Here is a 259,473-nt window from a genome sequence, read left to right as displayed (position 1 = left end):
AGGTGCAAGTATTGAACTTGACTTCTTCCTGGGATACTGTTCCAGGGGTACCAGATACCATCCAGAACCTTGCCCATGCAACCGTTCTTTATGTATGAGCCCAATCAGTGAATGTTGGGAGAGTAGTCCATCGGAGGGGGAGGGAGGCATTATCAGTAAATCCCAACTCTGCCTTCTAGCAGGGGTCCCAGAATAGTGATCAGGAACCTTAATCTTGGTGATTTTCTTCCCCCTCTTTAACACTGGGGTGCTGAGGCCAACAATATTACTCCTACCGCTACCATGGCTGAGATCACTAGCTCAGCAAATCAAACCTGGGGCTGTCATAGCACAGCTCTCATTTCCTTAACCATCTGAACTTATTTAGGGCACTTTATAATTTTTAAAATATTGCACACAGTGCATTAGCACCACCTGCTGGCATGAAAACAGTGCCTCATAAACAAGAATATTCCTTAAAGTGGTGTATGTCAGTGCCAAATGAAGCAACATCTTTCCAAAGAATCTATACAGTAGAAATCTAGCAGGAATCAATGAAATATGGAACAATCTAACACTGAAAGCAGAAAAAGCTGGAAATCCAAAGCATTAGCCAGAAATGTGCAGAAAGGAAAGTGATTCAGGAATCTTTACTAGTTTGTTCAACCAGAGAACAATTTACACAGTGCCATTAGGATACAAGGTTCCCTTCTGATTGATATTAGCACAAGACTGTATGTATCAATTATGTTTTTTTTCATTACACCTCTGTGACATTTTTCAAAGTTAAAGGCACTATATCAATGTAAGTTGTGTGTAAGAAAGAACACATTTGAATTTATATAGTGCACTATCTCATCCTCAGAACTAAAGCACTTTACATCTAATTAATTACTTTTGAAATGCAATCAATATTGCTATGTAGGCAAATGTAGCAGCAAATTTTTGCACAGCAAGATCACACAAACAGCAAATTAGATGAATGTCCAGTTAATCTGTTCTTAGTGGTGTTGGTTAATGGATAAACTCGTTGCTCTTCTTTATATACTGCAACTGGACTCTTACATCCACCCAAACAGGCAAATGGGGCTTGAAAGCGCAGCTTTCATAACTCAAGCAAGACTGCTACCAACTGAACCAAACAGGCAATTCATGTAACAATGGATTGTAATAATGATGGCATTCTGACGGTTAAATATCAAATAACACCCCTATTTTATGTATTGTTCTGCTTGGAAATACTGCTGAGGACCAGTATGACTGTCTTAACCGAATTGGTGGAACTGTAGTGTATTTGGAATAAATATGAAAACAGGCAAAATGACATTGTCACACCCATTAGCAACAGACCTCCCATCCGTAAATTTAAGATGATGCAGTAACATCGCCCTCTGCACCTTAATTGTATGGGAAACAACTCAAAGTCAAGGGAAATAATCAAAGATGTCAATAGAGGGTTCATCTCATCACAAATGTGTTCAATCAACTCTTTTTCATTGCCATTACATAGAATGTACAGCACAGAAACAGGCCATTCGGCCCAACAGCTCCATGCTGGTGTTTTTGCTCCATTCGAGCCTTCTCCCTCCCTTCTTCATTTAACCCTATTAGCATATCCTTCTATTCCTTTCTCCCTCATGTGTTTATCTAGCTTCCTCTTAAATGCATCTATGCTAGTTGCCACAACTACATCTTGTGGTAGTGTGTTCCACATTCTGGATAAAGAAATTTCTCCTGAATTCCCTATTGGATTTATTAGAGACTATCTTTTATTTATGGCCCCTAGTTCTGGTCTCCCCTGCAAGTGGAAACATCTTTTCCACGTCTGCCCTATCAAATCCTATCATAACCTTGAAGACCTCTATCAGGTCACCCCTCAGTCTTTTCTAGAAAAAAGAGCCCCAATCTGCTCAATCTTTCCTGATACGTATAACCTCTCAGTTCTGGTATCATCCTAGTAAATCTTTTTTGCACCTTCTCCAGTGCCTCAATATCCTTTTTATAATATGGAGACCAGAACTATTCACAGTACTCCCAAGCGTGGTCGAACAAGTTTCTATATAAGTTTAACATAACTTCTCTGCTTTTCAATTCTATCCCTCTAGAAATGAACCCCAGTTTGCTTTTTTTATGGCCTTATTAATCTGCGTCACTATTTTTAGTGATTTGTGTATCTGTACCCCCAGATCCTTCTGCTCCTCTCCCCATTTAGACTCTTATTATCCAAGCAGTATGTGGCCCCCTTATTCTTCCTACCAAAATATAATACCTCACACTTATCTATATTGAAATTAATTTGCCAATTACAAGCCCATTCTGCAAGTTTATTAATGTCTTCCTGTATTTTGTTGCAGTCCTCCTCGGTATTAACTATACCCCCCAATTTGCTATTGCCCACAAAGTTTGAAATTCTACTTCCGATTCCCGAGTCTAAATCGTTTATGTAAATGGTAAACAACAGTGGTCCCAGCACCGATCCTTGTGGAACACCACTTACCACCTTTTGCCAGTCTGAGTAACTACCTTTAACCCCTACCCTGTGTTTTCTGTTTTGTAACCAGCTTGCTATCCATTCTGCTACTTGTCCCCAGACTCCACATGCTCTGACCTTAGTCATGAGTCTACTTTGAGCTGTAGTGCATGTTCAATGTGACAAGCCATGACAAAGTAAATAATGAACATCTATTAGCCTCCTGTGCTCAGCACCAACAATATGTTGTAACCTTCACCTCAGAGAAGCACCAGTATGAATTTTTCATTTCTCACACTAGTCATCTTTGTGACTGCTCCAAATGAAGGTGGTAATGGCCTGAAATTTGTTCCTAAAATAACGACGATCCTAACAGGGCTCACCGTTTTTTCAAGGCAAATGGAAGAACAACCTCCGGCGAGCACACATGCGCAATCAAATGCATAAATCCACAAGTTGCTCTACCAGATGCCCTGCTCCTCCGAAAGCTGTACGGGAAGGACAGCTCGCTGGCTGGATTCCCGTTGGAACGAATGGACCAGCGCGAAGTTGCTCGCCTGCGCAGCTGGAAACAAATTATTTTCACCAGAAAAAGGCACGTACAGTTTGTTTAGTCCAACCAAACTTTTAACGGCATGGTAAGTCTTAATGACTGCCAAACAACCTCTCTGGCAGTGAAAATTAACTTTTAAGAATGTGGAGTCTCATTTCTTCTGATTTTAATTGTTGTTGAACATTGAAAAAAAAATTAATTTTTTTTTACTTTTTCTTTCTGTCTCTTTTATCTGTCTTTTAATTCAATATTTCTTACCCTCTCTTTATTTCACTTTCTGTAACTGATTTTACATTGAATTTACTGTTCTAGCTTGCACTTCCTGGTTCCGTGAATGGGTGGCTTGTTAATGAAGCTTCAATCTGATTGGTTGAGGGGATACACAGTTCCTTGCCCCATTTAACAACAACAACAACAATTTGCATTTATATAGCACCTTTAACGTGGTAAAATGTCCCAAGGCGCTTCACAGGAGCATTATCAAACAAAGTTTGACACCATGCCATATAAGGAGGTATTAGGCTAGGTGACCAAAAGCTTGGTCAAAGAGGTAGGTTTCAAGGAGAGTCTTAAAGGAGGAGAGGTGGAGAGGTTTCGGGAGGCCTAGGCATCTGGAGGCACGGCCGCTAATGGTGGAGTGATTAAACTCAGGGATGCACAAGAGGCAAGAATTGGAGGAGCGCAGAGACCTCGGAGGGTTGTAGGGCTGGAGGAGGTTACAGAGGTAGGGAGGGGCGAGGCCATGGAGGGATTTCAAAACAAGGATGAGAATTTTAAAATTGAGGCGTTCCCAGATCAGCAGCCAATGTAGGCAGCGAGCACACGGTGATGGGAGAACAGGACTTGCTGCGAGTTAGGATACAGGCACCAGAGTTTTGGATGAGCTCATGTTTATGGAGGGTGGAAGATGGGAAGCTGGCCAGGAGAGCATTGGAATAGTTAAGTCTAGAGGTAACAAAGGCATGGATGAGAGTTTCAGTAGCAGATGAGCTGAGGCAGGGCGGAGACAGGCGATGTTACAGAGGTGGAAGTAGGTGGTCTTGGTGATGGAGCGGATATGTGGTTGGAAGCTCATCTTAGGATCAAATAGGACGCCAAGGTTACAAACGACCTGGTTCAGCCTCAGACAGTGGCCAGGGAGAGGGATGGAGTCGGTGGCTAGGGAGCTCACACAGCTCACAGATGCCCGTGAGAGGACACCGCAGTTTTTTGGTTCCCCATTGCAGGAAGTTGGTGCCCAAAAGCCCATGGATAATTTGTCGGTAAGCTTAAATCTAATGAGCGGCGGGCGCCGTTCGTTCACCATTCAGTGCAAAATCCGGCCATTGTGTTTAGAATTGCAGGGAGATCTGTACTGTGGACATGTTTCCATTAGAAACTGCATGTAGATTTTCTGATATCTTTGTATAACATTTTCCTCCTCTGACTGACTAAACAATCAGGCTAGGCTGCATCGGAACCCAGGTTCTCGGGGTGAACAGACAATGTGTGCTAACCCACTGTGCCACACAGTTCCGACAGCGAGCCATAAGTTTGTAGAATACAGTCTACTTGTCTTCATTGAAAGTTGCTTAATTCAAATTATCTGATAATTCAATTGCGTAAGCACTAAATTCCCAATTTGTTGTGTTATTTACATTGCTTAATTCAAATTATTGGATAATCTGATTTTTTGAATGCAAAAAAAAAACTTTGAATGATCGGGAGTACATGGCTTTCCAAGAATGTATAGAATACAGAGCGAATTGAGAAACTGTAAGCGATAGAACTCTAGCTACAGAATTTATACAAAATGGGGTAGATTTTGACTTTGGCAGCGAAGTGCTCCCCCCCCCCAAACTTGATTTTGAGGCTCCAGCCTCATTTGAATTCACCAAGCAAGCTGCAGGGCGCCAAACAAGAGTCTCAACGCAGCTCATCAGATTAAAGACTGGAAATCGGGCCGGAGCTGTCGCCAGCAAGTTAAGTTGCGGGAGGAGTGGGTCACGGCGGCGGAGGGTGGGGGTCCACCTAAAATGGCACTCGGGGTCCTCTTTATGTCACTGGTCCCTGATTTCCATATTAACAGCAGCTTATCGCCTGAAACCCGGCGGTAGGCCCCTTTTAAAATGGAGCCTGCCAAATCGCCAGTGTTAACGGGGTGGTGCGGCGACTGACACCATTTTATGGCCGTTAGTGCCCTGTTAACAACAGGCGAGAGCACCCAAAATTGACCCCAATCTGGTTGCACACTGTATGTGTCAGAAGATGCTGCCGCCTCGTTCGACTGGGATCAGCTATTCTTATCTAGCTTTAAGCAGTTTACATCCTGAAGCTGAGCTTTGGAAATTTGTGGTGATATGATCTTCTGTTTAATAACAGGATCATCGACTTACACATATTTTGAGACTAACATATAAAACACCTAGATTTCTTTGCATTGATTACATTGCTTTAACACCTGCCAGTTTTGGGATCCTGTGAAGCTTGGAGTTCTGGCTCCATATGGCCTAAAAATGTAAATAAATTAAATTTATTCCATTATAACTGAATATTAAAATAGTGGTGATGATTTCAGCTGCAGAACATTTTACAGTAATACACAGTAGTTTTTACTTAATGAATATTAATATTCACGCATATGTATAACGATAATGGAAAAGGGCTCCATCTATTTTTTATTTAAATGAGGAAGTTATGGATAGATCCATCTTCTCAGCTGCAGATATTATGTGGCCCTGGGACACTGGGGACTGTGGGGAACAAAGGATTAAGGAATTTGTAGGAAAAAACAAAATCAGTGAGACAGACAGTGTGTGACAAATTTTATATTAAAGTCAGTCAAATAACCTGCAGGGCTCACTAGAATGTCATTATCAATGTTTTGTTAATAACTTACAGTGGATGTGAAAGTGTGCAACAAATTAATAGGAGATACCTAAATAATTCTCTAAAACATTACAATGTACTTCCAAAAGCCAAGTGGGTAAATGAACCCCTAGTGTAGTATTAAGGCCAACTAAGACCAGATGTTTCTAGGTTTGACACCTATTTTCTACTGACTTTGCTGATTTCACCCTAGGTATTATAATTTGCCTGAGCACCCTTAGGCTAGGGAGGTGACAAATCAACCATCGTTCACATTCCTGATCATTGTTCAGTGACTCCTGTTGGAAAGTACATGAGTGTGGTCCATCAAATAAGGACATGATCAGGATTGATTGGGATGCCCTCCATGGATAATAGCCTGCTGAACCTTATTGTCTAGGCTTACACAATGCCAAGATTCGCCAGTTGAGCGAGGTACTTGAGGGCTATTATTGCCCATGGACCCAAACCCAAGCAGCAATCAGAGCAAACATTAGAGGACAAAAAGGAATAAGATTGGCAAAAAAAAAATCAGGAACTACTAGAATGGAAAGTAAATCTAAATTTGTGCTATATGATCAGCATACAAATGTGAATCTCTGCAACAATTTGATAACGCAAGAAAGGTTAGGAAGAATGGGCATACTTTCACAGATTTTTGCCATATAATGTGTTCCACTGCCCACTCTTTTTGGTTCCCCCCGACCTGTACCATTCCCCATCCAGAAGGGCAGCTGACCAACCAATTCTCAGACCTTTACCCATGTCAATCTGACTTGCCAAAAGTTTTCATGAGATTGGGCCAGTCATAGTGCCGTTTGCTTTTTTTTCCTATTGGATCTTTAAGAATTTGCATTTGCATGCCCATTTTATTGACACACGGTACATTTTGTTTGCATGGTGCTTAGGAGAAGAGTACATTGATCCTTTGATTTTCTTTCCTTCTCTGCAGAGAAGCACCTGACTTCTGTTCTAGCTTCACTGCAATGGCATGGCTGTGATATGTAGTTCTCATCCTACCATTCTGTGGAGCGGCACATTACTGCGCCACTATGGCACCCCACCCTCAGGAACAAAAAAACTTTTCAATTGGGCCCATTATGTTTTAGCAAGAGGGAGGTGCTGATTGGTCATGTTCCAGCCAGTAGATGGCAGCAACAAACCTTTTAAAAAGACTGCAGGCAGCATCGACCAAGAAATCTATGTGGGCGTGGGGAAATTTTCAGGAGAACAATTTGGTTACCTTTTTGTTTTAGGAAGGTTGTACGCCATTTTCTTTCCTTTCTCTGCCCCAATTTCCTCTCCTCAAGGTATTAACTCATGCTGGGATAACGTTCTAGCAGGCATGCTGAGGTGGTTGTCCGTGTCAGACACAACAGTGCATATCAGTAGGCAACTTAATTACAAAGGGCACCACAAATGAGCATGAATCTATGTTGACCTGACATCCATATACATGGGTCACTGGATTGCAATCGGGAGTGGAAATGTCGGCTGATTTTTCTCTTCCATGGCCCAGAGACACTGATGTCAATTCGAGCACCTCTCCTGCCATCCCCAATTAAGATCACCTATCTCAGCACAGACTGAGGATACTATCTGGGAACTTCTGATTGATATGGCTCAGTACGGCTCTCCCCTCCCCTCCCCTCCCCATTATCTCCCCTTCCTCAAAAAATTCACCCTTAATCCTTCCATCCTCGCCAACTAAAACTCTGTCTCAAACCTCCTGTTCCTCTCTAAGGTCTTTGAATGTGAAATCGCCTCTCAGTTCCGTGCCCATTTTCCCTGTAATTCTCCACCATTCTTTCCCAGGACCTCAAAACTTCCCTTAGTATTTATTTTCCACTATAACCTGCAGGCTTTTAAAAGTTCAAGCTTCGCCTCACCTGATTACTGCTTCATAATTTACCTCGTCTCTTTTAATCTTTTGAACTTTGGTGATGCTCTGTACAATGGGCCTGTTACCTTCATCTCAATGTAAACAAAACATAAGCCTGTTGAAGCAGGAGGTAGTGGTGTCAGGAAGTTGCACAATATAACAGCTGCATATGTATGTATGTTTATCTCCAAATCCAACTGTTTGCTACATGTATTATGTAAGACTGTACATAGGATCCTGACCCATCATTTCCAACCTTATCTATTCTTGCTACAAGTCATTTGACTGTTAATTTTTCAGACATTCTGTGCAGCACCATTGACTTCATACACAAGTGACGAAGATTTGTGTTTATGAAGAATGGAAGTATTTTTTCTGTTAGAGTGCATTACAGGATTTGGCATATGAGTGCAGTCTGAATTCCATGCAAGATTCAGAGTGTCCTACAAGATTTAGCATGTCACTACAACCTGAATTTAACATGAGATACAAAGTTTATAGGACAAGATTCAGCATGTAATGACAGTGGTTGAATGAGGATTAGTTTTAGTTCTACATTTTTTATCTCCACTATTTGCACTGCACCACACTCTACCATTATGTCATTTTATTGCACTTGCTTGGGATGATGAGTTCTTTTTGTGATTTCAATCTTCATCACAAACTATAAAATTGCCATTTTTAGCCATCAAATTGGATGAAAATTAAAGGACTTCCTCAACAAATCTTATTTATAATTGTTCTTTTTAGTGTATGAAATATTAGTCTCTCGAGCAAAACAATTTGACACGTATTAAATATTCTCCCTTAGTGCCAGCTAGAGTTGGAAATTAAGAAAAGAGACCATTTGGAATCAGCAGCCACTTAGATAGCAACTACTGGTTGCTAAGCAACAGACCAACGAAGCTCATGAGTGCAGACTCTGTCTGTGTGACTGATCCTGCTGCTGTCTGACCGACTGACTGTGGTAGCGCAGACTCTGGTTATGCGACTGTGTGATTGTACAGATTTTGTATCTTTGTAACTGACTGACTGCGATAGTGCAGACCTGTGGCTGTGTGACTTACTGTGATAGTGCAGACTGCTTTGCTGCATAACTGACTGACCCTAAGATAATCCAAACCGTGTTGCTGCATGACTGACTTGTACTCTACTGTTTCGGCAATCTATTTCAACAATAACTTGTATTGTTGATGGGTGTTCCGTCATGATTGGGCATACCCTGTGACTGACCGATCCTGTGATATTACAGACCTAGTGGTTGTGTGACTGACCGATCCTGTGATATTACAGACCCAGTGGCTGTGTGACTGATCGATCCTGTGATATTACAGACCCAGTGGCTGTGTGACTGACCACAATATTTCATAAAATTAATGTTTTCCAAAAGCTACAAATTCACTGACACCAAGGGATGGGGATTTTGAAAGACCTTCAGATCACCAGCGTCAATTTTAAGGTTTTTATTCTGCTGTCATGGTTGGGAAGGTGAAGCATGGCTGCTTTAACACCCAGTTCTGTTAGTGATAATTCTTTTCCAGCACACAAGCAACACAAAGATGTGAAACTGCACCAGACAGATCTAACACTTAAGTATTCATTTAACCAAGCAAATATGTACCTTGAACTGCTGAATAAAATGGGACTGCTTTTGGACTCTGGGCTTTATACAGCCATTCGCAACAGTGAACAATACAAATAAAACCTAGCCCTGCCTTATCAATGCGCCAGTCTGTTTGGTCGGTGTAGACATTTTCTGATGCCATTTGAACTTCAAAGTATTGCTGCATGATGTAGGACAAGAGATTTCACTGATTTTATGATGTGGTGTATGGGGTACTGTGACAGAACCTGCAGTACTAAATTACTAACTTGTTTTTATTCACAATAGATCGTAGGAAAATTTCTTTGCTGCTTTCCTTCTCTCTCTCTATCTTCATTTATCTATATCTCTCATATGACTCGCTCAGCGTCTGCCTATTTTACTTCCTTGGACAGACACGTTTAAGGGTTCTAATATTTATTTACTTTAATAGGTTTGCAGCCCACGTCTCTGCTTATCTGGGAACAGTCGTGGGTCTGTCAGAGTGCACTGGCAATGCAAAGCAAGCTTCGGCAATAGCACAAAACAAAAACTCTTTTGAGGCCAGTTTTAGAGCAGCTTTGTGAAGACACAGCCACTTGGTTCCACCAAGCAGCTGTGTCTCCAGCTCTCTAAGAGTCGTCTGATTCTGTGGAGTGGAAGAAGGCTGAGGGAGCAACTCCATTGGAATGAGGTGCTTTCAGAACTGCACCCCAGATATAGTAAACACTTTCAGTAGAGAAAGGGAGAAAATTGGGGAGAGGGAAATTTTAAAAAAGGTTCCTTGAACTTGGTATTTTATAGTCTTGAAAAATGTTTGTTATTCCCCCCTTCATTTTTAATGCATATTTCTTTCTTCCCCTTGCCCCCAAGTCTCCCTGTGTATCAATCACACAATGACCTAGGAGAGAGGATGAGCAGGATTCCTGTGTGATGTTTTTGGGTTTTTACTCCATTTCAATGTTTCAGACCTCCTTTAACCTCTCCTTTAACACTCACCCGGTATCAGGGTAATTTTAGCAAGTCCGAGGATCAAATAGAAAATCCTCGCTACTGTATTTTGGCTACTAGTTATGTCACGTGCCCTCATGTGATCTTCTTCAACTTCAGAAAATGGTAAAATAAACACGAGATTAAAGCTTATGCTATAAACTGCCAAACAGACTTATTAATTAGTAAATGAATAAGTGAGCAGAAGTGAACTATCCCTCATTGGAAGATAGAAAAATATCAGAAGTTATGTCTACTGCATTAAAATCTGAATCAGACACAATGGCCCTGATATTTGCGGGGAGGGTGCACAGTAGCTGGGGGGGAGGGGGTTGGAGGGAAACCTGGGGATCCGGAGGCCTTGCCGAATTTAACGGCAGGACCTCATTATCATTTTTTATTTCCGTTTCCCGCCCGGCAGCCGGCCAGATTGACAGGCTGGCCGGCAACCAGGCGGGAAAGCCAGCGGTAGGCGGCCGCAGTCGGGTACCGTTGGGGAAGGTCCCTGGCAACTGGGAGGGAAAAATCGGGGCTTGGCTGGAGGGAGCGGCTGGCCGATCGCGGGACAGGCCAGAGATTGGGGATTGGAGGAGGGGTTCGGCTGATCGCGGGGCAAGCCGGAGATTGGGATTTTGTTGCGGGGGTCGGCTGATCACAGGGCAGGCTGGAGATTGGGGGTTTGTGGGGGGGTGTCAGCCGATCGTACGGCAGGCCAGAGATCGGGGGTTTGTTGGGGGGGGGGGTCGACTGATCGCAGGGCAGGCCAGAGATCGGGGTTTGTTGGGGGGGGGGGGTCGACTGATCGCGGGGCAGGCCAGAGATCGGGGGTTTGTTGGTGGGGGGGGGTCGACTGATCGTGGGGCAGGCCAGAGATCGGGGGTTTGTTGGTGGGGGGGGGTCGACTGATCGTGGGGCAGGCCAGAGATCGGGGGTTTGTTGGGGGGGGGGGTCGACTGATCGCGGGGCAGGCCAGAGATCGGGGTTTGTTGGTGGGGGGGGGTCGACTGATCGTGGGGCAGGCCAGAGATCGGGGGTTTGTTGGTGGGGGGGGGTCGACTGATCGTGGGGCAGGCCAGAGATCGGGGGTTTGTTGGGGGGGGGGGGGTCGACTGATCGCGGGGCAGGCCAGAGATCGGGGGTTTGTTGGCGGGTGTCGGCCGATCGCGGGGCAGGCCAGAGATCAGGGGTTTGTTGGCGGGTGTCGGCCGATCGCGGGGCAGGCCAGAGATCAGGGGTTTGTTGGCGGGTGTCGGCCGATCGCGGGGCAGGCCAGAGGTCGGGGGTTTGTTGGGGGAGGGGGGTCGACTGCTTGCGGGGCAGGCCGGAGATAGGGGGTCAGAGGGGTGGGGTTCGGCCGATCACGGGCAGGCCGGAGATTGGGGTTTGTGGGGGTGGATCGGCTGATCACAGCACTGAGGAGAGGTCCCGATCAGCAGAAGGTTCGTTTTAGGGACCGGGGGGAGCATTCTTGCCCCTCCTGACCCAAAAGGAGTGCTCTAAAAAACGTTAACCTTCTGGAGCCGGGCGCTCCATCTCCATTTCACTGCTGGATTTCCCGAGCCCTGGGATTGTGTGTTGGAACACCGGTATGCACTGAAGAAACTGGGGGCTTACTTAAGTAATGAAACTCAAATAGTCTAATAAGCTAATTAATCATGGTTTTCTCCCAGTTGCAGTGTGGGAGCCTGATTTAAATATTATAATGAAGTGTTCCGCCTCTCCAAGACGGGACACAGGCTGCCACGCCTCACAACCTGCTGCCATAAAAATGGATGCAGGCGCCTATGTGGCAGGTTGGGATGCATTCGCCGATTTTTAATTGTTAACCCCTCCTTCCACCCTCTCCCGCCTGTCGTGAGGGGATTAATATCGACCCCAATGCTCCTGAATATTAAACTTCACAAGGTTATTTTTATAGCTGACCATGGATGAAGTGCCTCTGGGCTACCTATTTCTCTCTGATTGGCTCCAGACAGAGTGCTCAATTTGAACAAGATTGGCTGCAAAATACTTTAGTTTAAAAAGAGGGCAAATTAAATTTACATATGTATCTCTTAAAGTCAATAAGAGCTGCCAAACAGATATATACTCAAATAAAATCCACATGATTCTTGTATTTGAATTGAATTACTTGGCCCCTCTCTCGAACAACTGGTCAGATACAATGGGGTAAATTTTAACCCGAAGCCGGACGGGGCGGGGGGGGGGATTTCTGACTGGAATTCCTGACGGGAACTCGACAAAAAAAAATTAAAAGACATTCTTACGTCAAAATCATAAGAGCGTCCTTAAGATTTTGATGTAAGGATGTCTTTTAATTTTTTTTGGTCGGTTTCCCGCTCAACAGGCCAGCCAGCCTGCCATCAGTTGGACGGGAGAAGAGCCAGGAAACGGATGCGAGCAGGTAAGGCTTAGATTGGGGGGGGGGGGGTGCGGTCATGGGGGTTGGGGTCGCGGGTCATCAGGGGGAGTCATCTGGGGAGGTCGGGAGTCATCGGGGGTCAAAGGTCAATGGGGGTTGGTCATTGGGGGGGGGGGGGTCAGAGATCATGGAGGGGCGTGGGGGATGACGGTCGATCGCGTGTGTAGGATTGCTGCAGGTAAGCCGGTTGGACCTGGAGGAAACACTACTGCTGCTCCGGGCCCAAAAGCAGTGTAATAAAGGCACTTACCTGTTGATCCAGGCCTTCTCACCTCCTCTTACATGGTGTGAAGTAGAAGGCCCGGGAATCCCAGCCCCCGGGAGTTAAAAATAAAAACCTGTGAAAATGGAGGCCCGCAGCCTCCTTAAAAGCTTTCACTGTCCGACCCGCCTCCGAACAGCAGGTTGGTCGCCTGCCCCTTGACCCGCCTCCATTAAAACCAGAAGTGGGCGGGTTGGAGGCAAGTTGGGGTCGGGTTTTAGTTTTTTACAATTTTTACCTTCCCATCCGTTCCCAACCCATCCATTCGTGGGATTAAAATTTAGGCCAATGTCTATATCCTGGGTGTATTGTATCGAAACAAGCTGGGCCATTTTCTTTGAGTGAACCTAGTTTTTAATCCCAAATGTACTGTGACAGATACATTATACACATAAATGTTTCTAATTTGTCACTGCCTGCACTTGGGCTTCTGTCAAATATGATTTTGAACGGAATTATCTAAGAGTGGTCTTTTCCTCCTAATCTTTTATTCTTCCTCCATCCAAGTGTGGGGAAATGTTTGGGTCCTGAGTGGTGTGGTCAAGATTAGTGATGTTCTGTGACTGTGAACTAGAATTCTGTGTTGGAACACCAAGTTCCAGTACAGCTACAACACTGGCATCTACCCGACAATGTGGAAAATTGCCCAGGTATGTCCTGTCCATAAAAAGCACGACAAATCCAATCCGGCCAATTACCGCCCCATCAGTCTACTCTCAATCATCAGCAAAGTGATGGAAGGTGTCGTCGACAGTGCTATCAAGCGGCACTTACTCACCAATAACCTGCTCACCGATGCTCAGTTTGGGTTTCGCCAGGACCACTCGGCTCCAGACCTCATTACAGCCTTGGTCCAAACATGGACAAAAGAGCTGAATTCCAGAGGTGAGGTGAGGTGAGAGTGACTGCCCTTGACATCAAGGCAGCATTTGACCGAGTGTGGCACCAAGGAGCCCTAGTAAAATTGAAGTCAATGGGAATCAGGGGGAAAACTCTCCAGTGGCTGGAGTCATACCTAGCACAAAGGAAGATGGTAGTGGTTGTTGGAGGCCAATCATCTCAGCCTCAGGACATTGCTGCAGGAGTTCCTCAGGGCAGTGTCCTAGGCTCAACCATCTTCAGCTGCTTCATAAGGTCAGAAATGGGGATGTTCGCTGATGATTGCACAGTGTTCAGTTCCATTCGCAACCCCTCAAATAATGAATCAGTCCGAGCCCGCATGCAGCAAGACCTGGACAACATCCAGGCTTGGGCTCATAAGTGGCAAGTAACATTCGCGCCAGACAAGTGCCAGGCAATGACCATCTCCAACAAGAGAGAGTCTAACCACCTCCCCTTGACATTCAACGGCATTGCCATCGCCGAATCCCCCACCATCAACATCCTGGGGGTCACCATTGACCAGAAACTTAACTGGACCAGCCATAGAAATACTGTGGCTACAAGAGCAGGTCAGAGGCTGGGTATTCTGCGACGAGTGACTCACCTCCTGACTCCCCAAAGCTTTTCTACATCTATAAGGCACAAGTCAGGAGTGTGATGGAATACTCTCCACTTTCTGGATGAGTGCAGCTCCAACAACACTCAAGAAGCTCGACACCATCCAGGACAAAACAGCCCACTTGATAGGCACCCCATTGACCACCCTAAACATTCACTCCCTTCACCACCGGCGCACAGTGGCTGCAGTGTGTACCATCCACAGGATGCACTACAGCAACTCGCCAAGGCTTCTTCGACATCACCTCCCAAACCCGTGACCTCTACCACCTAGAAGGACAAGAGCAGCAGGCACATGGGAACAACACCACCTGCACGTTCCCCTCCAAGTCACATACCATCCCGACTTGGAAATATATCGCCGTTCCCTCATCGTCGTTGGGTCAAAATCCTGGGACTCCCTTCCTAACAGCACTGTGGGAGAACCTTGACCACACGGACTGCAGCGGTTCAAGAAGGCGGCTCACCACCACCTTCTTAAGGGCAATTAGGGATGGGCAATAAATGCTGGCCTCGCCAGCGACGCCCACATCCCATGAACGAATGAAAAAAAATGCACTAAAAAAATTGGGGCTTACTTAAGTAATGAAACTCAAATATTCTAATTAGCTCATTAATCATGCTTTTCCACCACATTCAGCTGATATTTTCAGTTATATTGCTGAGGGGATAGACTGCATACATCTCAACAGTCAATTCAGGAGTCGCTTTACTTAGGATCATCTTTCTATTTGTTCGAATTAAAAACATTTTTTTATGACAGTTTCTTCCATACTGTTTTTCTTGGGCAGCCCAGTGCCTTACATTATTTATTGAGAATACACACAGTGACCTACTCACAGGCCCCCGCCAGTTTCACTGTAAAACCTGAATCTCGGAGGAGCTCAAAAGTTGCCTGGTTTGGCTCTTCCGTCAGTTTTTGTTTTCTCTCTGTGAGGAGGTGCCTGGCCTTTGCTGAGCATCTTCTGCAACAGTGAAGTGTGGAGGTAGAAGAAATCATGAATACAAATCCATATCTTGTGGGTGAGTACTTTGGAATTTTAATGCACTGTGTTACTTTCCTAAGGATCACTTAAAAGTAAGAGCAATATAATAGGTCACAATGTCCCTAGAACAAATGAGTCCACAGTCACCAACCAGGGACTTCTGTTGGATAATGCATGTGTGTAGTCATTGGGTGAGGACAGGACCAGGTTTGGCTGACAACACTCACAATCTAGGCCAGCACATGAAGAATGTCTACGTGAGCAAGGTACTAATGCTTGTGGGATGAACAAGTCAGGGCCTTCTGAACAGAAGGGGGAAAAATTCAAGAAGGTGCCATAAACAATTCTGGAACTGCATTTGAGCATTGGGAAGACTGAAGCCATTTTAATCGGCTCCTCCCAAAAAACTCTGTATCTTTGCTTCTGACTCCAACCCCATCCCTGGGTACTTGCTTAGGCTGAACCAGATGATGTGCAATCTCAGTGCTTTGTTCAACCCGGAACAGAGCTTCAAACGCCCTATCCTATCCATCATTAAGACCATTTACTTCCACTGTCCAAATTTCTCTTGCTTCCATTTTTGCCTCTCTCCCACTACCATTGAAACCTTGATCCATACTTTTGTTACCTCCAGGTACAACTTCTCCAAACCCCCCCTCACTGGCTTCCTGAGTCTACACAAACTCCAACTTGTCCAAAACTCTGCTGCCCTAATCCTGTCCTGCACTAAATTCTATTTGTCCGTTGCTCCCTGTCCCCTAACACATGGAATTCAAAATCCTCATTTACAAATCCCTCCATGACCTCTCCCACCTTAGCTCTGAAACCTCCTTTAGGCCTGCATCTCAGCCTATGCCTCTAACTTCCTATTGCCCCCTTCCTCCACTCCACCATTGGTGGCACATCCTTCAACTGTCTCAGCCCCACTCTCGAGAACTTCCTTTCCAAATCCATCCATTGCTCACCCTGTCTTTAAAACCTTTCTTTTCGATCTTGGCCTTTTTTCCTGCCTCCTAATTCTTTTGCCCAGTATTTGTTTTGCTTCTTGGGACATTTACTACATTAAACTGCTGTATAAATGTAAGTGGTTATTGTTGAAAATGATCAATTCAGTAATAGAACAGCTGGTCCACTCTGCCCAAACTGTAATTTTATTTTGAAGAACTAAAGAGCTTCTGTGACAACTTTACCTCACATGTTAATTATGCACTATAAAAACACTCTGCAGTGAACCACATAGTTGAAAATTGTTTTGGGTAAAATTCTGTCTCTAAGGGGGGGAAGTGTTATGGTTTGCCTTTTTGCAACATCAGTTTTAGTAAGCAAGCTGCTTATCTTATGAACTGAAACCTTTATTCTCTGCTATATTGAGTTGGCACAGCATAAGTCTAAAAATTAACCCCTCTCATGGTAAACTGCTTACTGGAGAGCAAGTAGGAAGCCCATTACATCTGTCAAACGAGAGAATGGGAAATAATCACAACACTAGACCTCTTTGTACAGGCTAAACTACTGATCAGATTTAGTTATGAATTTAAATTATTTACGGGAGGAGAAGCATAGGCAAAATACTATACAGCACAATTGATAATTTACTACACATATAGCTGGGGTGAAAGTGAGCCTTGGCTCAGTGGTAGCATTCTCACCCTTGAATTAGAAGTTTATGAGTTTGAGCCACACTTGAGACAGTCCCAGCGAGCAGAGACAAGAGTTCTGGTCCCTGAATACTGGGTTGACATTCAGCAGGATACTCGCATCCAGTGGGAGCGGAGTGCCCCCCCCACCCCCACCATGCCCATTGTAGCCCTGGAAAGCAGGAGAGCACAGCTCTGGCCTCTGAATACTGGATTGACATCCAGCAGAGTACTCCAGTTTGATAGGAGTAGAATGGCAACCACTCCCCGTGCCCCCCCCCCAACCCTGCCCATCGCAACTAGTTGCTTTGTTGGTCGGAAGTTGTGATCCAGGTTAACAACCTATTCGTGTTAAAAAAAAGGGACTTTGCTATGGAAGCAACTCAGAGCACAATCAGCTGGATGTAAAGCAGTGGAAGAAATTGGCTGGCTCATGTGTTGTTAGGCCTGGTAGAGAAGAAGAAAATAACCAAGATGACTGGGTGTCATCTGGATGAAAAGAGTCCATCATTCTCCCAGCAATTGCTAGCATACTCCTCAAAAGACACATTTGCAGACAGGAAGTAATTGACCACAAATTCCGACTGATTTTCAGCTGCATTTAAGTTGCCAGTTGGATTGAGGTGGGCAGAAGAAGCTCCCATCATTAGCAGGTGGGAGCTTCATTTACATATTATTAATGGGACATGGAAGCCACGCACTCAGTTTTCTGACTGGCATAACTGCTGGACACCTAATCCAACCCACATCCAGGAAACCCGTGTGCCAGGGTTGCTAGATGGACCTTTCAGGCAAAAGGTCATTTAAAGTGCAGATGTTGAAGATATGGTTTTAGGAAAATTTTGATTTGCTTTTGATCACGTTCTTGTTTTTTCCTGTTGGTTTTCACAAGCATTTTGCTACTTGTGATTAATTTTTGCCCCTAGCTCCCTTCACGGGCACCAATGACGTGTTTGAAAGAAGAGGAGGACTTGCAAAAATGATGTCTGGCAAGTCAGGCTGCCCGAGAGCTGCTGCGTGTTCTCCCACCAGCACCCTCGCATCCACATCTGTAGAGAAAGGTGAAGTCACTTTGACAGACATAGCACTGGGGGAGACTCTTCAAAGGCAGCTGCACCAGCAAACGCCTGATGGTGTCACTATAATATACGAATGCCTAATTGTTATGCTGGATGGTTCTTCAGAAGCACCCCAATTGCAGCATGTGGTGCTTTACATGGTACTGCATTGTGCTACATGAAGGAAGGCCACCTGAGGGTAATTGGGAGCCAGTGTTGTCTGATTGATCAAACCTGTCAAGGTGCCACCAAACATTTCCGTTGGCCCTGACACACCTACCTGGCAAAGACTGTCATGCTTTGGGATTTTTGATCGTTTCTTGATGGATAGAATTTGCAATTGAGTTAGGTTTAAATATTGTGTTTTAAAACAAAGTGAATTTGCACAGATTTTTTTTAATTGCCATAGGCTGTAGACATTGAAAATGTGTATTAAAGCCAGATGGACCAGTTTGTGGAATGTTATAATTCATGGTCTAGTTCAAATGGATACAATGGGGGTCAATTGTCTCATCCCAGGCCCATTCGTCAAGATGGCCCCAATTCATTTTCAGAACAGCAGAAGATGTTTTCTTTAAACCAGCACCCCAAGGGCAGAGGAGAAGTTGCCAGTTTTATTGAAGCATATTGGTGAATCACTGACCATGGAGCAAATCAGTCATGGGCTGGGAAGACAGAAAAAAGAAAAAAGGACAAATACACAGATGGCAATCAGTAAGGCTTGTTTTTAATCAAGAGACTGCGAGTCCCAGAGCTGGAAGCTAAAATGCAGGTCAGTTTTTATTGTTAGAAATTGTCTAGAAATAAAGGTAATGCCAAAAACAAGTAAATCAACCCAAGAAAGGGAAAGGGCACATAGTTTATTATTTTTTCCCTATTTCTGGAGGAGAAAAATGAGATTGAGTTAGGTAAGTGGGATTTGATTGAACTGTTACTCTATATATTCACTTGCTGTTGGTAAAATAAAGCAGCTTAACAATTTTGTCTTGTCGCAATAAATGTTTCTCTGTCTGCCTTTGAACTTTAGATGAGTTCCACTATCATGCAATTAGATATTGAACAGTACAGGCACACTCCTGAATGTAAGATACTCAGGCCATTTACAGGAGTGACCAGCACTGCAGTATTTAAGAGAATATCTAAGACGAACCTGAAACTTGTCAGGGATCTATCTTCTCAGAATCTAGGTCAGCAAAGAGGCAGATGCAGAGCTGTGCAATTTGCTGCAAGGACACCTGTGGCTAAGGCTGGCAATAAAGAACCTTTTTGAAGTGTAGTCATTGTTGTGATATAGGAAAGCTTCAAGCTTCGCCTGAAGCTTGTTTGCACCTCCTTGCAGAAATGCTGCAATGCTGATCTACGGTGAGGGTACCATAGAGTGGCACAGAGGACAAGCCTCCGAACAAGAACCTTATGCAAATGAACTCACACTGGAGAATTGAATACTATTTGCACTTGACCATTCAGTCAGGATTTTCACCGATTGTTAACCATTTAAAAGTGACGTAGAGCTGAAGATGAAAATCGGGCTCACAGTCTTTCGTGCTGATACATAAGCAGCTGCTTGCAGAGCTCGAAACACTTCTGAACACGTAATGGCATGATTAATAGAGCTGATGATTTTCCACTAGGTTTAACATTTCTACTTTAGGTCCCTCTAATATAGAAGTTGTTTCTTTGAAGATTGTCTTTAGCAGCCAAATGTGATGAACTTACAAAACATGCAAATTGACAAGGTACTTGGTTAATGTATTGACATCTTGCCTAGGATATCAAACAAAGGCCTATCTTTTTGGGCGATTAGCCCCACAAGACAACAACAAATTGGAGTTATAAAGCACCTTTCAACGTAGGAAAAAGGTCCCAAAATGCTTCACAGAGGCATAATAAAAGAAACACACCAGTTGGAAACAGCATTCCTGTCTGGGATGCTGGGTCACTGAATTAACATTCAAAATATCTTCTTGTGACAGATTGGCGGTTTCTCGTGTTTCAAATCATTAACAACTTCTTAATTTTAATATTTCTTGATGGGGTTTTGTAGCTGGCCAGCAGGTGATTAATTTGACTCCAGTTTGCTGAAGTATACATTATTTGTCTCATGCGCCCAAGTATCTTCACAGGATGGATGAGTCACTTCTGTCTAGGTGGAGTGCATAATAAGTGTTAAGACACAAAGTTCATCCAGGTGTTAGAAACAGTTAATGGTGTTCACAATTTTCTGCCATTGTCAGCTTGGTTGCAACTTTCTGTTTGATCTGGCAATTCATAAGTTGAGGGATAAAAAGACTAATCAGCAAGTTTCCCTGTCTAGAAGGATGTCATTGTTTAAAAATTGTAAACAATTTTACAACACCAAGTTATAGTCCAGCAATTTTATTTTAAATTCACAAGCTTTCGGAGGCTACCTCCTTCCTCAGGTGAACGATGTGGAACGATGAGGCTACCTCCTTCCTCACCTGAGGAAGGAGGTAGCCTCCGAAAGCTTGTGAATTTAAAATAAAATTGCTGGACTATAACTTGGTGTTGTAAAATTGTTTACAATTGTCAACCCCAGTCCATCACCGGCATCTCCACATTGTTTAAAAATGTGATTATCTAGCTATGAGAAGGCACAGCTAATCATTTGCGATTTTCAGTTTAACATTCCACACAACCCTGTGTAAAAAAGATTTTCCTGCCCTCTGTCCTAAATCTCTTGCATTTAACCTGGCATCTAAGTGCCCTCATTCGAGACCCCTTAATCACTGTAAATAGTCTGTTTCTATCTACTCTGTCCCATCCCATCATAATTTTAAACACTTCCACCAAATCACCCCTTAATGTCCTCTGTTCTAACAAAAACATCCTCAATTTTTCAAGTCTTTCTGTGTATTTGTATTTCCTCATACCAGGCAGCATCTAAGTGAATCTGTGCTGTACCCTTCCCATTGTCTCAACATCGTTCCTGTAGCATGGAGCCCAAAACTGCACGCAGTACTCCAGCTGTGGTCTTACTAAGAATTTATCTAGGGTCACCATTACATCTTGACTGATACACCCTATAACACGCCATAAAACCCAGTATTCTTTTCTTATGCACCCAAGGTGCTGTTTTTTATGTCTTGTGAATCTGAACCCCCAAATCCCTCTATTCTTCCACATTAACCAGACTTCCCCCATTCAAAGTATAATTATTACTTTTATTTTTTGACCAAAATATTCCATCTCACATATATTGACATTGAATTTCATCTGCCACTCTATTGCCCATTCCACCATTTTATCAATATCCCCTTTCAACTTTCTTTGGTCCGTAGAATTATTTACTATAGCTCCTATTGTAGTATCATCTGCAAATTTGGACTCCCCTTCCTCTAGCCCTATATCCAACTCAATGATATACACAATGAACAGAAACAGTTCCATAACAGAATCCTGTGCGTCACCACTATGGACTTTCCAACCACTCTGAGAAACTGTCCTTAACTCCTGAGCCTAAATTTTAACCCGGAAGAATGGGTGAGGTGGGCGGGGGGGAGCAGTAAAAATTTTAAAAATCTAAAACCCGGCCCTAACCCACCCACTTCCAGCTTTAACGGAGGTGGGACGAGGGGCGGGCAACCAACCCGCTCTTAGGAGGCGGGTCGGTCACTGAAAAGGGGAGCTGAGGAAAGCTTTTTTCACCCAGAGGATGGTGGGGGCTTGGAACTCACTGCCTGAAAGGGTGGTAGAGGCAGAAACCCTCATCACATTTAAAAAGTACTTGGGTATGCACTTTAAGTGCTGTAACCCACAAGGCTACGTACCAAGTGCTAGAAAGTGGGATTAGGCTTGGTGGCTCATTTTCGGCTGGCGCGGACACGATGGGCCGAATGGCCTCCTTCTGTGTCATAAATTTTCTACGATTCTATGATTCTATGAAAGCTTTCAAGGAGGCTGCAGGCCTCCATTTTTACAGCCTTTTTATTTTTAACCCTTGGGGGCCAGGATTCCCAAGCCTTCTGCTTCATGTCACATGAGAGGAAGCAAGAAGGTCTGAAACAGCAGGTAAGCACCTTTACCGCACTGCTTGTGGGCCCGGAGGAGTAGGAGTGCTTCCTCCAGACCCAACAAGCCTACCTGTAGTGACCCCTCCCCAACAATCTCCAACCCCCCCGATGACCCCCAACCCCCAGATGACTCTGGACTCCCCAATGACTCCCGACCCCCGATGACCCCGACCCCCGTGAATCCCGACCCCCGTGAATCCCGACCCCCGATGACTCCCAAACTCGATGACTCCCGTTGACTCCCGACCCTGACCCCTGATGACCCCCGAACCCGGCTGACTCCCAACCCCTGATGACCCCGACCCCCAAGGACACCTGAAAACTCCTGACCTCTACCCCTGATGACTCCTGAACCCATGACTCCCAACCTCCAGTAACCCTGACATCCGATGACACCGTGATGATTCCTGACTCCGACCCCCGATGACCCTGATGACCCCCGGTCCCGACTTCCAATGACCCCCCGTGTCTCCCAACCCTGACCCTGATAACCCCCGACCCCCCGACGACTCCCGACCCCCGACCCCTCCTGACCACGACTCCCCTGTTGACCCCCGACCCCGACCCCCCTCCTTCCTCTTCACCCGTCTGACTGACAGCCCACCTGTCAAACCGACAAAAAACAAGACGTCCTTATGCCAAAATCATAAGGATTCCAGGAAACCCTTACTTCATGGTTTCTCATCAGGAATTCCACCCCTGCCTTCTTCCTGGCTCAGTGTTAAAATTTAGGCCCTACTCCCTCCTTCTAACCAGTTTTTAATCCAAATTTGCTACCCTTCTCTAATTCTGTACCCTTTAGTCTTTTCCAATTACCTCTTGTGTAGTACTCTATCAAAGACTTCCTGAAAGTCCATGTACCTCATATCCATTGGATTTCCCCATCCACCATATCAGCCACCTCCTGAAAGAACTAGAAGTGTTTTATTAAGATAATGTAGTAAAATGACCAATTCTAATAAATGATAAATGTGGCCTATTCGGAAAAATAACATGAGTAATATTTTGTGGCTTTGTGAAGATCTTTAATCTTGCATTATAATAATTGGCAAGACATTTACTAGAAAATACTATTTATAGAACTTATATTAGAAAAAACATGAATGGATATTTTTATTATTTCCTATTTGCTGAGCCTTTTTCATCTTCTCTTTCTCCACACTACACACTATTCCCTGCTAGATAGATGGCACACAACTCTCTGATAGATTTCTGCCAGTGGAATTCTGTAACCAGTTGTTAAGGTGTGTGCGACAATGACTTAGGTTGATTTGCTTTTCAATGTTTGGTGGCCTCTGCCAATGCCGTCTGTAACAGATTGATAGGAGATGGTCAGCATGATGAAGGGAACTTAGGGGGACCTTTAAAGAAGGACTTAAAAACAATGCACAAAGTAAGTGGCATAGCGCCATACAAATTAGAGAGGTGATAAGTTTGAGCCTTGGTCTGAGTTAGCTGGGATAATGATGAGGGTGTATAATTGGCCTCACGAAGAGAAAAATCAGTTTGGTTCCTATTCTTAATCGCTCTCCGGTGACTCCTACTTATTGTTTAGCCTTATGTCTGAAGAATCATACATAGGTGAAATACCATAAATCTAATGAAGACTTAAAGCAGCTTGGAGGTACAGTACATCAGGTTACCAATATATCGCGCCATGGAGGGACAACTTTGATTCCTTACTTTTGTGTTCCCAAGATTGGGTGAGCCATCAATAAAGAGAGAGGGAGCAGAACTATTAACATCTATGGAACTGTTTCCCAGTAAGAGTCAGTGGGAGTAATTTTCAACTTTGCCACCTGGGTGGTAACCTGGCAGAGCGGATCACCCACCCATTGTAGAATCCACCTGATTGAAACCAATGGGATGAAAATTGGGCAAGTTCTACGACGGGCAGAATAGCCACGCTGCCAGGTTACCACCTAGGCGACAAAGTTAAGTATTACCCCGATGTCTTCTGGAAAAACTCGGTTTAAAAAATACATGATGAAAGCCAGTTTCCATATATGGATTCTCACCCTCTGCTGTGTAAAACAGGATGGTGTTTCTGGTCAGTGTCACCTGTCTCTCTCACAAGGAAGTATTGTTTTCCCTTTGCAAATTTGCCATGTTGCCTTGGAAGAGGTAGCAAGTAAAAACCATGCTGTTAAAAGTCTTTAACTTTATAGTCCTCAGTAACAGCATTAAAAGTCTAGCCTCACTAATATTGGTCGAGATTCAAAGCCACACTAAGGATCTATATATGAAATGGATCATATGACCAAAATGTTTTATTTATCTAATACAAGCAATTTTTTGTGTGTGTGTGATCAATGTCTCGACTGGCAATGGAACATTTCCACTTTTTGCATCAAAGTGTCAGCACCAAGCACTTCCAATTGCGGTTTGCCAAGGGTTAGATATAGATTAAAGCTCTCTCTACTCTTTCCCAAGTCAGATACAGCATAGGTTGGAGGGAGACTAAAACTCCTTCTACATTCCGCCAACAAGGTGCTTTAACATTAAACTCAAAAGAGAACCCCCCATTGCAACATTTCTATTTCCTCCGCCCGTGCATTCTTAGTGAAATTTCCAATTTAATGCCAAATTATAGGCAGCTTTGCTTTCTGCACCTATGCAATTTGAACTAAGATAAGTGCCTCAATCTCAATTAAATTAGGAGACATACAGCCATCAGAGAGAGCAGACTTTCAGCACACCAGTCTGGGGTATATTTGAATCTATTTCCCAGAGGTGAACAGGAAAGTGTTCCAAGCCAACTTAATCACCTAGATCACCCAAATCACATATGTTTCAAGTAATTAATGTAAAACTAATAAAGTGCAATCAATTAAGATTGTCCTTTACCAGTGTCCTCAGGCAGCCCTTGTAAAACTGAATCTTATTCAACGGTTGCCAAGGTGTTCCCTGTTGAAGGTTGTTTCTATTACTTCTATGAAGGAGTGCAGTCGTTGTTTGCTAGATAAATATATTTGTATTTCCATAGTGCTATACAAATCTCAATGGATAACTGATAGTAATAGTTCTGCATGAATTCTGCCGTTGCAGGTTCACCCAATCAATCTTTATTACCGTTAGGGGGATAATTCGCATGGTAACAAACTTTATCATTTAACCTTCTGAGGAATTGGGCTTCTCTGATAGCTCAGTTGGTAAACGTACCCTCAGCGCCGAATTGTGCTGAACAGACCCACGTTTGACACCCTGATCTTGGCTCAGTTAACTTTACTCAATGAGGGCAGTAGTAGGTTTGCTATATCTGCCTTCAGCAACCCTTGGGTTGGGTGGGGAAAATGACATGGCTCTGAGTCTTCAATGCTAAGAAGTAACTCTTGCTTGAAAACCTGGATTTCACATGCATTGAATCAGTTGTAATCCGTCCTCCAGGGTTGAATAGATTGCTGACAGTCACTGTCTAGGCTCATGCATGAAGACAGCCTCTGGGTGATGACTGTGACACTGTGCTGCAGCATGAGTCGGGAAAGGAAAGGAGGAGAGAAAATTGGATTGACAAAAAAAAAGAGCAGGATTTTGGTTTTTTTTTAAGTTTCTTCAGAAAATATAGGACGAGAATTTCCTATTGCTGGCAAATGACTGCTAGCTAAAACCTTTCAGCTGCTGATACTAAAAATGAAGATGGGAGTCAAGTAATATAACTTAAAGGGTTAGTGATAAATGTGCATTTTTGTAGCTATCATACAAGGAAATTACACAGGAGGTGCTTTACAACAACGATAACTATATTTAATCATCAACTTGGCTCAGTGGTAGGACTTATACCTCTGAGTCAGAAGGCTTTAAGTTCAAGCCCCACTTGAGGAAGTTGAGCATGTCATTGACGCTGGGTGAGTACTGCATTGTTGGAGGGGCAATTTTTAGGACGAGGCTTTGCCTGCTCAGGTCAGTGTTAAAGATCCCACTGCACTATTCAAAGAAAGACAAGAAAGTTCTCCCAGTGTCCTGACCAACATTTATCCCTCAACCAACATCACCAAAACAGATTACCTGGTCGTTTATCTCATTTGCTGGGAGCTCGCCATGCATATGAATTGAGAGCCCAACGTTGGAAGATCCAGTAGGGTGGGCTGTTTCTAATTTGTGCAATGCAAAGCTCGGCGTGATCTGGTCTCACAGCCCAAGCACTGGGATGGGAAAGTTTACCCTTGTGTATATAAGAGATCACACAGCCATTTTATTTTACAAAATGATAATGCAGCTGCTGACTATTATAACAAGATTACAGTTATTGTATTTAGAGATTACATAACCTCCATGTATTATTTCTTAGTGAACAACTATTGACTATCACTCAATAAGTTGCTCTGTGGAGTGGACTGTACCATGGGAGTCTAGAATGGAGAAGGCAAATGAAAGGAAGCTGCTGGACTTAAATACTAAATGCCAAGAAAGACAGAAGAACTTGTAATTATATAGCGCCTTTCATGACCCCAGAACATCCAAAGCGCTTTACCACCAAGCAAATACTTTTGAAGTGTAGTCACTGTTGTAATGTAGAAAATGCGGCAGCCAATTTGCACACACCAAGATCCCACAAAGAGCAATGAAACAACGACCAGATATTAGCCTAGAAATTCGGCCATACAGCGCCCGCAGCCTCCACCCCTCCAATATGGTGGGCAGGAAGTGCACACTCATGACAAGCCAGAAGTGGCAAAGGCTATAAAATCTGTGCGCAGTGCCCCTGCCTGAAACAGGTCTTAAGGCCTTTGCATATGCAAATAGGAGGCCTAACACTTGTTTAAGGCCCCACTGCAAGATTGGCTTGCCCAGAGGCAGCCGGCGTGGTGAGGTGAGAGTGCTACCACTGAGCCAAGGCTGACATCTAAGAGCAGGTTAGAAGATGCAAGGGGCATGTGATTGTGGTTGCTGTTGATGTTTCATGAAAGGTTTCAAATTGTAGGTCAAGAAAAACAGTGTTTTACTGCAATGTTGTATTACCTGAATAAAAATAGATTTACGAAAACATAATAAGGAACAAAGAGGAGCTCTGTGGGTGAGTGCCTATTTCTGTGGCACTTATTTTAATACATGCTGTTCTAGTTTTCTCTCCTGCCCTCCTGAAGGCCTTGGTTGTTGCTGGGTTACAGCTCCACAAGTGCTGGCAACCCTCCAGTAATTCGTTCAAATAGCTACTCTTCATTTTTGAGCATAGAAACTAAGGGCTCAATTTTAATAAGGTGGCGGGATGGCAGCGGGGGAGGGGGTCAATGGGCGCGTGGAAAACCGGAAAATAAGGACTTAACATTCCCCACACAATCGCGACTTAATTGGTGCCCCTTAAACTTGTTTCCGGGTTTGCCGTCCAAAAGCTGCGCAGTGGGCGGACTGCGCACCCGCATGACCCGCTGTCAGCTGGAGCATCTGGATTTAAAGGGCCATTGCTCCAATGGATTTTGTTGGAGCAAAGAGCCAGAAGACCCAATGGAGCAGCACAGGGGCAAAGCTGCTCCGAGATTGAGCAATGCCTCACTTCAGCTGTTACTGGCCGGGGTGAGGAGGAGGAGGGAACTATTTTACCCGGCCAACAGGAGGAAGCGCCCTGCCTCTGCCACCAAGAAGGCCTGGCTCGAGGTGGCAGAAGAGGTCACCAGCAACAGCAACATATCCCGCACCTCGGTCCAGTGCAGGAAACGTTTCAATGACCTGACTAGGTCAGCAAAAGTGAGTACACTTACTGATTCTCCTGCATTCTGTGGTGAACATCAGCCCCCCTGTCTCCACCTGCCCCCAACTCATTCTGCACTGCCAAGACTACTCCATCACATCATTCCTCACACCCACTTAAGGCTCATCCTCAATTTACCTGCACTTCCTGAGCAGTTCCTCACCTCCCCATTTGTGACCCCACCACTACCACTCACCCCAATTCTGATCTCTGTCTCATACACACCCTCTGATGCACCTCTTTCATGGTCAGCCTCACCCAAAGCAATGCATTTATTGGTTGGCCACTTCACCATCACTCACTCGCATATCTGTACTTTCTCCCCTTCTAGAAGAGAGCACAAAATGCACGCGAGAGGGCGAGGACTGGAGGGGGGCCACAACAAATAGTGGTCTCACAGACGCAGAGGAGGAGGCCCTGCAGATCAGCCGCACCCTTGAGTGCCTGTCCATCGGGGACGCCGAGACTGGCACCCCACAAACGTCTGATGACACAACTTTAACATTCATCACACACAACATGAATTGATGTTAACAATGCTTGGCATGTTGAACACCTCAGAATGCTTATTGCAACATGACACATCTGTGATGATGCTTAATATTGCGTGCCCTTTAATGACCGCAGTGACAGCAGAGGGTGATTCCTCAGAGGACATGCTGGCCTCTGAGGGAGCACCATCACATCTTAGCGAGCCATCCACCAGCGCAGATACTCACACCTCAGTGGGTCCTGGTAGTCGGTTAGTTGGGTTGGCACCTGGTGAGTCACCACACACAGGTGAGCACTGGTGGCAGGGGCAGCTGTGGAGAGTCCGCGTTGGTGGGCGCACTCTTCTCCAGGCTCTGCTCAGCTGGACGCAGGTGCTGAACCCCGGGGGCCATCCTTTAAAAGGAGAATGATCGAGGGACAGCAACACATTTGAGAGGTACTGGAACAGGTTCCTCGCACACTCTCCACAATAGCCCAGAGGATGGAGGAGTCCAACTCCTGCTTTAGTGGAATGGTGGCACAGGTACGGGAGGGAATTTCTGAGATAGTGTCACAGGGACGTGAGCAACTGTCTGAGATAGTGTCGCACGTAACTGCTGAAATGTCTGAGATAGTGTCGCAGGTAACTGAGAATATCTGCCAAGGAGAGAAGGCTAGCCTCCATTGAGCTTCAAGCACGGCTCACAAATGAGTCCATCCAGGCCCTGACAACAGCCGTTCGGACTCGGTGAACAATATTCTGCCGCCTTAACAGGCAGACAGAAGCTTTACAACTGGGCTTCCAAGGCATCATACATGTCCTCAAAACTGTTCTCCAGCAGGGTGGTAGGAGTGATGTGGGCCTGGCCCAGGAGAGGGATGATGACAAAAGGGGACATGGAAGTAGGGATGCTACTCAAAGCGCTCCCACATCTCACCCGTTGCCCCCCTCTCAACCAGTACTCGCAATGTTGCCTCCTCTCCGGGTGGCTAAGTCAGCCCCTGCACAGGTGCAGGTGGAGCAGTCTTTGGAGGGGCCCTAACGGGCTCCAAAACCTAGAGGGCATAGGCCAAAAGCATCTAAGCGGTCCGGCCATGGACATGAGCAACCTGCCACCACCTCTGCTGCAGCCAGTGATGATGCACCACTTAGAAGCGGAAGGAAGAGAAAGGCTAAGCATTTGTGATCATGAAGGGTATTCACAAGGGTGTCTGACAGACTGTCATGTTTTTCATTTATATTTGGTTTCTGTTAAAGTCACATTAAATATTATCATTCTCACCACTACTACCACATCTTGCCCATTCTTGACTGGCTTTTGTGATGGAGCCCTTTCATGTGCTTCACCATGAATGGCGACACTTGATGCCACCCAGTGGTTCACTTTACAGTGGGTTTATGTGTACTTGCAGGACTGTTTTGTGTGTGGGGGGGTGGGGGGTTGGTTTTGGCGCTGGTCTTTCCAGGTGGTGTGAGGACTGGACTCTTCTCACTTTCTGATCTTATGAGAACCGTTCACGTATAAGTGACTCCCTGGCCTCACGAGCAGCAAGGTGAGCCGTTGCTCTGTCAATGGGTTCGTCCTCTTCCTCCTCCTCCTCCTCCTCCTCCTCCTGCTCCTGCTCCTGCTCCTCCTTAATGTGGATGGCAGAGGTGGATGGTGGATGAGGGCATGGGACCTCCTCAACTGGTGCCCCTCTCTTTTGTGCCATGTTGTGCAGAACACAACACACTACTATAATGCGACCCACTCTTGCTGGTGCATATTGAAGTGCTCCCCCAGAATGATCAAAGCACCAAAATCGCATCTTGAGCAGCCCTATCGCATGTTCAATTATTGACCTGGTGGCGATGTGGCTGTCATTGTATATCGACGCTGTTGCTCGATGATGGGGTTCCTCAGAGGTCTCATGAGCCACATGTGCAGGGGATATCCCTTGACCCCAGCCCTTAAGGATGTTTGGTGCGTGGAAGAGGCCCGGCATGTTGGATTCCCTCAGAATGAACAAATCGTGGCAGCTGCCAGGGAATCTGGTGCACACATGAAGAAATCTCGTGCAGTGGTCACAAACGAGCTGAGCATTGATGGAATGATACCCCTTTCTGTTGATGAACAGTCCTGGCTTGTGTGGAGGTGCTCGGATTGCTATATGCATACAATCGATTGCACCCTGTACATGTCGGAAGCCAGCCACAGAGTGGAATCCCACTGCCCTCTCCGTCTGGCTGAGGTCGTCCAAGTTGACGTATTGCGAGGCTCTGTGAAACAAGCCGTCAGTGACCTGCCTTATCCTTGTGTGCAGACAACTGAGAGACCCTGGCGATGTCACCGGTGGCACCCTGCAATGATCCGGAGGCGAAGAAGTTGAGGGCAATGGTGACTTTAACTGCGACAGATAATGAGATGCCGCCAGGCCCAGCTGGGAGCAGCTCAGCATGAAGGAGGCTGCAGATGTCTGCAACCACCTGGAGACTCACTCTCAGCCTCCGTATGCACTGCTCCTCAGAGAGGTCCAGGAAGCTGAGCCTCGGTCTGTAGACCCTCTGATGAGGGTAGTGCCTCCTGCGACACTGTTGTTCCCCTCTGTGCTCTTGTGCAGGTGCCTGTGGCGCAGCACTGTGTTGTGGAGCTGCAAGTGCCGTAAGTTCACGCCGTGCCTGGGGAGGCTGGTGATGTTGCTCGTCCTCGGATGTAGTGGTGAATGCAGCCATCGCGCCCCCCATCCTGATGGTGTCAGTTTGAGGGGGTCCAAAAAGTTGGTAAATATATGTAAACAGAACAATTCTGAGTGGAAACCAAAAATTTTCAGTCTAAGCTCAAAGATCTCCCAGCCAAAAGTTTGTCTGAGAGAACTGAATGCCCGACTGCAATAATTTACCTTTTATCCCCATCTATCAAACAGGCATTTAAATGTCCAAATGGCTGCTGGCTGAAACATGACTCCGTTCACCATGGCGTGTTTCACACAGCACGGGAAACACTCTGAGGCAGCATGGAAATCGCTTGCCTTCACTCTTAATTAGATTCATGTACATTTGAACGCACCCGCAGTTCCATTTTAAAATCAAGCCCTAAATGTTGGCAGGCTATTCAACTGTGAAGCATCACAATTGACTCCATTCTCACTGAATGTCCGCACATAAGCAGCTTCCAGCAAGTATCACTTATTAGCAATCAGGAGTGGAAATTGTGGCTGGGGATGCTTAGACTAATTGTAACATATTGACTACTATCCTGGCTGAAATTAGTTAACTTAACACTTTATGATGAACCTACCTGTTGACTTTCCTCTTTTGAAAATATAAGATTTGTATTGATACAGTGAGTACTGATGACATAATTGGGAAGCTAGTTTGGTGGAGTTACCGAGCCTGACAGCATGAAGGAGCTGGATTAACATCCCGAGCTATAGTCATTAACCCTGAGGTGCTTCAAGTTTGATCGACATGTTAATTCAGCTTCTTTGTATCTTTGTCAGCTGCGTTTTGTTCATTTTTTTTCCATTTTATTCTGTGGAATATTTTTATACCTCACTATAAAGATCATTGGAACATGGGAAAGTACAGGTCAAAATTACATTGATATACCGAACTAAAAATGCTTTCACCACATTTTTTCTCATGCTTTTTGTGTAGGGAAGATATAGTATGTGTGATAACATGCATAGACTCTCATTTGCAAAAAGCAGTATGATATATTCAGTTCACTCTGTATTGGTTAACATTACTCACTGGTTTTAAAAAGCCCATAAAGCAAACTCGATTTTTAAAAAATTCTGAAACTAAAATATACTTGTACTATGGACAAAATATTACACATGGAAGTGTTTGATATGATTGTTACCACTACAATCACTCAAGCCTTTCTCATCTGTTATGGTGACGGCCTCTTGCATAAATTTTGTGTTGAATGATTCACCATATAATAGTCTTTATGGCTCAACATAGTTCATAACTCACTTCAAATGCCATATTATACTTTAACAAACTTGAAGGGTGTTGTCACAACACTGAGGTTTCTTTTTCTTGTGGGACAGTCTGAGTTCCAGGAATAGACTGGATTACTTCACTCTGAGAACTTGGCTCAAAACCCAATGTGTTGGCCTTTATGGTGAGTCTGTGCAGCAACAGGAGTTACATTTGCAGCAACTTGTTTTCTGGAGTTCCAAATTCAATGGTTAAAATTTATTGGGGAAACCTAATTGCTATAATTTTTTGAGTGTTTTATTAGATATCCAGTTTGGTTCAACATCACCAGCCACTCCTGTAAGTGGACCTTATGTGCCCTACTATCTGGAGTGCAGTTTTACTGCTTAATATTTAGATAAATGGTCATAATTTCGAACTTTTGTTATGTGTACTTTCTACTGTAATCTCAGTTGTGTAGCCACATATGTTCCCGTCTTTACCGAATGTAGACTGAAGGGCATTCTAGTGATACACTGACAAACAGGAGTTTATTCTACATAAAATATGTGAATGAACATAATACAGTTTTCAAAGTAAGAACTGTCAATTTACTACTGCCCTTATTCCATATAAAATAATAAAATGCAAACTCTACTTATACTTCTGAGCGACAGTCCAGTTTCCAGCCAGCTAATCTTAAGCCAACCATTACTGTATTTAGTTTATAAGCAGCACAGGTTCACTTTACCATTCTGCTGCCTCTGAGAGAGGATCAAGCCCTTTATCACCTTATTTAAAATGCCTACACTTTGATATGGAAGCCGAAGACATCCAAATGTCTCTTTAGCTAAGCTCCTTACAGGGTGCATTGAATGAACTGACATTTGGTGGATTAGATATTGTAAAGGAACCATTCCATCATAATGGTGAGAAATGCTTAAAATTATACCTGAGAATCCTATTAACATTCCCAACTAATATGGTAGCAATCTGGACTTCAAGTCTGCTAACTTTATATATTAAAATAAATACTGCTCTTACTATTATCAGAAATATTATAAACTAACAAAATTCCACTCAGGCAAAACCTAAAATATTATAATAATTAAAGACATACTATCATCATTTTACTAATTGCAACATTACACACAGTTTTTTTTACAAACCCAAGCAAATGGTCAACTTCACCAAGCAACAATATACATTTAAAGGCATTCATAGCATTCCCCCATGAACTAATGGTAAAGGTGCAATGCTGAAGCAGTGAGGTTTCAAGCATCGCTGATGGCATGTTACATTTGGCTTTGATGCTACTGGACTAATGAGGGGGGATAAACAGCCATCATTTCTACTCTTGAATTCTATCCTGTAACTCCCTGCTAGATGTGTGGACTTTGGATGAGGAGGGGATTAGCTCAACTGTGATATCCTCCACAATTAAATGCTTCACCAACACTTAACCATCAGCTCACACACGAATAATAGACTTTTAGGTCCCACTCAGACTTCGAAATTACCTGCTCGCCCCCAGAGTCAGACTTTACCTTTTTAATCCTAAACAGTTCTTTCCTTTCCCAGTAAATTGCAGGAAGTCAGCTGATTGTATCTGTATTCCTAGATATTCCAATATACAGCTTGTAAGAACACTGGGATCAATACCCTTACATAGAATTACATAATGTTTACAGTATAGAATCAAGTCACTTGGTCCAACTGGTCTACGCCGATGTTTATGCTCCACACGGGCCTCCTCCCACCCTACTTCATCTAACTCTATCTGCACATCCTTCTATCACTTTCACCCATATGTAGCTCCCTAGCTTCCCCTTAAAGGCATCTATGCTATTCGCCTCAACTATTCCATGTGGCAGCAAGAATATTCCCTGACAAGAATATTCATCAAGGGCACCAGAATGATTCCTTAACCCTTCACCTTAACTCTTTATCAAGGAACTGCCTGGCGCTTAAATCCCAGTTTATGCCTATAAGTTAATGACAGCTAAATTTGGCACACCAAACTATCGTACATCAAACAGTTTGTAATACATTACCAACCTCCCTTCAGGATCTGTGCAGGCTACTGAGTGAATGAATTAATCCTTTCTTGCCAATTATCAAAGAATAGATGAGGCAACAATTGTTATTAACTTTTGAATCATAATCAGCATCACTTAAACTTAAATATTGAGTATGCAAATAATTAGTAGATAAAATAAGTGACGAGGGTTGTTATGTCACAGTAATTCAGCATTAACTGCTTGCTGATTATAAATTTACAGTTGAGATCAATGTCTGAAATTGATATGAATTGGTGAGATTAATTTACGATTATACTTCTTAGATACATGACAAGTTACAGCATTAGATAGCGACTTTATTGAATACAGTCCCCACAGCTTATCACGGCCGCTTTGGTGTTGACGTGATTTGCCCGCCTTAAGTGGTGGATGGTAGAACTGGAATATTTAAACTTAAATAAAGAAGATACATACACGTGGGTTTAGTGGGTGAGTGCCCAAAGTACATATATCAGCAGAAAGCAAATTAAATAAGAACAAATAAATCAGTTCATGCCATTAAATATCTATTTTTTGGTTTTGTGATACCTCTCCTAGTTAGTACAAACTGAAAGATATTTAATAAACAATTAAGATATCTGTGATTTTAAGAAAAGCATGTAATTAACTGATCCATTCATGTCAAAATCCCAGTTCTTGGCACTGTAAGTGGGAGTGCAGGCGGTTATTGTGTACTGAGCGCCTCTTTAATTGTGATTTGTGTGAAATGAGTAAATACAATTTCTTTTGATTTGTTTAATTCTCCTTCTCCTCCCCGAGTGGTATTGCCACAGAAATGTCAGGATGTTTTAGAGGATATCAAATGACAAGGAAACCTGTCAGTGTCTTCACAGTTAATTTATTCCTTTCAACCTATAACTTTAACGATCAGAGCCATTAAACGATAGGTATGGAAAATTAAGTAATTAAGGTAATCACACTTTAATGAGTTGCGAGAGCTTATCGAATTACCCGAAATAGCCGATGTGCTTAATACATAAGCAGTGCCATTGTAATTGTGAAGGGAAATGGTTCTCGTTAATTGCCCAGTATAGACAGTTGCATGCCATAAGCATGGGTGGTATAAGTGGTGAGGACTGTAAATTAAAGTCTTGTATATGTTTCCAAAACTTATACGGCCCCATCCTTAAGAGCTGGTGTGGATGATTTGGTTATCATGCCTTCCTCTGGAAGGACAGTGTTAACCATCTGATATATCAGAGTGATGAATCTCTATCTGTAGAGGTGCTATCCATTCCTCCTAGATCCTCCGCTCCAGGGTAAATTCCTCTTCCACGCTGGTGGTTGTATCTGGATTGGCTGGCTTAAATCTCACCTCCCTTGATCTTGGGGAACCTTGTACATCTAAATGACACACTTAGATCTATCTGTATCTGGCTGGGATAACCATACAATCTTGAGTCCTGTGACCTTTCTCTCTTTCTGTGGGAGATGCATTTTCCAATTTTATAGAGGCACCTTGCTACATATACTAGATAAAGAACTTCTACACCTTCTGCTACATGACTACTATAAGAGCTATGAAAAAAACTAGTTCTAAACTAAGAACTAAAGACTTAGAACTGAGGACTGAAGACTGAAACTGAGTTCTAGTGTCAAAAGCACTATCTTATATTTCCAAAGAAACCTCCTCAATTCTATAGACCAATCTGAGTGACATGTGTGTTAGAACAGTTCAGCCCTTCTGGTGTCAATCACCTCACTCAGCCCTATTGGTACCGCTGATAACATCCAAATCAATGAAGCACTGGCACATGGACATGCCACATCACTCATTTACTCCTTAGCTTTTTAGGTTTTTGCTAACAAAGGGGTCTCACACAGGTCCAGATAAGGCAGGACGTTTTTATGTCTCCCTTAACAAGCCGCCTGCGGATCTGTCATTTTAAAGGCTTATTTTTTTTTCTGGCGTTCAGTCTAACTGCCGATTTTATATTGAGGACACTTTTAAGGCCATTCTTAGGGCATTTCTCCTACAAGGTCATAATGAAGAAAAGCCCACAAACCAAAAATATAATATTTAAAAACAGTAAACTGTGCTGCGTATATTAAAAATATAGTAATGTATAGCCCATTGCCCTTCTGGCTGGAAAGAAGGAGCTAAATGGGAAGTGCTGAAAGTGGTGTTTCTTTTTTGATTGACTCAAACTTCTCAGTAATCAATCAATGTCTTGTTCCTATGGACACGTGGGCATATAGTTTTCCTGTTTCCAATGGACACATCAAAGAAAAAAGGTTTAATTGTTTAGACTCATCAATATTAATTGATTAGTGTCAGTTTGACATGGTGGTAGCATTCCTACCTCTGAGTCAGAAAGTTGTGGGTTTCAGCCCCATTCCAGGACTTAACAGCTCAGCACATCCTCAGAAGTGCTGTCTTTCAGATGAGAAACTCAACTGCTGCTCAGATGGAGGTAGAAGGTCCCATGGCAATTTCTTTTGAAGAGCAGAGAGTTAGTTCCTCCAGTATCCTGGCCAACATTCATCCCTCAACCACCACCATCAAAACAGATTAACTCATTGGTGTTTGTAGGACCTTGTGTGTGAATTGGCTGCTTCATTTGCCTATAAAAATAGTGATTACGCTTTGAAAAGCATCTCATTGGCTGTGAAGTATTTTGGGACGTTCTGGGAACGTGAAAGGCGCTATGTAAATACAAGTTCCTATGTTCCTAAGTCTTTCTTACCTAAATCATTACATTCAGCAGAATATATATTATTAATTTCAATCCACCTTGTGCCCTTATTGTACAGGAGCAACCGCCCTCGTTATTGCTACATAAACATAAATGTAACAGTTGAAATAGATTTCTAACTGGGAGTTGGCCTTTGAACGTTTCATTTTACTTTATTTAGTCCTTCTGACATTCCAATTCGTTTTATTCTATGCGGTCAAAAACATAACAGGGGTAAAGCATAGAGAAATTTATTAGTAACTCTGTCGGATTAGTTTTTAAGGTAGCGGCGATTGCGTGCTTTTTAATACAATCATTGATGCATGTATCGTGATGGTTTTATGCTGTTTCCATATGAACAGGTTAGTTTTTTTTCTAATCTAACAGAAGTGAACAAGTTCGTGCGGTGCCTCTTCATTTCTGGAATAAAGACTCTGCTGAACTCCGGGATTGGTTCATTCTTGGGGATTTCGTTGCCTTCCTGCTGTCAGAACACTGACAGGATATCGTTGTTTAGCAACAAGTCACTTGAGTTGCAACGAAGCAAACGAAATAACATTGCAGCACTAAAACGAAAGTGTAATGAATGCTAAAGACACGAAAAGTAAAATTTAGCTTCAGAAACGTGCATAGAATTTGAGACAAATGTGTAAATAATATATTTATTATTGAGGTTAATATGCGATGCAATATATGAAATAATGATACATAAAAAAGACAATGAATTGCATTGCATATAATAGAAATAAATGCACAGTGACACCAACAAGTCACAGATCTGCAGCCTATTAACAAACACTCGCAAGCTCTGGTGGAAGTCAGTCAGTCAGTCAATTGGGGAGGTGTGGGGCGCACAGCACGGTGGGAGTTGGCGTTCCTGTCCGTCGGTGCGCGGCCAGCGAGAGGGGGAGAGAGGGGGAGGAGTGGACTACAACTCCCAGCACGCATAGCGGCGAGCGCGCAGGCGCAGGGGGGCCGGCCCTGCCGAGCCGAGCCGAGTCGGGTCGGGTCGGGAGTCCGAGTGCCATCCGGGTGCCTGTGTGTGTTGAGCGAGGAGCAGAGGCTCGGGCCGGAGCTCGCAGCTGTAACGGGGTGTGGCGGAGCAGCGCTACAGCACCGAGCTATTCTTCCACCCCCCACCCCCACCCCTCTCACACACAGGGCTCCTGCAAACATTACAGCCATTGCAATAAGGAGAGAGAGAAAAATAACATCTCTTGTTTGCAATCGAGTCTTTTTTTTTGTGCGAGAAGAAAACGAACAAACAAGAAGAAGAAGAAGAAACGATTCTTTTCCTCGTCTATCAAAGTTTCGGGGGAGGGGGAAGAAGCGAGAGGTCGGTGGTCCTTTTTTTGTTTGGTGGGAGCAGGTCGAAGACTGAAGGTGAAGAAGTTGGAATCTGAGATAAAAGAGAACTTTTTTTTTAAAAAAAAGAAACACCCCCCCTCCCCTCAACAAAAAGAATTCAGTCCACTTCTCACTGGCCATGGGTTGTACCATCAGCGCTGAAGACAAGGCGGCCGCAGAGCGCTCGAAAATGATTGATAAAAATCTCCGGGAGGACGGCGAGAAAGCGGCTCGAGAAGTGAAATTGTTACTTTTGGGTAAGTTTGTTGCTCGGCTCAGGCTTTATATATATATATATATAAATATATTTCTTTGGATTTGAGGGTGAGGGAGCGTTACATTTTAACCAGAGATGGAGAGTCTGGATACTCTGTAACTTTTAACAAGTCTCGGGAGTTTCTTAATGAATCGCAAAAAAAAAAATAATGAGCGTTTAAGTTTTTACCGGATCGCAATACGGGGGCAGGTCCGTCCGTGTGTTCGATCGCTCCCTGAGCAAAATACTGTTATGCTGGGAAGGAGGAGGAGGGGGGAGGGGGTGAGAAAATAACGGGAAGTTGTTCGAAGCGAGGTATTTTCAACAGCAGGCCCTCCTAGCTTTTATAGGGTTAAATACGAATAGCTTTTTATAAACTCCCTTAACCCGCAAGGACATAATTTGAAACAATGTAGATGGAGAAGTTGGGTAGGAATGTTTCTCAGGAATGCGTTTATCTATTTAAATACTCCTGAATTTGTATGTAAGCCGTTTGAAATGTATTTTAACTAGGATCGCTAATACTCTCAGGAGTTGTTGTATGTTAGGAATATTAACATTTTGATTTTCTACCCCCCCCCCCCAAATAAATTGCAGACACGAATTCAGGAAGTCATGTTTTGGGTTTATCCAGTAACAACCAACTATTCCAATTGTTTTAGAAATCTGCCTTTAAAGTAGAGCCGAGGGCGCTTTACTACTTTTAGTGTAATTTGTTATCTTCCAAATTTGGAAGCTGGATTTCCCCACTGACATAGTGATTCAATTGTGCATTTAATAGTTAATGCTAACTGTAGGGTTGGTTTGAAAACGTGCATAATGTCGTCAGGGTCTAGATGTCAATCGCTGGTACATCTTTTTTTTCTGCGAACTTCGGTTGTGGTTCTTACTGTTGACGTCGAGTTCACTGAAAAAGAGGAAGGAAGGACTGTAAGAAGAATTAAGGGGAGGCTGGGCCCCACTTTAAACCCAGACCGACAGACAATTTAACATCAGTCTGAGCCTGTATGTGTGAAGGATCAATCGGAGCGATTGCTGTGTTTACAGCAGGGAAGGAGCGAAGAGGGATTCAATGGGGATGATGTTTAGCGGCTGATTGTGATTAATGAACGTACATAGAGCTCATTCAGTCCTGCAAGCTGCTTGCATTGCCTTATGACATGCTTTAGTCTATTTAACTGCATATTCAGCAAAATTAATAATTTTATATGTTTATATATTTCCCTTAAAGCACGTTATTGCATAGCAAGAAAATCACATTGAAAAGGATCGCTTAATATGCAGTAGTTCATAGAAAAATACTTGTTTTTTAAAGGATATACAACCACAAAGTTCAGTCTTGGAAACTGTCAAGTGCGCAGGGCAGTGAAACATTTAATTAAAACAATATGTTGCATAGAATGGAATCACAGAAAATTTAGGACACAGGCCATTCGGCCCATCGTGTCTGCACCAGCCCAAAAAATCACTTTAAATGTATGCCCCCTGGTTATTGACCTCTCTGCTAAGGCATTTATATAGCGCCTGTTCGTACACATTTAAATAACATAGAAAAATGTCCCCAATTAACACAGATTCAGAAATGGAGCAAGTGTATGCGGGAGTCTCCGGAGAAAATAAGGAGGCCACCTATTCCTTGGACAATAAGCGTCTAATTGGGGTAGAGGCGCAAAGGGATCTAGGGATACAGATTCACAAATCGTAAAAAGTAGCAGTGCGGGTTAACAATGCCGTAAAAAGTGCAAACAAAGCATTGGGATTCATTTCTAGAGGAACAGAATTCAAAAGCAGAGAAGTTATGTTACTTATATAGAACCTTGGTTAGACCACACTGAGCACTGTTCTGGTCTCCATACTATAGAAAGAATAAAGAAGCACTGGAGAAAGGTGCAAAAAAGATTTACAAGGATGATACCAGAACTGTGAGGGCACAACAAACAGGCTAGGGCTTTTTTCTGCAGCAAAGACTGAAAGGTGACCCGATAGAGGTCTTCAAAATTATCAAGGAGTTCAATAGGGTAGACGTAGAGAATATGTTTCCACTTGGGAGCGTCCAAAACTAGGGGCCATAAATATAAGATAGTCACTAATAAGTTCAGTAAGAAATTCAGGAGAAACTTATTTACCCCGAGAGTGGTAGTGAGTTCCACACTCATCACATGGCAAGGTTGAAGCGAATAGCATAGACGCATTTAAGGGGAAGCTAGATAAATATGAGGGAGAAAGAAATAGAAGGATAAGGTCAGATGAAGTAAGGTAGGAGGAGGCTAGTGAGGAACATAGACCTGTTGGGCCGAATGCCTGTTTCTGTAGGATTAATTCTATGTGGATCATGGGTTTGATAGAGAGCCCCTTCTATGGAAAGTTCCTAAAGGTGATTTTGAGCAATATTTTTGTAAAATGCATTCTTAATCAGTACCATTTTTGGTGCAAAATGAATAAGCATGTTTTGAGGTAAAGTGATGGTGAAAAGGGACTTGGTGATACTCATTAAAAATTGATACGCATATGCAAACCATGTTGTGATTCTGTGCTTTAAGAACATATTATAAATCTGCCGAGTGTTGGGGTTAAACATGACTCCTGCATGATAATCCTGCAGGTTAAATGTATTTTGTGTATAAATTTTTTTTTATACAATGTATTTATTAACTGTTTAGTAAAAGGTCACTTCTATATTTAAATGACGGAATCTGTTAGTGAAGCATTAAACCATTTTGTGTACACAAATTTTTTTAATATATATAGATATAATAGATTAATTTGGTGCTCAGTTGATTTGGTCGGTCAGTCAGTCAGTGAGTGGGGTACAAATTCCATTCACAGTTCTTTGTAACATATTCCATTTGCCACATGTTAATTTAGTAAATGGGTAAACTTAATTAGCTAACGAGATGGGAAGGATGGGTTTAATGGTGCTGTGTATTCCTTTGTGGTTTGTTTCCAGCGCAGCTAGAGGCAACATGAGTGCTAATTAGTCTCTTGTGTGGTTAGGGTTTAGAATGTTTACAATTTGAATGCTCTCAAATGAATTTTCAAAGTAAAATTGGTACATTAATTAAAAATGTGATGTAATCTACACAAAATATGAAAGTTATTTAATGGAAATCACTCGCATATGGAAGAATGTGCACTTGTAAAACAGGACCCGCGTCTACAGGGAGATCTAAATCCCTAAATGTATCTATTTAAAAAAGGCCATCTGAAATAAAATTTTGGCTGTGGGGATTGGGGGAAATCTCATTTTCCAATTATGTGTAGCTCCCTTTCCCCATATGCAGCTGCAGTTTGAGACTTATGAAATAATCCAAGGATGAAAATAAACTATTGTGTCTCTCTGTGCTTAAATTATTTTGTTTCATTTTGGCACCTTTTCTCCAATGAAGTTGGATAGCTAGGTAAGGGACAGCACATTGTACACAGGAACTGAGCCATATGGGATAATTAGTTACAGCTCCATCCTCAATAGTTTGATTTATTAATACTTGAATAGTTTTTGTCTCTCCACTCATCCTTGTTCTATCCTTTGGAATGGGGAGGAAAAGATTTAGATGAAATATATTAGCCTGGAATTTTGATTATGAAATATTTAATTCTGACACCCACCGAGACATTTGGGAATGACCGTGCTTGAGTAAGGAAAGTGAACAGTGCTATATTAAGTGGCTTGGTAAATAATATAATTGAGTGGTAATTGCAGTGGTGTGAATTTCAAGATCCAAATAATTTGTCAGATAAACTTAGTTGCCTCATTTGCAGGACTTTGGGTAGTTCTTGGCTTAGAGCTAGTAGATGGACTGTTTTTCGAAGTGAGTTGCTCTGTGATCTTGCTATGGGGAGAGAGGGAGAACAGCCATTGTCCAATGGGTCCCTCTCGAGTCATGGCTCCTGCTTCACTGGTTATGGTGTGACATTGATGGTTGCTGTCGTGAAACCCATGTCCAGATTGTCAGAGGAGGAGCACATAAGGTTTTCGTAGAGAAATTTGGAAGATAGGGAGTGATTCAAAAGGAAACTGCTGTATTAAGCCCTTAAGCAACCATTTGGAAGGGGAGTGCAATCTGTTTTAAAATGAAACAGCAGATTGCATGCGCAGTGAGATTCTCTATGATCAGCAGTCACAGTATTGCTGTATATGCAGACACAGTGCAGGCCCATTATTCATATTGATTTGTGAAGTAATTTTGTATAAAGCAGGTAGGAGGAGGTAGATACTGAACTGAGAAGCTGCAAAATCAAAGTGCTTGAGCTAAGAGCAAACGTCACCAGCAGAACCTCCTTTTTTAAAGAAAATCAGACCATTAAACGAATTAGGAATTGTTTAAATAGTTTCCCCATCATTTCCTTATGTTAATGTTTGGACATATTTTTGGTTTGAACAACGAGTAATGATACTGAGATTGACAGTGTGAAAGAGTTGCATTAACAGACACAGTTGAAATGACCAGATTGCTGAAGCATACATGGACTAATGACTGTATCTGTGTTGAAATTCATTTCCCTTACACCATCAATATCATTAACGCCTCTTTGGTAGATCCTTTTGTGACCTCCAAAACTTGCTGGCTAGATAAGTATTCAAAAAATTAAGATGTTCAGTATAGTTTATAGGTTTTATTTATCACAGAGATCTTGATGGTGATGCTCATTAAAATTGTAAGTGTTGTGATGTACAATTGATTACAAAAATGTTTAAATACAATTATATCACCTGAATAGGGAGTTTGTGGGCTGGCGTGAGTGGTCTTTCGGATAGATCCTGTGAAAACAGTGCTGTTGTTTTGGCTCTGGGGGAAAAGTTCACATTGTAATCTGCTGTGTAAACTATTATGATAAATTTGTAATGCCAGACACAGCTCTTCATACTTTCACTGTTGTGTTCTATTTACTTACCCAGTAAATTGACAATTAACAATCAACCAACCATAGGAGGATTTAATTGAATTATCAAAGTCACTTGCAGGCTGGAGTTAACAGGTTACGTTTCACCTATTTGTATATTAAGACATATGCTTGCATGGCAATGTAGTTAATTGCAGGGTATTAAACATTTTAGCTAAATTGAAAACAAAAGTTGGCTTAGTTTTTAGGAACTGAGCAGCTGAGCAGGAAAGGTCTCTGGTTTGGTGCTGAGTGAAGTTAGTGGCATCTCAGCTAAGGTGGTGGTGGGGGCAAAATGATTACCTTCCGCGCCCTAGGCTGGGGGAGAAAATTGGCAAAGGTTCCTGCTCCTGATTGCAGTCCGCTAACTTGGAAAGTTTGTGTGTGTAGATGTCGGGTGTGGACAAATTTGGGCTTGTCTCTCGTGATCCCCATGGTCGAAGAACTCATCAATGCTCGTGGCCTAGTTTCAGGTGAAGCATGGTGACTAGAATGGGTATCGGGGGCAACCGACAGCCATGAAACTGTACCTGTTGGGAGAGGGGGAAAAAGCTAAAAAGATATTGGCTTTGTGTTGCTTCACAAAGTTGCAAGGTTATTTATAATGTTTTGAGATGTTCGGGTGGAGTGGAAATTAGTGGAACACAATGTAAATTGGTTATGATAAACCAGGTTTGCTTTTTAAGGCCACAGGAGAGACAGTTGAGGACTTAACAATAGAGTAGACTAGTGAACCCCAAACTCCAGCCATACTCTGTTCAGCTCAGATAAACACCTTTGTACAGTCTTCCCTTCCATTTCCACAGCTGTGGCATTGGCCCTGTGTTTCATACAGAGGCTTGCACATGGTACCATAAAAGCATTAATATGCATATTAAAGTAAATTAACATCAATGTACATATGACAGTTCTCTAAAGGGAGCTGACTACTAATGTCATTGACAAAAAGACACTCGGGCCACTGTTTCCCTCCCCCAACATAATTTTATCCATGGGAAATAGTCAACTCCAGATGAATACATAATTCATTGAAGTGTAATTTGGATCCATGGATACAATTCAAGATCACACTGCTTTCTGTTGTATAGAGTTCCTGGTTTAGGCATGGGATTATCTCAATCTGTTTTTCTTTGTAATCAATGTACGAACTATAATCTGCCCAATGCTAAAATTGAGGAAGAATTTAAGTTTCTCTCTAATGTCTCATAAAAAAATATATAATTTTGTTGAATGTGGATTGCTGAGTGAATGATTCAGTGGGCTGGGCTGTGGTGTAGATATTTATAAATTGACTGTTTTCAGCCGCAGTTCATTGAAACCCTAGCAAAATGCTCCTTGAATACTGGTGTAATACTTCTTGGCAAATTTGTGAACCATTTTTCAGGATTTGCCTGCATCTGAAAATGAGGGGAGAGTTGTGAGTTAAAGCTTCAGTACTTTTTTTTTGTCCTGTGGATTATAAACACTTCATTCACAGGAAGATTTTTTTTAAGGCATATGGGGAACAAATCTACTTAGACTGGTTTTGAATGCATATCTCTGCTGGTAACAAAATAAAAACGTATATATTGTATGTTTAATGCATGAACCCCGATTCCTGCTAATAGAATCAGGAAATAAAGATGAAGAGTGCAGATCAGTGGCGGAAATATGCAGAATGCTCTGCTGCTGAAAAGGGATTACATGAGAAAATAAACATTTATTTTTCCTCCCTTCCTCTTCTTCTCTCTCCACCCCAGTAAGCTGCTTTTCCTCTTCTGAATCTGAAAAGGAGGAGTCACATTGGAGACATAAAACTGGTTTTAAAAAAAAATCTGTTAGGAACTCGGCTGTGTAGTAATGCAGCACCATTGGAGAGTCCCTTTGACCTGTTAGATCCAATGAAGCAACCAAATCACAAAACCATCGCTCTGTGATTCCTGATTGGTTCAGTCACAGACCACATTCAACCAAAAAATCATCACATGCAATAATTCACAAAAAACATCTGTCTCTGAGCGTGCCTCTGTGTGCGTGAGCGTCTCTGCCCCTGTTCAGCTCCGTAGAATCAGTCGTAATTCAGGGTCCAGTTCAAGTCAGTCCCTCATCACACTCCAGTTGCTACTAATTGCTCTACTCCACACTTGCTCCTATATCACTTTGGCACTGTCTATGTTGCCTATTCTCCAAATACCAATAATATTTAAGACATTCTGTCCTTCAAAAAATCCAATAAACTGCAGTAAAGCTGCTTGATAGGGTCACTTTTATATGATCTGTCTCTTGTTTACTTGCAGCAGTACTCAGCCCAAATTTTAATTAAGATGCGATAGTTAAAAATAACAGCAGCGCTCATCCAAGGACATTGAATTCTTCAAAATTCATTCTCGGGATGAGGGAATCCCTGTCATTTATTGCCCATCCTTGAGAAGGTGGAGATGGGCTGCCTTGAACTGCTGCAGTCTGTGGGGTGAAGGTGTTCCCACAGTGCTGTTAGGTAGGGAGTTCCAGGATTTTGACCCAGTGACTATGAAGGAACGGCGATATATGTCCAAGTCAGGGTGGTGTGAGACTTGGAGGGGAACGTGGAATGGATGGTGTTCCCATGCACCTGCTGCCCTTGTCCTTCTAGGTGGTGGAGGTCATGTGTTTGGGAGGTGCTGGCAAAGAAGCCTTGGTGAGTTGATGCAGCGCATCCTGCAGACATGGGATGGATATTTAGGCTAGTGGATGAGGTACCGATCAAGTGGAATGCTTATTCCTGGATTGTATTGAGCTTCTTGAGTATTGCTGCTGTACCTATCCAGGAAAGTGGAGAGTGTTCCATCAAACTCCTGACTTGTGTCTTGTGGAGAGGCTTTGGAGAGTCGGGAGGTGAGCCACTGTCCACAGAATACTCAGTATCTGACCTGCTCCAGTACCCACGGCATTTATATGGTTGATCCGGTTGTGTCTCTGGTCGTTGGTGACCCCCAAGATGGTAATGGTGGGGGACTCATCAATGGTAATGTCGTTGAATGTCAAGGGGAGGTGGTTAAGCTCACATTGGAGATGGCCATTGTCTGGCACTTGTGTGGCGTGAATGTTACTTGCCACTTATCAGCCCAAGTATGCATATTGTCCATGTCTTGCTGCATGCGGGCATGGACTTTCATTATCTGAGGAATTACAAATGGAGCTGAACACTGCATTCATCAGTGAACAGTTCCAACTCTGACCATATGATGGAGGGAAGATGATTTATGAAGCAGCTGAAGATAGTTGGTGCATAGGACCCTGCCCTGAGGAGCTCCTGCAGCAATGTTCTAGGACTGAGATGATTGTCCTCCAGCAACCACAACCATCTTCCTTTTTGCCAGGTATGACTCCAGGCACTGGAATGCTTTCTGCCTGACCTCCATTGAAAGAAGTGGCATTAGAATCTGCATTGTATGGACTTTGTCTCGTGCTGCGATGTGTACGTAAGATGTCCTTGAGCAGAAGTCCATTTTAAACGAGCTCTGGACCTTAAATGGGGTCTGCTGTGAAAATGTTACTAAGATCACTTTTTATGTGTTCATTTTAGCTGATCCTTTTTCGTTCTGAGAAAAACCTCCAATTAGTACAATACTCGTCATTGAGTCAGTTTTCTGCTCCAGTGTGTTTAGAACACTGTCCTTTCACTTCTGGCACCAGCGCAAGAATCCAACTTAAGGAAGTGGAAAGAAAATGGTCCTTGCCAGCTGTAATCATCCTAAGTAAAATGAGTTCACCCACTTCCTGGTGGGCAGAAGTATCTACTACAGATAACCTGAGACTAAGTGATATCAAGTATGACCATCTTGTTCAGGGACATACAAAGGTGACTGATGTGGGAAAAGGAAATGCCATACTGATGCTGTCGAGGGATGTTATTCTGAGGTTGGACTTAAGGCATTGCTGACGGAAAGCTTGATTCTACTAACTCAGGCTACAACTGACCTGACATATGTCAAAAAGGTGCAAATAGTGAGAGTATTCCTTTCCCCAATGGTGACGTTCTTTGTAAAGAAAAGCTCAAAATTGCACTTTTATATTTAAAAAAAATTGTTCTGTGTTTTGTTCTGTTGCTTATCTTGTCTCATTGGCCTGTTCCTTCCTGTGGGCCTTGCTTGCGTCAGTACTACAGAATGCAGAGACGATATAGATTAATTTAAATGGTTTACCTGAAAGTACACTGGCTTACTCAAAATAAAGTCTCACGATTTAGTGGAGATGGGATTAAACATAGAACTGCTGCTGATAAGCATTTTAGAAAGCAGAATAGTACAAAACTCAGTGACGGATGGTGGGTCTGATCTTCACGGACTCTTTCTCTTCCTCATCTCCCCCCGCCCCTCCCCCACACACACAGACAGACACTTTGCATCATCAGAGTGTATCTGCATTGGATTCTGGATGCTTAAGACAAGACCCCTGGTCTGTGGAGAGAAGCCCTTGAATTGAGGATAACTGTCAGTCTTGTTAAAACCTAATGTTCTGGCACAAAGGGATCAGTATATATAAAATGTTCCAACACTAGTGATTGTGCCAGTAACATCTTTAAAAATGTGTGCAAACACTTCTTTTAAAAAAAAAATGATCAGAATACAACTATTTAAGATGGTGTCAAATGATACTGAGTTCTATGTGTTCAGTGGATTGTCCTCATTCTGTAGTTTATACACTTGCATATCCCAAATTATTGTAACATTCTGAAGACAGCTGACTGCCACCTTCACATCATTCCTTGCCTCTACTCCTGACAAGGCCCTTTCACTTTTGAAGTCCTTATATGTGCCTTTGTCACTTCTAGACTTCAGTGCTCAACTTGAAGGCCTCCCATCTTCCAAATGTATCAACTAGTCCACGACTCCGCTACATATATCCTGACCTGCACAAGGTCCTGTTTGCCCATCATATCTGTCCTCACTGGCCTACATTGGCGCCTTGTTCGCCACAACACATTGAATTTTGAAATTGTGCCACAGCTGTGCCCTGCCTTATCTCTGCAATCTTAAGACCTATGTTCCCCCCCACCCCAAACATTTCATTTCATAGCATCGTAGTAGGTTCAGCACAGGAGAGAAGGCCATTTGGCCTACCGTGCCTGTGCTGGCTCTTGGAAAGAGCTAGCCAATCAGTCCTATTGCCCTGCTCTTTCCCCATAGTCCTGTAAATTTTTTCCCTTCAAGTATTTATCCAATTCCTATTTGAAAGTTATTATTGAATCTGCTTCCACCACCCTTTCAGGCAGTGCATTCCAGATCATTACAACTCGCTGCATTTTAAAACAAAATGTTTCCTCATGTTATCTCTGGCTCTCTTACCTATCACCCTAAATCTGTGTCATCTAGTTACCCACCCTTCTGCCACTGGAAACAGTTTCTCCTTATTTACTCTATCAAAACTGTTCATGATTTTGAACATTTCTATCAAATCTCCCCTTAATCGACTCTGTTCTAAGGAGAATATAAGAAATGGGAGCAGGAGTAGGCCATACGGCCCCTTGAGCCTGCTCTGCCATTCAATAAGATCATGGCTGATCTTTGACCTCAACTCCACTTTCCCGCCCAACCCCCCATATCCCTTGATTTCCCCTAGAGTCCAAAAATCTATCTCAGCCTTGAATATACTCAACGACTCAGCATCCTTAGCACTCTGGGGTAGAGGAACAACCCCAGCTTCTCCAGATAACTAAAGTCCCTCATCCCTGGCACATTCGAGTAAAAATTTTTCTGCATCCTCTCTCAGGCTTTGACATCCTTCCTAAAATGTGGTGCCCAGAATTGAACACACTACTCCAGCTGAGGCCGAACCAGTGTTTTATAAAGGATTAGCATAACTTCCTTGCTTTTGTACTCTATGCCTCTATTAATAAAGCCCAGGATCCCATATGCTTTTTTAACAGCCTTCTCAGCTTGTCCTGCCACCTTCAAAGATTTCTATGTGCACCCCCAGGTCTCTGTTCCTGCACCCCCTTTAATATTGTACCATTTAGTTTAAATTGCCTCTCCTCATTCTTCCTACCAAAATGCATCACTTCACACTTCTGTGTTTAATTTCACCTGCCATGTGTCGGCCCATTTCACCAGTTTGTATGTGCACCTGAAGTCTGTTACTATCCTCCATGTTGTTTACTACATTTCTGAGTTTCGTGTCTTCTGCAAACTTTGAAATTATACCATCTGTACCCAAGTCCAGGTCATTAATAGATATCAAAAAGAACAGCGGGCCTAATACTGACCCCTGGGGAATACCACTGTATACTTCCCTCCAGTCTGAAAAACAACCATTCACCACTGCTCTGCTTTCCAACCCTTTAATCCCATGGGCTTTAATTTTGCTTACAAATCTATTATGTGGTATGTTATCAAATGCCTTATGAAAGTCCATATACACAGCAACTGCACTACCCTCATCAACCCTCTCTGTTACTTCATCAAAGAACTGACTGCAGCCATTTGTGCATCTCCCTATCCCGTTGCTCTACAATTAGTGACAGCCTTCATCTGTGTCCTACTGTATAGAATTTCCTCTCTAAATCTCTCTTCTGCCTCTCCACCTTTCCACCACCTTCTCGAGGGCAATTAAGGATGGGCAATAAATGCTGGCCTTGCCAGCCCACATCCCATGAATGAATTTTTAAAAAAATTCTTCAAAACCCACTTTTTTAATCTAGCTTTCTCTCTCCCATCTTAATCTCTCTTTGTCAGAAAGCTGTGTTTCGAGTCCTGTGGTTGCACAGGTTGGCTGAGTGGTACAAGGTTGGTGGAGTTGCTTCTCAGGATTTCCCCACGCAGCTCTCCACTGATCCTGGCAGTGCTGACTAGGTGAGAAGCTAAATGGAAGTCATGTATCTTCCCACAGGAAAGGAAGGGAATTTGATCCAGGTGATTTCCTTATGCATTGTAATCCTCTAAACAGAATCACCCTGCTCTATTTCGTACCCCATATTTTCAATTTGCTGCTGACAGCATCTTTTGAAGTTGATAATCTCTGAATATAAACAGTGCTGTAAGAGGCAGCGCACCACCCAAAATAGGTTTTAAAATGCAGAAGGCTTCTGGCAACATAAACGTGAAGTAACTTGCCAAAGAAAACATTGTGGCTTAGTGGGCATAGCAGGTTGCCTGCCACCATACAGATCAGTAAAATGGTTTTGCCTTTGATCGCTGAGTCTTTGTCAGGTATGAAAGCACTGGCACCTGTACAACAGTTGTTTGCTGACATGTAATTGTATTGAATTGGAGTTGGGTTCTCAAACTGCCTGTAATGTAAGTGGTAAGGTTTCTGTGATGAATGGCATATGTGGCATAAAATGGATTCCCCTAAGTGGGAAATAGCTCACGGCCTAGGTTTCCATAATTGCAGTGGAGTTTTTTTTTTGAACTGATCTCTTGTATGGTGATGGGGGCATACAGTTGCCATTTGGGTTTAGCGGGTTGCACGCAGTTACCACTTCACTAGGCAGCAAAGTGTGTCTCCACAACTGTTCATTTTTACAACAACTTTGCATCGCATTTCTTAATGTAATCCAGTGCCCAGTCCAGACATAGATGTCCATTTATAGCACCAACATAGACTGACAAGCTTTGGTGGGCGGAATGGCCTTTTCCAGTCCTTGACTTTTATTGGTTTCCTATGACTCTAAATTGTGCAAACGTACTTAAACGAGAGTGTCTTGTCGGGCCCTATTGAAATCTTTGGAAGCCTGGGAGAGGGGTGGAAAGAGATTGGGAAGAAAAAACAAATAGACATTTGGGTTGGGACTCAGACTGCATTTGTGCACCTGGGTCAAATGCAGTGCAGAACTGGATTATGCTGTAATTTGTGTGTTAAGTAGCAGAATGTTTTTTTAAAAAAAAATTGTTTTAGCAGTGCAAGTTCCCATAGTGTGAGCTGCTTCTTGGACTTGTTCCAAAAGGCAGATTTTCAGCTTCAGCACTTTTGCTGATGCTTTTATATTGGGAGACAGTAAACAAACATTGACTTGCTCAGCCAGGTATCTGCCCCAATAGGTGCTAATAGCTGTTATCAACACTCATTAACAGCATTTGTAGGAGTATGCATTATTTTCTTTATTGGGGTTGGCATCTGAATGCTTGATGTGGTTTTTATCAGACTCCTTGTACTTGGCAGTAACTGGCAACCTTGATCAGTAATCTGCACAACAGAATTTACCCCTTAAAATCAGGCACTGAAAATTGCAGTATGCTAAGGGCACAAACCTGCTCCTGTTTTTTTTTCTTTGCTCCTTGAAGTACTTTTTACAATTTGGGACTTAGTTTCTGTGATGAGACCCGTGTAAGCGTTATTGGATTAGAAGAAAATGTTATGCTGGTGCTCATTTAATTTGGCTTCTGGAAGACCAGTGTCCATGAACCTTCCCTCTGCTTTAACCCTACCAATCCAGCTCTCATATCCCAGTGGCAGAAATGTAGACCTAGTTTTTCAAGGGTCTACAATCTGCAATTGTGAAAAGTAGAGAACTGGCTCCCAGGATCCAGACTAAACAAGTGGCTGTGTAAAAGTGCTGTAGATTACAAGGGCATAGGGCTCTGTAGCCACCGCTACCCCAGCTGATAATCTGCAAACTCCACGTAGACCAGCGGTGGAACCCGGGACTCTCCTGATTTGTATTCCTCTTTTTTTCTATGTTCTAGGGATGTGGGCAATGCTGGGAAGGCTGCATTTAATAATACCCATCCCTAATTGCCTAGAGAAGGTGGTGGTGGGTTTTCTTAAAAGCTGCAGTCCTTGTGGTGATGGTGCTGCCACTAATCCATCAGAGGGAGATCTTTCACCAAGTCCAAAACTGCAACAGGTGGTGGCATCATGGCTTGAGTTTTGAGATTTGATTTGCTTCATTTGATTAATCAAAACTTAACCTCAGCAGTTAAAGCTTCAGACCACGTGACTCAGAAGTAACAACAACTTGCATTTATATAGCGCCTTTAACATAGTAAAACATCTCGAGGCACTTCACAGGAGCGTTATCAAACAAAATTTGACACCAAGCCATATAAGGAGATATTAGGAACAAGTGACCAAAAGCTTGATCAGAGGTAGGTTTGAAGTAGTGTCTTAAAGGAGGAGAGAGGTGGAGAGGTTTAGGGGGGGAATTCCAGAGCGTAGGATCTCGGCAGCTGAAGGCACGGCCACCAATGATGGGGCGATGAAAATCGGGGATGCGCAAGAGACCGGAATTGGAGGAGCAGAGAGATCTTGGAAGGTGTAGGGCTGGAGGAGGTTAGAGATAGGAGGGGTGAGCCATGGAGGGATTTGAATAAGTAAAAATTGTGTGTTTTGTTTTAAAAATAAAACCTTTGGTTTACTTAGAAAGTTCATGAGCACCCATTCAAAGACTGGATGGTCTGGCCAAAAACTGAGTGGCAATCCTAGTCAGAGCTCAAGCTTAACATTTTTTTTGACATGACTTAGCAACAGGAGAGAAATTAATATGTGTAATCATATGATTGCATGTGGATTGGTTTCAAGGATAAACATAGGAACAGGAGTGGGCCATTCAGCCCCTGGGGCCTGTTCCACCATTTTATTAGATCATGGCTGATCTGTACATCAACCCTATTTACCTGCCTTTACTCCATCTCCCAGGATACCCTTGCTGAACAAAGTCCTATCGATCTCAGTCTTGAAAATATCTACCCTTTTTGTCTTTTTAAGCATTTTAAATTTGAACTATGGAGAAATACACTTGTAGTCATCAGCTGGAGGCACTGCACGGCTAACTTTTTTTTGTAATCATGTAATATTGATGAGTTTGGATGCTTTAAAGATTCTCAAAGAATTTCAAAAACTGGTCAATATTTCTATCAATTATTTTAAATACATGTCTAGACTTCATGCAAGGTATAAATAAAGCACTACTTGTATTGGGATAAAATTATTTTTTATACATAGAATCAAATTGGGGCCAATATAATTATGTCAAAACAAAAGACAAGGGAGCCTGCCCCTCAGTGTTGATAATGAACCTTCTTTGAACAAAAGGTTAGCCAGCTCATAATGAGAAATAACAGCATTATAAGTGATATTGCTGCCAGCCATACCTGGGTCTGACTTTTGCATATCATTTTCAGTGTAAAGCTTTAAAAAGAAATTAATTATTGATGAAGGCATTAATGGCTTGCAACCTGTAATTGATTACTGTTCATTGCACAGCAGAAATACTGCATCTTGCAGAGGCTGAAACTGCTGCGAGGCCAGGCAGTAATTATTTGGCCTTCCTGTGTAGCTCTGACTCACTTCCTCGTTCTTTTTTTCTGAAGGCGGAGAAGTTGCCAGAAATCAAATGCTTGTTCTTGTTGCATTTCCATCAGTTTACATTTGAAGATGTGACGTGATCATTTCATTTGAGTGAGGATGTCTGCCCTTTTTTAGTAGGTGCCTGCTGGCTCATGGGTTTGAGAAGTAACAGAAGCAGTTCTTTCCTCAGACAGAATGTACTGTTAGCAGATTTTTGTTTTGCAATAGGGAAGCAGGTGACTTCCAGCAGAACTGCATTTTCAATGGACAGGGTGTGTAGGACTACAAAAACAAGAGGAAGTGTGCCAAGGCCCCATAGGTTTATTCCAGTTCCTTTAATTTGATTTTGCTGACATTGTTCTGGACTGCCCATCGTTTAATCTTTTGCCATCTTGAAAAGTTTTACTGGGGATTAGGTGCACCTTTTTATTTTGCTTTAATCCATTCGTCTGAAAGTGCCATCTTGGCCTGGGAGGTGTTGAGGATGGATTAGATTTAAGCAGCGTAATGAAAAAATAATGGGCATAGCAAACCACAGAAATGTGATTGGTAGATGAGTCACAAATTATTACTCAATAAATGAGAGGCGTCAGAATCAAGCTCTCCCAGGTAGATAATGGACCAGGTTAGATCTGGGATGCAGCTTCTTTAATTGTCTTGCCTCCCTACCTCGAGAACCCACTGCAGCACCAAGATGATTACTTCAGTTTCTCATATCAGTTATCATTTGCAGCCTTCCTGAATGAAATTGCCAATTTTTGTGTTGTCTGGACTGTATTGAAACCCAATCCTAGGCACAAAAAGCAGCACTGTCCAGTCCTTTCCGAAATCTGTTGGATGTTTTGCCTTCAGAACAGTTTTTGATGCTGATGGTCTTCAAACTGGAATTTTGATGGGCGAAGCAGAAAATCCTGAACAATGCCTGGTTGCATTTATGTCACTTAGGATTATGGAGAGATGGATTTCCTTTTGAAAAGGAAATTAAAAATGGGACATTTATATCCTGTTGAGATGGATGGAGGAAGGGGAGATGGAGTGGGAGAATGCAGCAACTTCAGTATTTGAGGAAATTGGCAGCCACTGGTATTAGTGAATTAGGGACAGAACAGGATTGAATGTGAGGGAATGTTGATGCATTCCCTGATGAGTATGCTTTTCAGTGACATTATTTCATACTGTACAACCCATAAGCATTATACAACTTCCTCCCCCCCCCCCCAAAAGACTGGCAATGCTAATACATTTTGCCACCCAACACTTCAAAATTCTGTTTTATCAAAATCTTCTTTGATGATAAAGATAATGAAAATAAAAAGGGTTGCACTGATCTATCGCCACCCCTGAAATGCAGGTTGTTCACTAATATAGGAACAGATTTTTTTCTATACTAGTGATGTTTCCTGTACAACTGCAGCTTGGTCTTAACACCCATTTTTCATAGATTTGTATCACTTAGCCTTTGCACTCTCAAGTCTGCAATCCCCCCCCCACTCCCCAGATTGACATTTGGGTGCCATGCCTGTGTTCTCATTCTAGCCCCCTCTCTCCAATCTAACATTGAGCTTCTGTACATTTTGTCTCCCTCCCCTTGATGGGGTTGCACTATTGATGTCCTCCCTTCTCTTCACCCCCTACCCCCCCCTCAACACATGTGAGGTAGAGGTGCTAGGCTTGTCCCCTTGTACCCTCCTCCTCCCAAGCCCGGTTTGATATTCATTATGTAATTGCTATGAGTTGGGAAGATAGTAGATTTCAAAAATTTTATATCGGAACAAGGAGTAGGCCTTCAGTCACTTGAGCCTGTTCTGTCATTCAATTAGATCATGGGTGATTTGTATCTTAACTCCATTTACCCACCTTGGTTCCATATCCCTTAATACCCTTGCCTAACCAAAAAAATCTATCAATCCCAGTTTTGGATTTTTCAATTGACCTACCCTCAAAAGCTTTTTGGGGGACAGAGTTCCAGATTTCAACTACCTTTTGCATGAAGAAGTGCTTCCTGACTTCACCTTTGAATGGCCCAGCTCTAATTTGAAGTTTTTGCCCCCGTGTTCTGGACTCCCCCACCAGAGGAAATAGTTTATTTCTATCTACCCTATCAAATCCTTTAATCATCTGAAACACCTTAATTAGATCACCGCTTAATTTTCTATACTCAAGGGATTACAAGCCTAGTCTATACCATCTGTACTCATAATTTAACCCTTTTAGTCCCGGTATCATTCTGGGGAATCTGCGCTGCACCCCCTACAAGGCAAATATGACTTCCTGAGGTGCGTTGCCCAGAACTGAACATGGTACTCCAGATGAGGTTTAACCAGAGCTTAATACAACTGTAGCATAACTTCAACCCTTTATATTCCAGCCCTCGAGATAAAAGCTAACATTCCATTAACCTTTGATTATTTTTTTGTACCTGTCCACTAGTTTTTGGTTATTTCTATACATGGACCTCTAAATCTAGCTTCTCACTGTTTAGAAAATACTCTGATCTTCTTTCTCGAGTCCAAAAGTGCATGACCAAACACTTCCCCACGCTGAACTCCATCTGCTATAGTTTTGCCCACTCACTTAATCTATCAACGTCCCTTTGCAGCTTTCTACTTCCATCTACACTACTGTGTTACCTAACTTAGTGTTGTCAGAAAACTTAAATACATGGTTCGCCATTCCTTCATCTAAGTCATTGATAAATATGGTGAAAATCTGAGGCCCCAGCATAGATCCCTGGGAGACACCGCTAGTCACATCCTGCGAATTTGAGTATACATATCCATTTTCCCTACTGTCGCCCACCTCCTAACCAATTCCCTATCCATGTCAATAGGTTGTCTCCAATTCTGAGCTTTCATTTTTGCTAAGTCTCTTATGTGGAACTTTATCGAATGCCTTCTGGGAATCCATATAAACAGCATCCATTGACATTCCATTATCTACTACATTACTGACCTCCAAGAAATTCGACTAGGTTAATTAGTCGTGACTTACCCTTTACAAATCCATGCTGGCTCTCTGATCAGTTCACATTTGCCCAATACTCAATCACTCTGCCCCTAATGATGGAAACATGTTCCATCGAACTGTATGGTAGTTGGAATAAAGGTCTTAAAACTTGGCATCATTGTGTGTTACATTAGTTCTGATTGCCCTGAAAATTAGAACTAATGTAACATACCACTAGTTGTACCAATTTTTAAAAAAAATTGACAGCTGTTGGGAGGTAACAAAAATGCAAATTCAGTACAAGCATAGCCGCCAGACCTACATTCAAAGTGTTTTTAGGTGCATGTGTTTTTTGTGTGCCATCCCTGATGTGCTTTAATGTGATAGTAGGTTTGTAACCATCTGGTTCTCTAGTTTGATGGTTGAAATAGTATTGAACAAGGAAAAGTCACTCGACTGATGAAACCCACTCCAACAGCAGCACTTCTTCCAACAGATGTGTAATTTATATTGTGGATTCTCTCCAATTTAATTTAGATTTCCAAGTCTAATCCAGTAGAATAGCTGATTGGAATCTGAATGTGATGTATTTTGCTGCTGTCGTATGGTCTTCAGTGTAACTTATTAGAAGAAAGAACTTGCATTTATATTGGCAGAGCTTGCAGCAATTCCTCTGCAAATTGATAGGATGTAGGCTTGCTGCATAATTTTCCACACATCCTCAGTCCTGGCCTTGGGAGGTGAATGGGAGGTGAATGAAGCTGGGGCTATTTTTCCTGCAGTATTGGCGAAGAGATAAGAATGGAGAAAATGTGGAAAAAAGGAAGTGGGTGGGGGATACAACATTTGAACAATTCAGGAGAACAATTTAGAAAAATATTGATAAGCTTTACTTCATATTTCTAAAATTCTTTCTTTGATTCAAAACATTTGCTTATACAATTTTAGTGAGAAGGTGCACAATCTGGGGTTCAGATTAGGAAGTGAGGAGTATATGATCTCATACTGTCGTGAGCTTTGCATGAGATTACAGCAACTGATACTATTTCCTGATGCGAAATTAATAGTTATAAATGCTGTTTGTGTTTTTATGGTTGTTAATTCTGAGGAAATAGATCTACTGGGATTGTTGCAGTGATTCCTTACAGGCTTACAAGTCTTCTACTCCAGATTTTGAAGAGTTGACGTTATCTTCAAAATTTGTCATTATTCTTCCAGATTACAAGATTTAATTGAACTTGGTTCATTACATTGCATTGTGACTGCACGATCTTCATTTTTAACCCCTCATGGTACTTTCATGTGTAGGAAAATAATATGACAAAGCAGTGGTAAGACCGTAGATGTGATGTTATAATGTGGAGATGCCGGTGATGGACTGGGGTTGACAATTGTAAACAATTTTACAACACCAAGTTATAGTCCAGCAATTTTATTTTAAATTCACAAGCTTTCGGAGGCTTCCCCCTTCGTCAGCTGACGTAAAAGTGAGAATTTGGATGGTTAGCAGGTTTGTAATGTTGACCCTTGTCTTCTGGAAAGTTTTTTTTTTAGATAGCATTTTGGAGGGGGATCTTTTATGGGCCACCTTGTATGCGATGGTACACAGTGAGTTTCAGTAAGTAGAATTAGTTTCCAGTGAACATAATGCTTCTGAAACAACTTAAAAACAACCAAAGATCATGTAATATAAAGTCAATCCTACATTTTAATTATGTTGTCAAACCATGTTTCCATTGTGATTCAATTACCATTCCCTATGTGATACACGAGGCATTAGAGTTCCTGCAAAACCAACTAGTTTTATCTTTTGGTGATCCTGCAACAATATCACTAATTAATCATAGAATCATACAGCACAGAAAGAGGCCATTCAGCCCATTGTGTCTGTGCTGGCTCTTTGAAAGAGTTATCCAATTAATTCCACTTCCCTGCTCTTTCCCCATAGCCCTGCAAATTTCTCTCTTTCAACCAATTCCATTTTGAAAGTTACTCTTGAATCTGCTTCCACCACCTTCTCAGGTAGTGCATTCCAGATCTTAGTTCACTGAGGGCCTGATGTGCACTGGCAGACTGATGATGCACTTTTTACTTTTGCCAACTCAAACTGTCTAAAACCATCCATTCTATTTATTTTACACAGGATGATTATAAATTATATATTTAAGGCTATAATTTGATCTAAAATTCTAAAGAACCACTATAAACTGTTCAGACTTTTCTGATTAATATCATTAAGGTGTTGATTACATTTTCTAGTGGTTGCTGTCAATGCCTCGGTCTCTATGTATTTTGGCCATCTTCTAATCCAATGTGGCTAGTTAATGTGCGTAAACAGGTATTTGCTTTTCTTAAAATTTAAGACACTGGGTATAAAAGCAGGCGAACAATTACTTCGGGGAGCTGGTCACAGCTGTTGAGCATTGTCCCAGGTCTGAGACCACATCTGGTGTGTGTTGCTGACCTTGAGCAAGTTAAGAAAGGCAGCCTCCACTGTTTGCATCTGTAAGCGTGGCATTTAATTTTGGAACAGTTGAGTGCGATCATCATTTGTAAAATGCATGATTCTGCGGTGAAAAGGCAATGTTTTAATGCTGCAGAAAAGACCAAACTCTCCAGATTTGCTGATTTAGGTAGGAAGTGCCCTGTCGTAAATGGGTGGGACTGTGTTGATCTGTTACAAGTTTTCCTAAAACGGGAAGGTTATTTGTATTTCTTGTGTTGCAGTTGATGCAAGCAAAATTAAAAAAATGTGTGCATATCATTGCATGGAATTATACTAATCATTGACATTGTGAGCTCATTTGCTGTGATGCTTTTCAAGTTTCTGGCTTGGGAGACTATAAAGTTTGTCGTGAAGGAGGTCCTCTGGCACTCAGGTGACATCGGCAGTCAACAATGTTCATAAAACAAGTCAATCTTTTTTGTTCTGAGGGTACAGTCACTTATGAAGTTGGGGTAGGGTTGAAAGCAAGATATAGTCCCTTTTGAAAATTCTTATTTAAACTACTGGAATTGTCTTGGGAGAGGAATCCTGTCGCTGCATGTGTTGCCTGCATTGACTGGTGGTAAAGGAAAATATGTCCCTGTAATTAGTGATTCTTGAAGTAAAACAACTACAAAGAGCACTTGGCTGAAGTTGAGTTGAGGTAAGGACCCTTGTACTAAAAGTGTCTTAGAGGAATAAACTGTAGTTAGGCGTGGGTAATATCATTTATAATCAGAGCATCTTTACTTTCGGGAGACAATGGATACATTGAGGCCCGATTGCCGCCAACTGCATTGGTGTTTTAGCTCTTTGTATAACAGCAACTAATAAATGAAATTGCTGTACTGCAAATCACAGCTTTTAATTTTTAAATAAGCTGTTCATTGTTACCCATGTTTTTACCCAGTGCACCCTGAGTGTCCACATCACTATAAATTAACACACAGGCATTTTGGGACTATGCAATTGAATAAATTGACCTGAGGTTTGTGTGTGTTGTATGTAATATATTAAAAATCTTGTGGATGGCATACACTTCCTGTCCACAAACCTTATGTCCTGTGTCATATTTTTGAGTCCTGCTTTTGTCAATATTTAATATTGAAGCTGCCTATCTAAACATTTATAATGGAAAAACCCCAGAAAAATGTCAATGCTTATAATATATCAACATGCCAACATTTCATCATTTAGGATTTGTTGACGAGCCAGTCGAGTCACGCAGAATGCTTTTTGCAAAACTATCATCCACCATTTCTTCCTTAACTGAAATTTCTAATGTCCAAAAAAAGTTCTAAACAAAACAAAAAAAATCCAAAAAATGTAGTTCACAATAATGAATAAATTTACTCATTGTCTCTTGTATGTTTTAATTGAGCAATTGAGAGAGTTAGAAACCACATGTATGGATTCTGAGCATGTGTAGTTTTCCTAATATGCATCAGTAGGCTTCTTGAGTTAAAGCACAGAAGTATATCCCCTCACCCTGAGAGGATTTGGGAATTTGCTTTTTCCAAAAGATCATGAAACAAACACATGGATATTTGCATAATTTCTTCAGGCAAGTTTCACATTGAAAATATTAATTGCTTTTTTTAAATTAAGAATTGCTCACAGACTTTGATGGCACCTGTGATTAACATTGTCCATGGCTTCTTTGACTCTTAGGAAACAAAATGAAAATTGTTTATGGAGAATAAATTTCTTTTCCACAGTGGAAAAGTCGAATAGCACGTCAGTTTGTTTTTCGAATGATTTCACCCCAGCTGGAAGGTAAGTTTGAATTCTTGGGTTTCCTTCTGATTGGCTGCTGTCCATGTCAATCCTGGAGGCATTTCTCTTCATTTTGGCACCAAATTCAGCTTTAAATAAAACATTATCTTCTCGGAAAGACAGCAAATCATTTTGGGAGCCCAATGGTATTTGTTTTATGTATAAAAGTATGGAAATTGTAAAGTATGAACTTTCAAACATTTTGAGGTAATTTTTGTTTATGGAAATTTATGTACTTTTAAAGACGAGAAGTTGGCAAACTCACATAGTGCACCTAGTGCTTCAAGGCAGAAACTGGTTGACGACAGGAAAAGTGATGGGGTGCCTAATGGACCAAAGGGAGCTGTGGATAGGCCAGGGGAAGAGGTTGATAGATAGGTGTGCAGTGGAGGGAGGGCACCTGATGGTCTGATGGGGGCCATGGTCAGATCATATCCCATTTGGCTGGACGTCTCTTTCCACAAGGCTGCTAGACTTAAATGCTGCTGTATCCTGGCAAAATTCTGAAAGCTGCCGGGCTTTGGCTCATCCATTGCTCCCAGATCCTGTTCCCCAGTCGTCTTAAACCTCAGGACCCTTCCTCCCCCCTCTCCCCAAAGAACTTCATCCCTACCAACCTGCTTCCAAATCCATAAAATTCACTCTTCAATAACCCTCTTCTGTACATGCCAGTACAGACCAATGAACTAGATTGCTGACTAGGAGTGCCCTGACAACTGTTCCTAACAAGGAACCAAACCAAGCTTTATAAACCTATGCTCTCCAGCTAATATTCGAATTGAACCTGCCCATAATGCTCGAGACCAGTGTGGGATGAACAGCTTCAGCCCCATGATTCCTCCCTTCCATTTTTAAAAATTTCTATTTAATATCTTCCTTTATCCTCTGTGTGTGTGTATGAAAAAATATGGATGAACGTGCATTCTACCCACTCTATGGCACAATACATCTGACCACCAGTGACTAGTCATCATGCCACTTTTTCTTTTAAAGTTTTTTTTAAATTTTGGTGATTTTGAAATGAATTGGATGATGCCACAACTTTAAAATGCACAGTGCAGTGTTTGTATAAACTTGGGAGAAAATTGCTACAATTACGGAGCTAAGGTCACTAATTCATGAGGTATTTAATATGCTGTAGACAAGCCTTTGAAGATACAATAAATAATGAGCACTGATACGTTAATGCTGTTGCCAGGAAAGAAACAGAACCTTACAAAGGACTCCATTAGCATCAATTTACAGATTTAATATTGAGTTCAATGAATGAGCATGGCTGTTTATATTGTGTGTGGGTTAACATAGAAACAAAATGTCTTGTAATAAAATTATTGCAAAATGTAATTTCTCAAACAATGTGCCTCTATTACAATGCACTGATAAATGCCCGAGTAGATTTTATGCTGTTGGAAGGAGGCACCAATAGATACATGTGCACCAAAATCGGGGAGGGTGTAGTGAGAAATCAGTAACTTGCAATTATGTAACACCTTTCACATCCAAACTGCTTTGCAGCCCATGAATTTTTTGTTGTTGCGTGCAGCAGCTGTTTAGTAGGCAGTCGTGACAGTCAATTCGTGCACAGTAAGGCCCAGTAAACAGCAAATGAGTTAAATCATCAGTAAATCTGTTCCAATTGTGATGGTTGAGGGACAAATGTTGGTCAGAATACTGGGAAAGCTCCCCGCTCTTTGAAAAACCTCCTGAGATTTTTAGATCCACCTGAACAGGCTTGGGTCTAGACTGCTCTTGATAATGCAGCACTCCTAGTACTGCTCTACTGTGTCCGCCTAAATGATGTGTTCAAGTCCAGGGTGGAGTTTGAACCCACAATTTTGACTGAGGCAAAAGTGCTACTACTGAGCCAAGCTGAAGAGGAAGAAAGAGGAGTTACTCGATGTATGATGCGTTTGAGTGACAGAAGTATGGGAAAGGGTTGCCTGTCCTATCTTCTTGGTACAATGACTTGAGCTTAAAGAAGGCAAGAAAATAATACACATATACTGATTGCTGACTAGAAGTCGTCACAAAGTTTACAATGAACTCTTATGTCTTGTCCTGAAACAGGGTCAGAGCTGATTACAGTACAGGACGAGCCAAGTGTTTAATTTGGTTGAGATTCATCTGTTCCAACGTAAAATGCACTGCAGCATTTTTAAGGCCATTAACAGCTGTGGCAGATTACTTTTTCAAAGAATAACTGCGCCAGTTATGTATTGCTGCTAAAGGTCTTAAGATTGAAGAAAAACTTCTAAATCCTTAATTTAAAAAAATGTCTTTTATTGGGCTGTCAAGAATGTACAGTTGCACTTCATGAAGGTGCGATACAGATGTATATTTTATGAAGCTTTTCTACATCTAAATGTATAACCTCACAGATCTTGAGTGCACATTCCCATACATAGTTTATGATGTCATTGGATATCCTGAATACCAGATGCCTATGGGAGGAAATGTGTTACTACATCAGGCTACTTGGGATGAATTTGAGTGTTAGGTGTGGGAATGTTACCACATCTGGAAGCAAGGTGGGTCTGGGACCTTGGCATCTTTTTTAGTCCTAGACTCTAGTTAGTTAGGGTTGGGGATGGTGGAGAGAGATCCTGAAAACTGGTGTCATGTTGGTTGGGCTTGTGCTCCTCTTGGCCAGCCCTGTACTGAGGGGTTAGTTTCTGTTTAGTGTCGACAAGAACAGACTGCCTATTTTCCCCTTCAATTCTTAAAAACAGAACAAATAATATGAAAAAAAATTCTTGACTGTCATTCAAAATAGTTACCCTTAAAAATAAAGCTGGAGTGGATTTAAAGTTCTAAACTCCCATTATGCTTTAAATCAGATCTCCACTCTCGTGGCATGGATCTTTCATTGTAGCTTCATTCATACCCACCCAACCCCAATTGTAGTAGCTGAGTTATATTTGTACTTCGAAGATTACATGTGTTTGCCTTGGATATGCCTGCTCAGTGTTTATTTCCATGGCAACTTGAGAACTTTAAAAATTACACGTTGACATATAATTCAATCTCTCAAAAGGATTATTATAAAATGCAACAGAGTGGAAGTGGTTTGATCATGCATTTTTAGATAGTGCCAGTTTCATACAAATATTATAATGGTGCATGTCAGTACTCCTACGATGGCTTTCTTGAGCCTTTTTCACTCCTATCAAGCACTTGTCTAATGCCATGACATTCTAGCACATGGGAAATCTTGGTGGCACATATCTGTGTGCCATTTTTTAAAAGAAGTTGTTAATCTAGACTAGAAATGAATGTGTAAGACGTTATTGAATAGCTATAATGAACTTGCTTCCACAGAGAATTACAACATGGAAACAGGCCGTTTGGCCCAACCAGTTCATGTTGGTGTTTATCCTCCACACAAGAAGTAATCCTGATCCTGGGAGCCTGCCCTGTACCCATGTCGCATTATTCCCTTTTCCTCCAACCACCTGTCTATCTCATTCTTTCTTATATATTGACATGGTTTCTGCTTCAATCACCAAGTCTGTTGGTTCATTCCACATCTTCACAACCCTCTGCGTTTATATAAAAAAAAAGTTTCTCCTGCTTTCTATCCCAAATTTGTTGCACTTAATATTAAACCTATGTCCCCTTGTTGACTCCTCAATCACTGGAAATGGTCTGTTTCGATCTACTCTGTCCCATCCCTTCATAATTTTAAATATCTCTATCAAATTACCCGATAATCTCCTCTATTCTTAAACAAAAAGCCCTATATGGCAGACTGTGAAATAATGGGCAATTTAACTGAAGAAAGACAGTTACTGATCTACTTGGCCCCAATTATGACTTATGTAGTTCATTATTATTGAGGGTGAGGAGTATTTTCAGTTTAAAGTACTCTTCTTCTCACTCAAATAAACACTTTTGAAAATCAGTCTCCTGGAGATCTGTTAAGTTAGATGTCCTAGGTTGAGATGACCATTTGGATAGTACCAGGTGAGCCTGTCTTTTGGCAGGCTGCCATTAGGTTGAAAATCAATGTCCTCTGGATCCTGGTGCACAAAGCAGCTTTGAAAAGTTTTGTACCCAACATCAGGAAGCTTGACCTGTGGTCACCACACTCCAGTGATCTGGCCCTCAAAGCTTGGGCAGCACAGGTCTATTTATACTTAGACGTCCTGTTTGAATTTTGTGGGTCTGCAAGTTTTGAAAGAGTTGCGTGAAATAGTGCAGACGTTTGAGGTAGTGTACCAGGTTTGAATCCTAATGTAAAAACGGAAAATGCTGGATGTATAGGATAGGTGAATCAGCAACTGGGAAGAGAAAAGACAAGTTACGACACTAACCAGCCTTTTTTTCTCTTTGCAGATGCTGACTGACCTGTGTATTTCCAGCATTTTCTGTTTTTATTTGAGATGTGCACAATATGCTTTTTCCTTTTTATTGACCATGAGTGTTGAGTGAGCTTATCTTCGCCAGAGAATTGGGAATCCACAGTGCTTTGCTTGAAAGGTGGGAAAATTTGTCCAGGCTTCCCATTCTGATTGCTGTCCAATATTCCTGCTTGTGCGATAACTGGATCAGGCCAGACTGTGGTAGCCTACATGGCTGTAAATCCACTGTCAAGATTGCATGAAGAATGGTCACTGGACAATATATTGCCTGTGGTTCGATAGCACAGCTCACATTGTTACGTCTTGTGAGAGGGGATGGGGAATGAGATAGCTTGGGCGTACTATCATTATTAAAAGACTGTGGTTTGTAGACCACCCACCTAGTGGCCAAAATGCTCACAGGCTTACATTAAAATTAACCCACTTCTTTCACATGCAGTATCCTGTGTTTGTGCACTCACTCCCTTCAGCCCCCTCTCACCACATTGGCTATATTTTTCTTTTGTGGATGCAGTAGCCAACTTTACAAATGATATGGCCACTGGAAATGATTGTAGTGTTGAACCCTATATAGTCAGGAGTGTTGCAGAAACTTAAACCAAAATGTTTGTTTTCTTTGAGCGGGAATGATAGGGTAATGTAATGGCAACAGTGGGGAATAAAATCCATGCTACATTTGACCGAGTAAAGTTCCTTTGCACTGACTCAACCACATAGCTTAATCTCAATTTCAAGAGTGCCCTAAGCTACATCACTGTGAATTTTGCAGTTTCCCACACCAACTATCCTTGGGGCCCTCTGAATGTGAGTGCCAATTTAATGTTAAGTTTGTGCCAAGCTATGGTCAGTTTGCGTTTTGGAATTGTGCCTTCTAAGAACTGGGTTGAGACCACACGAAGCCCATTTTGTTTGAGATCCTTACAGCTGGCAGAGAGGAGAGTTTTAATCCATTATTCTGATAGGATATAGCTGACCGTAATGAAATCTGTACATATGTTAATGACAGTAACAAATGTATTGTGCACGAGATCATCCTAACTTGGCTACCAACTTGGCTGGTTGCTTGCAATGGATGGTATTTCATTATCCCTTGCAAAGAAGAAACAGGCATGAAGGAAAGCAATGTATGCCACATAAATTAGATTACACGCTGCTGTTTTATATTTAGGCTGTTCTTTGGTTTTAAAAAAAGATCCTTTTGTTCTCTTTGAAGACCGCATTATAGCTGGGTAGGCTCCATGTGCTGTATTTGAAGATGGGTTGAGTAATCTTTTGTTATCTTTTCTTATATTTTTCATAATCCCTCATTAACAAGACAGACTGGATTGTGTTTGTGAAGATTCACAATAGACATTCATGATTGTATTCGGAGAAAAATGTTCAGTGATATTAACACTTATTCTAATTCTAAAATGACCATTAAGTAGTGTAAATACTGTTGTGCTTTAAACCTTGCTCTGCAGGATAATCATGAACTCTATATAATAGTGTACTGTTTAACTTGCAGGATAATGAGAAGCAAATGCTAAACTATAATTTGTATTTTAACTTAAATGGCTCTGGGCTTAATTTATGGTTCAAAACATTGATTCTTAACATGATCTTACAGAGCTCAAGTTGGATTAATTACAATATTGAGAATGAAATCGTTTTATACTGGATATTGAAGTGACTGGGAGTAATTGCCCTGTTTGCATACCAACATGCTGTTTGATGAAGAGGTAGGAATGAAGGTGCATGAAATGAGAGTTGCTTGTGTATTTTGTTAGTGGCATTGGGAAAGCCTCAGCAGATGGCCTGCTTGTTCTCACATTTGGGGGAAGGAAAGAGAATGTTGGACATCAAATAAATTTTCAAATTATTCTTGGAAATCATAAGGTTAGGAAAAATGCACCCTTCCCTGATGGGATATGCATCTGAGTGTGAGCTTGTTGTCCCATTTCTGACCGAAATAGCCTTGTGCAGGAAACATTTCTGGTTCTCAGCCCCCCCCCCCCCCCGCCCTTGCCCACGCCCGCTGGTTAGCAGTGCTGCCCCAGGAGTAGCCAGGATATGGTTTTGGAGTTATGGGTGGGTTCTTCTGTGTTTGGGTTAGCCATCCTCTCTTATAAAGGTGTTGTGCAATTCACCTGCTTTGGGATTTGAGCTTGGTGCACATGAAGAGTAGGTGGCAAATAGAACTTTGATTTCTGGTCGTGTGATTGAGCAATTTCCTAGCTCAGCCTTCAGTTAATGCTCGTGTGGTTTCCTTGCATGTCTGAGGTAACAGAAACAAAAAGCTACAAAGCACAGTTGAAACTGTGTGCAGAGCAATGGAAAAAATTAGACTTCCTGTTTCAGTTGGTGGTAAATGCAAAGCTTGATTTTAATTGTCTGATTTTTTTTTTCAAACATTGGTGTAATTAGCTTATTGTAAGACCACCCCACTGCAATGTTAAGTTGCCTAGTTATAGCATTGAAAATAAATCATTTGAAAGTTGTAGCACTTTTGTAACCAGATACAATTCTCTGAAACGTGTGTGTGTGTGTGTGTGTGTGTGTGTGTGTGTGTGTGTGAAAAACAGGAGCCCTGGCTAATGCTCTTCTACTGTCTTAAAGCCTCGTACCTAAAAATGAGGTGCCAACCTGGTGAAGCTACAACACAGGACTACATGCATGCTACAGACAGAGCTAAGCGACCCCACGAACAACGGATCAGATCAAAGCTCTGCAGTCCTGCCACATCCAGTCGTGAATGGTGGTGAACAATTAAACAACTAACGGAAGGAGGCGGCTCCGTGAACGTCCCCATCCTCAATGATGGCAGAACCCAGCACACGAGTGCAAAAGGCAAGGCTGAAGCGTTTGCAACCAACTTCAGCCAGAAGTGCCGACTGGATGGTCCATCTCGGCTTCCTCCCGAGTTCCTCACCATCACAGAAGCCAGTCTGCAGCCAATTCGATTCACTCCACGTGATATCAAGAAACGGCTGAGTGCACTGGATACAGCAAGGCCTATGGGCCCTGACAACATCCTGGCTGTAGTGCTGAAGTCTTGTGTTCCAGCACTAGCCGTGCCTCTAGCCAAACTGTTCCAGTACAGCTAAAAGACTGGCATCTACCCAACAATGTGGAAAATTGCCCAGGTATGTCCTGTCCACAAAAGCAGGACAAATCCAATCCGGCCAATTATCAGTCTACTCTCAATCATCAGCAAAGTGATGGAAGGTGTCGTCGACAGCGCTACCAAACGGCACTTACTCACCAATAACCTGCTCACCGATGCTCAGTTTGGGTTTCGCCAGGGCCACTCGGCTCCAGACCTCATTACAGCCTTGGTCCAAACATGGACAAAAGAGCTGAATTCCAGAGGTGAGAGTGACTGTCCTTGACATCAAGGCAGCATTTGACTGAGTGTGGAACCAAGGAGCCTGAGTAAAATTGAAGTCAGTGGGAATTGGGGAAAACTTTCCATTGACTGCAGTCATATTTTGCACAAAGGAAGATGGTAGTGGTTGTTGGAGGCCAATCATCTCAGCCCCAGGACATCGTTGCAGGAGTTCCTCAGGGCAGTGTCCTAGGCCCAACCATCTTCAGCTGCTTCATCACTGACCTTCCCTCCATCATAAGATCAGAAGTGGGGATGTTCACTGATTGCACAGTGTTCAGTTCCATTCGCATCCCCTCAGATAATGAAGCAGTCTGTGCCAGCATGCAGCAAGACCTGGACCACATCCAGGCTTGGGCCGATAAGTGGCAAGTAACATTTGCGTCAGGCAATGACCATCTCCAACAAGAGAGTGTCTAATCACCTCCCCTTGATATTCAACGGCATTACCATCGCCGAATCCCCCACCACCAACATCCTGGGGGTCACCATTGACCAGAAACTTAACTGGACCAGCCACATAAATACTGTGGCTACAAGAGCAGGTCAGAGGCTGGGTATTCTGTGGCGAGTGACTCACCACCTGACTCCCCAAAGCCTTTCCGCCATCTACAAGGCACAAGTCAGGAGTGTGATGGAATACTCTCCACTTGCCTGGATAAGTGCAGCTTCAACATCACTCAAGAAGCTCGACACCATCCAGGACCAAGCAGCCTGCTTGATTGGCACTCCATCCACCACCCTAAACATTCACTCCCTCCACCTCTGGCGCACTGTGGCTGCAGTGTGTACTTTCTACAGGATGCACTGCAGCAACTTGCCAAGGCTTCTTCGACAGCACCTCCCAAACCCATGATCACTGCCGCCTTGAAGGACAAGGGTAGCAGGCGCATGGGAACACCACCACCTGCACGTTCCCCTCCAAGCCGCACACTGTCCTGAATTGGAAATATACCGCTGTTCCTTCATTGTTATTGGGTTAAAATCCTGGAACTCCCACCTGTGGGATCCCTTCACCACACAGACTGCAGCGGTTCAAGAAGGTGGCTCACCACCACCTTCTCAAGGGTAGTTAGGGATGGGCAATAAACCCTAGCCTTGCCAACGACGCTCACATCCCATGAATGAATTAAGAAAAATTCTCCCTTGGCCCATGGATTCAGTTGCAGTCCTTTTGTTGCTATGTTGGCTCAGATCAGCTCACGGGGCAGACCAGTCATCAAGCAAATTGACTTATTTTCAAATTGAATTCGAAGTCTGGCCTTAAAATTGCTTGTTTGAATGTTTAACACGATGACCACATTTTATCTTCTGCCAAATTAATTTTTTTTTGTCAAAGCTACCTTTATTGCAATAGAGGGGGTCAGGCACAGTAACGTTGCTAAGATCATAATCTTGAAAGTGCTGACCCCCATGAAGTTTTTTTGTATACACTGGGAAGAGGGTGTTGGTGTTATTTGAGGGTCTTTTGTGTACGCACTGGTGCGGGCAAGGTGAGTGGAGCAGTTGAGATTGTTTTCCAAGGGTTTCTAATGAAGAGCAAGGAGGTCAGGTGCCATTGGCAATGGTTGGTTGGAAAACTAGTTCTGTTTGTGTAATTATGTTTGCTCCTTGACCCTGCCAAACATTGTTATTTTCAGATGGCAGTGTTATCTGAAGCCATTGAAATGAAAACAGAACTTGAATTGTTAGAAGGGTTTTATTTTTGATGCATTTTGAGGATCTTAAACAAAAAAACTTTCCAAGTCACATTTCTTCCCAGAATTCTAAGAACTTTTGAATTTGAGAATTACAACTTTGGGTGATTTCCATCCAGGATAAAGATTACCACTTTCAACTGTTGATTCTGGAAATAGAAATTACAACAATAACAATTTGAATTTACGAAGGATTTTTAACATAGAAAAATGTCCCAAGGTGCTTGACAGAGGTGTAATCAGATGAAAATGGACAGCAAGACAAAGGAGACATCAGGAGGGGTGACCAAAAGCTTGGTCGAAGAGGTGTGGTTAAAGGAGGGTCTTAAAGGAGATGATGAAGATGTGGAGGGGTTTTTGGTGGGGAATTCCAGAGTGTGGGGCCTGGATGACTGAAGGCACAGGCGGCAATGGTGGGGCAAAAGGGTTGTGGTATGCGCAAAGGGCCAAAGCCACGGGACCAGAGTGTTTGGGAGTGGCTGCAAGGTCCAGAGGAGGTTAGAGATGGGAGGGGCAAGGCCATGAAGGGATTTAAACTTGAAGATGAGAGTTTTAAATTTGACGTATTTGGGGGACTGGAAAGCAACATAGGTCTGCAGGGACAGGGCGATTTGTGAGCAGGATGAGGTGAAGTTTGTAGAACAGAATGAATTGGAGGCTGGCCAGGAGAGCATTGGAATAGTTGAATCTGGAGGTGAAAAATGCATGCATGGATGAGGGTATCAGCAGCTGATGGGCAGGGGCAGAGGCGGGTGGCGTTAAAAATCCAAATCTGCATTAAAGGAGAAGGCAACTTTTTATTTTGTTCTCTATTGTTTCCCCTTCACTCCACTCCCCACCCCCCCTTAAATTTCTGTTCATTCCCCTCCTCTGCTGTTTCCCCTCCCTTGCACAACTCTTGAGCAAAGGAAGATCTGAAAACCATTTCCCAGCTGTCTTCAAATGCTGCCCAAGTTCTTGTTCTCCAACTAAGGAGTCTCATTAATTTTGCTAGCCCAGTCTATCAGGACTGCATTTGGTAGGTGTTTCTTACACTCTGATGTCTTGAGTCAAATTCTTTTTTTTTTTGGACAGTCAACCAGCCACGCTATGAAGCTTGAGGTAAAGGTTGCAAGTGTTGCAGCTGAGACATTACTAGTCCACCAAAGTAAAACAAAACTATAACACACAGCTAAATGTCCAGGTGGCCTGTGAAAATGTTCCACACAAAACTCCCTGTGCAAGAATGCAGTGAACACGTGTTGCTGTTGGAATGCTTTTACTGGTCTGTTGCTAAGTATTGCAAGTCCTGGTCTTGATTTCAAGATCAGTGCTAGCTGACCACTATGACTTACATGCCCTCTGGGAAATTATTGAAATAAAATTGCATTTGATATTGAATATTGATAATATTGAAGTCTATTTTGCAGTCACGGAATTCTCGATGCTGTAAAGGGGGAGGACCACCACCACCACAAAAATTGATGCCAAGCCAAAGGAGACGTTATTAGAAAGGGTGACCAAAAGCTTGTTCAAAGAGATGGGTTTTAAGGAGGGTCTGCAAAGAGGAGGGGGAGGTGAAGAGGCAGAGGGATTTCGGGAGGAAAATTCCAGAGCAAGTGGCTGAAGGCACAGATGCCAGTGGTTGGGTGAAGGGAAAGTGGGATGTGCAAGAGGCCCGAATCAGAGATATGGAGAGTTCTGGTGCGGGTTTGTATGGCTGGAGGAGGTTACAGAGAGAGGGAGGGGTGGTGAGGCTACAAAGGGATTTAAACAGGAAGATGAGAATTTTAAATTGGAGGCGCTAGGGGACGGGGGGCCAACATAGGTCAGCATAGACAGGAGTGCTGGGTAAATGGGACGGTGCAGGATAGGATATGGGCAGCAGGATGTTGGATTAGCTGAAGTTTACGTAGAGTGGACAACGTAAGGCCAGCTCGAAAAGCATTGGAATAGTTGAGTTCAGAGGTGACATAGGACTGGATGAGAGTCTCAGCAGCAAATGGGCTGAGGCATGGACGGAGGCAGGCGATATTATGTGGAGGTATTTGTGATGGGGTTGGAAGCTCAGTTGGTGTTTGATCAGGATGCCAAAGTTCCAGACTGTCTGGTTCAACCTGAGACTGGCTGGTGAGGGGATGGAATGAGTGGCACGGGTAAGGAGTTTGTGGTGGGGGCCAAAAACGATGTCTTTGGTCTTCCCAACATTTAACCGGAGGAAATTGAGGCTCATTCGAGACTGGATGTCGGACAAGCTGTCTTGCAGTGGAAGGGTCAGGAATACCTGCCTGCTTCAGTGTATCTTGGTGGTTTTGTTTGGCTGTTGCGATTTAATTGGTGGCAGATATTTTGTGTGACTGACATGTTGTGGAGATTCTGCCTAAAATATCTGCTTTCAATCTCTCTCACTCGTAGTTTTGAAGCCCATAATGGAGGAACAAAGGTCCTCTGAGATGCCCAAGAAACTGCACAAGTATGTGTTCATCAGTGGGCCTCAATTACATCAAAAGGCCAATTTACTTTTTCTGGGTAATATACAAAATTCAAAATGCTGCTTTCATGTGCAGGAAGGGATGCTATCCAGGATTGGAATTCCATCCAGCTCTAAATGGTTTCTTGTTCCCCATTGGAAGGGGAGTGTGTCAGGGCTGTTATCCTTGCTGATCTCCCGATGGACAGGTGGCTTCTCTGCTCCTTTGGGAGATAGTTTTTCACGGTCATAAATTCTCGGGAATGAGCAGGTCACAGGGTACAGGGCTCTGGAGCATTGCGTGCAGAAAAAAAAGTTTATTTGCAACAGGTGAAGACTAACTGAAGTCCTAGGGAGTAGGACCCATCACAACACTGCCGGATAGTGCGTGTCGAATATTTGGTGCCATGAAGCTTTAGCATACCCCTACTGTTTGGTACAGTGCTGCTTGACTTTGCTGATTTCATGCCCGTCACAGGAGTCGCGTTTAAAGTCAGTTTTAGTTGCTTTAAAAAGATATGTGTCGAGAAAGTTAATAAATTGAATTTAATATCCGTGGCGCAATCATTTGTAAAATACTATTTATTAATCCAATATATTTGGCGAAAAAGAAAAAATGAATTAACTTAAATTTAGCTGTTGTTGTCCCTCCACTATAAATGTGAGCAAGTCTATTTGCGGCAATTTTTAAAAATAGGTGATGCTGATAAATATGAAGTTTTCTGCCAAAGGCCCTCCTGCACTGTACACTTCAGTAAGCAAGAAAATGGAGCCAAGTGTTTTAGCTCTTGGCCAGCACAGGCATGATCGACTGGCCACATGCTGTGCTGTAAAATTGTATGATTCCAAGAGTTGATATTGTATCGGTCATTTAGAAATTAAGTCCTGCCCTTGATGGAAAAATGTTTTGTGGATGCATGCAAGTAGACGGGATTTTGAACAGATCGTTTCAGATAAGAACAGTAAGAGGTACAATACTGTGTCAGAATGTAATTGAAACTGCGGCTTGAAAATCAGGATAGCTGGAATGCACATCTGAAGGCAGATTTTTTTTGTGCAATAATGATTCTCATTGGTTTAAATTTGATCTCTTATTGTAACTGAAAAATTCATTGACTCTTTAAATCCAAGACTGGAGTGTGCACCTCTATCTAGATTACAGCTGAAGTGGTTTTAACAGCAGAATAGCTTAGAATTAGAAGATAAAATCATAGTATCTTACAGCATAGAAGGCGGCCATTCAGCCCCTCGCGTCTGTGCCGGCTCTTTGAAAGAGCTGTCCAGTTTAGTCTCACACCCCAGCTTTTTCCCCATAACCCTGCAAATTAGTCCTCTTCAAGTACGTGTCCAGTTGCCTTTTGAAAGCTCCGATGGCATCTGATTCCACCATCTTTTCAGGTAGTGCTTTCCAGATCTTAACAATCCTCTGTGATAAAAATTTGCCTCATTTCCCCTCTAGTTCTTTTGCCAATTATTTTAAATCTATGACCTCTGATTACTGACCCACTTGCTAGAGGAAACAATTTCTCCTGACTTGCTCTATCAAAATCCCTCATAATTTTGAATGCTTCTATTAGGTCTCCCCTTAACCTTCTCTCCTCAGAGAACAATTCCAGCTTCTCCAATTTCTGAAGACCCTCATCCCTGGCATCATCCTGGTAAACTTCCTCTGTACCCTCCTAAGGCTTGTTGGTGAGTATTTAAATAATGCATTCAGTGCTACAATCAACAATTGCATGTGGTCAGCTGATTATTGTGTATCAATGATACATAGCTGAGGTTTGACTAGGATGTAGTGTCTGAGCAGGTGAGCAAACAGTCCATTGTTGATGATGTTTGGATCCTGAGATTGCCTGTATTAACTCTTACTTCCTGTTATTATTTAATATGTATACAACAATTTGCACTTATATCGTGCCTTTAATGTAGGAAAAAGTCCCAGGGCTCTTCACAGGAGTGTTATTCAACAAAATTTGATACTGAGCCACATAAGGAGATATTAGGACAGGTGACCAAAAGCTTGGTTGAAGAGGTAAGTTTTAAGGAGCATCTTAAAGTAGAAGAGCGCGGTAGAGAGGCGAAGAGGTTTAGGAAGACAATTCGAGAGCTTAGAGCATAGGCAGCTGAAGGCATTGTCGCCAACGGTGGAGCGATTAAAATTGTGAATGCACAAGGGTGCGAACGGTCTAGGGTAATATTTGAAGGGATTGCATCTTGTCAAATTATCCTCCGGCCATTATAACTTTTGACATGTAACTTTTTCTAGTTTGTCAACAGTTTCAGACATTGAAGAAAATTTCAGTCGTAAGAACTGATTGGTTGTTATCATCTAGGTGACTCATTTTTCGGAGGAGGTTTTGTTCATCAAAATTTTGCACAGGTGAAAGGAGACATGGTCTGACATTTTGAAGAGGGTAAATTAGCCCCATGGACTTGGAAAACTGTTGCTATGATCTATTGTAAATTGTGTTGTCTTAATATGCCTGGTTACCAGTATTTCTTTTAATTTGTAAATACTTCAGTTGATCTGTAAAGTCTCTGATCTGTGTATTGATATAGGAACATAGCAACAGGAATAGGCCATTCAGGCTCTTGAGCCTGTTCCGCCATTCAGTGAGATCGTGGCTGATCTGTATCCTAAATCCATCCACCCACCTTGGCTCCATATCCCTTAATATTGCTAAATTTAAATCTGAGAGAGATAGCTTTTTGGCAACCAAAGGTATTAAGGGATATGGGCTAAAGGCAGGTATATGGAGTTAGATCACAGATCAGCCATGATCTTATTAAATGGCGGAGCAGGCATGAGGGGCTGAATGGCCTACTCCTGTTCCTATGTTCATATAATACTCTTGGCTAGCAAAAATCTATCTCTCTCAGATTTAAATGTATTAATGGGACCTCGTTCCGCAATTATTAACCACAGTTATTAATTGAGTTCCACACTTCTACCACCCTTTGTGTGATGAAGTGTCTCCTGACTTCTCTCCAGAATGGCCTGGCTCTGATTTAAGGCTATGTCCCCTTCTCCTGGACTCTCCCACCAGTGGAAAAAGTTTCATGCAGGTCCAGTTAACATGCAGCTACAGCAAGCAACAAGGAAGGCAAAAGTTGTCCTTTATTGGAAGGGGGTTGGAGTACAAGAGTAAGGAAGTCTTGCTGCAATTGTACAGGACTTTGGTGAGGCCGCACCTGAAGTACTGTGTACTGTTTTGGTCTCCTTACCTAAGGAAGGATATACTTGCCTTCGAGGCAGTGCAACGAAGGTTCACTGGATTGATTCCTCAGATGAGAGGGTTGTCCTATGAGGAGAGATTAAGTAGAATGGGCCTATACTCTCTGGAGTTTAGAAGAATGAGAGGTGATTTTGTTGAAACATAAGATTCTGAGAGGGCTTGACAGTGTAGATGCTGAGGAGTCCAGTACTAGGGAGCATAGTCTCAGGATAAGGGGTTGGCCATTTCGGACTGAGATAAGAAATTTCTTCACTGATGGTTGTGAATCTTGGGAATTCTCCACCCAGAGGGCTGTGGATGCTCAGTCTTTAAGTGTATTAAAAGCTATGATTGCTAGATTTTTGGACTCTAAGGGAATTAAGGGATATGGGGATTGTTTGGGAAAGTGGAATTGAGGTTGAAGATCTTATTGAATGGTGGAGCAGGCTCGAGGGCCCATTTGGCCTAATCCTCCTACTCCTATTTCTTGCGTTCTCCCTATCTACCCTATCAATTCCTTTCAAAATCCTAAAATCCTCAATCGTATCACCCCTTAACCGTCTATGTCTGCCATAGCAAGGTGATTGAAAAGTCAGTATGAGCTGACATGAAGTCCTGTATACATTACTTCGTTTGGAATAACTGTTAACTCTGGGTCATGTAACCTCTGCCAAAGCAGATACCACAAAAAAGTAACACTTGAATCATGGGGGACAGTATCTGCTTAAGGGAATTACCGTGAAGCTGGTTGAATAATAAAAAAAAAGTATTAAAGCTCTGAATTGGAACTCCTATGACAGCATAGCTCACCCCACCCCATAAATATTATTTGTAAGTTGCCTTTTTCAAATCCTCTTCTCCCAATGTAATGTGATGTTTCTGGACTGACAAGGTGACCAGGCAAGTTTTCTTCTCCTAATAACACGCTTAAATTGTCCACTTGGGGGCAAAAAAAGTTTCTGATTTTTAAAAACCTTTAATCAGTTTAATCTTGCATTTCCTATTCATTTGCATGCTTGGTTCCCTTCATAAAAATGGATGTACAAGGTAAGGGCATGAATTGTTGAAAAAGCAGTACGTTCACTGAGATGAACATTACACTGTGTTTATGAAGTTTGTTTATAAATGTTCAGCAAAGAAATCCTGAACAATCGTGGACCTCAAGCACCTGTGGATTCCACCAAAATTGATTTTTCTTTTCCGCACCCTTCCAAACACTAGCGACATTTTGATTTCATACTAACAACACGTAGTAATGATGAACACTCTGGCAAAATGAAACTAATTTAAGATGTACACAGTTCAAATGACATGATTGCTGATGGGACCTCTGCTTTGTTAATGACTGTAGCTGTAACTTGGCTTGCACACATTGTGCGTCTTCAGTGACTCTTCGTAACCAGTTCTCCAACAATCACTGCCTAGCCAATAGAAGAAGAAACATATTAGGGCAGACTAAGAATTCTGTGTCCTGCAGTGCAGTCTTGTCTAACCAACCACAATGTTGCACCATTGCTAATATTGCCAAAATTCTCCCTTTTGTCTTTCATTTCCTGATAGCCTTTGTGTGTCACACTCTCTTGTGCTTTCTCTCTCCTCCCATTGATTTTCCTCTCAAGACTCTCTTTTACTCAAGTTGTATTTTGGTCTGAAACAATGAGTTCAAGCAGATGGCATTGATCCAAAACAAAAGCCTGCCAGTTTTATTTCAGAATTTAAAAAAAAACTTCTTCCACCGTGGCTACATTTTGCTTTGTTTAGCACTCTCCTTTCTAAATGATGGTAGTTACCATAAATCTGTTTTGCTTGTGTTTTTTTTTTACTGTAGTTGGTCTGAATTCCAATTCTGGCAGCTCAACCACCTGTTCTCTAGCATATAAGTCTGGTTAGAATAAGCTTTGATCATTATGGCCTATTGCATATAAAAAGATTCCTACGTACATGTTCCAGTTGTAAACTTGCAAATGAAGTGTCTCACCTGTGTGCTTAGTTTAGAAATTGGCACTTTTAAAGTTTATTCATCCTAAATTCGACAGAGGATATAAGTTGGTGATCAGACATAAAAAACATGAAAATAAAAATTCTGTAGCTTGTTCCCCACTTGTGTTGCAAATGTTCACCCAGTTACGCCACCGTAAGGTAAACTCTTTCACAAATTAGTGTTTCTCTTTCTTGACCAATTTATTTTGGCTTGATCATATGGACAAGAAGGTTTCTTCATCTGAGGTCACTGACAATGCCACTATAACTGGGCACTAGGAACTGGCCCATGATGATTTCATCTCTGCTTCCTGTGCATGTCATTTCTGCTCGCTATCTTCCTGTAATATCAGTGAGAGGTAAAAGTAGGGAGGGAGGGGTGCAAAAACATAGGTATAAATCTGCATCCTTACCACCTGCAGAGCAGCGCATCAGTGCTTGAGCATGATACATTGCTATCTATATTAAAAATCTGTTGTTTGTGTACATATTGTCACCGTTTATCATAAATTCCTATGTGTCCACATCTGTAACGGAAACTGACTAAAACTTGCAGGTTGTAATTACACTCTTCCTCCACTGGAGCTGCAGGGCTACCAATGTAGGGTGGTGTAATCAGTGTGGCAAGTTTATGTCGATAGAAAGAAGGATCTTGCATTTATATGGTGCCTTTTCAAATTTTCAGACCATCCCAAAGCGCTTATAGCGATGAATTGCTATTTCTGTCATGCTTAAAGCTTTTTATTCCTAAGCCTATCTGCAATATTTACCTCTGGCTAATTTTTCCCACATGACTCACTTCCACAAGTGGCCCTCTGAGCTCCTGACTTGCATATTCCAGCTAATGGTTGCAGTGTTGTCAACAGCTCCACAGGTATAAGTGGAACAATTTTGAATGATTTAAAAATAACTGGACTTCGCTGCCTTCAAAGTGCACTTTCTCTTCAATTTCAAAAGCAGCCTATCGCCCGTGGATTCAACACTGGACCTCTCCTCTCACTAGAGCGCTTTCTAATTTTTTTTTTTGCCTCTTTTGTTTCAAAAGCAGTCACTGAATACAGTTGGTAAATGCATTGAAAGTGCATTTGTCCCAGTCCCCACTCCACCCATCTTTAGGCCCAGAAGCACTTCTCATGCCAGGAGTGACAGGTTGGTTCAAGTGCTTTTACTGAGTTTGCTGATTGAATACATTCACCAGTATAGCTATTGAGAGCTTGTACTTTCTTCTTGGGGAAGGGGACCTCCAATTGTTGCTGCATTACAGTGGTGGTAAGCTTAATATTGAGAAACCACCATGTGAGCAATTTCAGGGTCTTTTGCTTTTCTTAACCAACATTACAAATAACCACGGGTTTCATGTAACTTCATCAAATCACCAGTTGGAAAGTTGCTAAAAGTTGAATAACCTGAAAATGGGACTGAAAGGAATATTCAGCACAAGTGTAGTGAATTTTTTTTGACATTTTGGAGTTCACTGTACTCTGGCACATGGCGTCTTCTGTTTTGATGTCTCATAGTCAAGATCCAGCTCGTTATACTTTTAGCTTACGTCAAATGTTAATCAGGTGGTAGGTCCTGTCAGCTGTCAGCGCCTCCTCTGATGGTTCCACTTCCAACATTAACTGCTGTTATTGTCAACTGTTAGACTAGGGAATGCTCGGGATGGTGGGGATCTACACTAAGCCTGGGCCAAAATGTTGGGAGGAACAAACTTCCAGCAATGTTAGGTAAACGTTTGTAGATGTTGCATTGCAGTGATGGGCTGACTCAGTTGAGGGATTGTAAAATAGGGATCAGAAAAATTTAATTAAAAAAAGCATTCCCTCAATGTAGTGTTCCATTGCCAACGAGATGTACCATAGCTGTACTTCGTAAGGAAGGTGTTAAATCAGATTCTGATATTTGGAATACACTTGATAATACAAACTGTGCAGAGTTGGAATGTTGTTGGAGCTAATCAGGATTTGCATACATTTCAGGTAAAGGTGTCAGCCTTGTTGACTGTTTTCTGTTTGCCTTGGGAATACTTCAGTGTCTTAGTGGCAGATATCAGAGTAACATTGCAGAAGGCTTTGAATGGTCGGCTTTAGTATGCCATTGCAGAAGGCATAGTGATGCACACCCATTCTCTGACTCTGTCACAGTGAGCAACACAACAGTATACAAAGGAGAGTAAATGAACCTGTGGCCTTGCAGAGTGGGATTCCAGCCAGGTTTCTAATTGCCATCCAGTAATCACCGCTGGGAAGTGTGGGGGTCTGGTCAGGCCAGGATCATGCTCGGCTGTCATACCTCACATTTGAGAGTGATTACAAGTTACAAGAATGATTGAGTTCAGACAGTGTCAAACCTGAGGGTGAAACTTGTGTTTATCAAGCTTTTGAACCCTGAGATGTGATTATTACCATGCGATTTCTCTTGTGTGTGTTGTAAGATATGGGCCCAAGGGTCTAGTTTTGATTTTTTTTTTTATTCTGACTTTTTTTTGTTGTCACTCACTGTCCAGACCCTCATATGGACACTTGGGTGAGGTGCCAGCAGGCAGCTGATGGATGTAGATTCCTATCCCTGCATGATATTCCACCTTTTGGATGGGGGGGGAGGAAAGCAAGAGAGTGCCAGAAAATTGTCACCCAAATATTTCCAGATGCTAAAATGGGTTTATCGTCAGCAGTGGAAAAGAGCTGGTGACAAACTCCTTAACATTTGCCCACAGGTAAATTTAAGATGCCATAATATAATACAAAGATGCGCTGAGTGATATTGATTTCGCCCCTGCAGTAAGGAGTTAAATTGGTGTCCTATCATTTGCAGCTTGTGCAGTGACATTGTTATTTTGAATTGCAGTCTGAATGTTACAAATTTGTACAAAGATTGACCTTATGATCAACCTTGTATGATGGATCAACAGGAAGGCAAGGCCTATGAGATATTACTGCTCCTGAGAAGAAAGAGCCCTTTTCGCTGTTTGCTTTGAATGTTACTGAGCAGCTTGGAAGTCCCCTGGCTCTTCAGATTTGATTATTTCTCCATGTGCTCTTATTTTCATCAACAACTAGGGAAAGAAAAATGGTTCATTCTCATCTAATCAGATTGTTGTAATCTTCAAAAACATTTATGCTTACGTAGAATTACATAGAATGTACAGCATAAGCAGGCCATTTGGTCCAACAGGTCCACACGAGCCGCCTCTATCCCTATTTCATTTAACCCTATCAGCATATCCTTCTGTTGGTTTCTCCCTCGTGTTTTATCCAGATTCCCCTTAAATGCATCTATGCTAATCGCCTCAACTACTTGTGGTAGTGATTGCCACATTTTAACCACACTCTGGGTAAAGAAGTTTCTCCTGAATTTCCCACTGAATTTATTAGTGGCTATCTTATATTTATGGCCTCTATTTCTGGTCTGCCCCACAAGTGATATCATCTCTACGTCTACCCTATCAAACCCTTTTCATAACCTTAAAGACCTCTATCAGGTCACCCCTCAATCTTTTTTCTAGAGACAAGAACCCCAGTCTGCTCAATCTTTCCTGATAGGTATCACCTCTTAGTTCTGGTATCATCCTAGTAAATCTTTTTTGCACCTCCTTCAGTGCCTCTATATCCTTTTTTATAATACGGAGACCAGAACTGTTCACAGTAGTTCCAAGCGTGGTCTAACCAAGGTTCTGTCTAAGTTTAACATAACTTCTCTGCTTTTCAATTCTATCCCTCTCGAATTGAACCCCAGTGCTTGGTTTTTTTTTGAATGGCCTTATTAATCTGCATTGCTACTTTGTGATTTATGTATTGGTACCCGCAGATCCCTCATTTAGACCCTTATTATCCAAGCAGTATGTGGCCTCTTATACTTTCTACCAAAATGTAATACCTCACACTCAGTAATTTTTAGTGATTATTGGTAAAAAGTGATTTTTTTTTTTGAAGTGGCGAAGCAGAAATGCATCAACTACGTGTCGTGTACTGTTTTTCAAAGGGCAGCTGCTGCTAGAAAAGAGGTCAAAACAGAACAAAAATGATCCTGTGAATTCATCAAAAAATGGCTATAAAACTCATGTGCCTTTTCTCATAGTTTGAGTATGAATCCCCCCAAGGTTACTGCCTTGCAATAGTTTTCATATATCAATTCTCTTTGTGTATATGGTTTGTTGTGTAGTGCACAGTTTGTACACTATGATCAGTGTACAGTTTGTTATAATCTGGTGTATGTTGTATACGTCCCAGTAATCTACTGCTGAAAACTCTTCTCGATAGTAACCCTACAGTAATGCCATATGCATTCAAGTTCTGTGCCACTGCCTCCGTCTTTTGTATGTCATACTGCCCCTTGCATACTTAATTTACCATATATAATACTAAGAATAGTAAATTAAAATTATTTTGGGAATTCTGAGCAATTACAAATAGAAGTGCTTTTTAGAGGAGTAGCATTTAATTGGCATCACTGGTGGTGTAATTTCCAGGTGACTTATTACTCTACTACCCTGTCAAGACAGGTATTTTTAAAATGGGCAGCATGACCTGAGCTGCAAGTCCCTGCCCACATGCACCTGGACCATGGGTCATTGGCTGCAATAGGCTCCCCTCTACTCCTGTTGGTTTTGGCTGGGATTGGTACAGGTTTAGTTTAGTGTCGGAGGTGTTTTTATTGCAGGCCCATGACTACTGTTGACTGTTGCTTCGTGGTTTCACAGCCTTAGCTTCAAACCCTGCTGTAATGTACATGCAGAATGATTCCATGTTTTTGCTCACTGTGGCTTATCTTTCTGAAGGAGTTTCCGCTGTGGGGAAAATCCCCTCGGTGCTTCCAGCAAATGCTTACTGAGATGAGACTGAGTAGACGCCCATATTGTACATTTTTCAGTCAATCATGGAGAAATACCAAGCGAAAATGAAAATTCATGTTCTCTGGTGGCATCTTCCAACTCAAGACAGCTTTAACTTATATGCATTTTAATTTCTCTGCTTCAAAAAATTAATTTTAATTTTTTTCTTTAAAACATCATATGAACTTTTAAGATGTAAGCCTATCCAGCAGTGGGATGTTACTGTTTGTGAGGGTGGTATGTTTAAAATTTGACTTATGGCTTTGAAAGAAACAGAAGAAAAGTTAAGATCATTGGAAACCTCAAAACAAATGTGTAGATGGCAATTGAACATTAGAATTTCATTCATGTTTCATTTTTACTGGGTTTATTTTGTTTTGATTAGTGATGGATGATGCCATTACTGGATGATGAATGGAATGCTTTCCCACTTCTGAATTTTTACCAAGTGTAGAGATTTCCTGTTAGTGTATTTAATCTAAACTTATTTTAAGTTACGTATCATTGTTTCTCACCGCAATCACTAATAGTTTCAGTTGCAAGCCTATAGTTGGGCATAGGTGCACATGCAGGGGATAGGAGTTTGTGAAATTTAACACTTTAAAAAAAAAAAATCCCTTGATTGTCTGGAAGGTTTTATGGCACAGCTATGGAGTTTAAGCTGGCTGCTAAGATGAATCAAAATGAAATGTTCCATCTGCACACTTTACCAGAGGATGTTCTGTGACTGAACTAGAGATGTAATGTTTTTACAGAAAGTGTAGAGATTTCCTGTTAAAGTGGACTTAATTAATCCAAATCTATTTTAAATGAAGTTTCATTGTCTTCCACCACAATCACTTGGCATAGATTCATTGGAGCAACTTAACGTGAGACTGTCTTAGGCCTATGCACTTGCAGTTCAGTGGTTTCTGTCATACCGTGGTGTGATGTGAACCTGAATGAGGGTTTTGAAAACTACCATCTATCGGGGGTGTATCTGTTTCTCCATTCCAAATATACTCAGCTCTACCATGGAGTATTTTGCGGTAAGGTGGGCTCGACATTACTTAAACATGAACAACTTTATGTTGGTGGAACCAAATTAATATTAACCCTCTAGTAATAAACTGCAAATTAAAAGTGTGGCAGCAAATGACAGGGGGCAGGATATTTACTGAAATTCACACTCCAGCAAAAATGTACTTGTTTCATGTTACTAAATGAACAATATTGCCCTAAGTTTATAAATAATGGGTGATGGTACATTTAATGTGTGCAGTTAAGAAGGAACGGACTTGCATTTACATAACACCTTTCACATCCTTGGGACATCTGAAAGTGCCTTATAGCCATAGAATTGAAGTATAGTCACTGTTATCTAGGCAAACGTGACAGCCAATTTGTGCACAGCAAGGTCCCACAAACATCAGTGAGATAAATGATCAGTTAATCTGCTTTTATTTTGGTGTTGGTTGAGGGGTAGATGTTAGCCAGGACATTGGGAGAGCTTCCCTGCTCTTTTTTGAATAATACCATTGAATTCACCTGTAAGGGCAGATGAAGCCTTGGTTTAACATCTCATCCAAAAGACAGCACCTCTGACAATGCTGTACTCCTTCAGGAAAAGTACTGAAAAACAGCCTAAATTATGTGCTCAAGTCCTAGAGTGTGGTTTCAACCCACAACTTTCTGACTCAACCAAAAGTTCTACCACTGACCCAAGGCTAACACCTAAGTAACATAACAGCAATATAAAATGTTTGCTGATATAAAGTGGCTTCAAAATGGGAGTACTGGAAGGTGTTCGGACCAAGCAGCATCTGTTCTCGTATGGACTGGACATGTGTCCCAGAAATTAGTAGTAATTGTGCACCAAAGTCGCCATGGGAAATGCATTTGAAATAACTTACTGCTCTAAGTTGTAATATAGTGTAAGTTCACCCCTACAATATATCACTTAATGAGTTTAAGGTCTCAGCTGGGATATACAAGGAGTGGGGCACTTCCTCAGTTGGAGGGATCATTTGGGAGAAAAACAGTCTTGATCCTTACGCTAGCATTTATTTAGGGATTACTCACAAATCGCTCTTGACGAATGCATTGTTGCTCTGGAGGCTCCGGAATAAATTTTTTAAAATCCTTTGTTCCAGATGATTAATTGGTCAAGGAAGACCCCTTGCTTCTCTTATCCCCAAGCACTTAAAGAACTGTCAACCAATGAAGTATTTGAGAAATGCATTTGCATAAGTGTTCAGGAACTTTGCCTTCTGTCAAAAGACTATTGGTAGGTTTCATTCAGATCAACTACTCCAGTAGCTGTCAGTTTGGCCCAGTTGGTGGCAATTTCACCCGTCAGAAGGTTTGGGGTTTGAATCTGATATGCCTTAATTTTTTTAAATACTTTTTGCGCTTGCCTCCTGATGGCTGCCACCATCTGAAGAGCTGAAGGTGCTTTAGTGCTGAGCCTCAGCTCCAACCTTATAGCTGTTTCACAGAAAGGATAGATCACCAGGCAGAGCTGGAAGTTGAGGCTGAACCTCAAGGCTCCCTGTTGGCAGCTAAGCCTCTGAAGTAGCAGCAGATGGGAGGTTGGGTACCATGTGGTTTAAGATTTAAATAAAAATCCATCTTGAAATAAGTTTTTATTTGTATTAAAAACATTTTTTTTGATGTGTGTGCTGAATGGTGATTGTCCTGTTGTCATGCTTTCAGACTGGGGATGTTCCACGTTCATGGAACATGCTTTTAAATAGCTTGAGCAGGCATACCAGAAGCAAAATGACATTGGTAGGTAGGCTTTGCTGAAACAGGATTTTTGATTTGTCTTTTTATACTGCACCCTGTAAGAGTCCTGTCTTTACTGGTAGCAAAATGACCTACTGCTTCCAGCACTTGTTAATCTTGACCACACAACAGTAGAGAAACAGGAATGAAATCACAAGGGCAAACCTTTGTCCTCGCGTTGTGGTGTGGTGCATCGAAGTGCCAACGTGCTGCTCCACCCTGGAAGGAGAAATCTGTTTTGCGTTGTCATGTTGTGATTCTTTGGTTCATTAAACAGGTTGGATAATTGGTTTCTGCTGTTGTATCTGTGCAGTTCATTATGTGCCAATGCTGTATGTTGTCTTCTCTGTTTCAATAATACAAACGGAGGATCGTAAAAGGAGACTCGAGAATATTAAGTATTTTTAGGTGAGGAACTCGCAACTACTTTGTATTCCAAGAGGTGCAAACTTGAGTGTATCCGGCGCATAGCTGGTTTAATGATCCATCAGCAGATCAGGCTGGTCCACATCAAGCACTATTAAGTCTCTCTCTCCCCCAAAACCTCCCATTACTCGAGGATCATAGAGAGCAAAGGCAACCCTTGGCTTCTTTTCTCCACTACCAACTGTCTCCTTAAACCCTGCTCCTTCGCCCCCCTCTGCCGTTCCCTCCAACAAGAAGTTTTAGGAGCTTGTGCAATCCTTTGTCACTAAGATTGAGACTGTCCATTCTGCTGCTTCCCCCTTTCTCTTCCCCACCTAGCCAAAACTCTCCCCAGGCTTGGTCACCCCCCCCCCCCCCCCCCCAAATAAAAAACCCTAGCCCTGAACCTGTATCTTTTTCTCATCTCCTCATTCCCTCTTCAAGCTCATCTTGTCCATGAGACCCATATCCTGCCCCTTTGACCTGGTTTCCTCTCCTCACATACTGTCCTCTTCCCTTTCACAACAGCTGCCATCAGCCCCTCCTCCAAAAAAAACACCCTCGACCCTCTGTCCTTGCTAACTAGTGCCCCATCTACAACCTTTTCCTCTCCAAATTCCTTGAACATGCTGTCACCTCCCAAATTCGTGCCTATCTTTCTCACACTCCATGTTGAACCTCTCCAATCAGGTTTCCACCCCACCACAGCACTGAAATGGCCCTGGTCAAGGTCACACATTACATCCTCCATGACTGTGACCATGGTGCATTTTCCCTCTTCTACTTCTCCGCAGCCTTTGACATGATCGACCTCTGTTGTGCAGCTCAGTGGCAATGCCCTCACTTGGTTCTGCTCTTATCTATTCAATTGTAGCCAGAGCATCTCCAGCAATGGCTTTTCTTCTCTTCCCACTCCTGCACCACTATCTCTCTAGTCCCAGAAGGATCTATTCTTGGCCCCCTCCTCTTACTCATCTACATGCTTGCTCTTGACGACATTATCTGAAGACATGGTCAGCTTCCACATGTACGCTGACAACACCCAGTTCTACCTCTCCGCTGCCTCTGTTGCCAGTCTGCTTGTCTGACATCCAGTCGAGGATGGACTGCAATTTCTTCCAGTTAAACAATGGGAAGAATGAAGCAGTTGTCTTAGGCCCCTGCCACAAATTCCATACCTTTTCGACCGAACCCAGCCCTTCCCCCAACCGCTGTCTTGGGTTAAACCCGATTGTTGGCAAGCTAGGCATCCTATTCGAGCTGAGCTTCCAACCCCATGTGTTCTTCGTTACGGAGACTGCCTACTTCCACTTCCATAACATCAGCTGCCTCCGCTCTGCCTCTGCCCATCTGCTGAAACTCTCATCTGTGCTTTCGTCAATTCCAGGTACGACTATTCCACTGCTCTCCTGGCCATCCACCATGATCTGTAAACTTCAGCTCATACAAAACTTAGCCTGTATCCTGTCCCGCTCACCCATCACCCATGTCGTTGCTGACTTGAAATGGCTCCTGGTCCTCCAACACCTTCAATTGAAAATTATCATCCTCGTGTTTAAATCCCGACATCACTCCTCCCTATCGCTGTAACCTCTCCTCCCCACCCACCCCCCAATTTCTTTTACTGAGCTTTTGGCCGTCTGTTCTGTCTCATTCTTTGGCTCTGTGTCCATTTTTGTCTGATTACACCAAGTGTCTCGGGACATTTTTCTATGTTAAGGGTACTGTATAAACATTGTAAGAATTTGAAATCAACTGAACACTTTGATTTGTGTTCTCCTATTTTACAGACCTCCTGGTTTTCATACCACGTAGCATTTTGTTAATTTAAAATCGTAGCTGAAAATGTGGCTGTACTATAGAACAAGCTGACAGGTAAAAAAAAAAATCCAGACTGAAATTAGGGGAGCTTTCCCTGTCGAGACAGTTACATTTTTATTGCAAACATCTGTATTGACCGGTATGTGTAAATCTGCATTCATGCATAATAGTTGGTGCAATAAGGTTTGATAGAAAATACATGGAAATTTCTGAGCTAGGGGTTTAACCTGGTCTTTGTAGCTGTTTTGAATGCTATTGTTTTGAGTATCAGTAGAAAAACTGGTACCAGATTTAATGCTATTTGCTGTACAAAAAACATTTAATCTGTTGAGCTTTGGAGAGTGTTAGAATCTGGGTGTTGCATTCAACTCTTCCATCATCTTTAATGCTACAGAGGATGAAATTAAGTTTTACAGAAAATAATGAGTTTGCTACAATACGTGACTGGGATATGTAATTATATTTGATTATACACTCATTTCTATTTCATTGTCAGAATATTGTATATCTGACAAGTCAGAAAACCAAACTAAAATACGACACTGCTCGACATAAAACTTCTCGTCATATTTGTAACTGCTGTAGTAGTAGGAATGGAATGTGTTGCAGAACAGTTAACAGCAAATCATATAGTTTGTGAAAATAAATAAGTGAAAATTCAGTTCTGATTGCATAACGTACAAGCTTGAGAAATCTTACTGTGCCAGAACAGCCCTTCAGGGAGCTGTTGCCTCTTTGGGTTAGCATGTAAATTATTTCTAGCCAAGTGCTGGTGGATCATTCCAAACTGTGTCTCAGTCAAAAAAAGGTTTGGGGAGCACCTGTCATCGGGTAAGGATGTTGTGCATCAGCAGCAAATAACACATTGGTTGATGTTGACAAAAAAAAACCCAAAAAGCAATAAAGCTCTATCCCCACGAATTTACGCCTGATATTTTCAAGTGGGCTGGAGTGATCTCGAGGCTGTTACCTCACCTGTGTTCAGGCAACTGCTAACGGTGTCAACTTTAGACTCCCCAATTAGATTTACTACTTTAACTCACTGAGTTAATAATCTGGGGCAAGGTAAAGGTTACGGGGATCTGGGGCTTTACAGACCCAGTAGAAGGGGACGCAGGAATGCCAGGTACCTTTTTGTAAAAGTACCCGAGCAAGGAGTCGATGCCTTTTTAAAAAGAGGGGAGGAAAAATAAAGCTGCTGTTACCACTTATTACATTATTTAACAATTGTTTCTGAGTACAGTGTTGCACTTCCTGGTTTCTGTTCTCTAGTCACTTCGGAGTGGTTAGCTTTCCTAATCCACCCCAAACTTCATAACTCTTGTGGTGTTGGTCATGGCTCATGCAGAAAACCATGTGATCTTTGCATTGGTCATGCTTCAGTGGTTTATTTTGATTAAGTGCCTCCCATAGAAAAAAATCCCCAGAAGCTAAGCTGCTTTAATCTGTGGAGTTTAGGACTGATTGTTAGAGTGAGATAAGAAGGGGAGATGCAATGGGGAAGTGTTTGCCCCTTAAATTAGTTTTCAAGAGAGGGTTGGAAGCTTGCCCACACAACTTTAACCACCAAAAATATGCAGTGATGGTATCTGGAGCTTTGATATAAGCTGTTGCTTTCTTTTTAGCTTGCCTTAAATACCTGTACGTTCTCCGGTAGAGAGATACTCACATAGGACCAGGGAGGACTCCTTACATTATTTGGGTTACTAGCTGCATTGGTTGACAGATACAGAAGAAAAATAATAAGTCTAATGCTTCTTTGATTCTCTTGACCTCTTGAAAACCTTAAAGAAAATAATTTAATTTTTCATTGGCAGAGCAGAGGGGCCGAGGGCATCTCTAAATGAATGGAGAAGCTGAGGGAGTTGCCTTCCCCTCTTCCCCCACTGGTGTGGCTGGTTATTGGCTGGCATTAGCGGAGGATGGTGCTGCCATCCTGACTGGAGAGATGGTGGTGAAGAAAGTAAATGGCAACATGCAAACTGTGAAGTTAGAAAAATTAAGCCGACAAAATAATTTGTGTTTTTTTCATTGGCAAAGTGTTTGTTTCCTTCTCTGCAGAGGGGGCAGCTAGGCAATCTACTCCCAGGTCTCCGCCAATGCTAGCAGGGCATGGGAGTGGCTGGGGTAAGACCCCTCCCTCTGTTTTTCCTTCCTGGGGGGATGCTCGTGGCCTTTATTTGGCAATTCTCCACAGCTGCATGGCTATAATTAGTGGGAAAATTAGGAACAGGATGAGGCCATTCAGCCCCTTGGGCTTGCTCTGCCATTCAATTGGGTCATGGCTGATCTGCACCTCAACATCATTTAAATGCCTTTGCTCCAACATTTGCCTCACCATCCAGCAAATTATGGACACTAACCAGTGTTGTGTTCAAAGCTGCCACCACGTTGGAGCTGGGTTTTGAGTGGAAATGTGTTCTTCAGGAAGCATCGATCCTATTGTGCGCTGGGATAAATAAGTTTCATTATAATTTGATAATACAATGGCATAGCAACCTGCAACTGTGACTGATATAACATGTGTTGCTCATGGCACTCTCAAATAAGAAATCCCAGAAAATGGATCCAATTTATGGGTACTTCTAACTATGCTTTTATACAGGACTTGGAGAGGGTCTGATATGTTTGGCCCTTGTTCTCGCGCAGTGACAGTTGGCAATAATGTGTCTGCCCTTCTGTGACCTCTGCCCATCTGCTTTCATTGAAGACTGAACAAAGACTGTTTACAGATGGATGCCATTTTAGATTGCACACAGCATGTGCTTCAAGTAAAGGTTCAGCTTGAAAATTGTGCACCTTTTGAGTCCTTCTGACTGCATGTGTTTCTGTAACCCTGCTCAATGGCCTGAGGATCAAACTTTATAAAGCATTGTCAGTAAAAGTACTGATGAAATCTGTTGATTCCTATTTTATTTTACTACAGGTATCCTTGTGGAAGAAGTTTATGGGTTTGAGTTCCAGTATACTCACCCTGCACCTATGGCCTACTGTTGTACTGGGGACACTATGCTATTAGAGATGTCCTCCATTTGCAGAAGTGTTCAACTAAGTTCTGGCAGATCATATGATCTTGCTGCACTATTATAAAGTACAGCAGGTGGTTCTGGTGATTTCACTTATGTGGAGCCAGAGGCAGACACATGGCACTCCCCCCAGCTGCACTCCGTAGTGTGAAGATGTTATCTTGATCGTAGACTCAGCAAAGTCTTAGTCTTGCGAGCTTTCCTATCTGAATAAGGCAGCTGAGCTCTGAAGTGAACTTCTGGAGCTGGACCAATATTTGCACTCATGGTCTCTGCGTTGCACAGAGGGGTGTAGCAATGCCGCAGAGAGCAGCTCCCAATGGTAAGCTTAAAGTGGGAGTGTGGCACATGGAGAAAGCTCCTGAAACAGGATCCCAGAACTATTTTAAAGCACGTTAATATGCAGTACTCTGCTCCTAACCCTAACAACCCTTCAAGGGGGAAAGAAACCCCTGTGAATTGGTCCCTAATGTTGTTTAATCTGACTGAGCTACCTTGGTTAAATCTGCAGACTAAAATTGAGTATAATGGATATTTGGGCATGATTTCAGTGCAGTTTCAGTAATCTAATCAAGGAGTTCAGATGATGAATACACCAAAAGTGATGTTTGAACAGTTTAGTTTCCATCTTTCATAAGGGTTATTATGTTGCAATCAGTTTATTTTAAAACATATTGTTTAAATTTTATTTGAATTCTTGGTCAGTATTTGAGATTCATTGCCAACTAGTGCTGTAGTGATTGTGTGCACTGGTACTCGCAAAGATAGTGATCCATGATTTTAAAAAAAAGGTATAAACTCCCCTTATTTTTCTTCTATTTGCCTCTGTGCCAAGCACCACCTATTTGAAAGACTCATCTTTGCCATTGCCTCTGCGGTCTAGCTGCTAGGAGGGTGTGCAGAATTGGTTCAGGATTGACAGTTGTTCTGACTTTCCTTCCCCTCCCTCTCTCTAGAATACAACTCCCCAGAGAGGCTTGGGAATGGAAGCCGTGTTTAATTGCTCTGGACACTGTACGTAGGTGGCCTGACATGCTGCACCAAATGGCTTTTACTAGAGATTTACTGAGAAATAACATGTAGCTAATTACCACGGGAATGTACCCAGTATATATAAGAGCTTAAGAAATAGGAGCAGGGGTAGGCTATTTGGCCCCTCGAGCCTGCTCCGCCATTCAGTAAGATTGTGGCTGATCTTCAACCTCAACTCCACTTTCCCTCCCAATTATCCCTTGATTCCCCTACAATCCAAAAATCTATCACTCTCAGCCTTGAATATACTCAACGACTCAGCATCCACGAACCTCTGGGGTAGAAAATTCCAAAGATTTGCAACCCTCTGTGAAGAAATTCCTCTTCATTTCAGTCTTAAATGGCCGACCCCTTATCCTGAGGCTGTGCCCCCGAGTTCTAGACTCTCCAACCAGGAGAAGCAACCTCTCAGCATCTACCCTGACAAGCCCCCTCAGAATCTTATGTTTCAATGAGATCACCTAACATTCTTCTATATTCGAGAGTATGGGCCCATTCTACAAAATCTCTCTTCATAGGACAACCCTCTCATTCCAGGAATCAATCTAGTGAACCTTTGTTGCACTGCCTCTAAGGCAAGTATATCCTTTCTTAGATAAGGAGACCAAAACTGTGCAGTATTCCAGGTGCAGTCTCACAAGCCCGCTACAATTGTAATAAGACTTCCTTACTCTTGTACTCCAACCCCATTGCAATAAAAGCCAACATGCCATTTGCCTTCCTAATTGCTTGCTGTACCTGCATGCTAACTCTGTGCTTCTTGTGCAAGGACACCCAAATCTCTCTGAACACCAACATTTAATAGTTTCTCACCATTTTAAAAGAAAATATATAAAAATATATCTAAAACCTTTATCATTTCTTATTACATCACTTCACCATAAACATTAATTCTGACTGTGATCTGTAGCAACCTGTCTTTAGATGTTTTTATATTATAAGAGTGCAGCTGACTGAAGACAAGGGGTCTCTGTCCATTTGCTGCACTCGCAGTGAGAAACAAGCCCAGGTACCAGGAACCAGCAGCATTGTTCTACAGTTCTGCCATTGGATCAAGCAAACCAGTTTCATTGATGCAAATATGGAAACACAGTCCCAGGTGCTTGTTACCCATGGGATCTGTATAAAAACAGAGACTAATGCAACTAAAGAGAGAGGCTGTCCAGTCATATTGTAAAAGTAGGCGAGAGATGAAAGGGAGCTTACTCTCCCAAAATAAGATAGTGATAATACAACATTAGTGTCTTTAGGCAGTTATATTTGGTAGATGGCTTTGTTTGCGCTAAGTAAATTGGACAATTTTTAAAGTCTATAGTATGATTGTTCAGAGTTCTTTCTAATTTAGATTGTGAATTTGAATCTCCTTGAAAGATCTTAATGCTATCTCAAAGATGCCTATATGTGTCAAGGAGTTTAAGTGTGAATGTGATTTTTGAACCACAAAACATCCACCCTTTTCTATGTAAGCATAACATTACCTCAGCAACACCAAGATTCAACGTTGAGGTCAAAAATTGAGAGTGGCTCTTTTTTCTCCCTGAAATCGGAGGGGGAGTACAGAGACCACACCAAAACTTGCTCCTTTAATTAAGCAGGTAGAATCTGGGCAGTTTGCTTGACTAGAATGATTAGCAGTTTTCTATATTTCTGAGGTACAAATAATTAAATATTTTGCAGCTTTGAGTTTATTCCACAATATCAGGTGTTTTCCATTCTACCTTCCAAGCTCCGATATTAGACACATGCCTAGAGTTTTAAACTCCTATTGTTTACAGGTTCAAAGATATGCAAATAATCTGTAAGATGTGTGCACAGTGTACTGCTCTGAGAGTATGTTTAGGGAAGAGAAGGAGAAAAACATGCCTTTGCACCACAAATAACCGGGCATTATCTGTTTTAGATATACCCCATTATCTGTTTCCAAAGTCACTGATTTTTGCCTATTGTATCATTCAGAATTCTATAAATAAAAATGTTTGTTCTTGCTTTCTCTGCCAATACTGCATTGCTCCATGGAATATTATGTGCCATGATTATCGCAGTGGACATGTTATCTTAAACGACACAAAATCTGATTAAATCTGCCTTGGGATGATAGAGCTTCGTGCCTGCCTGCAGCAAATGGAAGGGGAAGGCGATAAATAGGTGCATTTACTTGCACTGCAACAAAATGGAATATAAATGCACCTTTGTCACAATACAGAAAGTATAACATTTGCCTCTTTATTGGCTAGTCTTCTCATCCTGGGTCTGTGCAAGCAAGTAGTGATCTGTGAATGAGTGAGCAACCTATTCCCAGGCAGCCTCTGTTTGTGCTTTAAAACAGCAACTCCAAAGATGCTCTTCTAGTTTCTGCACAGTAACATCTTAGCGTCCTCTTGCTCCAGTTTTATGAAAGTGATTTTAGAATTGCATGGGCTGTGTGGAGGTGTAGGCCTGCAGTTTTCCATTGGGTGGTTGCTACCATTGTGTTTGCTTGCATCCTGCAAAATAAAACCATTAATCACCTGGAATCTGTGTCCATTGAAGTTCCTTTAAAGCACGTCGGAGGTTTTGCTACATGAAAGATAGTACTTACATTTATAAACTGCCTGTACCAGGTTTATTTTTCCCTTGCAAGCCTCACCATTGGCTGGGGGAGGGGATTAACCCCACAGCTGTTTAATTGCCATCTATTCATAATATAAAATGGTAAGTAACAGCAAGACCTGGGGGTTCACATTCACAAATCTTTGAAGGTGGCAGGACAAGTTGATAAGGTTGTTTTTTTTAAAAAAAAGCATATGGGATCCATGGCTTTATAAATAGAAGCATAGAGGACAAAAGCAAGGAAGTTATGCTAAAGCGTCATACAATACTGGTTAGGCCACAGCTGAAGTATTGTATCCAATTCTGGGCACCACACTTTAGGAAGGATGATAAGGCCTTGGAGTGGGTACAGAGGAGATTTACTAGAATGGTACCTGGGATGAGGGACTTCAGTTTATGTGGAGAAACTAGAGGAGCTGGGATTGTTCTCCTTTAGAGCAGAGAAGGTTAAGTAGAGATTTAATAAGAGGTGTTCAAATTATGAGGGGTTCCGATAGAGTAAATAGGAAGAAACTGTTTGTTTTTAGTGGCAGGAGGGTTGGTAACCAGAGGACATAGATTTAAAATAATTGTCAAAAGAAACTGGCAAGATGAGAATTTTTTCTTATGCAGCGAGTTATGATCCGGAATGCGCTGCCTGAAAGGGTGGTGGAAGCAGATTCAATAGTAACTTTCAAAAGGGAATTCGATATATACTTGAAAAGGAAAAATTTGGGGAAAGAGCGGGGGAATGTGATTAACTGTATAGCTCTTTCACAGAGGTGGCACTGGCACGATGGGCTGAATGGCCTCCATTTGTGCTGTAACATTGTATGATTCTACACATTTTTGCTCTTTGCTTCTCCATTGTATGTGATACCCTTCCACCCTCTGTAAGCTGGTGATACTCACTATTTTTCGCAATATGTCATACAATAGAGACAAAAAGAAATTAGCTTATTGCTAGATGGGCAAACCTGCAGCAGAGGGAGAAGGAATGATCGTGTCAAAGCCCCGTACTCCCAACAGGCAGCAAAATCCTGCATGCTGTTTGAAAGCTTACCACTTAGGACAATTTTGTTGGGCGGGTCAGAAATGTGTTTATTCCCCTGGAAAAAAATTCTGTTGCTATTTGTGCTCCAAGGTCTGCCAGGATATCCCAGAGGAGGAATACAAGAAGCTAAGTGCAGTTCTTGGTGAAATTTGAGGTCAGAATAGACTTCGTAAATGACTTAAATATTTTAAGTGAGGTTAGCACACATTATCTCAGCCAGCTGCTGTAGTTTACGCATGAGTAATTTTTATAACCGATATAAATCATGACTTTATATGACATTGAGGTTGACTTCTACGTTCGAGTATTTAAAAGACTGGCTGAGAGGATAAATGGTTATGTCGCTATGTCAACAGCAAACGCGATCTCATGGTCCACAACTGTGATTCCTTATCAATTCAAGTATTTTCTCTGATCAGATATTGAAAAGGAAAATTTTGGGTTGCTCCCCAATGAGGGAGGTGTTCGGGTGACATTTTATACAGCTTGCTTCAGGTAGCCAAGTTTCTCCAGGTGCTTTGTAGTTGCAGTGGTGGACACAGCAGGAAGTTGAGGACATGATGACCGGTTGAAGAGATTTTGAGGAGCTTTATAAAAATGGGCCTCAAGGAGATGAGGTAGAGATTTCAGAAGTTAGTTCAAGTGCAGAGAATTAAAGACTGAAGACCCTGCCCCTATCCTGGAGCAGGGCAAGGGGAATCTCTCAGTATACCAGAGTCAGAAAAGTAGAGGGTAAGTGCTGGGATGTCGGGTCAGAAATTTGCAGGGAAGAATGGAGCAGGTTGTAGAGGGCTGTGATGGATTTTGAAATTGTTGTGCTGGGGAGGCAGGCAACCAGTGGAGGTCATGGGACTTTGTTGTGGATGTTATGGGCTACAGATTTCTGAATGAGTCACAGTTTGTGTATGGTGAAGTTAGAGAGGCTTTCAAATGACTACGGCGTGGATGATGATTCAGTGAGCATGAGATGATGTAGGCATACAGCATTCAAAAAATTGAAGTAAGCTGTCTGGACAAAGGATCAAATATGGGATTGAAGCTCAGCTCAGTGTTACACACCATTGGGTTCAATCTGAGGGAGACTTTGGGGTGGATTTTAATCATTAGCTGAGGCATGACTCATTGCAAGAGTTTGAACAGGCTTACTTAGGCCGTGCCAGTGTTGAGTTGAGCGAAATTCTGGCTCACCAGTGTCAGGTAAGCAGTGAAGGTCGCTGAGTTAAGGGTTGAGGTAGAGCTGGGTGTCAGTGTAAAGAATGGAAGCTGAGTTGACATAAGCAGCTCCATATGTCAAGTAATCAGCAATGATCAGCATCGGTTTTAAATGCTGATAAGGAAGCACCAGAGGTATCAAAGTTCAGAACTGACTGAGAGGCTGCAAATTTAGCTATTGATTCATGGAGTCTCGACGTCTCTGAATCCTCTGGGTTGACATCTGTGTTTGTAATGGATATATATATTACCATTAATTCTACAAAGCTACTTAGCAATACAGATTCCTATTGAGCTTGGGACCTGGAGTAAAAAAAATCCTAGGAACTGCAGGGATCATATACTGCTTGCAAAGTTGCAATTTTAAAAAAAGTCCCCCAATCCCATGATTGGGTGAGTTTTTCGCATGAGTAACTGAACGATACCGACCAAGGAGGTTTCAGATTTGATCATTGATATCTGCTGATTTGCGTGTTTGGGATCAATTGAGCTCAGTGCCTCTGGCTTGGTGGTGCTGAAAATCTACCAAGGATTGTGCTCCTAATTGCTATCCCATGTTGCTTGTTGGAAGGGTGTGTCTGGACATAGGATGAGGACAGGACTGGGCTTGGCATTGATGTGCCATGCAATTGAATTGCTGTCAACCCTCATTGCCAAGGCTTTCACATGAAAAATGGTCACTTGGGTAAGGTGTGGAACTTTCGTAAGGAGTCAAAGCTTTCAGGAGAGGAGGTGGGTAGAAGTTCCTCCAGAGCAGGCAGGAGAGAAGTGCAATATTTCACTCTGAAAGTATCCTGTCTTTAATTGCAATTATTTGTAATTGGAGTGCAGTTCAAATATGCCAGTTATAAGAGTTGACACAGGGAAGATCCCAGTTTGTGCATTTCATGGAGGAATTGATCTCCTTTCTCATTCTGAGTCAAGTGTGTTCAGTGTGTAGGAATTTGCAAAGTTGTGTTTTCAAGGTCAGGCTTTATCTTGTGTACAGAAAGGATGACAAAATAGTGTTTATCAGGAGCACGGGAGTTAGTGTAAGTCTGAATGTTGAAACGAAAAGTGTTCAACAACTGTTTCAGTTTAAAGCCATATTAACTTCCTACCACCATTTCATGTTCACTTGTACCAAATTACTGCCACAAGCAAATCCGCCTGCCTGTTAAGTGTATCTCAACAGCTGGAGTTGACACATTTGAAATATTCAAATATTTGTATTGCTATATTCTGATTAGTTTGTTCAGTGAATGTGGGTAACCCTGGTGGTAGAGATTGGAAGTGTGCCCTAGTGGAAGTTGAGGGCCAATTTTCAGCTCAGAAACTTTGTGCCTTCCTTGAAGATCTACCTGAATTCTGGAATTCCTGAGTGCAGGGCTTCAGTTATGTTGGAAAGGAGTTGGGAGCCATTTTAAAAAAAAATGTCCAGGAGGTGCTGAAAGTTCTTATACAAAAAATCAGATGGGCAATTCTAACAACCTACTCTGCCACGCTATTCCACACCCCTACCGGTAAAATATCATGTTGACCCTCACTAAATAGATGAAAATCGAGGCCTGGGTAGCTTACAAGGTGTTGTCACATGTCCAGTTTTGGATCGGACAATTCTGGTTTTAATTGGACTGTTGAGAAAATCTTCTGAAATAAAATTTAAGTTGGTCATTGTCAAATAGCTTTTTTTTCATTTGCTGTTGTTTTAGATAAGGGTGTTGACTGTTAAGTTTAAATAAAGCGTGTCTGAACGCAAACCTTCATCCATCCTTGTCTGGTTTTGGACTTTGAAAATGCTGGTAACCCTATAAAGGTGGAACATTTTGAATATTGTATTCTTTCTAGTTTTAGGCAGTTTAACAGTTGAAGTACGGGACTTCAGCCAGGTGTTTCGTTTTTATTTTCGTGGTATTTGGCCTGCCAAGTCTTACTTTTTAAAACTGGAACTTAATGTTTCAGAAATGTTGCCTTTTTCTGGTTGTATTGTCTTGATTTTTTTTTGTGCACACAGTTTCCGCTTTGTCGGTGACTCCGCATTGCTCAAATGCGTGTTTCTCTTTCCCCTCCTCTGGAACAGTAATCTAGTGACTCTTCAAAAACTTCTACATTAATGCAATAGAGTAAAAGTGACCGACCTTATGGAATTTGACCTTGCTGGCCTCTATTCAGCTGACGACTGGTCATGAAAACTTGCCTTTTAATGTGTCTTTAGATCTGCAGTGGCACTTCAATCTCTGTTCTTGGCCTTCCGAATGCTTGTGCAAGTTCAGTACATCAGTGTGCTTGTCTTGTGATGTAAAATTGCATCATCACCCAAATACATGGTGCATTGTGCCAACTTGGCATCCATTCCCAATCCAAGCTTCAAATCTTCAAATTCAACTTTTTTTTTTGAGGTATAGTAGCAGGATACACTATCCTATTCCTCCACGCTCCTACAAACTTGGAGGAGGCGGAGAATGATCTTGTGCATGATATAAACGGTAAAAAGTGCCAGAACTCCGGTGTCACTCTCCAAAAACCTAAAGTAACTATAAAAGTACCTTTTTGTTCACTCTTCTTTCTGGGTCTTGTCAGCTGCAGGTTGGATTGGGGCCCTGCATGATTTAGTGGAAAATTGGACCAGATATAAAAACACTGCAGCAGGATCAGATTACAGTCAGTATGTGGTGGGCAAGAGTGAAGGTAGGAACTGAGATAAACGCCTGCATATTAAAGTGTGTATTACAAAATAAGGGAATTTTTAAAATTCAAAAATTGAACATCTATTTTTTTGATCTCCAGTGACCAATAAAAAGTATGTAAATACCTGCCTGTGGTTTTTGTTAAAAGTCTGGAAAATGTTCAACTTGCTTTTATGTTGCGCCTTCAACATAGGAAAATGTCTCCAGGTGCTTCACAGCAACATAATCAGCTAAAAATTGACACTCGGCCAAAGAAGGAGACGTTAGGACATGTGACCAAAACATTGGTCAGAGAGATGGATTTTAAGGAGGGTCTTAAAGGAGAATAAGAATTTTTATTTTGAGGTGTTGGCGGACAGGAGTCAATGTGGGCCAGTGAGCACAGGGGCGATGTCACCCATGGTGCAGGTTAGGATACGAGCAGCAGAGTTTTGGATGAGCTGAAGTTTGTGGAGAGTGAAAGATGGAAGGCCAGCCAGGAATGGTCAAGTCTGAGGGTAATAAAAACATGGATGAGGGTTTGAGCAGCAGTCTGAGGCAGGGATGGAGATAGGTGATGTTATGGAGGTGGAAGTAAGCAGTCTTTGTGATGGAGAGGATATGGGGCTGGAAGCTCAGCTCAGGGTCAAATAGATCGCGAAGAGTCTGGTTCAGCCTGACTCATTGGCTGGGGAGGAGGAAAGACAACGGCTTCTGTCTTCCCAATATTTAATTGAAGGAAATTGCACCACAGCCCAGACTGGAGGTGAAGCCAGCAGGCTGATAATGCAGGTAGTGGAGGGGTTGAGAGAGGTAGTGGTGAGGAAGAGCTGGGTGTCAGCGTACGTGTGGAATCTGACGTGTTTTCAGATGATTTTGCCGAGGAGCAGCATGTGGATGAGGAACAGGAGGGGTCGATTGTTAGATCCTGGGGGGGCTCCAGAGGTAACCATATAGAACAAGAAGAGGAGACATTGCAGGAGATTCTTTGGCAATGACTTGATAAGTAAGAGTGGAACGAGGTGAGGGCACTCCCACTAAGCTGAACGATGGAGAGGTGTGGAGGATGGCGTGGCCGACCGTGTCAAACGCTGTAGACAGGTAGAGAAGGATGAGGAGGGAAGTGCACCAGAGTCTCAATTTGTGACTTTCGTTAGTGCCTATTCAGCACTGTAGCAGGAGTGGAAACCTGAGGTTCAAACAGTTGCAGGAAAGATGGGCATGGATTTGGGAGGCGTAACACATTCAAGGACTTAAAAATAAAGTGATAATGCCCTTTTAACAATCTACCCCTTTTAATATTATGAACAAATTGGAAATATTTTAAATGAAAAATTACCAATATGACTGGACCAAAGTGCTCCATGCATAGGGCGTTTGACAGTTACCCTGTATTCAATGGTAAACAAGGCATTCTGATTGACTTCTGTCTGTATACTATCCCCACTACAATGTAGGCAGCTAACTTATTTTTTTCATGAACAATAACACTTTCTAGATCGCAATGCCCAGATGGGAGACCAGTTAAAGAATAGGAATAGCTCTAGGGAAATTGGAGTGAAATGGTTTTTCTTCTAATTAATAAAACCATAGCACCTGAGCTGAGCAGTAGGGGTTTGGACAGCTGAGGATTTGACAGTGCCGCTTATTGAAAAATAAATGATCCTGCAGTCACTACTGTTAGTTTATTATGGGGAATAACTCCCATGCATGTCAATGCATGTAACAATTTACTGTACTGTTGCCCACCAAGTGTCTTGTAGTTTGACGCAGATTTACCTCACCATATTGAGAGTTTCCACCTTGCTGATGTGGCTTTTCTGCAGTGTGAGCCTAGGCAGTGACAGTGAGTGGGATATTCAGCTGTGTAAGCCATTGCAGTTAAATCCAGCCGTATCTTCACCCAACATCTGCTAGTAAAGTTCCAGCAGGGATTAATGGAGAGCAGTCAGGAAGGGAGACTTGGCAGATTTTTTTCTTCAGCCCAAGTTGTTGAAGGACATGATTTGCAGCTCCTGTCCTGGTTCAGACTGGCTAAGGGTTTTCAGAGTTGGATCAGGAGGTGGTGGTTTCAAGCCCAACTCCAGAGATTTGAGCACATAATCTAGGCTGACCTTCAGTGTAGTACTGAGGGAGTGATGCACTGTCAGAGGTAACATCTTTCAGATGAGATGTTAAACTGACATCCTGTCTACACACTCTGGACGTAAAAGGCCCCATGGCAGGATTCAAAGAAGAGCAAGGGAGTTCTCCTGATGTCCTAGTCAATATTTGTCCCTCAAACAACACCATTAAAATAGATTATCTGGTAATTAATTCTCATTCATGTTTATGGGACCTTGCTATGGGCAAATTGGCTGCCGCGTTTGCCAACATTACAGCTGTGACTACATTTCAAAACTACTTCATTGGCTATGAAGCACTTTCGGAAATCCTGAGGTTGTGAAAGGCACTCTATAAATGCAAGTTATTTCTTTAACTTGGCATTGACCAACAATGGGGTCGGCGACCACCTTGGTTTGCGTGGTACACTACATTTGTCTCCTGGACAAATGGTGTGCAGCTCATTAAAAAGTATGTATTAGTGCCAGTAGCGGACAGTCAACCATGAAAGAAAACTTGGAGTCAGGTTTGAATCAGTTGCAGAACGCACACACTCCAAGGTTATTGAATTACTCATGGCATTTAAAAAAAAAACTCATGAAAGGGGATTCAGGAAGATTGATTGCTGGGGAACATAGGGGAGAAAATGTAGGAGAAGCTCTTGAAAATATACGGCTGAACGTGAGAATGAGATGGTTTCACAGCAAGGGAGTAGGAAAAAAAATTAGCAGTTGTAACATTCCAGGCTGTTTTAACACAGCTCCTGGTGGCCAGTTAGAATGTCAGCCACTGTTGAATGCCAGAGGAACCTCTTTGGGTCTATTACATCTTCACCCCAAAATGTTGACGACTACTTTCTCCAGTTTTGTATTCAGAGCCCATTTGTTGATGCAGGACTCTTCAGAAGGCCTTTTCAATATGGTGAAATACTCAGGAAACAGATGTCACTGTGCTGTGGTCACAGATTCTCGCTTCCTTGGCCCTTATCCACATTTAGGAGGTCTAAACACTTGCACATTGATGTAATGCTTCAGTCAATATCGCATCAGTTATTTTAAGATTGTATTCTTTTGCTAACTGTCATAACCTACTTAGCTCTTGTCTGTACTACACTGGTATGGTTTTATACTGTTTGAGTATCTGGGATGGACTGTGGTATTTATTAATTAAATTCTGGCAGGTAGAGGAAGCTAAAGCAGAAAGTGGAGGAAACGTCTGAGACATCAGATAGTAAACGAAGCAGGAAAGAGACTATTTCTGAGGAGCACAAAACCAGCCAAAACTTGAAAAGAATATAGAGAATTGAAAGGGGGTGTAGAGTTCCTACATAGTGAGGTCCTGATTGTTATCCACTGTCAACATGTGGAGGACTAATTATCTTCACTTTTGGAATGCACCTCCCAGTGATTGAGTGCCACTGTTGGAGCCTTGGAGTGCCTGTCTACAGTCTCGCCAGAAGATGGTGTTTGGGAAGGGGATAAAGTCAAGCAGCTTATGCAAAAAATCAAAAGCTGTGGAAAGAATCTGCAAGATTTGGAAGGACTGATGTAAACATATTCCATCAAGATTTCAGGCAGTGTCTTACTTGGCTGCAGGTGATTGGGTTACTGCACCTTTCTAGATTTTGTTGCTTCATAGATATAATCATCAGCTGTTTAATACTGAAAACCAGTTTTAAATCCTGATATAAAAAAGGAACTATCGATTGCTAGAAGGCTAATATTCGTAGCTGTTGTTTTTGGAGTCAGGACTGAAATGGAAGTCATTTATTAATTTATTAAACAAGGAAAATCTCACCTGGTTGTCATTATGCCAGTTGTATATTGGGGTCTGAGGTACGATGAAGCGGCAACCCTTCAACTGCTCGGTTTCTTTGTGCCATGTCCAGAATTATAAATGTTCTTTTTCTTTCGCTCCAATTTTCTGTCATCCACTCTTTCTTCCCCCGCCTCACTTTCTATTCTGAAGGCACAGTTGTGTTGGGATACAGTCGCACGGACAGCGGTGCCTCCACCCCCAAGTGCCGATATTTTGCTTAAGTAGCTATCTGTGAGCGCAGATCTTATCCTTGACTCTGAAGTCCATCACAGCTGGGCTCAATACTGTCCTTGCCTGAGATCTATCTGTGTACAGGAGTTACTGGATAGTCATTTGGAGTGGGAAACTTAATTGGAGAACCCATAACCCAATTATAATGCTCCCGTCGCCATTTGATTGAAATCAACCATATATTCGCCCTTTTCAAAATGCCCCATTTCATTGCAGCATACTTAATTAGCGTCCCCCCACCTCCCACTAATAACCCCTCAGACATGCATCATTTTGCCAGTGCAGAGGCATTTCTCAGTAGTAGGATTAAGGAAAGTCTGAGGGAAGACCAAATCAAACCTTTCATTCCACTAAAGCTTCCAGTTTGAATGGAATTAATGAAACTTGAGGAGCAAGTCACCCCCTTGGATGTGGAGTGGGAGGACAGGAAGGAATATCAAGAGAAAAAGCTTCAAAATGGGAATGCAAGTTTAAATTATAAGGATTCTAAATGTCTTTTTGAAGAAGCACTTCAATTTTAAATGCTGCAGTTATTATTTTAGATCATGACTTCTTTGTTATATGTAGGTGAATTGTAAGCATGCTGCAAATGAAAGCTTTATGATGATTACAGTCGGAGGTTATTACACACAGTGGAATTTAAGTTAAGATTTTGTGCACGTCAGTGGCTTTACTTGTGCAGAGTGATTTAAAATAGATTTTTGTGCGCACCTGGGAATATCCTGGATTGTTCTGTTGCTATTGAAATAAAGAATCATCTTTGGAATTGTGCATGAATACCAAAGTGTGCCTGCAGTACTCTGGATTGTGATTAGTGTGGATTTGCTGCTCAGATGTTTGGAATTGGAGAAAAAGGGGGGAATGCACATAATGTTCTTTAAATGGCCATAGCAGATCAATATGAACTTGTAGAATGGACATTGAAGTCCAGTTTGAATTAATTGCAGGCTTTCTAAGACTGCAGTCTCATGCAAGAATGCAGGAAGATGATACACAGTAGAAGCTAAAGGGGGAAGAGAGGGTAGAGATCTGTCACGGGTCATTCAAGCTTCATGGTTGAAATGACTTGTTAATTTAAGATTTAGACAATTTGATTTATTGCAGGTCATGCCCATAAATGCTGTTGCTCCAGTCCAAAACACTGCACACAAAGCTGCACACAACCCTCTCTGAATTTCATGTCCCAAACTGGGCCAGTCTTGTCCTTGATTGAAACGCGGCCTTACGGATTGCACCAAAAACCAAATCCCTAATTCAGACCAGCTTTCGTGGCAATGTTTTGGCCATCTGTAAACAAGCATATAATTCATGACTGCTCCCATTTGGAAGCAGTGGGTAAACCCAGAAAATGGTGGTTAATAAAGGAGCCCTATAAAGGGCTGGGTCTGGTGATAGCTGTCTCCTGCACATTTGTGATCTTATTAGGTCCAACCTATTTGCACTAGAATTCTTGATGTCCGACTAACAGGCAGCACAGCAGTCAGTAATATTTAAATCTGTTTTCCTGATCTCTGGAGTAACAATCTCCCTGATATTTGATATCTGTAGCAGTTATGAATTGCAAATTTGTGGTCAAACTAACAATTTAGAATTTTAGTACTCTAGTCATGTCTCTGAAGAAGCAGATTGAACCAACTCTCCCAAGGTATTACATTACATAGAATAAACAGCACAGAAACAGGCCATTGTGCCCAACTGGTCTATGCTGAAGTTTATGCTCCACACGAGCCTCCTCCCACTCCAGTTCATCAAACCCTATCAGCCTATCCTTCTATTCCTTTCTCCCTCAATACTTATTTTGCTTTCCCGAAAATACATCTATGCTATTTGCCTCAACTACTCCACGTGGTAGCAAGTTCCACATTCTAACCGCACTCTGGGTAAAGAAATTAAAGGTAGAATAATTAACAACATGCATTTGTAAATTCAGGCAAGTCATTTATGCATTAAACTGATTTTCAGGGGCAGCATCGCAGCCTGATGCATGCCCACAGCTGCAGTTTCTTATGCAGGAGGTCCTGAGTTCAGACGGCCTATAGGAGGTGACCAGCAGAAACCAAGTACGTCCCAAGAGAGGGAGGCTCTGGAAAAACTCTAGTAATAAAAAATGAAACATTGTGGGGGAGTAAGGCTGATTTTGAAATGTATCCTGAATGTGTATATAGTCGGATTTATTTATCCCCTGTTCTCTCGATGGGACTGTTCGATTGACATCATGTTTTGAATCTCGGCCATGATTTGTATCTGTACAGTGAAGGAGATCACATGATTGAATGGCTGTTTGAACAACACAGGAGGGCCTGTGAAACTCAGGGTGAAGAAGTTAAATGTTGGCTTTTAATAAAAGGACCTGTTACTTGCCAGAGTTTATCGGTCTATTTCTGGGATTCCCTTTAAACTTGAGCACTGTGGGGTGCCTGTCATTAGTGCCGACTTAGACCATATGTGTCTGAATCTCACTTTGCACCTTAACGAAATACAAATGTCCATTGTTCAACATTAGCAGTCCCTACCATGGAATAAACTGCCTGCATGTTTGAATAGCGTCAGAGCTTTTGGCAGCTCTGGATCCCTGGGACGCTTGTTATTCTAACTGCTGCATGGATGGGTGTGGGGGAGGGGGAGAAAGAATTGGTGGTAGAGGCAGCACACATACTTTCCTTGAACTGAGATGTTACCATTTGATGAATTTAACTATGCATTGTGTGTGGACAGTGCAGATGTCTGAAAGGTTGCACTCTCAGACATCGTAAAGTTTTGGGCAAGTGCTGTTTTGTTTGCAGAAGCTTTCTTCAAACTAATTTTACAACTAATATTTGGACCTATACCGTAGCAATCATATCTGCAAAGTTGAAATTATGGACATCCTGAATATTTTGTTAATTTTTGAATTTTAATTGAAATCTAATTGCCATGGTCTGATCCTTTTTAAGGCTTTTTTTTGGGGAAAAAAGGTACAAAACTGGAGTTGAACAATGCTAAAAATCCATTTGATAATTCCAGTCGTTAAATATTGGGTTGTGTGCTTCTAAATTACTGAGAATGCCAAGTTAGTAGAAATACATGTAGTTCGTTACTTCATTACTTCCTCCTCTCCCCTCCCCATAAAACTTGAAGTTTCACACACAGGTACCTACTACATGTAGGTTTCTAAGTTTTGGAAGAACCTGGCATGTCCATTTTTTGTTTTTGTTTGTGTGTCTGACTCCGTGGCCTGCATAACCTGGTTCCATTTGGCATGAGTCTGCAGGATGTTTTGGTGCATATCACAATCTGTATTTGATTCTGGGTGATGTTGCCAGCACTGGAACAGATTCATTGCTGGTCCATTGACCAACCTTGGGTGCATCCTCATTATGGAAATTTAGAACAATGACAAAAAGTACTGTTCCCTGCCTCATCTGTTTCTAATTTGGTGTACTATTAATTGCATTGATCAGTATAAATGCTAGATGGAGGATAATGCATTGGAAGATTCTGCTACAGCCAGTTTTATGTTGAGGGATGAAGATGTCATGAAGTAAAGCTTAGTGTTGTCTTAAGATGTTGAGTTCCTGGAGTACACCAAAGTTTATGCTTGTCATTTCTAGCGTGTACAGTTAGAGTTCATGAGCTGCTTTTCTACTTTCCAGGAAGTTTTTAACCTGTTTTCTTTAACTGATGGTGGTGGTTAAGGCTGATCAAAAGATTTGTTTGACCTGAGGTGCTGTTGTACCCTGTTTGAACTGCAGTGATGTTGGGTTTTATTTGACGGCACATTAAAGACGAAGCGTATACTCAGCTTGTGTATTATATGTAACCTGAGAGTGATTTAAAAGCTTAGAATGCAGCAGCAAAATGGGAGGGGGTTAAAGGGATGGTGGACAGCTTTTGTGCAACAGATTAAACAGCTGAAGTTTGACTTCTTCAGGTTCCCCCACCCACCCCATCCCCAAATTTCCAGGAATGAGTTTATATACTGCAATTGAAAGTGTGTTGGGACCATTGGATTAAAAGGAACACCAGGGCTCTGTTAGAGATATAAACCATTGAGAAATTTAGTCTTACTGGAAGCCTCTGTTTATCCTTGCTCGGCACAAGGTTCATGCCCTCTAAATTTGAAAATAAACCTTAGGAGTCAGAGCTTCTGAGTTGGAAGCATGTGCATTCCATTGTTTCCTTCAATGCCTTCTCCGTTTCCCCCGCCCCGACCTCAGCCCCTGGATAGAACTCAAGGGGATTGTTTAAAATAACCGATCTGGACAAAGTCTTCCCATCACTTGAAATTAATAGTTATATTCCTCGTCTAGGAGTACGTCATGCATTTATGACCTGGAGACTGTACAAAAGTAACCTGATCTTGTGGTCTGCTGTGCAGAAGACAATAGGTCTATCAAAATGCTGGAACAATTGAGAGGTGACTTTCATGCCCAAATCCTAGTTTCCTGAGACAGTCATGCATTTGGTTAAGTTGGTTATTTTGGTTAGCTTTGGGTCTGTGCCATGTTTTGAAATTTTTTTGACCATTTTTCCACAGGAAGGATTTGAAAAGCAGAGTGACTTTTAAATGTTGGATTTTTGGAGCAGTTAAAATGCTAATGAGCTAAACTTTGATCTTTCCCCATAGACCAAATATAAGCAATTCATTAGCCCGTCTTGGCAATCGATAAGCACCTCACAACTATTGTGTTGGGAAGTCTCTAGTTCCTTCTGGCTGTGAATAGTGATTTAAAAAAAAAATCAGACACAGGCAGACAGCCAGATCCAGCAAAATCTATCAAGTCAGTCAGACTTTGAACAGAAAGCTGCGAAGGCAAGCTTTGGCCAGACTCCGAAGTTTCACATATTGAAAGGTATTTGGGAGTGATCTTTATCAAGTAAGATGACCCACTGATGTGCCCAAGCATAATCTGTTCAATATTTTGGGTTACTTGAAGACGAGTTGTACTGAACTAAGTAAATCCGATCATAACTGGCCTTGAAATAAAACAGCTTAATGAGTATCTGGCGTTACCTTACCAAGTGTTGCTCCATCTTCGAAGAGATTGAAGAAGCGCACGTTCAAAAGGCAGGAATAGCCAGTTCATATCACAAAAGAATACTATTCACCACCATTGGCGGCCATGCCTTCAGCTGTCTAGGCCCTCAGCTCTGGAATTCCCTAAATCTTTCCACCTCGCTCTCCTTTTTAAGACACTCCTTGAAACCTATCTTTTTGACCAAGTTCTTGGTCACTTGTCCAAATGTCTCCTTTGGCTCGGTTTCAATTTTAATGCCTGATTGCGCTCCTGTGAAGTGCGTGGGATGTTTTACTATGTTAAAGGTTTTATATAAATGCAAGTTGTTGTGACACCCCTGGGCTGCACTATCGTTAGATATTGGCAGTACAAATCATAAGACGCTGAAACATGTCTAACTCTTAGGAGTACCTAACTGTTGTACCCAAGAGAATATCTAAGGGAAGACCCTAAACGTAACAGTCTTACGGGTAACTTTTAAAAATATATTTAAAAAACAAATAAAGTTGAGTTTGAGGTGGGGAATTTTTTTTGGAACTGTACTGGAGATTGCTGTACTATGAATTGTGATATGACATGCAATGCTATGTAACATTCATGTCCAAAGTTTTGGATTACTAAGCCTTTTTGAGCAGTGCTTCCCTAGTTTATACACTGGATGGAGTTTTCTTCACTTCACTCTTTCTCACCGCCCCCACCTCAACTACAAATTCTAGTCCATGTCATGTAGCTATTAATAGAAGAGATGCTGGCTGGGAAAAAGTTGATCGAGAGCTGATTGCTGAGAATGTTACGAGACTGTAGTGCACTTGAAGATTTGGATGGTGCTCGAAACCATAAGGAAAACTTCAGTAGTTTACACAATCATCCAAACCCAAAAGGGTGTTTTACAGTCATGAATGCATCCCCCAAAATTGTTTATTATGTTTACAACTTGCTGTAGGTACAAGAGTAGATATCTCCTATACATTTCACAATTAAAACTTGCCTTTACTGTCGGCTTGAGTTATGCTCCAGAAGCCACTCAGTTTATTCCTTGGTAAGCGACGGTCTGTTTTGTATGTAACTCAAACATATCTAGGTTAACATGCAGTGAAGTGAAATAGGAACATAGGAACAGGAGTAGGCCATTCAGCCCCTCGTGCTTGCTCCACCATTTGATAAGGTCATGGCTGATCTGTGATCTAACTCCATATACCTGCCTTTGGCCCATATCCCTTAATACCTTTGATTGCCAAAAAGCTATCTATCTCACATTTAAATTTAGCAATTGAGCTAGTATCAATTGCCGTTTGCGGAAGAGAGTTCCAAACTTCTACCACCCTTTGTGTGTAGAAATGTTTTCCAATCTCGCTCCTGAAAGGTCTGGCTCTAATTTTTAGACTCTGCTCCCTACTCCTTGAATCCCCAACCAGTGGAAATAGTTTCTCTCTATCCACCCTATCCGTTCCCCTTAATATCTTATAAACTTCGATCAGATCACCCCTTAACCTTCGAAACTCCAGAAAATACAACCCCAATTTGTGTAATCTCTCCTCGTAACTTAACCCTTGAAGTCTGGGTATCATTCTAGTAAACCTACGCTGCACTCCCTCCAAGGCCAATATGTCCTTCCGAAGGTGCGGTGCCCAGAACTGCTCACAGTACTCCAGGTGCGGTCTAACCAGGGTTTTGTATAGCTGCAGCATATCTTCCGCCCCCTTGTACTCTAGTCTTCTCGATATAAAGGCCAGCATTCCATTAGCCTTATTGATTATTTTCTGCACCTGTTCATGACACTTCAATGATCTATGTACCTGAACCCCGAAGTCCCTTTGGACATCCACTGTTTTTAACTTTTTACCATTTAGAAAGTACCCTGTTCTATCCTTTTTTGATCTAAAGTGAATGACCTCACATTTGCCTACATTGAATTCCATTTGCCACAGTTTTGCCCGTTCACCTAATCTATCAATATCGCTTTGTAATTTTATGTTTTCATCTACACTGCTTACAATGCCACCAATCTTTGTGTCACTGGCAAACTTTGATATGAGACTTTCTATGCCTTCATCTAAGTCGTTAATAAATATTGTGAATAATTGAGGCCCCAAGACAGATCCCTGCGGGACTCCACTAGTCACATCCTGCCAATGTGAGTACTTACCCCTTATCCCTACTCTCTGTCGCCTTTCGCTTAGCCAACTTGCTAACCAAGTCTGTACTTTTCCCTCGATTCCATGGGCTTCTATCTTAGCTAACAGTCTCTTATGTGGGACCTTATCAAATGCCTTCAGGAAGTCCATATAAATAACATCCATTGACATTCCCCTGTCCAATACTTTAGTCACCTCTTCAAAAAATTCAATCAGGTTTGTCAGGCACGACCTACCTTTCACAAATCCATGCTGGCTCTCTCTGATTAACTGAAAATTCTCGAGGTGTTCAGTCACCCTATCCTTAATTATAGACTCCAGCATTTTCCCCACCACAGATGTTAGGCTAACTGGTCTATAATTCCTCGGTTTCCCTCCCTCTCCTTTCTTAAAAAGTGGAGTGACATGCAATTTTCCAATCTAGAGGGACAGTTCCTGAATCTGGAGAACTTTGAAAGATTATAGTTAGGGCATCTGCAATGTGCTCACCTACTTCCTTTAAAACCCTGGGATGGAAATCATCTGGTCCTGGGGATTTGTCACTCTTTTGGTTCAATATTTTCTTCATTACTGTTGCTTTACTTATATTAATTTTTATCGAGTCCCTGTCCCCGATTCAATATTAGTTTTCTTGGGATTTCCGGCATGCTATCCTCTTTTTCCACTGTAAATACTGACAAAGTAATCGTTCAACATGTCCGCCATTTCCCCATTGTCAATGACAATATCCCCACTTTCAGTTTTTCAGGGGCCAACACTGCTCCTGACCACCCTCTTTTTCCTAATATAACTATAAAAGTTCTTTGTATTGGTTTTGATATCCCTTGCAAGTTTCTTTTCATACACTTTTTGTAGCTCTTACTATCTGTTTTGTGACCCTTTGTTGATCTTTGTATCTTTCCCATTCGCCAGGATCTGTGCCATTTTTTGCCTTTTTGTATGCCCTTTCCTTATGTCTTATACTGTCTCTTACCTCTTTAGTTGTCCATGGCTGTTTTTTTTGGCAAGTAGAGTTCATGCCCCTCAGGTATAAACCGGTTCTGTATCACGTTAAATGTTTCTTTAAACATTTCCCACTGATCATCAGTCGTTTTACCCATTAACAAATTTGCCCATGGTGTTTTACTTTGCATCCCACGTTGTAATAACAAATCAGTTAAAATCACATAATTCGGTCCGAGTCTGCGGTCTTGGTCTGATGCCCCCATTCCTCCCTCCAGTCTCAAAGTCTTAAGAAAACTGGATAAATTGGCTCTATGCCTACCATCCGTCTTCATTTGTTACAGAATATCATCCGTTGGAGTGTCTTCAAGGATACAATATATCTGGGCTCAGATGGGTTAATAATGAGTATTATTCGGTGGTGTTGTCTTTTTTTGAACAAAAAAAACTTCAAAATAAACCCTTGATATATGTGTTATATTTGAGACCACCGCTAATAACACACACATATACTATTGATCCCTGGCTGACATGTATCATAGTATGTTGCAGCGTAGAAGGAGGCTAATCGGCCCATTGTGTCTGTGCCAGTTCTTGGAAAGAGCTATCCAATTAGTCCCACTCCCCTGCTCTTTCCCCATAGCCCTGTAAATTTTTTCCCTTCAAGCATTTATCCAATTCCCTTTTGAAAGTTACTATTGAATCTGCTTCCACCACCCTTTCAGGCAGCGCATTCCAGATCATCATAACTTGCTGCATTTAAAAAAAATGCGAAATAGCTTTTCTGCTTTCCCTCCTTGTTTATCACTTGGTTGCTGGGAGAATTATGTGGCATAAAGGACTTGTTCATGCAGTGACTGTTAAAGGACTATTGTTTTTAAAAAGAAAACCTTGAAAGGAAAAAAATAAAGAAAGAAAAATACTTTGATTTGTTTAAGCTGGCAGCTGCGAACAAATATTGTAAACAGTTTGTACTTGTGAATAAAAGTGGGCTTGTTTTCTGCATTTATTTATTGGAGTAACCAGCTGCAACATTGGCTTCTTCTGAATGTGAATACTCTTGCAGTGCCTTCCTGTTTGTGGAGGTGGGGGGCGGGGGTTAAAAAAAAATATTTGCCCCCTGCAGGACATTCTGTACAATTATCAGAAGTATATATTGGAATAAAAGGGGACTGCTTTAGTGCATCATGTGGCAATTTCTCCATCAGAACTAGTGTATGGGAAGGAAGCTCTCTGAGGTATCTCCTCCCCCCCCCACCCCGATGTGTGGGGAGAATTGGATTGAGGGTGGGGGTTTAACAGTTAATGCTTACGAGGTGATTTTGTGCAGTGTCACTGCAGTGTTTGTATAGTTGCCATAGGAACAATGAAATCTGACGCACAAACTTTTATGGCAGAACATACTCTCTTCCTAAGAGTTTTATTGTGCATAAACAAGGATGGTCTGTCATTTGCTCAAAAAAAGCTGTACGATGCTAAACTTCCATGCTGATTTACTGCAGGTAGACATGGGCCAGTAAAGCACTGTTACATGATCAACTAGTTCGGGAAATAAGATGGTCTTGTGTGTGAAGCTGCGACAGACAGTGGTATTAAAATGGTTTGGTGCCAGCATTGTTCCAAGAGCTCATATGCCAATACCTGCTGTGGTTTTAATGGGAGGTGACGAGTAGAAGTCAGGCACTTCATTCTCTGAGGAATTCAGGAGGAGTGTTGCCCTGCACTGCTCATCACATGGCTGGTTTTAGTGATGTTGAAACCCGGGAGCAGATTATTAGCTTTCTTTGTTATGGGTATTGTGTGGCACGAGACTAAGGAAGGGAAGGAGAGAAACTGCTTCGATGCAGAAAAAGAGACACGTGGAAAATTTGAAATGAAAATGTTGCATGTCGGTCAGAATGGTGTTCTGATGCAGGGTGCGTGCCTGAAACCTGTCCTTCCTCTTTGAAGATGCTGACTGACCTGTATATTTCCAGCAATTTCTGTTTTTGTTTGATTTCTACCATTTTGTCACCGAACTTCAAAAGATATATTGGCCTTGGAGGCCACGGCTTAAAGGATTAAATTATGAGGAAAGGTTGCATTCCCTTGAGTTTAGAAGGGTGAGGGGGTGATCTAATTAAGGACTTCAAAATGATAAAGGGATGCGATGTGGTAGATATAGAGAAACTATTTCCTGTGGTGGGGAATCTGGAACAAGAGGACATAATAAAATGTTAGAAATAAAATCAAGCACTTTTCCCACACAAAGGGTAGTGGAAATTTGGAATCCCTGCCCTGCAAAAGGCTGTGGATGGTGGGTCAATTGAAATTTTCAAGACTGTGATCAATAGATTTTTGTTGGGTGGAGGTATCAAGGGATATGGAGCAGAGGTGGGTCATTGGTGTTGAGGTACAGATCAGCCTTGATCTAATTGAATAGTGGAACAGGCTCGGGGCTGCATGGCTTCCTCCTATGTTCTATTTGCAATTTTGCCTTTAGTTAATAATGAAAGTTTATTTCATTGAAATGTCCTTGGAGTTTCTTTTGACTTAAAAAAAAAACAATGTTTTTACAAGTTTCTTTCTTTTACTAGGGCAGTCTAAAGGAATTTTTTTAAAAAGTTATACAATTTTATGATTTGTACGTAGAAGTTGGAACCACAAGTAATTAAAGATTTAGCCAGGAGTGGGGCTGACTTTTTTTTAACGGTTTCTCTTATGGTTACAACGAATGAGTGTTCTAGTGGTTCATTGTGGCTTTAGTATAGTGAGGGGTGTGGTATCTCTGTTCTATTCTTGCTCATTTATTTAAGAATGCAGATACAAGAAAAATGTAATTTAGCTTATCAAGCTTGCATCTAGATCATGTTTCGGGATCATAATTTCCCATTTTAAAAAATCTTTTCCCGTACGATGCAATCACTGATCCTCTTACCTCTTTTAAATATTTCAGCTGGATAAGCAGTTGCTGCTCCAGGTGATGTTCATTCCATTGAATCATAGAATCATAGAAGTTTACAACATGGAAACAGGCCCTTCGGCCCAACATGTCCATGTCGCCCAGTTTATACCACTAAGCTAGTCCCAATTGCCTGCACTTGGCCCATATCCTTCTATACCCATCTTACCCATGTAACTGTCCAAATGCTTTGTAAAGGACAAAATTGTACCAGCCTCCACTACTGCCTCTGGCAGCTCGTTCCAGACACTCACCACCCTTTGAGTGAAAAAATTGCCCCTCTGGACCCTTTTGTATCTCTCCCCTCTCACCTTAAATCTATGCCCCCTCGTTATAGACTCCCCTACCTTTGGGAAAAGATTTTGACTATCTACCTTATCTATGCCCCTCATTATTTTATAGACTTCTATAAGATCACCCCTAAACCTCCTACTCTCCAGGGAAAAAATCTCAGTCTATCCAACCTCTCCCTATAAGTCAAACCATCAAGTCCCGGTAGCATCCTAGTAAATCTTTTCTGCACTCTTTCTAGTTTAATAATATCCTTTCTATAATAGGGTGACCAGAACTGTACACAGTATTCCAAGTGTGGCCTTACTAATGTCTTGTACAACTTCAACAAGACATCCCAACTCCTGTATTCAATGTTCTGACCAATGAAACCAAGCATGCTGAATGCCTTCTTCACCACCCTATCCACCTGTGACTCCACTTTCAAGGAGCTATGAACCTGTACTCCTAGATCTCTTTGTTCTATAACTCTCCCCAACGCCCTACCATTAACGGAGTAGGTCCTGGCCCGATTCGATCTACCAAAATGCATCACCTCACATTTATCTAAATTAAACTCCATCTGCCATTCATCGGCCCACTGGCCCAATTTATCAATTCCATAGGTGAATAATTCCAAAGTGCGGAGTGATTTTTCTTGAGATAAACTCAGCTTGTGCTCCCTTATGACAGAACCTCTTGGTTCTTTTATCCTAACTTTGCACATAATATCTCTTTACTTTCTTGAGTGTTTTTTTGAATCCACTTCTTCTTCTGTGGTCCCAATAAGCTGATAAGTCTCGTTAGATTTATTTGAATCAGGGCATGAACTGATTCCAAAAAAGTACTTTCAGGCTCCCTGGAAGTGGGGGTGGGGGGGCGTATGGACATACAGAAAAGCAGGGAAATAAAATGCTGAAAGATATTCCTATTGCATGCTTGTTGCAAGAAAATGACTACTGAAGTACTTGATGTCAGTGCTGGATGATGGATCATTTTTCTATTTTATGCACTCAATTATTACCTTAAGCAGACCAAAGTCAGGTCTACCCTGGTTTTATATACATATGTATGGGAGGGGGGTGGGGTGGGGTGGGGGGGTGCGGAGGAAGCCTTATCTTTCTCCAGCATTTTGCCACAATGATGATTTGATGGATCACCCTTAGATACTGCTGCCGCCAAGCTTGTTCCAGTGCTATTACTGTGCCACAGGATAAACTCATCCGGTGTTAGTGGAGGGAATTGTACCGATGAAAATGCTCTGCAAAAATATTTGACATCAGTTGGAACCGATGCAAACATTTACCAGGTGTCTGTGGTTCACTTGGAGAATCTTGAACTGGCTTACGACAGAATAGTGAAATAAAACAAGTAAATATCCCAGAGGAGGTGAAATTTCAAGGTTGCCAAATGTTTTAATGGGTAATAACTAAACGTGTCATTAAAAAAACTGAGTCACCAACCAATCTGCTATCCTTGGCAAGGCAACTCTTGGCAGTTCATGACGCAATTAAGACAGTGGAAGACAGCCATCGTTAATAGAAAACAGAAACGTGCATAAATGCAACATTGAATTTTACGAACAAAATTCTCTTTTTTAGTTGCTAATTGTTGCGACCCTGATTTTAAACCTCTTATTTAAAAAAAAGCCCTGTTTTTTGGCTGCTAAGGTTACATGTCAAAATAGCTGTTAACTCAGAATTGGTGCAGGCAGCAATTATGCCGCACCGCTGTTTCAGTAGGCTGTTTGCAATGAGCTCTTGTTTGTTTTCTCTCAGCCAGCGGAAGTGCCACACCAAAGCCACTTAAAGTTCCACCCACTAAGATCACAGGAGGGAATCTAGAATATGTGACCTTGGCTCATTTTTAAATAAAATCCAGACCAATGTCAGGCTGGAGGGTTAAACAGCAAATAATGAAACTGATCACTCACGGATAAAGTTCAGTCAAGTTTTTCTATTTTTTTTGAATCATAGACTCATAGAACGATACAACACAGATGGAGGTCATTCGGCCCATTGTGCCTGTGCCACTTTGAAAGAGCTATCCAATTAGTCCCACTCCCTTGCTCTTTCCCCATAGTCCTGAAAATGTTTCCACTTCAATTATTTGTCCAATTCCCTTTCGGAAGTTATTATTGAATCTGCTTCCACCATCCTTTCAGGCAGTGAATACCAGATCATCCCTCCAGTGGCTGGAGTCATACCTAGCACAAAGGAAGATGATAGTGGTTGTTTGGAAGCCAGTCATCTCAGCCCAGGACATTGCTGCAGGAGTTCCTCAAGGCAGTGTCCTTGGCCCAACCATCTTCAGCTGCTTCATCAATGACCTTCCCTTCATCGTAAGGTCAGAAATGGGGATGTTTGCTGATTGCACAGTGTTCAGTTCCATTCGCAACCCCTCAGATAATGAAGCAGTCCGTGCCCGCATGCAGCAAGACCTGGGCAACATCCAGGGTTGGGTTGATAAGTGGCAAGTGATACTCATGCCAGGCAATGACTATCTCCAACGAGAGAGTCTAACCACGTCCCCATGACATTCAACGGCATTACCATCGCCGAATCCCCCACCATCAACATTCTGAACATTCTGGGGGTCACCATTGACCAGAAACTTAACTGGACCAGCTACATAAATACTGCATCTACAAGAGCACATCAGAGGCTTGGTATTCTGTGGCGAGTGACTCACCTCCTGACTCTCCAAAGCCTTTCCACCATCTACAAGGCACAAGTCAAGAGTGTGATGGAATACTCTCCACTTGCCTGGATAAGTCCAGCTCCAACAACACTCAAGAAGCTCGACACCATCCAGGACAAAGCAGCCCCCTTGATTGGCACCCCATCCACCACCCTAAACATTCACTCCCTTCACCACCGGTGCACTGTGGCTGCAGTGTGTACCATCCACAGGATGCACTGCAGCAACTCACCACGGCATCTTCGACAGCAACTCCCAAACCCACGACCTCTACCACCTAGAAGGACAAGAGCAGCAGGCACATGGGAACAACACCACTTGCATGTTCCCCTCCAAGTCACACACCATCCTGACTTGGAAATATATCGCCGTTCCTTCATTGTCGCTGGGTCAAAATCCTGGAACACTCTACCTAACAGCAGTGTGGGAGAACCGTCACCACACGGACTGCAGCGGTTCAAGAAGGCGGCTCACCACCACCTTCTCTAGGGCAATTAAGGACAGGCAATAAATGCCGGCCTTGCCAGTGACGCCCACATCCCACAAACAAATTTTTTAAAAATCACAACTCGCTGCCTTAAATTTTTTTCCCTCAGGTTGCCTTTTTTTGTGCTAATTACCTTAAATCTGTGTCCTCTGGTTACCCACCCTTCTGCCACTGGAAACAGTTTCTCCTTATTTACTCGATCAAAACCCTTCATGATTTTGAACACCTCTGTCAAATCTTCCTTTAACCTTTCCTGCTCTAAGGAGAACAATTTATTTGAACTGTTGGTAACGCTCGTAGAATCTCACAACATAGGAGGAGGCCATTCGGCCCACTGTGCCTGTGCCGGCTCTTTGAATGTGACATGAATGCGAGGGATGTCTGTGCTGGGTAATGGAAATTTTTCTATTTTGTGAACCCAATATCAGCATCAAGCACACCAAAGTCATATATAGCAATTGGTAGAAACAGTTTTAAAAAAAAAAAATCCCTGTTCTTAACCCCACAGTGAGTCTTAACTTCAACCTTAGAGCCCTCTCAAAAAACCCAGTACAGCTTTCAATCAAGATTACAGCTTCAGTGCCAAATTATGGGCAATTTTTTGTTGTAGACGCGTGCGTACTTGGAACCGCATTAAGACTTGTCAGAGTCCAAGGATACAGTTATTGGAGAGAGAATTTTCATCCTGGCTCCTGAATACAAACCCAGCTCGGGAGGTGAGAAAAACCGCATTTAAGCCGACTGCAGCGCTGTGTCCCTAAGGGAATGTTGTTCTACCTAAATATGCAATACACGCAAGCTTTCCGTTTTAGTATCTCCATAATAAATTAGCCTAATCATGTGTTCCATCATTTTGATTTTAGGAGCTGTTTATTTTGCTGAATACTAATGATCTCTAAGTCTGCAACTTTGAGGCTGAGGATACTGCACCAACCAAGATGGTGATTTATTGGTTTATTCCACAAATGCAGAAGACCTATAATTCACATTTCCACAGATGAAAAGTCAATAGCGGAGCTAGGATTGACTCAATTGGGGGGGGATTGAAGTCAAGATTTGGCCAACTTGACAGGAAGGGGATTGAGCTGGGAAACTGAGGAATGCTGACATGCCTAGTCCAAAGGCTGAGCTGGAAACCACATGGACTTGCATGCTGAAGATGGTGTCAGAGGTTCCTGGGTGAGAAATGGAGGTGGTCCTCCAAAGCTGCGTACGCTGACCTTAATGATTGGGGCAGAGTCATGATCCTCCATGACTCCACACTGGCACTGCCACTTTTAATGTGAACTAGTTTGATGTAAATCATCTCTGACAGTGTCAAATGTTCCCATATAGACAAAGTTTTAGGATCCCTTCTGTTGATGTCCCCTAGTTCTTGTGATTGTGCAGCAGATAGATGTTTCTGGAATGTTGATAGTTGTGGAGCGTATTTAATAGTGAGTGCAATATAAGGAAGGGATTTGTGATTTTTTTTTTTAAAGTTGTTTTTTCTCCCCTTCAGGTTTCCACGTGTCATCCTTGACTGAGACCTGTTCTCAAACCTCCAATAATTCTCCAATAAAAGCCCACCCTAGCTGCTTTTTTTTAAACCCCCCTCAGTCAAATTCTCCCAAAATGTGACATTGCTGAGCTTGGTAACTCACTGTGAAAAATCGCAGGCTGTGATACTAATACGGTGCCATAGTCAAAACTGTGAAGAAAAATAACCCAAGAGCAATAAGTCAGTTCCATGAGGGTAGCTCCTACCTCGAGCTATTGTTGTCTGCTTACCCACACTCAGTGGAGAACCCACAATGGAACACAGCAAAGGCTACGGGCCCCGACAATATTCCGCCTGTCTCAAACTTGGAAAATAATTGTTCAGCTGATGGACTGAGTCAGGAGCACCCTTCTCAATCCTGAATGCAGAGCCTTTATTTTTTAGTTTAAATATTCGGTGCTCTTTGTCTGGAAGGATCATTATAAATGATTTTGTTTGAGACCAGACATGTAGGGCTCTGAGAGGTGGCAAATGAGATTAAATGTTAGATTTTGCTGACAGGGAAGTCTTCTGGCTAAACAGAAAGATCGTGCCACTCAAAATACTTTTCCTACTAGTATAGTATTTGCTTTTAAGAGAAAGTTTGGTACCTTTACGGTTATAATGCACCTGAAATGTTGCTCCTGAGTGGCTGTATAGTCTTTGAGGGTGAGTTAGGAGTTGCTGTAATGGAGGAACCAATGCTTATAAGAACATAAGAAATAGGAGCAGAAGTAGGCCATACGGCCCCTCGAGCCTGCTCCGCCATTCAATCAGATCATGGCTGATCTTCAACGTCAACTCCACTTTCTCCCCTGATCCCCAATGTTCCTTGATTCCCCAAGAGTCCAAAAATCTATTAATCTCAGCCTTGAATATATTCACTGACTCATCATCCACAGCGCTCTGGGGTAGAGAATTCTAAAGATTCACAATCCTCTGCATGAAGAAATTCCTCCTCACCTCGGTCTTGAAAGGCCGACCCCTTATCCTGCAACTATGCCCCCTCGTTCGAGACACTCTAGCCAGGGGAAACAATCTCTCAGCACCTACCTTGTCAAGCCCCCTAATCTTTTATATTTCAATGAGATCACCTCTCATTCTTCTAAACTCCAGAGAGAATAGGCACATTCTACTCGACCTCATAGGACAACCCTCTCATCCCAGGAATTAATCTAGTGAACCTTCGTTGTACAGCCTCCAAGGCAAGTATATCCTTCCTTAGATAAGGAGACCAAAACTGTATGCAGTACTCCAGGTGAGGTCTCACTAAAGCCCTGTACAACTGTAGTAAGACTTCCTTACTCTTGCACTCCAACCCCCTTGTAAGAAAGGCCAACATGCCATTTGCTTTCCTAATTGCCTGCTGTACCTGCATACTAACTTTTTGTGTTTCTTGTATGAGGACACCCAAGTCCCTCTGAACACCAACATTTAATAGTTTCTCACCATTTAAAAAATATTGGTTTTCTGTTCTTCCTACCAAAGTGAATAACCTCACATTTCCCCACATTATATCCATCTGCCACCATTTTGCCCACTCACTTAACCTGTCTATACCCATTTGCAGACTCTTTGTATCCTCCTCACAGCATTGTCAGCAAACTTGGATACATTGCACTCGGTCCCTTCATCTCAATCATTAATATAGATTGTAAATAGCCGAGGCCCAAGTCCGATCCTTGTGGTACCCCACTGGATACAGCCTGCCAACCTGAGAATTACCCGTTTATCCCTACTCTCTTTTCTGTCCTTTAACCAATCCTCTACCAATGCTAATATATTACCCCCAACCCCATGAGCCCTTACCTTGTGTAACAACCTTTTATGTGGCACCTTATCGAATGCCTTTTGAAAATGCAAATATACTACATTAACTGGTTCCCCTTTATCTACCCTGCTAGTTACATCCTAAAAAAAAACACTAATAGGGAAATCATGTTTGACAAACCTTTCATAAAACCATATTGACTCTGCCGAATCATATTATGATTTTCTAAGTGCCTTGTTACCACTTCCTTAATAATGGATTCCATCGTTTTCCTGCCGTCCGATGTCAGGCTAACTGACCTGTAGTTCCCTGTTTTCTCTCCTTCCCTTCTTGAATAGCGGGGTAACATTTACTCAAGCCTCTCGGTACATCAGCCACCCAGTGGCTTCCTGTATGCATACGTATGCTTCTATATATATATATATATATATATATATATATATATATCTGAATCGCAGCACACACTGAATAAAAGCTGACACTTGGTACAATGTACTTAATGTCACAACTCCTTTTTATACTGCAAAGTGCACATTGTGACTCTGTGGGGTTCCCTGGCAGATGTTCAGAATTGCTGATGTGTAGCAGAGATTGGAAGATAATGTGTGTTTTTTGCTGACAATGGCATCCTTGGACTAAAGTGAGCCTCTTCTGAGAAGAGCAGAGTCTGCAGGCCTGGACTACATTTTTGTCATTCTGGTTAAGTCTTGAGATTTCTTTTGTTCGTTCCTTCTCTCCCTTCCCCCCACCCGCACCACGTCTCCCTCATTTTCAGATCAATTTAAAAAGATTTCCCACACCTGTAATAATAGAACAGCAGCCTAAAGAGAAGGCAACAGCAATTTGTGTCCACAACACCCCTCCCCAGAAATGCTTGCTCGGTGCTGAGGAATGATCAGATTGCAGTGCATGTGCTAGCAACTGCTGAGCGACAGACACACAGAGCGGTCTGTGGTGATTCATCCCTCAGTTTTATGGGTAAGCACCAGACCTCCATTTGCTGTTTGCCACAGTAGTATAGTTAAGAGGAGCAACTTGCTGTTTGGGGGAATTGGGCACAAATTTATATCCTACTATTCTGCGACTTGAGGTCTGACATTTGGCACCACTATGCCGCCTCCCAAGTTTTGGTTGGGTTGGAAAGTTAGTTAAATTCAAAACCAATATTCCTATTTACACTTCAGACCTACAAGTGTTCTGTAGGGCAGTGATTACAAAATCCCCAGCAGTGAATAGGTGCAGCTTCTTAGTGTTTTACATACTGCGTTACCTTCACTCGCAACATGGGTCTCGTGTCGTCACTGACTAGCAAATGCAGCCTTACTGGCCTCTGTTCAGCTGACGGCAATGCCGACTTATTTATGCGTGTCTCCCATCAGCTGGAACTCAAGACTTTTCTTATCGGTCTTGTAAATGCACTTAACTGGTTCAGTGTGCTTGTGTCACAATGTAAAATTGCTTCATGATGCAAGCAGACATGGCTTATTGGACTGACTCACTTTTGGATTTAGAAAATGAAGAGCCAGTCTGCTGTATGTGGACAGAAGACTAGGTCTCTATTTTCTGATTGTTTCCAGTGGGCTTATTACAGAGCAGAGGTACTGTACATTATCTAAATGTGAGAATAACAGAGGTTGGTTTGATATGTATCTCCCAAAAACTCTCAACAAAGGCGCTACAAATTTAAAATAGCCTCTACTTGCTGATCTTGGTCATGACATCATGGGAGAGGGGCAATTGTCTTTTATGTCCAGCCGTAGTGAGGTCACAGATTTTTTGAGGCAGCAACAAGGAGGGTCAATGAAGGTAATGTGTTTGTTGTAATCTACACGGATTTTAGCAAGGCTTTTGACAAAGTCCGACATGGCAGACTGGTCAGAAAAGTAAAAGCCCATGGGATCCAAGGAAAAGTGGCAAGTTGGATCCAAAATTGGCTCAGCGGCAGGAAGCAAAGGGTAATGGTCGGGTGATTCTGTGACTGGAAGGCTGTTTCTTGTGGGGTACTGCAGGGTCAGTGCTCGGACCCTTGCTTTTCGTGGTATATATCAATGATTTAGACTTAATCATGCCCCCTACATTTAAGAAGTTTGCAGATGATACAAAAATTGGCTGTGCGGTTGATAGTGAGGAGGAAAGCTGTAGACTGCAGGAAGATATCAATGGACTGGTCAGGTGGGCAGAAAAGTAACAAATGGAATTCAATCCGGAGAAGTGTGAGGTAATGCATTTGAGGAGGGCAAACAAGGCAAGGGAGGATACTGAGAACTGTAGAGGAAGAGACGGACCTTGGAGTGCACGTCCACAGATCCCTGAAGGTCAGGTAGATAAGGTGGTTAAGAAGGCGTACGGGATACTTTCCTTTATCAGCCAAGGCATGGAATATAAGAGCAGGGAGGTTTTACTTGAACAGTATAAAACACTAGTTCGGCCACAGCTCGAGTACTGCGTACAGTTCTGGTCACCACATTACAGGAAAGATGTGATTGCACTAGAGAGGGTACAGAGGAGATTTAGGAGGATGTTGCCAGGGCTGGAGAATTTTAGCTATGAGGAAAGATTGGATTGGCTGGGGTTGTTTTCTTTGGAACAGAGGAGGCTGAGGGGAGATTTAATTGAGGTGTATAAAATTACGAGGGACCTTGATAGAGTGGATAGGAAGGACCTATTCCCCTTAGCAGAGAGGTCAATAACCAGGGGGCATAGATTTAAAGATTAGAGGGGAGTTGAGGAGAACTTTTTTTCACGCAGAGGGTGGTGGGGATCTGGAACTCATTGCCTGAAATGGTGGGAGGCAGAAACCCTCATCACATTTAAAAAGTACTTAGATATGCACTTTTGAAGTGCTGTAACCTACGAGGCTACGGACCAAGAGCTGGAAAGTGGGATCAGGCTGGATAGCTCTTTTGCGGCTGGCACAGACACGATGGGCCGAATGGCTGCCTTCTGTGCTGTAAATTTCTATGATTTCCTCCTGTGCCATCTTGGCTGAGATAGCATGGGGAGACCATTTCCTTCCTAAGTACTTGGCCAGCTCACTCGGAAAAGGGATTTGGCAGATATTGAAATTTAATTCCAAAAACTGGCCTGTAAGCTAGCAAAGTGCTTCAAGATCCAAATATTGGCACCAGCTGAGTACCAGCACCTTTATAACTCAGTTATGACTTGATTAAGAATCAGTAAGAAGTCAGTCAGAGGTAGTTTTGTTTGAATAGTTTTGAGTGGATGTCTGCTTTTTGTAAAATAAAACTCCCTTTTGTTTTGGTGGAGGCCAGTGTTGGTGTTGACTTGAGTACTTTCCAGGTCAGTTACGCAGCGCAGTTTGGATGGAGAGAGAAGGCTTTTCTACAATACTACTTCATGGTATTCTCACTGCACCAAAATGAGTGAGACTATCAATGATTGCTAGATAGGTTGCACATCTGTGAAGTTGAACATGTTCATTGGGAAGTGTGTTGAGATTGCTCAAGCTCTGTTCGCATTGGCAAGCCCCTGGCAATAAGCAGAGGACAGCTTCAGCACATCAATTAGAGTTGTATTCAAAGCAAGGTTCAAATTTTTTAATTCATTCTTGGGATGTTGTTGTCACTAGCAAGGCCAATATTTATTGCCCATCCCTAGTTGTCCATGAGAAGGTAGTGGTGAGCCGCCTCCTTGAACCGCTGCGGTCCGTGTGGTGAAGGTGCTCCTACTATGCTATTGGGTATGGAGTTCCAGCAACAATGAAGGAACGGCAATATATTTCCAAGTCAGGACATTTATGTGGTTGGTTAGTTGAGTTTCTGGTCAATGGTGACGACCCACAGGATGTTGATGGTGGGGCACTCGTCGATGGTATTGCCACTGAATGTTAAGGAGAGGTGGTTGGGGGCACTCTCGTTGGAGATGGTCATATCCTGGCCCTCGTGGTGTGAATGTTACCTGCCAGTGTTGGTGTTAACTTGAGAACTTTCCAGGTCAGTTTTGCTGCGTGGTTTGGATGGAGATTGAAGCTCTTTCTACAGTATGACTTCATGGTATTCTCACTGTTGCACCAAAATGAGTGAGACTTATCAGTCCAAGCCTGGATATTTTCCGTTCTTGCTGCATGCACGCATGGCTTCATTATCTAAGGAATTGCAAATGGTGCTGAATGCTATCCTGAGGAACTCCTGCAGCGATGTCCCAGGCTGAGATGATTGGCCTCCAGCAGCCGTAACCATCTTCTTTTGTGCCAGGTGTGACTCCAGCCTCTGAAGAATTTTCCCCCTGAACCCCATTGACTTCTGTTTTACTAGGGTTCCTTGGTGCCACACTCTGTTGAATGCTGCCTTGATGTCAAGGGCAGTCGTTCTCACCTCACCTCTGGAATTCAGCTTTTCTGTCCATGTTTGGATAAAGACTGTAATGAGGTCTGGAGCTGAGTGGTCCTGGCAGAACCCAAACTGAGTATTGATGAGCAAGTTATTAGTGAGTAAGTGCCGCTTGATAGCACTGTTGATGACTCCTTCCATCACTTTGCTGATTGGGAATGGGTTGAGGGGTGCTAATTGGCCAGGTTAGATTTCTCGTGTTTTTTGTGGACAGGGCACACCTGGGCAATTTTCCACATTGTTTGGTAGATGCCAGTGTTGCAGCTGTAGTGGAACAGCTTAGCTAGGAGCACGGCTAGTTCTGGAGCACAGGTCCACAGCACTATCGCCAGGATGTTGGGGCTTTAGCCTTTGCTGTGTCCAGTGCACTCGGTCGTTTCTTGATATCACGTGAAATATATTAATACACTGAGCCATTTGTCCTTTGGGATTTGTATTTCATCTTGGTTTATTAGATTGCAATGCCCTGGAGCAGTGGTCATACTGTCACTCAATACAGTTTCAAACATTGCACATGAAGCAAGCTATTATAGTTAATAGCTGCATTCAATATGTTTATTGAACCAATCATTTGGTATGTACAAGTTTTGCATGCACTTGAAGCTTTGATTGCTTAGGTGTGGTGTATTCACGCATGGCATCTAACCCTAAGCTTGATTTGTTCTGAAGTGCTTTAATGTAGGTTGTGACCCTAACCAATTAATTTCTTAATTATTTCACTGGCTGGTTGTGATGATTCAGAGTGCTCATAAGTTTACTTGTGGGAGCTCCAAAACTCTTCAGCTGATCTGTTTTAATTCAGTTTTTCTGCAGTTTGTGAGAAGGTGGCTGAGTTATTCTGTGTAAGGTTTTTGCAAGAGAGGTAGATAACCCGGATAATTAATCAGATTTGCAAAAGCCTTTTGAGAGGGGATGAAGGATGGTTGGTATGTTGTAGAGTAATTAAGTTGAGTTTTCAATTTTTGAATGTTTTTCCTCTTTGCATTGTTTGTTTCCACATCTTATGCTAAGACCCTCTAAGGTGAAAAAAGGAGGATCTTAATAACAACTTGAATTCACATAACCCCTTCAATGTAGCATTTCAGAGGTGTTATTTTTTTTTAAAAGTGCACTGAGCCAAAGGAGGAGATATTGGGAGGAGCTTGGTCAAATAGGTGGGTTTTAAGGAGGCTTTTAAAGGAGAGGGAGGTGGACGAGGTTTAAGTCGAGAATTACAAAGCATGGACCCTATGTGACTGATGATGTGGCTGCCAGTGGTGGGGTGAAGGGAGGGGGCGGATGCACCAGAAACCAAAGTCAGAGTAATGAAGTGTTCAGTGAGTGGGGGAGGCTGTGCTGGTGTTGGAGTTGGAGGAGGGTACACAGATTGGGATGGGCAAGGTCATGAAGGGATTTAAACACTGAGTTTCATTGATAAATATTTCTGTTTCACAAGAAGATTTTGTCTCGTCCATATCTGTGCACACCCAAGAAGGCTGCCTCATTGAAATAACCTGCTAAGCATTTTGGGAAATGAAGTATGGAGATAAATGTATTTATAGATATCCTTCTATGCGTCCCCTCTAATTTTCTAGAGTATTTATCCCACCTCTTGCTTAGGACTTCGAGGTCACACACCAGTAAGTCAGAGCAGGCAACTTGTTCCAGAGCCTGTTATGGGCACCTACAAAAACTAATTAGTTAACCAGGGACATTAACCATGCCCATAGGTGTCTACATGCATTCAGTAGGTGCTCATTGATGTTGGGCACGAACTTGACACCTGCAATATATGGTACTGTGAAGCAGTGCCCTCGTAGTTGGGGGCATGTTGGCGTTCTAACTGAACGTTAATTCTGTTTCTCCCTCCACAGATGCTGCCTGACCCGAGTGTTTTCCAGCAGTTTCTGTTGCTAGCTGCATAGCCACTTCTCTCAATTCAAGGAAAAGGTTACTAATACAATACACCAGAAAACTGCCTACATGGCTAGCACAAAAGAATCATACATTCAAGATACATCGCATGCCGAATCACACCTAGCGTACATATCATACTTATGCTAGTACACTTACTTGTGCACCTTTAGAAACGCGAGTGCTGTCTTCAGGTCAAGCGAGGCTAGAGGGCGGGGGATCATCGGGTCAAGGCAAAGGATGGTGGAAAGAGGGAGGAGGAGGGAGGGGAGCCATGAAGGGTTTGAAAAAGTATCACAGCAGGGGAGAATATCCCAGTTGGTGGGGTTTGCAATGTACCTCGAGAGGGAGGAATTGTCCCTCAGCTGGGGTGGTGCCACCCTGATTTTGCAAAAACAAATCTTTTTTTATAAATGAAGAGGCCATAATGTTTTTCTAACATTGAAGCGGTTCCGAGATTTCAAGTTGGACAAGGCCACAATTATTTGAAAAGCCACAGAGATATCTATCTGTACTGACAAGATTTCTTCATTTGTGAAGGTGCATTTGTTCCCCATTTTTGTTCTGAGGGGTTTTCAATGTTTTAAACTTTCTATCACAGCACCACTTATAAAAGCAATAGTTATAGCGATTATATATGGACACTTGTATCAAAGGATTATCCATAGGATCAGGTTGACTTAGGAATTTGTAATGCATTTTGAAATGGAATTTTATGACCGACCTACCATTTTTAATATGATAGATTTGGAAGTACTATAAGCTTTGCTAAGCTTTAGCATATACATTAAAAATCTAATGACTGTTAAGTGAGGAAGGGAGGATAAATCTGTCAGTTGGGGCGGTGTCACCCTGATTTTGCAGCTGCTTTATGTGCTCAGACAATGAAATAGGTTTGTAACTTAAAAAATAAAACAAATAGTAAAGGCCTATATAGACTTGGGTAGGATCAAGGATTACATGACCAGTCTTGCTGTGGGTCCCTGAAATCTGAAGGCCAGCTGTATCTGCTCCCAGACTTCTGCCAATGCCCATTTTTGGTCAGATGCTCTGAAGTGTAAGGGCACTTTGCGATGACTTGTGTAGGGAGATGGGTCTCGATCTGCCCATATGTGGCTGAAATCAGGATCGTGGTGAAGTGGAGGATTAAACTTGCACTGCACTACTCCATGGCTGTGTGTTACTGATCGATGGTGTCCTCATTAGGAATATTTCTCACTTCAGGGCCACGATGATCGGGGGTCCCCCAATATTCTGCAGCACCTCAAGGCCATTTTGGGGCAAGCATGATCAAATTCTGCTGAATGAGAACAGATTCTATGGCAGATCTGCCCAGAGTTTGGGGACATCTCAAACTCAATTTATGCAATATTTAATATATATATATAAAAAACAAACCAGTGGCTTCTGTTTTTGAAATTTGAACCTGTTTAAAAGCAGTTTGTCATGCTCAGCTTTTGATTCATATCTTGTAACTAAAAGGTGAGACACTAAGAAATGTTGGTCTTCAGAGGGATTTGGGTGCCCTTGTACACACATCACAAAGTCAACATGCAGATAGAGCAAGCAATTAGGAAGGCAAATGGAATGTTGGTCTTTATTGCAAGGGGGTTAGAGTATAACAGTAAGGAAGTCTTGCTACAAGTGTACAGGGCTCTGGTGAGACCACACCTGGAGTAGTGTGTACAGTTTTGGTCTCCTTACCTAAGGAAGGATATGCTTGCCTTTAGAGGGGGTGCAATGAAGATTCATTGGTTGATTCCTGGGATGAGAGGGTTGTCCTATGAGAGGTTGAGTACAATGGGCCTATATGCTCTGGAGTTTAGAAGGATGAAAAGTGATCTCAATGAACCGTATAATATTCTTACAGGGCTTGACAGGATAGATGCTGAGAGGCTGTTTCTCCTTGCTGGAGAATCTGGAGCTAGTCTCAGGGTAAGGGATCGGCCATTTAGGACCGAGAAGAGGAAAAATTTCTTCAGAGGGTTGTTGGAATTCTGTACCCCAGAGGGCTGTGGATGCTCAGTCATTGAGCATATTCAAGGATGAGATCGATGGATTTTTGGACAGCAAGGGAATCGAGGGATATGGGGATCGGGCGGGAAAGTGGAGTTGAAGTAGAAGATCAGCCGCAACCTTGAATGGTGGCGTAGGCGTGAGGGGCTGTCTGGCCTACTGTTTCTTATGCATCTTCCACATAACACCTTTGTGGTGTTTAGTCAGTAGCTACTACCTGGTGGACCGAAAACTATCATCTCAAAGCAACCTTTTAATTCCCATTGATTTGCAGTTTTATTAACATGCATTTCACCTGCTGAACAGAGCTTTTATAATGGCAACTCCATTAATGATCTGAAATCAATGGGTTACTTAATTCCCAAGCATTTCACATTTTCATGTAGTAGCTGTAGTTAATGTGAAATATGTGAAATTCATGGGGATTAACGAGCTTCAAATCAATGGGGATTAGAAAATTGGCATTGAGTGCCACCATAGATTTGGAACACCAGGAATTGGTTCTCGTTAATTTACAATGGGGACAACTTGGGAGCAAAAACAAGCAGGAGGGTAGGGGTGGGATGGGGGAGAGGGTGCAACGGGAGAGAAATTTTGCAGCAATTTCTACATTTGCAGAATTGCCGAACACTAGAGGATCTGACTTTTAATAATGTCAGTCGCTGCCTGTCAGTCCTCCAATAATGTGAGCTATTAGTCTGATGTAACATGGATAGTTACGGTGGAGGTGAGGGGGGTGGGAATTGGTGGTGAAGGGGGAGAGTGTCTTCCTTTAATGGAAAAGCAGGTCCATGTAAATTACACTTGGGGTTCATGTGACATCCATGAAACCATTTTATCTGTTTGTGATGTCTTCCAAGTTCCCGCAAGTATGTTGTAGTCTTGTTAAATGTTGCCAGTTATCAGTTCTATCTACACACGACCTTTTTAGAAATAAATCAGTCACTCTGCTAATTTTTTGGGTTAAAATAGAAAATTACATTTTAAGTAGGATTTACACTACATCTTTGGGTTTTCATTTCTTCACTGTGGTGAGATTATGCAGCTGTTGTAAGTTTTCTTTTACATTACCAATGAATGTTGTGGGCCGCTACCATTTACTGATTTGTAAGTGCCTGCATTTTGAGACTAGAGCATTCATCCAGTGGCAGTTCTTGTATGATGTCTCTCTGGGTTTCACCGCCATCTCGCAGTTCTGATTATTGATTGAATCTTCGGGCAGTTTCATAAATTGTTAATTGTACTTTGTACCCCCCCAGATGTCACTGCACCTTCTGTTCGTGTAGGGATTCTGCCAGCCGGCTGTTGCAGCTTAACACTGGCCACGTTGGAATGACTGGCCTTGTTCAGTTCTTTTACAATATATCTTGTGTTCAGTTTCGGGGATCAATTTGCTAAGGATTTTTCGACTGCTCCCCTTTTAGCAAACTAGACGTCAGACGCCTGTGATTTGATATTCATTTAAATATAAAATATTTTTTTTAAGTCACAGTTTAGGAAATTAATTGCGCCATTTGTAAAACATGCAGAGCATTTTGAAAGGGAACATTGGCGAGGGGCTGGAAACTCTGGATTATCAGTAGAAAAATCAAGGGGGAACAACCAGAATGTTTTACCACAGCGGGTTACTAAGGCGGAAACTATAAAGCCATTTAAAAGGGAATTGGCTAAGTCTTTGGAAAGGAAGAATGTGAAAGGATACATGAAAAGGACCAAATAACTCCTATTGATGGGTTGAATGGCATTCTGAGCTGCAATTTCTGATTTCTGTGAAAGGGTTTGAGGTTTCATATTACTCATTATGCGGGCCAGTTGAAAGGAAATTTTATTGTAGGTGTAAATATTAGGAATGTAAAACACTTGGTAATTCCTTAATAATTTATTTTTTGAGGGGAGCAATTTACACAAGGTGTTAGGGGGTTTGCATTTTCAATAAAGTTTGATTTTAGATGCTCAGGTGGTTTGACCTAGACCAAGAGGTTTGCTTTTGAGTGTACGCACTGCTATCTATCACTGCCGATTTATTTCTTTATGTAACAAACAGAAAATGCTGGAAGCACTCAGCAGGTCAGACAGCATCTGTAAAGAGAACAGTTAAGTTAATTTTTCAGATGCAGACCCTTCTTCAAAACATACATTTTTGCGTTTGAGTAACGGTTGTTTTGCAAACAGGCTGACTTAGCTTGATAAAACCTCAAAGGAGCAGACATTCTCCATCACCCCAGCGTGTCCATTTCAGTTTCTGCAGCTAAATTAGACCTGTTATGGTGCCTAACCGTGTAAATTAGATTTGCAGCTAATGCATGTTTTTTTTTAAAAAATGCTATATTGCTGTTTTATTTGAAACTGAATTTCAACTGTTAAAATTCAGAGCAGAAAGGCTAGCTTATAATTGCTGCAATGTATCAAGGCCCACTGGTTGTTCTACTTTTAGTTTCATTAAACTGTTAAGTCACCAATCCTTGATTAGCTGAATTTGATGTAGTACAATCATGTTATAGCTAGATGATTTCACTGGTTGGGTGACTTGTTTGCTTATACAGTTTCAAAGCCATATAACCTTTTTCATGCCCTGGAAGCCACATGGAATAGGCATAGCATCTTAACATTGTAGAAGTGGTGGCTTGGGAGAAATAAACTTGCTAAATATTTCTAACTTTGAAGTTCTCCCCATCGAATGGTCAATTTACTGACTTGCCTGGTTGGTTTTATAGCCACCTCTTGTACGGCATTCTCATTGAAACATGTAAGATTCTGAGCAGGCTTGACAGGGTAGATGCTGAGAGGCTGTTTCCCCGGCTGGAGAGTTTAGAATTAAGGGGCATAGTCTCAGGATAAGGGGTCAGCCATTTAGGACTGAGATGTGAAGAAATTTCTTCACTGAGGGTTGCGAATCTTTGGAATTCTCTACTCCTGAGGGCTGTGGATGCTCAGTCATTGAGTATATTCAAAGCTGAGATTGATAGATTTTTGGAGTCTAAGGGAATAAAGGGATATGGGGATAGGGCGGGAAAGTGGAGTCAAGGCCGAAGATCAACCATGATCTGATTGAATGACTGAGCAGGCTCGAGGGGCCATATGGCCTACTCCTGCTCCTATTTCTTATGTTCTTAGTCCAGATGCCTAAAACTTGCCAACAGTAGTGTGGAATGGGTTTGATTGCTACAGTTAGAAAGGGCATTCACTATGCTTTCTGCTCTGTGCCTGCCCTATCAAGACAGCCTGATTACTATAAATTCCCCACTTGGCAACTGATAGGTAATTGCTGTTCCTGCACACAGGACAGTAAGTTTGGCATAATACGTCCTTGTGATCTTCAACCAAGTGGTACGTTTGATGAGCTTTCACTCCACTGAAAGACCCATCCGTAGGGTCAAGAAGCATCTAATTTTACCCACCAATAATTTTCCCCCATGAAGAGCAAATGTCATCCTAACGAGGAATAAGTTTTGTTGTTGATCTCCAAACAATTTGGATCTATTCTGTTTGACCCCCCTCCCTGGTCAGTTATAACATACTTTACAAGCAAATACTTAATCTGTGCTGGGATCAATCTTTATTTTTCTCCTTTCACTGTTTAACTGAATGTTTGCCAAGGCCCCAATGATGGCAGTAGTTCTGTCCTGTCTTATTCCCCTGATTGAAGGTGGAGACGTGGGAAAGGGAAACTTTAAAGGGAAAATGGACTAGCTTAAAACAAAATGTCCTCAATTGATTCAGTAATAATTTTCAAAAGGGAATTGGATATATACTTGAAAAGGAAAAATTTGCAGGGCTATGGGGAATGAGCAGGGGAGTGGGACTAATTGGATTGCTCTTGCAAAGAGCCAGCACAGGCACGATGGGCCGAATGGCAGCCTCCTGTGCTGTAAGATTCTATGATAAAAGCAGTTACATAAGCTTCTGTAGATTGTTAGCTTTTACCTGCTGATTTTAAATTGACATGCAAAAGAAAGATTTGGTTAGTTGTGGGGTAGAGGGAGGAGGGAAGAGAAGCACGGTACAGATTATAACACTTGGGAGCCAGAAACCTGACAGGCCTGCAGCAGATATTGATTAGGCCTCGAGATTTGAGTGGTCTGTAATTGCACAATGTCTGGGATTGTGACGGAGATGATTTATACTTCAGTACTTTGTCATTTGCTGAGATGGATAACCATATTATTTTAATGCAGCATTGCCTTCCTTTGAACCAATATCGACATTTGTCTGCCACTACACTAGCTATATTACAGTATTTTCCACATACTGTGCCTACTGTAAAGATGTCAGCATATGTTAACATGAAAAAAATGATTAAAGTAAAACACCAGGAACGCAACCCGTAAAGCATATTATCAAAAGCTTATCTGCCACCTCTATTGAGTGTAAAATAAGCACCCTTGTTCTAAAATCCAAATCAATATATTCCATTCTAATAAGTAATCCCTTAACCAAATGTTGAAGTGGCTACTTTTGAGGGTAATCAGCCAGTGATTTAATTAGTAATTTCATCACGAGGGAAGATCAAACATCCAGAATCTTCATCCAGTTAAGTCCGAGACAACCCAGACACTTTGATCAACAGCATTCACTTTGGAGCCAATTGCTGATGCTCACATAGTAACTCGATGAGGCCAGCATCCTGAAACTTGTCTCCATGGAGCAGGGAAAGGGATGAAGGAACTGTGCTGCAGGAGATTTTTAACTTTATGTATGGTGACAGTATTGCATATCCACAGTACTTCCTCCCCTGCATTTCTTCTACTATTTAGAAAAGAGAGGCAATATATTTTTCTACTAAAAATAACAAGTGTAATTGTGAAGTGAAGGGTATATCGAGGTGAATCTGGGGGAAGAAAATGAATATTTGACCAAATATTGATGTGATTTGCAATCAGATTAAAATGTTGATGCCTATAAGTTGGCCTGTAGAATACAAATCCAAGAAAATGATACTGACCCTCAATTAGTCATCGAGGGAACTGTGCGTGGAGCTTGTGTCCAGTTGTGGTCACCATGAAGACCTGATGATGGTGGAAATGATCCAGAGAAGGCCATCAAGGATGATTCCAAATTTTAGGTCTTTTATGCAATGTCGAGGCTTAAGAACTAAGTCTATTCTCATTGGTGAAAGTAAAATTATGATCCAGGTTTTATTGCTGGTGTTGATCAGCCTGCCAGTGTGGATTTGGTAAGACTGTTATGAATGGTGAGTCATGAAAATTGGATGCAAAATTTTTATTGTACATTTATTAGAGGAAACAGGATGTGTTTTGGGACCAAGTATTTGACAATTCCTGTCTTTGTTTTGGTTCTGGCGGTTGCCCAGTTGGGGCAGAGACTAATGCTATAAATAAAACATTTACATCAAATATGGTGCTTTAAAAAAAAACGAGGGCGAACCGATGAGAATTGACCATAAAATGTTTGGGCATCAGTGAACCAACTTCCTGAGTTTATTTGAGCTTCCAATTTTGCTTATTGACAGTTACATTTCGTTCAGGGATTGCAAACTGCATTAATCCCAAAGTTGAGATTTGTGGATTTTCTTTTGTGGGAAGGAATCCAGCGGAGCAACTAATGAGTCTGACAAGTACAAAATACTACATAACCCTTCAGTTTGCATGCTGTATTTCATCAAAGCATAACAGGTACAGGGTTTTTTCCCCCTCTCTTGAAAACTTCCTCAAACAAACCTCGCTTCCCTCCCCACTTTCCCCATGACATTGAAGCAGAAAGCACAGTAATATTATCAATAGCTTTCTGATTTGCCATTCTCTAACCAGTGTAGGTTAGGGAAAGTGAGGAGTACATCAGGCACTCACCTGTGTTTAGAGGGCTTAACTGTTTAAAAAGATCAGTTACCAAACTTGGATGATTTTCCAAGTAGGGGTCCCCCGTATCACCTTCCACCCCACCAGCCTCCACATTGATGCATCATCCTGCACCATTTCCACCACCTCCAGTGCGATGCCACCACCAAACACACATTTCTCTCCCCTCCCCTTTCAGCATTCTGAAGGGACCACTCTCTCCATGACACCCTGGTCCATTCTTCCATCACCTCCAACACCTGCTCTCCTCCCTATGGCGCCTTCCTGTGCAAGCACAGGAGATGCAACACCTGCCCCTTCACCATCTCCCTTTCCACCGTCCAGGGCCCCAAACACTCCTTCCAGGTGAAACAGCGGTTTACTTGTACTACTTTCAATTTAATATAGTGTATTCGCTGCTCAATGCGGTCTCCTCTACATTGGGGAGACCAAATGCAGATTGGGTGATCGCTTTGTTGAACACCTCCGCTCTGTCTGCAAGCCTGACCTTGATTTGCTGGTCGCTTGCAATTTTAGTTCCCCCTCCCCCTCCCACTCTGACCTCTCTGTCCTCGGCCTCTTCCTCGAGCTTCATTGGAACAGTGTAACAGCACCTCATCTTTCGATTAGGCACTTGACAACCTTCCGGACTCAACATTGATTACAATAACTTCAGTTCATAACCACTGCTCCCATTTTTTTTCAGACAGCGGGTGCTGGTAATGGTTCTGCTGTTGCCATTCACAGCTACTCTAGACCAATCTTTTGTTTCTCAACTTGTCCCATTACCACCCTCCTTGCCTTGCACCATCATCCCTTTTGTCATTTAATCGCTCTTGCCCTCTACCCCATCACAGACCTTCCCTTTTGTTCTTTCCGCCCCTCCCACCCCCCTCCCTTTCCCTGACACTGTACATGCTTAAAAACTTTAACTCTTCAACATCTTCCAGTTCTGACGAAAGGTCTTCGAACTGATACATTAACTCTGTATCTTTCTCCACAGATGCTGCCTCACTTGCTGAGCTTTTCCAGCATTTTCTGTTTTTATTTATGATTTCTAGCTTCTGCGGTAATTTGCATTTGGTTGGATAATTTTCTATTTTCCAACTTGGGTGCTTTCCATTTAAACTTTGCGTTCATTAGTGAAACGTCTTGCCTTTGATTTTTTTTTCTCTACCAGTGTGTGAGGTAACGTTTGCAACATGTATTGTGGTGAGACCACTTTACCTCATGGTGTCTCTGGTTATATTGATACTCGTTTGAGCTGTGGGCGATGAACATTGCGTGTGTCTTTTTAAAAAAAATAGCAATTAATCTAGTAGTGGCTTCAGTTCCTGACTAATACAAAGCTGTGTTACTCCATTGGGTAGGGAAATGTTAATTTACTGCACAATTTCATTTAATCAGAAATTTCATTATTCCACTTATCTTTTCCTTAGCAACATTTTTATTGAATTCCAGTAAGGGATAAAAAGCTTTTAAAATCACGAGCAAAATGAACAAAAGAAAAATGTCAGGGAATGGAATTGAACAAAACTCCTCCTTACCCATAAGATTTTCCCATGATATCCCAATTACCAAAGCTCTCAATTTTTTTTCTAATTTAAGAAAATAAAAAGCCCTGTGTGAATATGGAAAATCATCTCTCTCCCCTCCCCCCCTCTGCCCCAACATTGGAATCTGATCTATATTAGCAGAATCAGATCTCCATCAGCACTTGTGTGTTGAGTGGGGAGGCGTCTAAATTACCTCCGTGCAATTCATCATTTCCTAAGTGTACTCCAATCAATACAAACCGAAGCTACTGCAAAATATTAACTACTGTAGTCTCTGAGGTTATGTTGTGATATTTCATTATTAAATTGAAGTTCTTGCAAGCAATCTATTATTTTATCTTCACAGGTGCTGGAGAATCGGGGAAAAGCACGATTGTGAAACAGATGAAGTAAGTATTATATTTAATGTTTTGAAGAATGCACAATGGCTGTCCATGAACACTCCAAGGTGCTCCCCTTGTGGTGGCCCAGTCCGAGGTGCCCGCCTCTTCCCCCCCCCCCCCCACCCCGATTCAATTCCCACACCAGAGCGTTAAAGTGACAATCACACTAAAGTGTGTTCTTCTTGGAATAGGGGTGGGGGGAGAGGCGGCGAGGGGACTTAAAGTTTGTTTTTGGAAGATTAGAGGCAACCTAATGTTGTTATAGTGTGTTGTGCCTGAACGAAGAGTACTTGATGTTGACAATGAATGTTAATAGTCGAAACATTGTACATTCCCAAACATTGAGATCCCTCACTTGGATCGAACAACTTGCATTTATATTGAGCTCCACAAGTAGAAAACGATTTCTCAAAGGAAGCTTAAGGTGCAGTTTTTTTTTAAAAAGGATTTTTTAAGCAGCTTTGAAATGCTGGGAAGGGTGAGGTGGAAAGTTGGAGAGGACAAAGGCATAGTGGCAGAAGGAATGGCCACCAGTGATACACCAAGGAAGATCAGCGAGACTGGTGTCAAAGGAGCGGAGGCACGTTTGGGGATACATGGCTGGGAGAGACTAAAACTGCTTAATTTGCCTTAAACCCAACTGGAGGATCAGCCCCCACTGAACCAACATAATTCTTCCCATTTCTCACCAGCCAACATTGTGACTTAAGTACTGAAGTGCTCAAGCTGTGTTCTCATAATTTATGATTGTTCAAAGATTGTAACGCACTCTAAGGCGGTAGATGCCCAATATATGCCATGTATTCAAGCTATCCAACCTAGACACACCCTATTCACATAATTTCCGTGCACCTTGATATGCTACTGCATATTTAGCACGTAAATGGAATACTATATTCTATTTAGTAAACATGCTAAATCAATAACCCAAGATATATACTCAAAAGCCCTTGTGTGATTTACTCGGTTTTGCAAATAAGATAGTGGCCGGTCTTTTGATCAAAACTGTCCTTTTATCTGTATTTCTCGGATTCAACCACGGAAATGATTCCCGTGACCTCCCCTGCAAGCTTACCCCCACTGCTCATTGATTTCCAAGACTGTTGGAGAAGATGGGTGCTAAGCGTTTGGCTTTGTGCTGGACGCTCAGGAATGCAGCAAAGGTGGCACTGATTGGGATGCCAACTCCTGCTTGATAAATTGGGATTTTTTTTTTAGAAACATAGAAAATAGGAGCAAGAGTAGGCCATTCAGCCCTTCGGGCCTGCTCCGCCATTCAAATTGATCATGGCTGATCGTCTAACTCAGTACCCTGTTCCCACTTTTTCCTCATATCCCTTGATCCTTTTAGCACTAAGAAATATATCTATCTCCTCCTTGAATACATCGAATGACTTGGCCTCCACTGCCTTCTGTGGTAGAGAATTCCACAGGTTCACCATTCTGAGTGAAGAAATTTCTCCTCATCTCGGTTCTAAATGGCATACCCCGCATCCTGAGACTGTGACCCTTGGTTCTGGACTCCCCAGCCATCGGGAACATCCTCCCTGCATCTAGTCTGTCTAGTCCTGTTGGAATTTTATATGTTTCGATTAGATCACCTCTCATTCTTCTGAACTCTAGTGAACATAGGCCTAGTCGACCCAATCTCTCCTCATACGTCAGTCCTGCCATCCCAGGAATTAGTCTGGTAAACCTTCGTTGCACTCCCTCCATGGCAAGGACATCCTTCCTCAGATAAGGAGACCAAAACTGCACACAATACTACAGGTGTGGTCTCACCAAGGCCCTGTATAACTGCAGTAAGACATCCCTGTTCCTGTACTCACATCCTCTTGCAATGAAGGCCAACATACCATTCGCCTTCCTAACAGCTTACTGCACCTGAATGCTCGCTTTCAGCGACTGGTGTACAAGGACACCTAGGTCTCGTTGCACCTCCCCTTTTCCCAATGTATCACCATTCAGATAATCTGCCTTTCTGTTTTTACAACCAAAGTGGATAACCTTACATTTTTCCACGTTATACTGCATCTGCCATGTTCTTGCCCACTCACCCAACTTGTCTAAATCACATTGAAGCCTCTTTGCATCCTCCTCACAGCTCACATTCCACCCCAGCTTTGTGTCATCTGCAAACTTGGAATTGTTACATTTAGTTCCCTCATCCAAATCATTGATATATATTGTGAATAGCTGGGGCCCAAGCACTGATCTCTGCGGTACCCCACTAGTCATTGCCTGCCACCCAGAAAAAGACCCGTTTATTCCTACTCTCTGTTTCCTGTCTGTCAACCAATTCTCAATCCATGCCAGTATATTCCCCCCCAATCCCATGTGCTTTAATTTTGCACACTAACCTTTTGTGTGGGACCTTATCAAAAGCCTTCTGAAAATCCAAGTACACCACATCCACTGGTTCTCCCCAATCTATTCTACTAGTTACATCCTCAAAAAACTCCAGTAGATTTGTTAAGCATGATTTCCCTTTCATAAACCCATGCTGACTTTGTCCAATCCCGTTTAGGCCCTCCAAGTGTTCTACATAAGAACATAAGAAATAGGAGCAGGAGTAGGCCAATCGGCCCCTCGAGCCTGCTCCGCCATTCAATAAGATCATGGCTGATCTGATCCTAACCTCAAATCTAAATTCATGTCCAATTTCCTGCCCGCTCCCCGTAACCCCTAATTCCCTTTACTTCTAGGAAACTGTCTATTTCTGTTTTAAATTTATTTAATGATGTAGCTTCCTGGGGCAGCAAATTCCACAGACCTACTACCCTCAGTGAAGAAGTTTCTCCTCATCTCAGTTTTGAAAGAGCAGCCCCTTATTCTAAGATTATGCCCCCTAGTTCTAGTTTCACCCATCCTTGGGAACATCCTTACCGCATCCACCCGATCAAGCCCCTTCACAATCTTATATGTTTCAATAAGATCGCCTCTCATTCTTCTGAACTCCAATGAGTAGAGTCCCAATCTACTCAACCTCTCCTCATACATGTCCGGCCCCTCATCCCCGTTCTGTTATCACATATTTTATAATAGACTCTAGCATTTTCCCCACTACTGATGTTAGGCTAACTGGTCTGTAATTCCCTGATTTTTTTTTTTCTCTCTCCTTTTTTAAATAGTGGGGATACATTTGCCACCCTCCAATCTGTAGGAACTGTTCCAGAGTCTATAGAATTTTGGAAGATGATCACCAATGCATCCACTATTTCCAGGGCCACTTCCTTCAGTACTCTGGGATGTTGATTATCAGGCCCTGGAGATTTGTCAGCCTTTAGCCCCATTAATTTCCCCAGCACTTTTTTTTTAATTAATACTGGTTTCCTTCAGTTCCTCCCTCTCACTAGACCCTTGTTTCCCTAACATTTCTGGAAGGTTGTTTGTGTCCTCCTTTGTGAAGACAGAACCAAAGTATGTGTTTAATTGTTCTGCCATTTCTTTGCTCCCCATTATAATTTTCCCCATTTCTGACTGTAAGGGACCTACATTTGTCTTCACTAATCTTTTTCTCTTGACATATTTATAGAAGCTTTTACAGTCAGTTTTTATGTTCCCTGCTAGTTTACTCTCGTACTCTCTTTTTCCCTTCTTAATCAATCTTTGTCCTCCTTTGCTGAATTCTGAACTGCTCCCAATCCTCAGGCTTGCCACTTTTTCTGGCAATTTTATGTGTCTCCTCTTTGGATCTAATACTATCACTAATTTCTTTTGTAAGCCACTGTTGAGCCACCTTTCCTGTTTTATTTTTGCACCAGACCGGAATGAATAATTGTTGTAATCCCTGCACACTTTCTTTAGATATTAGCCATTGCCTATCCACCATCATCCCTTTTAGTAAAGTTCCCCAATCTATCGTAGCCAACTCGTACCTCTTTTTTTTTCCAAAAAATATACTTTATTCATAAAATTTGCAGCAGTACATACAAAACAGTTGTCATATCACTTTCCAAACGTACACAATACAGATTATACAATTTGCAGGTTACGTTAAGTGCAGTACAATGAACACATTGGACATCATTGCAGTTCATGACACTCTAGGGTGTCTCATTGCATCATACTCAACACAGATTATTGCTTACAGATTCATTTCTGGTCCATTTCAGATTCATTACAGGTACATTACAGCAATTTGAATTTTACATTCTGCCCGAGGGGGTTTTTCCCTGATTGCAGCCCCTCGGTTTACAATGGCGGGAAGGCTCTAAACGGTTGCCTTTCCCCACAGGGCCTTTGCGGCGGCTGCACCCATCCTCAGTGCATCCCTCAGCACGTAGTCCTGGACCTTGGAATGTCCTTGAGGACAGCTCCTTGTGCTGGAAGACCAGCAAGTTTCGGGCAGACCAAAGGGCGTCTTTCACCGAGTTGATGGTCTTCCAGCAGCAGCTGATGTCCGTCTCAGTGTGCGTCCCCGGGAACAGCCCGTAGAGCACAGAAACCTGTGTTACGGAACTGCTCGGGACGAACCTGGACAGATACCACTGCATCTCTCTCCAGACCTTCTTTGCAAAGGCACATTCCATAAGGAGATGGGTGACGGTCTCGACTCCACCGCAGCCTCCTCTGGGACAGCGCGTGGTGGCGCTGAGAGCCCGGGAGTGCATGAAGGATCTGACGGGAAGGGCCCTTCTCACCACCAGCCAAGCTAGGTCTTGGTGCTTGTTTGAGAGCTCTGGCGATGAGGCGTTCTGCCAAATGACATTGACAGTCTGCTCGGGGAACCAACCGACAGGATCCACCATCTCCTTTTCCCGCAGGGTCTCGGACGTTACGTGCGGACCACTTGCTGATCGCCTTGTGGTCAAAGGTGTTTTCCTGCACAAACCTTTCCACGAAGGACAGGTGGGGCGGAACGGTCCAACTGGACGGAGCGTTCCGTGGCAGCGTGGCCAGGGCCATCCTTCTCAACACCGGGGACAGGTAGAACCTCAGCACGTAGTGACACTTTGTGTTTGCGTACTGAGGGTCTATGCACAGCTTGATGCAGCCGCACACAAAGGTGGCCATCAGGATGAGGGCCACGTTGGGCACGCCTTTCCCCCCTTTCTCTGGAGATTTGTACATCGTGACCCTGCGGACACGGTCCATTTTTGATCTCCAGACAAAGTGGAAGATGGCTCGGGTGACTGTCGCGGCGCAGGAGCGAGGTATGGGCCAGACCTGCGCCACGTACAGCAACACCGAGAGCACCTCGCACCTGATGACCAGGTTCTTACCCACGATCGAGAGGGATCGTTGATGCCACAGTCCCAGTTTCTGCTTAACCTTGGAGATACGCTCCTCCCAGTTTTTGGTGCACGCCCCGGCCCCCCCGAACCAGATCCCCAGCACCTTCAGGTAATCCGACCTGACGGTGAAGGGGACAAAGGATCGGTCGGTCCAGTTCCCAAAGAACATGGCCTCGCTCTTGCTACGATTTACCCTGGCCCCCGAGGCCAGTTCGAACTGGTCGCAGATGCTCATCAATCTGCGGACCGACAGCTGATCCGAGCAAAAGACGGCGACGTCATCCATGTACAGGGAGGCCTTGACCTGAGTGCCTCCGCTGCCTGGGATCGTCACCCCTCTTATGCCCGCATCCCTCCTGATGGACTCGGCGAAGGGTTCGATGCAACACACGAACAAGACGGAGGAGAGAGGACAGCCCTGCCTGACTCCAGATTTGATCGGAAAGCTTTCTGATTCCCACCCGTTGATTGAAACTGCGCTACTGATGTTTGTGTAGAGCAGTTGGATCCAATTGCGGATTCCCTCCCCAAACCCCATTTTGGAGAGCACGTCCATCATGTACGTGTGGGATATTCTGTCAAAGGCCTTCTCCTGGTCCAGGCTGATCAGGCAGGTGTTCACCCCCCTGTCCTGTACGTAGGCAATCGTATCCCTGAGTAGCGCCAGGCTATCAGAGATCTTCCTGCAGGGTACGGCGCAGGTCTGATCGGGGTGGATCACCACCTCCAGGGCTGACTTGACCCGATTGGCGATGACCTTGGACAGAATTTTGTAGTCCACGTTAAGTAGTGAGATGGGTCGCCAATTTTTGATTTCTTCCCTCTCCCCCTTCCGTTTGTAGATGAGGGTGATGATACTTTCGTAATTTCCTTTATCGATTCAGGACCCTAGTTTCGGATTCAACTACTTCACTCTCCATCTTAATGAGGAATTCTATCATGTTATGGTTGCTCTTCCCTAAGGGTCCCCGCACAACAAGATTGTTAATTAATCCTTTCTCATTGCACAATACCCAGTCTAGGATCGCCTGTCCTCGAGTTGGTTCCTCAATGTATTGGTCCAGAAAACCATCAGGTACACACTCCAGGAATTCTTCCCCCACAGTATTATTGCTAATTCGGTTTGACCAATCTATATGTAGATTAAATTCACCCATGATTATAATTGTACCCTTCTTGCATGCATCTCTAATTTCCTGTTTAATGCCCTGCTCTGCATCTCCACTACTGTTTGGGGGCCTATAGACAACCCCCATCAACGTTTTCTGCCCCTTGGTGTTTTTTAGCTCCACCCATACAGATTCCACATTGTGATTTTCCGAGCCAATATTCTTCCTCACTATTGCATTGATTTCCGCCTTTACTAACAACGCTACCCCACCTCCTTTCCCTTTTTTTGCCTGTCCTTCCTAAGTATTGAATACCCCTGGATGTTCAGGTCCCACCTTTGATCACCCTGCAGCCATGTCTCTGTAATCGCAACTATATCACAAGCGTTAATATCTGTTTGCACTGTTAATTCATCTAGCTTATTGCGAATGCTCCGCACGTTAAGACACAATGCCTTTAGACTTGTCTTTTTAAGATTGCTAGTCATCTTAGTTTTATTTTGCACTATGGCTCTATTTGTTTTTCGCCCTTGTTTTCTCTGCCGTCCACTGTTGCTTCTTCCTTTTCTGTCTTTTGTTTCTATCCTTGTTTCCCCCTCCTCCGACTCCCTGCTCAGGTTCCCATCCCCCTGCCATTCTAGTTTAAACCTTCCCCAACAGCACTAGCAAACACCCCCGTGAGGACATCAGTCCTGGTCCTGCTCGGGTGAAACCCGTCCCGCTTGTACAGGTTCCACCTTTCCCAGAACCAGTCCCAATGTCCCAGGAATCTAAATCCCTCCCTCCTACACCATCCCTGCAGCCACGCATTCATCTGGTCTATTCTCCTGTTCCTACACTCACTAGCACGTGGCACTGGTAGTAATCCTGAGATCATTACCTTTGAGGTCCTGCTTTTTAATTTATCTCCTAACTCCTTAAATTCACCTTACAGGACCTCATTCCTTTTTTTAACCTATGTCATTGGTACCGATATGGACCACGACGACTGGCTTGTTCACCCTCCCCCTCCAGAATGCCCTGCAGCCGCTCCGTGACATCCTTGACCCTAGCATCAGGGAGGCAACATACCATCCTGGAGTCACATTTGTGGCTGCAGAAACACCTATCTATTCCCCTTACAATTGAATCCCCTATCAATATAGCCCTGCCACTCTTATTCCTCCCCTCCTATGCAGCAGAGCCACCCGTGGTGCCATGAACTTGGCTCTTGCTGATTTCCCCTAATGAGCCATTTCCCCAACAGTATCCAAAGCGGTATATCTGTTTGAGAGGGTGATGGCCCCAGGGGACTCCTGCTCTACCTGCCTAGTCCTTTTACTCTGCCTGGCGGTCACTCATTTCCTTTCTGCGTGCGTAATCTTTACCTGCGGTGTGACCACCTCACTGAACGTGCTATCCACGATAATATCAGCATCGCGGTTGCTCCGCAGTGAATCCACCGGCAGCTCCAGCTCTGAAATACAGTTAGCCAGTAGCTGTAGCTGCAGCTGGACACACTTCCTGCACATGGTCGTCAGGGACACCGATCGTGTCCATGACTTCCCACATAGTGCAGGAGGAGCATATCACGGGTGTGAGCTCTGCTGCCATGACTTGCCTCAGCTTTACACTGCATTCACCTCTCGGACTCTCTTCCCCCTCTCGGGGCTCTGCTTTTGCACTGCGCTCGCCTCTCGGGGCTCTAAATTACATAATCATTGTATTTCCTGGATGAATGTTCAAAGGATACTCATCAAAGGGCTCTTATTCTGCATTATTTCTATGAAACCACCTAGGTGAACAGTAATATTAGTGCTAACTTTTTATAAATAAATGATTTAATTTTTGAATTGTGGATCCAGCCATGTCACTGTGTCCATATTTTTTGGTTTGAATTGACCAGGTGTAATATGCCTCTTGCGATGGATGGCAATTGCGTCCGAGTCAAAGACTGAATGAGAAATAGGTTTGCAGGTGGAATGAGACACATGGTTTCCTGAACATCACTTTCTCCCCGGCTCTGTGGTGTGACACAAGTGATGGAGGAACATGAGTTTGAAGGATTTATTTTTTGAATTCTGTAGGATTATCCACGAAGATGGGTACTCAGAAGAAGAATGCAGACAGTACAAAGCTGTGGTGTACAGCAACACCATCCAGTCCATCATGGCCATCATCAAAGCTATGGGAAACCTGAAGATAGACTTCGGAGAGTCCGGCAGAGCAGTAAGTCAAATCAATAGCCTACCTTGCGAGAAGTTTTTTGTAAACAACACCAAATTTATGTTAGATGCGCAGTAATGACAATGCACAACTAGAATGCATTTTCTGTGCGTGTCATTGACTGTTGAGATATTGGAATACTCTCAAAACTGCTAAACTGTGAAATGTCAACATGGTTAAACCTATTACCTTTCTCCCCCCTTCCCCCTTTCTCCCCCCCTTCCCCCCTTCCCCCTTCCCCCCTTCCCCCCCCTTCCCCCCCCTTCCCCCTTTCTCCCCCCTTCCCCCTTTCTCCCCCCTTCCCCCTTTCTCCCCCCTTCCCCCTTTCTGTCTTTTTTTTCCTTTGAGTCAAATGCAAAAATATTTTAAACTCTGGACATGGGAAACAAGCCCTTTAGCTTATCAGCTTGAGAATCGGCAGCAATCATTGTTCTGGAACATTCAAGCATGAAAGGGTTGATGAAAGAGTACTGTAAGATTCAAAATATAAGTTGCACATCCATTATAGGTATGTAAAATCCTTCATGGAGGTATAGCTTTTGCACTGTGCTTTACTGTAGCGGTCACACTCTAGGTGTCTTCTATGCATGTTATTGGCTAACTATGAACAGTGCTTAATGGGGTTTTTTCCCTGCTGCTTAAAATGAAATCTGATGTGGACACTCAGTTCAGTGTGTTGTTGTGGACTAGAATAGCGATGCACTAGTTTTTGGAGAGGTGTGCTATATACCAGCCTCCTGGTTTACTGTCTACCCAGTGTTGTTCTCCATCAGACGTTGGGCAGAAGCAGAGTGCTCATATTTGGCAGCAAGAACCACAGAAATATGGGTACTTGCTGCCACTAAACAAGGCAATTTGGGCAGTTTATATTTCGAAGTGCGGGCAACAACATGGATTACTGCCTTTGCTAATAGGTACAGTTTTATTTGGTAAAAGCACCTTTTAACTATTTCTTCTGTGTCCTCATGCTAGAATTGTAAACAATTTTACAACACCAAGTTATAGTCCAGCAATTTTATTTTAAATTCACAAGCTTTCGGAGGCTTCCTCCTTCCTCAGGTGAACGTTGTTGGAAATGTTGGCATCTCCACCTCATGCTAGAAGGCATTGTTAATGGCTCCCCTTGTTCAGACACTGTCCTTGTCCATTTCAAAACTCTCACCATCATCCCCATCCTCAAACACCTACCCTCAACCCACCTGGCATCCCCAAGCACCATGCTAACCTACCTTTCCTCTCTAACATCTTCGCTTATGTTGTCGTCACCCAGCTCTGGTAATCTCCCAGTAAAACTCCATTTGATTCATTTCAGTCTAGCTTCTGCTCTGCTCTGCTCAGCAGCACTGGGACAGCCCTGGCGAAGGCCATGAATGACTTTCTCCGTGAATGTGGTGTGTTATCCTTGTGCTCCTCAACTTCTAACGTTTGATACAGCCAATCATGCTTTTCTTCTCCATTGTTCAGCTCTATCGGATTGCTCTTGTGTGGTTCTACTCCTACCTGTCCAAGTGCAGCCAGTGCATCTCCAGCAATGGCTTTTCTTCAAACCTCTGCAAATTCCTCTTGAGCCTCCCAACGACCCATCTTTTCCCCTCTCTTCCTCATCTAAATGTTCCTACTTGGTGACATCACCTATAGGAACAGAGTCAGCTTCCATCTGTATATAGAAGATACCTGGCTCTCCTGCTCCACCATGTCTGTCGATCCCATGACCACCTCTGCTGTCTGATATTATGTCTTGGAGTCAAAATTTCTTCCAGCTGAATATCAAGAAAAGCCAAGATATTTTCTAGCCCTCACCACTAACTGCACACCATTGCCACTGACTTCATCCTCCACCCCAGCCATTCATTCAAGCTGAACAGACCATGTAAAACTTTGGCATCCTGTTCAATCCAGAGCTGAGCTATGGACCCAACATGGACTCCGCCTCCATAGCAGTACCCACTTCTGCTTCTTTCTCAACTCCACACTACTGACCACAGCATCCATGTGTTTTTCACCTCTAGGCTCAATTTCTCCAATGTTGTCCTTGCAGTTCTCCCATTCTCCCATCCTCCATCCTCTATAAACATCGGCTTGTCCAAACCTCAACTGCCTTTATCCTGTCTGGCACTAAGTCCCACTTGCCCATCATCTCCAGCCTTGATGACCAACATTGATTTCACCTATCTCATCTTTTTAACCAAGATTTTGGCCACTTCTAACTCTTCCACCATGGCTTGGCTCCCATGTCCTTGGAACATTTTCTACAATAAAAGCACTATATAAATGATGTATGTTATTACAGTTGAGGTAAACTGCATTACTCTTGCACCTCCTAAAGCTTTAGCGTGAGATTGACAGACCTGGAAAAAAGTTTGCATGTCTTGCTCTGGCAACTAACTGTATAAGCTATTTAAAGGGGGAGAAAATACATTTTGCTTGAAGGTATTTTTTAATTAATGAGGACATACCCTTCAATTTTATTTCAAGTTTGTTGTCTTCACCCTCCCCAGCTCATGGGATTTCCTGGGATACGTGCAAGCTTCATCCAAGAGCTTCGATGTCCTGCTCCCGAGCTTCTACTTATGTCTCTGCTGTTGTAACCACTAAGTAGCATGCAAGACAATCCAGTGACTATTTTTCCATCCCTTCAGTGCTCATCCCTTTCCTACAGCAGTGGATTGGCAGACCATTAATGCAAGCTAACATCTAATATTTATTGGAACTCCAGTGTACCAATCCAAATGAAATGACTCGGATAATTTTGATGCAAACAATGTTAAAGGTGTTAAAATGAATCCCTTTGAAAGAGCAACACTATAAAGTGCAATTAAACCATTGTACAATGAAGTAACTCAAACTTAATTACAAGAGTGCTGAAGTAACGGCTCTGACGTTTATCCTGTTTAAGATCAAGATTTGTGATTACATACCTCAACTAATAATTAAACTTTGGCACATCATTAAGACCTAGAAATCTTTACAGCTTCCCTGACGGCTCAAGTGGGTTTATCTGAGCCATGCAGACCAAGAAGTCCCAGATTCCATCTGTGTCCTGGGCTTGCTGACACTGACTGTTAAAGCTCCCAATTGAATCAGTCATGTAGGCAAGGTACCAGAGTGTGACCAATACCTATTATGTACCCCAACAAGAAATTGATGCCTTCAGGACAGCAGGGGAGGGCGCACATGGATGATGGAAGAGAATCTTGCAATTCTGTTCTAACCAGTAACCTGCTCGTAGCCATCTTATTTTGTTCTGTCATATTTCAAGACTGTTCAACTATACTTTTTTGGAATGGGAAACTAGGATACTTATGGACACTCTAAGCTCGGATATAGGGTTAAGTGAACAGCTGTTTTTTTCAGATTTTTAATAAAATCTCAGGATTGTGGGATGAAATACCAGTAATTTTCTGTTGCACAATTCTTCTGTATCTGATTCATAACAGTTATTCAAATTTAAAGTGTTTAATTATGGCAGAGAATTTGCAATTAATTTGATAGAATTCAACAATCTATTCAATCACTGTTCTGCACTCTGAGAACTGTGTAACCTGGTTGTGGGGGGTGTTGGGGAGTGGGGGGGGGGAATGCAGATGTTAACAAATATTTAACCAGAGTAAATATAATGGGTGTAGATAGGAAATCGGTTCAGCATTTTACATTTTTTTATTCGTTCATGGGATGTGGGCGTCGCTGGCGAGTTCAGCATTTATTGCCCATCCCTAATTGCCCTTGAGAAGGTGGTGGTGAGCCGCCTTCTTGAACCGCAGCAGTCCGTGTGGTGAAGGTTCTCCCACAGTGCTGTTGGGAAGGGAGTTCCAGGATTTTGACCCAGCGATGATGAAGGAACGGCGATATATTTCCAAGTCGGGATGGTGTGTGACTTGGAGGGGAACGTGCAGGTGGTGTTGTTCCCATGTGCCTGCTGCTCTTGTCCTTCTAGGTGGTAGAGGTCGCGGGTTTGGGAGGTGCTGTCGATGAAGCCTTGGCGAGTTGCTGCAGTGCATCCTGTGGATGGTACACACTGCAGCTACTGTGCGCCGGTGGTGAAGGGAGTGAATGTTTAGGGTGGTGGATGGGGTGCCAATCAAGCGGGCTGCATTGTCCTGGATGGTGTTGAGCTTCTTGAGTGTTGTTGGAGCTGCACTCATCCAAGCAAGTGGAGAGTATTCCATCACACTCCTGACTTGTGCCTTGTAGATGGTGGAAAGGCTTTGGGGAGTGAGGAGGTGAGTCACTCGCTGCAGAATACCCAGCCTCTGACCTGCTCTTGTCGCCACAGTATTTATATGGCTGGTCCAGTTAAGTTTCTGGTCAATGGTGACCCCCCGGATGTTGATGGTGTGGGATTCGGCGATGGTAATGCCGTTGAATGTCATGGGTAGGTGGCTGGACACTCTCTTGTTGGAGATGGTCATTGCCTGGCACTTGTCTGGTGCAAATGTTACTTGCCACTTATGAGCCCAAGCCTGGATGTTGTCCAGGTCTTGCTGCATGCGGGCTTGGACTGCTTCGTTATTTGAGGGGTTGCAAATGGAACTGAACACTGTGCAATCATCAGTAAACATCCCCATTTCTGACCTTATGATGGAGGGAAGGTCATTGATGAAAGCAGCTGAAGATGGTTGGGCCTAGGACACTGTCCTGAGGAACTCCTGCAGTAATGCCCTGGGGCTGAGATGATTGGCCTCCAACAACCACTGCCATCTTCCTTTGTTGTGGAGATGCTGATGATGGACTGGGGTGGACAAATGTAAGGAATCTTACAACACCAGGTTATAGTCCAACAGTTTTATTTGAAAATCACAAGCTTTTGGAGGCTTTCTCCTTCGTCAGGTGAAGGAGAAAGCCTCTGAAAGCTTGTGATTTTCAAATAAAACTGTTGGACTATAACCTGGTGTTGTAAGATTCCCTACATCTTCCTTTGTGCTAGCTATGACTCCAGCCACTGGAGAGTTTTCCCCCTGATTCCCATTGACTTCAATTTTACTAGGGCTCCTTGATGCCACACTCGGTCAAATGCTGCCTTGATGTCAAGGGCAGTCACTCTCGCCTCACCTCGCTTCAGTGAATGCCTGATGACTGTATCTTACACAAGCTATAGATGGTTCTGAAATTCTTGATGCAGAGATTACTCAATTCACTCTGGTGACAAGCTGATAATGAAAAGATTAGAAAGCGTATTTCAGTTTTTTGCACAGCTGTTGATTAAAGTGATCTGCAGTGTTACAGGTATGGTGAATTGGGTCTCCACGTTACTTTTGTCTTCAGCCCTGTGCATAAATTCCTCGAGTGAATTGTCATTATTGCAAGTGTTCACAAAATATTTACGGATGAAGAAGGTCATACAGCCCATCTTGATCTTGTTTGTTCAGAAACATCTTGCACTACCTCCATCTCATCACAGCATCCAGCCTTAAATGATTCCAGGATTTTCACCTCCGTTACTCCTTTCAGGAATCTAATCCTTGTGTTGATCATTCTGTGTGAAGGAAGAATTCCCTGGTATTAGTCCTAAATTTTCCTTTTGTTAGTTTGAACTTGTTTCCTTTTGTCCTACACTGGGAATTTAATTTAAAGTAATTTTCCGGGTTTACTGTTTCCATATGCTGAGCTATCTTGTATACCTCTAAGATCTCCTGTCGGATACCTCCTTTCCAGGCTAAAAAATCCAAGTTTCTCCAGTCTTTTATAACACCAGGGATCAGCCTGTGGCTCTTCTCTGCACTGCCTTTCAGTACTTGAGTACCTCCCTTGTGTCTGTACTCTAAGTGTGGTTTGACCAGAGCACTGCACAGTTTGATCGTGACTTTACCTGACTTGTATTACATAGAATGTACAGCATAGGAACAGGCCATTCAGCCCAACTAGTCTATGCTGGTGTTTATGCTGCACATGAGCCTCTTCCCACCCTACTTCATCTAACTCTTATCGGCATATCCTGCTATTCCTTTCTCCCTCGTTCTTATCTGCCTTCCCCTTAAATACATTCTACTGTTTTATCTATTTAGTTCAACACTGTATTGGTCTTTGTTGATTGCTGTGTATTGATTGGACATGTTTAGTATTGAATCTAGTAAGACTCCCAGTTCTGTCTCAGCTGCATCTGTAGCTATTTCAACACCAGTGATGGAGTATGTGTTGCTTATTTTCCCTTCCAACTTCCAGTTCTCTGCACATGGCTGCATGAAATTTAATCTGCCCTTTTTCTACCCACATTTGTTTCATCCAACTTGTTCTGTAATTTCCTGATTCCATGGCCTCTTCCAGTTTGGCATCATCAGCAAATTTGATCACTTTACATTGAGTTGAAGTCCAGGTCAATTATGTAAATGTGAAACTGGTGGCCTCAACACTGCATTTGATTGGGCTTTTTGGTGGGGAGGGAGAAACCTTTTTGACTGAATTTGATTCTGGGTGTGGCAAGCTATTGGTTCAGGATTTGATAACAAGCACAGTATTTTAGTGGCTTTGGGACAGGTGATGAACTGGATGTTGAATTAAGTGGTAATTGTTTTTATTTGGACTCCAATGTGGTGATAATGGTTGTCACTTAGATACCTGGTCTATATATTTTTTTCTCCCCTGAGGGGATCAACAGAATTATGGATGAAACATTTATTCCAATTTAAAAAAAAACTTAACAGTTTGAAATCTGGCTTGCTTAATGTGATATGCTTTTTACCAGAGATGGCTTAGAAGGATTGTGTTTGATTCTTATTGTGTCTTTTAAACCATTCTTAAATAATTTCCCTCACCTATCGAGCAAGCAATGAAGAAGTCAAGTGATTCAGTAAGAAGCAAAAAAGAAGTGCAGCTGGCTGGAATTTGCACATATAGGATACATAAGGGAAAACATTTTAAGGATGCACTGTTTTGTAATTACCCATACTTAATGCTGACCATTTAAACCTTATATCTGCCATGTTAGCTTTTTGCTACCCTTTCGAGTTGTGCTGTTTCCAGTGCAACATTGCACTGCTGCTGTAGATGAGGTTAATTTGTACTTTTTGACTTCTGGACGGCAATAACAATGATTCTTGGCCCCTTATTCTAATTGGACAAACCTCTTGGTAAAATTCCTTGGAACAGAGTCTAATTTGATATTAGCAATGTTCTTTAGGTTATCTAGAACCCCTCTCATAAATCTTTGAGGGCTGAGCAACCCAGAAATAAGAACAATACAGTCCTATCTTCCTCCCATTCAGTTGAGAATTCTGTAATTGAGGTTCCCTATTCCTATTCTGAATGTGATCCGTGAAATGAAAATAACAATGCCTGTGCAAAACCTCATGCCAAGGCCATGGTAGAATCTGGGTGAGTATGAAAAAGAATGTACAGTATTTGCTGAAACTCTTGCAGACCAACCTGTTTTAAAACAAAAGGCATGTGACCTGTTTCAAATCTAAGCCTCTAATCACAAATGTAGTGCAAGTTTTAGGAGTTGTACAAATGTATGTTGATAAGTCTCTCAGGTTTCACCCTTTTAGATGTGACAGCTAGGGAAACTCTTTTGGAGAGTTCACTAAGCTTGACAAGTTGAGAAAACAGAATTCAATGCTTGAAATATAATCTGTTGAAGCACTTTAGGTTAAATGCTTGCTGCTTATCAGCTTATGTAATAAAAAAGGAAACTGCTAGAAAGATAAAATAATATCAAATGCTAGAAATACACCAGCCAGCCTGTAAAATGAAAAGACAGGTTACGATGTTTTGTACCTTTGATCCGAACTCAACTTTTCGACTTGCTTGCATTGCTTGGAGTCATTAATGCCATTGAGTTTCCATTGGCAACATCTGCAGTAACTGGAATAAGCAGAAATCTCCTAATTCTTGATCTCTTATTACATAAGAACATAAGAACATAAGAAATTGGAGCAGGAGTAGGCCAATCGGCCCCTCGAGCCTGCTCCGCCATTCAATAAGATCATGGCTGATCTGATCCCAACCACAAATCTAAAGAACACAAGAAGTCGGAGCAGGACCCGGCCACATAGCCCCTGGGCCCTCTCCGCCACCCACAGGGCATTGACCGATCCGAACTCCGCTTCATGTCCAATTTCCTGCCCGCTCCCCATAACCCCTAATTCCCTTTACTTCTAGGAAACTGTCTATTTCTGTTTTAAATTTATCTAATGATGTAGCTTCCACAGCTTCCTGGGGCAGCAAATTCCACAGACCGACCACCCTCTGAGTGAAGAAGTTTCTCCTCATCTCAGTTTTGAAAGAGCAGCCCCTTATTCTAAGATTATGCCCCCTAGTTCTAGTTTCACCCATCCTTGGGAACATCCTTACCGCATCCACCCGATCAAGCCCCTTCACAATTTTATATGTTTCAATAAGATCGCCTCTCATTCTTCTGAACTCCAATGAGTAGAGTCCCAATCTACTCAACCTCTCCTCATATGTCCGCCCCCTCATCCCCGGGATTAACCGAGTGAACCTTCTTTGTACTGCCTCGAGAGCAAGTATGTCTTTTCTTAAGTATGGAGACCAAAATTGTATGCAGTATTCCAGGTGCGGTCTCACCAATACCTTATATAACTGCAGCAATACCTCCTTGTTTTTATATTCTATCCCCCTAGCAATAAAAGCCAACATTCCGTTGGCTTTCTTGATCACCTGCTGCACCTGCATACCAACTTTTTGATTTTCTTGCACTAGGACCCCCAGATCCCTTTGTACTGCAGTACTTTCCAGTCTCTCGCCATTAAGAAAATAACTTGCTCTCTGATTTTTCCTGCCAAAGTGCATAACCTCACATTTTCCAATATTATATTGCATCTGCCAAATCTCCGCCCACTCACCCAGCCTGTCTATATCCCCTTGCAGGTTTTTTATGTCCTCCTCACTCTCTACTTTCCCTCCCATCTTTGTATCATCTGCAAATTTTGATATGTTGCACTCGGTCCCCTCCTCCAAATCGTTAATATAGATTGTAAAGAGTTGGGGACCCAGCACCGACCCCTGTGGAACACCACTGGTTACTGGTTGCCAGTCCGAAAATGAACCATTTATCCCAACTCTCTGCTTCCTGTTCGATAACCAATCCTCCACCCATGCCAGAATATTACCCCCAATCCCGTGATTTTTTATCTTAAGTAATAATCTTTTATGTGGCACCTTGTCGAATGCCTTCTGGAAGTCTAAATACACTATGTCCATTGGTTCCCCTTTATCCACCCTATACGTTATATCCTCGAAGAACTCAAGCAAATTTGTCAGACATGACTTCCCCTTCATAAAGCCATGCTGACTTTGTCCTATTAAATTATGCTTATCTAAATGTTCCGTTACTGTCTCCTTAATAATAGACTCCAAAATTTTACCCACCACAGATGTTAAGCTAACTGGCCTATAATTTCCAGCCTTCTGCCTACTACCCTTTTTAAATAACGGTGTTACATTAGCAGTTTTCCAATCTGCCGGGACCTCTCCTGAGTCCAGGGAATTTTGGAAAACTATCACCAAAGCATCCACAATCCCTACTGCCACTTCCCTCAAGACCCTAGGATGGAAGCCATCAGGTCCAGGGGATTTATCCGCCTTGAGTCCCATTATTTTACTGAGTACCATCTCCTGAGTGATTTTAATCGTATTTAGCTCCCCCCCCCCCCCAGAGCCCCCTGTTTGTCCAGTGTTGGGATATTCTTAGTGTCCTCTACTGTAAAGACTGAAACAAAATATTTGTTCAGCATTTTTGCCATCTCCATGTTTCCCACCATTAATTTCCCGGTCTCATCCTCTAAGGGACCTATGTTTGCCTTAGCCACCCTTTTTCTTTTTATATAACTATAGAAACTCTTGCTATCTGTTTTTATATTTTTTGCTAATTTCTTTTCATAATCTAACTTCCCTTTCTTAATCAATCCTTTAGTTACTTTTTGCTGTCTTTTGAAGAATTCCCAATCTTCTATCCTCCCACTAAGTTTGGCTACCTTATATGTCCTTGTTTTTAGTCGGATACTATCCTTGATTTCTTTACTTAGCCACGGGTGGCTGTCATTTCTTTTACACCCTTTTTTCCTCAGTGGAATATATTTATTTTGAAAGTTGTAAAATAACTCCCTAAATGAACACCACTGCTCATGTACCGTCTTACCCTTTAATCTATTTTCCCAGTCCACTTTAATCAATTCCGCTCTCATACCATCATAGTCTCCTTTATTCAAGCTCAGTACGCTTGTTTGAGAATCAACCTTCTCACCCTCTAATTGGATATGGAATTCAACCATGTTGTGGTCGCTCGTTCCAAGGGGATCCTTAACTAGGACATTATTAATTAATCCTGACTCATTACACAGGACCAGGTCCAAGGTTGCCTGCCCCCTTGTAGGATCAGTTATATACTGCTCAAGAAATCCATCCCTGATGCACTCAATGAACTCGTCCTCAAGGCTGCTCTGCCCAATTTGATTTGTCCAGTTAATATGATAATTAAAATCCCCCATAATTATGGCTGTTCCCTTATTACATGCCCCGACCATCTCCTGATTAATACTTCTTCCAGCAGAGTTGCAACTATTAGGAGGCCTATATACTAAAGGGATTCTGATGGAACAGGGCAATTTATTGGTGCAGTGGATTAATACTACCAGCATTACTATATTCAAATCCAGGGAGTAATGGGATGCAAGTCTCTCTGTCTTGGCTGTTGGCATCATAAGTGAAATCAGTTTGAACAATGTCAACCTAGTTCCTGGAGAGTGGGCCCTCGCATAAAAACGCTGATAATTTGGTCCAGCTTGATTCTAAAGAATAGCTGGTGTGAAGTGAAGACCATTGCACTGGTGCAGGAAGCGCCAATTATTTAGGATTAAAGCATAGAGTTTAAAGTAAAGGGAACTTTGCTCTCTAACTGGCTGTGCTGTACTTGATCTGGGAATGCTTGACCCTGATGCTGAATGGTATTTCCCAGCATTGAAACATGTCTACTTGATCACTGGAAGAAGGTCTTCATGGCAAAATTACTGTACTAATTTGGTTTGGGTGAGGGCAAAGTATCGAAGTGGGAAGAGACCATAAGGTATGACCATAACTGGAATCTTTGTAACATTTGCTGTGTTCTTTCTGCAGGATGATGCACGCCAGCTGTTTGCATTGTCTGGTACTGCTGAGGAGCAGGGCATCTTGCCTGAAGACCTAGCAAATGTAATAAGGAGGCTCTGGGGTGACACTGGAGTTCAGGCTTGCTTTGGTCGATCCAGGGAATACCAACTCAATGATTCTGCTGCTTAGTAAGTCTCAAAATATTTTCCTTTCCTCTTCGCTGCCTCCATTTGGATTTGGCTCCTCAGTTGAATGCGATGAACTGCGCTATGTATGTGTGATGTCTCTGTAGTTGACATTGGTAATGTATTTGAACAGACCGAAAGCAAAATGTCCAACACTGGTTTGTTCTAATGATCTCTTGAGGGTTGCATTGCTACCAATGTAACCCATCTTGGCAGCCTTTGGGGATGTTTTTGATTTTTATCTCGTAACCACAGGTTTGGCTTAAATGTCTCTTCAGTCTGTCAGATTGCTGTAGCACTGCAATCTTTAAAGTATTTAAATCTGTCTTTTTGGATTTTTTAATGTTACTTGTTCTAATATTTATAATTGGAGGATACATACAAGCATTCCTCTAGACATTGATCATTGGGTAAATAAGTCTTTTAATAGCTGTGGTAAAAATGGAATGAATTCCCGTTGAAGGGAAAATGATTCAATGTGTAGATTATGTGGAACTACTTAACATAAAATCTGGAAGGCTCTCAAGGAAACTTGGATCTATGGCCTCAGAAAATGGTGGGCAGTAATACTGTAAATTCCAGATAACTGTTCCCAAATAGTAATGAGAGACACTTATAGTTTGCCATACTTTATAGTAAATGCTGCAATGGACTGTAAACTAAAAGAATAGTCATTTGAATTGAACCATGATCCTAAATACTAGCAGAGAATAACTTTTCAGACAATGATGCTTCTTTCAGCGATCTGACCTTCCAGGTTTAAAGGCTGCTAGCCAGGCTGCAATCTGGGAGCAGACATTGCGTTTAACTCCTCCCTCTCTTTTTCCACCTCCCATGGGGGAAAAAAATGACAAGAGAACCTCTTCCCTACTGATATGAGCAGAGAGTGTTGTACTACTAAACTGACATCATGAATGGATAATAGTGATGTGTCTACATGATTTCAGTGCATGGGGGTGTCTAATAATAATAATCAAACTGGTGTTGCATACTTTTTTTGGGGAAGGTTTATACACAGGATGCTTTTGAGCGGTGATATTATGGATGAGGGCATATACTTAAATGTCCTTTTTCTTCCTTTCTATAGTTAAGGACCTGAGTCCTCTGCAGTTTGGTTAATTAAATTATCTCAGTTTATAAAAACTGAATTAATTCAATCTTTCTTTTAATTGATGCCTCTCTGGTTTCCAACCGCACACTGCATGCCAGTCAACTGTGCTATTCTGATGCAGATGTAGCTAATGCCCAGTTTGAATTTCTTCTGGAAAGATCGCACAGGCAAAGATGATGCTCTCTTCATATCTGGCTTCAACTAGAACTGTTCCAGGGCAAACAGATGGGCTAAAACCTGACAAATAACTGCTCACTAAATGAAAGAAACAGATTTTATACGAACAGTACTGGGTAAGACCTACCTTGTATGCCAAGCAGTGTCACAATAGAAAGATTAAGTTACCCTGAAATACAAAATCTTAACCTGGCTTTTGCTTAATAAGTCCAATGAGTTTTTGTATGCATGTGGTGTGGCCCTCCAACTGGGCTCGGGTTTGTGTTGCAGGTTGCTATCCATTGATCACAGTTGTAAAGTGCGATGATTACACCAGGCTTGGCTGTCACATCGTCCACGGTTGAATAGCCACGCAACACTCACTATCTGGACTCTCATGAATAGGCATTTGAGTGAGTTACCAAATTGTACTCCAGCAAAACTCATCACCTTGAAGGGAAGAGAAAATTGGGTGAGGAGAGGGGGCATGCAGATCAGATGTACAATCGTCGATCAAACAAATTCTCAATGAAATGAAGCAAATAAATACAAAGCAATTGATACTTTGTGGAAACTTGATAGCTTGGACTTGGATGAAGGGACCGAGTGTAATGTATCCAGATTTGCTGATGATACAAAGCTAGGTGGGAAAGTAAGCTGTAAAGAGGACAGTTTAGGTGAGTGGGCAAGAAGGTGACAGATGGAGTATAATGTGGGGAAATGGTAGGAAGAATAGGAAAACAATATTTTTTAAATGATGAGAAACTATTAAATGTTGGTGTTCAGAGATCTGGGTGTCCTTGTATAAGGGACACAAAAAGTTAGCATGCCTGTACAGCAAGCAATTCGGAAGGCAAATGGCATGTTGGCCTTTATTGCAAAGGGGTTGGAGTACAAGAGTAAGGAAGTCTTACTATTGTACAGGGTTTTGGTGAGACCTCACCTGGAATACTGTGTACCAAAGGAAGGATATACTTGCCTCAGAGGCAGTGTAACGAAGGTTCACTAGATTGATTCCTAGGACAATCTTCTCGTCCTATGAGGAGAGGTTGAGTAGAATGGGCCTATACTCTCTGGAGTTTAGAAGAATGAGAGGTGATCTTGTTGAAACATCCAAGATTCTGAGGGGGCTTGATAGGTAGATACTGAGAGGTTGTTTCCCATGGCTGGAGAGTCTACAACTGAGGGGCATGGTTTCAGAATAAGGGGTCGGCCATTTAAGATTGAGATGAGGAGGAATTGCTTCACCTAGAGGGTTGTGAATCTTTAGAATTCTCTACCCCAGAGGGCTGTGGATGCTGAGTCATGAATATGTTCAAGGATGAGATTGATAGATGTTTGGACTCTCGGGGGAATCATGGGATATGGGGATCGGATGGGGAAGTGTTGAGATTGAAGATCAGCCATGATCTTATTGAATGGCAGAGAAGGCATGAGGGGCCTTATGGCCTACTCCTGCTCTTGTTTCTTGATCTTACTTAGAACATAACAGCACATGTCTGACGATAGTAGTATGGTATTATGATGAAGAGCAACTTGACCCTGGAACCCAGAGAAATAATTTGCATTGTAAATAGAAGCAGTGTTCAAAAATAAAAGGGATATGTACAGAGATAATTGCTCAGCCTTGATTGTAACAACTCCCATAGTTCTTACTCTACACAGCAAAATCTGGCTGCCACTCAAATGTTACAATGCTCACTTATTCCATGCTGAAAGTTTATACTTCTCCTGATTTGCTTCCAGCTGAGGAACTGTAGGAATTAAGTTCACATTAATAAGTTTGCCAATATGTTGCCTGATTCTTCATCTCTCCTCCCCACCCATGACTCTGCCTGTTTTGTACTTCAGCCATTTGATAAGGTGTCGAGTAGCATACCAGCAAGACTTTCCTTCTCATTCACTCTTTCTGTGCCCCTCAACCTTTGTTGACAGGGAGTGTCTAACCTGTGCTTGCTGTTTCTTCCTAATAGCATGTTTAATACTGTAAATTTGCCTTGTGTGGAATTGTGGGTTGAGCATCCAGCATCCAATCACGACTTGGCATTGTGTAGTAACATGCCAGAGACCTTGTTTATTGCTCAGAATACAGCAGGGGTTTTGTTTGTTCCAGTCTTGTAGGTGAAAATTCATTTTCATTGCACCATCTTGGTTCATTGCTTTGAAGTGTCTTAGAGATTACAGGCTGCTGATTAGTCCTGGTTTTGAACCCAGAGTATGGCGATGAGTTTCCTTGTCTACTGTGGTAGGTGGGTAGCCAACAGAAGTCCTTGGAGGGGAATGAGGGAGGAGATTCAGTGCAGTTATGCTAAAACGTGCTATTTTTTTCTTGCTACAGAAAATGGCCTTTTATAGTCTGTCTGCAGTCACACTGAATGAGTAGGTTTGCCAAATTTGAGGATAGCCTCACTCAGAGGGAGTTTGGATTGAGGCTGTCCAAACTCATTTCATCAAAAGCTCATTAACAATCAAGAGACTGTTTCAATTAATTCATCCACTTTCTTAAGGGTGGATTTTATCAGTAGTCTGCGTTGTGACTTCTGTTGTGAGGCCCAATCTCTGTGTTCTGCATGAGATTAACGCTGTGATAGCACAGTGAATATAAGGTACTGAAGATTTAAATCAAACAGCCTTGTCGGTTACTGTAAGTATTCAGGCAACAACAGCACTGGAAGAGTCTTAATAGATCACAGTCATTCAGTAATGAATCCAGTTTGTACCTGAATAGGATTCTAATTCATTTAACAGGCTCCAATATTCCATTGAGGTAGCTATGATTACAGACATATGTTACTGTAATAATAAATTGTGCTCACATTTGAACCAATTAAAGCCGATACCTCAGTCGGCGAGGTAGCGTAATGTTGACCTAATTTTAATAAAAACATATTGCTGTGTAATGGCAGTGTGATTGCTGAGTACGGCACTGCACAATGAAATGGTAGAATTTAGGTCCTCTGACCATATGGTCAGGTAGGCTTACCAAGCAGAGGGAGGGTTGATATGTGCCCTGAGCAGCTGTGCATACTCCAGTGCCCTTGCATGAGATGGTATTCGTGCTTTGGGTGCCGGTTGTCTTTCAACATTCCTCTGAGGCACGGCCTGAAAAGAGCTTTTCTTCTGCCTTATGTAACTGTCTGAAACATGCAGTTTGCAATATTACACAAAAGATGAGTGTTTCCAATTTAAAATAACCTTTGCTTGTCTGACCCCTCGATCTCCCAAATCAACTTTTTAAAACATTCCTATCTGAAAGGAGAAAGCCTAATTGAAATCACTGCCCACACTTTCCCTCCCAAGTTGGGCAGACCTGATATTTCAGCGGGGAAGCTACCGGAGAAACACGTAGCTGATATTGGTGGGCATCTTTCTGGTCATAATGAGGATCAATGTCTCCTTTATTCCTCTATGTTGACCAATTGACCTGACCCAATATCAGCAGAGTACATAGAGGGTGTATGCTCTCCTTGTGTTTATCCCATGCACATATGATAGAGCGAGGTTGTTCAAATAAGATATTAGCATCTTATATAGACCATGCAAATTTGGTTCCCCAGGTAACAGCTTTTTTTCTTTAACCAATATTTTCTTTTCCTGATGCTGTTTAATTCTTGGGAAAAGATTCCACAACGTTCCACCTTGCTCAAGATGGGTTGAACCTTGCCAGTGAGTGTTAACAGGCTGTTCAACAGCTAAATATGGTCCTATTCCTGCACAATTTCTACAAATGCAAGGAGCTGGAGATATATCCTCCCTTTGCTATTGTGCCAGCTGAGATCAGCTTACTCAACACACAACAGGGACCAAATGTGGGACCTTCCTGGTCTGTATGGCTCAGTCACTAATCAGATAAACTCGCTGAGCTGTTGGGGAGAGTTGCCACCCCGACCCCCTCGAGTTTCTAATCTCCTTCATGCTGCTGTGCGATGGTGCCAAGTGGACATCAGGCACCCTAACTCTCCTGAGGAAGCCATTCTCAGGCTGCTCTTATGTACCTCTTAACTGTCTTGAGCACCGTTGGTGGATGCTTGGGAAGCAGGCCACCTGCCCAGCTTCACGGTGTGTAGACCCAGGGGATTGTGGGAAAAATAGGGAGAATCATATCTTTACATACATACAAGGAAAAGATCAAGGTAACAACCTGATTATTTTGTTCTAATTTAGCAATGTTATATATGTCAATAATGGCATTTACTCAATCAGATATGCAAAAGATATCTATCCTTACTCTTGTGCTATGAGAAGCACTTCGGCCTGTTTTAAATTATAAATGACACTCTGCACCACAATAGATAACCAAGGATACACTGAATTCTGTGTTTTACCTAAGAAGCCTTGGGATGTTTACAACCTTAAAGGTACCTTAAATGATTCCAGGGATGAGGGACTTCAGTTACATGGATAGACTGGAGAAGCTGGGGTTGTTGTCCTTGGAACAGAGAAGGTTGAGAGGAGATTTGATCGAGGTATTCAAAATCATGAAGGGTATAAGATAGAGAGAAACTGTTCCCATTGGTGGAAGGGGTTTGGAACCAGAGGACATAGATTTAAGGTGATTGACAAAAGAACCAAAGGTGACATGAGGAAAAATGTTTTTTACACAGCGAGTGGTAAGGACCTGGAATGCACTGCCCGAGGGGGTGGTGGAGGCAGATTCAATCGTGGCTTTCAAAAGGGAATTGGATAAGTACTTGAAAGGACGAACTTGCAGGGCTACGGGAATAGGGCAGGGGAATGGGACTTGCTGGATTGCTCTTGTATAGCGCTGGCACGGACTCAATGGGCCGAATGGCCGCCTTCCGTGCTGTAACCTTTCTATGATTCTTGACTTCAAGGGGATATAGACAGGCTGGTGGAATGGATGGACATATGGCAGATGAAATTTAACGCAGGGAAGTGCGATGTGATACATTTTGGCAGGAAGAATGAGGAGCGGCAATATAAATTAAATATTACAATTCTAAAGAGGGTGCAGGAACAGAGAGACCGGGTTGGGGGCGTATATGGGCACAAATCTTTGAAGGTGGCAGAACAGATTGAGAAAGCAGTCAAAAAAGCATATGGGATCCTGGACTTTATAAATAGAGGCATAGAGTACAAGAGCAAGGAAGTTATGTTGAACCTTTATAAAACACTGATTTGGCTGCAGCAGGAATATTGTGTCCAATTCTGGGCAATGCACTTTAGGAAGGATACGAAGGCCTTAGAGGGTGCAGAAAAGATTTACTGCTTCCAGGGACGAGTAAATTCAGTTAAGTGGATAGGCTGGAGATGCTGGGATCGTCCTCCTTAGAGTAGAGAAGGTTAAGAGGTGATTTGATAGTGTTCAAAATCATGGCGGGTTTAGATAAAGGAAATAGAGAAACTGTTCCCATTGGCAGAAGGGTTGAGAATCAGAGGGGACAGATTTACGGTGTTTGTTAAAAGAACTAAAGGCGACGTGAGGAAAAACTTATTTACGCAGCGAGTAGTTATGATCTGGAATCCGCTGCCTGAAAGGGTGGCGGAAGCAGATTCAATCATGACTTTCAGAAAGGAATTGGATAAATACTTGAAGGGAAAAAATTTGCAGGGCTACTGAGAAAGAGTGGGGGAATGGGACTAACTGGATAGCTCTTTCAAAGAGCCAGCGCAGGCACAATGGGCCGAATTGCCTCCTTCTGTTCTATACTTTTACTGCCACCGTGTAGAGATCCTGACCTAGGGAGAACGTGTCTCTCAATTACCTAGATATTGTTTTTTGAAGTTCGCTGTTTTTTTTTCCTTGCACATTCTGATGTCTGAAATTACAAGATTTTACGGAAGCTGATTGAATTTTATAGGTCAAATGCACCTGTTTGTCAAGGGTGCTCTTCAGTTCTTTTGATTCTGATCCAAACCCAATTAAATATCTTAATTTCTAATGGTATCTGCTTTGGCGCAACATCATTATTTACTGAAGTATGTGTTGCTCTAATGAGTGTTAATATGAAAATCAGTTTGCATGCACATTTTTATTTTTAGATTCTAAACAATTGGTTGGATATTTGAGGTGCTTTGCCTAAACACGCAATCCCTCCACCACACCACTGCCATACCATATCTGCTGTGTGTACTATCTACAGGATGCACTGCAGAAACTCCCAAAGCTTTAGCCTCCAACACCTAGAAGTACAAGGGCAGCAGGTGCATTGGAACACAATCACCTCCAAATTTGCCTCCAAGTCACACACCATCCTGACTTGGACATATATCGCCGTTCCTTAATTGTCACTGGGTCAAAATACTGGAACACTCTACCCAAGAGCACCAGTGTTGGCCTCCTTCATAGATAGATAGACAGACATTCAGATTTCCAACTCTTACTACCTCCTTTGTTAGCTGTCTCCGGACCTTATCAAGGACAGTGTTCAAAGCATTCTGTATTCTGGCTATACTATGGACTATAATGCTACATTAATCACTCATCGTTGATATTTGTTCTAGGTAGCACTCCCTTGCTTTCCAGTTATGAAGACATCTATAGTGGAAAAGAACCCCTTTTTGTTCATGTTCCATCTTTCCTTGTGTTACCAGGCAACCTGCTGGTCATCAACCAGTTATGGTTGCTATAGTTTAATTTGGTTATTAACTTTCAACTCTCCAACATATCCAACAACCAGTATCAACACCATCGCCACCTTCTTCACAAGGACTGCAGCAGTTCAAGAAAACCCACTACAACTTTCTCGGCAACTAGGGATGGGCAATAAATACCCAGATCCTGAGTGATTTTTAACAAGCATTCAGCTCTGATCTGAATTGTTAGATTCTCCTTTGTACTAATTTTTGAAGAAAATCGTACAGCATCTCAAGTTCGGTGGGGGGGGGGGGGGTGTGTGGTCTCGTCTCCAATTTTAGTATTTAACTAAGTCAAATTCTATAGATTGGCAGTTTAAAAACAATATATAATAATTTTTGGACATCTCCCTGGGTGATCACTCTGTTGCATCATCTGCCGAGTAGCAATTTGGTTGTTGTAGAAGCTGGTGCATGAGTCATATCCACACACTTTTTGCAGAGCTGCCAGTCTGGAAGTTATGCACCAGTGTGAATGATCTTTTGCTGAGTAGCCAAGTCATGGTTTAACAAATGCCACATCTTATTTTACAGTAATTGGCTAGTAGGTGGGGAAAGAAACAAAGTACAGAAGATGGTTGCTGACTTTTAAGTGGTTCCTATGTTACCATCAAGACATTTATATGACCCTCTCTGATGTCATGGTCAGAGATCAGAAACTTGCTTTGTTGGTAAATCAAGGTGACCCCAAGTCCCACCACAGTGGCATGATATAATGGTACATCAGTGCTCTACACCACCATATTTAATTGTTTTTTTTTCCTCCAGCATCTCTCATGTATTTCAGAAGTTGTGACTGTGTCTATTAATTGTTGAAACTCATCAGTAATTCTATAGGCTGTTTGATGTAGTGTGTAATTGTTCCCATGATTCACTGGTTAATGAAGGATGAATATAATAAATGGTTCAGTGGTTGCTTGTAATAATGAGAAATTGGCTGTGAAAAGGATGGAGTTACCGTGCTGCTAGGTTCAGATTGCACTGTCGAACAGCACTGTCATATAATGGAGGCTAAAGGGCACTCCATCAAAAATGAATACACCCCCCATCCAGAATTGGAGCAGCCATCAGATAGTCCTCAGAGACCTGAAAGCAAAGTGTTGGATGTTGTACATCTCTGACTGCCTCCAATGCCCCTAGCTGATCATCATCTCCAAATCCCACTGCACAGTGTTGTTTCTTGCTTCACCAGTAATAATGTGGTGAGCTTCAGTGCAGCAATCTGGCTGAAAATTGATAAATCTCATGACCAAGGATTGCAAATATCTGACACATTGAGTGGCAGCTTGATCGTGCATCTGAAAAAATGCAAGAATCAGTTAAAGCACAATGTACAGCGTGTGCACGGCCAAAGAGAACATGCTGGGAGAGATATTACCTCAGTTTTCATCACTTTTAAAAAAAAACTTGCTGATGATTAAGTAAAATTGGTCTTTGCTTCTCAATATATAGCAAGTTAAAGTTACCAGACTGGAAAATATGAAGGAAAAACTTCTTGAAAGTGAAGTGGGAGGGGAAATCTGGAGTGTTGTGCTGCTATAAAACTCTTTTGAAGTGGTTCTGCTCCAAATTATTCACTTATTTAGTTTAGCAATGCATCTAGAAGGTAATATTGGCCTCTCTTTTGCTCCAGAGTTCACAGCACCTTGAAGGGAATTGTTATTCTCCCATTTAAGAATGGGCTGTTAGTGCGCTAGATGAATTGCTGTGCTGGACCAGCTAGCTTCGATGTAGATTTTTGTTTTAGAAAAGGACTTGCATATCCTGAGTAAAAACAGAGAATTCTAGAAAAATACGGTCTGACTATCAGCATCTGAAGAGGAAAAGGTAAGTTAACATTTCATGTTTGGACCCTTTGCCAGAACTGAAAAAAGGGAGACCTGTAATTCTTTCTGTAGTACTGACAAAAACAGAACAGGTGAGGGCCAAGAATCAGATAGGCAAACTAGTACAGGAGCTCATGGATTTAATAGCATTGGACAGATTCCTAGAACAGTGCCATTTTGTTATACTGAACATTAGAAGAGATCAAAAAAGATATCAAGACTTCAAGATCGAAAGGGGAAGAGATAATTGATAAGTTAATCAGACTTGGAGAGGATAAAAGCTCTGGTCCGGATGGATTGCACCCGTGCATATTAAAAGAAGTTAGGGAAGAGATAGAGGCACTATTACCTATAAATATATATAAAATTCAATAGAAAAGGGAATAGTGCCAGAGGACTGGCAGACAGCTAATGTGATTCTTGTATTTAAAAGGGGAGATAGAACCAGTCCAAGGAACTATAGGCCAATTAGCTTAATGTCGATGGTAGGAAAGATAATGGAATCCATACTCAGACGTAATAGATAAACATCTAGAAACCGAAAATATAATGAATAGTCAGCACGAATTTCAAAAGGGAAGGTCATGCTTGACCAACCTTACTGAATTCTTTGAAGACTTAACAAAGGATAGATAAGGGTAATGTAGTCGATGTAATATATTTGGATTTTCAAAAGGCCTTCGATAAAGTACTGCATAGTAGATTCACGACAAAGGTCGGAGCATGTGGAGTCAGCGGGCAAGTAGATGGATGGATCGCAAGCTGGCTACAAAACAGAAAACAGAGTATGGGTTAAAGGTAGTTACTCAGACTGGCAAAAGATGGGAAGTGGTGCCCCACAAGGATCGGTGCTGGGACCGCTGTTGTTCAGGAATCGGAAGTACAATTTAAAAATTTGCAAATGACACCAAATTGGTCGTATAATTAATAAACCTTGCAGAATGGGCGTGTGATTGGCAAATGAATTTCAATATAGATAAGTGTGAGGTATCGCATTTTGGTAGGAAGAATAAGGGGGCCACATACTGCTTGGATAATAAGAGTCTAAATGGGGTAGAGGAGCAGAGGGATTTGGGGGTACAGATGCACAAATCACAAATTAGTGACGTAGGTTAATAAGGCCATTTACAAAAAAAAGCAAACCAAGCACTGGGGTTCATTTCTAGAGAGATAGAATTGAAAAGCAGAGAAGTTATGTTAAACTTGTACAGGACCTTGGTTAGACCACACTTGGCATACTGTGAACAGTTCTGGTCTCCATATTAAAAGGATATAGAGGCACTGGAGAAGGTGCAAAAAAGATTTACAAGGATGGCACCAGAACTGAGAGGCTATACCTGTCAGGAAAGATTGAGTAGGCAGGGGCTCTTTTTTTCTGGAAAAGACTGAGGGGTGACCTGATAGAGGTCTTTAAGGTTATGAAAGACTTTGATAGGGTAGAGATGGAGAAGATGTTTCCACTTGTGGGGGAGACCAGAACTAGGGGCATTAATTTTAAGATAGTCACTAATAAATCCAATAGGGAATTCAGGAGAAACTTCTTTACCCAGAGAGTGGTTAGAATGTGGAACTACCACAAGGAGTAGTTGAGGCGAATAGTTTAGATGCCTTTAAGGGGAAGTGAGATAAACACACGAGGGAGAAAGGAATAGAAGGATATGCTTATAGGGTTAGATGAAGGAGGGAGGAAGCTCGTGTAGAGCATAAACACCGGCACAGACCTGTTGGGCCAAATGGCCTGTTTGTGTTGTGCGTTCTATGTAACAATGCCCTGTATGTGGTATAACTCTTGAGTGCTTAAGACAGCAAAAACTCATGTAAAATTGTGTGCCTGTTTAGAAATACTCCTACTGCTTGATTAACAAGATCCAGAAAGGTAAAACAGGAACAAGTAAGAGCCATTGGAACAAGCTGGAGACAAATGGTTAACAGGCTGTTCGATCCAACCAGTCACTGTTGGTGTTTATTCTCCACGTGGGCTGTGGACCTAGTCCCATGTGCCCGTTCTGTTGTGGTAATGCTTTGTTCCCCTTTCCTTCAACTAGCCATTTCACCTATTCTTTGAATTATGTCCTTCGTGAGATCATAGAATGTTACAGCACAGGAACAGGCCATGCAGCCTATCTCATTTGTGTCTGCACTGTCTTTTACGTGTACATTTGTGAGCAACACTTTTACCTAGGGGAGCGGTAAAACTGAGCAGACGTAAAGTGTGTCTTTGTATTTCTGCAGTTCTTAAGATTGTACCTCTGCTTCTTTCCACAACCCAGACTGGGTATTTTGTTTCCCTAGTTGATTTTTAGGCCCAGATTATCTTTGAATGCTGTCACTATTTCTGCCAAACTCTTCACCTAGACCTAGACTGAAGGCCTGGGGCCAATCCCTGCCAATCAGGTCCTTGAAACCCAGGCAATGCCGTTCTATTTGCTGATACGTATTTCTGATTTGTCCTGTTTGATTCTGTGAGCCTGAAGTTTTGGAAATGTCCAGATGTGTTGGTATCAGCAACTTGAGAAATCGTTAAGATTACAAGAACAGGAGTAGGCCAATCAGCCTCTCGAGCCTGTTCTCTTAGTTACCTCAACTTCATTTTCCCGCCTTTTCTCTATATCCTTGATAACCTTACCTAACAAAAATCTGTTGACCTCTGTCTTGAAAATTTCAATTGACTCAGCAGCCACAGCCTTTTGTGGGTGAGAGTTCCACAATTCCACTACACTTCGTGTGAAAAATTGCTTCCTGATTTTACTCTTAAATGGCCTAACTCTTATTTTAAGATTACACCCTCTTGTTCTGGATTTCCCTGCCAGAGGAAATAGTTTCTCTGTATCCATCATGTTGAATCCCTTTATCATTATAAACACCTTGATTAGATGATCCCTCAATCTTCTAAAGTAAAAGGAATACAAACCAAGTTAATGTAACCCTTTCAGCCCCAGTATCATTCTGGTGAATCTGCGCTATATTCCCTCTAAGGCCGATATATATTTCCTGAGCTTTGGTGCCTAAAACTGCATGCAGTAATCCAGATGGGGTCTATCCAAGGCTCCACAACTGAAATATCACTTCCTCACTTTTGTATTCCAAACCCCTTGAGGTAAAGGCCAACATTGCATTAGCCTTTTTGAACATGGTTTAAAATTTTATAACGTGTCACCAAGCTTCTATGGTAGACAGTTACATTCAAAAAGCTACGACACCCCTGACCTAAATCTTATGATCCGGTGACCTTAACTCATGATCTTGATCCTGACACCCTATCTCAGAGATGCACTCCCTACATTGTCCTTTAGTGTGACACCCTGTCTCAGGGCTGCAGTCACTGTTAGCTGGTGACCCTATTTGTGGCCAACATCCCCACATGATCTGGTAGTTTTTACTTTTGACATTGTACCTCAGTTACTAGTATAGTTTATCTCTTGGCTGTGGATGCTGCTAGTATCCATATTTTACCTTGAGACTCTAGCTATTCCTAGCTTTTTATGAAAGGTGGATGTATTACAAAATCATGATTTAATGTGTTATACATCAGATGTGCAATACATAAATTTTGTTTTTTTTTCCCCCACAACATTTAACTGGTTTGAATAAACAACTACATCTGGGGCCAATTACACACAAGAGAAGAGTGACTTGAATTAATAGAGACTGAGTGGATAAATTTAAATTAATTGCTCTGAAATTTTGTCAGGAAAATTATCACTGCTTTAAATAAATAATTCAATTGAATGAATAAATAATCCACCTCCTCGGATAAATTTCTGTAAAACTTGGAAATGTAGTAAACAGTGAAGAGGATAGTGACAGACGTCAGGAGGACATAGACAGATTGGTGAAATGGGCAGACACATGGCAGATGAAATTTACAGCAGAGAAGTGTGAAGTGATTCATTTGGGTAGGAAGAATGAGGAGAGACACTAAACTAAATGGTACAATTTTAAAGGGGGTGTAGGAACAGAGTGTCCTGGGGCTGTAAGTACACAAGCCTTTGAAGGTAGCAGGTCAAGTGGAGAAGGCTGTTAAAAAGGCACATGGGATCCTTGGCTTTATAAATAGAAGGAATCTTACAACACCAGGTTATAGTCCAACAATTTTATTTTAAAATCACAAGCTTTCGGAGATTACCCCCTTCGTCAGGATCACCTGACGAAGGGGATAATCTCCGAAAGCTTGTGATTTTAAAATAAAATTGTTCGACTATAACCTGGTGTTGTAAGATTCCTTACATTTGTCCATCACCGGCATCTCCACATCATTTATAAATAGAGCCATAGAGTACAAAAGCTAGGAAGTTATGCTCAACCTTTATAAAACACTGGTTAGGTCTCAGCCTGGAGTATTGTGTCCAATTCTGGTCACCACATTTTAGGACGAATGTCAAGGCCTTGGAGAGGGTGCAGAGGAGATTTACTGGAATGGTACCAGGGATGAAAGGCTTCAGTTATGTGGAGAGACTGGAGAATCTGGGGTTGTTCTCCTTAGAGCAGAGAAGGTTAAGGGGAGATTTGATAGAGGTGTTCAAAATCATGAAGGGTTTGATGGGGTAAACAAGGAGAAACTGGTTCCAGAGGACGCAGATTTAAGGTAATTGGCAGAAGAACCAGAGGCGACATGAGAAAAAAAAATTCTGCAGCAAGTTATGATCTGGAATGCACCGAAAGGGTGGTGGAAGCAGATTCAGTAATAACTTTCAAAAGGAAATTGGATGAATACTTGAAGGGGAAGAATTTGCAGGGCTATGGGGAAAGAGCAGGGGAGTAGGACTAATTGGATAGCGCTTTCAAAGAGCCAGCACAGGCACAATGGGCCGAATGGCTGCCTTCTTTGCTGTATCATTCTATGATTTAACAGATCATAAAATAAAATGATCACTGCTCCAAGCAATTAATACATTATTTAGTTGAATAATCCTGTGCCTAAAAGCTGGGGTAATAAATTGTGATCTAAGGGGAAAAATATAATTACTATTTGGCAAAAATAATTCAGTTCTCAAGTCGGAGAAGTAAGTAAATTATCAGCCAAGCAAAATGAATGATTCCATTCTTAGTGAAATGAGAATCCTGTCACAGGCTGGTTGCTGAAATTAACTCTTGACTGCTGATTCCACCCATAATCTCATTTGGGTTTATCGACCTACCCAATTGGAATTGAGGCAACCTCCCTCTGAGCACCACCCCAGTTTTCCTCACTGGCTTCCCCATCCTGTTTTGGCTATTGTTTCTTCCCCCTTTAACTCAATGGCCTTTGGATGATGCTGCAGTGTAATAGTGTTCACTTTCCTAAAGAGAGCCCAAACATCGGGGGGAGTTCCTTGGCCAATTGGATCTAAATTTTAAAGATTGAAAGCTGAGATGTAGATCGAATACCGCAGAGAGTTTGATTGTTCTTGAACTGCTGCAATCTTGGAAATGTCAGGCCATTAAAGTTCACTGGTCAAGGATGAATAATATAGGGTTAGATGGATGTCTGCAATTTTGCCTGATTTACCTTTCGGGCATGGGGAGTAACTTTACTGAAAGCTTTATCAGGACATTAAGTATCCTGGATGCAGTTCATAATGGAATGATTATGCTTTGTCTTTGAAAGGAACAAACTTCATGAGCTGAATGCCCTTTTGTCCACTGCTTTTATGGATGTTCTCATAAAAAGCAGAAACCAAACTGAAGTCTGCAAACTAGAATGAGGGGGACATCTGAAACCTGAGTTTTGATGCATGGACATCAGTGCCAAGAAGCAAGGATTCTAACAGCATATGCTCTTGCTTTATTAAGAAAGCCCTTCATAGATTTTAGCACATTCTTGATTTAAAAAAAAAATATCTAGGATATGTATTTTTGAGGGGTAGAGGAATTGCTGCCTAGAATTTTCTTATTAATAGATTTTTAATCTGCTCTAAAAATTCTACCCTTGGTCTCATAAAGGCTAATGCCATAAAGTGGCTACAGGTCTGAATTAACCATTGAAGATAAATTCACTTAAAGTTCTGCAGCAGTTAATGCATGGTTGCCCATGCTTTCAAGACAATGCCCTCATGGAATGGGAGTGTAGTTATTGAAAAATCATGCAGATGCACTTCATCTTATGTGAATGATGAATTATTAACTAATTAAAGGAGGAAATTTCTTTCCTCATTCCTAATGGATGTTAGCCTGGCCTTCACATCTTTTGGCACTTGCATTCAGTGGACCCTCCAGGCCTTATCTTGGTTAGTGCTTACAGCTGGACTGTAGTTGTTCTTCTGTACTTGAGCCTTGATAGTAAAGGCACTACCACCATGCTAAATGGGATAGATTCAGAACAGATCTAGCAGATCAAAACTGGCCATCCATGAGGTGCTGTGGGCCATTAGCAGCAGCAGAAATGTATTCCACCACAATCTGTAATCTCATGGCCTGGCATTTCCCTCACTCTAGCATTAGCAACAAGTCAGGGGATCAACCCTGGTTCAATGAGGAGCATGCTAGGAGCAGCACCAGGCATACCTAAAAATGAGGTGCCAACCCGGTGAAGCTATAACACAGGACTGCTTGTGCGCTAAACAGCAAAAGAAGCATGCCATAGACAGAGATCAGCGATTCCACAACCAACCGTTCAGATCAAAACTCTGCAGTCCTGCCACATCCAGTCGTGAATGGTGGTGGACGATTAAACAACTAACGGGAGAAGGAAGCTACGTGATCATCTTCATCCTCAATGATGGTGGAGCCCAGCACGTGAGTGCATAAGACAAGGCTGAAGCATTTGCAACCATCTTCAGCCAGATGTGCCGAGTGGGTGATCCATCTCGGCCTCTTCCCGAGATCCCCACCATCACAGAAGCCAGTCTTCAACCAATTTGGTTCATTCCACGTGATATCAAGAAACAGCTGAGTGCACTGAATACAGCAAAGGCCATGGAACCTGACAACATCTGAAGACTTGTGCTCCAGCGCTAGCTGCTCCTCTAGCCAAGCTGTTCCACTACAGCTACAGCACTGGCATCTACCCGACAAAGTGGAAAATTGCCCAGGTATGTCCTGTCCACAAAAAGCAGGACAATTCCAATCCGGCCAGTTACTGCCCCATCAGTCTACACTCAATCACCATCAAAGTGATGGCAGGTGTCGTCGACAGCGCTACCAAGCGACACTTACTCACCTGTAACCTGCTCACCCATGCTTAGTTTGGTTTCCGCCAGTACCACTCGGCTCCAGACCTCATTACAGCCTTGGTCCATACATGGTCAAAAGAGCTGAATTCTAGAAGTAAGGTGAGAGTGACTGCCCTTGATATCAAGGCAGCATTTGACCGAGTGTGGCATCAAGAAGCCCTAGTAAAATTGAAGTCAATGGGAATCGGGGAAAACTTTCCATTGGCTGGAGTCATACCTAGCACAAAGGAAGATGGTAGTGGTTATTGGAGGCCAATCATCTCAGCCCCGGAACATCGCTGCAGGAGTTCCTCAGGGCAATGTCCTAGGCCCAACCATCTTCAGCTGCTTCATCAATGACCTTCCCTCCATCATAAGGTCAGAAGTAGGGATGTTTGCTGATAATTGCAGTGTTTAGTTCCATTTGCAACCTCTCAGATAATGAAGCATTCCGTGTCTGTATGCAGCGAGACCTGGACAAGATCCAGGCTTGGGCTGATAAGTGGCAAGTAACATTCGCACCAGGCAATGACCATCTCCAACAAGAGAGATTCTAATCACCTCCACTTGATATTCAACGGCAATGTGTTCCATCGACAGGATGCACTGCAGCAACTCATCAAGGCTTCTTCGACAGCGCCTCCCAAACCCGCGACCTCTACCACCTAGAAGGACAAGAACAAGGGCAGTAGGCACATGGGAACACCACCACCTGCACGTTCCCCTCCAAGTCTCTCACCATCCTGACTTGGAAATATATCGCCATTCCTTCATTGTCGCTGGGTTAAAATCTTGGAACTCCCTACCTAACAGCACTTTGGGCGAACCTTCACCACAAGGACTGCAGTGGTTCAAGAAGGCGGCTCACCACCACCTTCTCGGGCAATTAGGGATGGGCAATAAATGCTGGCCTTGCCAGCGATGCCCACATCCCATGAATGAATAAAAGAAAATTGTTTTGATGCAGCCTGTATTTGTGACCTAGAGTTCTAAGTTTCATTCTATTGCTACTTAGAATTCCTCAGCTCTTTGTTCACAGTGTCTGTTTGGCTCAGTTGCCTCGGAGTCGGAATGTTGTGGGGATCAACCCATTCTCCAGGATTTGAGCCCTTAATCTAGATGAACACTTCAGTGCAGTTCTGAGGAGGTGCTGTCTTTTGGATGAGATGTTAAAACTGAGGTTCTGCCTGGCCTGCTTGGATGTATAAAATCATGGCACTGTTTGAAGAATAAAAGGGAATTCTCCTGTGTACTGGACCATATTCATCCCTCAACCAGCACTGACATTTTAAAAAATGTTCATTCATCTTATTTGTCATTAGTGGGGCTTGCTGTGTGCAACTTTTTTCCTTTATTTAGACCTGTCATTCAGTTTGTGACTTATAAAAATGCACAGCAAATGCAAATGTTGGTTGAAATGTTTAAATCGAGGAGGGAAGGAAAAACATATGACTGAAGCACTTAACCAAATTAGCTTTCAAAGTGAATGGGGAAAGGCTTGGTAGATAAAAGAAAAAAGATGGATATTTCTCTTTTTAAAATCTGGGAGGTATCAGTTGAGGATGGGAACTGAGCTTAAAAACTCAATGCAATTGGGAAACCAGGTTGCAGGTCATTAAGATACTGGGAAGCAATGTGCAAAATGTTACAGCTCACCCGATGTCTGCTCGGGACTTAATGGAAGTGATATTTCTTCTGTACCGTTTTACCTCTGATAGAAAAGAGAAAGTGAAGGAGTAATGTGACACTGGCCAGTTTCCCAACACTGCTGTAAGTTGAGATTTCCTCCTCCTCATTCTTTGAAGAGAAAATAAATAAAACAGGTGGGGAGGAAGACAAAAGATGTCAGAACACACTTTAGATTTCCCCTCGGTGAGGAGTTGTCAATCCTGCCTGAAGTTTGAGGATGCGTTTCTATGTGGAGGGTGGGAGAATTGGGTTTTGTACAAGTTGCTTACAGAGAGACATTGGTAGGGGCCTCATCCCCTGGTGCACACTGCTTCTGGAGGTGAAGGAAGGAGAGAGAAAATACTGAAAAAAAAGACATCAAAGGACAATTTCCTCTGATTTTTCCTGAATGAAAATGTGTGTGTGTGTGTTTTTAAACGTACATACATACACACGTACAAGCACAGGCTGGAATGTGTTACAAGGCAGTGACAATGAGGGATTGAATTGAGTAAGTCCTTCAGCCATTCATCCACCTCCTTTCTGCTTCTCACCCTCTGGAATGAGGCCAATAGAAATTGATAGGGAGAAAAAAAAAATGAGAGACTGTTGAAGTGGATCATAATTCTTTGTCACAATTAAATTTTTTTAATGGAGTATGTCTTCATCCATGAAGCTTGTTTAAGCAAGTGCGTATTCTGAAGAAGGAAATGCTGGTCCAGTAAATCTTGAGCTGTGTTCGTTGAGATTTAATCTGGCTCCCAAAAAAGATAAATTAACTGTTTCTACACTGTGTGAATGAGGAATTCATGCTTGGTTTTCCATGCCTCAGAGTGTACAATTACATTGGGACACTGCTTAACCGGACTCTTGCCCAAATTGACCAGTTATTCAAACTGGACTTCCTAACCTGTCTTCGTGCTCAATCATCTATTGTACTGTATATCAATGATTGTGTTGAATTGATGTTCAGTGCGTGGCGACATTGAAACTGATGAAATCTGTTGTCAGAATTATTCACTTCAATATTCCCCAACAATTGGAGTCAATTACAACCTACTGTCCCATTAAATGAGATGAACGTTATCAATAGTTAGAACACCACCGTGAGTTTACTTTCTCTGAAGTTGTGATGTGTCAGACTGCTGATCCGTCTGTCGAGATTGTTTGCTGTGAATAAGGACAGCTGTGGCCCCATGTCACAGTTCTGACAAAAAAAACAAAGACACTTAACACTAACACTTCAGTACAGATATGCCATGCTGCTTAAAAATGCAGCCCGTTAAGCTGGGAAGATCCTTTTCATTTGGCTGACAAAGAATTTCTAATGTATTTCAGGTGAACTTAGCACCTCGAAAGATGCCAGGAATGCAACTTGTCCTATCCGGCAGCTCCATTTAAATGAGAAGCTGAATAGTACTAATACTTAGTACTTGTCGACCACCTCCCTTGGGTTTACTTTTTCTTGCAATCTGCTAGCACTGTGATGGTAGAGAAAGGCCTGCTGAGATTATGTGCTGTGAATAAGGGCAGCTGCAGCCCCAAATTGGATGTTTGACAGCATAAAATAAGGAAAGTTGTTAACATTAACACTTCAGTACTGCTGAGGTTGGAGGCATAGGAGAGAAGTGCCTCTTTTTATTGGGTGGGGTACTGATGACACATGGGCAGTAAAAAGAGAGGTTGTGCATCTCTCCATGAGCCCCAGAAGAAATGTAAAACTGTTTAAAAAAAAAATGGTGCTTAAACATTGCTCCTCTTTGATCAAGTGACCATTCAGCAAGACCAGAGTAATGAGATGACCTTTACTTTTCTGCTGAAGGTAATGAATGCTAGCGCTATTTCACTTTATCTCTTAGTGCACTCCTAGGTCAAGCATAGAGTGAGCTAGTTCCAGGGTAAAACTCCTACTCTGCCTAAAAATTATTTTTTGACCTCCCTCCAATCTCAAGAGCACTCTACCACAATAATGTGAATTTTTGCATTTCTCGCACCAGCTACCTTTGCAATCCCTCTCAGTCAGCTTGGCAGTTTTTATGAATTATGGGCATTTTGTATTGTGGACTGTACAGACTAATTTTCAGAGCCTGTAGCTTAGAGAGAACAAGAGGAGGCTTTCAGGCTGACCTGACTTTGGGCTTTCAGCCCATCGACAAGATGATCAATAGTACAATCCAGTTGTAAAGCCTACAGGATCTCATTCATAAAACTGACTTGTCTTGAAGATGCTGGGGATTCTTCACTTCCCATTGTATTCAAATCATGTCCTGTTATTTTTACCTTTCCTCTTGCATACTTATACGTCACCAGTGCAGCTATATTACAATTTCATACCAGTGCTGTCCTAACAGTACTGATTATACTTCTGACACATCTGTAAGTAGCTCAGGGGTGGAAAATCTTCCTTGTGTGTTGTTGGCAGTGCAACAAAAGCTTAAATAACAGGTTCTTTAAATACCCTTGTCCTTGCACACTCATGGAAAAAGCATTTTGAAACCCTATGCACATATAACAACTTAATTCTCCACCCCGCTTTGTGTCGGTTTCATTCAATGACACGAGCGTGCCTACTAACTTAGAAGATCTTCATTTACATTCGTATTGTAGATGGGTCAGTTTTTCGAATGTCTTCTCCCCAATTTTTGTTTGCTTTCCCCTTCCCATCTGTTTCCTCCGCCCATTGCCCTCCAAATACTTAATCATAATCCCTGGGTGAAGGGGTTAGGATCTGTCCTCATTAAGCGCTCCTCTGTAACTGGGAACTGAGAGCTGAACATGAGGTTTTCAGCTTGTAAGAAAAAAAAAAATTTGAACCTCCCATAGAGATTGCTTCACTCAAGCTGTGTGCTAGAATAGTGATCAGACATCTAACACAGATGCCAGATTGTACTGCAGTCATTAGATTATTTATATCATTTTTTAAAAATTGAACATTTTCTGTACTTTGGCCATTCGTTGGGTCTGCGCACCCCACTCTGTGGCCAGAGAGGGCTCTCTGCCAATGCTGCTTTCCAGCTGAGTCACTGAATGCTTCCTGCACTACCTTGTGCTGTTTCTTTTCCCTTTTCCTTCCTTTGGGGAACAACGTTGTCTGCATCCAGCATCTCCCCACCCCACCTCCCCCCGACAACATATTTAAAACAGGAATTGTGGGCAGGAGCCTGAGCCAGCTGCCTATGTCACTGTAATCCTGCAAGGTCCCCCTCTTTTTTGTAATATTAGGATAGGGAAGACCATCATAATTTGTAATGTTCTCGTTCTTGACTTTTTTTTTTCTTTTAAAACATATTAGTTGTACTTGACCATTCAAAATCACAATGAGGTTGCATAGGTACATGATATAGAATGAAGCTTAATTTTATTTTAATGGTTGCCACTTGGCCAGTGGGCAGGAGAGTGGAATTGCACAAATGACCTATTATGAGTTGCTTCAACTTCATTATTGTCAGGTGTAGAAATACTAAGTTTCTTGAAGGTTAATACAAAAACAACTTGCATCTATATAGCTCTTTTGAAATAGAAAAATGTCCGTTGTCGCTTCAGAGGTGTAATCAGATACAAAAAGAAGATATTTGGAGGTGTGGGTTTTAAGGAGGCCCTTAAAGGAGGTGGAGAGGCAGAGGGGCTGGGGGAGGCAATTCCGGAGCGTTGGGCATTGACGACTGAAGGTACAGCCAGCAATGATGAGGCAAAGGGGGGAGTGTGGGTGAGGAGATGCACAAGAGGTCAGTCAGAGGAAGGGAGAGTTCTGAGGGAGTTGTCGGGCTGCCAAAGGTTTGAGATAGGGAGAGGCAAGCCATGAAGAGATTTGAACGTGAGGATGAGAATTTTAAATTGGAGGTGTTGTAGCTAATGTAGGTCAGTGAGGACAGGGGTGATGGGTGAGTAGGATGGTGCAGGATAGGATGTGGACATCAGGGTTTTACATGAACTCAAGTTTACAGAATGGGAGGCTAGCCAAGAGAGTAGTGGAATAGTCGAGGTTGGGGATGAGAGTTTCAGCAATAGATGGGCTGAGGCAGTGGAGAAGACTGGCATTGTGTTAGAGTTCGAATTAGACATTCTTTGTGATGGAAGGGATATGGGGTTGGAAGCTCAGCTCAGGATTGTATTGGATGCTGAGGTTGCGAATGGTCTGGTTTGATCTGTTAATGGCCGGAGAGGGGGATGGAATTGACAGTAAGGGTATGGATGTAAAAAGGAAGAGTAGCGAATGTAGGTCCCTATGAGGCAGAGGCAGGAAAAGTTATAATGGGGAATAAGAAAATGGCAGCGCCGTTAAGCAAATATTTTGTATCTAACTTCATGTTGGAAGACACAAAAAACACACCAGAAATAACCGGGAACCAAGAGCCTAATGAGAGTGATGAACTTAAAGTAATTACTATTAAAGAAAAAGTACTAGAGAAATTAATGGGACTAAACGCTGACAAATCCCCTGGACCTGGTGGCTATATCCGAGGGTTCTAAAAGAAGTGGCTGCAGAGATAGTGGATGCATTGATTGTGATCTTCCAAAATTCCCTAGATTCTAGAACGTTCCCAGTGGATTGGAAGGTCGCAAATAATATAATACCGCTATTCAAGAAAGGAGGGAGAGAGAAACCAAGGCACTACAGGTCAGTAAGCCTGACATCAGTCATTGGGAAAATGCTGAAATCCATTATTAAGGAAGTGATAACAGGGCACTTAGAAAATCATAATATGATTAGACAGAGTCAGCATGGTTTTATGAAAGGGAAATCGTGTTTGACAAGTTTTAGTTTTTTGCGGATGTAACTAGCAGGGTAGATAAAGGGGAACCAGTGGATATAATACATTTGGATTTTCCAAAGGCACTTGATAAGGTGCCACACAAAAGGTTATTACACAAGATAAGGGCTCATGGGGTTGGGGGTAATATATTAGCATGGATAGAGGATTGGTTAACGGACAGAAAACAGAGAGTAGGGATAAACAGGTCATTTTCAGGTTGGCAGGCTGTAACTGGTGGGGTGCCGCAAAGCCCAGTGCTTGGGCCTCTGCTATTTACAATCTATATTAATGACTTAGATGAAGGGACCGAGTGTAATGTATCCAAGTTTGCTGACGATTCAAAGCTAGGTGAGAAAATAAGCTGCGAGGAGGACACAGTCTGTGAAGGGATATAGACAGGTTAAGTGAGTGGTCAAGAAGGTGGCAGATGGAGTATAATGTGTGGAAATGTGAGGTTAATCACTTTGGTAGGAAGAATAGAAAAATGGAATATTTTTTAATGGTGCGAGACGATTAAATATTGGTGTTCAGAGAGATTTGGGTGTTCTCGTACATGAAACACAAAGTTAACATGCAGGTACAGCAAGCAATTAGGAAGGCAAATAGTATGTTGGGGCCTTTATTGCAAGGAGGTTGGAGCACAAGAGTAAAGAAGTCTTGCTACAATTGTACAGGACTTTGGTGAGACCACACCTGGAGTGCTGTGTACAGTTTTGGTCGCCTTACCTAAGGAAGGATTTACTTGCCTTAGTGGTGCAACGAAGGTGCATTAGATTGATTCCTCGGATGAGGGGGTTGTCCTATAAGGAGAGATTGAGTAGAATGGGCTTCTCTGGAGTTTAGAAGAATGAGAGGTGAACTCATTGAAACATAAAATTCTTAGATGGCTTTGCAGGGTAGATACAGAGAAGCTGTTTCCCCTGGCTGGAGAGTCTAGAACTAGCAGGTAGTGTCTCAGGATAGGGGATGGGTGATTTAGGACTGAGATGAGGAGGAATTTCTTTGCTCAGAGGGTTGTGAATCTTTGGAATTTTCTACCCCAGAGGGCTGTGGATGCTGAGCCGTTGAGTATATGCAAGGTTGAGATCGACAGATTTTTTGGACATTAAGGGAATCAAGGGATATGGGGATCGGGCGGGAAAGTGGAGTTGAGGTCGGAGATCAGCCGTGATCTTATTGAATGGAGGAGCAGGCTCGAGGGGGAGTATGGCCTAACCCGCTCCTATTTCTTATAAGAACATAAGAACATAAGAAATTGGAGCAGGAGTAGGCCAATCGGCCCCTCGAGCCTGCTCCGCCATTCAATAAGATCATGGCTGATCTGATCCCAACCACAAATCTAAAGAACACAAGAAGTCGGAGCAGGACCCGGCCACATAGCCCCTGGGCCCTCTCCGCCACCCACAGGGCATTGACCGATCCGAACTCAGCTTCATGTCCAATTTCCTGCCCGCTCCCCATAACCCCAATGTTCTTACAGAGCTTGTGGTGGAGATTATGGCCGTAGTCTTCCCAATGTTTAATGGTAGGAAACTAGATCATCCGTGATTAAATGTTGGAGAAACAGTCTGATAGCCCAGAGGCAATAAGGGGTCAAGAGAGGCGATGGGTGTGTCGCCACAGGGCAGCATGTAGATGAGAAAGGGACCAAGGATAGATCCTTGAACTCCAGAGATAATGGTGCGGGGTTGGAAAGAGGACAGAAGCCATATCTGGAGATACTGTGGCTACGATTGGATAGGTAAGAATGGAACCAAGCGAGGGCACTCCCGCTGAGCTGCACAAAGATGGAGGTGAAGGAGTGGTTAAGCAGATTGACAGCTGCAGAAGTATTGTGGTAATGGAAAGCCAGAGGATATGCAGTTGGAATCTTGAAAGTACAATTGCAATTGAAATGGGGGAGAATTTGTACCAGGGATGGAGGCAGAATGTGGTGACATTGGAAGAGGGTAGGGGGGATGTGGGTAGTGAGTGTTAATTGCGTCCATAAGATTTATATCAATTAGTGTTAATTGTATTCAGGTGGTGCGTATCAATTGGGGACTCTCGTATCCATTTATGAGAGCTTATCTGGGGTGTGGAGTGGGTATGTGGATTTCTGCGAATAAAGGCTTGGAAGCAACTGAAGATCAGGCTCTAGTATGCTATCTTTCACTACCTGGCTATCCAAATTATTAGTGAGAGATACAAGGAAGTGGTCGCAGATGGCCTTGTCTGTGACCAAGACACGGGAGTAGTGATGCCCTGCGAGATGGCACGGTCGAGGGGGATGGCCCTGAAGGTAAGTAGGAGAGTTCATATGAATGGAGAGGTTTGGGGAGGAGAGTGAAATCAGAGGAGAGAGGGCCAGGTGTGTTGAGATGAAGAATTGAATCGCCCCATATACAGGGTTGCTACTGGTAGCAAGATCACTGTTAGAGGCACGTAACGTACCAGTGAGAATGCTTTGTGATATCTCCAACACTGCATTGGCCATTGCAAATATAGAATGGTTACAGCGCAGAAGGAGGCCATTGAGCCCGTGCTGGCACTTTGTAAGAGCAATCCAACTCGTTTCATTCCCCCGCTCTTTCCCCTGTAGCCCTGCAAATTTTTTCCCTTCAAATATTTATCCAATTCCTTTTTGAAGCCACGATTGAATCTGCTTCTACCACCCTTTCAGGCAACGCATTACAGATCATAACTACTTGCTGTGTAAAAAAAAAGTTCTTCCTCATGTCGCCTGTGGTTCTTTTGCCAGTCAGCTTAAATCTGTGTCCTCTGGTTCTCGACCCGTCTGCCCATGGGAACAGTTTTTCTTTATTTACTTTATCTAAACCCTCCATGATTTTGAACACTTCTATCAAATCTCCTCTCAGTCTTCTCTGCTCGAAGGGGAACAACCCCGGCTTCTCCAGTCTATCCACATAACTGAAATCCCTCATCCCTGGAACCATTCTAGTAAACCTTTTCTGCATCCTCTCTAAGGCCTTCACAACCTTCCTAAAGTGCAGTGCCCAGAATTGGACACAGTACTCCAGTTGTGGCCAAACCAGTGTTTTATAAAGGTTGAACATATCTTGCAAGCACCAAGTTCGTGTCTGCCATTTTAGGTCTAGGCATAGGCAAGTCAGTTGGCCTGTACAGACCAGCAGTGGGATTTTAGCAATTCTGCCTAGCACAGCCTTCTCCCAACATTTACCAAAGTTCTAGCCAGACTTGCAAAGTTGTTGACGTGTCCTTGCACGAACTGCACATGTTCCAGATTCAGGCAAGTGCAGTTCTATTATAATCATGCTATCTGCACAGACACAGATTTCCGTAAAGGCCACTTTTCATTGCCATGGAATTGGTCCCACAATAAAAAGCAAGCAAATTTGTCACCTGGGGACTGCTGCATATTATAGAAATGTTCGGCAATGTAAGTGGAGTACAAATGCTGCTTGGAGCTTTTTCTCACAGTAAATATATATCTGAAATCTCAACCAAAAGGATAGTCTGCCATTCAGTGATTTACAATTTGTTACTGTGCGTGTGAGGAAGCTATTGACAGCAGATGGATTTCGTTGCCAGGTGAGTCGTAGATTTCGCAGGCGGGAGATTTTCATAAATTATCTGCAGGGCAAGTGGAGACCTGCCCATCTTAAGAGGGGAAGTTGTTGATGTGAAGTAACAGATGCAATTGTGGCTGATAGTTACTGTGGAATGTTTCATTACTTGTGGAGGAAGGGAAATGAGAGGGCAAGTAAAACTCCTTTCTGATAAATTATTTTCTCTCCTTCCCCTATATTGGGCTTCTGTCCCCAAACCATTCTCCAGCTTTGGGAGCAGGTTGGCAACTTTTGCAGAGGCACCGGCCGCTTCATGCTGCTCTTGTGGGTTAAGTAAGTGGCCAGCGCTGGGTGCCTTCTGACTTGTTTTCTTTTTCCTGCGCTCTGTGTTGAAATGTATGGTTAAATTTCTGTGAAAAGCTGTGTACAACAACAAGGGCTCAGTGAAATAATCTAATATATAAAATAAATAAAAGGTAATTTGATGAATACTTGAAAAGAAATTTACAGGGCTATGGAGAAAGAGAGCAGAGTGAGACTAATTGGATAGCTCTTTCAAAGACCCTGCACAGGCATGATGGGCCGAATGGCCTCCTTTTGTGCTGTACGATTCTATAATTCCCAGGGTAATGCCAGGAAGATGTACATACCCATGAGGGCAAGCAGCAAGTGAGCATCATGCTTCTCGAAGTCAGTGGCATTATTTTCTGTATCTTACTGCTATTAATTTGGTCTCTTTATATCATGTATTTATCTTGTGCGGTGAATTAGTTGCAATTTTCACTTTGTAATACAGATAACCAATAACACAAGATTACAAATGGCTTTTGTAGTACACGTGAAAGTTCAAACCTGCACTTGTCTAATGAACAACTTGTGATGATTCTCCTCGTGGGGGAGGGGGAGTTTGGCAGGGTTCCAGTTATCCCTCTGGCTCAGCTGATTCTTGTAATATCTCAGCCAGACAAGTCCAAAGTACTCCAGGGCACTGCTGATCATGGACCACGTTGCCTGACTCACTGTTAGAACCTGGAGGGCTAGGATTCTTCTCTCTGCTCCGGATAACCCTGCAAGTCAAAGGCTTAATGGGAAGGATAGTCTGAGCAGGACAAGCAGAAGGAAGCTTGCTATTGCCCAGCTCTGGTAATCGGCCTGATTTTATCTGGTTATCCTCCTGCAGTATTCCTGCACAAACTTGAGGGTCGCTGAGGATTGGCTCTGCCACCCTCCACCTAAACTCTCTGCATTTGGATAAGTAGGATACGTCCCTCTAGGGAGAGTGTGTGCACTCTGTTATTGGACCAACAGAAGTCCTACAGCAGGTTGTAGATTTGCCAGCAGCTTGAATTGGAGACTCTTGAACATGGAGTTAATTTTCCATGTGTTAGACACCGCGTTGAGCCCCCCCAAAAAATAATGTACTAAATTCTGTCTTAGCGGTTTCAACGTACTGTGTAGTAATCACAGGTTACGTCCAGTAATGATGGCGATGGGGTTATTGTGCATTTTTTTGGCATGTAACAGCAGAGGCATAAGAACACCAAAGATGTCGCAAGTATAAAGAACTGGTAAGTGTAAATCAAACTGGTGGAGACAGGTCTGACTGTGGTCAATTGAAGGAAGTTACTTAATGGCTGGGGGAAGAGTTTGAGCAACTTCAACCAGGTTAAAACAACTCACCAGCTTGTGACAATTCATTTACCCTTCCATTTCCAATCCTTAATTTCTGAGTTCCTACAACAACTCTCACCCAGCCAGTTGACTCCTATTTTGTACTAAATTTGCTTTGTATCTTGTTTCCTTTTAGATGTAATTTCCTCAACGTGAACTTCCAGTAAATATAACTTTTTTTTCCCAAAAGGGGTGGGAAGCTGCTTTGCAAATAGTGAGCAACTGAAAATATTTTTCAGTCCCAGACCAAAGGTCACAAACATCTCTGAATCAATGCTGTCTTTCCAAATAAAGCTACACCAAAAGGTTGATAGATTTGTCTTTCATTCCCTTTTCAACTGAATTGAACAGTGTCCACACATACCTGTGAATTTGTTGTTCATATGTCTAACCTATTCCCACTTCATTGCGAAGATAACCTCATGCACGAATCCTATGGAAACAGAACTGTTATTCACTTAATGACTGACGGACTAGTATTACCCTTTGTCAGACCATGTAGGGGACAGCAAAGGTACTAGAGTTGCTGATTAATGGCAAACCACATTATTGAACTCTGTACAAATATATATTGAATAGTGTGGCCTGGATTTTACCAGTGGGCCTAATTATCGTAGAACAAGCAACTTACTTCACAGATGACTGATGAGGCATGACCTTACGATTGATTGGACAGAACAATTCACGCTGAACTATTACAGCCGTACTAGCAGAGGCAGCCCAACTCCACCAAACAGCAGTGACATATAAACAAAGCGAAACAGAGAGCCACTTCAGGAGGTGGTTTGCACAGTGCTGGTAATGGTAAATGTAACTGGCCACGGGTGGTGGTGCTGGATTTTGCATTTGCGAATTTTTCTTGCTGTGCTGAGCAGTCAGCCTGTCCAGAGACTAGCAGTGTAGCTTTTAAGGTAGGTAATTTGAATGGATCGTCACCTGTTGCCAGGAGAGGTCTGCAACCAGAGGATGAAAGTGGCAACTTTTCATCAACCCCGTGTGTGTAAATCTTGTCACACTCAATTGTTCCTCCATCACAGCAGGTGCCGTGGAATCCACCACGTAATGTACCTGCCACCTCAGCCAATTGTACAACAGCTTCAAGTGGAAGCAATTGTACACTCTAAATTAAGCATGAAACATACCTACCTTGCGCACACATGCAAGGTGGATAGGATTTTCTAGTCAGTGGATGTCTCCGTAGTCATTAATACTCTAGGAGCGGTTTTCTTTCCTCCATTTTCCTACCACATAGAAATGGGAGAAGGCCATTCGGTCCATCAAGCCTGCACGGCCGTTTACGTAGCTTCTCCTCCCCCTGATGTTTTTCTCCTTACCAGACTAAGTTTCACGGGCACTGGTCAGCCTCCAGTACCACACCCAAGCAGCCATTTTTATGGTGTGAGCCTAGACGGTGAGTGTCGGTGTGTTTTCGCCTGAAGGGAAATCGCAGCTGAGCACATGCTTGTTCTTATCCGATATGGCATGTCACGTCTAACATTCAGGTACATGAGCCCTAGATAATTTATTTTTCCCCCCATTTCACCCAGGGATAATGGGGTTATATATTTTTTTTAAAAAAAATTGCATTTATGTAGTGCCTTTCCTGACTGTAGGACATCCCAAAGCACTTATAGCCGGTGAGTACTTTTGAAGTGTTGGCACTGTTGTAATGTAGGAAATGCAGTCAATTTGAGCACAGCAAGGGCCCACAAACAGCAATGTGATAATGATCAGATAATCTGTTTTAGTGACGGTGGTTGAGGGATAAACATTGACCAGGACACTGGGGAGGACTTCCTTGCTCTTCTTTGAAATAGTGCCATGGGATCTTTTACGTTCACCTGAGAGGGCAGACAGGACCTCGGTTTAAAATCTCATCTGAATGATGGCACCTCTGACAGTGCAGTACTGCACTGGGAGTGACTGGTAGATTTTGTGATCAAGTCTGTGGAGTGTTTATTTGCAGTACCTCTGTTGAGATCAGCTAACTCAGCACAGACCAGGTATCTCACCTGGGGCCCCCGTGGCCTGTGTGGATCAGCTGGTCACTGCCTTAACCAGGGAAATTGAGCGAGCCTTTTTGAGCTGGATGGGTCATGGGAGAGGCTTGGCCCCTCCCCATGTCAGGTGACAGGCTGGAGGAACGAAAAACTGACATGATCCTAACCAGAGTGGTACAAGGCACATGTTTGTTTGGATGATGGTGGGAGGCATTGGTGTTGCAGGTAGAACTTCATTTAATTTGTCCTTTGCATATTTTCCTGGTCTACTGTGTGTATAAGGAATTCAACATAGAAAACAGAAATCATTTGAACATTTTCACTTTAAAAGAGCATTCCACTCCCAATATTCTAAATCCCTGTTTTTGCATATTTTTCTCCTTGCATGGCGCTGGAGGTTTTGCTGTATTCTACCCTTTTTCTGTTTGGTTATGGTGCAGTGGACCATTTGAATACTGCAACTCCTGTGGCTTTTATAATTTGAGTTGATCTTTGAGCTAACACCGCCTCCGATCCTCCCCAAGAAAGCAGGCAGTTAGCGTGGCTGGGTGGTGCCAGTTTAAGCCTCTTTTGGGATTTCCCCTTTAATGCCAACATGCATTGTGCAGTTACTTCTGTGAATGGGAAATTTTTATCTAAACAGATAGCTGAGAAGATAGCTATTTTCTTCCTGCCAATTTTCTCTCCTCGATTCCTGATCCCTCAGACATTGATCCATGCTGGGTCTGGTTCCATGGGTGGTGGCAGCCCTCCAGCAACTTGCGCAAGTGGCCGTTCTACATGCACAAGTCTAGTCAGTAAGTGTTGGCAGCCTATTCGATCATTGGGGAGAGGAGCGCAACCAAGTCTAATCCTGTCCTCGCCCGGCATCACTGGAGGGCTGTGAAGAGTAGAGATGCTAGCTGACTTTCCCTCGCTTAGTTCATGATGCAGAGCCCAATTGGAGCATTACATTTGCCACCCTAGCTGATGTAGGCAAACTGAGTGCAAATCAGGAATTGAACTTGGGACCTGTTTGGTTTGTGTGGCTGTTAGCTTAGAGTCTACACTGAAGCATATTTTATGTCGAGAGGTGTGGATGCCATGGAGTCGGCGATTGAATTTTAGTCTCAGTTCAGATGAGACAAACCACAAGAGCAAAGAAGATATTGATTGTTGAATTTTGGGAGGGGAGGGGTTGATTCATCATTCGATGTGCTGTGTTGACAATGGCAGTAGCAGACATAGTGCTCTCTGTGACCTTGTCGAGTAATGATCATTGCACAAGCATACTGGTGATTATGAAGTAATTGCTGCAAGTTTAATCAGTAAATAATCTGGTGCTGATTACTGGAAGTTCTGTGTGCAGCATATATCGTTGGTAAGCTGCACAAACACAATTATATGCACTACAAAATGATACATTTAAAAAAAACATTATACTGTGGGATAATGGGTAAGATAATGTGTTTCTCTGAAATTCCTTTCTTCTATTTTAGTGGAGGCGTTAACCTAATTAAATAAATGAGATTGTACCTATTATCCCACAGCATAATTTGAAGACTATAAAAGAATAATCAGTGGGCATGACTGCAAGAAACTTATCTCATTGAGTTCAGATGACATCAAACAACAAAAGACATATGACCAGCTTTTCATCTGAATGCTGAGATGATCTCATTGTATTCACTCCCTCACACTCGCCAATTATTTTTAATACATATAGCAGTGAAAGGTTCAATTTGTGACAATACTGAGAGATTTCAGGAATTTCATCAGCAGATTATCGGGACATAATATTTGCACATCTGTCCATATCCTAATTTTGTGTTGGCCTTTTTTTTAAAAAAGGAAAATCCCCATTTTTCTCTGCTCCTGGGCTGCAAACCCAGTACTGTGGGTGGGCTAGCAGTGAGCATGGCTTTTGCTACTGCTGCTTAGTTGTCAGCTGATGTACAGTGGCCATTGTGAACAGATCGTTCACATTTTCACATCGTTCACCTGACGAAGGAGGAAGCCTCCAAAAGCTTGTGAATTTAAAATAAAATTGCTGGACTATAACTTGGTGTTGTAAAATTGTTTACAATTGTCAACCCCAGGCCATCACCGGCATCTCCACATTGTGAACAGAGTTTAAAGTATTGCTGACTCACCAAGAAAAAACCCAGTGGACTAAAGTGGGGAAGAGAAGTCTAGGGAAATAACTTTTTGTAATAGTTCATCCATCTCTCCCCTGAAGATGCATTCCTGTAGAACACCTAGTTGCAAACATCTTCAGTTTTAAAGGCTGAGCTTTCATGCTTCTGCTGCTCCAATGGCTAATGTTATGGGGAAAGGATTGACCTGGAGCAGCTCCATTCACTGAGAATGGCATTTTACAATTATACTTGGCTTTCAGCAGAGTAGTCAGAACTTTGACCTAAGATCAGAAATAGAACTACATTATCAGAGGTGCTTTCAATAATTTATTTGGTATACATAGCAAAATAGAATTAAAATTTTTGGGGAAAAATTGAAATCTCATCCACTGTTTTTGATGCCAAGTTTGATACCATTCGGTTTAAATCAGGTCATCTAGTTGGTTTACTATGTGGCTCTGTTTCTTTATTCATCATATATCTTTGATGTGGAGATGCCGGTGATGGACTGGGGTTGACAAATGTAAGGAATCTTACAACAACAGGTTATAGTGTTATAGTCTGGAGCTGGAGCCACAGCCACCCAACCCAGGGGAAAGTTACTACCAGCTCATCGACTGCTTGCAAGGGTTGGGAGGTTCTAGAAGCGCTGTTGCCACTGGGTGGAATGACTTGGGACCTGTCCCTGTAACCTGCATCAGTGAGGCAGCTCTGATGGCAAGATATATGATTGTAAGGAATCTTACAACACCAGGTTATAGTCCAACTGTTTTATTTGAAAATCACAAGCTTTCGGAGGCTTTCTCCTTCGTCAGGTGAGTGTGGGATCCCACACTCACCTGACGAAGGAGAAAGCCTCCGAAAGCTTGTGATTTTCAAATAAAACAGTTGGACTATAACCTGGTGTTGTAAGATTCCTTACATTTGTCAACCCCAGTCCATCACCGGCATCTCCACATCAAAGATATATGATGAATAAAGAAACAGAGCCACATAGTAAACCAACTAGATGACCTGATTTAAACTGAATGCTATCAAACTTGGCATCAAAAACAGTGGATGAGATTTCAATTTTTCCCCAAAAATGTTAATTCTATTTTGCTGTGTATACCAAATAAATTATTGAAAGCACCTCTGATAATGTAGTTCTATTTCTGATCTTCGGTCAAAGTTCTGACTACTCTGCTGAAAGCCAAGTGTAATAGTTCCCAGGGTTCATCAGAACCTTCTCCCAACCCATCCATTCTGCATTTCAAAACTTCTTTGTTCTTTATTTTGAGCATTGGTCTTTTTAATTAAAAGATAAGTATTTTTGTGTTTGGTCTCTGAAAAAATTAGCATGACTATATTTACCCTTTACCCTGCTGGGTAAGCAACTCCATAATTAGCACGGGGTGGGGGTGTGTTTTTTTTATTTGTAATGGGGTTTCAGTCTGGCCCACTATCTTGCTTTTTACAGTTTCACTAGTAAAGGAACAGTCAACTGTGTCACTCATTAGGAGTGATTTGGTTTAAAAAATCTTTTTTTTAATGTGTCATTGGAAATGAACTGACCTCTGTATGTTTATGTAGGATTGGAACTTGTACTCTTGCAGAATAAGCTTCTTTTGCTGAAAGCAAACTGACATTGTTCTTACAAAGCTAATATGCTGCATCCTCTCTCCAGTAAAGTCAGCACTGTTGTGTTCCTGATAGCTATTTTTGCTACAGGAAGGTGCTAAACTGAGATCACCTGTTCGTAGGAAGGTGAATTTCGATGGAAGGGTTGCCATTTAGCGCATGGCTTAGTGTGTCAAGGTCATCCACCTCCTCCCCCCATCCCCCAGTCTTGGTCACACCTGGTGCATGATTTCGCCAAAGAATTAATCTTGCATTAAAATTCAATGTTTATTTCATTTTGCATCACTAGGTGAAGTTGTAAAATTAATAGAAATGAGGTTCATCAAACAAACAGTCCATTGAGGGCGAGAAATGGGACAGTGCCGGTATGACACATTAAAGGCATACATTCAGCATCTTACAATTTGAAGATTAAAATTTCAGTTAAGAAATACATTACTGGTGGAATATTGGGGAGTACGGTAGTTTACTGGACTAGCAACCCAAAGGTTGAGAGTTCATAATCCCACTATGGAAAGTTGTGAAATTGAAAAGCCCAACTGTTTCGCTAGTGTCCTTACCTGCCACCCCTACCCAGTTTGGCCGACATGTGACTCCAGTCCACACTATATATAGTTGTTTCTTAATGTCCTCAGAGCAGCGAGGAACAGGTAATAAATGCTGCCTTGCTAGGTCGCCCACATCCCAAAAACAAATCAACATTTACAACCTCACTGTCAGTTAATTGGGGACTTGACTATGTCGTGCTGTGGTCCTTGAAATACTTGATAAATACATCGGCCCAGCTCTAATATAGAAAGGTTCAGATGTAGTGTAGCTGAAGAATACAGTCCAGCCTGACAGTCATAGTGAAAGTTAAAACATTTTATTGCACCAACTATCATTTAACTAATTATAAAGAAGTAATTATGAATGCATCGGCTGGCACCCCTCAACCCTAATCAAGGAAGAACACATTCTGCTTCCATTCATCTTTTGTTTAATTGGTAAACACTTTTACCTCTAATCAAGCTAAATCAATAGTAACTGGTTCAGCAAGAGGAAAGAAAAATCCCGCAATGGTTGACGTTTCTCATAAGGGTCATCCTGATTTAGCGAACAATAGCAAATGATTGTAAAATAACTTGAATAGTGTGTTTATCTGGTATGAGCAGGCAGGTCTAAACTTGTGCCTTTGGTCCCCTTGGTTTCAGTGTCTGAAGGGATTTGTTATTTTGAAGCTTACTGCTATAATTACCTGATTACAGTACCACAAATTCCCTCATTATGACTGTTGCTAATTTACTTAATAAAAGGTTCCTCATAATACCCCCTGATGGATTACACTGGTGCAGGCTCACAATAGCTCGATGATACTTTTCAGATCAATTTACAAACTTGATGGGAGGGCTCATTTAAAACAAAGAAGAAATGAGGAATACACACAAAATATAGTTTGTTTGAAATCATGTTGCAATGATATTCGGACACGTACAAGACATTTTGATGAAAGTTGGAGTTAAACATGTAGCCAGAGATTCTACACCTTACCTGTGGGTTTTTGTAATATTTGTGAGTTATTTTGTATTCGATTAGCCTAAGTTTGTTTATATGTCTTACGTAGATGAAGGCTTTAAGCAATTAATCAAGACTGACTGTTAAGGAGCTTCAGTCTATTAATACTCACAATCAATATTGTCAAACTGTATAATAATTGGGATAATACAGAAGTAATGGGGGATGGAGAGGACATCAGCTGTACAAGTGCCTGTCTGTCCGATGCTCGCAGACCCTCTCGTCAGTCTGTAGTTATGTGCGCTCCGATCCTTAGATGAGCAACATTGATTATATCCCTTTGCCATTGCCTTGCTAGACAACCAGAAATAAACTGCGTGCCTTGCACATAATAAGACCATAAACAGGTCCACATACCTGTGACGCAGTTGCAGTTACTTAATGTCACCAGTGAATAGAATTAAAACTGTATGATTTTATTTTGAATATGCTTTTTAAAAAAAAGTAATTCCTAGTGTGCAGTTGGGATGGGGAGATGAAGATATAGAAATCAATAATTTTGTAGAATTATATAGAATTTACAGCACAGCAACAGGCCATTCGGCCCAACTGATCTCTGCTGGTGTTTATGCTCCACACAAGCCTCCTCCCACCCCCCTTCGTTTATCCCTATCAGCATAATCTTCTGTTCCGTTCTCCCGCATGTGTTCATCTAGCTTACCCTTAAATGCATCTATGCTATTCGCCTCAACTACTTGTGGTTGCGAATTCCACATTCTAACCACTCTCTGGGTAAAGAAGTTTCTCCTGAATTTCTTGTTGGATTTATTAGTGACTATCTTATATTTATGACCCCTAGTTTTGGATTCCCCCACAAGTGGAAACATCTTCTCCACTATCAAACCCCTTCATAATTTTAAAGCTCTCTATTAGGTCACCCCTCAGCTGCCTTTAGGTCTAGAGGGGGACAAAAAGCCCCAGCCCTGTTCAGTCTTTCCTGAGAATGGAGCGATTATAATTATCAGGAAAGAATTATTAAATGAATACTTGGACATGCCAAGAGATGGATAATTTGCCAGATAAAATATTAACCCATTGCCTAGTATATCAGTATACCAGCATCTGTCATACCCTACGTGGTGAGTTTCCTGAAACTTGGTTGTTCTGAAATTCTTTGCTTATAATTTGAGATTTTAAGATGTTAATTAGTTTCTGCTTCAAGGTAATTGATTGCGGTACAGGATATGATGGCAAAATTGAATGAGAAAGTAAGCGTGTATATTTTTTCCTAACCATGTCAACATCTTATGTTAGTCTTCTGTTTGGTTTTTAGCCAAATTTAAAATGTCGAATGTATGTTGCTTTTAAAATCGGTGAACAAGGTGCAATATCAATTTGAACTTAGTGCCTTTAATGTAGAAACAGTCCCAATTGTTTTATGGGAGAATGCACACTGAGCAGGAGTTGGAAGAATTAAGGGAGATGACTGCATCATTGGAGAGAGCGATTTTAAGGAGACTTTTGAAGGTGAGGAAGAGTGTTTAGATGGGAATGATAGCTGAAGGCTCCACTACCAATAGCCGAGGGTGGTGGAGACATGCTGTAGATCAGAATCTGAGGGGAGGGTATGGGCAGAGATATCGGGTTGAATGTCGTAAGGGCATGGAATGATATATAACCAGGATGAGGATTATGAAATCAATGCACTGAGAGCCAATGAAGGTTGGTGAAGACTGATGCTATAGGTAAACAAGTCTTAATACAGGATAGGATTCAAGTGGTGGAGTTTTGGATGACTTGGAGTTTGGTTAGGTTGGAGGAAAGCATTTGGAGAAATCAAGCTGGGAGATGACTCAGGTATGGATGGGAGTTTCAGCAAAAGAGGTGGAGATGGAGGTGGAAATAGTCAATTCTTGATTGTGAGTAGATTGTGTCCCAAATTTCAAAAGGCACAATGTATCTGGTGGCCATAAGAAATAAGACATCAATACATCAGGAGGGTGCCTGTTTTAAGAGTGCAGCTGACAGACCATAAAAGGATAAACGCCATCTTAACTTTGCTTCATTTCTAAGTATAAATTACTTGACCTGCAAGGAACCAATGATATCCTAAACCTGCAAAATTGTGTCTGACTTTGCTGTCTGATCAAACCTCTCTTGTCGATGAGCTAAATGCAGGGAACCAATCAGTGTGGCTGCACTGTTCCATACTTGGACCTCCATGTTACATCTCAGCCGGCTTACGAAGACAGGCAACCGATGATAAACCTAAACTAAGGAGGGTGGTGCATGGATATTGCTTTACCCCCCCCCAACTAGATCAGAAACAATAAAAACCTTTTTGTAGACTTCTAACCGAACTGCAAGAGGCAGAGCATTCCACTGCTATATTACAGCACTGCTTCAACTAAAAACAGTTCCATAATAGTTTTGGCTGGCGATGCTGTGGAATCTGACCCAGTTACACTGCAAGGCAGATTCCACAGCACTTCAGGCAAAATACTCCTGAGAGAATTCATTTGTGATCGTTTGAAAATCATGACTGCGTTCTTTATTTTTTTTTAAAAAACTGGTCAGGCCTTCCCAGAAGGCTAAGAATGGTCTGTATAAGGAACTGATGGGAAACCACAGAGCTGGCCTGCAAGGGCAGGTTGAGCACTCAGTCCGCCCACCCACAGTTAGCTAAAATGGTGGTAAGGCCAACCAGCAGTAGCATTTCTAGTTGCTAATGGTGTTGATGCCTCCACAGGTGCTATGAAACACATCTCTTCAGGCCCATCTGAAAGCAATAGCCCTGCTTTGTTTACAGCACTGCTGCCAGGGCTGGCAGGGTTGGCAGAGCTACAGTGGAAAGGTATAAAGGTTACACTTGCAGTGATTAAATTTAGGAAGACACATTTGTCAGTGTTACTATGTTTAGAACTATGCACCCAAATCCATAAAGGGGCTGTAAGGTGTCCTTTGTTTATTTAATGATTTTTTTTTTGTTCCTATAACAGCATGTTAGTGGTGATATCCACTTTTAGTAAGGCCATATAGGCAAGTGGGTCAGGGTCTAGCATCACTTTAGATAAGTGTGGTGGGCAGGATCTGACCTTGTAGTCGTTGAATTGGGGAGATCCTGCATCCAGCAGAGTCCTGTATGGTATAATGCAGGGTTATATGCTAATGTCCTATACAAATTGAAATCATTCGTCCTTCTGCTTTTGTACTATCACATGCGTCTTATTCCCAGAGATCCATTTTCCTCTAACATTAAAGTGGTCTCTTTCCTCCCCTTCATCACCCTCCCACCCCCCCAGTTTAAAAGTTGTGGAGGAGGAGTTTCTAGTCTATCTGTTTTAAATAAGCATGTTTAAACAGCAGGTGCTGGTCCTTGGATGAGTTAGTGAACCCATGCAGTCTGCAGGAGGTGAATCAACATTTGTATAACTTAAGTGACAAGATCAGTGACAAATCTGTGGTAATGCAGCTTCATCACACCACTCAATTACTATTTAAAGAAAAATATGCAAATTATCAGACGAAGAATGGGAAAGAATAATAGCTGCCAGTTCCTAGGGTTAAAAAAAATCATTTGTTCGTTTTAAGTTCACAAATGTCTGTCCTGTGTATCAAAAATCACTGCAGCCATTACCTTTGTACATTTTGGCCAGCACTGACACAGGAATGCTGGATGTTGAGCTAGTGCTGTCCTGATTTCGGCTGGGTATTGAACTGAAGTAGAATTTTGAGTGAAGTGAGGATGACTAACAGCTATCCTGATCGGGGAGTGCTTGATACCTCACATTGGATGCAAGTGTGGAAAACCTATTCCATTCCCCAGCACAAATATCCTTTGCCTTGAGCACAAAATTCATCTCAAGAAGATGAAAAGTTCTCTCTTTTTGTTACCTTAGTATTTGGGGAAGTTTGCTTGAGGGACATCTCCTGATGTGCATCTCTGACCAATTTTGTAAAACAATCTTTTTTTTCTTAATTTTCTTCCAGTAGATACATTTTACTGAAATCTTTTGTACATTTGTGGAGTATCAAGTTGTTCTACAGGGTGCATATTTGTACATGAACCTCCTTCTCTCTCTCTCTCTCTCTCTCTCTGTGCCATGGACTGGATATGGTGCACTGTGGGAGGCCATGCCCTGCCCCAGAGGGTGGGAGGACAAGTAGCTCTTGTCTGCCTCCTAGTGGCCACTTATAGAATTGCATTGACAGAGGTCCGGCTGGCTGGCCATCATCTACCTCACTCTAATCAGAGAACGGTTATGCATCCGAGAGATCTGAAGAGGGACTAGGAGAACATCTAACTATGGCAGTGTTGTGTTGGTGCACTCAGTGTGAACTAGGGTAGAGAAGCCAATGGGAAAATCACAAGGTTTTTTGGGGTGGGTGGGGCAGAGGGAGAAGAGAGTGAGTGTTAAAAGCATCAGCTGGAGGATATTTGAGCTAGTTTTATTTTAATGCTATAGATTCTCACGAGAGATTTTTTTTAAAACTTCCCTTCCCATTTCCATTCAAATTTCCCATGCTTAATGTACTGTCTCTTGGGGTATGGTTCTATAATTGCAGGCAGCACTCCAGTGCCTTCTCACGTGGCCATTCTTTATATGAGCCTCCACGTTGATTGATAGCAGACAATTCAACCGTAGACTGCACCACAGGCAAGCCTGGTCCTGCCCTTGTCCAATATCTGAGCACGTACTTTCCAGCAGGGAGAGTGATCAAGAGTGGGAACCCTGGATGACTTTTTCCCCTCCCTAGCCCAGAGGTACCGAGGATAACTATAGCACTCAGTTGCTGCACTGGAGAGCAAATAGTTCTAATCATATTTAATCACCCTGTTCCCATATCCCTTCTCCTTTTCCTTTGTCCCCTTTTTCAATCTGATCTTGAATGTTGACCTAGTTTCTGCTTCAACCACTAACCCTGGAAGTAAATTACACAACCTTATAGCTGTCTGTGAAAATGTTTCTCTTGCCCTCTTCCAAGTCTCCTGCATTTAATCTTGACCTCCAACTGCTGGAAACAGTCTGCTTCTATCTACTCTCTCCCTTACTTTCATAATTTTAAACACTTCTGTTATATCGCTCTGTAATCTGCGTTCTAATGAAAACACAGGCACTTTTTCAAGTCGTCTTATTTGTATTTCCTCATACCAGGCAGCAACCTAGTGAATCTGTATTGTACTCTTTCTAAGGCCTCAATATCCTTCTTATAGTGTGGCGCCCAATATTGCATGCAGTGCTCTAACTTGGGTCTTAAGGTTTTATGGAGGCTCATCATTACCTCTCGGCTTTTATATTCCATGCCTCCTTGGGATAAAACCTAGAATTCCATTAGCTTTTTTTTTGCAGCCGTTTCAACTTGAGGTACTGCCTTTAATGTTCTGTGAACCTGTACCCCCAAATCCCTCTGCTTTTCTACAGCACTAATAAACCTACTTCCATTTAGAATATTATCACTACTTTTATTTTTTTAACCAAAATGCATCACCTCAAACTTATTGAATTCTATCTGCCACATTTTAGCCCATTCCCCTATCTTTTCAGTTTTCCTTGGCCTTCGAAAGGATTAACTATATCTCCTACTTTTGGTATCATCTGCAAATTTTGACACCATTCCCTATAGCCCTATATCCAGATTATCGCTATACAGTGAACAGAAGTGGCCCCAGAACTAAACCCTGTGTGACACCACAACCTACTTCCAGCCACTCTGGAAAAACTGCCCTTAACTCTTAATCTCTTTTTTCTGCCTTCTAACTAATTTTTAATCGTTTGCTATCCTCCCCCAATTCTATACACTTCAATCTTCTCTAGTAATCTCTCAAATGGCACTTTCTCAAAGGTTTTCCTAAAGTCCACGTGCACTACATCCACTGCATTTCCCAGATCTACCATGTCTGTTGCCTCTTCAAAGAATTCTGAGCTTTGTCAAGCATGATTGTCACTTTTGAAATCCATGCTGGCTACTTTGAACTATTTTCTCTTCATCTCATCATCATCCTTGGTCGACTATCGTTGGTGCTCGAGACTGTCCTTCACACCTCTTTATTCATCATGAATGATTGTACTTTCGTGGGAATTTCCATATCCCATACAAGTTGAGTATTGTACTTAAATCTAGGCTGACCTCTTAGTTTCCATATTTTGGTTCCCAGAATAATGGTTTTGAAGCCAGTTCCTTCTTTGCTTTGAAGAAATGTCCAGAAAGTTTCAGCCTTCTATGCTTTATTACTGTTGTTCTAAGTCTCCACGTAGTATTCCATTGGGGATGAGGTTTTTTCAGCTCACATCTAAGGCTTTTCACAATAGTCTTGTGTAGGTGCCATCTAGTTTCTCTTTTTTTAGTAAATGTCCAAGTGTCAGCACTATATATCAATACTGACGCCACTCTCCTTATTTAGATACGTGGTAATCTCATCCTTAAATGAAGACTTTATTCTTCAATTAAGAAGAATAATTCTTATCTGTGGTGATAAGACACCACAGATGTTAAGCTAATTCGCCTGTAAATAACGATAGCTGTCTTTTTTAAAAGTGAGGCATGTCACTAAAATGTGGACCTCAATCAATGTGTTTTTCTGTCAGTAGATGCAAATACACCCCATTAAAGCACTAGCCCTTGCTTTCAAACTAACACATTTTCTGGTATATGCAGAAATATGCATAGAAAGACACAGAAGTTACAACATGGAAACAGGCCATTCAGCCCAACCAGTCAGTGTTGGTGTTTACTCTCCATGTGAGCAAATGGTCCAAATCATGTTTACCTGCTTTGGAGGTGAATTCCACAGCCTCACAACACTGTGTGTGTGTGTGTGTGTGTGTGTGTGTGTGTGTGTGTGTTTCTCTCGTTCTCTGCTCTAAATCTCTTATATTTAATCTTGTGTCTCTCGCCTCTCATTTTTGACCTCACGTACTGGAAACAGTCTGCTTCCATCTATTCTGTCCCATCCTTTCATGATTTTAAACACGTCCATTATATCAACCCATAGTTCTGTGTTCTAACGAGAAAAGCTCTGATTTTTCAAGTCTGTCTTCGAATTTGTATTTCCTCTTAGGCAGCATCTTACTGAATCTGCACTGTACCCTCTCCAAAGCCTCAATATCCTTCCTATGGTATTTTAAAATAACTATTTTAATCAAAACAATATGTTGCACGTGAATAGCATAAGAATACTAAAGTAAATTATCCATTCCACTCGAGCGTGTGCAGATCATAGTGAAGAGGGATTCTTGTCATCAAGGAGTCCATTTGAAGAGGGGCTATCGGCATTGAGGAGGCTCTGTGAATGGTCCGCATTTAACCGTGAAGAAAGTGTATGTGACTTTTCTTGACTGCATTAGCTGCTTTTGTAATTGTCAGCTGCTGGGTCTCCTATAACTGGCAACCAGTTGCACGTAAAACTACCTGATTAGTTAGACTTTCGGCCAAGAAGACACGTTTTCCACCTGCTGACCATCTAACTTCGCCAACTAAATGCGTTGCATTGGTAGTAACTCCTCCTAGCGATGCTGTGCATTTACTTGCTGAAGAAGGCCCATTTTGCATGTTGCAGTCTCATCTGTTGACATCACATAAGAAATAGTAACAAGAATAGGCCATAAGGCCCCTCGAGCCGGCTCTGCCACCCAACAAAACCGTGGCTGATCTTTTACCTCAACTCCACTTTCCCACCCTATCTCCATATTCCTTGATTCCCTTAGTGTCCAAAAATCTATCGATCTCGGTCTTGAATATACTCGACGATTGAGCACCCACCGCACTCTGGGGTCGAGAATTCAAAAGATTCACAGTCCTGAGTTAATTGTATCCAGGTGGTTTGTATCAATTAGTGTTAATTATATTCAGGTGGTGGATATCAATTGGGGACTCTCGTATCCATTTATAGCAGGGAGCTTATCGAGCGGGACATGATGTGTAAGGTGATCTCCATGAATAAAGGCTTGGAAACAACTGAAGTCCTGGCTCTAGTATTCTATCCTTCACCACCTGGCTTAGCCGACTTTTTACATGAGTGAAGAAATTTTTCCCCATCTCAGTCATCACGATGCAGTTACATTGTGCATATGCAGTATTGGATTTGTAATGGCTTCCCTGCACATGTACAAGCTCCTTGGAATGCACGTTGCTGCCAGTTCAGAGACACATCGGCAAATGCAATATAAATTCAGGAGACTGGCACATTTCGGTCACTCTGCGAAGATCTGGTGTATAGCATAAAAGGGCCTATTGATTATTACAATATTCCTTGTTACAGAAACATTGCATGGTGTCGTATGCTCCATTTTAGAGCAATGAATGTGTCCTAGTGATATAGTAAAAAGGGCTTCTTTGCTGTATGTTCACTGCAAAATAAACAGCACCAGTGGGATTGCTGCTGCTTTTATAATGCCAGATATTTAGACGAAAACAGTAACCTGAACTGCTTTATCTCTCCACATCCCCCCCCCCCCCCTGCCCCTCTCCCTCCCCCCCATTTTTTTGAAGTCAAGGTTTGAAACTAGGAATATCTCAATGGTATTTTGCAATGATTATTTCAGTCTATTTTGAGGACACGAGGTAGCTGCTGATGAATTACAGGGCAGTAATTCTATGACGTGGTTTTGATAGTGTCGTCATAAACAATCACTAGTTAGGCCTCAGCCGGAGTATTGTGTCCAATTCTGGGGACCACACTTTAGGAAGGATTTCAAGGCTTTAGACGGTACAGAGGAGATTTACTAGAATGGTATCGGGGATGAAAGACTCGAGTTACATGGAGAGATTAGAGAAACTGGGGTTGTCCTTGGAGCAGAGAAGGTTAAGGGGAGATTCAGTTGACATGTTCAAAATCATGAAGGGTGTTAATAGAGTAAATAAGGAGAAGCTGTTACCAGTGGCAGAAGGGTCGGTAACCAGAGGACACAGATTTAAGGTAATTGGCAAAAGAACCAGAGGCAACATGAGGAGAATTTTTTTTACGCAGCAAGCTGTTATTATCTGGGACGCAGTGCCTGAAAGGGTGGTGGAAGCAGATTCAATAATAACTTTCAAAGGGGAATTGGATAAATACTTGAAGGGGAAAAGTTTACAGGGCTATAGGGAAAGAGCAAGGGAGTGGGACTAATTGGATAGCTCTTTCTAAGAGCTGGCACAATGGGCTGAATGGTCTCCTGTGCTGTATCATTCTATGAATGAGACCAATGTTTGAGCAGTTTACAGAGATCAGTAGAACTGTACAATGAGGTTATTTCCTTGAATGAATCGACTATTTAGATTATGTAACCGTCTAGGTTACTTATAACTAGGGGCTAAGTTTTTTTTTATAAAGCTGTTATAGTGCAAGCACACTAATTGCAGGTTATATGGCTGAAGTAGATGAGTTATGATGTAGGCCTGTCAATACAATTGATTTTAATAGCAGGACCCGATCCTGTCCTCAACCAATGTCTCATGCTGTCTAGTTGGAGGCACTGGCTAGATATCTGGAGTAGGAAGCCCGATTTTTTTTTTTCTCCATTCTCTTCCCCTTCTCTCCACTGTAGTGCTTCCAGTGCTGCTGTGCTGGCCATGATCAGTTAACCCAGCGCAGACCAGGGATCAAATCTGAGACTTTTCTGATCTGTGCACAGTCTGCAGTGCATTTACCCATTAAGCTATTGGGGGGCGGGGGGGCCATGTTAAGTTACTCCTCAAAATATTTGAAAACTTTTACTCTTGAGAATGACCTCCCAATCTCTCTTTTTAAAAAAAACTCACTTCAATGAAGAACTACTGATCTGAGTGATCCAGAACATACTGACATTTAGATTTAAGAAGTAAACATTACAAAGCCTATGACATGGTGTATAAATAGTTACTGTGGGTCTGCTACTTGATTTTTTTTCTCTCTTCCCATTCTGGATGTTTCTATGGTGATGAAGTTACAGGCTCCTTCTGAGGCAAGGGGAACAGCACGTAGCGTCCTGCTCGGGTTCCAGGATGAGGTCAGGCATGCACAGAGTGAAGAGATGTCTGTTAATCTTAATAAACTTCGAGAGTGCCGATTAATGCTTTTGCCATGTTCGAAGTGCCAGCAAACCTCTTTCCTGTTCGATGACCCTGAACAGATTCACGTCGTGATGATGTGAAAGTAATGAGTTTTTTCCCCCCACCTTTCATACTTTTTATTGAGTCAGTTTCACAGAACATCTGCAAAAGTAATTTTTCTTGAACATTCCACTGCTCTTGGATTGTATGCAGCAACGTAATAAAAATGCATGGAACCAGAAGCTGTTTCTAAATGAGTATTGCATTAACACCCAAACCATTTACAGTAACTGTAAAAGAACTGTTCAGAATATCAACGATTAGTGAAATCTGCTGCAGTAACTAAAAGGTGAGATTCCCTGTTTAATTGCTGAACAGTCATGGGGCCTTGACACTTAGACACTGGCTGCAGTCAGTACTGTGCAGACATTTTTTCTTGGGTGCTGGTTTGGGGGGTGGGGGGGGGGAGGGGTAGTGGGAGGAGGTGCCTCGGAACTGACTGTGTCTTGTGCGAAAGTGAGTGTGATTATTTATTCAAGAGCTTGTCGACCAGTCATGGAACCCATGATTTAGACACGGAACTTAATTCTTTCTGGTACATGTTTAGAAGAGGGTCAAAAGGGGGGAGGGGTTCAATGACCTAACTGCAGCCTATGTCCAAGTTTCACCACTGACTGACACCTCCCAGTAAAAGCACTTAAGTTCTGTTGCTGTTTTATAGAAATCTTTACATTGCAGCATCTTGGACAATAAACTGAATTTCAAAACACACTCAGGTTTGGAGGGATTCGAATATTTTCAACATATAAATTTAAGTCTGTCACTGCAACGTAGCATGTTGGTCTATCAATGGGCCATGCAACAGAGTGGTAAGATATGAGTACGTGCTTACAATTCCCATGTGGGGAATGGCCTTACTTGATCCTGAGTGGGGCCAAATCAGTCGGCACTTCAATCCAGGTTGCTGTACGTGCTCCAGGCAATGAGTGAACTGGGAATAGGTTACTTGTTAACACTCTTGGGAGTAGTGTTGGAAGCATATATTAAAAATAATTAAGAGGAAATAATTGTGAACGTTTAAAGTTGTAGGTCACTGAGCTTGGAAAATCTCTTCAAATTATACTGAGTAGTGGCCTGCAGTCTGTAAAGATTTGATACAATTAAGTGTTGGGTGATGGTGAATGAGTAGAGGCATGTCCAGTCCTGCCCGACTGTACAGTGTAAAGAAAAACCTTGCATTTATATAGCTCTTTTCACGACCCAAAGCACTTTACAGCCAATGAAATACTTTTGAAGTGTCGTCACTGTTGTAATGTAGGAAATGTGGCAGCCAATTTGTGCACAGTGAGGTCCCACAAACAGCAATGTGATAATGACCAGATAATCTGTTTTAGTGATGATGGTTGAGGGACAAATATTGGCCAAGCCACCGAGGAGAGCACCCTGCTCTTCGAAATAGTGCCACGGGATCTTTTACGTCCACCTGAGCGGGCGGATGGGGCCTCAGTAACATCTCATCCGAAAGACGGCACCTCCAACAGTGCAGCGCTCCCTCAGAACTGCACTGGGAGTGTCAGTCTAGATAACACACTCAAGTCTCTAGAGTGGAAGTTGAACCCATGACCTTCTGACTGAGAGGGGAGTGTGTTGCCCACTGAGCTAAGGCTGACACCTATGGCTGGGTACCAAGTGGCTGGGAAAATCAAGTGTTACTAAAGCAGCTGTTTGTAGTCCCATTGCACTCGTTTAAAGGAAAGGGTCAGATAAATAACTGAGTTCCCTCAGAAGACGTGAAGTACGTTTTTCTTCAGTTATCAATACACGCATCCTATCATTTTAGTGGAATAATCAAAACCAGTATTCTGTAATAAGTGATTGGGAAGAGTTTCAACTTTTCTCGTCAGTCCCCAATTAAAAGAGGAAAATTAAGTTGTGGCATTTGCTGAAAGGGAGTAATGGAAAACTTGAAGCCAAGTCACCCGAGGCTATTACTCAGCACCTAGGAGTTGTTGACAGACTTTGCTGGGGAGTAATGTAGGGAGAGACTTTAAAAGGAAAGGTGGCAAAATAGCTGATTTGTTGGTGATGATTCCTCAGGAGGGGTCAAGTTTAACTTTAAACTTCCACAGCAAGTGCCAGAAAGCCTAAAGTAGACGGGGTCATGGGTTCAAGCCTCACTCCAGTGACTTCAGCTTGTAGTCTAGTTCTGCACTGTCAGGTGTGTCTTTCGGGTAAGATGTAAAATCGGGGCCCCGTCTGTTCAAGGTATTAGCTGGTGCTATTGAAACAATTTCATCCAATGGTTTAAAAGCACTTTGTTTTCCAAGTCGTGTGGTACATTGTATAACAGGGCGGAACCTCACTGGCTTCAGCATGTTCATTACCGGTTGAATTGCACATCGTTTATTAGAATCACTTATGGAACTATTTGCTTTAAATGGATGTACAGAGACACAGGAGATAAATACTAATGTTCTCAGGGTGTGGGGAGGTTAGAGCTGTCCCCCAATGTCTTGTAAATATATATTTTTAGCTGTGTTCTTTTGGTTATTTTTACTTTGCTTCATTCGCTATCTGATGCAGCAGCCAAATGACTGGAGTGCAGACTGCTGTGTATTTGCCAAAAGGAAATGTATGAGAGCAGCCCTGCCTAACCCCAGGGGAATAACTTGACCAGTTTCTTCTGCTTCTGTTTGTGAAAGTGTCTGGCCTCCACTCACCTGTCCTCCCCTTTCTGCTGGCACCAATGAGATTGGCAACTCGAGGCATAATGGAGTATTCTTTAGTTAGTGGTAACGTTCCTGCCTCTCGAGTCGGAAGGTCACGGGTTCAAGCCTCACTGCAGTGACTTCGGCACATAATCTAGTGCTGCACTGTCAGAGATGTGTCTTTCGGGTAAGATGTAAAATCTGCCATCTCAGGTGGACGTTACATAGAAAATAGGAGCAGGAGGAGGCCATTTGGCCCTTCGAGCCTGCTCTGCCATTCAATATGTTGTGCGGGGGAAGCACTACATACAGGATATTGCATCCATGATGGTACAGCACATCTGCACTTCCCTCAAGTATATGGAAGTTGCATCTCAATTGTAGAGGACACCTGGGTATTAGTGAAAGTGGAAGGGCTTTGCAATAATGCAACGTCACCAATGATTAATTCTGTCAGCTGTCATTGTTTGTATTGGAATTCCACGTGCTCATCTGTTGACTTAGGGTGTGGTGCTGAAGGCAAAAGTGATCATTTCTCGTCTGTCCTTATATTATCACTAAAGCGGATGTTGAGAGAACTGATAATACTGGTTAATTATTCTGAATGTTTGTTTATGCAATAGGGCTCAAATTACGTTGCCAAAATTAACCCATAATACATCTAACTAGCTTGCCATTCTCTATTCACACCCCTTCCCTCCCCCTGCCCCCCACCTTCAAAACACAGTTCCCCAATTTTACCTGCTTCCAGATCTCAGCTAATGTTCCTCTCGATCTGCCTACGAAAATACAACATGATGGAACCCTCCCACCCCCAGTATTTTCCCCCCTCCTCTATTGGGAAGAACCCGGACTGTGCTCCGTGCTTCCCCCGCACAACATTACAGATGAGAACGTGAACTCTCAATTTCACTTGTTTCATAATGTTGCTGTACCTCCCACTACCGTCTCTGCTCCTAAGCCACAAGGTGGGTCAGTCTGCCATCAATGTTGCTGTTTGGTCCACCCAATAATAGAGGTATTGACCTGGCCCATCAAGCCTGTTTTTCTGAAACTGTCCAAGGTGGACCACTTTCCCAGCCTCTGTTACTTTTCTTTCTCCTTCACCTCCCCCACTGTTGGACATTGAGGGAAGCCAGATGAACTTTTGAGGTCCTCTACCAATGCTACAATAATTGGCCATTAGGAGGTGTCCAAGAGCACCTCTTGATGTGTTCCTTCTACGGTGAGGAAATATCTTGCCTCCACTTAGCAATTTCTCACCAGTGCTATGGTCAATATTAGGAACTCATCATGTGGCTCATGACATTGTTGAAGTTTGTTGGTTATACTTAAATTATGCTAACTCTGCAAATGTGCAGTGCCATTATAATTTGTCTTGCGTTAGGATTACAGTCAGTGGATAATTGTTAATTGAGTTTTTTTTTCAATCTTTGTACAGTTATCTGAACGATCTTGAAAGGATAGCGAGATCTGATTACATCCCTACCCAGCAGGATGTGCTGCGAACCAGAGTCAAGACCACAGGCATTGTAGAGACCCACTTCACTTTTAAGGACCTACACTTCAAGTAAGCACCACATGGTTAAATTTAAGGTCAATGCAGTTGCTTCTGATTAGATTAAAAGCAATAAGAGCTTCCTACTCAAATCAATAAAACGACTAGTGTATTTTTAGAAAAAACCTGGTCTCATGCAAGCCCATAGGAATATCTGAGTGGTTGCTAGGGATGATGTCATAGTTTGTTCGCTATTGCTTGGTTTATGTTAGGTTATTGATTCTAATTTTCTGCAGCTGTTGTACATGATATAAGATTCCATTTTTATTGTATGTTTTATTTTATACCCTTTGAATCTCCCCTGGTCAGGCACAATTTTCTGCCAAAGAGGATGAACCATAGGCCTACTCCTAGGCCTTTGCCAGTACTGCTTTGCACGTAAACATTAGTCCCTTGAGTGTAGAAGATTAAGGGATGATCTAATTGAGGTTTAAAATGATTAAAAGATTTGATAGAGTAGATAGAGGGACTGTGACCTGTCGGATTGTTGTAAAAACCCATCTAATTCACGAATGTTCTTTTGGGAAGGAAACCTGCCATCCATACCCGGCCTGGCCTATATGTGACTCCAGTCCCATATCAGTGTGGTTGATTCTTAACTGCCCTCTGAAGTGGCCTAGCAAGCCACTCAGTTGTATCAAACTGCTGCAGAGATTCAAGAAGGCGGCCCACCGCCACCATCTCAGGACGATTAGGGTTGGGCAATAAATGCTAGCCTTGCCAGTGATGCCCACATCCAGAGAATTAATTTTTAAAAATTTTCCTGGCAGTATTTTAAAGGGATTTAGCTTAGCCGTTTCCCAAGTCACATTTTGCTTTTTGTAAATCTAGATCCTGTCACGGTGATATTTTATGGTTTTGCTTCTTAGTTACTCTACAGATCAAGAGGACAGGCAATAAATGATTTTGTTTAAGCCTCACTAAGCAAACACTGAGAGAGCACTCACTCCATTTCCGAAGCATGTGTTTGTAGTAACATTGTGGATTGTTAAAAGTGCTGTTTTAACAGAGCTCGTTCATACGTTATGGGTGCTGGTGGGGACCTGCCTCTCAATAGTACTCCCTAGCCTTCCTTTACTGACGAGCAAGAGGAATCAGCACTGCATGCTGGGAACAACCAGCAGAGCCAATAGCCACAAATGGAGGCACAGGGCGCAAGGTTTGTTGAGGCTGCTGGTTGCTCACAGGCTGTATTGTCAATGCCACAGAACGAGACCAGAGTTAGATTGAGATCGGATGTTTGGAAGAAGGGGTTTTACTGAGAAATAATGTTGCACAGGTACAACAGTCCTGTAAATATTACAATATATTTGAAGACCCAAATTAAACCAGTTCCCCCCATTTACATTGTAAAACCAATTACACTTCCGTAGAATAAATGATCAAGATCTGGGTACCTGAATTTGAAGACTGAGAGCAACATGGGAATCTTTACCCAAGCATTCATGAATTCACAATTCTAGTCACTAACCTTTTCTGATGTTTGTGAAAACTGCACTGCTGGCCTTTTTTTTAATTGGTGAGCTGAGAGCTCAGTCTTGTTAGTAACTTGGAGAAATTTAAAGAGCCCCAGGAATCAGTAATGTCATTGCACATTCACTTTTCCCATTGTCACTGTTTTCAGAATTGGATACACACTTGAAGAGAAAAATTTTGCAGGACTACAGGGAAGGAGCGGGGGAATGGGACGAACTGGAATGCTCTTACAAAGAGCCGGCACAGGCTTGATGGGCCGAATGGCTGCCTTCTGTGCTGTAACCAGTCTATGATTCTAACCACCTCTGTCCCTGGAGGCATGTCTGTTGCCCCATTTATTTTACAGCATTCCTGTAAAAGCAGGGCTTTAATAGGTTAGGGCGATTCATAGGAGATAGTTGCATGTGAGCTGAGGGAGGATGGCGATCGGGCTCCCCTTTCAACTCCTGAAGATCAGTGCAGAATACTTTCTAAATCAAAACTTCGTTGCACAATCAAATTTGAAAAGTAAAGCCAAGCACTATTTATGACAATAGCCTTGGGTTTTAAATAAAACCGGCACAAGAGAAATATATTATCTTTAATTAAAAGCAGGTTTCACTTGGTGACAGCTTCCTCTTGAGAGAGAGCTGACTGTGTGACTGCCAACACTGAGCATGCCAGTGTTTCACAGTAGAAATATATAACGAACCACAGATCCTGTGGATCTTGCTCACGCTGGTGTGGCTTGGAGGAGTGTCCCGGTAAACAGCAAAGGTCAGCACTGTGAGCATAGGCACCATCTTGTTGAAATTAATCTGAAAACTTGAACATCATCTTCACGGGCAGTGTCAGGAACAATTTTTTAAAAAATGAAATTGTAGAGCCTCTTTAGTTCCTCGTTTCAGGAAAACAAACGTGGGGCTCAGTGTGGCGTTACAAGATTTGCTTTGGCTAATACTTCAATTTCAGCTGTAGAACGAATAATTATATACCTGACTAGTTCCATTACTGAATGTACTCATTAATTACACAGCAGAATTCTCTCTCCTTCCAGGGAGGATTATTGTGCAAACGTATAAAGTTAGGAGAGTCGCAGGTACTTTTTCAATGCATTTGTAATAAAAAAAATTACTGATTTAAAAATACTCGAGGAACAGGATTTAACACAACCAAGAGAGTCAGCCGTTCAAGTTGCAGGTTCCAATTAGTAAATACTTCCCGTGCACAGTTACAAACTGGGTAGTATATATATATTTTTTAAGTTCTGAGTGTGTAGTGTAGAATGAGGATTGCTGCTTGGGCTGATGCTGTTACAGTGCTGCCTTCTACCTTGTTCACCCATCAAAGCCCTGGTTATATGAGGCATGAATTGCATCATCTGTGCACAAACCTACATGATGCCCAGTGCCTGTTCATAGGGAAGCAAAATGAATGACAACAGATCATATTTGAAGTATAACATTTTTTCAAGTCATTTGTGCATATTGGGGGGATGTGGGGAGGTATAATGGAGAACTGTGGGGAGTCTCACCAGCAGGATCCCCTTTAACAATTCAGATGCTTGCCAGGAATTCTGATTAACTTCCTTGCAGCTTTCCTATGTGCTGATTTTTACAAGAATGTTTTTGTCCAAGTGCTGATAGTGGAGAAACTGGCTTGGAGGAATTGTTCCTGACCATGTGAGGGAACTGAGTTAACAGCTGCAATGGCAAGGCTGCTGAAGCAGTTGGGTTAATGAATTGATTGCTGTTGGCTGCTTCATACTGTTGGCCTTTGTAATTCAACTTGTCTCAGAAAGATTCCCTGATCACAGCAACAGTGCGCAGTGTTCAACTTTCCTAAAAACAGCAGAAGGATGGTGAAGGGAATCCAAATTCTTTTGCAGTGGTTTGAATTTTTTTTTAAAGTGGCTGAGAGCGGGGCAGTGTAATGACTGTGTTTGCCAGGTCGTGCTCCGTCTCCAGGTTTTCGCCTGCTGCCCCCCAGTTAGCAAGTTGCTGATCTCGGCTGCTCTGCTACATGGGAGCATCACGTGGAAACCAGGGGGTTTCCCCATAAATTGAGGATGGAGACGAAGGAGAGGCCAAATTGACTGGATTGCAGTTGCGCACGCACTAGCAGCTACATTACCTGATGGTTGGGAGTAGGTATTTTGCCCACAGTCTTGCTCAAAGTTGGAGTGGCCAACGAGACTTGAATAATATGAGACAATATCTTGGGTGGTTCTGCAGATCACGATCATCTCATAAACAGTTTGTTTATTAGAAGGGGAGAAACTGGATCGGTTTCCAAATGCTTGAAATATAAGCATTGTACTTATAAAGCTACACACCCCGCAGAACAGTGTTTCTTCCATCCCTCAATGTGCAAAAAGACATTCTACGTTCCTGTGTTTTAAAAAAAATATTTGTTGCCTCCATCTCCCATTGTTTTTTGATATCCTGCTGATTTAAAAAAATACCAACTGGACGTGTAGATAGAGCAACACTTGCCTTAGAACAGATTGAAACTTAACACAACTAAGGCCAAGTTGAAGCAGTTTGTGAAAGTCAACCAAACCGAACATCCACTCTCCCCTTCCTGTCCTGCAGAACCACCATGTTCAGCTGAGTTTGTTACAATGCTTAACCTGCTCCCAGTACAACTGTAGTAGAGGCTATCTAATGCAAGATTTTATGAATGCTTATTATGGAATTGGAGTCTAATATTAACTCTTAAGTTGCTTATAATCAAATAATTGGGATAATTCAAATATTTTAGCCCAAGAAATGGCTTTGAATTGTCAGGTGTAGACTGTAGTTAGTGTGTGCTATATCGTCATTCCACAGGATGGAATGATATAGCATTTATTTTAAAAAAACATTGGATTTCAACATTCTGTACTTGGAAGGGCCACTGATAAAATATTATATCATCATTGGATTTGATGGATTGAAATTATTATTTTGTGTTGCAGTAATTGGGGGACTGTCAGGTAGATGACAAAAACTGCATCCTAATTAGTCGTAGAGCTGGTGACTGGCCTATTATATCCTAATTGAGGCACTGGCGCTGGTTGTTTATGGTTCACCCATGAAGAGATGGTACTGCCTGGTTGGTCCATCCTGTACAATTATATACCACCATAGCTTGCCTTTTTCAGAAGAGGGGAAAGGGGCTTAACATTAGTAAGTGCCTGGTCACAAGATAATTATGGATGAGGAAGGCCATTCTGCCCATTTGATTCATCCATCCAGAGGGATCCTAACACCCCCAGCCCCCCAGTGTAGCATCCAGTTATTTCTTAAATGACTCAAGGGTTTTGGCCTCCATTATTTTAATGGAAACTTATTCCACATGTTGATCACTCTTTGTGTGGAGAAGAATTTCCTGGTATCTGTCCTAAAAGTACCCATCTCTAGTTTGAACCTGAGTACTTCTACTCCCACAGTTTAATGTAAAGTAATATTCCAGGTTAAATTTTTCTGTATCTTTAACTAGCCCGTATACCTCTATAAATCACCTCTCAGACTCCTTTACATGCTAATGAGCCTAGATTTCTCCAGTCTTTCCTCATAACTCAGGATACTGGGGATTAGCCTTGTGGCCCCCCTCTGCACTGCTTCCAAGGCTTGGATATCTCTCTCGGTTTTTTTGGTCACCGTAGCTAGACACAGTATTTAAAACGCAATCTGACGAGAGCACTGTAGTGTGATCATTACCTCCTCTGACTTTTATATTTTACTGTTTCAGCTAAGTAGTTCAACATGCTATTAGCTCCGTTGATTGCTGTCCTGCACTGGTTGAACATGTCCCAAGCACTTACAGTGTGACACTTCCATAACGCATGGGCAGTTTTCCTCCTCCTGTCCAATTAATGTGTTCCTAAGCTTTCCCTCTAGGCCCCTTTTCACATATCCATAATGGCACTCTGCTCCATTCTGCTGTTGCCCTTATAAGAATAAGCAGATTTGGGGAATGCTACTGGGAGTTGTTGCTGTTTCAACTCCCCTGAAACCAGTCCATTACCTGAACTAATTCTTCACCAAAATAGAGCCTGCCTGAAAACTACACATTGAATATGTGACCTGTACTTGAGGGCAGGGGACAGAATTTACATTTGGTGGGGTCCACTCTGCGAAGAGTGGTGCATTTTGGTAGGAAGAATAAACTGAAAAGCAAAGAAGTTATGTTAAACTTGTATAGAACCTTGGTTAGACCACACTTGGAGTACTGTGCACAGTCCTGGTCTCCATATTATAGAAAGGATATAGAGGCATTGGAGAGGGTGCAAAAAAGATTCACAAGGATGATACCAGAACTTAGGGGATGTACTTAACAGGAAAGACTGTACATGTTGGGGCTTTTTTCTCTAGAAAAGAGAAGACTGATGGGTGACCTGATAGAGGTCTTTAAGATAATGATAGGGTTTGATAGGGTAGTCATAGAGAAAATGTTTCCACTTGGGGTCCAAAACTGGAGATCATAAATATAAAATATTCACTGATAAATCCAATAGAGAATCAGGAGAAACTTCTTCACCCAAAGTGTGGTGAAAATGTGGAACGTGCTACCGTAAGGAGTAGTTGAGGCAAATATCTTGGATGCATTTAAGGGGAAGCTAGATAAGCACATGAAGGAGAAAGGAATACGAGAGTATCCTGATAGGGTTAGATGAAGTAGGGAGGGAGGGAGGAGGCTCGTGTGGAGCATAAACGCCGGCATGGACCATTTGGGCCAAATGGCCTGTTTCTGTGCTGCAGTTTTGATGTAACTCGATGTAAGAGGCTGAGGTCCACAACTGTTGACATTTGACTCCACCAGAGCGAAAGAAGTTTGTGAAATATAATACAGTGCTTAATTTAGTGGTGAAAATACCTTGATGACCATTTGTAATGTTTCCTGGTGCTTGAGATTGTAAAGTAAATGAAATGTGCAAATACATGTGAAGTATGAAATGAAGCCCATCAATGGTGTGTATAAACCAGACTGACTGAAATATTTGAAGGCCTGAATTTGGACCCAGATTTATCAATTGTGCAACCCTCAGCTAGTACCGTACTCTTTGTTGTTTCAACTTATTGCCAATATTTATACTGTATATGAGCTTTCCAACCAAATGTGCTGTTTTTTCCTGCAGCAAATCTGGAATATTCTGTATGTTCATACCATGTCTGCTGGAAATGAGAACAATTACCATTGATTTTCAGTTCAAAACTTGAAAATTTAAACATGACTCTAAGCAGAAATTCACTGTGGTAATCTTTGCCACTCGCATTTGGTAGAGGTTTTGAACTGTTCACTGAAGTGCATTACCATGACAACCGCACAATTGGTGTTAAGTGGGCATCGATGCTGTGTGGAGACTTGAAAATTTCCTGAAAACATGCATGCCATGTGACTGACTTGAATGTCGAAATAGATTAGGGCATAATCGGGAGAGCAAAGAGTGCAGAGGTGCCAGAACAGAGAATTAAAGGCAAACGTCTCTGATAAGCTACTCAGCTCGGTGGGTAAATTTATTGCCCAGCATGATAGAGACAATACAGGCCTGGATGATCCCAGATTCAATCCCTAATCTGTGCTGAATTAATTAATTGCAGCCAAGGTCGCAGTGGGAGCATTACATTTGTCACCAATGTCCCTGATTTCGGAAGGGAAGGTGAAATTGGAGATAATTCCCATTCCTGTCCAGCGACTCCTGCTAGAAAACATTTGTGCGCGCACATCTGGTAAAGACATAGCTACAACTCACTGTGATGCTCCCCATGGTAAAATAGCCTGCTGAAACTCACTATCTAGATTCACATATGAAGAAATGCTGCTTTACCAAGGTACCGGAGAGCAGCCAGTGTCCATGGAATTGTGCATCACCATCTTCAACAGGGGAGAAGTTCCTGGTACTACAATATTTTTTTATTTTGAAGAGCCACAGAGAGCTTGCTTGTTTTGTTCAAAGCTTTTTTTCCCCCCAGCAATATATTGGAGTGTTAGTGGAACCCTATACAATACATTTATGACTTTTTTCTTGTGGCGGTGATCATGTAGAGCTGAGTACACCTGTGCCTTTTTTTTCAGTATTTTGGCACTGGGCTTTCTTTATACCATGAATGTGTGACTGGTGTGGCATCTCTCACTGGCACTGTGTCACTACTGTCTGCTACTGTAGATCAACAGCAGTAAATGCCCTAAACTAATGAATGTTAACCATTATGCAGCTGCTCTTAGTGAATCATTTTAATCCTTCTATAGTTAACTTTTTCGTTTACCAAGTTTGATGCCACTCACAATTAGTAAGTTTTCAAGTTGACTTTTTTTAGTTTTAACAGTGCTGGGTTTTAAACTGTTTAAAATTTCTTTAATTGAATTTCCATTAACCTTTACCATGCTCAAAAAGTGCACTGCGTAGAGTTGCACAGTGGAATAAACATACTCCGGTTACAGCAGTAATTGTTACCTTTTGGAATAAGCATACTCCATGCAAGTGCAGAGCAAATACTGAGACATGTGCTTTAAATTACCTGTATGTATTAAATGAAGGATGACAGTAATTTTGGTGTCAAGTACCTTTATAGAATTTTGTAGTTGCAGTGTTGGAGTGAGAGAGTGTTTTGCGATGAATACTTGGCAGCTGCTTCAGACTCTAATCCCAAATTAATCTCGTAGCTAAATAGCTTAAAGTCAAGTATCCAGTAATTCCATGTATTCAACTCGCTTTCTGTAAAGGAATTGATTGGCAGAAACCTTCCGACCAGAGTTTCACTGTTTCCTTGGACTTGTGATGATATCGAGTACCTGCATTATACAGAACGTATGCTGTAAATTATGGTCACAGTTGGGAAATGCAGTACTCAACTGACCAGTGGAACCTTGCCAGCTGGCCTGGTGATATAGTGCAATAGTACATCTGTGTAGGACATGGATATTGCCATTTTATGTTGTTTTACTTTTATTTTTAAACTCTAGATATTTATTTGGCTCATGGTCTCAGATCTCCCCTGTCAGTGAGCCTTCACTCCCAATGTTCAAGGAAGCACTTTCACTCATCTATGTAAATTAGTAGCATGGCCAGGACATCGAGCCAGGACCCCTCCACTTTACTTCAGCTTACTGATTTTATCCTGTGCCTTTTTGATTTTCACTGACTTCCGAAGGTGGCAGAATAACACTACGTTAGGTTGTGATTTAGGATTTAACTGCCAAATGCCTTTATTAAACAGTAAAAGAATAAGTTTTTAAAAAAAGTAGCAGTGACACAGCTTAGATTTTTACAGTACTTGTTAACCTTAACAATCTCCTTTCATAAATAAGTCTCAACTGCTGTGCTGCACTGTAATGCATTCTTACGTGGTAGTTCTTTTCTTTTTCTCGCCATTGATGGAAGTTAACGGGCGTGATTTTCCCTCCGAAGGCATCAAACTGATTCTCCAATTTGAACCAGCCAGGCTGAAAATTTTTTTTTACAGAAAAAGACCAGGACGAAAGAAATTTAAATAATTACTATAAGGGGTTTTGATAGGGAGAAGCTGTTTCCATTGGCAAGAGGGTCAGTAACCAGAGGAGACACACATTTAAGGTAACTTTCAAAAAGGATATTGGATATATACTTGAAAAGGAATGATTTGCAGGGCTAGAGCAGAAGACTGGGACTAATTGATAGCTCTTTCAGAGAGCCGGCGCAGGAACGATGGGCCAAATGGCCGCCTTCTATGCTGTATGATTCCACTCGTCGATCACCCATGACGTTGCACAAGAGGAGTCGAGACCAAATACAATATTTAGGTCAAGCAGGATTAGAGGGCAGATAGATAATTGGGACAAGGAAGGAGAGGGGAAGAGGAATGGTATGAGGGAAGGTGTGGGGAGCAAAGGCTGGTAAATTGTTTCGGCTGGGGTCAGGCTGGTAAACGTTCTCGGGGGGGCTAGCGAATGAAAATACTGAACTGTGGGAAAGGCCAGGATGCATTCTTGGGTGTGGGGAGTGATGTAGCACAAGTTTGAATCCATTCAAACCTGCAGGAGGACAAAACAAGTCTTGAGCATTATTAAAGGAATTATGTGTACCCGTGTCAATCCCAGGATTTCAGGACCTGTCGATCCTTGATGTTAGTGGCAGGGATCAATGTGAGAAGTTGCACATAAAAACGTAATCGAGTTGCGACTGGGCCAGAAACCTTGAAGGACGAATTTAATATTGGGGCAGCAGGTTCGCAATTCTGGGTAGGCGAAAGGTCTGCTTCTGAAAATTAAGTCTTAATTTGCGTAGAATTACAAAGAATCTATAGGACAGAAACAGGCCATTCAGCCCAACTGGTCTATGCCAGTGTTTATTCTCCACACAAGCTTTCTCCCACTCTAATTTACCCCCTCCCAATCCATCTATTCTCTTTCCCCCTTAAATATGCATCAAACCTCCCCTTAAATGCATTAATGCCATCTGCTTCAACCACTCCATGTGGCAGCGAGTTCCACATTCTCACCACCCTGAAAAAACATTCCTCCTATCAATTGAAATCTTGCAGAATATAGAATGAGAAACAATATACAAAACTTCTGAGGAAATTTTGAGATTCCTCTTTGAGCCAGATGATTTTTGAATATAAACATATAATGTTGCAATTTATGTTCAATCCATGTCCGCATGCAGCAAGACCTGGACAACATCCAGGCTTGGGCTGATAAGTGGCAAGTAACATTCGCGCCAGGCAATGACCATCTCCAACAAGAGAGAGTCTAACCACCTCCCCTTGACATTCAACGGCGTTACCATAGCCGAATCCCCCATCATCAATATCCTGGGGGTCACCATTGACCAGAAGCTTAACTGGACCAGCCACATAAATTCTGTGGCTACATGAGCAGGTCAGAGGCTGAGTATTCTGCGGCGAGTGACTCACCTCCTGACTCCCCAAAGCCTTTCCACCATCTACAAGGCACAAGTCAGGAGTGTGATGGAATACTCTCCACTTGCCTGGATGAGTGCAGCTCCAACAACACTCAAGAAGCTCGACACCATCCAGGATAAAGCAGCCCGCTTGATTGGCACCCCATCCACCACCCTAAACATTCACTCCCTTCACCGGCGCACCGTGGCTGCAGTGTACCATCCACAGGATGCACTGCAGCAACTCGCCAAGGCTTCTTCGACAGCACCTCCCAACCCGCGACCTCTACCACCTAGAAGGACAAGAGCAGCAGGCACATGGGAACAACACCACCTGCACGTTCCCCTCCAAGTCACACACCATCCCGACTTGGAAATATATCGCCGTTCCTTCATCGTCGCTGGGTCAAAATCCTGAAAAACTCTTCCTTACAGCACTGTGGGGGAACCTTCACCACACGGACTGCAGCGGTTCAAGAAGGCGGCTCACCACCACCTTCTCAAGGGCAATTAGGGATGGGCAATAAATGCTGGCCTCGCCAGTGACGCCCACATCCCGTGAACAAATAACAAAAATTGTATAAGGTTCAGTTGAAGTGGTGCTCTGCATCTTTTGTTTACAATCCCAGGTATATATAATTCTGCATCTAAACCACCTGAACCCAGACTATAGCTTACAATTCACTTCCAGATATCAATTATATTCCTTTATAGATTGCATCTGAACTTTTCGATTTAGATTGAAGCTTTATATTCTTTTCCAAATATTGATTATTCTGTGCGTTGTAGTAACTGGTGTTCAGAGCATTTAAAAATCAGTTGAAGTATGGCTGGGTGAAAAACCTGAACTGCAGCCAACACCCGTAAAAATTAATTTTGCTACAGTATGGTGCCACATGCTCTTAAACTTGTTCCAGAGGAAATGTTTGTGCCATTACTGGTCCACAAGGGTTCTGTGTGTTAGCTGCAGGAGACTTTTCAACTGGGTAGAAAGGTCACATCATTAAAACTGGGCTCTCTTGGCGTGACTGAAATCTCATGCTTCTGCAGCACACGTCCGATTAGATTTCAGTCAAAGTCAGAACGTCAAGTAAATGGTGCTTGGGTCCTCACTGGGGCAAAGAATGAAAAATAAGCATCACATGAGAAACAATAGGACCAACTTCATGGCTAATTTGAACTCTTTCTTGTGTCAAATATCTTTTGCTGTTTATCTTTACATTCTATATTTTTTTTAATTGAAAGGCTGGTAATAGAATTAAGGTCAAGTTTATTTTGGATAGAAATACTAATTAAGCACTAAAAGTACTAACAAAGAACCAAATTTAATTTTCAAAATTAAAGATGTTAAAAGGGAACTCTATTAAATTATTCTACAATGATAACTGTTAGAAAGCGAGGCATCTCTATACTTAAGTTTTCAATTTCTCCTTTGTCACTTTGTTTTGTGCTTCACTTGCTGACTAAATTCACAAGCTTTCGGAGATTTTCTCCTTCCTCAGGTAAATGTTTCAAGATCTCCTTGAAGCCTACGCATTTATACATATTGAATAATACATGGTGTTTACAGACTGCCTCTGCAACTGCCCGTTGCCAAGGCAATCACTGTGTTCAGACAGAGAGCACCAACAACAGCCAATCTCCGGAAGCCATCCTACAACTCATCCGCTTCATCCTGGATCACAATGTCTTCACCTTCGATAACCAGTTCTTTACCCAAACACACGGAACAGCCATGGGGACCAAATTCGCACCCCAATACGCCAACATTTTCATGCACAAGTTCGAGCAGGACTTCTTCACTGCACAAGACCTCCAACCAACACTATACACCAGATACATCGACGACATTTTCTTTCTATGGACCCACGGCAAGGAATCACTAAAGAGACTACACGATAACATCAACAAGTTCCATCCCACCATCAAGCTCACCATGGACTACTCCTCAGAATCAGTTTCTTTCTTGGACACACGAATCTCCATCAAAGACGGGCACCTCAGCACCTCACTCTACCGCAAGCCCACGGACAACCTCACGATGCTCCACTTTTCCAGCTTCCACCCTAACCACGTCAAAGAGGCCATCCCCTATGGACAGGCCCTGCGAATACACAGGGTCTGCTCAGACGAGGAGGAACGCGATGGACACCTACAGACGCTGAAAGACGCCTTAGTAAGAACGGGATATGACGCTCGACTCATCGATCGACAGTTCCGACGGGCCACAGCAAAAAATCGCATAGACCTCCTCAGGAGACTAACACGGGACGCAACCAACAGAGTACCCTTTGTCGTCCAGTACTTCCCCGGAGCGGAGAAACTACGCCATGTTCTCCGCAGCCTTCAACATGTCATCAATGAGGACAAACACCTCGCTATGGCCATCCCCACACCTCCACTACTCGCCTTTAAACAGCCACCCAACCTCAAACAGACCATCGTTCGCAGCAAACTACCCAGCTTTCAAGAGAACAGCGTCCACGACGCCACACAACCCTGCCACGGTAACCTCTGCAAGACATGCCAGATCATCGACACAGATACCACCATCACACGAGATGACACCACCCACCAGGTGCATGGTTCATACTCCTGTGACTCGGCCAACGTTGTCTACCTCATACGTTGCAGGAAAGGATGCCCCAGAGCATGGTACATTGGCGAGACCATGCAGACGCTGCGACAACGGATGAACGGACACCGCGCAACAATCGCCAAACAGGAGGGTTCCCTCCCAGTCGGGGAACACTTCAGCAGTCATGGACATTCATCCACCGACCTTCGGGTAAGCGTACTCCAAGGCGGCCTTCGAGACACACGACAACGCAAAATCGTCGAGCAGAAATTGATAGCCAAGTTCCGCACCCATGAGGACGGCCTCAACCGGGATCTTGGGTTCATGTCACGCTACACGTTACCCCACCAGCGAACAAATGTTATCTGTTTTTAATATAATGGGTCATTTGCTGGCTCTCTCTGCCTTCCGGATGTTTCTGCCTCTCTCTCTGTTTTTTTTTTCTCTTTTTTTTTCTCTGTTTTTTTTTCCCTGTTTGTTTTTTTGTTGAATGTGTATTCGGGGGTTCTGCAGATGACACCTCTCTGTCTGAACACAGTGATTGCCTTGGCAACGGGCAGTTGCAGAGGCAGTCTGTAAACACCATGTATTATTCAATATGTATAAATGCGTAGGCTTCAAGGAGATCTTGAAACATTTACCTGAGGAAGGAGAAAATCTCCGAAAGCTTGTGAATTTAAAATAAAATTGCTGGACTATAACTTGGTGTTGTAAAATTGTTTACAATTGTCAACCCCAGTCCATCACCGGCATCTCCACATCATTGCTGACTAAAGGCAGTTTTGGAGCAGTGAATACTTGAACCACAACCTGTTATCCAGATTTGTGGTATCACTGTGAGGGGGGGAGGAGAGTTTTTCCACAAATTATTCCCAGGTTGTGTCTATCTTCAGTTTTAAACCATGAAGCATGATGAAGAGCAGCAGCTGACATACACTGGTAAGCGTAAGGGAAGGTGGACAAATCGTTTGTACCATTTGGGATCAAAGAACAATTTAGGTGGACGCAGCTCCTTTTAATCTGCCTAGGGAAGTAGATATAAGCTTAGTTTTCCACACGTAGAATGCTAATGTACAGTGGTGGCCTACTGCCACAGCACGTTGGTATGCAAGATCAATTCCAGTAACTTGATTGTTATTGTATTTGTCAGATGGCTGGCCTCCATTGTTCACCCCACCAGGAGGTTCTTGGAATTCGAGATTCAGGAACTCAGTGGGGGAGAGGGGCAGAAGAAAGACTGGAGCCAGTGCCACAAGGCACAGAACTGCTTCCCTCAAATTGACCTTTGCTGCAGTCGGTAAAATATCCCACAAGATCAGTGCTGTTTTATCTGGAAGTTGGCTTCATTGGCTCCTGGCTGTATGGGGTGTTGAGTGGATGGGGGGGGTGGGGGAGGGGTTTAGAGGTAGTGAAAGGAGAAACAAACTGTTTTTCTGGTGCAACCGGTGGGGGGGTGGTGGGGGCAGTATGGTTGAAAAAGAACAGAATACTGTGATAAATATTGATTCACGTTTTATCTGCATTTATTGCTGGCCAAGGTGGGGTGTCCAGTACTGGGAGTGGATCCATTTGATTGCCCCTCTGTTTGAACACATTGTTTGTATTGAGCACACATGTATCTGATATAACACATGTTAGATGGAACATAAAGTTTCCGTATGCTACACCAACATATCTAAAACCTTAAAGTGCATGCAAAGACAGATATTCTCTTTGTGTGGAAGATAATCTGTATTAATGTCTAAGTCCACATTCCCTTCTCGGCATTTAAAATTCTTAACTTATTTTTGTGCTGGAGTGCTGTTACTGTTCTGAACTGTAGTTTGTTCCATTATATGCAGAAGGGCAAACTGCCCCAGGATTTTTCTATCTATCCCACATCTTTGGTGCAATCTTGTCCTCGAATTATGTTGGTCTTCATGGCAAATGCTCAAAGCATACCTAAAGTCTGATTTTGGATTGAGCAATGCAGATTGTGTTAAGGAGGAATAAGGACTCCGGAATTAGCCCTGAATTGAGGTTTTAAAGGTTAGATTGTTTGGTTTCACTGGTGCCTCAAGTAAATAGACTGCCTGGTATGTTACTGAGACAAGAGAAAGGTCACAGGCTTGTTCCCTGGTAAATGCTGAGTGAATCTGTCAGTGTGGCTCAGTATCATAGGCATAGGGTGGGGAGGAAAAAAATCAGACTCCCCACCCATGATTTGCTGACCCTGCTGGTAACTGTGCTTGTGCGGATGTTGGAGCTGGACAGGGTCAGTTGAATAGCCTGCTAACGTTCACTGGGGTTCCAGGGCTGGCTTGACTGTGGTACTGGAGGGCTGCTGTTGCCAGTGGAACTGTAGCCCAGTACGAGTCGATGTGCTCAACAGAGGAGAGGAAGAGTTAGAATGCTCTTGTTTGAGCAGTTTTCTTCAAATTCACTCACTTTCTATAAAGTGTACTATATACATAGAAAATTTACGGCACAGAGGGAGGCCATTCGGCCCATCATGTCTGTGCCAGTCGATAGAGCTACCCAGCCTAATCCCACTTTCCAGCACTTAGTCCGTAGCCTTGTAGGTTATGGCACTTCAAGGGCATATGCAGATTGCACTTGAAGTGATTGTGTTGGAGAAATAGGTTTTCAGAAAAATAAAATGGAGAATTCATTCAGCGTGTAACAGGAGTTATTTGTATTAAATATTTATTGTCTAATTTATTGACGTGATTTGACTGGTGACTTTTCCAGCAGTTTTCAGGTAGCTTTGTAATAAGAAACCTTTCTGGTGAATAGTTTCTGAAGTGACAGAGAGGGAGAGAGAAAGAAATGTTGCCTGTAAGTCTGAGGCATCTCAGTGGATGATGTCTCTAGGTGGAAGATTTTACTAACTCAAATCAAACTAGCCAGAAGTACTTCATGAAACTCATTACCAAATAAGGACTTTTCACTGTTAACATTTTTGTATGATCAGCTGTGTTCAGTATATCAGTCCTCTTGAGAAATTCTGCTGCAATGAATTTCCACTTACTGTCATTGCTTATATCACCCTTTCTTTATTTGGGTTTGTCCTATGAATTTCTGAATGTTTTTTGTAAAGGATTTTAAAACATCTTTTTCTGTTTCCTCTTTTTTGGCCCTCTCTCCCTCTCTCCTCCCTCTCCCTCTCTCCTCCCTCTCTCTCTCTCTCTCTCTCCCTCTTTCCCTCCTCTTCCCTATCAACTCTGCCCATGTGCCCTACTTCAGTACACTAATGTCCCTCTGGTGTGTTATGTTGGCAGATGTAAAAAGATATGGAACAATATTTCAGGATGGCTCTAGAAATGGAAGTTCAGAAGGAAAGCTTCCACATTGCTGGCTTGGCTGCGGTGCTGTTCTCTGGAGAGACTAGAAAAAATAAGGAAGTGGAATAAAAATAACCTGAATAAGAGGGGATTACAACTTCAGGTGGAATGCAAACATTTCATTTGTTGTAGGTGGAGGGGACTCAAGTTCATAAGATTTTTTTTTAAAGTACTTTTTGGTATAAATTGTATTTTGATGAAGTGGAACAGGAACATGCAACAGTAATGTCAAAAGATGAAAATACTGGCAGCTTTGGGAAAGTGGAAGTGTTTATGGGGAGGAATGCGATTGGAAGACACCGCAGGCTGACTGAATCATTAATTTGGGTTTTCAAAATCACTTTATCGTAACCTGTCACTTTTTTCTCACTTTTTATGCAAATTCTGCTGCAACTTGTGACAAAGTGCCCCCTTTTTGTGAAATTTGCTCTTTTGAAAGAGGGTACTGACACCAAAGCTCCTCTTTTAGAACCTCCCCGCTTCCAAAAACCACTACCTCCTTCGACCACGAATTTAGCTGCATCTCCGAACTTTCCCCTTTTCTATCCTGCTCGGTGTCCCATCTCTTTCCCCGGTTGCTCTGTAAAGTTCTCTGAGATATCTTCTGTGCATAAGAAGTGCCGCAGTAATGCAAGTTGCTATTAATGTAAGCAAATGCCTGGCAGTGAGACTTGCTTTAGGGACAAGAGGTACTGATGGCAAGAGTTGCTCTTGAAAAGCGGAACTCCTGTGTTTAAATAGATTTCTCTCAAACATTCCTGTCTCTCACAATCTCTGGTGCGATCTAGCCATCTGCTGCTGATTTCTGGGGAAACCAAACTCATAACATCCAATCTTTCTTCATTACCGACAGTGTGCATTGTTTTCTATCACCACTCCTATTACTACCCAGCAGTGCATTCTGAGAAACATGATATTGCAGCCAGCTAGTGGTCTTTAACCATGATAAATAACTCCTCACAGAAATTTTGTTTATAAAGAATGGTTTAACTTCCAACTTCCCTTTACTCCCACAAAATAAGTTGAAATGCTGTTGAAAGCTATTTCGTTCTTCCATTAACTTTTTTCTTGGTCCGCAGAGTGATATGTAGAAGGTTAGCTTTTACATTCAGAGTAAGTGAATAGCTGACTGGAGCATCCTCCATTTTAGATGGAGGAAGCTGCATGCAGTCGGAGAGGGGCAATGGGTGCTGTACGTACTTCTTCCAGAGATGGTGCTGTAACGTCTCCTAGCCTGTCACAACAAGCACAACTAAAAGACACACCATTTCCAACCACCAGCAAGGCCAAGGAGATTTACTAGTTACCATGTAAACATTTGTAAAGTGTGATCAAGCAGAATTCTCCTCCCCTTTTCCCACCGCCTTACCACCTCTGCTCTACTCCCATGTCTGAAACAGCCAGATGTGACCTGCTTTGGGGCTAATCCTTACAAAGGTATAATTTTTGGGGTAGGTAATTTGCCAATACTTGAGCTCAAGTCACCTGGTACTCGTATAAACTTCAATAGGAAGAAAATGCTGGATTCTATTTCCACTTTGCTAGTGTTCTATAAGGAAGTAATATTAAGTTTGTCTGATTTTTGTTTTTCTCCACATGCTTTGTTGGCACCATGTTGACAGTTTGAACACTCTGCTGCCCTATGTCAATAGAATTGATGTCTAAGATTGATGATCCTAAAATACATTGACAGCTCATACTGTGCTGCAAACACAGCACTGACTTATCTTCTAACAGTGTATTACGTATAATTGTCTCATAAATTAACTCTGGTGATCTGCTTGAGGCCAGGTAAGGGCAATGACCTTGACCAGTTTGGGCACTGGTTCAAGTAAGGGAGGAGCCCCTTATTCCTCTCGTAAGCCCAATCAAACTCCATGACCAAGAATGTGCTTTCTAATTCCAGCATTAAATATGCATTGTTCCTGAATATTCACACAGCCATGGCAGTAAACCTAATTTATTCCCTTCAAGCACTCTCCAGTCAAAATTTCATTGAATATGTTTGTATGTAAATGCTTGAAAATTTAATACAACTTCAAGTTTAAAAAAATTAAGCCAATTGGTTGCTGAAAGCACAGAAAGATAGCACTTGCAGTGGGATGTAAGTAGATAAGCTGAGATTTCCCATATCTTAATGTATGTTTCAATCACCTGGTTCAAGAAGTGATTGATAACTCTACATTCAGAATTCTGTGTACAACAGACAGGGTTACAGGTGAAGACACTATCTAGGTAAGATGGGCCAAGTAACTTTGTGATGTTTTGTTGGTATTCAATAACAACTTGCATTTATATAGGGGCATTAATGTAGTAAAACATCCCCAGGCGCTTCACAGGAGCGTTATCCATCGAAATTTGGCACCGAGCCATGTGAGCTATTAGGGCAAGTGACCAAAAAGCTTGATGAAAGAGGTAAGTTTTAAAGAGCATCTTCAAGGAGTGAGAGGTTTAGGAAGAGAATTCCAGAGCTCAAGGCCTAGGTAGCTGAAGGCACAGCCGCCAATGGTGGAGTGATAAAAATCGGGGATATGCAAGAGGCCAGAATTGGAGGAGCGCAGAGATCTCGGAGGGTTGTAATGCTGGAGGAGGTTGCAAAGATAGGGAAAGGCGAGGCCATGGACAGATTTGAAAACAAGGATGAGAATTTTAAAATCAAGGTGTTGCTGGACTGGAAGCCAGTGTGGATCAGGGAGCAGTGGGGTGATGGGTGAACAGAACTTCAAAAGTTTTTGATTGACATAAATTGCAGAGATGTATGACAGCACTGTGCCCTGGCATAAATATGGATGCCTGCCTTAAGTGCTGGCAACTCCTGTGGTGGCTGCGTTAGTCATAATCTTGTAGAAACGACTGACAGCTTAGGGACATTTTGAACGTGTTATTTTCAGTACCGTCTTCAAAGGCAGCCTCCTTTTTCCGATCAATAGATGGCTGACTGTGCTAGGGCTGTAATCTAATTGAGTTGCTCTGATGACATCACAAACTGTGAGGAAGAAACTTCAAAGGTTTATGAATGTCAGCAGGTCCCAGAGACTGAATTACTCACTGACTTTCACTGCCAGATGTTGCTTGTTTGTAATAAACACTCAACAGTTCATATGTTTATTTAAAATAGGGTCTATTCTATACAGTTTTGCAGCAAAGCGAATTGAACGTAGCGGAGGCAGTATTGTGTGGATAAAAGGGTAACAGAACTGATTCTGACACTGGATGATAACCTGCTGGGTGCGATGACTTAAGCCACGTGGGTTCGGCTTCAGTTATTGTCAGCATCATTTAAGCTATGACCATCTGACCGCCTGAGCCTTATGTATCTAATGCATGTGCTCCCTTTCCTTTTCCTACTGTGTCTGAGCTCCATTTTGAGTTTTCCAGTGGAGCTCATCGGTTGCTGCCTCCAACGTTCATTATGGCTGGCTGAGCTTTGCACTGGGGCTTCCCATCACATAGCAGGAAGGTGGCAGATGGTTTACAAGGTTATAACCCTGGTGTAATATCTTGTTCCATAATTGTTAAAATATGGTCAGCTGGTGCAAATGGAAAATGGTACAATTTCTTTTACAAGATTCAACACTCCTGTGAATAATTTATTAGCATTAAGTGTGTGCATATGTATCTTTAGCCATGCTTATCAACTTGTATGAGATGAACATGGTCACATGCTACATGATGCCCTTCTTTCCGAAACAGTCATTACAGTAGTGGCTGATCCAGCCGTGCATTCGGTGACCAATAGAGAATTACCTGTTAGCATGGAGATGCAGTTAATTCCCACCGAAGGGAAGAAGCAATGCAACTTTTCTGTCATTTTCAACTACTTGCATGTGTCAATTTAATTCAGTAACTCTTCCATATCAAAATCCGGCAGTTGCAGATATAAAATTCAGCTTTGACTCAGCCTAAGATGCAATCCCTTTGTACTGTATTTGTTCTGTAATGTCTAACCTCCTTTATATAAGGAAAGGCATGTCGGTATTCACAACCTTCTTATGGAAAAATGACATGGCCCTTTACAGGTAACTTTTTTTCAGTGATAAATATATTGATGCAGCATATATATTTGGATAGCTCTTTCAAAGAGCAGGCAGGATGGGCCGAATGGCCGCCTTCTCTGCTGTAAGATTCTATGATATGCTGAACCATATTGAGGACATTCCTAAATTCAATCTGGAGTCTACTGAGTTAGCTCATTTCTGCCAAAGTGGCAGTAGGGATGCTACACTCAGCATCAATGCCCCGTGTTAGGAAAGGAAAATATTCTGTTGGGGTTTCCTGCTTTTGATCACTATACGGTAATGCCGGTTGCAAAGTGCACAGATGGAAATATGCCAGGATCGGGCTCAGCTGTGACATTAGCCAGAATCTGATAGCCACCTGACACTTACTATCTTGGTTCATGCATGAGGGATGGCCATTTGAGTGACCTACCAGAGGGTTGCTGAAATGATTCCCCAGTGACAATTGTCTCCTTCGAGAAGAAGAAAATTGGGAAGGAAAAAATATATTGCAGAACTGTGAGTAATGAAGAAAGTTGAAGCCAAGCATGTGTTCTGATCAGTATCTCTACTGGCGAGACTGACCATAATCCACTCGTGACTTAATCACGCAAGGGTTTTCCAGTCACTTCTGGAGATACTTACACATCACATGGCTGGCCAGAACATAATCTCCTCTTAAATTATAGAATGGTTACAGCACAGGAGGCGGCTATTCGGCCCATCGAGCTAAGCCACCTCTTTGTAAGAGCAATTCAGTTAGTCCTGTAGCCCTGCAATTTTTTTCCCTTCAAGTATTTGTCCAATTCCTTTTTGAAAGCCACGATTGAATTTGCTTCCACCACCCTTTCAGGCAGCACATTCCAGATCATAACTACTCACGTCTTTTTTAAAGGTTTTTTTCTCATGTCACCTTTGGTTCTTTTGCCAATCACCTTAAATCTGTGTCCTCTGATTCTCGAACATTCTGTCAATGAGAACAGTTTTTCATTATTTACTTTATCTGAACCCTTCATGATTTTGAACACTTCTATCAAATCTTCCTCTCGAAGTTCTCTGCTCTAAGGCGAACAACCCCAGCTTCTCCGGTCTATCCACGTAACTGAAGTCCCTCATCCCTGGAACCATTCTAGTAAATCTTTTCTGCACCCTCTCTAAGGCCTTCACATCCTCCCTAAAGTGCGATGCTCAGAATTGGACAGAATACTCCAGTTGTGGCCGAACCAGTGTTTTATAAAGGTTCAACATAACCTCCTTGCTTTTGTACTCTGTCTTTTGTTTGTAAAGCCCATGATACCATATGCTTTTTTAACCGCTTTCTCGATCTGTCCTGCCACCTTCAAAGATTTGTACACATAGACCCCAAGGTGTCTCTGTGCCTGCACCCCCTTTAGAATTGTAGCATTTAGTTTAGCCTCTCCTCGTTCTTCCTGCCAAAATGTATCACTTCACATTTCTCTGCGTTATATTTTATCTGCCTTGTATCTGCCCATTCCACCAGCCTGTCTATGTTCTCTTGAAGTCTATTACTATCCTCCTCACTGTTTCCTACACTTTCAAGTTTTGTGTCATCTGCAAATTTTGAAGTTTTGTTTCTGTTTCGTGTTCAGACTGTTAAAACTGGGGGTTTTCCTAGCTCATTGTATTCATGCTCGCAGCAATAAGGTAGATTCCACAGGCAGGCCTGCGCCTCTTACAAGCAAAACTAATACACTTTGTGCATGAAATGAATGGTGTCATAGAATTAACAATGGCACTTTCCTTGAGTAAAGCACCAGAAAGATATGTGGGATGCCTGCCGTATTATCCAGGAATTGCTATTGCTGGCCTAGAGTCCACTGGCCTGTGTTAGCACAACAAAGGTTACTTTTGGATGGTTAAGCTATTGGAGATGATGTCTACATCTGTAAACTCACGTTCTTTGACGCCTGCCTGACTGGAACCTGGAAATAAAATCACCACTGTCTAGAGAGAATCTGTAATTTGGTTAGCACTATTTCAGAAGTTGATTGGGCATCCTAAGTTTCACAGCCAGGACAGTTTCTGTTGCAATTTATAATATAGTGACTTCAGACAGTATTGTATGTTTGCTCTTCTCTTAGATTCTCTAGACTAGGGAAATCTGATCAGAGACTGCAGTCATGGTTTAAATTTGAAAAATCCCATTGTTCTAGCTTGTCTATAATTTAAACAAAAGGTATGTAAGATACAAAGATAAATCTGCAGTATTGCGTGTCCATCCACTTTTCCCTTGTTTTAAAAAAAATGTCTATTAGCCAATGAATATGTTGAAAATAAAAGCAGGGTTGTTTCAGTTTTTAATTTTCTTTTTCTTTCAGGATGTTTGATGTTGGTGGACAGAGATCTGAGAGAAAGAAGTGGATCCATTGCTTTGAGGGTGTCACTGCTATCATCTTCTGTGTAGCTCTTAGTGCGTATGACTTGGTCCTGGCTGAGGATGAGGAGATGGTGAGTAAAACGCCATGGGACGCTTGGCAGTTCAGCAAGTCAATCTCTTTCCAATAAATAAATGAGTATTAATGTTGATAACTTCTAAAGAATATACGGTGGTCAACACTTACTTTCTGTGTGGTTTAGACAAATCTCCATCTGTAAAGAGCATTTTCAAATAGGCCAATTTGAATCCAGTGCAACCCTAATGTTCATGTATAGCGAACATTCACAGGTAAATAGCTTGATGAAAGGGAGGTTGGCCGCATAGATGAGGCTGTAACTTACTTGATAAGCGCATCTTAAAATTGACATTAGTCGTTGAATAGGATGTGGTCGATGCAGTGTTGGAAATTAGAACACGAGCAGTTGGGTGCAGGTTAATTGTCAAAGCCCAAGCACGAGTCAGGAAATAGCTGCTCGCTCAAATCTCGTGCAAACCATTCTAAAAATGGGAAGTTGGAGGACTAAGTTTCCAGTAAGGTATCTCCCTGAGATGGAGAATCTCAGAAAATGGTGTTTGTGCCCACTGGGGGAAAGGGATATCTCTGCAGAGAGCACAACCATACTTTGAAGAGAAGAGCAGCACTCAATTTTTCCCGTTCCCATTCCACTTCTGAATGGTACAATATTGAGTGTAATGGAACAAGCAGATTCACTTTACTGCATTTTGGGGGTAATTTCTGAAAAAATGACAATGATCACAAGTTTTCTGTGTCCCAGATGCTGAATTGCTTTGGAGGAAACTAGTAGAAGTACCTAGATTCAAATCTATTGCAGACTGATGGGATCAAAGTCTTCTCTGTAAGGATATCATAAGGTGTAAGTTTGGGTTGTTGAATATAGTAGGAAAGAAATAATAAAACTGATCTCCTCTGTTCCAGAATCGCATGCATGAGAGCATGAAGTTGTTTGACAGTATTTGCAACAACAAATGGTTCACAGACACTTCCATCATCCTCTTCCTCAACAAGAAGGACCTCTTCGAGGAGAAGATCACCAAGAGTCCCCTGAGTATCTGCTTCCCTGAATACTCGGGTATGTACTCAAGCATGCCTTTAGCAAAAGAGAATATTAGAAATGTGCAGCTGTGTTAATCAGCATTTGAAAGAGAAAAAGATAGGTTAACATTTTGGGTGTTCCCATCCATCAAATTGATGAAGCCTGATCAGACTGCAGTCCTGAAATTTTACCTAGTCTTTGTCTTTAAGGTGCTGATTGACATTAGCATTTCCAGTATTTGTTTTTGTCTCAGATTTCCAACATTCTCTGTGTTCTTTTCATATCTAAGTGTGCCTTTGTCCTGAGTTGGCATATTTCAAGGATTACAAGCTATTGAAGCACAATTAAAATCTATCTTGATTTCGTCCTCCTACCAAAAAAAATATTTTGTGGTAAAGGAGGAAAGTTTCCTCAGTGCACTAAGTGCAGTGAAATTGTAAATGGTTCTTTAAAAATGTATTTGATTTTGTTGCACCCAACACACAGAGGACATCCTCCCGTCTCCCTCTCCCCACCTCATGGTGATCAAAATGCTGTTAACATGCTTTTTGGCTGACTTTGTATTTTAAAAAAAAAAGTTGAATGCATAGTTGTGTAGTCAAGCACACTTGGTGTGAAATCTAAGGAAAAGATGCAAATGGAATAAAACCACTCCACAAATGCACAGTATAAGCTTTCACCAAGTACCCTCAAATGATTTTAAGATTAATTTTATTTGAAGTGATCAGATCACACTATAAACAGAGCGGTGTATGTCTCTCAATCTCTTTTCTCCACCCTTTCCCCAGCTGTAATTGGTGTTTCAGGTGGTAGTTACAAACGGCGCTGTTTATAATCTGATCACCTTGAGTAGATTTTAGCCTTATCAACTCCAGGTGCATAAAATGTGAATTATTTAGATTAGATTACAGTTGGTAACATTCCTAGTTGCACATGACTCTATTTAAAGCATACGAACCTGTTATTTGCTTCTCCCTCAATGTACGATTAGTCCCAGACATTCGTTATCCTCAGATTCTGACATGCTGGCATTGGCCAAATAAGTAAATCATCTTTAGAACACTAAACTGTAGTGGGAGCCTGACTTCCATGACTTTCAAATTGCTCTTTGCCTGCTGCAGGTGGCCCCTTAAGTAAAGGGGAAGTATGGGTGTAGGAGATGGGCTGCAAATGTCGGAAGCAGCCCAGCTGCAGCTTTGGTGTGACTGTACTGAGACTGTCACTGGTAAGCCGCAGTGAGACTTCTGATGACGTCTGTGCAATTAATCACTGAAAGCATATCTGCATTTACAAAAAAAGAACTGGGCTCATTCTTCAAGACAGCTGGACGTGCTGTTTGGGCCTGGAATGTGTGTGCGAATGTATCCAAGTCTACTTTTAACAAAAAAAAATGTTTTGTTTGCTTTCTGCTGCTCATATGTACAAACAGGCATCTTTCTCAAAAGCTCCTATACTGCTCTTGAGCCAGTTGTTCCAGGGCTGGGCTTATACTTCCCACTTTGGGAACCCAAACTGGTGGAGGTCTCCTGACCTTGGTGTGCTCTGTTGTCTTCTGAGTTATACTGACAATCTTGTGTTACTTCGCACACAAAACCACTTTGCTTCAAGGCAAAAGTGGTGGTGCAAATGCTGCCAAAGACCAGTAGGAGTGGTCCTCAAGATGAATACTGGCACATTCTTTTTGATATAGTTACATCTTTCTCCTTGTTTCCACCCAAAAACGTGGATGAGATTGGGAATCCAGTACATGAGCTGCAATATATCTGGCAGACCTTCTATCCCTCACTGATACAGTTTACCATTCAACTTCTTTCCTCCTGGCATATATACCAACTCTGGTTGAATGGGAAGGTGGGGGTGGGGTAGGTGATCTGATTCCAGGCTTTTGCCAAACGCTGCTTTGAACCAGCAGGAGGAATGCACACAAGACTGATCTCTACTTACCATTTCTCCCATATTGACTTATGAGGTCTAGTAATTGTACTGCCCTTGGCAGACCTGGATCCACTCAGGGTGACTGACTAGGGCTATGTCTATCACTCAGTTGTCCAAGATATTCTTAATGTACTACTGCTTAATCCCAGGAAAAAAGAATTTATACTATTCCTGAAATCTGGCTTGAAACTTGCAACTCTTAGGAACAGGAGTAGGCCATTCACCCCCTCGACCCTGTTCCGCCATTCAATTAGATCATGGCTGATCTGTATCTTGACTCTATCTACCTGCGTTGGTTCCATAACCCTTTTAATACCCTTGCCTAACACAAATCTATCAATCTCAATTTTGACATTTTCAATTGACCTAGCCTCAACAGTTTTTTTTGGGGGTGGCAGAGTTCCAGCTTTCCACCACCCTATTCTTTTGGTTATTTTGACAGTAGAGATACTGTCTGACCTGGTTAAAGAAAGTGATACACTAATGGGCTGGTGCTGTTCCATTATCGACCACCTTTCATGGAGACATCCAGCAACCATATAAGTGGTGCACCTTCCTTTCAAGCAGCGTGCGCCTCCTACTGCACAAATGGCACACAGCTGCCGTCTGATGCGTACGTTGGTGGCAGCTCATCTGCAGCATGCACCCTGTAATTTTCAATCTTGATATGTTAATCATTGCCTACAATTTGCAATCGATACTACTTTTAACTCCGACTGTTTTCAATCCTGGCACTTTAATTAAATCCATGATTGTGTGGTTTCTGATTTCATAATTTGTACAGAGTTGGTTAAATTGCAGTCGGTTATTTTTTTTTTGCCCACATCCTGCTGTATGATTCGAAGAGCTATTTGAAACAGAGCTTCCCTTGAAGTGAATCCCTGACCTGAATCACTCACAGAAACCTTCTTAAAATTCTGACAATTAATGGATCTTTTATTAAAATTGTTGTAAATAGAAGCATCCCTGTGTGGGTGAATGCACCACCCAGTGTAGTACTGAGCTACATTGATCAGAAAGATCCCAAGTTCCATACCCAGTCAATGTTGAGTTATCTGATCTGAATTGGGCATAGGTGACTATGAAGTGCCTTAATAGAAGGAAGTGTATGATGGGTATACTCATCACTAATGTCTCGTTATTTTTTTACATAACATGTAATTTTTAAAAAATAGTTAATTTTGATGGATTTTTTTTGAAGGCATGGTTTATATGTGTTTGGAACGCTGTTTTGCATCCAGTGTTAGCATGAAGTGCTTCCAGATCAGGTATGGCTTAGGCCAGATGCTACACTGTTTGAACAATGTGCCCTACCCAAACTTCAGAGTAACCCTGGATATATTAATACAACATTTTTATTTTGCTAACCAGTGTAGTACTAAATTATAAATAGTTTTGATCGCCTAAGTGGGGCGGAGAGGAATTTCCCAGATTGTTTACCCCCAAATTGGCCTGGGTTTTTTTGGGGTCTCCCAGGAGATCACATGGTTTTGGGTGGGATGGAGGGTGTATATATTGTGATGCACAAGGTATCACCATTGTGTGGGACAGGCTGGGTGAACCAGATGGTCCTTTCCTGTTGGTCATTGTTTGTATGTCTGTAGTTCTGTCCTTTGGAATTGCGTCCATTTGGGATTAGATTGAGACTGCTAAACCTCATATAGCCAGCAAAGAGCGAGCTTTCATCTGATCAGAATGAACTGGTTTCAAGCCTCTTTACCAGAGGTGAAAGAGCAATGTTCTGACAGTCTCACCCAGTCCTCTGCAGTATTCATTTTCCATCTTGCACTTGTCAGGCTTTATAGGCCCAGTAATTGGTATGTATATGAGATTTGTTGCTTTGAGAACTTTCTATCTGGGATTGAGGGTTCAATTCAGTTCATGCTTCCTTACTTTACAGCAGAGGTTTGAGGCAATCAAGCAGGCACCAAAAAGAAAAGGAAGAAGGTGTCCAGACCTGGGTTAATCTGCTGTTGTCCGCTTGCAGCTTGGCTCAGTGGTAGCACTCTTGCATCTTGTCAGAAGGTCGTAGGTTCGAGTCCCACTTCAGGATTTGAGCACATAATCTAGGCCGACACTTCAGTACAGTACTGAGGGAGTGCTGCATTGTCGGAGGTGGCATCTTTCAGATGAAATGTTAGAGAGGCTGCATGGTGCCTGTTCAGATGTACATACGATACCATGGCCCTTTCTCAAAGAAGAGCAGAGTTCTCGTATCGTAGCCAAAATTCATCTCTTGACTATACCACCAAAACAGTTGTTTGTGGAACTTGTGCCTCTGCGATATCGCCAGAAAATGTGGGATTGGTTCCAAATGTATACTATCTGTCTGCCACCACTCTCGTGACTGTCCCATTAAGCCTGTCTGACATGAAGTCATAGATGGGTCAGCATCAATAAGACCAAATCCATCCTGTTTGGCTTCCCCCAAAAACTTTGCACCTCAGAGGCCAATTCTATCTCCCTCCCTGGCTGCTTGCTCAGACTGAACTCCCAGTTGTGCATGGTACAGATTGCACAATCACAAGTTGAAGTTCAAGTTAAACTTGTATAGAACCTTGGTTAGACCACACCTGGAGTATTGTGTGCAGTTCTGGTCTCCATATTTTAGAAAGGATATCGAGGCACTGGAGAGGGTGCAAAAAAGATTTGCAAGGATGATACCAGAACTGAGAGGATATGCTTATCGTGGAAGGCTGAACAGGCTGGGGCCCTTTTCTCTCAGAGAAGGCTGAGGCATGACCTAATCGAGGCATTTAAGATAATGAAAGGGTCTGATAGGGTAGATGGAGAGAAAATGTTTCCACTTGTGGGGGAGTCCGAAACTAGAGATCGTAAGTATAAAATAGTCACTAATAAATCCAGTAGGGAATTCAGGAGAAACTTCTTCACCCAGAGAGTGGTAAGAATGTAGAATGTGCTACCACAAGGAGTGGTTGAGGCAAATAGCATAGATGCATTTAAGGGGAAGCTAGATAAGCACGAGGGAGAAATGAATAGAAGGGTATCCTGATAGGGTTAGATGAAGTAGGGAAAGAGGAGACTTGTGTGGAGCTTAAATGCTGGAATAGACCATTTGGGCCAAATGGCCTGTTTGTGTTGTAGTTTTGATGCAACTCGATGTAAATGATACATCCTGTCCATTGTTGAGGCCACTTAAACCCAATTTTCACATTATCCACCTGTGCCTCAGTTGATCCCCACCACCAAAAACCTCTTTCATATTTTCAACACCTCGAGGCTTCATTTCCTTAATGATCTTGCTGACTGCCGCTGCTCCATCTTTCTCAAACTCCATCATCCAGAACTCTGTGGCCTGTAACTGATCTCAAACAAAGTCCTGCTTACTTATGTCTCCTTTCCTTTCTGACCTCCACTGTTTCTTCCTGCTCAGCACATTGACTTCAAAATCCCCACTTGTTTCCAATTACTCCTGGGCCTCACTCCACCCCACCTCTGTATACTCCATCAGCCCTACATCCCAGCACTCAACCTCTGCTCTTCCTGTGGTCTACTGCACCGCCACCGCACTTCATTCCACCATTAGTTGCAGAGACTTTAGTCACCTTACAGCTGTGCTTTGGAACTCTCTCTCTAAACCTTTGCATTTATATCTCTCCTCCCATCTTCAAAAGCCGCCTTAACGCTTAATTTAGCATCTCCCTTAATTTCTTTCCTCCTTTCTCTTGGTCCATTGTTTCTCTTTAGATCACCTTGGGGTGTTATTGCATAAAAGGCACTAAATAAATGATAAATGTAGTTGCAACTGCAGTTTATTGACTCTAAAAATGTAGTTACATGCATTTGTTGCATGAAAGGCACTATATAAAAGGTAGGTTGCAGTGATTATAAGTTTGCTGCTTTGTAGCCATAAATAGATGGCAATATTATTCTGCCATGTGTTAAGCATTAATAAATACTACATGTGAGAAATCAATGGAGTAGTTTGTTTCCCTAGTGCACAGTATCATCTGTTTATAATTTGCTGTTGCTGGATAATGTGAACAGTTTGCATTACAAAAAAGGATAAGTTGTTGGGCATTAAATTATATTGCAAGCATCTTACAGTAGTCACCTGGCAATTAGCCTCTTGTTCTAATACAATATATAACACAGTGGAGAAAGGATAACGGTTGTTTGATGTGTGATATTGTGCCATTGGTGTGTGGATTGCTATCAGCTTCTGTGCAGATACAGTGGATAAAGGGTAACATTTCATGTATGTCTGGTGCTCTATGGTTAGTGTATGACATACTGTCATGTCTGTTGCACTTTGGGTGAAAGGGAACAATTTACTCCCATCTGGTATTGTATGGCTTGCATTAGTTTAACAGATCCTGAGACCAGCACTTCACTCCATGACAGAGAATAACTTTAATTGTGACAGTTCCTGCATTGACACCAAGGTCTTTCTGCCAAGCAACAGTTGGCAGTGACATTGCTGCTCACCAGATCTTCCTGTTTGACACATAGGTGTTAGTATTTGAGGTCCCTTTCAAACTGGGCATATTTGTGTTATCATATCCTGTGGGGCTCAAACATTTGCACACCGCTCGTTAGAAATTGCCATTGTCAAATTTGACCATTTGGGGCAATATATTAAGATATCAGGTGTAAGACTATTTCGACCTGACACCAATTGTTGTTAGTAATGATCTCTCCTTCGAACTAAAGCGAGGATTAATACATGCAAGTATTTAAACAGTAATTATCAAGGAACAAGGAATTATATTACCCCATTGTCCTCTGGGTAGAGACCATAACTTAGTCACTGCCTCTCATCCTGCCTGCTTCCTTCTCGCTGAGCTGGCTTTCTTCTCCACACTCTCTTTACAACTAGATGTTGGTTTGTTCTGGGTTCATGTACACTCCTTTTCAAAACCCGACCCCTAAGCTATCAAAACTGTCGTGGTTAGCACCTCCCCAATTTCATCCCCCTTCAACAGATAATGGCCATCGTGTTTGTCTAACTGCTAATCAGTTTAACCTGATGTTCCCTGCCAGGTGTTTCAAAGGTAAACCCATCCCAGATGGTCAAATGTGATCTCAGGGCTGGTCTATCCACCAGTTTCTGTCCCTCCATTGTTCTGGCCAATCTCCAGTATTTGCATATCTTAGAGTGTGGAAGATATCCCATGTCTTTGTGGAATGGGGCCAACCTGTCTGCTCGTTGTGGAAAAATACTGAGTCTCTATTGGAAAAATGCTAAATGCTGAATAGATGACTGAGTAAATGCAGTAACTTAAACTAAACTTCTAATACATTTAAAAAAACCTTAAAGATATTTCCTTACACAGGAGACACCTGGGAAATTCATGCTGAAACTGCCAGCACCTTGCTTCTTGAGCAACTCAGCCCCACTTTCAATCCTAGCTTCTGATACTTGAATTTTTTTCAAATTTTTCTCAAATTACACGTTCCATTATTTGGAAGAAAGAGAAAGATGGTTTATTTCTCCCAGATTTCTCTCCCTGTCTCCTGAAGGCACTCACTGGTGCCGAGGTATGCTTCAATGGGCACATTGCACACATGACCACTCCATGTGTGAGTTTTGACAGTGAGTGTTGCCAGGCTGCTTAATTATTGGAGCATTAGAGCCGAGTCAGGTCCCTTGTTCATCCAATGTCCACATAGATGCATATTCCAGCTGGTGTTACTGGATAACATTCGAGAGCAAGAAGTCTGATTTTTTTTTCCCCCCCCCCCATCCCTGTCCGCTATTGTTGCCTGACTTAAAATAAACTAACTCAGCGTGGATCAGGGATTGAGCCTTGTGGGTTGTATGGTGTAGTATTACACCAGGTGATGCAGTCCATGGATTGAGAGTGCTTTTCTCTCAATTTTGTCCCTTGTGCTATTTAGCTACTACCTCACCTTTTCTTGATTAAGTTTTGGGATTCCATGCATGGTCACAAAAGGATATGAAGAAGGCAGAACCAAAAAAAAACACGAAGAAAGGGAAGAAGGTACACAATTCTCCATGCAAGAGTGGTGTGGGCAGCCTGCTCCTGGACTTTTGCAATTGTCACTCCTTTATTGGTTGCTAGGAGATGCTCTCTCTCTCCCACCACCACCTGTCTTCCCCACTTCCTCCCACAAAACCTCCTCTTCTGGGGATAAGTATCTAGATAGTCCAGTTATGATCGGCAATGTCGTATTTGGGAATTGAAAGGTTGGCTCTCATTCAACTACCATGCAGCAGCACAGCTCTCCATTCTCCTCTTAGTTGTGTACAGTTGCAATCGGCAAAGATGTAATCCTGGTGAAATTTTATAGTTTTTCAGAATTGTTCTTGTACATTTAAAATACTTAATTTATTAAAAAAATATTCTGTCAAAATGAAAATAAATCTCTTTGGCCAAATACCCAGGAAATGTTTCAACTTGCTGATCCGAACCTTCCATTTGCTGACAGCATTTGACTAAAATCGAGAAACAGCTTGTGTCACGGATCCTGAAGTTCAGTCTCTGATTAATCCCATGTGTGCAGTTTGCCTAAGGCATTCGAGGCTCAAGACCTGCGAGCAAATAAATAACTGATTTTTTTCAAATGTTAGGAGAACAGGCAAGGATGGTTATCCATAATTAAGTGCTCAGCTCACAAGGATCTGTAGAATTGTGTGTTTTTGAGGATGTGGATTGACTGTTTCTCCAGTCCAGGAAGAACAGTTGTTATGTATCTTGTTCATGCAGCCAATCTGGTAGCGCAGTGCCTTGCTGCAATGTGTTGCACTCCATAATGTTGGCATTAAGCTCTAAGAGAAGGAAACTTGCAGAGATAGTACAGCAAATTCTGTGGTCTGATACTGTCACTCCACTTCTCTCTACCGGGGCAATGTCAATGTGTTGAGCCGTTTTATTGGGTAGTCTAATTTCCTGCGATTGTTCCAGAAATTCTGCCGCAGGTCCATCGTGTTGGGTACTGCAGTACGTTCAACTTGAAGTCACAACTTGTTTAATGCACTTTTCAGCCTTTTTGTGTCTCAAATCTCTTAAAACTGGAGTCACGGGATGAATACAGATAAGGGAAGTTATTCGGCCCACTTTAAGGAGTTTTTACAATACATTGCCAGTTTTTGGAAAAGCGGTGCTGTACCAGCCTCCCAGTGGCACTCTACCCCGTTTACATTTCCAGTGCCACTTTCCTAGGTACTGGTCAGAAGCATGCCCGGTGAATTTAGTGACAGCACTTAAAACCTATGAACAAATGGGTTCCTTATGCTGATGAAACGAGGAAAGTTGGCAAGTTTCTAGTACTAGCTGCAGCCAGTGCTGTGTGAGCAGTGTGATGTTGGCTGCAATTTTTAAGTGTGCAAATGCCTTAAGCTGTTCCATCCAAGAATAAGGACCACCAATTATTGACCTTGGAGGGGGTGAAGTGCAGATTCACCAGATACAGGGGCTAAAAGGGTTAAATTATGAGGACAGGCTGCATGGACTCGGCTTGTATTCCCTTGAATGTAGAAGATTACGGGGTGATCTAATTGAAGTGTTTAAGATGATTAAAGGATTAGATAGGATAGATAGAGAGAAACCATTTCCTCTGGTGGGAGAGTCCAGAACAAGGCATAACCTTAAAATTAGAGCTAGGCCATTCAGAGATGATGTCAGGAAGCACTTCTTCATGCAAAGGGTAGTGGCAATCTGGAGTTCTTTCCCCAAAAATCTGTTGAGGCTGGGGGTCAATTGAAAATTTCAAAACTGGGATTGATAGATTTTTGTTAGGCAAGGGTATTACGGGTTACGGAATCAAAGTGGGTAGATGGAGTTAAGATACGGATCAGCCATGATCTAATTGAATGGCAGAACATCGCTTTACCTAACTGGATTGGTAGTGAATCCAAGGTATTCACTTCCATTCCTTCCTGGAAGACCATTTTAAATGATCATTGTTGTGTGAAGTAGTTTTTCCTGATATCTGTACTGCATACTTCATCAGTTTTAGCTTATGTGCCTGCTCACCCCCTGTTTTATTACTTTGAAGTAGTGTCGGGATTTACTTTATCTGCACCAATAAATAACTTTTATCTTCTATAAGGTCACTTCTCAAGTCATTCCCTTTCTAAAGAGCCCAAGTTTTCTCTAATTTTCCTCATAACTCAATCCTCTGACGTTAGGCATCAGCCTTGTAGCTGTCTTATGTACTGCCAGCACAGTATCATATATTCCCCCTTGTCTTGGACTAAAACTGGGCACAGTGCTCAGGTTGTGGTGTCATGAAGCAGAAGCAGAAGCAGACTTCTTTGATCAGATCACCTGCTAAGCCTCGGGGATGGAGAATTGAGTCTGGTACTGAGATGTGTTTCCACTGTTGCACTTCAGGGTTGCAGGTGTGCACCTGAATGTAGACTGCAGAAACAGAACTGAAATGTCTGACAAATAATTAACGGGCTGAAACCTGTTGATAAAATACATAGATGGAAATGTATCCTTTTTGCAACTAAGGTTAGTAGCTACTCCAAAGTGAGTAACGGCAAGATTGTTTTTCTCTATTCTGAAATAGCTTCAGACTTGTGTAGCACAAATGGCTGGTAAATGAGACGTTGAACGAAGATCATGTAGAAATTGACCTGGTTGTGTTAATGAGGGGAACCAAGGCGTTAGGAGCAAAAGTTAAGAGTCCAGCTCAGATCAGCTGTTCTTTCCCAGTTATTTCCAGTTTATACGTGAATCACTGATTCTAACCGCGCCTTTCTTTTGAATGCAGGGGCAAACGATTATGATGCGGCTGCAGGCTACATCCAGACCAAATTTGAAGACCTAAATAAACGGAAGGACACCAAGGAGATCTACACGCACTTCACCTGTGCCACCGACACAAAGAACGTGCAGTTTGTATTTGATGCGGTCACTGATGTCATTATCAAGAATAACCTGAAGGATTGCGGCCTCTTCTAAGAACTAAAGCGTGAAGATGAAGGTGAGCCTCCTGATTTTCTACCTGTCAGCTCAGTCCTCTTAAGTTGGTTGTCTCACCCATGAGTAAGCTTTCTTCAAAAAATAAATCCTTACACAATCTATGATTAACTTCAACATCGTTTTGTTCCCTTGAATATTTGGTGATGCCATCAGGGAACATGAGAAGGCCATTCAGCCCCTCAAACCTGTTCAGCCATTCAATTAGATCATGGCTGATCTATATCTTAGCTCCATTTACCCGCCTTGGTTCCATGACCCTTATTACCCTTAACTAACAAAAATCTTTCAGTTTCAGTTTTGAAATTTTCAATTGGCCTCCAGCCTCAGCAGCTTTTTTGGGGGGGAGAGAGTTCCTGATTTCCATTACCCTTTGTGTGAAGAAATGCTTCCTAACATCACCCCTGAACTGCCCAGCTCTAATTTTAAGGTTTTGCCCCCTTGTTCTGGACTCTCCCACTAGAGGAAATAGTTTCTCTCTATCTGCCCTATCAAATCGTTTAATCATCTCAAACACTTCAATTAGATCACCCCTTAATCTGCTATACTCCAGGGAATACAAGCCTAGTCTGTACAATCTAGCCTCATAATTTAACCCTTTTAGCCCTGGTTTGAGTCCCAGCAGTGCGAAAGAGCTGAATTAACCTGCACATAACTGAAATGACTATCACTGAAGAACTGTGTGAATCATTTCAACTGACAATTCATCTCCATCACACTGCTGGGCTCAGCAACTAACCCGCAGCTAGTTCATTCAGTGTCAATAATTCTCTGTCTAAACAAAAAAAAATCCACAAATTTCCAGTGTTAGACAAAGGAAGATGTAAGTTAATGCAAGTTTGTTTTGGCTTATTTTTAAGCAGGGTTCTGGAGTCATGTGCATTTGAGAGGCTTGGTCGTGCAGTTTGATTCTGTTCTCAACTAGACTAACCTGATGCATCTAACCGGGATTAACATGCATTTAAAGATTGTTATAAAGTCCTGGGGTGGGATATTTTGAACATATAATGAATTGGATGTCTGAAATCACTGGCCAGCAAGTGAAACTGATCTGACAATCTACCAATGGTGTTGGGGTATCTGTGTCAATGGATCCTTGTGTACTCCGAGAAACCCTGGCCAAAATAAAGGGGGTTAACTCCTCCACAGACGAACTCAGGAAGGCTATTTCAATGATTTCCAACCACCTCTTAAAATGTCAGAGCTGGCAGAAAAGGCATAGCTTGCAGTTGGAGGTCAAATATAAATTGGAAGTTGAGATATTTGAAGCTGCCGCACAGGACAGCGTGATTGATCCGAGGTACAACAATCCAAATTCTATTGATTGTTCATGAAACTTCAGTAATTGGCAGGTAGTTTGTTGTTTCTGAAGCGGTAATGCAGTGCCAATCCAATCACTGTTTTATGGCGATTCTGACTACTTGTCCTTCTGTGGGTGTTGGTGTTTTATTTTGTGGTGGGGTGGGGGGGGGGCACTTACGAGAACTTAAGCATGTGGATTCTCAGTTCAGCCACTGAAAAGGATTACACTCCCGAATGGCCTTGTCCTGGTAGGATATTGAGGGAAGGGGAGGAGACACTGGCTCCTCGGAGTGTGAATTCATTTTATTCTCCAGTTCGTAATACGTATTCTATTATCTAATTCCCTGTAACATCCATTTGTCCTCACTACTATCACAATATTAAGTGTTTTGCTGACAAGAGTTAAGCCTCAAGTGACTGGAGAAAATCACTTATTGCAATAATGCACAGTGCTTTAGAGAGCCGCCATGCAGCACAAGAGAGGATGGGCCTTTTTCCTAGTGTTGTTACCTAGTATGTTAAGACTGGTACTCTTGTATCCATAGCTACTGGGTCATCAGTCTGTAGTTTTGAGATTGCGTGTTAGTGCCTGAGGATCGGACTTTAATACTAATGTGAAGCTCATCAAGTTTGATGGGTTACCTTGACAGGGATGGAAGTTGCTGTTGGGGCTCTTCATAATTACCAAATACCTCAGGTGTTGAGATATGAGCTTACCCATCAGGGGTGTATATCATTTGTTTCTGAATCACAGGATGAGAAAAACTGTAGATAATGGAATTATTTTGCATTCATGTAACAACTAAAAGAAAAAGAAACAGTTAAATATTAAGAACAAAACACTTACTGACAGAGACATTTTCCTTAAATTCTACTGCTGGGTCATGATGTGATGGCTCTTGAAATGTTTAGGAATGCTAGAAATGGGTCTTTCTGGCAGGCAGTCTTGATGAGTCCCATCAGTTTTAGATTTGCCTTGCGGTTAGCTGTGAGAGGTATGCATTTGGAGAGTCTGGTGCACAGCACAATATAGAAATGCCTTTATTACGCATAAATTGGTGATAGCAAGAATTCAGATAAATAGAACAGACTGAGAGGTCCCTTTTGAAGTTTGGTACTAAACTGAGAGTCTCAATCATTAAACTAATGGGATTTGAATGTGGAAAGTTAAGCTCACTGGAGGAGATGGCAAATTGTGATGGGGATTATGGACGATCGCAAGGGGATATAGATAGGCTAGAAGAATCAGCAGACAGGTGGTGGGTTCAGTTCAATGTAGAAAAATGTGACGTAACACAGTTAGGAAGTAAGAATTAGGAAAGGAGATGCTACATAAAAAATAGGAGTAGACCGTATGGCCCCTCGAGCCTGCTGCGCCGTTCAATAAGATCATGGCTGATCTTTGACCTCAACTTTCCCAACCGATCCCCATATCCCTAAGAGTCCAAAAATCTATCGATCTCAGTCTTGAATATACTCAACGACTGAGCCTCCACAGCCCTCTGGGTTAGAGAATTCCAAATATTCATGACCCTCTGAAGAAATTCCTCCTCATCTTAGTCCTAAATATCCGACCCCTTATCCTGAGACTATGTCTCCTAGTTCTGGACTCTAGCCAGGGGAAACAGCCTTTCAACATTTACCCTGTCAAACTCTCTTAGAATCTTATGTTTCAATGAGATCACCTCTTATTCTTCTAAATTCCAAAGAATATAGGTCCATTTTATTCAATCTTTTCTCATAATACAGCCCTCTCATCCCAGGAATCAATCTAGTGAACCTTCATTGCACCGCCTCTAAGGCAAGTATATCCTTCCTTAGGTAAGGAAACCAAAACTGTACTCCTGGTGTGGTCTCACCAAAGCCCTGTACAGTTGCAGCAAAACTTCCTTACTCTTGTACTCCAGCCGCCTTGCAATAAAGGCCAACATTCCATTTGCCTTTCTAATTGTTAGCTGTACCTCCATGTTAACTTTGTATTTCGTGTACAAGGACACCCAAATCGTGCTGAAACCAACATTTAATAGTTTCTCTCCATTTAAAAAATATTCTGTTTTTCTGTTCTTCCTACCAAAGTGAATAACCTCACATTTCTCCACATTATACTCCAACTGCCACCACTTTGCCCACTCACTTAACCTGTTGATATCCCTTTGCAGGCACTTTGCATCCTTCTCGCAGCCTACTTTCCCACCTAGCTTTGTATTGTCAGCAAACTTCGATACATTACACTCGGTCCCTTCATCTAAGTCATTGATATAGATTGTAAGTAGCTGAGTCCCAAGCACCAATCCTTGCTGCACCCCCCTAGTTCCAACCTGCCAACCCGAAAATGCCCCTTTTATTCCTACTCTGTGTTTTCTGTCCATTAACCAATCCTCAATCCATGCTAAGATATTACCCCCAACCCCATGAGCTCTAATCTTGTGTAAACCTCTTATGTGGCACCTTATCGAATGCTTCTTGAAAATCCAAATATACTACATCCACTGGTTCCCCCTTTATCTACCCTGCTAGTTACACCCTCAAAAAAACTCTACTAGATTTGTCAAACACGATTTCCCTTTCATAAAACAGTGTTGACTCTGCCTAATCATATGATTTTCTAAGAGCCCTGTTTCTACATCCTTAATAGATTCCAGCATTTTCCCTACTGCTGATGTCAGGCTAACTTACCTATAGTTCCCTGTTTTCTCTCTCCTTTCTTGAATAGTGGGGTTACATTTGTTACCTTCCAATCCACTGGAACCGTTCTAGAATCTCGGGAATTCTGGAAGATCAAAATCAATGCACGCACAATCCCTGGAGCCACCTCTTTTTAAAACCCTGGGATGTAGGCCATCAGGTCCAGGGAATTTGTCGGCTTTTAGTCCCATTAATTTTTCTAAAACTTTTTCTTTACTAGTCTTAATTACTTTAAGTTCCTCCTTCTCATTGGACCCTTGGTTCCCCATATTGGGGAATATATTTTTTTGTGTCTTCTACTGTGAAGACAGATAAAATATTTATTTAACATCTCTGCCATTTCCTGATTCATTATAATTTCTCCTGTCTCTGCCTCTAAGGGACCCACGTTTACTTTCACTAATTTCTTCCTTTTTATATACTTGTAGAAGCTTTTACATTCTGTTTTTATATTTCTTGCTAGTTTACTCTCGTTCAATTTTCTCCCTCGATCAATTTCTTGGTTATCCTTTGCTGATTTCTAAAACCCTCCCAATCCTCAGGCTGTAAGCCTCTTTTACTCTAATACTATCCTTAACTTCTGTAGTTCACCACGGTTGGATCTCTTTTTCTGTGGCGTTCTTATTCCTGAAGGGTATGTTATTCGTTGGGAATTATGAATTATTTCTTTAAATGTTTGCCATTGCTCCTTAAATAATGAGCTTTTAAATGAACTAGTGGGACCGAGGGCCTATTGATGTGCTTCAAGACATGTCATTAAAATTGGTAATGGCAGTAAAAAGGTAAACAGAATCCTTGGTTTTGTATCTAGCGACATATGATTACAAAAGCAAGGCCTTAGTTCAACCTTAGATAGGCAGCAGTGGGAATATTGTATACAGTTCTGGATATCCATTATAGGAAAGCTATAAATGTATTGGAAATGCTCAATATAGATTGACTAGGATGTAACCAAGGATAAGAGGTTGATGTTACAATGGGAGACTTGAAAAGTCAAAGGTTTTCCCACTGGAACTGAGAAGGTTAAGGGTGACTCGATAGAGGTCTTCAAGAGTATGAAAGGATATAATAAAATAAGTAAGTGATAGATTGTTGTCACTGGTTGGCAAGACAATAATGAGAGGGTACAAATTTAAGACGATTGCAAAGAATTAAAGGGGAGATTAGACAAAAGAAAAGATTATTCACACAAGATGGTTAGAATGTGGAGTTTTATGTCACAAACAGTTGTTTAGAGTCCATAAACTTTTTTTAAAACTATTTTTAGCAGGAATATTAAAGGGTATGGGGAGGTGGTGAGCAAGCAAAATGATGTGATTTTAGGTGGCTCAAAGGAAAACAACAGCTCAGACTTGGAGCCGACTGACCTGTTTCTGTGCTGTAACATTTTGATTCTGTTCTATGATTTCAGAAATTAAAAAGCCAGGCTCTGCAGAATTATAATCACTTTTACCTGCATGTTGATCCACATGCACCAATGTACATATTACTAACAATAAGTCTTAATAAATTACAATCAAAATGACTGGAAAATAACACTAAGTTGAGGGGGGGGGTGCAGATGAATGGGATGTTTAATGTTGCAAGGGATACTTGTTTGGAGAAAATGTTTGCCCTTGATGAATTTTGGGAAGGGGGAGTCCTTCACAAGGGTTAATGAGGTGGGCAGGGCGTGTCGGTCAAAAGTATTTTTAGGGATATTCAGTGCTGAGCTGATCTGTACAGGCAGGAAGGTCCCAGTTTTGATCCCAGAATGTGCTGATTTAGCTGACCTCCGCCAGAGCAACAATAAGGAAGCAACAATTGGCAGCAGCACCTCTGGTCTAAAGGGGGAGGTGGGAGAATCAGCCACTTTGGATCACTATCCAGAATTGTACTCTTTGCAGTTCAGTTGATATAGTTGAAGCGACTTTGTGAGGTACCATAACGGTTGTTGCTTAATGTGGAACATGTAAGAAATTGCTACTGCCAAAAATCAAATCCATTCACTGCAACAACCTGCCTGAAGGCTCCATCTCTGCAAAGTAATCTTTGTCCCCCATCTTCCTGCGCCCCCCCCACCCCCCAATGGCTGCCCAATTCATATGTGTTTGTGTTGATGTCCTCTCGTTCTTTTACATCTGTACAAAACATTCCTGAAGAACTTTAAGCTCCCAATTTATTCAACTTTTATTTTAGGAGTAAGTAATCTCAACAGTAATCTTATTTGAACTGCATTAATGTCTTAACCCTGAAATGTTGAAAACACTTCAAAATGCAGCATTCCTTCGAGTAAAAAAGTTCAAATTTCCCACTGTTTTCTATTTTTATTCTTCCCTGAATGAAGGAAATCACATCATTTCAGAAGCAATGATACACTACCACGTAACTTGGCACAGTGACATAGGGATTTATTTTACTGACTGATGCATGGGGAATATCAAGTTTCTGTATATGATATTGTGAAGATATCCGTGCTGTTACTGCATACAGCATGCAGCCCACTTTAAACTTGTCTGTAGCACAAAACATCTGTGGCCCTTTTCTGATTCTCCAATTTCTCAGGGACATGTGCGTACACGCAGAGAGGTGTGCGTACACGCAGAGAGGTGTGCGTACACGCAGAGAGGTGTGCGTACACGCAGAGAGGTGTGCGTACACGCAGAGAGGTGTGCGTACACGCAGAGAGGTGTGCGTACACGCAGAGAGGTGTGCGTACACGCAGAGAGGTGTGCGTACACGCAGAGAGGTGTGCGTACACGCAGAGAGGTGTGCGTACACGCAGAGAGGTGTGCGTACACGCAGAGAGGTGTGCGTACACGCAGAGAGGTGTGCGTACACGCAGAGAGGTGTGCGTACACGCAGAGAGGTGTGCGTACACGCAGAGAGGTGTGCGTACACGCAGAGAGGTGTGCGTACACGCAGAGAGGTGTGCGTACACGCCTCATCCGGGAATTTCCATATCCTTTGATTCACTGTAATAATACTTCCACAGAAGTAACAAATAAATCTGCACATTTATACGAGGGCATATTATGTATGCAAAAAAAACAGTTGTACAGCTCTTTGTGCTTACTATTTTTGTTTTGTTTCAGGGTTACTTGAACTGCTCAGTGTGGAGGATCCCAGAGAAAGGACTGCATCAATAAAAACAGCTTTCTGCTTTTAACTGCTTTTTACAAGAGACTTAAGACCATGAATGCATTGCAAACTTTCCCAATCTTCTTATCCCCTGATGACGCAGAATTTTTACTATTTAATTAATTTTATTTTTTACAAAAATGCCTTGTTTTGGAGGAGTGCAGACGTCCCTGTGTTAAATTAGCGAATGCTTTGCTAGTGTTAGCAGAACTCTCCATTTTATGGTATGTCGGGCATGGGTGCCTTTCCTTTTAAAAAAAAAAGTGTGTTTTGGTTGTTTTAGAGCATGTATGAAGTTATAAATGCAATCCCCCTCCAAACAAAAAGTCAACGGCTTACACCAATCTGCTGGTTTCCTTGCTAACGACAAAAAAAAATTGTTCTTTCGTGCGTGAGAGAAATAGTTTGTCAGCCAAGTTGCATGTAAATCATAGATGTCTCCTAGTCCTTTACATTTGCACAACCAGCATACATTCCTAAAGGATTTTAATAGTTTTTAAAAGTTGCTTGAAAAAGGCTTTATTAGCTACTAAGCTGCAAATTCATTTAACATGTATTTAAAATGTAAGTAATCAACAGTGTACTGATATGAATTTTGCTGCAGTAAGTTTTGTGCCTTGAATATAACTTTGTTTACAGCTGTAACTGAGTTCTGCTTTAATTTTAATGGTAAGTTTTTTTTTCTTTGGAAATTCTGACGGGAGGGTTATTTTTGGCATGTCCAAGTGAGAGATACTGTATCTGTGGAGCGGAGCAGCTTGACAGTCTATTCACTTTACTCAAAAGGAGATATTCTGTTCCAAGTTGATGTATCTTACTGTTTGCAGCATTGACTCTTCAAGTACTAACTGGGATTTTTCCACACCTACTGGATCTGAATTTTAAATCCACTAAGATTTCTTTTGTATATTTTTATGACTTAATGACGCACTTTTTTTTAGTCCCCCTTTTTTTTTGTTAGTGCTTTTCCCCAGTTCCACCAGTACCCTCTCCATCCATCTCCCAAATGGACAGTCAGACAGCCTATTCCTAAACCAATGCCTGTGCCATGCTACATCCATTTATATCTATTTATCCATTGTTTTTCTGTTGTGTTAGTGTCTTTGTACTCCACCCTGACCCCTCCCCAGTTCAGAACATTGTGGCGTGGACTTTTCCAAGACTATTGTTGTTGCATCTTTTTAAGGTAGCTCAAATGCAATGAGGAAAACTTGAAGTTGGTGGATTATCTCTCCGCTCCCTGCACCAGTCTTATCTGTCTTCGCTTTTCTTCCCCCACCCCCTCTGCTGTAGATGGAATGGGTGGCTTCACTATAGTGCTCCATCTAGCAGCTTATCTGAGAACTGACCAGAGCAGCCAGATTGAAGACAGGAGGGTTTGAATGGCACGTAACACTATGAACTTAAGCTAAGAATCACGCATTACTGCCTCTGGTCATTGCTCGACTGTTACCTGAACCTTCATTATTGAATTGCTAAAGGAAATATCTCACTAAATATTCTCTTCTTCAGCAGCTAAGAATCTTCACCCATACAGCCACTTGTTAGGAAGCACAAGATACACATACCTGTGACATTCAAGACATACAGGTGTGTGTAGTATATCCTTAGATCAAAATCTCTATCACTCAGAGTATCTTAAATCAAGGACTGCTTCCAGCCACAGTGTTGATTTATCTCGTCTGTATTGGTAATGGAAGTAAATTAGTTTGCAATCTTTGCTGCAACTTGGACTCAGTGCATGTAGTTCACATCTGTTTATCTGATGTCTGGCATTCCGAACCCACAAATATTTCAAGCTCCACTCATTTACTATACCATTCACTCCTCATGTTCAGTTTAAAGTTTTTCCAGTTTTCTGCAGATTAGCTTATCAGAGCCAGTTTTGGGTCCCTGAAGTGGTTCAAGTAATTGGAAACGCATTAAAATATCAACCAACCAGAGAAGAAGAGGCCTGCATATAATATGGTGATACCTAGTGCCTGAAAAGTTGAAGCTCACAGTAGTCATTTATTTTCCACTTGAGTGTCTTGCCTGTTTCATTTTGCAACTTGCTGTGTTCTCTTTGCTTAAGCACAGGTAGCATGATTAAAAATGCCGATGACTGAACAGGTCATCGGGATTGATGCTGCAGATTGATAAATGTTTTAACAGTCTTCTGTGGGCTAAATTTTTTTTTAAAAGCTTTCTTTGTACCAGCTAAATTCCATTTCATTTCGCGCACACCATTGGGGAAAAAAAATGCAAAGGTGTCTTGCAGGTTGTAAGTACTAGTGGTGGGCTTTTCAAGTTTCAACGGTGTTTCTCAGGCAATTCTTCCTCTGTGCGAAGAGCTTTGACTATTTATATTCCTTCGAATCATCAATTACAAATGGACGTTAAGTGTATGACTTTTGTAAATTTAGAAGAGGGATTTGTCTTGGTTCCACTTGGATGTAATTAAGGTTTCTAGATTTTAAAAGACTCCAATTTATTCTGTGTCTTGTGTAACTGTAAAATTGCGTTTTCTGTACAGTAATCCATTTAAGCACAAAGTTGAGACAGGTTGATAAAATAGATTTTTAAAAACCCTGACGTGAACCTCTGACGTGGCAGCACTTTTAACATTCCGGATATTAACCAAATGTTTCCTTTTTGTTTTGTTAGAAACCGATTATACACCACCTTTTAAATCTAATTGGCGAATTTCCTGCCTTTGTTATTAACTGTTCAATTGGATGATGCAGTTTCAGCAGCTAATACAGGGAACACGGTGTAAGATTGAACCGTGGTATCAGTGTCGTAATCTCTGGGTGGGGGAAGAACATAAACTTTGAGAGACTGAAAGCATGAGTATCCAGGATTTTAGACCATTTTGAATGCTATAATTTTAGTAAGCGATGCAGTTTTGAATGGTGATTTGAGTTGGGTGATTTTATTCTCAAAAAAAAAAGTTGCCTAGAAACGTGCAATTCCTTAATTTGCCGAAAAAAATCTCTTAAAACTCTTTGCGGCCTTTCTGTATTTAATTATTGTGTTTTTTTTTTAAATGAAGTAATTCTTAGCTTGCATTATAAAGTAGATCCAAGAGAAACTGTTCATAAATAGGAAGGAGCTAATCATAGAAACTTTGTATTCTGAGAGTTAAAAAGTTCTAAACATATGAAGGAAGGTTCAAAACATTTAATAAAATATTTTGTTAATTTCTTTTGGCCAAGCTTTTTGTGATATTGAGATGCGTTGGCTCAGATATGCAACCAGTTTTCCTGAGAGTAAAGGTAACCTTTTTTGGGGGGGTTTTGCTATCTGACAATATTTGAGTAGTTTTTATTGTCATCACTTATATTGTTACTTACACACCCACACCTCTGTTTTAGTTTGTAATGAGGCCAGATGCATTGCAACCATGTATGTTTCTTAAAATATGTTACCAGGTGTAAAAACAAATAAAAGACCAAATTAATAAAAAAAATACTTTTTAGTAGGACCCCAGTGACTTTGTCTTGTTTAATGTTGTTGCTCCACCATATCCCTCCCCTTTGAAGAAAAGTTTTCAGTTTGACACGCCATGTGGTATGCTATTTCCCAGACTGAGAGTATGGGTTCCAGGTGCCTGCTGGTGTCATTCGAACTGGCTCCTAGGACATTTTCCAAGAATGGGCCAAACTCATCCATTACCTTCAGCAAAAAAAAGGTACAAAAAAGTGCTTCAGCACTGATGTGTATAAAAACACTTCACTGGATAACTATTGAAAGAAAAATTGCTGTGGTACATGCATACACCAAAGCTTCAGTTTAGACCTTTTCTTTGAAGTTAAGATGGTTTAGCTTGAGGTACCTACTCGGTGTCAGATTTTGGAACCTGAAAAACACAAGTCAATGTTTAATCTACTATAAGAACCGATCTGTTTCAACGGTTATGGTCACCCATATATATCTGGGGCAAAAAAGATAATGGACTCTTGAACAACTTGATGAAGTTTCTTCAGCTCCTGCTGTAGTGCTACAATGATCCTGCAACATCTTAGATATTCTCTGGGGCAAGGGCACAGGTTGGATTTCTTCTGGTACATTTTTTTTCTAGCAGTGTCGAATTGGCCCAATGCTAGTCCACTCTCCTCTGAGTCAGGTCAAGGGTTCAAGTCCCACTTCAGGACTTGTGTACATAACCATGGCTAATACTTCATAGGAAAGGAGTAGGTCGTTCAGCCCCTTATGCCTGATCCGCCATTGAATTAAGTCATAGCTGGTCTTTACTAAAACTTAAGTTACCCGTCTTTGCCCCATATCTCTTGATACCCTTGCCCAACAAAAATCTGTCTATCTCAGTCTTGAAAAATTTCAAGACTCCTAGCATCCACAGCCTTTTAGGGGCGAGGATTCCAAATTTCCTCTACCTTTCATGTGTAAAAGTGCTTTGCTGACTTTTCAGTCCAAATATTAAGTGCAGCCTAACAGGAGGAATATGTATATGTAAGGACAAGACTAGGCCATTCAACCCCTCGAGCCTGTTCCGCCATTCAATTAGATCATGGCTGACCTTTACCTCAACTCCATTTAGCTGCCTTTGCTGCATATCCCCCTTGATATCCTGACCCAACAAAAATCTATATCTCAGAATTGAAAATTTCAATTGACCCAGCATCAATAGCCTTTTGGGAGAGAGAATTCCAGATTTCGACTACCTAAATGGCCTAGCTCTAATTTTAAGATTATGCCCCCTTGTTCTGGATTCCCCCACCTGAGGAAATTGTTTAGTTGTATCTACTCTATGAAATCACTATCATTTTAAAGGCCTCAATTGGATCACCCCTCACCCTTCTAAACTCAACGGAATACAAGCCGCATTTATGCAACCTAATTTAACCCTTAAATCCCTGGTATCATTCTGGTGAGTCTGCACAGTACCTACCCCCCCCCCCCCCCCCCGAGGCCAGTATATTTTTCCTGAGGTTTGGCATGCAAAACTGACCACGGTACTCCAGGTGGGGTCTGACCAAGGCATCACTTCCTCACTTTTGTATTCGAACCCTCGAGACATTCCATTAGCCTTTTTGTACTTACGCACAGGCTTTTAGTGATTTGTGTACATGGACACCTAAATCACTGTGCTCCTCCAGATCTCCTGGTCTCTCGCCATTAAGAAAATATTCTGATCCGTGCAGTAGTGATGGAAAGCTACGTTGTTGGAGGTACTATCTTGCAAATGAAATGTTAAACCATGTCTGCCTGTTGAGGTGGACATAAAAGATCCCATGGGGGCACTGGTTGAAGAACAGCCAATGAAGTACTTTTGAATGTGGTCCTGGGCAACATTTATATCTCAATCAACGCCGCCAAAAGAGACTAACTGGTTATTTTCCTAACAGTGACTTCATTGAAGATGAAGTGCTTTAAGACATGAAAGGCGTTATAAATGAAAATTCTCTCTTCTCTCCCCCGTGCAAACTCTTCCCCCCCCCCCCCCCCCCCCCCCCAGTTGTCCAAATGGTTTAGAGTATAACAGCAAGTAAAGGCCATCATGCCCAGCATATCCAGAATCCACGTATGATCCTTTACTTCAAGACACACTGGGGATGAAATTGGTCTTGGGCAGTAATCTAAAGACAGGTGTGAGCGAATTGGCAGCCTGTTTTACAGCCCACTCAATTTTCTTTTCCATTGACCGCCAATGACTTCTGAAGCCCCACCCTGGAGAAACTCATTTTGTGGAACAACAACTTGCATTTATATAGTGCCTTTTAACATAGTAAAACATCCCAAGGCGCTTCACAGGAGCGATTATCAAACAAAATTTGACACTGACCTAGCTTTTGGTCACCTGTCCTAATATCTCCTTATGTGGCTCAAAGAGGTAGGTTTTAAGGAGTGTCTTAAAGGAGGAGAGAGGGAGGTTTAGGGAGGGAATTACAGAGCTTAGGGTCTATGCAGCTGAAGGCACGACTGCCAATGGTGGAGCGATTAAAATCGGGGATGTGCAAGAGGCAAGAATTGGAGGAGTGCAGAGACCTCTTACCTAATTTGTAATCTCTCAGTAAGGGATCCTCTGGGGAAGAGTGATCATAATATGATAGAATTTCACATTGAGTTTGAGAGTGACGTACTTAAGTTAGAAACTAGAGCCTTAAACTTAAATAAAGTCGATTACATCGGTATGAGGGGCGAGTTGGCTTTGGTAGATTGGGACACCAAATTAAAGGGCATGACAGTTGAAAAGCAATGGCAAACATTTGAAGAAATATTTCAATATTCTCAACAAATATACATTCCATTGAGAAATTAAAAACTCCACAGGCAAAGTGATCCACCCGTGGCTAACTAAAGAAGTTAAGGATAGTATTGGATTAAAAGAGGCCTATAATGTTGCCAAGAAGAGTTGTAAGCCTGAGGATTGGGAGAGTTTTAGAAACCAGCAAAGGACGACCAAAAAATTGATAGAACGGGAGAAAATAGAATGTGAAAGTAAACTAACAAGAAATATAAACATGGATTGTAAGAGCTTCTACAAGTATGTAGAAGGGAAGAGAGTAGCAAAAGTAAACGTTGGTCCCTTCGAGGCTGAGACAGGAGAAATTATAATGAATCAGGAAATGGCAGATGCCTTAAACAAATATTTTGTCTCTGTCTTCACAGTAGAAGACACAAAAAAACCAGACATAGTGGGGAATCAAGGATCGAATGAGAGTGAGGAACTTGAAGTAATATTATTAGAGAAAAAGTATTTGAGAAACTCATGAGACTAAAAGTTGATAAATCCCCTGGACCTGCTGGCCTACATCCGAGGGTTCTAAAAGAGGTGGCTGCAGAGATAGTGGATGCATTGGTTGTGATCTCCCAAAATTCCCTAGATTCCAGAACGGTCCCAACGGATTGGAAGGCAGCCAATGTAACCCCACTATTCAAGAAAGGAGGGAGAGAGAAAACAGGGAACTACATGCCAGTTAGTCTGACATCAGTCGTCAGGGAAATGCTGGAATCCATTATTAAGGAAGTGATAACAGGACACTTAGAAAATCATAATATGATTAGGCAGAGTCAACATGGTTTTATGAAAGGGAAATCGTGTTAGACATTTATGAGAGTTTTTTGAGGATGTAATTAACAGGGTAGATAAAGGGGGAACCACTGAATGTCATATATTTGGATTTTCAGAAGGCATTTGATAAGGTACCACATGAAAGGTTGTTATACAAAATAAGGGCTCATTGGGTTGGGCGTAACATATTCGCGTGGATAGCGGATTGGTTAACGACAGAAAACAGAGTAGGGATAAACAGGTCATTTTCAAGCTGGCAGGCTGTAACTAGTGGGGTGCCACAAGGATTGGTGCTTGGGCCTCAGCTATTTACAATCTAAATGACTTAGTTGAAGGGACTGAGTGTAATGTATCCAAGTTTGCTAACAATACAAAGCTAGGTGGGAAAGTAAACTGTGGGGAGGACACAGAGTCTGCAAAGGGATATAGACAGGTTAAGTGAGTGGGCAAGAAGGTGGCAGATGGAGTATAATGTGAGGAAATGAGAGGTTATTCATTTTGGTAGGAAGAAAAAAAAACAATATTTTTTGGGTGACCTCTTACAAGAAACACAAAAAGTTAGTATGCAGGTACCGCAAGCAATTAGGAAAGCAAATGGAATGTTGGCCTTTATTGCAAGGGGGTTGGAGCACAAGAGTAAGGAAGTCTTGCTACAATTGTACAGGGCTTTGGTGAGACCTCACCTGGAGTACTGCGTATAGTTTTGGTCTCCTTATCTAAGGAAGGATAAACTTGCCTTAGAGGTGGTGCAATGAAGGTTCACTAGATTAATTCCAGGGATGAGGGTGTTCTCCTATGAGGAGAGATTGAGTAGAATTGACCTGTACTCTCTCGAGTTTAGAAGAATGAGAAGTGATCTAATTGAAACATATAAGATTCTGAGGGGGCTTGACAGGGTGGATACTGAGAGGTTGTTTCCCTGGAGAGTTTAGAACTAGGAGGCATAGTCGCAGGATAAGGGGTCAGCCTTTTAGGATCGAGATGAGGAGGAATTTCTTCACTCAGAGGATTGTGAATCTTTGGAATTCTCTGCCCCAGAGGGCATTGGATGCTGCGTTGTTGAATATATTCAAAGCTGAAATAGACAGATTTCTGGATTCTAAGGGAATCAAGGGATATGGAGATCGGGCAGGAAAGTGGAGTTGAGGTTGAAAATCACCCATGATCTGATTGAATGGCGGGGCAGGTTTGAGGGGCCTTATGGCCTACTCCTGCTCCTATGTCTTATGCTCTCTGAGGGTTGTAGGGCTAGAGGAGGTTAGAGATAGGGAGGGGCGAGGCCATGGAGGGATTTGAAAACAAGGTGTTCCCAGACTGGGAACCAATGTAGGTCAGTGACCACAGGGGTGATGGGAGAATGGGACTTGGTGCAAGTTAGGATACGGACAGCAAAGTTTTGGATGTGTTCAAGTTTATGGAAGTTGGAAGGTGAGAGGCCAGCCAGAAGCTCATTGGAATAATAGAGCCTGGAGGTAACAAAGACGTGGATGAGCTGAGGCAGGAGCGGAGACAGGTGATGTTACAGAGGTGGAAGTAGGCGGTCTCGGTGATGGGAGCGGATATGTGGTCGGAAACTCATTTCCGGCAGCAGATTGATACGAATGCACTTGAGCAGCAGACTGCCTTATCACTGTTGTGGAGAAACCGAGTGTATGCTGGGCGATTCTACAGCTTCTCAAGAGAGAGGCTCTGAATCTTAAAATCTACTTCTGTTCAGTCTGTTTAAAATTGACACTAGCAGCATTAAATTGATTTGATTTTTTAAAAAATTAATAAAATCCAGTATTTCAACAAAAGAGCAAAACTTAATGATCTGCCCTACTCTGTGTTCTAGCCTTCAGAGCTGTGGCTTTGTTCTCTGGGATTGAAGAGAGTACTTTCGTGAACTGTAGTGCACCCTCTGGTTTGAGGTCACTTCATTCTGTAATTACAGTATCCGCACTGTTGAAATCAGGATGCCTCCCATTATTTCCGACTCTTAACTCATTCTTTCCCAGAACCTCTTAGTTCCTCAATCACAGAAACATAGAAAACTGGAGCAGGAGTAGGCCATTCGGCCCTTCGAGCCTTCTGCACAATTCAATGTGATCATGGCTGATCCTCTATCTTAATACCATATTCCCGCTCTCTCCCCATATTCCTTGATGCCTTGTGTGTCCAGAAATCTATCTATCTCCTTCTTAAATATATTCAGTGACTTGGCCTCCACAGCCTTCTGTGGTAGAGAATTCCACAGGTTCACCACTCCCTGAGTGAAGAAATTTCTCCTCATCTCAGTCCTAAATGTCCTACCCCCAGCCCTTCAAGGATCTTAAAAGCTAATCATTACCACTGAATTTTACCTCACCGTCTCTCCTCTTTCCTACGTTACAACAGTGACTACACTTCAAAAGTACTTCATTGACTATAAAGCGCTTTGGGATGTCCTGAGATTGTGAAAGGTGCTATATAAGTTTTTTTTTTTCTCTTTTTCTTTCCACACTGGGTCATGTCCTGCACTATGGAGCTTGGCCCCTTACCTGGGTTTCTAGATTTTTGAAAACTGGCTATGTTGTGCAAATAAAAATGTTGCAGCCCCTATACATCAGCAAGCTGAGAGGAATGTTTGATCGAGCCAAATAATCGTTGGGCTCTCAGTTTCCCATCCTGCTAGATCCGAGGCATTTGTAAGCTTGGATTGGGAGTTCTTTTTTAACTAACGTACAGGCTACATGGTCTTAATTCCACTCAGCGGAATCACTTTAAATAATAAAAATGAAACTGCCCTGCCCTGGTCAATTTCAAACTTCCTGAACCGCTGCTTCCGAGTTTAACGTCTTTCAGAATTGCCCTGGTCAATTTCCTGAACCATGAATAGTGGGGCAGGGCAAACGGCAGTGGACATGGGATAGATGGAAGGTGACCGAGCAGCTGCTTGAACTGCCTGAGATAGCCAGCCAGCTTAATGCAGTTTAAATAGCGCCTTTATTATTGATGCTTATGGTACTGGCAAATGGTTAGTGCCATTTGCCCGATATAGGTGGCTGTCCGCGATAAATGGAGAGGGTGTAAGTGGTGGGGACTGCACTTCATTGGCTGTTAAATGCTTTGGGATGTCCTGAGGTTGTGAAAGGTGCTATACAAATGCAAATCTTTAATGTAAAGTTTAGTTTGACAGCTGTACACATGATATTCCAGTACTACCCACATAAAGTTTTTCTTAGAGGCCGCTGAGACCTAAAGAAAAATACTAATGTTTGCATAAGAATGATCTGAATGTCACGCACTCAATGTTACAGCTTTCAGTCTAATGGTTCTGAAAGCATCTTGCATTTTATTTCTTGTTGCTTAGGGAGTCATGAATGAGCAGGGCAGCTATTTTTAGTGCTGTGGGGGTGGAAAGGAGAAAGAAAAGAATAGGTTCGTGAAAGAATGTTTTGTGGGGGGGGGGTGAGAGAGGGAGTCAAACTTCTGCCTGGCCTAGCCCAGTCATGAGGTAGCTCATCACTATCAAAATGACAGGCCAAGTACACATGAAATAGCTCCTGAGCATGAATTGGAGATTGTTTGTGGGGCATGGGACAATAGTAGTTTTGTATTTAAAACATTGTGTTGGGCTTTTGTCTTACACCCAGGCTATCAGAAGGTTGTAAAGAAACTTCAATAATACGGCACTGTTTCCTAGAGTTAATATTGATGTACACACCAGGAGTTGCCCCATTTTGCTAATAGGAGTGGCAACTGTAAGCAACCGATATATCTGTACCCTGTGATAGTTATCCCTGCTGGTCGCAGTCATCTGTATAAATGGGATGAAGCTCCGTATTGCGCA

General features: G+C 42.2%; 1 protein-coding gene across 1 annotated transcript; it reads left to right on the top strand.

Annotated features, from left to right (window-relative positions):
• The first annotated feature begins 38,017 nt into the window (after positions 1-38,017).
• On the top strand, positions 38,018-252,113 carry gnai2a (guanine nucleotide binding protein (G protein), alpha inhibiting activity polypeptide 2a). Its single transcript, XM_067998498.1, has 9 exons — positions 38,018-38,623; positions 137,254-137,296; positions 145,703-145,844; positions 156,909-157,069; positions 206,901-207,029; positions 229,577-229,706; positions 230,573-230,726; positions 241,332-241,544; positions 248,602-252,113. The coding sequence occupies exons 1-8, from the start codon at positions 38,506-38,508 to the stop codon at positions 241,520-241,522; spliced, it is 1,068 nt and encodes a 355-aa protein (XP_067854599.1). The 5' UTR covers positions 38,018-38,505; the 3' UTR covers positions 241,523-241,544; positions 248,602-252,113.
• The last annotated feature ends 7,360 nt before the right edge of the window (positions 252,114-259,473 follow it).

The sequence above is a fragment of the Heptranchias perlo genome, chromosome 17 (assembly GCF_035084215.1).
Source record: "Heptranchias perlo isolate sHepPer1 chromosome 17, sHepPer1.hap1, whole genome shotgun sequence".
NCBI classification, from domain to species: Eukaryota; Metazoa; Chordata; class Chondrichthyes; order Hexanchiformes; family Hexanchidae; genus Heptranchias; species Heptranchias perlo.
The sequence above is the reverse complement of the archived record's forward strand: the minus strand, read 5'-3'. Positions and strand labels throughout refer to the sequence as shown.

Bases quoted from the DNA above. Each gene is read 5' to 3' on its own strand.
- gnai2a (XM_067998498.1), top strand. From the start codon at position 38,506: ATGGGTTGTACCATCAGCGCTGAAGACAAGGCGGCCGCAGAGCGCTCG. The intron at 38,624-137,253 runs GTAAGTTTGTTG...TTATCTTCACAG, and splicing joins AGTGAAATTGTTACTTTTGG to GTGCTGGAGAATCGGGGAAA. The intron at 145,845-156,908 runs GTAAGTCAAATC...TTCTTTCTGCAG, and splicing joins TCGGAGAGTCCGGCAGAGCA to GATGATGCACGCCAGCTGTT.